The following is a 236302-nucleotide window of genomic DNA, read 5'->3' on the forward strand; positions in this document are numbered from 1 at the left end:
GGGTGTGTTCCAACTACAGAGGGATCACACTCCTCAGCCTCCCTGGAAAAGTCTATTCGGGGGTCCTGGAGAGGAGGGTCTGTCGGATAGTCGAGCCTCGGATTCAGAAGGAACAGTGTGGTTTTCGTCCTGGTCGTGGAACAGTGGACCAGCTCTACACCCTTAGCAGGGTCCTGGAGGGTGCATGGGAGTTTGCCCAACCAGTCTACATGTGTTTTGTGGACTTGGAAAAGGCATTCGACCGTGTCCCTCGGGGAATCCTGTAGGGGGTACTCCGAGATTATGGGGTACCGGACCCCCTGATAAGGGCTGTTCGGTCCCTGTACGATTGGTGCCAGAGCTTGGTCCGCATTGCCGGCAGTATGTCGAACCCGTTTCCAGTGAGAGTTGGACTCCGCCAGGGCTGCCCTTTGTCATCGATTCTGTTCTTAACTATTATGGACAGAATTTCTAGGCGCAGTCAGGGCATTGAGGGGGTCCAGTTTGGTGGACTCAGGATTGGGTCACTGCTTTTTGCAGATGATGTTGTCCTGTTTGCTTCATCAGGCCGTGATCTTCAGCTCTCTCTGGATCGGTTCGCAGCCGAGTGTGAAGCAGCTGGGATGGGAATCAGCACCTCCAAATCCGAGACCATGGTCCTCAGCCGGAAAAGGGTGGAGTGCCCTCTCAGGGTTGGTAGCAAGATCCTGCCCCAAGTGGAGGAGTTCAAGTATCTCGGGGTCTTGTTCACGAGTGAGGGAAGAATGGAGCGTGAGATTGACAGGCGGATCGGTGCGGCATCCGCAGTAATGCGGGCTCTGCATCGGTCTGTCGTGGTGAAAAAGGAGCTGAGCCGCAAGGCAAAGCTCTCAATTTACCAGTCGATCTATGTTCTTACCCTCACCTATGGTCATGAGCTATGGGTAGTGACCGAAAGAATGAGATCGTGAATACAAGCGGCTGAAATGAGTTTCCTCCGCAGGGTGTCTGGGCTCTCCCTTAAAGATAGGGTGAGAAGCTCAGTCATCCAGGAGGGGCTCAGAGTAGAGCCGCTGCTCCTCCGCATCGAGAGGAGTCAGATGAGGTGGCTCGGGCATCTGATCAGGATGCCTCCTGGACGCCTCCCTGGTGAGGTGTTCCGGGCAGGTCCAACCGGGAGGAGGCCCCGGGGAAGACCCAGGACACGCTGGAGGGACTATGTCTCCCGGCTGGCCTGGGAACGCCTCGGGATTCTCCCGGAAGAGCTAGAAGAAGTGTCCAGGGAGAGGGAAGTCTGGGCATCTCTGCTCAAGCTGCTGCCCCCGCGACCCGACCTCGGATAAGTGGAAGAGAATGGATGGATGGATGGATGGACTTTGTGAGGAATAAAAGTAATTTTTCCAACAATGTCCACAGACAGAGTATGTCACTTTTTATTGACTATATCACAATTCCAGTGGATTACAAGTTTACATACTGTACACTTTGTTAAGTGTGTCTTTAAACAGCGTGGAAAATTACAGAAAATGATGTCAAGCCTTTAGGCAATTAGACAATTAGCTTCCGATAGCCAATTAGCCCTGTGGATGTATGTTAAGGCCTGTAGCCTTCATACTACAGTATATTTTCTTGTACATCAGAAGAATGTTCCTCACTTTTGCATGTTTTATTGGAAGGATGAAGAGGCTTAGAAAAGGATGGGGAAGAAAATGGGGCAGAAGAAGGGAATGGCACTGACAAAAATACAGTTGCTTGATCGGTTTTCTTGAGTGTAATGAGTGAGACTTCATCAATATCTGCATCAGAGGGACCAAATTCCAAATTCACAGCAACACAATAGATAGATAGATAGATAGATAGATAGATAGATAGATAGATAGATAGATAGATAGATAGATAGATAGATAGATAGATAGATAGATAGATACATAGAGTCACATATGCGTGTTTATGAGACAACTAAAGGGCATGAATAGATGTAATTCCATGCCATGTCAGGGGGTGGCAAAGTGTACTAATTCTCTCTCTCAATCCCTTGCAGACCATTCTCGGGAAATCCCGTCTGTTTCTGGGGCAGCCAACAACGTCATTTCTGGTTCCGGACCTGATGACATCACAAGCTGCCATCTTCCATCCATTCATTTTCCAACCCGCTGAATCCAAACACAGGGTCACGGGGGTCTGCTGGAGCCAATCCCAGCCAACACAGGGCACAAGGCAGGAACCAATCCTGGGCAGGTTGCCAACCCACCGCAGGACACACACACACACTCACACACCAAGCACACACTAGGGCCAATTTAGAATCGCCAATCCACCTAACCTGCATGTCTTTGGACTGTGGGAGGAAACCAGAGCACCCTGAGGAAACCCATGCAGACACGGGGAGAACATGCAAACTCCACGCAGGAAGGACCTGGGAAGCGAACCTGGGTCCCCAGGTCTCCCAACTGCAAGGCAGCAGCGCTACCCACTGCACCACCGTGCCGCCCAGCTGCCATCTTGCTTCCAGTATATCAGTTCTGTTTTGGACTCAGTTGTGTGAACATGTCTGTTTGTGCTAATCATTTTTGTAGCCAGGAAATATTATACGGGTTGCTGCCCCAAACCTTCGCAATGTCTTTTTGTCTTGTGACAATAGATAGATAGATAGATAGATAGATAGATAGATAGATAGATAGATAGATAGATAGATAGATAGATAGATAGATAGATAGATAGATAGATAGATAGATTTTTTTATTTGTCCCCACGGGGAAATGTGGCAGTTTTACAGAAGATCTTTAAATAAATAAATAAATGCACCCACAAACAAACTTTGGTCTGAACACACTCCAGAATGACTATAAAGCAAGAAAATCATGTAGACATTGTTGGTATAAAGGAGCCCCAGTAATATTCCTTGACACAGAATGTTTCATTGTTTGAAAATACTCAGTGTTTGTGTGTCAGAGAGAGGATGTGCAGCATTGTACATAATGACACTCAGTTTTGTTTTAATTCTCACCTTCGCTACAACCTACAGGAGGTCAAGAGTGTGTCTTATAACATAATCTGACCTTTTAATTAGCCAGCCCAGCACACCGCAGCAAAAAATCACATTGGCCATCACAGAGTTAAAGAAGATGTGAAGGATGTCACTTCCTACATTAAAGGAACACAGTCTCCTAAGGAAGAAGAGCTTGCTCTACCCTTTCTTATATAGCTGCTCTGTGTTCCAAGACCGGTCCAGCTTGTCATTAATGTTGACCCCAAGTACTTGTAGGAGTGGACCACCTCTACATCCACTCCTTGAATAGTGATTGGATGTAGAGGCTCTTTGGGGCAGTGAAAATCTATAATCTGTTCCTTGCTTGTGCTGATGTTACAATGCAGACAATTCTCCACCTGACTCCTATACTCTGTCTCATCCCCTTTATCAATACACCCCATAAGTCAGAATCATCTGAGAATTTCTGCAGGTGACATGACCTGGAGTTGTATTTGTAGCTGGAGTTGTACAGAGTGAAGATAAAAGGAGACAGGACTTCTCCTTGTTGCACTCCAGTGTTGCTCATTCATGCCAGAAACACATTCCTTGAGTCTCACAAACTGAGGTCTGCTGGACAGATAGTCTATTATCCAGGATACCATAGGCTCATCCAGCTGACTATTTCTGAGTTTACCCCTTAACAGGGATGGTTGGATGGTATTGAAGGTGCTGACGAAATAAAAAAAACATAATCCTAACATTGCTGCCAGCTTTGTCCAGGTGAGAATAAGCCTTGTGGAACAGATAGATAATTGAACCCTCCACTCAAATCCAATGGTCAAACTTCAGTGAATCAAGGAGGTCTACCACAAGAGGACTCGTATAGTTCAGGACCAGTCTTTCAAAGGTCTTCAAGATGTGAAACATAAATGCCATTGGTCTGTAGTCATCAGGGCCTCATGTATAAACGGTGCGTATGCACAAAAATGTTGCGTACGCCTGTTTCCATGGTCAAATCACAATGTATAAAACCTAAACTTGGCGTAAAGCCACACACATTTTCACGCTAGCTCAAACCTTGGCGTACGTAAGTTCGCTTGGTTTTGCAAACTGGCGGCACCCAGCATCAAAGCAGTGCTTTTGTTCCAGTGTGGTTTCCCTTTCTTTTTTAGATCCACATCCCCGATGCAGCTTTATCATATACACTGAAATTAACCGCATGTTGTTTATTAGTTTAAGGCATCTGATTATAATTAACCGTAACAATATAATGGTCCACGGAATGGCCAAACTATTCCAAATACCATAGCTGCTTTAGCGTTGTTACTCTCACTGCACCTTCTTCTTCTTCTTCTTCTTCTTCTTCTTCTTCTTTCAGCTGCTCCCATTAGCGGATCATCTTTTTCCATATTACTCTCACTGCACCATTTGGAGTATTTATATCACTGTATCTGAGTGTGGAATCACAGCTCTACAGCAGCTGATTGGAAAGAGAATTATCGGTATATATAGCACACACTGCCTCAGCCATGCTACCTATTTGAACTGCTCCTATACGGCAAACACTTCAGAGCCTTTCCAGTACGGACCTCGCGGTTCAAAAACAGTTTCATCCCAAGAACTATAAATGCAATCAATCAGACCATCAAGTGCTCCTTGTAGAACTGTTTGTACTTATAAGTACAATTACCTCACTGTAAACTTGCGATACAGTTATAATATGGTACAACCTGAGCCACTTTAGCTCATATTTACATATGATGAAGATATCATTTTTAAGATGAAATGCAGCAAAATATGTTTATTACATTATACAGATAAAATGTTAATATCATTTAAATAATCTATATTGTTAATAATTAAACATGTGAGGACACGGTGTTGCAGCGTTAACGACGAGCTGGCGCCCCGTTCAGTGATTGTTCCTGCCTCGCGCTGTATTCTTGCTGGGGCTGGCGCGACACTGCAAGGATAGATGGATGGAATAATTAAACATGTACTACGAAGATATTTCAATGTTCCTTAAAAGTTTTGAAGAATCAGAGTTCTAAGCATACAGATGGCTTAACGTCTATTACTGAGCTGATTGTGTGGTGATTGAGTACTTGGAGAAAGAAAAGGAAGGACAGGAATTGGTTAGTACATTTGAAAGAGACAGTACTGCTGCAATAAATTATTTCATCGAAGGTCATGCATGGTGCAGCAAGCATCTCGCAGGAGGCAAGAAGAACAATCTCTGGATGGGGCACCAGCTCGTCACTATCACTGCGCCACCGTGTTCCCATGTTTAATACATGCTTTAATTCCAAGCATCATGAAAATGATATCAAGTATACATCTCAGTATTTAAATTATTCAGAGAGCTGTAACATCACGAATGTAATGGATTGTGTGTCCTGTCGGAGGAAGAGAAAACCCATTTAAGAAGCATGTAGTGATTCACACACATAGAGCACATAGAAGAACACATATAAAACAAAGCATTTAATATGCTACTTTAGTTACAATGGTATTTGGAGAAACTAGTAAATTAAACGATTTTAAGGTGAAGTATATTATGTTCTACTTAAATGACAAAATAAGCTATGTGATTAAAGTGGAAATTTCAAACTTAAAGTTGACATTTTGATCTTTTTCCTCACTGTGTCCCTATTTTTTTCTTTAATCTGTACCCCAATAAGCTTTCATATGACACTCAGATGGTGGGCTACAACTCGTCTGTTCACGGCGACTTTGATATCTGACAACTTCTTTTTTATTTCAGGCACTGTGCGACTTTGTGAACTTGAGTTTTTGAGTTTCTCCAACACTCTATGTCACTTGATCAACTTCCTTTTGTTGTTTATATCACTGTTTAAACCAATAAGTAGTTTGTTTTTCCTTGCCTCCACTTGGTATTCACTGAAATTCTTCTATTTTCCCCCGTACTTTTGTCATTTCCTTTTCACAGAAAACTGAGCTTAAGGGCTATTTATATTGATTTGCATATTCAAAGAGACATAATTCTGGGAGGAGTTGGGGAGTGGCGGCAGGTGCGTGCACGTGTGTTACTTTTCACGATGACCGGGATCTATGTAGCGGAAGAACGTGGAAGTTGGCGAACGCACAGATTTATGCATCTGGATTTTTTGTACATATGCAAATTTCTGCTTTTGTCCGTACGCCTTGTCATAGTGTGAATTCTACACACGGAGTTATGCATGAGGCCCCAGGTGAGTAAGAGCCTGCCTTCTTTGGAACAGGACCAACGCAGGGTGTTATCCATAGCAGTGACACTTTCTGAACCATTAGGGACAGACTGAACAGGTAACAGAGTACACCACAAAGTAGATCAGCACAGGCCTTAAGAACTGGAGGATTGATTCCATTTGGTCCCACAGCTTTTCCTGTGTGTAGCTTCTTCAGATGTTTCCTTACTTGGTCTTCAATTATGGACAGTCCACACTAATGGTCAAAGATGGACTTGTCACTGGCCATTCCAGTTGACATGGTAGGCATTGTTGATGTAGTAGGGATGGCGTGGGGAGACTGGTGTCACACACATGCACTTGGGAGACAGTTTATGGACTTGAATAATTGTATGTTCCCACCAGACCAGGGGTTGTCATTGTCCTCTAACTCTTTCTCCTTTTTCTCTGCAGACCAGCCGATGAACCCTCAGCCAAAAACCACTTCTGGTCCTCAGAAGATAGCCAACATCACTTCCTCTACTGGTTCTCAAGGTCCCACCTCCTTCTGGTGTTATTTCCAGTTCCCAGAACACAACTCTCCCATTACATCACTTCCTGTCTACCGAATATATATGGCAGCCATTTTGTTCTCTCTTCATTTCTGTTTTGCGTTCACGTCTGTAAAGACCAGCCTAACCAATCATTTTCAAGTATACGGGGTGGAACCCAAAACCTTTCACTTTGTCATGTGTGTTCTTTTTACATTGGTCGTTGAATAAAAGTGTCAGTGGGAGGAAAAAAAAAATCTATTAAAAAATTGGTTTAGGGTTTTGGCTTTGTCCATATCCCCTTTTAGCACCTGAGCCCTGGATTACTTGAGTCCAGTATTTATACCCAGTCCATTCCAGACATCCTTCATGGTATTCCGAGTGAATTTGTTTTCTATTTTAGCTTTGTAAGCTTAATTTCCTTAACTCAGCTTTTCTTTTAGCATCCTTCATAGCCTCTTTGTCACCAGATTTGTATGCTCTATTTTTCTCATCCAGGAGACCTTTTAACTCCTTAGTAATCAACTGCGTGTTGAAACGGCCGACCCCTTACCCAGACCGGTCACTACACTACCAAGACTTATCCTTGGATCACCTGAGGTTTCTTGCTCTAATAACAAGCCGTACTCCTTACAAGTTGTCTTACTTTTCCCGACACGATGAAATAACCATAAAACAGTAACAGATATGTAAATTCAAACATGGATATATTGTAAATTGAACAGAGAGACAAATATTCAATAATATATATATATTTGCATGCAAAACACCACTATCCCAAAATCACCAGTGACTAATTACTATATAAGAACACGAATATACAAATATATAAACAATAAACAAAAACACGTAACACAAGTACAAACACAGATTTTTTTTAAATGCAAAATTGTCCCAGATGTATCTGGTGAGTTAACAGGTGATTTCCGTCTCGGGGCTGTGGTCTCTCCCCATCATCCTTCCCCTCTGCACTTACGGGGACAACATTTACTGATAAATACATATACATATCACAGCATATACATATAACGGGCAGTAAACGGGACGATGAAACGAAACACACTCAGCACAAACATAGAACATACTATTATTATGTAGCCCCGCTCCTTAGTAATCCACGGCATTTTGTTTGGAAAACAACACACTGTATTTGTGGGTACCACTGTGTCGACACATAAATTTATATATTCTGTGATGCAGTGGCAGATTCCCTTGATACTGTCCCCATGTGACTTGCATGTCATTTCCAAGTCTGTCTTTTGGAAGCAGTCATTCAGAGCCATTTCATCCTCCAAGCTCCACTTCCTCATTATTCTGATGGTCATCTAGTAACAGGCTGGTAGCTGGGAATGAGATAAATCAGGTTGTTGTCAGATTTGCCTAAAGGCATCTTTAACATTTGAAAATAGCAGGTCCAGCTTATTAGTTCCTCAGGTGGAACTGGTCACAAACTGAGAGAAACTTGTCATCGTTCATTCCAAAGTTACATGGTTGAAGTCACCACATATTATAACTGCAGAGTCAGAGTGAGTCATCATTAAAGTGTTGGCAACAGAACGAATCATTTCCCTTTAATAGGTTCCCATTTGCAGAGGGAAGAATATAAACATAATAAGTATGATGCAAATTTTCTCCCTGGGTAAATAACATGGACAAATTGCAGCAGCCAGATTATCAATGTCTGATTTACAAACTGTAGTTTTAACTGGACTGGGTGTTAGACAGGGTCATGGGGTCCAGCAGTTGTGGGGCAACTGTTGGTGAAGAAAGATTCACTGATCTTGACTTTGTCAACAATGCTGTGATCTTCGCAGAGTCAATGGAGGCTCTGATCAGGGCTCTCGAGAGACTGAGTAAGGAGTCTGAGTGTCTGGGCTTGCAAGAGTCCTGGATAAAAACCAAGAACCAGGCCTTTAATGACTTCTTGGGCACAGCCATCAGCAGTGTGTCTGTCTGCAGAAAGAATGCCGACCTTGTTGAATTACCTCAGTAGCAACATTTATGTCTCTGGTGACACTTCCTATGAAGTCAGTTGACGGATTGGGAGAGCATCGTGAGGTTGCTAAAAAGGGGTGTTTGGCATTTCTGATATTTTTGCAAAAGGACAAAGGTACAAGTCTTTAGAGTCCTGGTGCTGCCTGTCTTACTATATGGTTGCAAGACATGAATGCTATCCAGTGACCTGAGATGAAGACTGGGGTCCTACTGTTTGAAGAATCCTTGGGTACCGCTGGTTTGACTTTGTGTCAAACAAGCGGTTGCTCAGGAAGTCCCAAATGAGGCACGCTACCTGCATTGTGAGGGAGCATCAATTACAGCACTACGGCTGTGCAGCTACGAGGACCCGAGTGGCTGGACCAAGTCAAGGAGACGCCCACGTAACACCTGGCTGCAGCAGATAGATGGTCATTTCCGGAGGGTGGGACTGGACCACGTGTCTTTCTTGGAGGTTGCCAACTGGGATCCCAAGCTGTTTCGTCATGAGGTGGGTGCAGCAACACACTGCACCAGTGCATGCTCCCAATCCGACCTGGCCTTACCTGATAATTCTATTTCTGCTGGCATAATGTTTAATCTTTGCCAAGAGTCTGTGTGATGTCTCACCAAGAATTTGTGTATATATGGCTGTCTCTGTAAGATTTTAATGTTGGATTATGCAGATAACAGTAGCGACAATCATTGAAAAAATTCTGGAGTCAGGTGGTCATGTGCCACGATTGGTGACATAATTTATGTCATGTGGACCCTAGGGCACACTCGTAGGTAGATATTGCTGCAGAACTGAGTAAAAAAGGGAATTATGGACTTGGTCATCTGTCAGTCATTTTTGACTGAAACAATACCCTACTCCACACTCACAGCGATATGGACGCGTTGAGCATTAACAGGTCTTTATTGTGGAGTGGATGGAGAAACTTTCGTAAACTACATGAAAACGTTAGTATGGACAGAGATCATTTTCATTTAAAAATATCATTTGTAGAAATGTGGTAGTGTGGATGTAGGCCTCACTTACACAAGTATGTGTGTTATTATTGTGATGTAGCTGTTTGAAAAAAAACTATTTTGGAAAAACATGGAAAAGAAAAATTAAAACTGAGATTTAGTAATTTGCTCCTGACCACAAAGGAAAAAAATCTACAAACTTTAAAAATGACCAGGTGTGTCAGAATCAAAACCAGAGAATTAAAGAACAGACTATGACTCACTTCTAATTAAGAAAATTAGTTAGAAACAAAAATCTTAAGCCTCTGTGGTCCTCCAGGACCAAACATGAGGAATGCTGCCTTACAGTCTCCAATTAATGCTACAAGTGCATGCTGGTGGCTGGAATGTATGCGGGAAACCAAAGTACCAAGAGAAAAAATTACTGGAAAAACGTTCACAGTGTGTGAAATAGTAAAAATTCGACATCAGTCTGCTGCCCTTGTGTCGTAGCCAATTTCGTTTCCAAGTTGTGACAAGACAGGTTACATTTGGGGATACCGATCTAACAATTCCTTTGCCACTTTAAAGCAAACCCCGCCCTTTTATTGTTTTGACCAATCGCCAATGTCATCGCGCCCGGGACAACACGAATGTCACCTAGAAGTAGCGCGCACTGTTTTTTTTTCTCCGCTGTTAAGTTCGGTCTGGCAGATGTTAGTGTGACGTGCCCCAGGATAAGAAACCAGTGCTGGATTCAGAATAAAACACCAACGCCGTTTTTTTCATTGTCAGTTCTAACTTAGAAACACCAGCTCGGGAGAATATAATCGATTTACTTTTTACCTGTTTGGAGTACTTCTAATATTTCTCTGTTTAGACGATAATAAGTGGTTTTCGTGGTAACAGCATTGGGGTACGAAGCCGCTTTAAGAAAGCAGGGACCGCCTCCGTTCGCGTATCGACCCCTCAGGATTCCGCAGAAACGGGAAGGGGAAGGAAAATAAAGCCTTTGGAATTTACAACAAGGATTGAGCAAAGTAGATTTGTGGTCAGAAAATCGGGGGTGTTATGAGGTTTATTTGCGCAGAGACACCTTCGATGTATCTACAGACTACCTGAACACGTTTTTTTTTCTGGTTTATATGTAATATGTGTGTTTTTAGGCAGTTTTGTTGGGCGATGTCTCTCTCGCTGACCCATTCTGGGATGAACGAAGAAGAAAAGTGCAGCAGGGGAGTCCAGCACTGCTCTTTGTCAGGAATTCCGTAAGTTTTTCCTTATGTTGGTTCTTGCTCAAGGTTCAGACAACACGGTACTTTTAGAGGTCGAGGACTCTGAATTCACTGTCGTAATCTTCTTTATTTATTTATCTGGTTTGTGCAACGCTATAAACTGTATACCCTGCCGTTCTTTCTTATATTCTGTAAGTGCCTTAAGCATGGGAAAGGCGCTATATAAATAAAATTTATTATTATTATTATTATCATCATACACACTAAAGTTACAACTCAAGTGGTACGAGATCTTACAATTATGCGTTGTCACTTAGGTGCGTAAATCCTGACATAAATTTAAGCATCCAGAATCCACGATCAACATCTTTAACGACCGTATATCTAGCATTATCAACCGTCAGTCATTCTATACAAAATGCGAAATCTAAAACAACTTCTTCAGGTTTTGCTTTTTAAAGAGGAAATATAACTTTACAATTTCAAAGTAGAGAAAAGCCAAGCAAAATGACACCTTTTATTAGCTAACTAAAAAGATTACAATATGCAAGCTTTCGAGGCAACTCAGGCCCCTTCTGACTCCATCTTGCCTGAAGAAGGGGCCTGAGTTGCCTCGAAAGCTTGCATATTGTAATCTTTTTAGTTAACCAATAAAAGGTGTCATTTTTGCTTGGCTTTTCTCTACATTCATAATGGCTAACACGGTACACCACCATAGTACTACAATTTCAAAGTATATACTCTAGATGGCACTCTATACCCACCAATTATGGATATTTATTCGCCTTCAATAGCTGAAGTTGTTGGGAGGGCAGAGTTCAGACACCAAAACACTATCCTATTTTTTATGGGTTAATTCTAATCTATTGCATACTGAATATTAGTTAACTCAATGATCACCTTAAAAACAAAATACCATGATCGACAGGATTCAAGCTTAGCCCTGAGGAGCCAAAGTAGCAGCAGATTTTTGTTCCAAACCAAGTTGCATAATTATAAACTCATTATTACTACAGAAACCGCAATAGCTCATGCTACATTTTTGCTTCATTTTTTGATTAACTCACTTTGTTAATATTCCCAACAGTTAATTTCTTCTTTTAGTCTTAACACAGCTTCATTCATTGTTTTAAGTAGCCACTTGTCCTGCTAGCTGCAAATTAACAACGAGATGCAAATGACCAAGGAACAGACTGTTTACCGTCTAACAGTTTCACCGGTGTATTGTCCTCATGAAATATCTGTTTTAGTGAAATGATTAGAGAGAAATGGAACAGAAAAATTTGAAGTGCAGAGAATCAGTAATCTGCTTTGGGCTACAAATCATTTGGATGGTATCATAAGAAAGGAAAAATCTACAATAATAATGAGCTGATATAATAGAAGAAGCCATACAATACACAATCCAGTACAATCTATTTTTGTATTGGCCAAAATCAGAACAAGGAGTGCAGCAATGGGCATTAACAGGTCCTGCCTTTTGACAGTCCCCCAGCCTTGACTCTCTAAGAAGACCAGGAAAAAAATCCTTGTAGAGAAAAAAAATGGAAGAAACCATCAAAGAGAGACCCCATACAAATAAAGAGGTTTTGTTATTGGTTAGGATTAGCTTTTAATTCAGTAACTGGTCTGGAAGAAAAAACTATAATCCGAGGGCCATAAAATTATTATGGATACTGTAAGTATGTATTTTGGCTATACACAAGTGAATTAAACTGTTGCAAAGAAGGAGCCAACCTGAAAGGAGATGCCAGTTAATTGCAGCTTTTACTAATTCCTTCCAACCAGGACAAATAAGAGTTGCCAATTCAACTGTCCTCCACATTTGTGGGAAACTGGAATATATGATGAGAGATTATGTGGAATGTCCAAACACACCAGTCAGACCAATGTTTATATCCCAAACCCTGGAGCTGCATTACAGTACACTCCCAACCCTCCTCACAGCAACAGTCCCCTGTGCCCAGTTTGTACTGTGCATCTTGTAATTTGGTTAGAAGTAAATTATAATCTCTTGTTGGTTATGATTGGCCAATTTCTGTTTGTTCCATACAACTATTAGCAAAAACATGAAAGAGAAATCTAAAGTGTAGCATTTTGGATTAGAACAAGTTGTAATGGATATCTGAAAATACATTAGTATTTTGATAAATTAGTATTTGTGAAATGTATTGTTGTTGAAGGCCATTGCGTAATAATAATTATTGATATCCTTATATGCTTGTCTTGATTTTTTTTTTAATTTATGTATTTGGGCTTCACCAAGTCAAATTCCATGTAATTGCATTATAGCAGTAAAGTGAAGTATACATAAAATCTGGAAGACATTAGGAAGAAAAATTGCTTTCCACAATGATCAGAGCTGTTTAAAACATATAATTCAATTTTAGTACCCTGAGAGTTCTTCTAACATTGATGTTTAAGCGATTTCTGTCCAGATTATTTACAAACAGTCCAGGGACAGGACTTTAAGCTGGTCACAGGCATTGATGTTAGTAGTTAAGGACAAATCAATGATCAATCTATAATTTTTGTTTTAAAGCAAATTGGATAGTATACTACATGGTTTTATTTAGGTGATTCTTCATCTGAAGAGGCTAGCAGAGAAAGTGTTTCCTTGTCTATTTTGCGAGGTGTACAAAGCTCACTAAAAACTAGGTTTTTATCTCAAGCCGAGTGCTAGCCCAAAAACTCCCACACAATCCTCAAAACAGGCAGCAAAGGACAAAACACATTAGAAAGAGCAGAGGCACTTAGCTTTTAATACTTATTTAACTGATTAAAAACAAATAGCTGTGAGGGCACCACATTCCTATCATCATGCAAGGGTCTCTGTCTCTACAGGAACATGGGCTAATTTCATGCCTGTCAAGCTTCTTGGCTGTTCTGCTGTTCCCAGGTGACGTCATACTTATTTTAGTGGTTAGGTCCAAAGACTGGATGGCTTGATAACTTCCAACAAGACAGCACTTAGATGTTAAAAGATGTAGACACAACAGATAGCAGCAACAGGATGTAGTAGCATTCCTCCTTGTACATTATCTCAGTTACTTATCTAATTCAAATATTGTTAACAGCATCTGCCAAATGATAAAATTCCATATATGCCTATTTTTCTCACTTAGATCAGAAATTGTGGGACTACATCTGTAATTATGTTTTTCTAATTTCTCTGTGATTGCTTACATGTCAAAAAGGCCTTGGTTTGCAGGTCATAAAGTTTCACAACTTAATATGTTTAAAATATGGAAAAAAACAATTAAATCGCAAAAGCCTACATAACAACTTAAAGCGTATATTGCAGTAATGTATCAGTTATTGATTATACTGTATTTGCTGCACACTGCAGTTTGTTTTTGCAAATCTTTTATTAAAGATTAAATGGCTTGCTTAGGGTCATTCAGCAAGGCGGTGATGTGAACTCAATCAACAACTTTTACATACTTTTCTAACCCCCGTTAATTATATTTTAATTTATTTCATAGTCCAGTTTTGAGAATGCATGAATTTCACCCTAGAGATCCCAATGAAGAATTGTCAATCCACTCAAGCTGTAAAGGTCACTCATCTCAAAGCCATGATTCAGACATTCAAAGAAGACGTTCAGCGAAGACTCTAAATGGATTTATGGAGGCAGCAATCATGAGGACTCCAGAACAGAAGCTAAATGAATGTGAACAGAGGGCAAAGGCATTTGCTAATCAGGGAAATGTAAGTATGGAGTCAATAGAATTATATAGTACACAAAAAAGTTTTTGAAAAGAGAAAAAGTTCTGTTATTTTTATATCTCTCTATTATATAAAAAAAATCTTGGGACGAGACATGATCTTTTGAAGAGAGTCAGAGAGACACTTTTGAAGAGAGATCTTTTGAAGAGAGACACTTTCACATCCTGCGAGACAGGCACGTCACGTTATACTTGCAACCTTCATAAGCAAGTCCCGTAATACACATGCAGAGCAGGTTAGAGATAATGGAAGTAGGAAAATTCGAAAGTCTCAAAAAAATGAGTGAAAAGATCACATTAGCATAAACAAATGAAAAAATATTACTCAGTGAAATAACGGAAAAGCGAAAAGAGATTGCGTAGTGTTTGAGGACAAAATGACAGGTACTGTACAGGCTTTTAAACGTTCGAAGCGCTGCCCGAAATGCTGATCATGCGGAATGAAAGCAGCAGCAAGCTAGCAACAATCAAGCAAAGAGGAGGTAAAAAAACAACTGTTGCTTGTTTTCCAATGTATCACCGTTTAAGAGGGGTTTCAGAGGAGCAACTGCGTCACCTTGGTGTGCATTCAGCCACACTCTTCACAATGGCGCGTCATGTGGGTTTGGGTGGTATGCAAATGAAGTTCAGATCACACAGCAAAACAGCAGCAGCAAACCAACAGCTGATTGAGCAAAGAGGAGTTAAAGAGAAAATGTATTTGTATCCCATTGTATCACCATTTAAGCATGGTTTCGGAGGAGCAGATGCGTCTCCTTCGGGTGTGTTCAGCCCCCCTCTTCACAATGGAGTGAAGCGCAGTCAGGAGGGGGGGAGGGGTTGGCGAGCGAAGCGAGCAGGGGGTGAAGCCCCCTAGTACTATATATAATAATATATATGGTGACTCGTGAGCCACTGTCTTGCACCCCAAAACACAAGGCTGAGTCTCAGTACTTTAGCAAAACCAGCTTTATTCAACTTGAAACAGGAACAGCAGGCTTATTTATTGCAGCAGGAGTTACCATTCTCCTATACACAGCAAACGGGTACAGTCATGGTCAGGTCAGGGGCCAAGTTCCCTGCATTTATAATTTCCCTTGCATCACCCATCGGCCACAGGAATATATAGTGCGATCTTGATCAGTTCGTAGTTGTTTCTGCAGCGCTCTACTTCTGCACTGCAAACCTGTGGTTGCCTCGGCAACAGAGAAGCAGTCCTCCACAAACATGACAGGTGTGCTTTGGTGTGTCATCCCTTTTTGGGGGGATGGGTTGTGGGGTCCTAAAACAGTTCAGAAACTTCACTATATATATATATAATATATATATTGTAATGACACAAAAAGATGAAAATAAAGATTTGGGGGATCCACCCGGTATATTGTCAGGATCTCTGCAAGAAAAGAGATTGCTTTGTTAGCAAGAGAATTGTCTCTAAGGACTGAGTCTATACGTGACTGTGGAACAAGAGGATTGCTGGGTTTATATATAGCCAACAAATCGCGGTGGGGTACTCCTTATTTTCACCGTGAATACAAGTAAGGCTACCTTTACTACGTGCTCCGGTGTATTCTTACTCACAGGTCGAAGGCTTGGGCCTGGGCCAGTCTCCCCGGGTCAAACTTCCATTCTCTACAGCACTGGCCTTGGCATGTAGGGGTTAATCCGTAGCGGGAAAGGATCTCCCTTTTTAAAGTGGGATAATCTGTGACTATTTCTTCTTCCAAATCATAATATGCACGTTGTGCCTCAACTGTGAGAAAAGGAGCTAATATGTGACTCCACTCCTGGCACGGCCAATGTTGTCTGCTAGCAGTGCGCTCCAATATGGTCAAATATGCCTCTATGTCTTCTCGAGGTCTCATAGGAACGAGTAGTTGAGCAGGACTTGGTCCTCAGGGGAGTTGTACACCATCTTGGTATGCATGGTGTCTGTATGTGTTCATGAATTCCACGTGGCGGGCTTGCAGCTGGGCGAGTTTATCAGCCAGTTGTACGACCTCTGCAAGGCCTATCAGCTCAGCCATCATAAAAATTTTTACCAGACACACTATCTTGCCGACTACACCACCTGTGGTCAGGCAGTGAAAGGACAGACTGGAAAGAGTTGAAATGTTGGGACACCAACTGGGTCGCCCCCTTTTAATTGTCACGAGACGAAGCAAGCAAAATAAAAAAATTAACGAAAAACAGCACCAATTTGCAAATCTGATCAGGGATTTCCTTCTAAAGGATTTTCAAGAGTCACGTGCTCCATCGCTCGGCTCATTTCAGTCTCCCGGCAAAAGTCGCCTTTTTCTTCATCGCCGCTTCTTTTATAGCGCAACTTCTGGAAGGGGCAGGGTTAAGTGCCATTACCGGGCAGCTTTTCAGAGCTGTGAGGGAAGAAGAACAACAGGACAAAGTCAGCGGTAGCCCCCTATCTCATCTCAGCAGGTTATTGCATACCTTTCCCCGGCCCTTAGAGGAGTCCTCTGACGCCCATGCATTACTATATATGTATGTACATTATATATACCTCTCAATTATAAAAAGAAATCCTGTCCTCTGTCCTGATAGTCTACGATACGTGATCCTCTCGGAAGATCATTTAAAGACCCGCGAGACGAAAGAGACCTGCCACGGTGCGTCTCACGGGAACATAGAACGAGAGTCTTGCAAGACACACCCTACTTACAAGCAATATCAAAAAGAAACAAATCAATAGTGTAAAGGCAGTCATGCAGCACATACAGCTCCAGGGCTCTCAGTGCATATAAAGTGTATAAAGTCAATACAGTAGAAATGAATAGGGTAGAAATGAAACGTCGACGATTAAATGAAGAAGAAAGAAAAGCGTGGAGAAAAGAGACCCAAAAGTGATGGAGAGGAAAAAATGGGTACAAAAAAAAGTAAAACGTCTTTAAAATGTTATAAAAAAATGGGCAAAAAACACACATCAGGTGAGAGATAATGAAAACAGTGGAATTCAAAGGACGCAAAAAAAACGGAGGTGCGAAACACATGCAGAGCAAGATACAGAATATGAAAACAGAAAAAAAATAAAGTGTAAAAACAAAGAAACTAAAGATCACATTAGCGCAAACGGCCAGAGTTATTTATTACAATGACGTGCAATCCACAATGGCCAGAAATCCGGAGATTCCTGAAAAAAATGCCACCAGCTACATCGGCACAAGATATTCCAACGTTCATAAGTAGATTGTTTTATCAGAAAGTATTAATTTTATTGAAAGAACTCGAAACGGTATTTGGGAAAATCCGAGCATACATTTACACGATCAAATTTCAAAAACGGGGTTTACCTCACATGCATTTATTGGTTGCTTTACAAAAAAAATTATTAACTGCTGATGATGTCGACCGTTTTGTCTGTGCTGAAATTCCAAACAGAGAAAGCTATCCTGAATTATGGTACAAAGTCATTAAACACGTCTCACAGACCTCATTTAAAAGATTCAGCATGTTGGGACTCAAAAGAAAAAAGTGTTTAAAAAAATTTCCAAAAGCTTTCGTTCAAACAACAGATATGACTATGGCTGGCTTTCCAGACTATCACCGAAGAGATAATCGTCACGAAAAACACACTTATCACGGAAAGAAAGATGAAAAAATCGTGATGATCGATAATTCAATGATTGTACCATATAACCCGTATTTACTAAAAAGATTCGACTGTCATATTAATGTTGAGTATTGTGCATCAGTGATGAGTATTAAGTACATCTACAAGTACATTCATAAAGGACATGATAGAGTACGCGTAACTTTATCGAAAGAACAAGCACAGGACAAAGTTCAAGCATATTTAGATACTCGATACGTTAGTGCAATGGAAAGCAGATGGCATTTAATGGAATTGCCAATGAACAGACAAAGTCATTCTGTCTACCCGCAAGACCAAAGACACACCCTACTTACAATCTATCAAATAGGTCAATAGGCAGCAAAATATTCAGTCTTGTGAAGGATTTGAGCACACACAGATCCAGGGCTCTCAGCGCATAGAAAGCGTATAAGGTACGTTATAAATTAAATGTCGACATCTAAGTGAAGAAGAAAGCAGCCCGGAAAAAAGAGACTCAAGTGCATTGGACAGAAAAAAGAGCAAAAAAGAATAATCGAGGTGCAAATTCAGAAAATGAGGAAAGTAATTAAACATAAAGTAATTAAACGCTAAACACATGCAGAGCAGGTTAGAGACTATGAAACCAGTGAAATTAGAAAGGCTCAAAAAAAAAAAAAAAAAAAAAACGTTGGCGATATACACATGTGGAGAAAGTTAAAGGATATGAAAGTAGGAAAATTAGAAAATATAAAAAAAGAAAGTAAAGATCGCAGTAGCGCAAACAAACAAACTGCCTCATTTAGCTATGCACCAGTCTAACTTTGGCTTTGCACAATAATTACTACACTATTGCACCTTAACACTTAATTCTACTTTATTCACATAATTGTACTCATTTATTATGTTCTACTATACTGTTATCTTTCTATCTATGACTTTTTGTTAATCTAACTGATATTCTTCTAACTTTGCACAGTTTTTGATAAGCGGGTCAGGATGCATTTCACTGCGTGTTGTCCTGTATAACTATGCATGTGACAAATAAAGAATGTTGAGAATTTTAAAAATGGAGTTTATCGCACATGCATTTATTGGTTACTTTGTTCATGTATATATATTTATCTATCTGCTTATTTAAAAAGCTACATTTACCCCAAGAGTCAAAAATGTTCTGTCTAGCCCTTGTACAAAAACCTAGACAAAAGCTGGGGTATCACCTTGGTAACCCCATGTACTTTTGGAACTGTGAGAGGAAAATAGCACAACTTTACAGACAGGAGTCCAATGCAGAACTCTACTTACTTTTTTACTTTGTAAAAAAAAATTAACTGCTGATGATGTAGATCGTTTTGTCTGTGCTGAAATACCAAACAGAGAAACCTATCCTGACCTCATTAAAAAGATTAAGCATATTGGGACTCGCAAGATTACAAATATTGTTTTTACAGAACTTCTGAAATAAAAGTGAAACTAATGAAATAGAAACAATTCAAAGAAACAAAAATCTTAAAAGTATGTATCCAGAAAACAAAACACAGGGGTTGGCGAGCAAAGCAAGCAGGGGGCGAAGCCCCCTTATATATATATATATATACTAGACAAAGAGCCCATTTCAACAACGTAAGATGAAACGGGCACAAGTTTGTGTCAGCAGTATATGAAGAACAAATGATAAGTAACGAAGAAGTTGTTTTGTAATGATTGTAGTCCGCTTTACTCATTACTGTACAGGCTTGTACTGTTAGTTGATGAATTTTCCAGGCCTATAGTATAATATTGAATGATGAATGTTCCAGTACAATATGGAATAGTAATAAGTATAAGCACCATAAACCTGATATAGGTGTATTGAATGAATGCGTAATTGAATCAGAATGCATAATTAGGCCTTGAGCTGCAGTCTAAATCTCCTTTCAGGCCTCTAGAGCTTTAATCGAAGTCGCCTTTCTCTTTGAATTTTTGCGTCCGCCTGCCGTGATGTTGGGGTTGGATGTCGGTCTTGTAAGGTTTTTCGGGCAGCTGCTCAGAAGGCGACTGCGTATTCAGCTTCGGACGGACATGAGTGAGTGAGTGAGGAGGCAGGCGAATTATGTATTAAGATATATATAATATTTATATATACACACACACATATGTGTGTGTGTGTGTATATATATATATATATATATATATATATATATATATATGCAGTATATACACACACACATATATATTATATATATATATATATATATATATATATACAGTATATATATGTATGTATGTATGTATGTATGTATGTATATACAGTATATATATGTATATGTATGTATGTATATACAGTATATGTATATATGTATGTATGTATGTATATACAGTATTTATATGTATGTATATATGTATGTATGTATGTATATACAGTATATATACACAGTGAATCCAGAAAGTATTCACAGCGCATCACTTTTTCCACATTTCGTTATGTTACAGCCTTATTCCAAAATGGATTAAATTCATTTTTTTCCTCAGAATTCTACACACAACACCCCATAATGACAATGTGAAAAAAGTTTACTTGAGGTTTTTGCAAATTTATTAAAAATAAAAAAACTGACAAATCCCATGTACATAAGTATTCACAGCCTTTGCTCAATACTTTGTCGATGCACCTTTGGCAGCAATTACAGCCTAAAGTCTTTTTGAATATGATGCCACAAGCTTGGCACACCTATCCTTGGCCCGTTTCGCCCATTCCTCTTTGCAGCACCTCTCAAGCTCCATCAGGTTGGATGGGAAGCGTCGGTGCACAGCCATTTTAAGATCTCTCCAGAGATGTTCAATTGGATTCAAGTCTGGGCTCTGGCTGGGCCACTCAAGGACATTCACAGTTGTCCTGAAGCCACTCCTTTGATATCTTGGCTGTGTGCTTAGGGTCGTTGTCCTGCTGAAAGATGAACCGTCTCCCCAGTATGAGGTCAAGAGTGCTCTGGAGCAGGTTTTCATCCAGGATGTCTCTGTACATTGCTGCAGTCATCTTTCCCTTTATCCTGACTAGTCTCCCAGTCCCTGCCGCTGGCTTCCGTCTGGCCACTCTACCATACAGGCCTGATTGGTGGATTGCTGCAGAGATGGTTGTCCTTCTGGAAGGTTCTCCTCTCTCCACAGAGGACCTCTGGAGCTCTGACAGCGTGACCATCGGGTTCTTGGTCACCTCCCTGACTAAGGCCCTTCTCCCCCAATCGCTCAGTTTAGATGGCCGGCCAGCTCTAGGAAGAGTCCTGGTGGTTTCGAACTTCTTCCACTTACGGATGATGGTGGCCACTGTGCTCATTGGGACCTTCAAAGCAGCAGAAATTTTTCTGTAATCTTCCCCAGATTTGTGCCTCGAGACAATCCTGTCTTGGAGGTCTACAGACAATTCCTTTGAGTTCATGCTTGGTTTGTGCTCTGACATGAACTGTCAACTGTGGGACCTTATATAGACAGGTGTGTGCCTTTCCAAATCATGTCCAACCAACTGAATTTACCACAGGTGGACTCCAATTAAGCTGCAGAAACATCTCAAGGATGATCAGGGGAAACAGGATGCACCTGAGCTCAATTTCGAGCTTCATGGCAAAGGCTGTGAATACTTATGTACATGTGCTTTCTCAATTTTTTTATTTTTAATAAATTTGGAAAAATCTCAAGTAAACTTTTTTCACATTGTCATTATGGGGTGTTGTGTGTAGAATTCTGAGGAAAAAAATGAATTTAATCCATTTTGGAATAAGGCTGTAACATAACAAAATGTGGAAAAAGTGATGCGCTGTGAATACTTTCTGGATGCACTGTATATATGTATATATATATATTCACGGCATTCGTAGTCTGAATCACAATCTAATTGTATGGGTGGTTACCTACCAGGTAACGCTTGTGGTTGGTCAGCAAGTCGGCTAACATCCACCACCCATACAATCAGATTGTGATTCAGACTACGAATGCCGTGAATGTAATTACCCCGATCTACATGCTGTCAAATAAACGAACCACATGCCGTGGCGCAACGTTAGGGGCTTCGCCTCTAGCGCTGACGTCCGAGGTTCGATTCCCGAGAGGGACTGCAGTAGAGTGTGTACGCCTGATGAGCCCAGAATTAGGGCGAAACACGTGTCACGTACTCTTTGCATTATTTGACAGTAAACTATTTCAACCATATACAGTGGTGTGAAAAACTATTTGCCCCCTTCCTGATTTCTTATTCTTTTGCATGCTTGTCACACAAAATGTTTCTGATCATCAAACACATTTAACCATTAGTCAAATATAACACAAGTAAACACAAAATGCAGTTTGTAAATGGTGGTTTTTATTATTTAGGGAGAAAAAAAAATCCAAACCTACATGGCCCTGTGTGAAAAAGTAATTGCCCCCTGAACCTAATAACTGGTTGGGCCACCCTTAGCAGCAATAACTGCAATCAAGCATTTGCGATAACTTGCAATGAGTCTTTTACAGTGCTCTGGAGGAATTTTGGCCCACTCATCTTTGCAAAATTGTTGTAATTCAGCTTTATTTGAGGGTTTTCTAGCATGAACCGCCTTTTTAAGGTCATGCCATAGCATCTCAATTGGATTCAGGTCAGGACTTTGACTAGGCCACTCCAAAGTCTTCATTTTGTTTTTCTTCAGCCATTCAGAGGTGGATTTGCTGGTGTGTTTTGGGTCATTGTCCTGTTGCAGCACCCAAGATCGCTTCAGCTTGAGTTGACGAACAGATGGCTGGACATTCTCCTTCAGGATTTTTTGGTAGACAGTAGAATTCATGGTTCCATCTATCACAGCAAGCCTTCCAGGTCCTGAAGCAGCAAAACAACCCCAGACCATCACACTACCACCACCATATTTTACTGTTGGTATGATGTTCTTTTTCTGAAATGCTGTGTTCCTTTTACGCCAGATGTAACGGGACATTTGCCTTCCAAAAAGTTCAACTTTTGTCTCATCAGTCCACAAGGTATTTTCCCAAAAGTCTTGGCAATCATTGAGATGTTTCTTAGAAAAATTGAGATAAGCCCTAATGTTCTTTTTGCTTAACAGTGGTTTGCATCTTGGAAATCTGCCATGCAGGCCGTTTTTGCCCAGTCTCTTTCTTATGGTGGAGTCGTGAACACTGACCTTAATTGAGGCAAGTGAGGCCTGCAGTTCTTTAGACGTTGTCCTGGGGTCTTTTGTGACCTCTAGGATGAGTCGTCTCTGCGCTCTTGGGGTAATTTTGGTCGGCCAGCCACTCCTGGGAAGGTTCACCACTGTTCCATGTTTTTGCCATTTGTGGATAATGGCTCTCACTGTGGTTCGCTGGAGTCCCAAAGCTTTAGAAATGGCTTTATAACCTTTACCAGACTGATAGATCTCAATTACTTCTGTTCTCATTTGTTCCTGAATTTCTTTGGATCTTGGCATGATGTCTAGCTTTTGAGGTGCTTTTGGTCTACTTCTCTGTGTCAGGCAGCTCCTATTTAAGTGATTTCTTGATTGAAACAGGTGTGGCAGTAATCAGGCCTGGGGGTGGCTATGGAAATTGAACTCAGGTGTGATACACCACAGTTAGGTTATTTTTTAACAAGGGGGCAATTACTTTTTCACACAGGGCCATGTAGGTTTGGATTTTTTTTCTCCCTAAATAATAAAAACCATCATTTAAAAACTGCATTTTGTGTTTACTTGTGTTATATTTGACTAATGGTTAAATGTGTTTGATGATCAGAAACATTTTGTGTGACAAACATGCAAAAGAATAAGAAATCAGGAAGGGGGCAAATAGTTTTTCACACCACTGTATATATTGATATACACCTCACATCTTATCTATGAACTTAAATAACTGTGTCATAGTCATAATTAGGCCTACACTATATTAAGACAACCAATCAAGAAGCTAAAAATCTAATGAAGATGTAAAAGAAATAAAAATGGAAAGATAATTGTTACATTGTAATTCTTACAATTTTGAGATAACTTTGAAATGTTTTCCAACTGATACCCAAAATTCCCAGAGCCAATTCAAACTAGTCGTCTTTTTCACTTGAAAATGAAAATCTTCTTTAGTCAATTAATTTTTAAAAATCATTTATTTTTCTTATCTTTCTTTACTCAGCTATTATAGTGTCATTAATAAAGGTATACTTTTTTTTTAATTCCTCTTTGGTGCATATTTCCCAACAGTCATCTGCTGCTATTCAAGAATTGGTTCGTTGTGTGGCTCTGGCAAGGATTACTTACGGTGATGAGCACTGGAAGCTGGCTCAGTCACATGCAAACTTGGCCCAAGGATACCTGCAATTCAAAGGTGAATCATGTTCAGAATCTTGTAGACCTATAATATTTGAGAAAATGAAACATTTGCATTTTAATGTCACTTTCTTAAAGTGCCTGCTTTCTGGAAATTGTAATGAAGAAAAATAATTTCCTAGTAAGTGGCTGTAGGTTTTATGTGACCAAATTGTCTTGTGTATCTGTTGTAGGACTTCCTCTGCAAGCAAAGCTGCATACAAAAAAAGCACATTCTGTACTTTTAAATTATTTAAAGCAAATAGGCCAACAAGAAGAATCAGAAGTGATGAAAAGTCTCATTTGTATATTCTTAACAGAGGCAGGAGCTTCCATACGTTTAATGGAATATCCTTTTTGATTTGTGCCAAATGCAGTAAAGGATCTGTCAGAGCAACACTGTTTTTATTTTATACACTTCTATAATTTTAGGCTATCTGCTATTGTTGTTGATATAAGTGTTAGTTTCTCTCAGTGCTGAAGCCCAAGCTATTGTTTTTGTCACCAGGAGTGAACCAGTTATTTTAATTAATACAGATAAATTAATTGAAATTATAAGCTCACAAGTTATATTGCTTTGGCTGGTCTATGTGCTTAAGTGGGCCAGCTGATTTCTTCAGGTTTCTGTTGTTCTAGGGTACATCAAAGTTGGTGTTCTAAGGGAGCCATTTACAGTCAACCAATCAGCTTTAAAGTTAAGTAACAGGCATTTATATGCAGTACAATGGAACAACAGTATTGTACCTCATTTGACAACCTGAAAAACTCTGATATTCTTAAAAATGTAAATAATGACAGATTGTTTTCCCCCTAGATTGTAATAATTTACTCACATTTTTGTGAATGTCAAGCAAGTTATTATTTTATTATTATTATTTTTTTTCATGGTTTTATGCACAACTTTTTAAGCAGCTCATGATTTATAATATCAGATACTAACTGAGTTGATTGGCCAAAAGTAAATTCATATTTAGGACTACTTTGATATTGTTTCAGGAAAAACAGAAGCTCAGCAGAATCAGTCACTGAAGTTATTGTGTGCTACTTATTATGCATACCTTTGTGAAGGTTGATTTATTTATTATTTTCAATTTCAATTTGTCACTGTCTCTTCATTACCTGTTTATTTAATTTACTTTAGTATAGTTCTTTACTTGTCTTGCATTTGTCTTGAGATGTTGCACCATGGTCCTGTGGACCACTGTATGCTGCAGTATGGTATGACGATAAAAAAAACAGCAACTCTACTCGCCTGAAACAGGCAACTTTTGAAAGTTAATAAGGTGTTCATATTATTTACCCCTGCTCATGATTATAGCTGTTTTATATAAAAAATGCATATCAGATCAAATTCCATGAGATATTTTCTTTAACGAGAACTACTTTGAAAGATGCTGAACTGTGTCTAGGAAAAGCAGAAAAACTGGTTGCTAAATTTCGAGATCTTGAAGTTTTCACCAAAGAAGAATTAACACATAAGGAAAAGGAACTTGTCATCAACTTTGCAAGGTAAGAATGTCTTGGTCAAGTAACATGCTGTGCTTTAAGACAATTTTACCCAAAGCAAAAACACAAAACTTTTTAATAGCTGATGCAATAACCTGTTTCTGAGAACTGTATTCAGATCCATTAAAATTTAAATGAGCTACTATTACTGTAACAGGTTTTTACCTCCTTTAGCAAGAAATTAATGTTTAGTCCTTGTTTAAAAGCTTTACTGGATTTAGAAATTTACTGAGTATAGGAAATCTCTCTGTCTGTTCTACTTGGAGGTTCCATCTAGGAGTAATTTTCTTTCTCCACTTTTACTTCCCTTCAGCTTGGATGACTTGCTTTATTTTGATCTAAAATGCAGAAACAGCAGATATCTTTAATATTCTAAAATTAACTACCTTGTTTAGCTTAAAGATTTGTCTTTAGAAGACCAGAAATAAGTTGATTCCTTTTTATTTGATTCATGGAAGATTTTTTTCTTTGGTTTTAGTTAGTCTTTTTGTCTTGACTACATTGTAAAGCAGTATTTTGTTGGTGAGCTGTGGAGAAGAAATCCTTTACTACTTACTCTCTGTATATTAAAATCTGTGAACCAGTTACAATTAAGTGTTGTCTGCAAAATAACAATCTGATGGTTCAGGAGTCAGCTAGAATATGCTACCAGCATAGAAGATGCTTATTGAACCCATGACAAGATAACAACATATTTCTGCCATTCCTAAAGGATATTGAATATTTGAATTATACTTTGTATTGTAACCTTCAGAGGCCTGACGGTGACAAAATATTTACATTCTTTGAATAGCAATCCCTTAATTACAACTTTCTTGAAAACACTGTTTATATTACATACAAATGTAGACATTTCACTTAAATAGATTTAGTCAACTATCCTAAGCTTCTCCTTTCCCTCTACTGCAGAGGATTTCTGTCTAGCTGCCATACAGACATAATAGGTATTTTGCACCCATACCAGTGGTTTTAAAGCAACATACCTTTAGATTACCTTGCCTTGTCTTGTGAACATGACAATTCTGAATAGATTTTCAATAATGAAAAGAAATTGACCCTTCACATAAAACTCTTTCCAATTGAAGAACAATGTCATATATTCTTACTCATTAAGTCTCACACATTTATCGTTACTCATACTGTGGGACATATCCTGGGCAAAATCCTACTTGGGGGAATCCGGGGCTATACGTTTTGGAGATATGTGAAGCTTATATGTCATTGGAATACATTTTTTGTAATGCTGTCCTACTGGAACATTCCTAGCAGTTGTTAACTTTTTGGATATTTCATTATGTTTTTAATGATTAATCGCATCTTCATTTACTTTCTTCGTTAGAATTGGAAGATTGATACAATAAATCTTTTAAAATATTTCAATTTTATTTGTTGAAATATATAATGTTTACTATAATAAAATATTGATATCAACAAAAGTAGGGTAAAAACATAATGTGCTTGGTTTCTGGTTTTATATTTGTGCTTTCCATTACAACATATCTGGTATGGCAAAACACTCCCGATATCGCTGAATATTTCTGTACCCTTACTCTTCACTTCTGAGTTTTCACTAAGAGTGCTGGTTAGTAATCTTTCCGTCAGAGCTTTGAAAAACAAGCTACTATTTGTCCATTGGCTCTTTTAAAATTTTGAAATTTGTCCAAGTGCATTTGGGCTCTTTGGCAGATGACCATTTGAATAAGACTGATGTTTTCAGGTGCATCATTTGGAGAGTGTAATTAATTACTAAGTGTATGCAACATTGATATACTGTACTGCATAAGCGGGCCTATGGTGGGAGACCTTCACATAACAACTCCCTCTACAGCTCATCAAAAAATCAGCCTGCTGGTTGGATGGTCTGGGGAAATAAGGTCAGTTTCTTTTCATTAGGACAGTAGATTGATAGGAAATACTAGTCTTTCACAATAAAGAAAAAAGGACATATCCCTGTTTATATTTGTAGCAGTAATACAAAGAAAAACAAAAAATGAAGCCCATCATTATCAGGCACTGCAAGACAGCAATAATAAGATGAAAAACCTTATTAATCGCCAGTCTTCATGATTATAAGAATTATAATTGAGACAAAAATAATTGAATAGTAGAAACTCTGCTGTTAAGTAAAACAAGAACTTTGTGTTAAAGTATTGGAAACTCAGCCTTGATTTATTTCTGGAGCCGATGATGCAGTCGTTAGCGCAGCAGGCAGATGATTGTAAAGCTTTGGGTGCCCCATAGCTAAAAGTTATGCTGTATCACTTATAGTAATTTAATTACTGGTCTATTTAGCAAAGGTGCAGACAACTTATTGTTTATTTATTTATTGTTGTTAATATTGGATGTCGGTGGGTAGTACTGTTGTCTCATGTACCTAGTGTCCTGGTTTTGATTACAACATCCAGTTGCTGTCTGTGTGGAGGCTGCACATTCTTTGTGCCTATTTGAGTTTCATTCCACCTCTTCAAAGACCTGCTAATTGGACCGATTAACAGTTCCAGATTGGCTCAGTATGGGCGTGTGCATGAGTGGGTACTGTCTCAGAAGTAACGTCACTGAACCCCTTTATAGTAGGGAAAGAAAATCATCAGTAGTTGAAATCATGAAGGAAGAAAGCTTTTGTTCAGGACCATATATCAGCCAAGGCATCTAAATTTGTTGTTCTGAGGCCTTGGTACGAGTTACTTAGCACAGGCTAATTTCAGAACTGAGTCTACATTTGTGGAATGTGGCCAATAACTGCACTCAAATTTGTCAAGTGCCATTTTGAATTTGGAAATAAAAGAACTTCTGATCCACTGTTGATAATCAGGTTTATAGAATATTAAAGATAAGGACAAATGTGATCCTTTAATGTCTGTATAGTTTTGTCAAAAAAAGTAAAAGAGTCTTTTCTAATTGTGTAGTGTGCAATTTGGCAAAGATCCAGGGATTGTTGTTTAAGGAAGAAATACATTTTTCTTTGAGTGCAAATAATTATTTTGGCTCAGCAGAATATTTTTGGAAAAATTACAGCTTTCCCTAAATGTTTTAGATGATTCAAGCCATTAAAGTTACAAGCTTTGTGAAGGTTTATTTCCATTAAATTCTGTCAGGTAGCCATATGACATTGGTTATAGTCTATGTAAAGGTTATGGAGTATTGTAAGCCATTTTGTGGTGTCTAGCTGTAATTGTAAAAAGAAAATGGTATTTACTGTATAAGGCAAATACAAAACAAACCTTAGTTCAGAATATGTATTGCATTCAGATAAATGTATAACTCTCAAAATGATGGGATTTAATAGCACCATAATGGCTATGTAGTTATACATTTTTTCTCTCTTCCAATCCTCTGCTACACATCACAATGTAAAAATTAATTTACTGTACCATTATAATAAAATACATTGGGCAACATTAAAAGAGACTGATGAAATATTGTTGGATTATTAAATATAGGTCTGTACCATTGGAGTAAGAGTTATTCTCAAAATATACTTTTTTTTTGGAAACAGCAGAGGGAGCTCTGTCACTACAGCTGCAGCAAATATTTCTGTATTTATTCTTTGACAGTTCAAATTAGTACTGGTATATAGCAGAAACCCTTGTTAGTTCACCCTATATTAATTTAAATAACTGTTATTTTTAAACCCTAGAAAGGCACTGTACATCATGAATTTGTGCAGTTTAGACATGAAGAGCAGCGTTAGTGACCTAAGCACTGGATTGTAAAGAGTGCTGGTTTAGTCCCAATGATTCATTCACTGACACTTAACCTGCTTGTGGAAACACTACTCTATATAAGTACTGTTGCCAGCAAAGAACCTTAGGATTGTTTTCGTTATTGAAAGGCAGCATATAAAGTATTTGTGTTCTTATTTATTTATATATAATTTATAAAGTTAAGTAAGCCCCAAATAATATGTGCAGTTCTGTTAGTAAATAACACAAGAAAAATCAAAAAATTGTATTCCTCTGTGTTGTGTTTAGCCAAGTTATATTAAATATGATAAACTGATATAAGAGGTGTGCCCTCTCAAGGCAAATCTCTGAAAAATGTACAGGATTTTTGTTCATTGAGAAGTAGAGGCCTGTCTTCAGGAAACAAGTCAGATGGACCAAATGGCTCCCTGCATTTTATCAGTTTTGCTGCATTCTCTAATTGGTCGTCACACTGAAATTCTTTTCCTCTCTCCACTCCCCATAGGTTCCTACGATATGAGGCAACCTCTTAAAATAGCTATAAATAATCTGACTTTTAGTTTCATGAAAAAGCATTATTTTAGATATAATTTGCAGAAGTAAGATGATAAGTATTTCAGTATCTACATGTGCTTCCTCATGACATGTATATTTTCTCAATATATTACAGCCATGGCAACTTATGATTGTCAGGGCTCCTCTTGTGCGTGTGAATGAAAATAATTAAGGATAAAAAAGAAACAAAGGCAGAAGTGCACTGCCTCATTTCAGATGTAATACCTTTTGCAATATTAAAGCATTGTATTTTTAACACAATAGCAACACTTCAGAAATAACTAATAAACAGTTAAAATAAAACTTTCTACAGCATGAAGAAAATGGAAATGGAGACTCTGTTTCACAGGATTTTTATCTTTTTGCATAAGATAATAATGCAGCATTTTTGAAAGGGAAAGAGCTCTTTAGTCTGACATATGAGCATTCTGGTTGCTACTTATTTATTATTAATAATAAGCAAGGAACTGGCTTCCTGACTAGAATAAAGTTAATGTGGGCTAAATTTATGAACAGTAAGATAATAGCATTTAGCACCGAGCAGTTTCAATATATAACTGCATAATTTGTTTCTGGCTGTCATACACATACGCAGTTATTTTTCAGTCTTAGAAGCTGGTAGCATGTTAACAGTTCAACTTTAGTACATTGTAAAAAGCCGCTTTCTTCTCTTTTCTAAGATTTACTCTAATAAGATCTTGGATTGTGATCTGAGTAAAAAAACATACTTTTGGACCAGTCAATATTTTATTAATGATTTTTTTTTATTAGAAATATCATACAAATTATATCCTTAAAGTGACATTGGGCATTGTTGTTGGAAGTTCTGAATCCTGGTAAATACAAAGCAGCATGAGCAGGAGTTGATAACCCAATGCATTGTTTATGTTTTACTTAAATTATTCTACCCAGACACAAGTTGGGATGGCAATTTACAGATAAAGGTCTATTGTACTCAAAATTAAATTTAACTATGCTGTGAAAGTGCTGTAGAACAAAGTGACCTTGCCCACTTTTTCCTTTAGCATGGTAAATGAGACTTCCAACTATATCTCACAGGAATGGGAGCAGAAATCTGGGACTACACAGTTAATGTAAACTTTCATCTCCACCCAATTAAATTTTAGCAAGCAAATAAAAATATACTGTTAGTCTGTGGGAACTGCTAGAGTTGTCTTCTTTTGTTATTCAAGGTGACCCCAACATCTGTCTCAAAATTTGTTGCAATCCAATGATGCCCGTGTTAGTGCATTCAATCTGATCTAGGCCTCGTTAGCAAGTACAAGTCGTCACTCACAATATTGTGCCTTTATATGCCTGGAAACTTGATTAGAAATGTCTCACCTTTGTTTTATAACTGACTCTCTGCATGTTCTTAAAGGCTAGGCTTAGCTTCCTCTGTAGCAGACTCCCTATCTCTATTTTCTAGGACATGGCCCTGCACAAAAGACTTGAGCACCACTTGTCATAAGGGAAGCGTCCATACCTTAACAGTGCAGAACAATGAGTTGGTGAAACACAGAGTCCAGCCCTGTTGAAGAAAATGAATGCAAGGGAGACTGTAGGCAAAAGCAACAGGCTGAATGGCCTGTTTTGTTCTAATGTCCATCCATCCATTTTCCAACCCGCTGAATCCGAACACAGGGTCACGGGGGTCTGCTGGAGCCAATCCCAGCCAACACAGGGCACAAGGCAGGAACCAATCCTGGGCAGGGTGCCAACCCACCGCAGGACACACACAAACACACCCACACACCAAGCACACACTAGGGCCAATTTAGAATCTCCAATCCACCTAACCTGCATGTCTTTGGACTGTGGGAGGAAACCGGAGCACCCGGAGGAAACCCACGCAGACACGGGGAGAACATGCAAACTCCACGCAGGGAGGACCCGGGAATCGAACCCAGGTCCCCAGGTGTCACAACTGCAAGGCAGCAGCGCTACCCACTGCGCCACCGTGCCGCCCGTTTTGTTCTAATGTTCTAATGTAAATTACAAGATGCAGTGAAAAGTAGACAACAAAAACACAAAGCATGTTCTCCTTGAAATTGTACTAGTGAATCTCTTAATGGTCTCTAGAGAACTCAGAATAAATCATCACCCTCAGTCCTTGATACAACAGAAACCAGAAAAAAGTTAAGTATTATTACCGCTCTATACCTGTGGGTCAGGGGCAATTATGGCTCTCAGCCTTATACTTTAAGTAAAGGTCAGTGACTATCATTTTTATTTCTGGCTATTTATGTGAATAAAGCTGAAAGTGGGAATGTATGAGTTTTGTGTAAATCTTAACATTTTTATAACTAGTAAGAATGAGTATAAGGGAATAACTAATACAGTCCTGCTTCATGTGTTTTGAATTAACTTATGCAAAGAATGTAACAAGGAAAGTAAATTGTGTGTGTTTTTTTTTGTTTTCTTTTTACTTAACTTGTATCTGACAGAATGAACATCAAATCCACCCCAGCACTATTACAAAAGTGTGCACATGACTGACTAGGCAAAGAACAAGAGGGCAAAATGGCAGTATAGACAGGAGGCCAGCTTAAGGCAATAAAAAAAAATAAAAATACAAAATGAATTGAAAGTAAGCAAAATAATTGCATAGTACATAGTTGGAATAATAACAGTATATACATACTCTGGGTGTAACACTGACCATCGAAGGAGAGAGGACAAGTTTTCTCCTTTTCTCTTTCAATTTTTGAAGTTAGTTTTGCCTTTTAACCAAGTTGATATTTGTACAGTAATGCTTATAGTTATCTAAATGTTTCATTGCAGTTCTTCATATATTTTTCAGATTACTCTTTCAAATGTGGTCATTTAATATTGCTCCTCTTTATTGTCAAATTGGATAAATAGATGTTTAAAGAAACATGCTTTGCCTTATGGAAGGGCTATTATTATTGTATTTAATGATCATTTGATAGTTGAGTTTTTTTCTCCCTTGATTATAATGATGTTGTAGTATTCTGGATTCATACCTTGTCAGTAGCTGTTTAATTTGTTAGTGCCAGGTTAACTGACTTTGGGGGCAAGCTTTGGCCAATTTCCAGAAAACTGGGATGAATGTATTTTGAAGAGATATATAATTCTTCATACAAAAATAGGCAAAATACACTTTATATGGCCAAGGTGGCACAGTGGCACAATAGAAGTGCTGCTGCCTCACAATCAGGAGATGGGGGTTTGCATCCCTGGTACTCCCTGTGTGGAGTTTGCATGTTCTCTCTGTGTCCACATGGGTTACCAGCGGGTGCGCTGGTTTCCTCCTACTATGCAGAAACATACAGGCTTAGTGAATTGCCTTTGCTAAATTAGCCCGCTTATGTGTCTATGTGTGTTCGCCCTGCTGTGGGCTGGTACACTGTCCAGGTGGTATTCCTCCTATTGCTCCTGATGAGTCAGCAGCTGCCCTGTGACCCTGCACTGGTAAACAGCTTAAGAAAATGGATTGATGAATGTATGCAGCCATTTTTGGTGTGTACTGTATAATTATATTTGGTATTTTTAATAGGGTATTGTATGGAATTTTCAGTGACCTTTTATGTCTGTACATTTAATATTCTTTACTTTTACTGCCAAAAATCATGGGAATGAAATCCTATGTCAGTTTGATTTTGTGGAAAATACTATAAATCAACAAGTCAAAATAATCTTTGTTGACCTCATTTATGTCACTCTATTTGGGTTTAGGGTGGAAGGGGGGGGGTTGACGGTGGGCGAGTGAAGCGAGCAGGGGGCAGAGCCCCCCTAGTTTTTTAAAAGAAAACTGAGTACTTAATGGTTTTAATCATGAAATAGGACTGGAGCAGCAAATCTCATCAACATTTGTTATTATTATCCATGAAATGCAAGCAGCTTGCATATTTGTATCAATAATTGCACGTTATTATTACTGCCCAATAAAAGATGAATTCTGTGTTTCTGTTTGTAGATTTCACAAGGCATTGTTCAAACATTGCTGATTAATAAAAGTAACTTTCAGTCTTACGACACCTGGCCTTTTTTTCCTCGTCATTTTGAATGCTGCACATCTTAACATAACAGTGCATTCTGACAGCTTAAAATAATCACCATAGGTAACCTCTCATCTTGAAAAGGCAGCATTCTTAAAGCTGGTGAGTTAGTTTTACTAGAAGCACTGTCTTTATTATTGGTGGTGCTTTTTATTTTTCCATGGAGACAGCCATGAGTGCTGCTTCCAGCTGGGTCAAGCTGTTATATGTCCTGAGGGGGAGGCAGAGGAAATGGGATGTCACAAGCCTCAGAATTATATATTTATTAACTTGCATATTTTTTATTATAATAATCCCTTGTGTATGCAACAGCCTTTTCATAAAGTGAGATAATAATGTTTTATGTTCAACGTACTGTGTTACAGCAATGAAAGTTTTATACAGGTTCAAAAACAGTATTTTTTATATTCTTTAACATATGCATTTATAGTTGTAAATTCTATATTTTATGCACAATTATGAGTACATTTTACCTTTTTCCTGCCATATATTCCAGTCTAAAGTATTGTGATTTTTGAGTCTTTAAATTAGGCAGAATCAATTTCGGTTATAATTTTATATCTTTATTACCATGTTGACTTTATTGTTGTTTGTTGGTGTTATTTTTGTGATTATGGTGACGTGTGGAATATCATTATCACAATGGCAAAGTAGATTCAGAAAGTATCCAGATCCCTTCACTTTCTGGATACTTTCATTGTGTTGACATTTTAATTTTAAATTGATAAATTTGCCATTTTTAGCCATCTGTCTACACACAACATTTTTACAAGAAAGTATTTATATGATTAAAAACCTTTGTTTACACCAATATCAGCCAAATACAACACAAAAACTATTAGGTACTTCAGGGATTTTTCTCCAAAAGGCTGGATTTTACTGTACAAAACCAAGACATTTCCTGATGCATAACCCTGGAATCAATTTTCTTTGGTGCCTCGATCTGTCAGCTGTCATTGTACCAACTATAGATGTCCTATCCCATAGCATTGCAAAGGTATACTGTTTGTCAGAAGGTTGTCCTTCTGTTTGCAAACATAGTGTCCCTTTTCAGAAACATTTATTCTCTTGCACCTAAGCAATGTCACAAAACAACTGTAATATTTATATTTTTTATTCTTTAGAAAAAATATACACATACAAACAAAACACTTTATATCATTCTGAAGCAACTTCTCACTGCTACTGTTGCTATCGAGAACAAAATTGATTTTGCCGTCGTGTTCGGGATTCCGCAATCAGCCTTGTCAACTGTATTAACCCAAAGAATGCAATGTGTTGTGATTCTATTATAGCAAAATTCCTGTTTATAACAATTTTTTTTATTCAGTCTTGAGCACTTTGTGACCTGTTTAATGTGTGAGAAGAAATAACTTTGACTTGAAAATGCCAAACATCTCCTTTAAACTCATTAAAATTCCTAAGTAATATTTGTTTCTAAGGAAAAAGACTTTTTAAATGTAAACTGTTATCAGAGAACAAAATATAAAGTTATATATGATCTCATCTCAAACTAAAAAATGTTTTTGAGCACATTACACCCATTCTAGCTTCTCTTCACTGGTTACCAGTACAAGCTGATTTTAAAGTTCTTCTTTTAACTGCACCTCCTTACTTAGCTGAGCTAATTACACTGTACACTCCTCTTTGCTCTCTTAATGCTGGTCTTTTGCTCATTCCCTCACTTATGAAAAAATCAATTGGTCAAAGAGCATTTGCCTATCATGCACCTTTCATTTTAATTGCAAGGGTTGTGCCCAAGTTTCGTACCGATGTTAAAAATCTTCTGCCGCCAGGTGGGACCTTTAGTTTGTTATGTGAGTTTTCCATTTCACAAAGTGCACACTCGCAGTCACACTCTTTGCATAAAATACTCCATCTCTGTTGCACCCAATTATTATTTTGTCTGGCTATGTTCTTTATTACTTCGGCCCAAGCATTATCAATTATTTTTTCTGTACTGCCATCAGGGACTGTTAGTTTAAAGCAAGAGTTCCCAAACTTTTTTCAGCCGCAGACCCCTTTACCAAAAACTTTTAAAACCGTCGACCCCCTAATTACATGCAATGGTTTTTCATATCCGCACTTGCTTTGATATGTTCGATAAGACAATGAACAGACATGTTTGTGCTACATGTATTTTCATGCATTCTTACGTGTGACTCTTTTAATGACACATTTTACCTTTTCGTTCTCATATTTGGTATGTAATGTGTTTTTTTTTTAAATGATTTTACTTCTTAATTAGGTACCTATTGGAATCATAGATATTTTGAAGTAACAAACAAATAGCAGTAGTAAGGGGGTCTATTTTTGCTGTCGTTGACCCCCAAATTTTTTCATTGAAACTATCGACCCCTAGAAAGTTCAAATCGACCCCAGGGGGTCAATATCGACCACTTTGGGAACTCTTGGTTTAAAGTATAACTTGATCTATACTAATGGAGTTAGACATTTTGTTCTGAAGTGTCCCTTCTACCAAAACATTTGTTATGTCTTTCCATAAGCTTACTATTATGTCCTATAATGTTGAAACCTAGAGTGTACTGTGTAATATTAAAAAAACAACCAATAATGCTTAAATTGGATTGACTCTGACTTGTAACATTGCCAATGTGGTGATAGTCACTAATATAGTACTAAAGGTAATAGTTGTCATATCTGATCAACTATAGGAGGTATGTTCTGGGCACAGTCCAGATTACAAACAGCCATTAATCCTTAAAGGTGCCATTGTCCTCTTCTCACATCAAGTGTCAGTGTGCCTATAGGATGAATTAATTCTAAAAATGTTTACCCCTACACAGTGTTTTTGCACCAGATGCTGACCACGTTTAGCTAATCACATTTTCTAAAGTATTTGCTATTGTATTATTTATTCCCTTTGGTGTACAAGTAAAATCCAATAACAAATTAATTTCAGAATAAGCTTGCACTAACTCAATTAATAAAAACAATAGTTATAAATATTCAATATGTAGTACTAGGGTGTTGTACCATGTTAGCCATTATGAATGTAGAGAAAGGCCAAGCAAAATGACACCTTTTATTGGCTAACTAAAAAGATTACAATATGCAAGCTTTCGAGGCAACTCAGGCCCCTTCTTCAGGCAAGATGTAATCATTGAAGAAGGGGCCTGACTTGCCTCGATAGTTTGCATATTGTAATCTTTTTAGTTAGCCAATAAAAGGTGTCATTTTGCTTGGTTTTTCTCAATATTCAATATGTAAATGTTTCTTGTGTAAAGAGTTTAATTGCCTTGTTGTACTTGCGGATAATTAACTTTTCTTCCTGTATCACACTTCACTCCATGGCTCCAATCCTCTTTGAAAGACTTTGCTATAGAATTTGCTAGTCAGGTCTTGGGTTCCAGTACTTCAAAGCAAACTATATTAATATCTAAAACTGTTGATCCAGTGTGGATCTTTTTGAATAACACATAATACCTTAAACTCTGAGATGGCTTATTTTCATTAGGGACCTGTGATCTCTTAACCTGAAACTCGAGTACATTGCTATAAATGATGGTTCACTTGTCAGTTGGTTAATGGCTTGATCCAGTTTCAATCACTTTTTTATTTTTTGAGGTTGAGGTTGGGAGCATGCACTGATGCAGCACATTGTTGCACTTACCACATGACGAGCCACCTCAGAATCCACAATCAGGACCCAAGCACAGCCGTGCAATGGGTGACACCTCAGCAGCACACTACTTTGAATCGAATAGAACAGTGTGAGGTTTTTTTTTTTTACAGTGGCTGGAGTGCCAATCCTGCCACCAACCCCAGAGTTTTCCCTACAAGTTGGAGGACCTGCCTGCAGGGCTGGATGCAGGTGCCAACAACAATAATAGATAAGAACATATCAATACACACTTGCATAACATAGAAGTACAAGTAATAGAAGAAGTAGATTCCTTATATAGAGATTCAATCTTTAGTCTCTAAAGAAAAGTCAGATGCTATGGTCAGGGATGACATAAAAAAATCCTCTAGAGGCCAGATGCTGAGGCAGAGTTGTTCACTTTCCATGGCCAGCTTCTGCAGCAATCTAGTGCACAGTATGCTTTTTATTTATTTGTTTTTTTCACTATAATATTATGTTGTGCTGTTAGCATTCTTTTTCAGTCTGGGAATGAACTTTATTGTTTTTTCCATGTAACATCATGCTCAACTGAATGTCCAGAATATTTAGAACCGTGCTGTTTAATTGTAAAGTAAATAGTTATTTCATTTGTAAGATTCTCCAGGTTATGAAAATAGATACCTTTTTTGTGTATAGCATTTCATAATAATCACTATTTTCACTTTAAGACAGGAAAAAATGCAAAAATGAAATTTTCCATTAATTCAGTCACAACTTGTTCAATTTCCAAAGCCACCTGGGCCTGCAGTACTGAACCTCTCTTCTAACTCTTAATGGAGGGATTTTCCCACACAGGAAAAAGCATGATGAGTCAGAATCCTAAATAATGAATGTGTGCTGTTCTTAGGATCTCTTTTTCTTTTTTACTGTTACAAATGTATTAATCTTCGCTGTACAGTTGTGTTTAATGGAGGCAGAGTTTAACCAAATATTCTGCATAAGAAGGGCACCAAAGTGTATGAAATCGCATACTTATGGGACACTCAAGCTGCAGGGACTTGGTGTTCTTGAATCAGTAGATCTTCTAGATAGAGAGTGGCAAAGAGCAACTTTAATGACTAAGTCACTGGATTACAAACCATATGTATTATAAAAAGAAATCCTGTCCCCTGTCCTGATAGTCTACGATATGTGATCTTTCTCGGAAGATAATTTAAAGACCCAAGAGACGAAAGAGACCTGCCACGGTGCGTCTCACGGGAACATAGAATGAGAGTCTTGCAAGACACACCCGACTTACAAGCAATATCAAAAAAAAACAAATCAGTAGTGTAAAGGCAGTCATGCAGTACACACAGCTCCAGGGCTCTCAGTGTATATAAAGTGTATAAGGTCAATACGGTAGAAATGAAATGAATAGGGTAGAAATGAAATGTCAACGATTAAACGAAGAAGAAAGAAAAGCATGGAGAAAAGAGACTCAAATGCGTTGGACAGAAAAAAGAGCAAAAAAGAATAATCGAGGTGCAAATTCAGAAAATAAGGAAAGTAATTATCAGCCCGGAACAAGTGGAATTGAAAAAAAAGCACGTCCAATCCGGCTCAGAATTAAAAGACAGTGAGTAAAAGACAAAGTAGAACTTCATAGAGATGTTTACAAACGTTGGCGCTAAACACATGCAGAGCAGGTTAGAGACTATGAAACCAGGGAAATTAGAAAGGCTCAAAAAAAAAAAAACGTTGGCGCTGTACACATGTGAAGAAAGTTATAGGATATGAAAGTAGGAAAATTAGAAAATATAAAAAAGTAAAGATCGCAGTAGCGCAAACAAACAAACTGCCTCATTTAACTATGCACGAGTCTAACTTTGGTTTTGCACAATAATTACTACACTATTGCACCTTAACACTTAATTCTACTTTATTCACATAATTTTACTTATTTATTATGTTCTACTATACTGTTATCTTTCGATCTATGACTTTTTATTAACATAACTGATATTCTTCTAACTTTGCACAGTTTTTGATAAGCGGGTCAGGATGTATTTCACTGCGTGTTGTCCTGTATAACTATGCATGTGACAAATAAAGAATCTTGAGAATTTCAAAAACGGAGTTTACCGCACATGCATTTATTGGTTACTTTGTTAGTGTATATATATTTATCTGTCTGCTTATTTAAAAACCTAAATTTATCCCAGGAGTCAAAAACGTTCTGTCTAGCCCGTGTACAAAAACCTAGACAAAAGCTGGGGTATCACCTTGGTAACCCCATGTACTTTTGGAACTGTGAGAGGAAAATAGCACGACTTTACAGACAGGAGTCCAATGCAGAGCTCTACTTACTTTGTTACTTGGTAAAAAAAAATGATTAACTGCTGATGATGTAAATTGTTTTGTCTGTGCTGAAATTCCAAACAGAGAAACCTATCCTGACGTCATTAAAAAGATTCAGCATATTGGGACTCGCAAGATTACAAATATTTTTTTTACAGAAGTTCTGAAATAAAAGTGAAACTAATGAAATAGCAACAATTAAAAGAAAAAGAAATCTTTAAAAGTGTGTATCCGGAAAACCAAACACGGGGGTTAGCGAGCAAAGTGAGCAGGGGGCGAAGCCCCCTAGTTTTTAAAAAATTTTTATTCAGTCTCCACCTTTGAGTAAGTGACCCTGAGTTAATTGTTTTACCTGAGTGTGCTCCAGGTTAATATATATAAACTATTCTATAGTATATTTCTGCATTTACAAGTATTTTAATATGTTTTCTGTGGTATTAAGGGTACTTTAAAATAGTAAAGTGTATTGGATTAGAATGTGAAATTTTAATGTATTTAATTTGTAGTGTGTTTTCAATTGAATTGCACCAAAGATCATATTTAAAAGTTCAGCTTCCTGTCTTGTCTCATTGCTTTCAACACTGAAGATCCACTGGTCACTGGCAGGAAACATGTGCAAGTTGAAATGCCACGAAGACTAAAGGATGTGCTAGAAAATGTTAGCCTTCTGTAATGTCGACAGATGCACGTCTCCTTACTTTAGAAGTACTTTGTTGCATCTTTAAGGAAGAAATCATTGCCCTGGTATAGTTTTGTTTTCATTCAGATCTTTGTTTGGAGAACATTAACTGACACTATGTTTTGGTCTGATATTGAGGTGCATAGCAGACCTGTGGTCCGTAGCATTGCTGTGACATTTGAAGGTTTCAGCCTTTTATTTTGCACACACACAGGTTGTGGAAATATGCAGATTTAGCCTGACATAAGTCGTCCTTTTATGTTTATTAATTATATGGTTCTCATTTGCACTTGGTGATGTGATGGAATGTTTTGCTCTTCCTCCACCCAGCATTGCATCTCAGTAGTTTTTCCACCACTTCTGGTCAAAGTTATTGAATGCAAAGAGTGCAGTGCTGTAAAGAAATGAAAACAAGAGGCACACATGTAGGCTGTCAAAACATGCCATTGTAGCCTGCAGTAAAGCATTGTATAAAGTAAACAGCACAAAACATAAAATTGTATTCCTTTCACTTTTATTCTGGAGAAAAAATGATGGTGGCTTCTTCTGGATCATTTCTTAATTTGTCCTGAAAAAGTGCCATCTTGCCTATAATTTGATTTTGCAGTTCATATGCTTCCAGATGCCCAGTCTTTCGTTTCAGATTCAGCCATGTCAGAAGTTTCTAATAACATCAACAAATCTGCAGTAGAGGGGATGGCTTCTTTTGAAGTTATCTTTTCTTATTTCACTATTGTCATTATTTAGTAAAGGAGTCTACAATTAGAGAGCTCTAGTGACTGTGATTTTTCATTCTGAGAAATTCTTGCTAGTCAGAGAGATCAGAGAAAGTTTTATTTAAATAGATCAGTTTGTCAGATTATAGACAGCTATAGAAACAGGTGTTGTTTAATTTTAGAGTCATTTCTCTTCTGTTGCCTCCTCTCTGCCCAGCTAACTGCCAGTTAATGATTAAGTAGTGTGGCAGATGGCCGGGGCCCTTAACCAGCTGGGACGCCCTGACAATGAAAGGACCGGAGGAGCGAGTTTTTTAAGACATTTTCTCCTTCGGACCAATAGAGAGCAGCCCCCTTGGCTTACAGTGGGGCCACGGGTTTGGAGCATGGAAGCTCAACCCTGCTGGGGCCTGTGGCCACCGCCTGGGGGCCCCTTCTATTGGTCCAGGGGAGAAAATGTCCTGAAAAAGCTCTCTCCGCTGGTCCTTCCATTGTGGCTTGGTGTAGGCCCTAGCCGTCCCCCACAGTGCAAATTGCAAATAAGCCACCAGCGCAGTTTTCGGACTTGATGTGTGCTCATTATAATGAAGCTGATTTAATAAAGTATTGAAAAACAAAAAAGGAGAGAAAATATGGTGGGTTAAAGGGTACCAATCCTCTCAGTTTACAAAACATTATGTACTTGTAAAATTAAATATAGACCATTAGGAATGTTTGTCACAATAAAATTAAAAGCAAGTATGAGACATCTACAATATGTATACAATGTGAACCAATAATTATGACAAGTGCTTTCTAAATAATTAATTAGTTCGAAGAAAAAAATGTAAACTACTGTAGCACAACAAGAAGTGAGTTAGAGACCAATGGTGTATGAAAAGAATTTCTTTAAGGAAAACTAGATGTGAATTTTTTTTTTCACTTTATTATTTTTTTTTCTGTTGATTTAATTTTAAAGTATGCAGTTGTAACTATTGTTAAAGATGTAAGTCATCATACATTAATTCAAAACTATTTTATTTTTAGAAAACAATCTTATTTATTGGTAAAATATTTAATTTGCTTAATGTCAGCCTTATTTTACACCCCCTTCAGATAAGCTGTTTGAAATTCTTACTGATGACTGAAGTTGTTGGTTTTCACTACTCATTATAATTCATAATCTGACCAAAAAATAAAAACCACCTACATCAGGAAAGACTATAACATAAATATGTATTTTCTCTTTGTTTTGACTGTCTTGCAAAGCATTCTGGTGGCCAAATCAGCTTGAAATATATTTTACCACTGATGTCTGAGCCATTTTAAGATTGTGACGGATGATGGAAGCTCAGACAGAAACAACGGGAGTCTGCAAGACTAAAACAAACAGTCATGTTCCCAGAAATATCTCTGACAGAGCAGAAGGGTGGGAGAGAGAGTCTAGCAAGTAGAACATGGAAAAAAAGCTGTCCACGCTCATCCCTGCATTTTTTCAAATGCTATCAATTTAATGAGGGTCATCATTTTTAGCATAGTGTGTGTGATTACTTGGATGAATATCCAATATAGGTATTTTACATATTAGGTTTATGAGGACAAGCACTGAGAAAGACAAATAGTACAAATCTTATAAAAGAAGCAACTGACAGTTATTTCAAAATTAATATTATTAAGTGACTGATATTTTTCTCTTAAAAATATAGCTGTTGGGCAGCAAGGTGGGGCAGTGGGTAGCGCTGCTGCCTCGCAGTTGGGAGACCTGGGGACCTGGGTTCGCTTCCCGGGTCCTCCCTGCGTGGAGTTTGCATGTTCTCCCCGTGTCTGCGTGGGTTTCCTCCGGGCGCTCCGGTTTCCTCCCACAGTCCAAAGACATGCAGGTTAGGTGGATTGGTGATTCTAAATTGGCCCTAGTGTGTGCTTGGTGTGTGGGTGTGTTTGTGTGTGTCCTGCGGTGGGTTGGCACCCTGCCCGGGATTGTTTCCTGTGTTGGCTGGGATTGGCTCCAGCAGACCCCCATGACCCTGTGTTCGGATTCAGCGGGTTGGATAATGAATGAATGAACATAGCTGTCAAAATTGACTGGTTCCTTTAGTTTAGTTTTCCCTTTGAAGAAAATCAGTGACCTTGCTTCACTAAACCTTATAGTTCCCAACAATAATCAAATAGAATACCACTAATTTTATCAGTCAGTCCATCGCCTGTTTTGTATTGTGTAGTGCTCCATTTATAAGCTACAGTATGGTATCCCATGACCCTGGATTCATGGAGGGTCGTTTTGTCATTTTAATTCTCACATTCCCATTGTAAAGTCTTTTATATTATGTTCAATATACAGTACATAACTGCGGCTAATGTGTGACGGCAGAATAATTAAGTCTGTAAAACAGGTACACTTTAAAAAGTGTCAAGTTCAGATTTTGGTATCAAATGAGCGTTTCTTTAACCTAGATTTAAATGTCCGAACTAAATGAACTATATTCTTGTTTACAATAATTTTTAAAATTATAATGAAATATGGCAGCACGGTGGCGCAGTGGGTAGTGCTGCTGCTTCGCAGTTAGGAGACCTGGGTTCGCTTCCCGGGTCCTCCCTGCGTGGAGTTTGCATGTTCTCCCCGTGTCTGCGTGGGTTTCCTCCGGGTGCTCCGGTTTCCTCCCACAGTCCGAAGACATGCAGGTTAGGTGGATTGGCAATCCTAAATTGTCCCTGGTGTGTGTGTGTGCCTTGTGGTGGGCTGGCGCCCTGCCCGGGGTTTGTTTCCTGCCTTGCACCCCGTGTTGGCTGGGATTGGCTTCAGCAGACCCTCGTGACCCTGTAGTTAGGATATAGCGGGATGGATAATGAAATATGTGAAACTGCTTTAAGACATCATTTAAATAAGTCAAAAATACAGTAAATAGACTGAAATGTTATTGTGGATAATCCTAGAACATACAGTATTTAATCTAAAACAAAAAATTATTCATTCAGTAGTTGCTATCAAAAAGACACTGATGTACTGGTCTTCTTAGAAAATGGTGGTTCAGCCAGAAAGTTTAGGCCTTCTTGATTATTTTCTAAAAGGCTTATTACCATTGTGGGAAACAGCCCGGACACAGACAGGCAGACACCGATGGTTCAAACCCAAACACACATTTATTCATATTCTTCTATTTACAAGTGTACCACGCACAACCCAGTGCCCCAGCACCAAGCACCCTCAGTCCAGGCCTCTTCCTATAATGCCTCTCTTTACCGCCTCCTCTCCTCTCCTCCAAGCTCTGTCCACTTCCACCCGACTCCAGCTGATGAATGGAAGGAAGCGGCCCCTTTTATGTTCACCCAGACGTGCTCCAGGTGCCTCCAGATGAGCTTCCTGTGGCACTTCCTGGTGTGGCAGAAGTGCCGCACGAGCACCCAGAAGCGCCCTGGGTTTCCCTGGTAATCCGTCCGCCAGCCCCTCCGGGTGTGGCAGAAGTGCTGACATCCAACGCTTTTCAGGCATCTGGGCACCCCCTGGCAGTGACCGCGGGCCCCTATAGGGTTGAGCTTCCATGCTCTGTTCCCATGGTCCCCATACCAACCAGGGCGGCTGCCCCCTCGTGGTCTGGAGGAGGCGTAATCTCTCTTCCGGTCCTTCCAGGCGTCCCAGTTGGGTACTGCCCCCAGCCGCTTTGCCACACCATAGAGTGGGAACTTGTGAAAGAAAACCTTTGAAACCTAGGTCTTTCCACTACTTTTCTTTCTTTCTTTCTTTCTTTCTTTCTTTCTTTCTTTCTTTCTTTCTTTCTTTCTTTCTTTCTTTCTTTCTTTCTTTCTTTCTTTCTTTCTTCAAAATATTTTACGCTTTATAATTTAAAACATTTTGTTGTTATACACACTTGCACTTCAGAACAGTTTTAAAAAGCATTCACACAAGAAATGCAGCAAATATATTGTTGTGTGTACACAGGCCATGAATGTTAGATACTGTAAGCAAGATGGCTGAATTTCCTTGGGAAAATGATGTACATTACTAATCATAGATGGTGCTCTGTTTTGTATATTTTCATAAGTTAAAAACAAATGTAAGTACCTTGTAGTAGCTTGTCTCAAGGAACATAGCAATGCACTAACTTGTGGATATAAGTATACAAAAATACATAAACATTGGCTTCTTCTAAGTTTTGATTTATATAGAACATACACAATGGTGATTTTTTTATTTTCAATCTTGATTTTTTTTAGATTTTGTACATTTATTAATAGATGTGCCTTTCAAAAGGTCATAGGGCACCTGAAAGCATCATTCTTTTAGAGAGAATTTTGACACCCATGTCCATTTCTCTTGAAAATTCTTTCTAACATATATAATTTACCAAACTACCTCTTGTTATACCAAAGCCTAAAATTTGTGTATGTTCCTGCAACTGGTTGATCTTCTCTACTGGGGTTATGATAACCCCTTCATCTTTTAACAACCTGCAATTAGGAATTTCAAAAATTGAGTACCATGTTCCCTGCTAAGCAAACAACAGTACAATAGATAAAAGAAGATATTTAGGGAATTAGACATGTATTGTAACATTCTCTCTAGCCGCTTTTTGTCCTTAGCAAAAATGCTACCATATCAAAACAGTGACGGTGAAGTTTTAAGCACTATAAATAACTTCTACCCATCTATTTTTGAAACCTCCTATTTGCATGGACACAGGAAGCTAGAGCCTGTCATCCCAGCAGTATCTGGCACATGGCAGGAATAAGCTCTCGACTGCAAATGATCTGAATTCTAGACACGCTTGCACATGCACACACATCCATTTGCATATAGTGGACCAATTTAGAATCACCAAACAACTTTTGGCATATGCAAATAAATGCAATAAAGAAGGCTTAATATTATTAGCCTTAATATTGAATTCTTCATTTTGAAAGATCATTATATTTAAGTTTTAATATATAAATGTGCCCTTGATACTGAATCTTAAAATATCTAAAAATGAAATTGAAATGATAATCCAATTATAACAGCCAAAAGAGCTGATTTTTTTTTAGAACTTTTACATTATTAATGTGTGCCTCATCAGTGTGGGGTAATGACTTATCTGTTATGAGATTTTTTCATTTAAGGATTCAGAAATTTCAAGTTAAGGTTGTTATACTCGCTAATTATGCCGCAAAAGAGTGACCATATGTTACATGTTGATTAGTACATGCAAATAAAAACTTCACACTTCCCCATCCTTGTGACATTAATGACTCTATAAACCTGTAAATTACTTGTTTTCTATGTCCCCTTCCTTTTCCTGTAAACCTTGGAGCATAGTTTCAATTTATTTTATTACAGACGTACCATGATTGCCATGTTTTAGAAAGATTTTCTAGGGCTGTGTACTTTATTTCTTCATTGAAGTTGTGTTTTGGTTAAATACTCCACATGTATTTTGTCTTCCTGGTTTTTTTTCTCTATATACCTGTTAGATGTGCTAGTCTTTTTCTCATATTTTGAAGAGGATTTACGTTACGCTAATATTTTTGTTAATCATTTTTCAACTTATCACTATATGTTCTGTGGCAAAACTATATGTGTAAGTGAATATATGGAAAAGTGAGTCATGTACACTATGGATCTACCTTGCAAGATAAATAGTGGAAGCAGTTATCTTGGCAGAATATTGTTTTAATATTTATTAAATATGACGTTTTCATTTGACTATGTGAGGAATTATAAAGGAAGAATTTCCTCAAGTGTCAAACCCATCAGTCTTGTTAAACTTTTTTTCAGTATTTTATGAACAAGCTTGAACCTGGGCAAAACAAAATCCGGTAGTGTGTAAGATCACAGTGAACAGAATGTTGAAATCCCCTCATAGGGCTTTCAAAGGAAAATTGTTCAGCAAGTGTAAACTCTTACAGTAGTATTTGGGTTAATACATCCATCCATCCATCCATTTTCCGACCCGCTGAATCCAAACACAGGGTCACAGGGGTCTGCTGGAGCCAATCTCAGCCAACACAGGGCACAAGGCAGGGAACCAATCCCGGGCAGGGTGCCAACCCACCGCAGGGGTTAATACATTAACTATAAACATACTAATCAATTTAGAAAATATTTTCAGTGTGTATGTATGTGTTATTGGTGATTCTAAATTGGCCCTAGTGTGTGCTTGGTGTGTGGGTGTGTTTGTGTGTGTCCTGCGGTGGGTTGGCACCCTGCCCGGGATTGGTTCCCTGCCTTGTGCCCTGTGTTGGCTGGGATTGGCTCCAGCAGACCCCCGTGACCCTGTCTTCGGATTCAGCGGGTTGGAAAATGGATGGATGGATGGATGTATGTGTTAGTGAATATTGTGTGTGTTTCTGTAAGAGTATACAGTTGTGCTTGAAAGTTTGTGAACCCTTTAGAATTTTCTATATTTCTGCATAAATATGACCTAAAACATCATCAGATTTTCACTCAAGTCCTAAAAGTAGATAAAGAGAAACCAGTTAAACAAATGAGACAAAAATATTATACTTGGTCATTTATTTATTAAGGAAAATGATCGAATATTACATATTTGTGAGTGGCAAAAGTATGTGAACCTTTGTTTCAGTATCTGGTGTGACCCCGCTTTGCAGAAATAACTGCAACTAAACGTTTCCGGTAACTGTTGATCAGTCCTGCACACCGGCTTGGAGGAATTTTGTCCCATTCCTCCGTACAGAACAGCTTCAACTCTGGGATGTTGCTGGGTTTCCTCACATTAACTGCTCGCTTCAGGTCCTTCCACAACATTTCAATTGGATTAAGGTCAGGACTTTGACTTGGCCATTCCAAAACATTAACTTTATTCTTCTTTAACCATTCTTTGGTAGAATGACTTGTATGCTTAGGGTCATTGTCTTGCTGCATGACCCACCTTCTCTTGAGATTCAGTTCATGGACAGATGTCCTGACATTTTCCTTTAGAATTCTCTGATATAATTCAGAATTCATTGTTCCATCAATGAAGGCAAGCTGTCCTGGACCAGACGCAGCAAAACAGGCCCAAACCATGATACTACCACCACCATGTTTTACAGATGGGATAAGGTTCTTATGCTGGAATGCAGTGTTTTCCTTTCTCCAAACATAATGCTTTTCATTTAAACCAAAAAGTTCTATTTTAGTCTCATTCGTCCACAAAACATTCTTCCAATAGCCTTCTGGTTTGTCCACGTGATCTTTAGCAAACTGCAGACGAGCAGCAATGTTTTTTTGGAGAGCAGTGGCTTTCTCCTTGCAACCCTGCCATGCACACCATTGTTGTTCAGTGTTCTCCTGTTGGTGGACTCATGAACATGAACATGAACATCAGCCAATGTGAGAGAGGCCTTCAGTTGCTTAGAAGTTACCCTGGGGTCTTTTGTGACCTCGCCGACTATTACACGCCTTGCTCTTGGAGTGATCTTTGTTGGTCAACCACTCCTGGGGAGGGTAACAATGGTCATGAATTTCCTCCATTTGTGCACAATCTGTCTGACTGTGGATTGGTGGAGTTCAAACTCTTTAGAGATGGTTTTGTAACCTTTTCCAGCCTGATGAGCATCAACAACTCTTTTTCTGAGGTCCTCAGAAATCTCCTTTGTTCGTGCCATGATACACTTCCACAAACGTGTTGTGAAGAGCAGACTTTGATAGATCCCTGTTCTTTAAATAACACAGGGTGCCCCCTCAAACCTGATTGTCATCCCATTGATTGAAAACACTGGACTTTAATTTCACCTTCAAACTAACTGCTAATCCTAGAGGTTCACATACTTTTGCCTCTCACAAATATGTAATATTCGATCATTTTCCTCAATAAATAAATGACCAAGTATAATATTTTTGTCTCATTTGTTTAACTGGTTTATCTGTATCTATTTTTAGGACTTGAGTGAAAATCTGATGTTGTTTTAGGTCATATTTATGCAGAAATATAGAAAATTCTAAAGGGTTCACAAACATTCAAGCACAACTGTATATCTAAAATGTTATTTGTTTTTGTCAGTGTGCAGTGCAACAGCTTCTCTTTACTGGTTAATGAGGTTTAGTTTGTTGTGGACATAATTTTTGTTATCAAACCAGACCAAGGATGGTGGCAGTTTTTGCAAGAGCAGTACACTCAGCAGTACACTTTTTCAAAGAAAGCAAATGATTTTAAAATATTGTATTTTGGATGAACTACAGGTGGATCTCGGGTATGGTATTTTCTTTTTTAATTCCCAAGTGCTGGGTATGCATCGTGAATAAAGTGACACCCTAACTACAGTATGTGACCACTATCCTATGACAATACTGTTTAATTTTCAGTTTTATATAGTGCTCTATATTGTCTTGATTTTCTTTGTTTTAAGTTTTATCTTTTATTCATTTCCCTTCTAATGTTATTGTTACTTTGAGAACTAAACGTGAAGTATAATTCCAGTGTAATGGTTACATAAGACTATAAAATGTGAAATATACAATTGTGTTTTACTTTCAGTTGAATTATCACCGCATTAGTGCCAGCAAAGCACACTGACAGCTTATTGTGAAAGATGAATTATAATATCTTAATTTATGAACACTAATATCATTAGCTACCTTCTAAACTCTACTGTTTTATTTTTTTTTTGCGATTTATGGGTGATGAGATAAGTAAAATCCTGAAAATATAAGTGGTTTAGGAGACATCCGGGTCGTGATCCTGAGGTAAAACCTTTTATCTAGATGTTGTTTGGGCTTCTAGGGCAGGAGTGAGAATGCCTCAACAATTTAGCAGTGGCCAAATCGAAATGGGAGTACTTTAGAGAGGCAAGGATACGTGGTGTTTTATGAGGGAAGGTACCAGATTTTAAATAGCCGTCTGTTTTCACTAGTACTCCATGAGGTTTTGTTTTACTTTATATTTCAAAAAATAAATAAAGAGCAGTAGATCATCTTGAGACTTTGTGAATGGGGTGATTGCAAGTAGATGGATAGTAGTAATAATAATAATAATAATCCATCCATCCATTATCCAACCCGTTGAATCCGAACACAGGGTCACGGGGGTCTGCTGGAGCCAATCCCAGCCAACACAGGGCACAAGGCAGGAACCAATCCCAGGCAGGGTGCCAACCCACTGCAGTAATAATAATAATAATATATTTTTTTTATATAGCACCTTTCCCATGCTCAAGTCTAGTCTAAGGACAAAAACATTTCAGAAGATTTCAGCCATAAAGTACTGACATTAATCAGCAGGGACATTTTATATTGCCAGACAGTCATGACAGAATGTTAGCAACAGCCAAAAAGTGCTTTGAGGAAACTACATCAAAATAAGTGTGACATGTTCCTTTGTATTTAGTCATCTATATATATAAAATCCCTATGTGCGTCCAGGTGTCCGTGTGTGGGTGTCTTCTGGCGAAGTGCACATGCGCGGGGCACGGTGCGATGCGCGATATTACTGTCAGAGAAAGTTAGAGGCATTTTACGGAAATACAAACCAGTATTACTGCGAGAGGAAATTAAAGGTACACAATACAGTGACGCATATTACAGCCACATACAAGCCAGTATTACTGTCAGAGGAGATTAAAGGCATATTACCGACGCGCACGCCTGCATTACCGCCAGAGAAAATTAAAGGTATATTATGGATGTACAAGCCAGCGAACGTACAAGACGGTATCCTTCAATAAGGGCGCTCACAAAAAGGCGAGCCTCAAAAGGGCGACCTCAGTTGGGCGCCGCGAATAAAGGCGCACGTAAATAAAGATTTGCACCGTTGTTGCTCTTCACATATTCCAGAGCCATTTGAACTAAATTATCTACGAACGCCTTTATTCGCCTCGCTCAATTGAGGTCGCCCTTTTGAAGCTCGCCTTTTTGTGCGCGCCCTTATTGAATAGAGCCGTACAAGACAGTATTACTGTCACAGAAAATTAAAGACACACAATACACGGCGGCAGCCCACGAAGAACGGTCAGCTCAGCAAGTAAACATCAACAAAAGAAAGGCTGAAAGAAAGAAAAATACAACCAACAAAAAGAATGAGGTCAAAGTCCCTTGCCATTTAATATAGACTGTTCCTACTAATGTTTATGTACTACTGTTCTAGTGCCCGTTATTGTAACGGGCTAAGTGACTAGTACTGTATAATTTTCAAAAATAAATGTATTTTTAATCATGATCATAGCCACTTAATAGTAATAGAGAAAACAGTTAAAGGCATCACAGTTTTCTGAGCTGCATATGGAAGAATTGTGTACTGTCATTGTGACACCATGGTTCACTTTTTGCTTATCTATGATGTTTTGTACATTCTCCCTGTATCCAAGTGGATTTTTGTCTTGGGTACTCTGGTAATCTCCCTTATCCCAAAACTGAGTGTTTGGATGATTGGCAATGCTAGATTAGCGGACTATTTTTAGGTGTGGATGTGCCCAGAAATGGACTGTAACCCCATCCGGGACTGGATTCTGCTTTGCCCTGAGTGCTGCAATAGACTCCATCTCCTCACATCCCTGAATTGGATTGAGCAGATTTAAAGATTAAGGGATGGAAGAGTTTTTCATTATGACAACATCTGTTGGACACATGTGAAGAATTGATAACTAGACGTTGTGATTGAATAAAAATGAACTGAACTATGGCATTGGTGATGTAGCAGTAGAATACTGGAAAATTAAAAAAAAATGTTATTTAATCCTCAGTACAGCATAATTGTTCATTATTTAAAAAATTGGATGTGATTGAATGTGTCCTGTATGGTATGGTGTGATCACTCAATTAATTAATGATCAGTCTTACCTTCTGCAATGCTGGGAATTAAAATAATCAACAAGACACCCCTCCCGGTGGAAACCAAGTTAAATGTAGGTTGAGTGAGGGATTCTGTACAATTTATGAACAACATTCATGAACTAGGTTCATAAATTCAGTGCACTTTCTTTTGTTTTCGGCGCTTGTCTCCTTCATCACCTTGATCACACCTTCTGGTTATTGGCAGTACTGCAGTTTCTCTGAATTTTTTACACACATAGTGTCCTCGGCCTCTAGCAAAATTATGCATTCTAGGTTGACTGATGATCAGTCCAAACCTGTCGATAGCAGGGTGAATGCGTGGCCTCTCATGTGCTGCCTTCCTCTGTTCGGGCTGTTGGACTAATGGCACCTCAGGTCCAACTCCTGTTAAAAACTGTATTCCAATTTTTCTGTAAAGCCCTTTTAGAGTAGAAGGATTGTTTTAAACTTTGTTGCAACAACACTCTCTGCTGTCTTCTATACAGCAGAAGTTAAGACTGGGTCGAGCATTGAGATGATAGTGGGAAGCAATGACTTATAGTCTTACAAGGTTTTTAATGAAAGGAATAGCGGTCTTACCACTCATGTCCTGGGTGCATGTACACTTTTAAAAATAAGGGTGCTTGAGCAGTTCTTGAGAGAGATGCTATAGGGAAATCATTTTAGGTTCCCAAAAGACCCATCCTCATGAAGGTTCTAGAACTTTAACAGGCTCCATACAGTGAATAACCAAGAATGGATGGTAACAGATTTGTGAAATACCAATGAGTCATAATTTGAAAAGGAGACACTCGCTGCATACATCCAGTTACACAGGATAAGTACAGGTTTTTTTAATCTGTTAGTGTCCTGCAGTCCCCCATACATTAAAGATTTTAGTTTTTTTCAATATAATGGGATGTTTTTCAAAGCACAAAGAACCATTTTCATATGCAAAGAAGTCATTCCAGAATGAAATGGTGATTGGTCAAGCAATGGAGTTGTAAGGAACCATGCAACATAGTAAAGAATCGTATAGTGCCATTAAAGAACCATTATTTTTAAGAGTGTAAGCCCATCCTCTTGATTGACCATTTGTGCAAAGTTCTGTCCATCAATGTTATTCATCTTTGATTTATGATCCTTTGTTCATAACCTGGGCATCCAGCTCGTGCCTTTGAGAGATGGCCCTGGATGTTACATGGTCTGGTATTGATCATCTTATCAGATAAGGTTCAAAGCTGCATTCCTATGAGCGGCCCCATCATGGGGACTGAGACTTTGTAGCTGGCAATAAGAGTGTCTGGCCCTGGGTTTTAAACCAGGACCTGTGTTCTAGCCATAACAAATGAATAGATAATGTCAGTCTGACCCACACTTTTTACTAGGTATCTTACATATTTTAAATGGGGTTGACCTTTGCTGAAGTGGACCCCATACCCCTATCATATTTGTAATTAAAACATTTCTTTGTGGCCACTGAAGCTAGGTGATTGACTGGTAATTCTACATTTTGTGCCATATGTATGAATTGTAGCAGTTATTCCAGCTCATTTTCAAGCTGACCATATACTGGCAATGTTACCAGGGCAAGTGGTTTCAAAATACTGGCAATGTTAACAAAAAGAGAAGTTTCAAAGAAAAAGCATTCATGGAGCTGTTTGCTGCATTTTCAGCTATGCAACTGAAAGTAACACATCTTTTTGTATTTCATTTTCATTGTAATTTCTGAATGATAGTAGTCTATTTTCCTTGAAATCTAAATATGAAAAGAATACCATCATTAATATTTAATATCTAAAATGACCATTCTCTTTATATTGTTCTGTCATGTAACTCTGGTGTTGTGTTGTTTGTGTAAGTGATTTTTAAAGGTGATTTTCTTGAAATTCATAGTTTAAAAATAAAGATTTCCATCTTTAAAAATATATGCAAAGCTCAAAACCTATAATTTACAAAATCCAAACTAAGGAAAGGAAACACCTAGAAAGCAAGGAATGTAAAAGCAAAAACACATGCACTATAAATGGTTGACATGCCAGCTAAAGAGCATTAATTACCAAAATGGCTGATTAAAGAAATTAAGAAAATATCAGACCTTCAGATTTGCTTTACAAGAAATTGAGGTTCTAAGGTTATACCAGAAAGTTAAGCAATAAATTGGAAAAATAAAATAATTGCAATATAAGTTGAGGAAATTGGCAGATAAAATAATTGAACGTCAATGAATGAGATATCCAAGTGAAAATCATTAAAATGTGCATAATAAAAGAAGAAACAAATACTATAAATGGCTTGTATAAATTGATTTTAAAATACATTTGTTTTAGGCCCCAGATACACTATAAAGAAACCAAATCAATTATTATTTTTAAACCTTTAGTGAATCTAAAGAAGCAAATGTGAGCACCTGGTCACTGGAACAAGCAGATGTTGCCCTCAAGAACAGACAGCCCCATTAATTACACTTTATAGACCAATGTGTTTTACTCCTATGTAGATTGTGGTCAAGAATTAGACTATTAGAGTGCCCAAAACAATATTTTGAATGATATCCCATCTAGGTTTATAGGTAGAAGACTGTGATTGTTTTAATGAGAATGTAGTTTAGTTTGCTTGGCTTTTCAGGAATCCATTGATAGGATTTCACACCAAAGAGTAATTATATGGCAAGAAACTGTTACAAAATTTGATTGCAAGCTGGCTAATGAGCAAGAAGCTAAGAATAAGATAAGAAAAGAATATTCCTCATAATGTTTGGTCTTCAGTTCAGCCTTTTATGAATTTGTGTTAATTATATTACTTTTTCAAATTTATATTCATCTGTATCAATTCAGAAGGATAACGAAAACTTGTGAAATCTGCAGATGGCACCAAAATTGACGAAATAGCAACAACTGAGGGATTAACAAAAACACTTCAGAAAAGTTAATACTTTCTGAAATTGGACATACAGTACATAAAATGTGATTTGGTATAAGTGCAAAGTGCTACATGCAGGAAGACGATAAATAATTATAAATCAAAATGTTTATTGTGACATGCAAAAAGTAAACCAGATTTGTGAGTTTATATTGCCATAACATTCTCATCCTTTGGATAATGTGTTAAGGCTAATGTTAGATTATATTATGGAAGTATTCCATATAAATCAATTGATGGTATTCTTAAACTAAGTAACTACTAGAAACACCTGAGGGCATTACTTACTGTACTGTAACAATTGTGCAACTGATCCTCCAAATATACTGTAGTTCCTCACTATGACTGGGGGTTGATATTGTAGGACCCCTTGAACCCTCAGCCAGAGGACATAAATATATTCTTTTCATAGTGTACTATGCTACTCGATATCCTGAAGTCATCCCTTTGCAAGTGGCTAATACTACATCTATCGCACTGGAACTTCTTTAAGGAAGTCCTAATGGACCAAGGGATGCCATTTATCTTGGATACATTCAGGGAGGTTGCCAAGTTACTCTGAACTAAGCATTTAAAAACCTCTGTATACCACCCTCAAGATTTAGAGGAGGAGTTTTACCAGACCCCCAAACAAATGCTACATAAGGTGGGGTCAGTAAGGATCAACAAAAATGGGATCTGTTAATCTCCCTCGTGTTGTGTACTTATTGGGATGTACTGCAAGCCTCTACTGGCTTCTCTACTATAACCGGTAAACCCCCGATTCTCTAAAGAATCGCAAATGCAAGAATGGCAATCACTTTCTATTCCCTCCGATCTTTGGAGGAATGAAAAATGATGGAGGGTGGGAGCGTCCTGGTACAGTGGACTCATTATAGAATGCGTTCTCAGCTAACTGGCGGAATTGTTCAGCGGCTGTCTGTCGTTCCCCTCTTTGGCTTTTTCTTTGTTGGAATACTGAACATCTTAAACCTTTTAAACAACTTTTGAGCCTTTCTGCAGTTTCCTCTGATATTCTTTGTGATGAACAATTGCGTAAGCCTTGTTAACGCTTCTGCCGTTGTTCTGTTGTCTTGTTTGCACGTCTATATGATACCTGAGCACTTTCTTTTTGGAGCCGTGCCTCTTTTGCATCTGGTGTTTCAGAATCGCGTTGTAGGCGCCTTCGTTCATTGTTTTTATCCATACAGGCTCGTTTTTGTATTTCTGTTAGTTGAGCTCTTTCTTTTTGGAGCCGTGACTTCTTTGCTTCTGGTGTTTCTGAAGCGCGTTGTAGGCGCCTTCGTTCATTGTTTTTATCCATACAGGCTCGTTTTTGTATTTCTGTTAGTTGAGCTCTTTCTTTTTGGAGCCGTGACTTCTTTGCTTCTGGTGTTTCTGAAGCGCGTTGTAGGCACCTTCGTTCATTGTTTTTATCCATACAGGCTCGTTTTTGTATTTCTGTTAGTTGAGCTCTTTCTTTTTGGAGCCGTGACTTCTTTGCTTCTGGTGTTTCTGAAGCGCGTTGTAGGAGCCTTCGTTTATTGTCTTTATCCATGCGGTCTCATTTTTGTTTTTCTGTGGCTGTGTCATTAGGTAGAAGTCGTTTACGGTTAGGAATCATAATTCAACTTACTTTTAATACTGAATTACCGTAAACATTACTAAAAGTGCATATATTATACAACTGTCGTGTTGTGTTGTTTGGGCGCCACTTACTGACTCTGGGAAGCCGCTGGGTTTGACTCTGCGGCGCTGAGGCACTGTGCGCATGCGCCTCAGTGCGTCCTGCATCCAGCATCCGTGCATATAATTATACAACTGTCATTTAGTAATATAGATATGGCTGACAAACCAGAGGACTATTGGACATCCTAAAAGAAGGTTGGGATGAAGAACCCCTTCCCCTAACATTCTCAAGTATATTGCTCAATTACACTATAGATTTACTAAAATTCAGCTAATCTTAAAAGAAAACATTGAATGTGCATCATTGAAGATTGAACATACATCACCACCAGCAGCCTGAACTGTTGATACAAGGCAGGATGGATCCATGCTTTCATGTTGTTGACATCAAATTCCGACCCTATCATCCAAAAGTCGCTGCAAAAATCAAGATTTATTAGTCCAGCCAATGTTTTCCCGGTGTTCTGTTGTGCAGTTTTGCTGAGCCAGTGTGAATGGTACCCTCAGTTGCCAGTTCTTAGCTGACAGGAGTGGCACCAGGTGTGATCTCCTGCTGCTGTAACCCATCAACTTCAAAGTGCAGTGTGTTGTGTGTTCAGAGATGGTCTTCTGCATACCTTGGTTGTAATGAGTGGTTATTTCAGCTACTGTTGCCTCGAACCAAACTGGCCATTCTCCTCTGACCTTTGGCATCAACAAGGTATTTTTGCCTTGAGAACTGACACTAACTGGATATTTTCCCTTTTTCAGACTATTCTCTGTAAACCCTAGAGGTAGTTGTGCGTGAAAATCTCAGTAAATCAGCAGTTTCTGAAATACTCTGTCCAGCCCATGTGGCACCAACAATCATGCCACATTCAAAGTTACTTAAATCACCTAACTTCCTGATTTTGATGCTTGGTTTGAACTCCAGCAGGTCATCTTGACAAGGTCTACCTGCCTAAATGCATTGAGTTGCTGCCTTGTGATTGGCTGATTGTTTTAACAAGCAGTTGAAGAGGTGTATCTAATAAGGTGGTCGGTGGTGTACAGTATACTCCTAAATGTAACAAAAACTATAATATATTAAACATATGTAGTAAATAATAACTTGACAGTTCACTGTTAACGGAAAAAATTGTAACAATTGAACAGTACTGAAAAATGAGCAAAACCAAGCAAGGAAAAGGAATATAAACATATGCCAGGGAGAAACCCTGGCTAAAACATAACACAAAGTCCTATGTCCTTTGCAGAATTTTTGGTTGGAGTGATTTTTGTTGATTCTTATTGAAGGAATATTAAGCTGGAATACAGTATAGCATTTTTGAAGTCACCATTACATCTAATTGTTCTCCATATGGCCTAGAGGGCTCTCCAGATCCCTTAGGATAACTTATATATTCCTCTGTAATATTATTATTGCTCTGCATATATATATTATAGGCGGCACGGTGGCGCAGTGGGTAGCGTTGCTGCCTCGCAGTTGGGAGATCTGGGGACCTGGGTTCGCTTCCCAGGTCCTCCCTGCGTGGAGTTTGCATGTTCTCCCCGTGTCTGCGTGGGCTTCCTCCGACGCTCCAGTTTCCTCCCACAGTCCAAAGCCATGCAGGTTAGGTGGATTGGCGATTCTAAATTGGCCCTAGTGTGTGCTTGGTGTGTGGTTGTGTTTGTGTGTGTCCTGCAGTGGGTTGGCACCCTGCCCGGGATTGGTTCCTGCCTTGTGCCCTGTGTTGGCTGGGATTGGCTCCAGCAGACCCCGTGACCCTGTGTTCGGATTCAGTGGGTTGGAAAATGGATGGATATATATATTATATTATATATATATAATATTATATATATAATGTTCACAAAATACACTGCAACTACAGAATATGCACCTTCCAAATACTGTATTTGGGGCTAGTTTGTGTATGTAAACAGTGGAAATCCTGCATACAATTGTACTCCCTGTATACTGTACAGCATGGTGTCGATAGATATTGTTAAAAGATGAGAAACTGGTGACTGTCCAGAGTACAAGAGTCAAGTTTTGCAAGCCTTGGATTTAAGCAAGTAAAACACAAGGCAGTGCTAACATACCATTTCTCTAGCTACTGCATGGATGTCATTTTTACCCCACTATAGTTTTTCAGGTTTTATGCTTAAAATAAAGCTAATCCTTGGTCTTAAGTTTTTGGAAGAGAACTGCATCTGCCACCAACAACTTGCATTTCTGCTACAGGACACATTATTAAATCTAAAATGTGATCTGAGCAGAGACCTGCTACCTACTCTAATTGTAGGTTTTTTGTTTTAGGGGGTTTACTTTTTCTGGGTCAAAGACTCTCAAGTCCCATGTGTCACATTAAAGCTTTCTGGCTAATGGCAAGATTCAGGTAGAACAGAAATGGAACAGGAATACAGATGTACACTATAAGAGAATTCATTCCTGAAGAGTTGAAAGATGCTACAGTACATCAGCAATAGCAGAGTCCTGAAGAAACAGTTGTGCACTTTCTATTTTTAAAACAATTCAAAATCAAAGACTCTGCCCTTCCACATATGGATGTCTCTGGGACTCTGACAGATAACAGACCCATTCGGCAGTTACTGCAACATTCATTTGAAAAGGCTCTTTTGATCTAAGTGGACTATTTTATGTTATTGGTTCAAGTCACATAATAGACAAGGTGTAATCACTGGCTAGGGAATTTTTCCATTTAACAAAAAACTAATGTTACAATCAAGTAAATTCTAGTCCTTGTTAAGAGCAGCATTCTAATGCTGTTTGTCAATCTTTATTATGACTTACTAAATAATTGTTTCCCGGTATGTGCAGAATCTTAGACAGACCTATTGGGTTGGACGTGTGTTTGTTTTTGTATTTTTTGAGCAAATTCTTGGCCTTGTAAGATCACACTACACGCTTCACAAATCATGCTAATAGCAGTTTGGAGAAATACTACTGTTCAGTCACATTCTCCATTCTAAAATTAATGGTCTTTTGTTGTTTCTCTGTTGTCATTATTTACTTGTATAGTTGTGCACGAGAGATAGAGATGGATATATCAATGGGTGTTGTGTACAAATGCAGACCCGATTTGTGGCATCAGAGATTTTTGTGAGTGCCGTGAGAGGTATGCTTTTATTATATGGTTGAGCATAAACCTTGTTCTGTCTTCACGTAATTTTGTAATTGTCATGAATCATGTTTTTTGAGAAAATGTAATTGTATTTTTTGAGCATGTACATGTTTATTTCTGCTTATTTGTTCATTTAGTTATTTTACTGGCAACACCATTTTGTATTCTGTGTTTGGACAATTGCAGTCTTTTTGTGGTGGGCTTTGCATGGCTGTGACCATGTTGTATGTGGTTATTATGCCTGTTGATGGTCATGGGATATGGAGGTCATGTGATGCATTGTCTCGTCAGGCTCTGCCTATTTAAGAAGTGGTGCACAGCAGCTTATTGTGTGAGTATTGGGTCTGTTCTTAATAAAATACGTTTGTGGTATTTGATAGTTAGAGATAGAGGAGTCAACCCAAGGTAGTGTTAGGCCTCACTTTATTTTTTTAACTTTAGTTCTGATTTTTATTAAAAAGTAAATCTTTTTAATGAGCATGACTCATTAGTCTGTATTCAGTCTTAGTGTCTGTCTCAATTCAGTTTTTTTTTCAATTGCCAGTTCATTTTATTTTTGTATAGCAATTTTCACTGAGTGCAGGTTCAGACTGCTGTACCAAGTCCACAGGTAAATGCAATTACAAACTTTACAAATTACCTATTACATAATGCTTACATAGTATGTAATGAATTTAAACATGATTAACATAAATTAAATCTAACAATAACTGTCCATTAATGTAACTGTTGAACTATGGGTGGTTGACAGTGAATGAGAGGAAAACAAAAACTCCAGTCAGTAGCATCTCTGGAGAAAATAAACCTTTTGAGGGTCCAGAGTCAGTTACATCAGAAAAACCCTGTCACAGCTGTCTGCCATCTAGTTGTCCCACCTCCAGATGTTCTATAGTAAAATCTGTGTTGGGCCATCTAATAAGGTGAAAGAATATTTTCATCTATTGATTGCAAGACTTCCAGTGTCTCCAATGACTTTCTATGGAAACAGCTTGGAAGTAGAGCAGTGGCACTAAGGGCCATAGAAGGCTGCTGAGAAGAGAGACAGAACAGAAGAGAGTCTGGAATGGTTCACAGTTATTGCATTTCTTGCATTTTTATATAATAACAGAGAGGTAATACACAGTTAATCAGCAGCTCTAGTCAGGATATACTATACTAAAGTAGTGAGCCTTCAGCCTGGAGTCTGCAGTGGCATCCCTTACATAAACAGCCAGATCATGCCACAGCATTAGGACCTTGTAAGTGAAAGCTCAACCTCCTACTGTTATTTTCTTAATCTTTGGAGTGTTTAGTTGGCTGGCATCTTCAGATCTTAATGTGTGCTCTTCTTTGTAAGGAATTATATTTTTAGGTCGGTAAGCATGGTCTTAGCCATTTAAGACTTTAAATATTGAGGGAAAAATTTTAAAATCAACCCTAAGCTTAACTAGAAACCAGTGTAAGGATTTAAGCACAGGAGTTTTGTGATCATACTTTGTATTTCTTATAAGGAATAATTTTTGGCAGCTCTGTATTGAACTAACTGCGAGCTGTATATAGAATGGTTTAAACAGCCTGAGAAAAACTCATGACAGTAGTCAATCATACTAGAAGTAAAGGCATTAATTCATTTCTCCATATTTAGAAAGTATCTTTATTTTCCAGTATTTTAAGCTGAGATAAAATTGGGTTTTACACAGTTTTTCTAATGTGTGTTTTAAAAGATACAGTGTTGTCAAATATAATGTGCTCTGTTCTTATCTTTTAGTAGAAAATTATTTTTGTTCTGTCAGTACAAAACTGAAGGCATTTCTGTGATAAAGAAACTGAAGACCTCTAAATAAGATGACTGTGATATTTGACTAAACAAAATAGGACTTTAGAATGTGCTGGGTCCCATTCCTCTATAGCATCCTTCACTGTACACTGCGTTGAATTGCCATCTTAGTTTTTTTTTCTTGCAGATATCCACATTTCTGCTCAGTTTTACTTTCTACCCTTTTAAGCTCTAAGTTTAATTGAGTTATTAAGGGAGAGGGCAGGATATCAGGATGTTGGTGCCCTGCTTTTCTGAAGGTAAGATTTAATTTAAAATCCATTTGGAGATATGAATCTCCGTCAGACTAGTGCAGGCTGCCTTTGTAATTGGAATTGATGAGATTTTTTTGCAGACTGCATTTAATGATTTTTTTTTCTCATTGTGTGTGGAGGATAAACATAATAATTGAGAGTCTCTTAATGGTGCACATTACTGGCCCAAGCTGGTCTTTCACTACTAAGGGTTAAAATCTTGTGGAAGTAAGCTGTGCCAGTTGCTGAAGGTATTCCTCAGTGTTCAGGAACCTCCAAGGCATTCTTTAAAAACAGTTGCTACCAAATAAAGCCTTGTCTTCTTGTATTTGTTCTGTTGTATAGCAAGCAAAGAATTTCTCTACCACATGCTACTCCCCTGCTTATGCAGATTAGCATCTTCTCAGTGAAGTGGATATTTAGTTACTAACGTTGAAGTGATGGAGTTCAATATGTTTTGTTTCTGAAAAACTAATTATGGTTAATAGTACCTGTTAGCAAATATTTACTGAAATACACAATCAAAACTCTGTACACAACTACAAAGCAAGGACTGTGTTTGCCATCCTCATTGTGAAGCAGACATGTAAAATGCACCATAAACTCAGCCGCATTATGTTAGATGAGACATAATTTGATAGGAGATACTACATACTGTTTAGAACAGAAATGTACATCCTGTGACATCCCAGAGACACATACTGGCAGACCTTCACGCATTCTTTCTTCAGTTAGGCCAGTCAACACATCTAAAAAAGGAAATGCACTCTAGCTCTGCTATAGGAGGAATTACGGGTCATTTATGCCTTGGCCTGACAAACAAGCTGTGCACCAGGACAATCCTGCATGTGCAGCTTGGTCAGAGTTGGAGGTTGAAGTGTAGCAGGCTGGGCTCATAATAATTAACTACAGTATGTCACCACTAAGGCTGACCCTCTGCTGTGTAAAGTGGGTTGAGAAAATGAAGGGCTACATATGTTTTAGTAAGTGTAATGCATGGCCAACATCAGTCTACCATTTAAAGGCACAAAGCTTTTAATGTTTTGTAAAGTTAATATTATAGACATTTTTGTTTCCTGTTAAAGGGTTAGTTACTTTGTAGCTTGGCTGGGCAGTAGTATTTAATATATAAGCACAGCTGATCATCTTTCTGAATTATATAATTCTTTTCTATTGTTACACATATGGCCCTGTGAGCTTATGTAGTGTAGACCATGCCAAAAAAAGCAATGATATTCCCTTTGTTAATTTTTAACAGTGTTTATTCCTAATATTTACATAATTATTCCTAACGAGTACACATCTGTAGCTTCAGCACTGCTGCCTTATTTTAAATGTCCATGAAAGATTTTGCATGTTTTCTGGGCAAAATCTACATGCAGGTACAGTGTGGAACAAGTCAAGTGAAGTCAAGTTGGGGAGCATGCCGCACCCACTACACGATGAAACAACTCTTGATCCCGGTTTGCAACCCCCCAGGCAGACACGCGGTCCAGTGCCAGCCTCCAGAAATGAACCCTCTATCTGCCTCAGCCAGGTCTTACGTGGGCGATCCCTTGGCCTGGTCCAGCCACTCAGGTCCCCAACAATGAGGATCTTACGAGCTGGATCACCTTTGGGGAAATGCACAACATGGCTGTAGTGCTGTAACTGATGGTCCCTCACAATGCAGGTAATGTGCCTCATTCGGGACTCCATGAGCAACCGCTCATTTGACACAAAGTCAAACCAACTGTACCCAAGGATTTTCCGGAGAGACACAGTACCAAAGGAGTCCAGGCTTCGTCTCAGGTCACTGGATAGCGTCCATGTCTCGCAACCAGCATCAGGACTCTAAAGACTTGGACCTTCGTCCTTTTACATCGATATCAGGAGCGCCACACACCCCTTTCTGGCGACCTCAAGACTCCCCATGCTCTCCCAATCCGTCTACTGACTTCATAGGAAGAGTCACCAGAGACATGAATGTCACTGCCAAGGTAAGTAAACCTCTCGACAAGGTCAACACTCTCTCCGCAAACAGACACACTGCTGATGGCTGTGCCCAAGAGGTCATTAAAGGCCTGGTTCTTGGTTTTTATCCAGGACACTCGCAAGCCCAGACACGCAGACTCCTCGCTCAGTCTCTCGAGGGCCCCGATCAGAGCCTCCATTGACTCCGCAAAGATCACAGCATCATCAGCAAAGTCCAGATCCATGAATCTTTCTTCACCAATAGATGCCCCACAGCCGCTGAACCCCACAACCTTGCCCAACACCCACTCCATACAAGCAATGAACAGAGTAGGAGCAAGAACACACCCCTGACGAACCCCAGAATCAACCTGGAAAAACGCAGAGGTTCTGCCTCCACTCTGCACAGCACTCACAGTGCCAGTGTACAGCCATGATATCCAGCAACTTCGAGGGGATCCTGCGAACCCTCAGGATGTCCCACAGGCAGCTCGATCAACTGAGTCAAATGATTTGTGAAAATCGACAAAGGCTGCAAAGAAACTCTGCCGATATTCGCATTTGCGCTCCATGAGAACCCTCAGTGCTAGGATGCGGTCAATGGTAGACTTCTTAGGCGTAAAACCAGACTGTTCTGGTCGCTGGTAAGTGACGACCCCAGCAAGGATCTTACCCGGCACCAAGAGCAGTGTTGTCCCCCTGTAGTTGCTGCAATCCAGGCGATCACCCTTCCCTTTCCAGATAGGGATGACAAGTCCCGTTTTCCAATCAGTTGGGATGATGCCTGTCTCCCAAATGGAAGCAAAGATTGCTTGCAATGCCAGGAGGACAGCCTTACCACAAGCCTGGAGAAGTTCAACCCGGATACCACAGATCCCTGCAGCCTTTCCCCCCATCAGCTGGTTCACCACCTGTGCAATCTCAGTGAGATTGGGTGGGTCACAGCTAATTGGAGGATCAGCCTCCAAGAACCGTGGACCCAGAGATATCCAATGTCCTAGCCAGAGGATCGGCTTTGAACAACTGCTCAAAGAAGTCTGTAAGGACCGTTCCATCAGATGCCCTGATTGAGACTCTCCGAGGAACAGATTCAGATGTGCGTAATACTTTGATTCCTCTGTAAGCAGGACATGGGTCACTAGACCACAGGTGGTGTGTCACTTGCTCACAGATTCCTCTAACAAAAGCCTTTTTATCTTCCTTCTCAGTTCCCGGTAAAGTTAAAGTAATTTGAAGACTAACCATTCCACAACTGTGATGTACTAATAGCAAACCTTACAACATTAGCATACATGAAGCTCCAACTACAGTAAACACACAGAAAAACTGGGCAGTTTCAGTTTGATTAACATGAACAAATAATGACAATCTAGCATTTATTATAAATGGGATTGACTAGATGATGATGGAGGAGAGGTAAACAGAAACCCCTGGAGAAAATAAGTTGTGATGACTTGTGCCAGCCATTCTAGATTATCAGAAGTACATGGCAGAGGGTATTAAATTAAGATTTAATCCTTTCTTTATTGATTCCTAGGCTCCTAGACCTCTGGAGTCCCATTCCATTAACATAGGAGAGGGTCAGTAACCGTTCAAATGACCAACAACTTGAGATGCAACATGAACAGCAAATCGGCGGCCCTGTTTAGGTTACTGTAGACTAAATTAGTAAGTGTTCATATCCAAAGGCAGGTGCTGTCAGTATCCTGGTACAGTGGAACTTCGGTTCATGACCATAAATCGTTCCAAAACTCTGGTCGTAAACCGATTTGGTCGTGAACCGAAGCAATTTCCCCCATAGGATTGTATGTAAATACAATTAATCCTTTCCAGACCATACGAACTGTATGTAAATATATATTTTTAAAGATTTTTAAACACAAATATAGTTAATCACACCATAGAAAGCACATCGTAATAGTTAGCTAAATGTAAAAACATTGAATAACACTGAGAAAACCTTGAACAACAGAGAAAACTAACATTGCAAGAGTTCGCGCTATAGCCTTATGACCCGATCGTTGTAAACACTTTTTTAAATGAGTTTTAAGCACAGGGGAAAAAAAAGGAACATTTGAACAAATCCGAACTTTATTTAAAAACCAACCACAAGCAACCAAGAAAGTAACATTGCAATAGTTTGCGCTATAGCCTTACAACCCGATCGCTGTAAACACTTTCTTAAATGAGTTTTAAGCACAGGGAAAAAAAGGAACATTTGAAAAATCTGTAATTTAATAAACCACCAAGAAAAGTAACATTGCAACAAATCACGCTACAAAGCACTCGCTGTAAACACTTTTTTTTAATGAGTTTTAAGCACAGGGAAAAAAATGAACATTTGAAAAAAGAGAAAAGTAACATTGCAACAATTCACGCTACAAACCGAAAAATGAACATTTGAAAAATCCGTAATACAAAAACTAACCATAAACCACCAAGAAAACTAACCTTGCATGAGTCGAGTTCTGGAAAAAAGTGAGGAGGAACTGGGTGGAGAACAATCCGGTCTCGTCGCAGTTGAAGACTTGTTGCGGGATGTAGCCTTCATCCTCCACTAATTTTGTGAAATTTTTCATGAATTCTTTCGCAGCTTCAGCGTCGCAACTAGCAGCCTCTCCATGCCTTACCACACTATGAATGCCACGTCTCTTGCGAAACTTTTCAAACCATCCTCTACTGGCTTTAAATTCCTCACTTTCGCCACTCGTAGAAGGATAGTTTTGCAGCAAATCGCCATGAATCTTCCTGGCTTTCTCAAGTAACATCGCCTCGCTTACGCTATCCCCTGCAAGTTGCTTCTCGTTCAGCCACACTTGCAACAGTTTTTCCACCTCTTCCAGAACTTGAGGTCTCTGCCTGGTTAACGCTGTAACTCCTTTTGCAACATCAGCTGCTTTAATAAATTCTTTCTGCTTTAGAATATTCGAAATCGTAGATTTTGACTTCTTGTACTCTGCGGCAAGATCAGTAACACGAATGCCATGCTCATACTTTTCAATAATTTCTTTCTTTACTTCGATTTCAATTTTCTGCAAAACTTTCTTCTCACCACTCTTCACTTGCTTAGAAGCCATGGTTAACTGCAAAAGCACACGAAATACTGTAGAGCACAAAGAGTTCACAGGTAAAGCACGCATGTCTGACTGAGAACAATGAACAGGGAGAGACTGAACACGTGCTTAAATACAGTAATCGGCGCGTACAAACCGGAAGGGAAATGAAATAGAGCACAAAGAGTTCACAGCGAAAGCACACACGCACGTCTGATCGAGAACAATGTAACACGTGCGGAAATCATCTGCACGCACAAACTGAAAGGGAAACTGGCTTGTTCGTATACCGAGTGTGTGGTCGTGAACCGAGGCAAAAGTTTGGCAAACGTTTTGGTCGTAAACAGATTTATACGTGTACCAATACGTTCGTGAACCAAGGTTCCACTGTACTTGGGTACTTCTAATTCCTCCCACATCCTGAAGAACTGCATGTTAGATTAATTGGCAGCTTTGAATTGGACCCTGGTGAATGAAGGTGGATGTGTGTACAAGTGTGCCTAATGCTACCTTGATAAACTACTGTACTGAAAAAGTAAAATGGTTTGGGGAAAAATGAAATAATAGCAAAGAAAATTACTATTATGGGGGATTTACAAATAAATTTAAGGTTTAACAAATCATATGTTTTCTCTAGTCTTGTCCATTTGAATAAAATTTGCTCTTTGCCAAGTGGGGATTCTGTCTGCAACACATGACTATACAGTATTTTGCAATGAATAATGGTACATATTTTTATAATGGAACTAAATTTAAAAGTCAGAACTAGGAGAAGTTTGTTTTAAAGTTGTAAATGTATGGAAATGTGTGTGGGTTAACAGGTATGGCTAGAACATGTACTTTTATTAAGTCAATAAACTAAATGGAAAATTAAAAAGAAGCAAATTTATTTCACCCACTTTGGTTTGTTCTTGTAGACAATAGTTTAAATTATGATTTGTTAAATTATCTATTTATCAATCAATCCTTATGTTTTCATTTTTGTAAATTGTACTAGATACTGAGTAAAATTAAAGTTTTTCCTGAACTGGCATCATTATCCTCATCATTATCATCTACCTTGCAGGCATCTCTGGATTTTAAGTAATTTAACAAGCTATAATCAGTGATATGCATTATGACCTACTGAGCCTATGCAAATATAACTTCCTCAATTGTAATCATCTTGTGCATTTGGTGCAGTTTAATACTATGACTCTTGTACTTTATTTATTCAAAAGTCTGAAAGATGTGTAAGTAAACTCATTGTACTGTGTCTCTCAAACTTCCAGTAGGTTCTGATCATACTTGTTAGTGTACAGTAATTCCTTTTATTTTTAAAGGCTGTACCAGAAACAGGGCAAGCAGAGTGAGTCTTTATCTTATTATGAGAAAGCTCTTGAGCTGACTGGGGACTGTGAGGTAGAATGTCACCAGCGCATTGCGTTGTATAAGGAGATGGCCGTTCTGGAGCAAGAAAATGGAAATCTCCACAGAGCAGTAGAGCACCTCCAGCAGGTATTGTGTATTTATGTGTGATTTTTTTAAGAGTTTCACTCTCTTGTCCTTAGTTTAATATTTATAATGTTATATTTTGTGGCTTATACTTTTTTCGGGAAGACAAGTTTGCCTAATGTTCCCTGTTGATTAAACTGCTTCTGTGAAAGAAAAATATGTTTGTATTGTTCTTAAGCTGAGCTGCATAGCTTATAAAGACAAATACTTTGAGTCCACTAACTCTTTTCCACATCCAAGACAATGGTGCAGTTAACAAAGCACTCATTCCGTTATAAATATGCAGCTGTGTAGCTCAACTTTTTCCACTGTTGCTTGCCTAGGCCTATGACATTGCATTGAGCCAGTCTGCCACTGGGACTGAAGCAGCCGATATTGCCCATTGTTTAGCAAAAGTCTGTTCAGCCTCTACAGAACCTGCTCACAAAGGTAATATTTTAAGGTACCTGTTTCATTGGGTTTTTTTTAGTTTATCAGCAGCATAATTAATGTTTGTGTTACTGGCAAATATTCTGTTTTTGTTTTTGAATCTCAATAAATACATTTTAAAAACAGTTTGCTTATTTCCTGGTCAGGTCATGCCTCACAGTTTTTTGAGGAAAGCCTAAAATCTTACAAATGCATCTTAGGGGCTGAAAATAGCAAGTATCTCGTGGTGCAGGATGACTTCTGTCACTTCCTTATATCCGCTGGAGAAGCAGAGGTAAGTCTAAACAAACTCTTAGCTGTTATGCAGCTGTGGAAGGCATTCATTCCTGTCTTGTTTCTCATTGTCAGTGAGTGAGCCAAAAAGTTGCAGAAGTGTATTTCTTATGTTGGTTATTTAACTGAATGCTTGCCCAAGTCGGGATTAAATTTTCATTCTGCTCAGCTTGTTGGATTTATAAAAATGCACCACCTCAAAATAGAAGTCCATCATTTCATTTTCAGAATTGTTCTTTCTCTAGGGTTGTAGACAGCCAGACCTTTTCTCGCTGTCATCTGGTATAAGGCAGGAACTGTCTCAGAGTCAGGACTTGGCAAGCTCTGCTAAAGTACAATGTGGTGGCACACTAATGTTTTTCCATGCTATCTGCTAGTACAAGAATCTCACTGATAATTGTGGCTCAAAAAACTGTATAAATCAGCTGTTTAAAGTGAGACTTAATGGCAGGCCAAATCAACATTAAGTGATACCTCAAAAACTGTTTCCAAGATGTCTTAAGTTCATTTGAGTTATCAGAAACAGAATCGGAAGAGATTCTAAAATTACATCATGGCCACTTTGTGATATCTGACATGAATTCTGAAATATCTTCAAATAACTCATCATGCCTTTTGAGATAATCCACATATATTTAGATTTTTCTTAAAATAACTAAAATTTATCCTACAAAATGTTCTATGCTTTCGGCTGGACCACTTGTCATTTTAAGCTGTCTATCTCGAAGTGCATTTGACACATCTAAAATTACAGAGATAGATAGATAGATAGATAGATAGATAGATAGATAGATAGATAGATAGATAGATAGATAGATAGATAGATAGATAGATAGATAGATAGATAGATAGATAGATAGTGTGATGGACGACCGGCTATGGACTCCGGGCGCCACCCCCAGGCCGCTAGGAGGAGCCCTCCGGACAGCAGGATGGTGCCCCGACTTCCAGCAGGGCCTCATGGACTCTGTAGTTTATACACACAGCCCTGCTGGATACCTTGGGGGCCACCGGGAGTCGCTGTAAGGGGGCTAGTGGGCTCTTGCGTGCCCTATAACCCGGGAGTGCGTCACAGTCACGTGACCGGAGGAAGCGACGTGCTCCCGGGATGAAGAAGAGGACTGTTTGCCCTGACCCGGAAGGAAAACGGACTTGTGGGTTTGGCCAGGAACCACTTCTGGGTCAGAGGCTATAAAAGGATTGTGGGAAGCCCAGAACACTGAGCTGAGCTGGGAGGTAGGGTGGCGAAGTGTCTGGGCGATGAGGATTGGTTTGTTTATAGAGAATTTATTGATTATATGAGTGTGGTGTGTGGAGTGCTTTGTGCACCGTGTAATAACAAAATAAATAGTTATTATACTTTCACCTGGTCATCAGAGTGGTACCTGAGGGTTCAAGAGGTGGACAAAAGCCTTAACTGCTACGATAGATAGATAGATAGATAGATAGATAGATAGATAGATAGATAGATAGATAGATAGATAGATAGATAGATAGATAGATAGATAGATAGATAGATAGATAGATAGATAGATAGATAGATAGATAGATAGATAGATAGATAGATAGATAGATAGATAGATAGATAGATAGATACTTTATTAATCCCAAGGGGAAATTCACATACTCCAGCAGCAGCATACAGAGGTTTTGTTTTTAAAGTTGTCTTGAAATGCATTTCAGATATCTCAAAATACACCTGAAATATGTCAAATTGGTGTTGATGTCATTTCAATATATCCAAAATATAATCTAGACCAGGGTCTCCAACCTTTTTTCCCCTGAGAGCTACTTTTACAAAATGAAAATGGCCGAGAGCTACTCATGTTTTCTAACATTTATTCTCATAGCTTATTTCAACCCAACCAAACTGAATAAGCTTGTTTTGCCTGAACATTTACAGTACAATATGTTGGTGTCCTCAACTCACATTTTGCATTAAAACATCGCAAAAAATATTTAGTTCATCTGCTAGTGCATTTTGTGTGTCTGTATGCATTTTCTAGTGTATCTCACGTTATTGAATTTAAACATGAATGCTGTCAAAACAAAACAATGCAATTCCAAATACACAGATATGACTTGTTCATTTGTCATTTTGTTACATGTCACTGTATTCACATGTCCAGTTGCATGTGTGATGTGTTTTTTAGTTAGTCAGATGACTGGCACTGCATGGAGTCAACAAGAGAGGTGTACAGTGGAGTGGAGCCACTTAGGTTCACTCTTATGGAGTCACTTAAATGTTTGTCTGTCAGTCTTGTTCTGAACTTTGATTTCATGACATTCATGTCAGTTAAGGCAGACACTCACAGAGATATGCAGACCCAAACAAAGCAGACATTTTCAGAGCTGCTTGGTGAAGATTCTTGTTGTTATCTGGCTCTACTAAGCTCCAGAAATGCTGAGAATGCTGTTGAGTCTTTAACTGCACATTATTTTGAAGGTTTACTAATATATAATATAGAAAATTCAATGTCTCTCTGTCTGTATGTCTTTCACGAGGGAACTACTTAACGGATTTAGATGACGTTTTTTTCTATAATTTGCTTGAACATTCTGGTAGATTTTGCGACTTCTCTCATTTCGCTTTGTATCATAGTTCGCTTGCGGTAATGATTTATTAGCGCGAATCTGAGAAACACGCAACAGGCTGAGGTTGGCCTTCCTCACTCACTCGCCAGCTTCAGGGCATGTTCCTTAACTCTGCTTAGCTAGTGAACGAGAGAACAACTGAATTCAACTTTGTTTGATATTTAAAATAAAGTGTTACTTAGGTCTTGATGAGTTTGAGTCCGGATATTCTCTTAAGTGTATGCCACATTGAAAAGATAGATTGCAATTCAGATTGTGGATCGTGATTTTGTGTTAAAAGGATCATGATATAAGTTTTTGGAAAGATCGCCCACCTCTAATGTGACTAATCAAGTTTTCAGATTTATGTAGGATTCATTAACCCTCTGGCGAGCTACTTGGAAAGGGGCGGTAAGCTACCGGTAGCTCGCAAGCGACGTGTTGGAGACCCCTGATCTAGACGTTTAACAATTCATTGTGAATATCCTCGTGTTAACTCACATTTGACATAATTAAAATACATTTTTAGATAGCTCAAATTCTTGATGTTGTAAATGGATTTTTCTTCCATTTGGCATAAAATGTACAAGATATCTAATTTTATTTCAGTATATTTGATATATTTTAAAAGACAGGAGATTATTTCATGGTATCCATCCCATCCATCCATTTTCCAACCCACTGAATCCGAACACAGGGTCACGGGGGTCTGCTGGACCCAATCCCAGCCAACACAGGGCACAAAGCAGGAACCAATCCCGGGCAGGGTGCCAACCCACCGCAGGACACACACACAAACACACCCACACACCAAGCACACACTAGGGCCAATGTAGAATCGCCAATCCACCTAACCTGCATGTCTTTAGACTGTGGGAGGAAACCGGAGCGCCCGGAGGAAACCCACGCAGACACGGGGAGAACATGCAAACTCACACAGGGAGGACCTGGGAAGCGAACCCAGGTCCCCAGGTCTCCCAACTGCAAGGCAGCAGCGCTACCCACTGCGCCACTGTGCCGCCCCCTCATGGTATCCAGATATCTAAAATATGATGTTTTTTCCTCTTGCATGCACCAAAAATCCTCAGGAGGTTGAATGCCTTACACAAGGACACACCATCAATTCCCCCTGCAGCCCGTGTCAAAGAGTACACACTGTGAACATCAGCCCTCCTTTCTTTCATAGGACTTGTCCATTCTGTCTTCCCAAGGCACTATCAGCTCTAATGTGACCACCTGCCTTGGTGTTTCCGACAGCGGGATGATGTCTTGCCCCAGTGTAATCTTGGCGACACATCCTGGAAATCCTAAGCTTCCAGCCATGTCAACTTCTTACTGTCAGTCTTATGCCCCTTGCAAGGAGCTGGCATTTGCCTTTGTGAGAATCTGAAGCTTCTCCTCTGCCCTGACGAAGCTATTGTAATGTTACAATGCCTGTTCTGGGAGTTGGTTGTTAAGCTGGCCTCAGCTGTTACCTTCAGCACCAGCTCATGACACCAGTGGTAGTGGCCTTACCATCCATGTGGTGGGTAACTGCTAAGGATCTGCTCCAGTGTTCCTCTAATGCTACAGAGGGGATATTCTGGAGTTTTGGCATTTTGCCACTAGAAGAGGTTGGATTGGACTGGCATCGTGGTCATCGTAGATGGATCTAATCAGGACCTTGATGTCACTGGGCTCAGGCAGCCATAGCTCGGTCTAATAAGAAATCCTGCTGAAAAAATAGGATGCCGTTTTTAGTTATGTTTAATATAATTGAAAAGCTACTTCACATTTCTCAATACATATTTTAGATAATTTAAAATGAGTTTCAGTTATCTGAAAAAAATGAAATGTTTTGGGATATATGAAATGAATTTTGAAATTCCTACAAGCGTTAATTTGGCTTGCCATAATACATAATGTTTATGCCTTTTACAGCCTGGGGCGGATAACCAACTGCCTAAATACACAAAATAATAAGGACATTCATATTTAACAAAAAAAGGGAAATTTATCAATTAGCAATTGTTAACACACATGCACCTTAGATGTCCCTGAGCAGGTGCCAGAGTCCCTTATTTAGTATATAAATGCAAACTGCCTCCATTTTCTTACCAGGGAGGTCCCTTGTATTCCTCTGTAAGTTCAGTGAGTAGGAGTTCACCAATGTATACCTCGTGCTGTAGTTTACCTCCAGTGCATCCCTGTAGTCACTGCTGTGAGGCATAGCAGCCCCTGCTCTTGAGAGGCCTAGTCATCTGTGAGTAAACCAAGACTCTAATTCTCCATCTTCTGGGCAGCTATTTCAAGAAATTGCTGGCTTTCTATTATCTCTTTGGGGTTTTCTCTGTTGTTTTGTCTAAAACAGAAAAAGACCACTGTTAGTAACAGTTCATTATTTTCTTTTTCACCACCACGCATGACCCATTTTCCCACCACACCACCCTCCCAACCGCCCCTTTCATTTTATGCTCCAAAGGTTTGTGATAATATACAAGATCAAAATGCTGTCACATAAGGCTGCCTAACGCTGTTCAGGTGCTCATTCTTTCTTTAAATGTATACCTATTACATACAGTATGTTTACAAGATGTAAATGTTTTTATAATTGATCCGAAACATGGCAGTGGTCATCCTCCCATTCCTAGGAAGATAAGCAAATGGGCATGCAGTACGTAGTCTTAGCTGACCAATACATAGCAGATGATGTCCAAGAGTTTGCTCCACCACACTGGAGTGACTTCATAAATCACCTCACAGTTATTCCGTCTCTTTTAATTTCAGAATGCTGCAAAAATTCTGAAAAGGTCTTTAGAAACAAAGAAAGCCACATTTGGTGAACTGAGTACTGAGGTGGCAGAAACATACCAGCTGCTTGGAGCAGTTGAGTGTTCACTTGGATTACAGAAGAAAGCTTATATCTCTCTTAACAAGGTTAGTAAAGTTTCAATGATATAAGCAAAAGAGAGTTTATGGTCGAAAAGAGTCCTGTGGTCCATGAGTACTCCTTATTACCAAAGAATTGTGTATTAAGACAATTGTCTTAATTGTTACTCCTTTATGTATTGTACATGTTTTCTAAAATCTGTATGTGAATGAATTGGCAGTATAATATTTCTCATGTTGTCAAGTTCTATGGTTCTGTTCACTGCGTCATCTTGAACCACTAATTTTTTGTTGGGATTTCTTTTTCTGGCTTCCAATCACTAAATCTTGACGTTTTTATGCTATTTCTGGGTGTATTTTTTAAATTCTGAACTTCTTGGGTATAGCTTTTTAGCACCAGATCTTTAATGTAAATATAGTTGGGCTGATTTAGGAATGAGAAGTTTGTTCTTCAGAAGACTGATTTTTATGTTATTATAAGCTCAGGGCCGCTGCTGGCCAAATGGGTGCCCTAAGCAGAAATTTACTTTTGTGCCCCCTCCCCCAAATATTACGGAAGTAAAAATAAAATAATAAAAAAAACACCTACTCTAAGGGCCAAAATAGAACTTTATTCAAATAAGGTGTGCTTAGCCTACTCAAAAATGCAATATATACGTTTATATTTTTGTTTATTTGTATATGTATCCATCCATCCATCCATCCATTTTCCAACCCGCTGAATCCGAACACAGGGTCACGGGGGTCTGCTGGAGCCAATCCCAGCCAACACAGGGCACAAGGCAGGAACCAATCCTGGGCAGGGTGCCAACCCACCGCAGGACACACACAAACACACCCACACACCAAGCACACACTAGGGCCAATTTAGAATCGCCAATTCACCTAACCAGCATGTCTTTGGACTGTGGGAGGAAACCGGAGCGCCCGGAGGAAACCCACGCAGACACGGGGAGAACATGCAAACTCCACGCAGGGAGGACCCGGGAATCAAACCCAGGTCCCCAGGTGTCCCAACTGCGAGGCAGCAGCGCTACCCACTGCGCCACCGTGCCGCCTGTATATGTATATTATTAATATTAATTTATTACTATAATATATAAAAATGATTTTTTTGAGCAGCTGGGATGGTGCCCCCCTGGGAGTTGGTGCCCTACGCAGATTGCGTACTCTGCATATAGGGAGCGGCGGTACTGTATAAGCTATATTTACAGGTGTCACAAACTCGAGACAGAGTCATATAAAGGTTTGGGGCAGCCACCCGTATTAATTTGGTTTCCTGGCTGCAAAGTTGCTTTCTTCAAAATATACAGCACTGACATGCATACAACTGAGTCTAAAACAAGACTGAGGGAAAAGGGAAAAGGTGCAGGCTTTTAAAAGGGAAGACAGGAAGTGAGATCATAAGGATCATGTTCTTCAGCCATTGGTTCGAGCCCGGACGTGACATCACAGGGGCCGGAGCCAGCAAGGCCTCCTTCCATTGGCTCGGTCCCGGAAGTGACGTCAAGAGAGCCAGGTGGAATCTCCCGTGAATGGTCTACAGGGAAGGGAGAAAAAGAGTCTGTGCACTCTGCCACCTCCCGGCATGCCTCAGGACTGCCTTCAGTCAAGCCCTTTAGCTGCCTCCCATGCACACGTGTGTGACACAGGACAAGCCCTTGACATCTGTGAATTACTTTTGGTGTAGTTTAAAGTTGATTGCAGATTATGTTAAATTAAGTTTTACTAAAGGTTTTATAGTTTAACACTGATATTTTATTACCTTTCTGTGGTTTTCATCTCAGTAGATACATTGCAGTCATGTACAGTCAAGTATATTTGATTTATTAATAGATTAACGCAATTCTAAGAAGCCACAAAGATTCTGTACAGTATATTGTATGTGGTTGTGAGCTTCCCGGTTTGCAGAAACTCTGGGATTGTGGCAGTTTACTAATCTAAAGCTTGTTGAATACTTTCAAAAAATGTGGAGAATTTGTAGAGGTTATAAATCTGTCCCTGTGTTACCGTTCATAATGATCTTTTGATGCATACCAGTCTTGTACCATCATCTAATCCGGGTGAGTGCTTGCTATTTTTTGTCAGGGCCTTAAAAACATTTCACCTATAATTATTATTAGTGTGTCGATGCGAACATGAGGCAGAGAGTGAGAAATAGCTGCAACATATATAGAATTTTTACAGCTGCTAACTATTTTAAATGCTAATTGGATGTCATTGGAATTCACAAATAAAATGTAAAAGGTTGCTAGAAAAAGTGTCTTATATTTATACAGCCTCTGTATACTGTACATGTCCTCAGTATTTTTTTTTTTTTCTTGAGCGTGATGTTTTATGTATGCATATGTTTATGACTTAGTGACAGGAGATTGGCAAGTAACAGAAAGAGGAGCCAGCGTCCCAAACTGAATGTGTTAGAGAAGCGGGGCACAACATTCTTGCTCTGTGGAAGTGCATTCTTGCTCATATCTGTGTGTCTTCCTCTATATTTCGCTGCCTTAAATGTATTTGTTTAGTGTATTTATATTCATATTGCTTAGTATGCCTAAGTTGTTTTTATGTAATCAGCATGGGTGTTTCTTCACATACTCTGCTTGACCTCCTTCATCCAAAAGATGTGGATGTTGGATTAATTGGTGACTTTACATTTGCCTCATAGGACATAAAGTGTATACTGTGATGGGCTTCCACCTCGTCCAAGTTTGGTTCCTACTTTGTACCCAGTCCTACTGGGACAGGCGGTAACCTGGAATTGGATAAAACAGGTTTGAAAATGGTTTTCACGAGTGAATCTTTTCTGCAGTTTGTGTTTGAGTGGTTAGAGCAGCGTTTCTCAACCTTTAAGTATTTGCGACCAGAGTTTTCATAACAGTTTTAATCGTGCCCCCCCCCCCAACATTTTTTTGAAAGGAGCCTACTAATACCAATTTGTTCTTTTTTAATTAATGATATATCATAGATGCATATTTTATTATACCTACTTAACTTTTATCGACATTTATCTAACTCTATATTTATTTTTCTAGTATCAGAATGTAGTTTAAGTTAATTTGTTTTGGTTTCAATAGATGTATTTTTCATATTTTTGATTCTTGTTTTCTTTTTTTCACATCTTCGCGCCCCCCTTTTTGTTACTTCGCGCCCCCCTAGGGGGGCCCGCCCCACAGATTGAGAACCACTGGGTTAGAGAGAGGTTAACATCTTTGAACTTACAGTTGAAATGTTTATTTTCACAAAAATGTGAATAGCGTTATATCTGCTGCAAAGTTTTGATGTATATTCCAACTGTTCATCCATTTCTCAATGCTGCTTAATCTATATGAGGGTTCAGAAAAATAATTTCATTTGTGTTAGAATTAAGAATAATGGAAGGTTGTGTGTTGTTCTGGGACATAAAATGTAGCTATAATTTTGAGAATGCTACCAGACAGGCAAAAGTGGAAGATTCTGACAAACTAGAAATGATGTTTAGGGTACGTCAGGGTGAATATAGAAAAGCCTGAAATCTATCAAGAACTTTAAAGAGAATTTCAGAGAATTGAACTCTACACTCAATTGGAGGCCCCTGAGCCATTAAGTGAAAGAAAATATATTGTGCTATGTTTAAGTAAATTTCTTTCTGTAGATTGTAAAATTCCAAAATAAGTGTTGTGTTTTTCATTTAGTAATTAAAGTGTGTTAATTTTGCCACTTCTTTGTAGTTAAGGTCTTATGACGTCACATGCTGTATTTCTTACTGTTGTAACAGTTTCTAGGTCATTTAATTGTCATACACATAAGGTTGCTAAAATGGTGTTCTGAAAAGCCAAGTTCTTTTTCAGAGATTGTCCAACTTTGTTAAATAGAAATAAAGGAAATTACTGTTTAAGGAGTTATTAAATGTTCTTGAGTCAGTCTTCCTTTAAAAAAATCAAGTCTTTGGCTAGGTATTGTAGTGAGCTTTTTATTCAGAAAAGCAAAGTTTTGTAATAGTACACAGCTCCATCAAATAAATAAGAATAATGAAAAAATCTAAATCAATACAAAAAAATAAGAAACAAAACCCCAGCCGAACAAAATGGGATAGCAACATGAGTCAAGAGCCCCATCTAACATGCTGTAGTTCTTTATACATGACAAAACAGTTAATAGCAAAAGAGAGTGAATTATGGGCCTGGCGTGATCATTTTAAAATAATTTTAATGAATTCCTGCCACATTTTGAAAAGATCCTCTTAAAGGAAACTTGGTGTTTTCTAGTTTAAGATAATATACTGTAGAACATCACTTTCCCATTAAGTTCTTAAAGGTGGATTGGGATTTTTTCCAGTTGAAGAAAATATGTCTGTGTGTTAGTATTGTGGTAAAAAGAATATTACAACTTTTAAGAAAGTTAAAACCTGCAAAGAATTTAAACAAAGCAGTGTTTCACTCGGCATAGGCACTGTACATGCAGATCAGCTAATCCTTGCATTCATAAACCATTTTAGTGTCTGACTTTCTCTACCACCACAGTGCTACTGCCTACGAAAGTTAAACTAAAAGATCTAAATGACAAATGCTTTTTGGTATTCTCAAGTGGGTATAAAGTGCTTGGAAAGGCTAGTAATACCTCACATTAAGGGATTCTGGGGTCTCCTGACCCACTCCAGTTTCCATATAAAATGAACTGGCCAGTAGATGATGCCATTCCTGCAACTGATCATGTTGCCCTTTAATACCCTGGCAGGTGAGACACCTGATATTTATTGGCTACAGCTGCTCTTTTGATAAACTGTTTAATCCGATCTTAAAGGCTGGAGCAGTGGGACTGTGTAACTCCACCTCATACTGGAAAGTAAATTTCCTTGTGTGCGGACAACATGCAAACATGGATGAAAACAAAAAAGCACTGTGAATTTCTTGAATCTCTGAGAGAGTTGCATTGTTGTCAAAGGAGCAATAATGTTATGCCCCTCAGATTCTTTAAGCTACAACTCTCTGTTAACTTGATTTACACCCGCAATGTTGAAAAGACGTCATAGTCCATCGCTTTTGAATACACTCGAAGAAATGTGGATAATCTTTTTATTGCTGCACCATACCTGGTTATAGTGACAGTGTAGTGTATGTAATGCAACATGGGTAAGTAAGCTTAAAGGATAAGTTTGGCACATTTCAAGTCAAAGTTATTTCTTCATATTCATGGTATACAGTATATTAGTTTGCCACATTAAATTGCACTTTAAAATGAAGCATATTTTGTAAATTTTTAAAAATTACTAGACTGCTATTGCACATTATAATTTAGGTGAAGGATGCTGGAGTCCCATTACGAATGAAAAGCCTTAGAAATTAACTGAATATGGTCATTTTTCAAGAAATGTTATGGAGTATGGTTCTTTATCTTGAGATTAAACACACATTGCAAGATAGCATATCCATGTTGTTTTAAGAAGGTAAAAAAGCAAAAAAAAAAAACAAAACAAAACAAATCATTGTTGCTAGATTCAGCCATTTTAAAAGGAGACCAGCTGTGCACATCAATTCACCAACTGCCTCTCTGATAAAATGTTGTAACAGTTGAGGCTGTTATCGACCTCTCGAACCCTCAGGTAGTACGCCAAACACCAGGTAAAAGTCCAAGACTTTTTATTTTTATGATAATAAAGTGCACTAAGCACCCTCCACTCCATACTACACATACAATAATCAATAATAAAGCACAATAAACACTCCTCCTCTCCCAGACACTTCGTCACCCTTCCTCCCAGCTCAGCTCAGTGTACTGGGCTTTCCCAGAGTCCTTTATACCCCCTGACCCGGAGGTGTTTCTGTTCCATTACCCACAAGTCCTTATTCCTTCTGGGTCAGGGTAAGCAGTCCTTATCTTCAACCCGGAAGCATGTTGTTTCTTCCTGTCATGGGATTATGACGCACTTCCGGGTTATAGGGCACATACGAGTCCATGAGTCTCCCTACAGCGACTTCCGGTGGTCCCCAAGGTATCTAGCAGGGCTGTGCATAAAAACTACAAAGTCCATGAGGCCCTGCTGGAATTCGGGACCCGTCCATGCTGTCGGGAGAGCTCCTCCTGGCGGCCTGGGGGTGAGGGCCGGATACTCTCGCCGGCCATCCATCACAATGTATAGCTCAATTCCAAGAAAGTTGGGACACTGTGTAAAATAAAAACTGAATACAATGATTTGCAAATTTCATAAGCCCATTTTTATTCACAATAGAACACAGAAAATATATCAAATTTTTAAGCTGAGAAAATGTACCATTTTAAGAAAAGAATAAGTTAATTTTGAATTTGACGGCAGCAATACGTCTCAGAAAAGTTGTGATTGGCCATGTTTACCACTGTGTAGCATCCCCTGTTTTTTGAACAACAGTCTGTAAGTGTTTGGGAACTGAGGAGACCAGCTGCTGGACTTCTGAGAGAGGTATGTTGTTCCATTCTTGTCTGATATAGAATTCTAGCTGCTCATTAGTTCTGGGTTGTCTTTGTCATATTTTTCATTTCATGTTTTCAATTGGTAAAAGGTGTGGACTGCAGCCAGGCCATTTCAGCACCACCCGGACTCTTGTGCTACAAAGCCATGCTGTTGTAACAGATGCAGTATTTAGCATTGTTTAGCATTGTCTTGCTGAAATATGCAAGACCTTCCCTGAAAAAGACGTTGTATGGATGGGAACATATGTTGCTCTAAAAACCTGTATATATGTTTCAGCATTGATGGTGCCTTTCCAGATGTGCAAGCTGCCCATTCCAAAGGCACTAATGCCCCCCCATACCATCAGAGATGCAGGCTTTTGAACTGAGCACTGATAGCAAGCCAGATAGTCGTCCTCCTTTTTTAGTCCTAAGGGCACAGTGTCCATGTTTTCCAAAAAGATTTTTAAATTTTGATTCATCTGAACCCAGAACAGTTTTCCACTTTGCCTCAGTCCATTTTACATGAGCTTTGGCCCAGAGAACGCTGTGGTGTTTCAGGATCATATTCACATATAGCTTCTTCTTTGCATGATAGAGCTTTAACCTGCATTTGTGGACTGCACAGCATATTGTTTTCACAGAAGATGTTTTGTGATGTTCCTGAGCCCATGCAGTGATTTTCATGACATGATCATGCCTGTTTTTAATGGAGTGCAGCCTGAGCACCTGAAGATCACAGGCATCCAATATTGATGTTCGGTCTTATCCTCTGCACACACAGATTTCTCAAGATTCTTGTATCTGTTGTTGATATTGCATACTGTAGATGATGAGATTTTCAAAGTCTTCTCAATTTTACATTGAGGAACATTATTCTGAAATTGTTTCACAATTTGTAGACACAGTTTTTTGCAGATTGGTGAACCTCTGCCTATCTTTAATTCTGAGAGACTCTAACTTTCTCAGATGCTCTTATTCTTCTTCTTTCGGCTACTCCCGTTAGGGGTTTCCACAGTGGATCATCTTCTTCCATATCTTTATGTCCACTGCATCTTGTTCTGTTACACTCATCACCTGCATGTCCTCTCTCACCACATCCATACACCTTCGCTTAGGTCTTCCTCTTTTCCTCTTCCCTGGCAGCTCTATCCTTAGCATTCTTCTCCCAGTATACCCAGCATCTCTTCTCTGCACATTTCCAAACCAACACAATCTCGCCTCTCTGACTTTGTCTCCCAACTTCAGCTGACCCTCTAATGTACTCATTTCTAATCCTGTCCATCCTCATCACACTCAATGCAAATCTTAGCATCTTTAACTCTGCTACCTCCAGCTCTGTCTCCTGGTTTCTGGTCAGTGCCACCGTCTCCAACCCATATAACATAGCTGGTCTCACTACCATCCTGTAGACCTTCCCTTTCACTCTTGCTGATACCAGTCTGTCACAAATTACTCCTGACACTCTTCTCCACCCATTCTACCCTGCCTGCACTCTCTTTTTCACCTCTCTTCCACAATCCCCATTACTCTGTACTGTTGATCCCAAGTATTTAAACTCCTCACCTTCGCCAACTCTACTCCCTACATCCTCACCATTCCACTGACCTCCCTCTCATTCACACACATGTATTCTGTCTTGATCCTACTGACCTTCATTCCTCTCCTCTCTAGAGCATATTTCCACCTCTCCAGGGTCTCCTCAACCTGCTCCCTACTATCGCTACATATCACAATGTCATCAGCAAACATCATAGTCCACGTGGACTCTTGTCTAATCTTGTCTGTCAGCCTGTCCATCACCATTGCAAATAAGAAAGGGCTCAGGGCCGATCCCTGATGTAATCCCACCTCCAACTTGAATGCATCCGTCTCTCCTACCGCAGACTTCACCACTGTCACACTTCCCTCGTACATATCAAATTTACATTTACATTTACATCATTTAGCAGGCGCTGTTATCCAGAGCGACTTACAACAGTGTTTGTTAGTTTTTCACATACCCCTTGGGGTCAGAGCGCAGGGTCAGCCATTGTACAGCACCCCTGGAGCAATTACAGGTTAAGGGCCTTGCTCAAGGGCCCAGCAGAGTAGGATCTCTTTTGGCAGTGACGGGGATTCGAACCGGCAACCTTCGGGAGACCAGCGCAGATCCTTAGCCTCAGAGCCACCAATCCTGTACAACTCTTACATACTTCTCTGCCACTCCCGACTTCACCCTGTCATATGCTTTCTCCAGGTCCACAAAGGCGCAATGCAACTCCTTCTGGCCTTCTCTAAACTCCATCAACATCCTCAGAGCAAACATTGCATCTCTGGTGCTCTTTCTTGGCATGAAACCATACTGCTGCTCACTAATCATCACCTCACTTCTTAACCTAGCTTCCACTACTCTTTCCCATAACTTCATGCTGTGTCTCATCAATTTTATTCTCCTGTAGTTACTGCAGTCCTGCACATCCCCCTTATTCTTAAATATCAGCACCAGTACACTACTTCTCCACTCCTCAGGCATCCTTTCACTTTCCAAGATTCCATTAAACAATCTGACTAAAACCTCCACTGCCATCTCTCCTTAACACCTCCATGCTTCCATAGGTATGTCATCTGGACCAACGGCCTATGCATTTTTCATCCTCTTCATAGCTGTCCTTACTCCCTCCTTGCTAATCCGTTGCACTTCCTGATTCAATATCTCCACATCATCCAACCTTTTCTCTCTCTCATTCTCTTCATTCATCAGCCTCTCAAAGTACTTTTTCCATCTGCTCAACACACTCTCCTCGCTTGTGAGTACGTTTCCATCTTTATCTTTTATCACCCTAACCTACTGCACATCTTTCCCAGCTCGGTCCCTCTGTCTAGTCAATCGGTAATGGGCCTTTTCTCCCCCCTTAGTGTCCAACCTCTCATACAACTCATCATATACCTTTTCTTTAGCCTTCACCATCTCTCTCTTCACTTTGCGCTTTATCTCCTTGTACTCTTGTCTACTTTCTGCATCTCTCTGACTATCCCACTTCTTCTTTGCAATCCTCTTCCTCTGTATACTCTCCTGTATTTCCTCATTCCACCACCAGGTTTCCTTTTCTTCCTTCCTCTTTCCAGATGTCATGCCAAGCACCGTTCTTGCTGTCATGTTTACTACATCTGCTGTAGTTTCCCAGCTGTCTGGTAACTCTTCACTGCCACCCTGTGCCCTCCTCCCTAAACTTAACCTTGCAGTCTTCCTTTTTCAACTTCCACCATTTGATCCTTGGCTTTGCCCTCACTCTCTTCCTCTTCTTGATCTCCAACGTCATCCTACAGACCACCATCCTATGCTGCTTAACTACACTTTCCCCTGCCACCACTTTGCAGTCTTCAATCTCCTTCAGATCAACTCTTCTGCATAGGATGTAATCTTCCTGTGTGCATCTTCCTCCACTCTTGTACGTCACCCTATGTTCCTCCCTCCTTAGAATACATATTCACCACAGCCATGTCCATCCTTTTGGCAAAATCCACTATCTTCTGACCTTCTTCATTCCTCTCCTTGACACCATACCTACCCATCACCTCCTTGTCTCCTCTGTTCCTTTCACCAACATGCCCATTGAAATCCACTCCAATCACAGCTTTCTGTCTCCTGGGTCTCTTGGTTCATCACTTCATCCAACTCACTCCAAAAATCTTCTTTCTCACCCATTGCACACCCAACAACATCACACCTCCAATTTCTAGCTTCATTACTCTGCCTGACACTCCTTTCATCTCCAAAACACTCTTGACATACTGTTCCTTCAGAATAACTTCTACCCCATTTCTCCTCCCAGCCACACCATGATAGAACAATTTGAAGCCACCTCCGATCAACCTGGCCTTACTCCCCTTCCATTTAGTCTCTTGCACGCACAATATATCAACCTTCCTTCTCTCCATCATATCTGCTAACTCTCTCCCCTTACCAGTCATACTGCCAACATTCAAAGTTCCTACCCTCAGTTCCACTCTCTTTACTTTCCTCCTCTCCTCCTGCTTCCGGACACGTCTCCCCCCTCTTCTTCTTCTTCTCCTTCTTCTTCTTTGGCCAACAGTAGCCCAATTTCCACCAGCACCCTGTTGGCTAACAGTACTGGTGGCGGTCGTTGTTAACCCGGGGCTCAACCAATCTGGTATGGAAATTTGTATTGTTGTCTGCATAATGATTTGGCAAAATTTTACGCTGGATGCCCTTCCTGACGTAACCCTCACCATTTATCCGGGCTTGGGACCGGCACAAAGAAACACATATTACTGACCTGTTACCAATTAGCCTAATTAGTTGGAAAATGGTCCTTTTTAGTACCAGATACTTTTAAAGCCTTTTGTTGCCCTTTCCCAACTTTTTTGAGACGTATTGCTCCCATGAAATTCAAAATGAGCTAATATTTTTCAGTTTAGAGTTTAGTTTTTTGCTACTTCAAAGCTGATGCATTTGGAACATCCATCCATCCATCCATTTTCCAACCCGCTGAATCCGAACACAGGGTCACGGGGGTCTGCTGGAGCCAATCCCAGCCAACACAGGGCACAAGGCAGGAAACAATCCTGGGCAGGGTGCCAACCCACCGCAGGACACACACAAACACACCCACACACCAAGCACACACTAGGGCCAATTTAGAATCGCCAATCCACCTAACCTGCATATCTTTGGAATATGGGAGGAAACCGGAGCGCCCGGAGGAAACCCACGCAGACACGGGGAGAACATGCAAACTCCACGCAGGGAGGACCCGGGAATCGAACCCAGGTCCCCAGATCTCCCAACTGCGAGGCAGCAGCGCTACCCACTGCGCCACCGTGCCGCCCATTTGGAACATTTTAAGTTTTTTTTATTTCTTTTTTTTTATAATTGTACTCTGGTACCTTTCACCTCCATTATAAAGTACAAAAGCGGCCTAGTTATTTTATAAAATTTGTGAAATATGTTTCACTTCAGAATGCAGTTTCATTTGACAAACTAGTGCATGGTATCATAATGAAGAAATAACATTGACTTGAAAAATACCAAACCTATCCTTTAACATACATCTTTGATAAATTAATGGATGCAATAATTAAGGAAACAGTTGAGTAGCACGTGTCTATAATAGGTAAATTACTGAACAGGCAGCAGGGTTTTAGATGGAGTAGATTGTGTTTCACTAATATGCTTGATATCTGTGAGGAAGCAGTAAAAACATATATGATCAGAAATGTATTTATTATTTATCCTGACTTTCAGAAAGCTTTTGATAAGGTCCCACATGAGAGGCTTGTGATCAAAATAAAAGAAGTAGGACTTCAAGGTGTAGTGTGTAGGTGGGTACAAAACTGGCTCAAATGGAGAAAGCAAACAGTTATGGTGAGAGGATGATTTTTTATATTATAAATGGCAAGTATCAGTACTGGGTCTATTGCTGGTTTTAAAGTATATAAATAATCATGATAAAAGTATAAATAACATGTTCTTTAAGTTTGGTGATGATACTAAACAAGGTGGCTCCTCTCTATGCAGTGCAGATCAGGTAGTGGCAGGGAGAGCCCTTGAGTATCTAACGCTGATCCCTTGCACCACAGGGTCTGTTTGCGTGTGTCAGTCAAAGTGATAGGAGCTCGGGAGGTGAAGAACTCAGAGTATTGTGGACTTTTAGTAAAATCATATCTCAGGGAGGCATGGGAGCACAGCGATGAGCACTACTGCTTTTCAGCTCATGTAACATTATTGGCCGCAATAATTGGTCCAGCATAGCTGGCAAATGCTTCTCTAGCCTTCAATGACACTTAGAAGACTATGACTATTGCACCATTACATTCCGCTTAAACTAGTTCATTTCCTTCTTCCCCATTGACTTAAATATATTTCTCCCAGTTCACAGAAATTCAAGAACATTTCTGCACTTTTGCCAAATGTGAGGCAAAGTGAATTAAGCAAGGTTTGCTCATCACTACTTACTCTTGAGGAACCTTAGGACCTGTGGATAAAAGTCTTCTCTCAGTCTAGCAGTGCAAGTGTTAGTGGTCCTGTAATATTTGTCAATGCTGAGGAGGAAGGAAAGCAATTGTACAAGAAGACTGAGATATTTAAAAATGCTATTTGGTTTACTGAGATGGACAGTAAAGTTGTGACAGTAATATTTTATGCCACCCATAACTCTTTATGGTTCTAAGCCAAGTAGACGCTGTCCTAAGACGTCATTCTTATGGACACCACTGTATACCTGAAGACATTGGTGAGCATAGATAAAGACTTTCATGCTTTTCTCAGACATCTTATATACAGTATGCTGTAACCACTTTAGTTTGTCAGTGATGGTGAATTCAATAAAGTTAAAGCTGCATACTCACTTCACAATGTCCCTGCTGAAGTAGGTGGCAGTGTGGTCTGAATTCTATGACCAACATTTTGGTCTATGGACTTTAATGGAGAGTTTCTTGACCTGGTACCTGGAACCAGAAGAGAGTTCTCTTTTTTGAAGGCCATCTTATAATTGCTGTGATCAGGTCCATGATGGTGGTGTTAGTGGCAAATTTAATGATAGAGTTGGATTTTGTACTTTGTATACTCCCTTATTTATTCCTCCTTGTGTATTTCAAAGTAAATAACATTGTTGACACTTTTTGCCTCCTTGACGTAATTCTGGGTGTGGAGTGATAAGTTATGATTACCTTCTGTTGCTATCCTTTAATTTTAAAACATCAAAGGAGCTAAAAAGGGAATAATGTCTACTTGACCTAAGTCATCTTATTTTATGCCAGTTTGTGCTTAGGAACTTTTGTCTTTTGTTCATTCTTCTAGAATAAGCAAGTTTCAGTTTTGAACTGATTGACACTGTTAGACTGAAAAATCTTTGTCAGACTGAGAATCAGAATCCACTTTATGGGCCAGATAATGTGTACTAGAAATTTGTCTTGATAGTATTGGTGCAACATGCAAAGACAGCACAGAATACAAAAGATAAATATAAGGTAAAATATAAAATGATAAAATATGATGCAGCATGCAAGGGCAATGCACAAAATAAAGAGATAGTAGAATAGTAGGATTAGACTCTCCAGGCAGTCTAGTGTACAGTGGAACCTCGGTTCACGACCATAATTCGTTCCAAAACTCTGGTCGTTAACCGATTTGGTCGTGAACCAAAGCAATTTCTCCCATAGGATTGTATGTAAATACAATTAATCCGTTTCAGACCATACGAACTGTATGTAAATATATTTGTTAAGTTTTTAAGCACAAATATAGTTAATTAAACCATAGAATGTACAGCGTAATAGTAAACTAAATTTAAAAACATTGAATAACACTGAGAAAACCTTGAACAACAGAGAAAACTAACATTGCAAGAGTTTGCGCTATACTGTAGCCTTATGACCCGATCACTGTAAACACTTTTTTTTTTTAATGAGTTTTAAGCACAGGGGGAAAAAAGTAACATTTGAAAAATCAGAAATTTAATAAACAACCAAGAAAAGTAACATTGCAACAATTTATGCTACGAACTGAAAAATGAACATTTGAAAAATCCGTAAATCAAAAACTAACCATAAACCACCAAGAAAACTCACCTTGCATGAGTCAAGTTCTGACATGAAGGAAGTGAGGAGGAACTGAGTGGAGAGTGAGTGGTTACAGTTTTGAGGGAGAGTCCGGCTCTGCGATGGAGGGATGTTCTCCTTCAGGTGTTTTCTCTGTGATTTCTTGGGTTTCTGGTGTTTTTAGCTGTTTAGCTGGTGGATCAGACTTCACGAAATAGCGGTCTAATGTGACTTGCCTTTTCCTACGCATTAAAATTTTTCGGAAATGTGAGACGACATTGTCGTTCATCATGTTTATCACGCTGTTCGTAACCGCTTTGTCAGGGTGGTTCTTTTCGAAAAAATCCTGCCACTCGTTCCATTTTTCCATGATGGCTTTTATCGCATCACTTTTTATAACCGCCCTTTCCTCTTCTTCCCCAGAGGACTGCTCCTCGGTGAGCAACCTGCTGGAGTTCAGTGAGTTCCTCCGTCATCAGCTCCTCCTTGAGATCCAGGACCAGCTCCTTGATGTCCTCATTGTCCACTTCAAGACCCATGCTCTTGCCCATGGACATAATCTAATCCACAACAGGAGGCTCAAAGCTTTCTAATACTTGTTCAGGAACGCATTCAGGCCAAAGTTTCTTCCAGGCCAAGATCAAGGTCCGGTGTGTGACGTCTTCCCAGGCTTTATCAATGAGGCCGATGCAATGAACGATATTAAAATGGTCCTTCCAGAACTCTTTCAGGGTCAAAGACGTCTCCTCTGTCACATTGAAACACCTGGCGAATAGTCCTTTGGTGTACAGCTTCTTAAAATTTGAAATAACCTGCTGGTCCATGGGCTGCAGAAGAGGAGTCGTGCTGGGGGGGAGGAACTTGACCTTAATAAAGTCATACGCCTTGAATATATCGTCAACCAAATTTGGAGGGTGTGCCGGTGCATTGTCCATCAGAAGAAGGCATTTTTTAGGCAGGTTATTCTCTTCGAGATATCGCTTCACGGCAGGAGCGAAAGCCTCGTGCAGCCATTCCAAAAACAAGGTCCTTGTGACCCACCCCTTCGTGTTCGCCCTCCACATCACAGGCAGTCTGGCTTTGTTTACATTGTGCTGCTTGAAAGCACGAGAGTTCTCAAATTGGTAAACAAGTAGCAGCTTGATTTTTACGTTGCCACTAGCGTTAGCACACAGCAAAACGGTTAACCTGTCCTTCATTGGTTTATGGCCAGGCGTAGCCTTCTCTTCCTGGGTAATGTAGGTCCTCTACGGCATCCTCTTCCAGAACAATCCGGTCTTTTCGCAGTTGAAGACTTGTTGCGGGATGTAGCCTATGTCCTCCACTAATTTTGTGAAATTTTTCACGAATTCTTTCGCAGCTTCAGCATCAGATCTAGCAGCCTCTCCATGCCTTACCACACTATGAATGCCACTTCTCTTGCAAAACTTTTCAAACCATCCTCTACTGGCTTTAAATTCGTCACTTTCGCCACTCGTAGAAGGATAGTTTTGCAGCAAATCGCCATGAATCTTCCTAGCTTTCTCGCATAACATCGCCTCACTTACGCTATCCCCTGCAAGTTGCTTCTCGTTCAACCACACTAGCAACAGTTTTTCCACCTCTTCCAGCACTTGAGGCCTCTGCCTGGTTAACGCTGTAACTCCTTTTGCAACATCAGCTGCTTTAATAGATTCTTTCTGCTTTAGAATAGTCGAAATCGTAGATTTTGACTTCTTGTACTCGACGGCAAGATCATTAACACGAATGCCACGCTCATACTTTTCAATAATTTCTTTCTTTACTTCGATTTCAATTTTCTGCAAAACTTTCTTCTCACCACTCTTCACTTGCTTAGAAGCCATGGTTAACTGCAAAAGCACACGAAATACTGTAGAGCACAAAGAGTTCACAGGTAAAGCATGCACGTCTGACTGAGAACAATGAACAGGGAGAGGCTGAACACGTGCTTAAATACAGTAATCGGTGCGTACAAACCGGAAGGGAAATGAAATAGAGCACAAAGAGTTCACAGCGAAAGCACGCATGCACATGCAAGCACGCACGTCTGACCGAGAACAATGCAACATGTGCGGAAATCATCTGCGCGCACAAACCGAAAGGGAAACTGGCTTGCTCGTATACCGAGTGTGTGGTCGTGAACCGAGGCAAAAGTTTGGCAAACTTTTTTGGTCATAAACTGATTTCTATGTGTACCGAGACGTTCGTTAACCGTGGTTCCACTGTACAGGTATACATTGAAACTGAGTGGAAGCTCAGACCTGATTAGTAAGAATAACTACACGTGGGGAAAAAATGTTTAGGTGATGTGTTTTTTAGCTTTTACTACTTGAAGACATTTGCCAGTGGGAAGTTTTTGGAATAGGTGATGCTCCGGACGAGTCAGAATAGCAATGATCTTTGTGTCCCATTTCCTTACCCTGGACTCATATTGGACATAAATGTGCAGTAAGTTACAGCCTATGATCCCTTCACAGGTTTTGATGATGCGTTACAGATTGGCCTTTAGCCTGAACAGAGGCAGCACCAAACCAGACAGTTGAAGATGAGGTCAGAATGGACTCCATGATGACTGTGTAGATTGGACCAATATTGCTTGAGGGAGGTTGAATTTCCTGAGCTGATGCAAAAAGAACATTGTTTGAAATAGATAGATAAATAGATACTTTATTAATCCCAAGGGGAAATTCATAGATAGATAGATAGATAAATAGATACTTTATTAATCCCAAGGGGAAATTCATAGATAGATAGATAGATAGATAGATAGATAGATAGATAGATAGATAGATAGATAGATAGATAGATAGATAGATAGATAGATAGATAGATAGATAGATAGATAGATAGATACTTTATTAATCCCAATGGGAAATTCACATTCTTTAGCAGCAGCATACTGATACAATAAATAATATTAAATTAAAGAATGATAATAATGCAGTTGAAAAACAGATAATAACTTTGTATAATGTTAAATGTTAACATTTACCCCCCCGGGTGGAATTAAAGAGTCGCATAGTTTGGGGGAGGAACGATCTCCTCAGTCTGTCAGTGGAGCAGGACAGTGACAGCAGTCTGTCACTGAAGCTGCTCTTCTGTCTGGAGATGATACTATTAAGTGGATGCAGTGGATTCTCCATAATTGATAGGAGCCTGCTGAGCGCCCTTCGCTCTGCCACAGATGTTAAACTGTCCAGCTCCATGCCAACAATAGAGCTTGCCTTCCTCACCAGTTTGTCCAGGCGTGAGGCGTCTTTCCTCTTAATGCTGCCTCCCCAGCACACCACTGCGTAGAAGAGGGCGCTCGCAACAACTGTTTGATAGAACATCTGCAGCATCTTATTGCAGATGTTGAAGGACGCCAGCCTTCTAAGGTAGTATAACTGGCTCTGTCCTTTCTTGCACAGCGCATCAGTATTGGCAGTCCAGTCTAATTTATCATCCAGCTGCACTCCCAGATATTTATAGGTCTGCACCATCTGCACACAGTCACCTTTTATGATCACTGGGTCTATGAGGGGTCTGGGCCTCCTAAAATCCACCACCAGCTCTTTGGTTTTGCTGGTGTACAGGTGTAGGTGGTTTGAGTCGCACCATTTAACAAAGTCATTGATTAGGTCCCTATACTCCTCCTCCTGCCCATTCCTGATGCAGCCCACGATAGCAGTGTCATCAGCGAACTTTTGCACGTGGCAGGACTCCGAGTTATATTGGAAGTCCGATGTATATAGGCTGAACAGGACCGGAGAAAGTACAGTCCCCTGTGGCACTCCTGTGTTGCTGACCACAATGTCAGACGTGCAGTTCCCAAGGCGCACATACTGAGGTCTGTCTTTAAGATAGTCCACGATCCATGCCACTAGGTATGAATCTAATCCCACCTCTGTCAGCTTGTCTCTAAGGAGCAGAGGTTAGATTGTGTTGAAGGCGCTAGAGAAGTCTAGAAACATAATTCTTACAGCACCACTGCCTCTGTCTAAGTGAGAGAGGGATCGGTGTAGCATATAGATGATGGCATCCTCCGCTCCCACCTTCTCCTGATATGCAAACTGCAGAGGGTCAAGGGCGTGTTGAACCTGTGGTCTAAGGTGGTGAAGCAGCAGCCTCTCCATGGTCTTCATCACATGTGATGTCAGAGCAACAGGCCGAAAGTCATTCAGCTCACTAGGACGTGATACCTTTGGGACTGGGGTGATACAAGATGTTTTCCAAAGCCTCGGGACTCTCCCCTGTTCCAGGCTCAGGTTGAAGATGCGCTGTAGAGGACCCCCCAGCTCTGATGCACAGACCTTCAGCAGTTGTGGCGATACTCCATCTGGACCCGCTGCTTTGCTGGCACGAAATCTCCTCAGCTCTCTGCTCACTTGCGCTGTTGTAATTATGGGTGGGGATGTCTTTCCTATGCTGGTATCAGCAGAAGGATGTGTGGAGGGTGCAATACTCCGAGGTGAGTGTGAGAGTGGGTTAGGGTGGTCAAACCTGTTAAAGAAGTTGTTCATTTGGTTTGCTCTCTTCACGTCTCTCTCGATGGTGGTACCCCGCTTCGAGCTGCAGCCAGTGATGATCTTCATCCCATCCCACACTTCCTTCATGCTGTTATTCTGCAACTTCTGCTCCAGCTTTCTCCTGTACTGCTCCTTCGCCGCCCTGAGCTGGACTCGGAGTTCCTTCTGCACGCGCTTGAGCTCATGCTGATCACCGTCTTTAAAAGCCCTTTTCTTCTGGTTCAAAAGGCCCTTGATGTCACTTGTAATCCATGGCTTGTTGTTAGCATAGCAGCGTACTGTTCTTACTGGAACTACAATGTCCATACAGAAGTTGATGTAGTCAGTAGTGCAGTCAACAACTTCCTCAATGTTCTCACTATGAGATCTCTGCAGGATATCCCAGTCTGTAGTTCCAAAACATTCTCTCAGAGCCTTCTCTGCCTCCGGGGTCCACTTCCTGAATGATCGTGTGGTTACAGGTAGGACTCTCACTTTTGGTTTATAGTGAGGCTGAAGCAGAACCAGGTTATGATCTGCTTTCCCAAGCGCAGGCAGCGGGGTGGCGCTGTATGCGTCTTTAACGTTTGCCTACAGTAAATCAATAGACTTATTTCCCCGGGTGTTACAGTCCACATACTGGGAGAATGCAGGTAATGTTTTGTCCAGCGTCACATGGTTAAAGTCTCCAGCGATTAGCACAAGCGCCTCAGGGTGCTGCGTTTGTAACTTAGCAACAGCAGAATGGATGATGTCACTCGCTGGCTCCTCGTCCGCCCGAGGAGGGATGTACACGATGACAACAATGACATGTCCAAACTCTCTGGGCAAGTAGTAGGGACGTAAACTTACGTCCAACACTTCGATATCCCTGCAGCAAGTGGAGACTTTGACGTTAACATGTCCAGAGTTACACCACCGTGTATTAACATAGAGAGCGAGTCCTCCTCCTTTGTGCTTCCCACAGGTACTTGCATCTCTGTCCGCTCTAACTGTGCTAAACCCAGGTAGCTCCACGTTGGCATCTGGGATGGTGTTATTTAGCCAGGTTTCGCAAAAACACAACAAACTGCATTCTCTGTAGGTCCTGACATTTTTCACCAGCGCAGCCAGTTCGTCGATCTTATTTGAGATTGAGTTTACATTCCCCAGAATCACAGAAGGCACCGAAGGCTTAAAACGCCACTTTCTCGCAAGCCGCTTCATTTTTAGCTTAGTGCCGGCTCTGCTGTCACGATACCGCCTTCTTCTTACCTCGTCGGGTAAATAGGGAACCACACCGGCACTGGCATTTGTTCTCAGTGCTCAAAGTTGAGTACTTGAATAGACGAGTCTCGGCGTGTAAAAATCCATGCCCACGTTGTAAAAGTAAGTGTGTCCAAGGAACAAATCCACATAAAATAAAGTGATAGGAGTGATCAATAAATAAAAATAGAAAAATAAAAGTAGAAAAGTACACATACACATACAGTCATACACGGAGCTGCTGAAAAGGCTGCCACTCTCAGCGGCGCCGGAACTAATGTTGTGCGATGGTTTGATGGACTTTCGTAGACCTTCTCACACCCTCAGCGTCCAGGTACCGGGTCGAGCAATTGTTTAAAAATCTTTTGCTATATCAAACAGGTGAAGTATGCCACACACCAACACAAACAATACCTTGTTTGCAAGTGATGGGTGTTGACTTTACACTCCTAGTAATCAAACTGTTACAATATTTACTGTTGACTTTTAATCTTGTATGAAATCATATGTGTGGTGTTATATAAATTGTCACAAAAAATATTGGAAAAATCATAGTAATTATTCTGTATAAGGAACCCAAGTGTTGTATATCAATCAATAAGTCCAAACCAATAAATTTTAACCAATGCAATGAACCCTCCCATTGACCGTGCAAATGTGAGCTATAGGCTGAAAACCACAAACAGCGCTACAGCGCTCTTCTGATTTTTTTCATTTGCTCTTGCATATTACTTCACAAAACAACAGCAACAGCAAATATCTATAACCGACACATCAGTACTTACAGTAGATTCTCCTTATCAAAACAAATCCAAACATATTATTGTACGATGCATCAATCATGAGAGATCCTGTATGATATAGCAAATAAGAGGAGTCACAAGGCAAACTTTGGCAAGTACCACTTCACATTTCCAGGTCATTAACTCTGACTTTTGTAAACAATGTGAAAATGCTACTGTAGTGTGGACAAATATCATTTTCATTTGAAAACGTCATTTTTAAATGAAAACATAGTGTGGATGTAGCCTTAGATTTTCACCATCAAAATGGTGTATTGTTGTGTACTTCTAAACAGCTCCATTAAAGAAACACCGACAAGCACAATGCATTTTCTGTGCCATGAATTGGCATTGTGCTTATATGTCACTACCAATGACAGGTTTTGATGTCTGTCACATGTTAAAAAGTTGTTGCAGTCTCAAGGATGCTAAGATTGACACAGTTCAAAGACAGTGATTTATTAATTTTACTATGGGGACCCCAGGGATACACACAACTTTGACCTGGCAGTCACACACAGAGAAGCTTATATGAATCAGGCAAATGATAAAGATATAATATGAATAATAAAGTTTATATTAAGGAAATAATAGAAAGATTTTAAAAAAGTATGCAAAAGTGCACCCTAGTTCCCCTGACAGCGATAATAATTTATGAACACTACAAAAAAAATCCTAACGAAACACTAAGCACTAAGCAATAGACAATCAACACATGACACAGTCCAGTGCAACACGTGCAGATGCCAAATGAACAGTTTCCTGAATCGTATGAAAGTTTTGTCCTACCATGTTCTGGGTGTTTTGTGAAGAATCATAGAAGTTGGAAGAGGTTTACCAACTCAGACGAGGTCACACAAACAAACAGGAGAAGCACACAAATCCAGAATGAAACTGTAATCCAAGGGTGATTGAGGTTGTAATGCATACACAGATGATCGTGATGTCCTCTTTGTCTTCTTGGCTTCCTTTTAAAGAGACTGCTTAATGATCCTTCTTCCCTGCAACCCCTGCACCCTCTGAATCTGCCCAATGGTGTAATACTGCTGGGGCTGCTGGGAGTTTTAGGCAATTTAAGTAACACTGCTACAAAGTGAGCCACATTAATGTCTCAAAACAGAGTTATAAGATTCTATCTCCTCTTCTTCTTTCGGCTGCTCCCGTTAGGGGTTGCCACAGCGGATCATCTTCTTCCATATCTTTCTGTCCTCTGTATCTTGCTCTGTTACACCCATCACCTGCATGTACTCTCTCACCACATCCATAAATCTTCGCTTAGGCCTTCCTCTTTTCCTCTTCCCTGGCAGCTCTATCCTTAGCATCCTTCTCCCAATATACTCAGCATCTCTCCTCTGCACATGTCCAAACCAACGCAACCTTGCCTTTGTCTCCCAACCGTCTAACTTGAGCTGACCCTCTAATGCAGTGGTCCCCAACCTTTTTGACAGCAAGGACCACTTTACTAGAAGCAAATTTTTCCATGGACCGGTTTCGGACTGGGGGGTTGAGGATTCGGGGTGGGTTCGTAGGCCAGTTTTATACACAATTTACATTACATTTCGATTATTATTAAGTTATTAAGCAGTTCGCATACATTTGCAACCCAAGATTTTTCTTCTTTTTTTGCATATAACAAAGACATATGCATTGCATTTGTCATTCCAACAGATTGCACGTCACAAACATTAACACTGTTATCGTTTTTCGTCTCTGCCCTTTCTATAGGAGGGTGACAATGAGTTAAATTCCAATGGATGTTTTTCAAATGTTGACAAGCAATAAGCAAAAGGTATCACTGAAAACCACAGAAAACAAAAACAGCAAAAAAAAAACAACAGTACGAGGAAAGTTTGAAGAAAGAATTTTTTTTACAATGTTTCTGTTTGGGGATCGTTGTGCAAATGTGCACAACTAGCTGCTACCACAGATCTAACTGCTCTGCGAATGATTCATTCAGGCATTTCAAGGTCACTTCGTTGTAATGAAAGTATCTGCTGAATGGACTTCTTAGTAACGAGATTTCTATAGACTCGTGTCATATGGGGAAACTGTCGGGACCATAAAAATACTTTGTTGTAATACTCTCTCATCTCGGTCTCTCTCCTCTCTCTGCGCCGCTGCAAAGCCCCACCCGCCAAGCGTTCTGAAAAGTCTGATTGAGTCTCCGTTGCTGGCAGTTCTCTCGCGGCCCGGCTGTGAGACGGCTGCGGCCCGGTAGTGGGCCGCGGACCGGGGGTTGGGGGCCCCTGCTCTAATGTACTCATTTCTAATCCTATCCATCCTCGTCACACCAATGCAAATCTTAGCATCTTTAACTCTGTCACCTCCAGCTCTGTCTCCTGCTTTCTGGTCAGTGCCACTGTCTCCAACCCATATAGCATAGCTGGTCTCACTACCGTCCTGTAGACCTTCCCTTTCACTCTTGCTGATACCCATCTGTCACAAATTACTCCTGACACTCTTCTCCGACCATTCCACCCTGCCTGCACTCTCTTTTTCACCTCTCTTCCACAATTCCCATTATTCTGTACTGCTGATCCCAAGTATTTAAACTCATCCACCTTTGCCAACTCTACTCCCTGCATCCTCACCATTCCACTGACCTCCCTCTCATTTACACACATGTATTCTGTCTTGTTCCTACTGACCTTCATTCCTCTCCTCTCTAGAGCATATCTCCACCTCTCCAGGGTCTCCTCAACCTGCTCCCTACTATCGCTACAGATCACAATGTCATCAGCAAACATCATAGTCCACGTGGACTCCTGTCTAATCTCGTCTGTCAACCTGTCCAACACCATTGCAAATAAGAAAGGGCTCAGAGCCGATCCCTGATGTAATCCCACCTCCAACTTGAATGCATCCGTCACTCCTACCGCAGACCTCACCACTGTCACACTTCTCTCGTACATATCCTGTACAACTCTTACATACTTCTCCACTACTCTAGACTTTCTCATACAATACCACAGCTCCTCTCGAAGCACCCTGTCATATGCTTTCTCCAGGTCCACAAAAATACAATGCAACTCCTTCTGGCCTTCTCTAAATTTCTCCATCAACATCCTCAGAGCAAGCATTGCATCTGTGGTGCTCTTTCTCGGCATGAAACCATACTGCTGCTCACTAATAATCACCTCACTTCTTAACCTAGCTTCCACTACTCTTTCCAATAACTTCATGCTGTGGCTCATCAATTTTATTCCCCTGTAGTTACTGCTGTCCTGCACATCCCCCTTATTCTTAAATATTGGCACCAGTACACGTCTTCTCCACTCCTCAGGCATCCTCTCACTTTCCAAGATTCCATTAAACAATCTAGTTAAAAACTCCACTGCCATCTCTCCTAAACACCTCCATGCTTCCATAGGTATGTCATCTGAACCAATGGCCTTTCCATTTTTCATCCTCTTCATAGCTATCCTTACTTCCTCCTTGCTAATCCGTTGCACTTCCTGATTCACTATCTCCACATCATCCAACCTCTTCTCTCTTTTGTTCTCTTCATTCATCAGCATCTCTAAGTACTCTTTCCATCTACTCAACACACTCTCCTCACTTGTGAGTAAGTTTCCATCTTTATCCTTTATCACCCTAACCTGCTGCACATCTTTCCCAGCTCGGTCCCTTTGTTTAGCCAATCGGTACAGGTCTTTCTCCCTCCTTAGTGTCCAACCTCTCATACAACTCATCATACGCCTTTTCTTTAGCCTTCACCACCTCTCTCTTCACCTTGCACCTTATCTCCTTGTACTCTTGTCTACTTTCTGCACCTGTCTGACTATCCCACTTCTTCTTTGCCATCCTCTTCCTCTGTATACTCTGCTGTATTTCCTCATTCCACCACCAGGTTTCCTTTTCCTCCTTCCTCTTTCCAGATGTCACGCCTAGCTCCCTTCTTGCTGTCACCCTTACTACATCTGCTGTAGTTTCCCAGCTGTCTCATAACTCTTCACTGCCACCCAGTGCCTGTCTCACCCCCTCCCTAAACTCAACCTTGCAGTCTTCCTTTTTCAATTTCCACCATTTAATCCTTGGCTCTGCCCTCACTCTCTTCTTCTTCTTCTTGGTCTCCAATGTCATCCTACAGACCACCATCCTATGCTGCTTAACTACACTTTCCCCTGCCACCACTTTGCAGTCTTCAATCTCCTTCAGATCAACTTTTGTACGTAATCCTATGTTCCTCCCTCTTCTTAAAATACGGATTCACCACAGCCATGTCCATCCTTTTGGAAAAATCCACTATCCTTAAACCTTCTTCATTCCTCTCCTTGACACCATACCTACCCATCACCTCCTCGTCTCCACTGTTCCTTTCACCAACATGCCCATTGAAATCTGCTCCAATCACCACTTTCTGTCCCTTGGGTACACTGTTCATCACTTCATCCAACTCACTCCAAAAATCTTCTTTCTCACCCATTGCACGCCCAACTTGCGGTGCATATGCACTAACAACATTCATCATCACACCTCCAATTTCCAGCTTCATAATCATTACTCTGCCTGACACTATTTTCACCTCCAAAACACTCTTGACATACTGTTCCTTCAGAATAACCCCTACTCCATTTCTCCTCCAATCCACACCATGATAGAATAATTTGAATCCACCTCCAATCCACCTGGCGTTACTAACCTTCCATTTAGTCTCTTGCACGCACAATATATCAACCTTCTTTCTCTCCATCATATCGGCTAACTCTCTCCTCTTACCAGTCATACTGCGAACATTCAAAGTTCCTACCCTCAGTTCCACTCTCTTTACTTTCCTCCTCTCCTCCTGCCTCCGGACACATCTCCCCCCCTCTTCTTCTTCTTCAGCCAACAGTAGCCCAGTTTCTGCCGGCACCCTGTTGGCTAACAGTGCTGGTGGCGGTCGTTGTTAACCCGGGGCTCGACCGATCCAGTATGGAAATTTGTATTGTTGTCCGCATATTGATTTGGCAAAATTTTACACCGAATGCCCTTCCTGACGTAACCCTTCCCATTTATCCGGGCTTGGGACCGGCACAAAGAAACACACTGGTTTGTGCATCCCCTGTGGTTATAAGATTCTGTCTCCAAATCTCTTTAATCCTGAGCCTACCCCTGCTTTTAAACCACACATAAATATAATATAAATGTGTATATACGATGACCATGCTGGTTGCTTTTAAGAAATAGAAAAAGACTGTGGGATTTCCCTTCCTACTACATATTAAGTGCAGAAGAGGGAAGAAAGTTGATAAGTAGCTCCCTTTGTTCATCTGTGATGAGATGAATATCTGTACTCTATCCAAGTTCAAATTTGGCTCAGGCCAAAACATTTTAAAGAATTCTGCCTCAGAATGAGAAGTATTTCCACTTATTGTCCTTCATCAAGTTTAAGGTACATGACGCATGAGTCACTTGTCTTGCACCTGAAAGGAAGCACTGAGTCCAAAGGCTTCAAGAAAGCCAACTTTATTCCAGTTAAAACAGGGGCAGTCAGGGTCTTTATTCAAATGGGAGCTACCACTTTAATACACCCAGACACAGCAAACAAGCAGTGATGGGGCCAAGTCAATGGCTGGGTTAGAAAGCATCAAACATAGGGCATCAGGCACGTTACACGGTGAGGCTGCGAACCTGCAGTTGCCTCAATGATGGAAAAGCAATCCCTGCCTGTGTTAACAGAGTTTCAGCACACATCACAGCTGAAGGGGTTGTTGGGGTGTCAAAAATGTCATAGCATTAAAATACATTTTTTATATCTTTTTTCCTGTCTTTCCACAAGTGTTGTTTGCCTGGTGATGACTCTTCCGGTTCACTTCTGGCTGTAATGAAATGGTCATATAAAAGGAAGTGTATGCAGAGGTTGTTACTTTGATTTCAGTTACTGTCTTGTAGCATTCCCACTAATGCCCTATGTGTACATTTACTCATTTTTTGTTTCAGAACATATTAAGGCAATTGATTTAGTCTTTATTCACTAACGTTTCTTTGATTTTTTTTTTTGTTCATCCAGTACTACTTATTGTCTCAATAGGTTAGCAGTAATCCTATATTGTATTATGTGGCGTTGCTTCAAATAGTACAATGATGTTGGTGAAAAGGTTCTCAAAACCCGCATTGCCATGAAGCTGATGGAAACTTTTTGCACAGTTAAACAATAAAACTGGGAAATTTGTTTACAATGGCTAGACAACAATGGTGCTTGAAACTTTCGAATATGTAAAAATCTGTATTTTTACTCTTTTCACAAAAACATCAGACCTTGACTTCCAGCATTTTAAAATGTCTCAGTGACCTAAGGGATTCGTTGTATATATCCATAAGCCTTTTTTTATATGCCTATGATGTTAAAATATAAAACAAAACTTTTATGTTCCCTGTTCTGAGCCATTTTCAGCATCATCAGTGGGGAATTTTGGGGAACTCCTGAGAAGTTACTTTTGGCATTACGTGTGATGTTTCTGTGTTGTATCCAGGCAGCAAAGATAAAAGCATCCTGACCTGAATGCCAATTCTCTCAGTTTGTAAGACTGTGGCCAGAAACTTTCTACAGGCCAGCGGCTATAAAGCCAAGTGCTGATATCATGTTCTCCAATGGTGAGCGGCAGCTGCTGCTTTAGAGAGCTTTCAGTTCAGAAATTGGGAAACCTGCCAGATTATTAAGACCCCGTAGTGCGATGAGAGAAGACAGGAAATGAGCACAAAGCTATTTTTGTCTTTAAACTTTGCGATAATGATTGAGTTGTAGAGATGAGTAGCCAAGCTGTGTCCTGGGACAATGAAACAGAGTTTTACTTTCAACAACTTGTTGACTGGTCGTATTTTCCACTGATTCTCTCTTTATTCAAGAAAGCGATTAATAACAAAGTAATTCCACACAGTTTCCATACCTGGCTAAGGTCCAGCAAGGTCTGATGCTACTAACGCTCTTGGGCAGTGTTTGCATTAATATGGGGCCTTCCAAGCGTCAAACCAATAAATAATTGTGTATATACTGTGGTGCCCGGCGGGCGTCCATGCCCGGCCGGGACGCCCAGGAGGAGTGGAGTAGGGCTTGTGCCTCCTCCAGGACACGAGGGGGCATCCTCCCTGGTTGTATTGGGGGCCACAGGTACAGAGCTTGGAAGCTCTACCCTGTAGGGGCCCGTGGCCACCGCCAGGGGGTGCCCTGATGCCTTGGGGACCCTGGACCCCAGCGCTTCCGCCACACCAGGAAGTGCTGGGGGGAAGAGAAGAGGGGACACCCGGAGTGCTTCTGGGTACACAGCCGACACTTCCGCCACACTGGGGAGTGTCTGTGGAAGATTGCCGGGGAGCACCTGGAGCACATCCGGGTGTGTATAAAAGGGGCCGCCTCCCTCCAGTCAAGGACAAGAGTCGGGAGGAAGTAGGATGACGTCAGGAGGAGGACAAGGAGGCAGCCTGAAGAAGGCATTGTGTTGTGGCCAGGACTTTGGGGTCTTTGGGGCTTGTGAGCACTGTATGGACAATGTATATACTGTAAATAAACGTGTGTTGGGTGACATGAACGTATCTGCCTGCCTGTGTCCGAGCCAGTCTCCACAATACATACGGAGGAACTGTGCTTTCATACTAGTGGTATAGAATGGAAAAGGCCTCTGAGACCTCGTCCAACGAGTGGTACCATTTAGGGATTGTGAAAGTTCTGCTACTTATGGTTTTGACTACATTTGGTGCTTTATAAGCTCTCAAAGTATCAAAGGGTACATACACTACCTGAAGTTTTCAGAGAATGCTTCTACACGCTTAACCTTAAAGAGTCTACTTCGGTGTGAAATGGCAGAGCACACATAATATGGATTATCTAGGGAAGTGCTTTTAAATAAAGACCCTAATAATCTGATACATGAAGCGTACTGAAAGAAGACAGGTGGCTCCAAACAGATGGGTATCAGCCAGCAAATATGTCGTCTTGATTTATTGAAGAACCAAAAAAAGAAGTGCTGCCAGCATAACACATTAAAGCTAGGCATTGGTTCTCTGGTCCAAGCTAGGTGGGTCAATGTAAGAAAAGATCCATGACTGTATTTTTTTTTATTTTATTTTAATTTTTAAGTAAGTGCATTTTTTTTGGCTGCTTACATTGTTGTAGTCCATCAGTTCACCAATGCGCTGAAGATTATTAAACCTGAATTTTACATCCTAACTAACAAGTAGAGGATGATGTTACAAAGTGCAGGGCTAATTAATTATCTTCTGCTATTCAAGGATCATCCACACCTCATAATTAAAAGCCACAGACTTTAAAAAGGGAGCTGACTAATCATTTGAAGTCTTAACAGTATGAGACAAAGTCTGTGCCAAGTTAACTGAATAGCCATCACCCGAAAAGTTAGGGTAGCACCTGCTTGGTAAAACGTCAGGGAAATCAGGACCTGCTTCTTTCCTCTGTGGACTGCTTCCCTTTAAAGCAGAGTACTTTGACCTTTACCGTGTTTTCGCCTTGTGTCCAACCTATGCAGCGAAGGCTGCTTAAAAGTATGTGGACACAACATTAACTGACCTAGCTTTAAACTGTCATTGTTTAAAGCCTACTGCCATCATCGGTCATCCCTAAAAAAGAAAGCAGATTGGATTGTATGAGACACCAATGAAGCCTTTTGCACAAATTCTCTGTTCTAAACACATTTACCAATGTGGACGGATCATCCTGTTTCATTCTACCCTTTAAAATTTTCCAGTTTTAAAACTGACAGCATGTTAAATGCTTCAGACTAGCTTCTCCTTTTCAGCAACAACAACATTTATTTCTATAGCACGTTTTCATGCAAATGATGTAGTGCTCCCAAAGTGCTTTACAAGATGAAGAAAAAAAAAAGAAAAAATATATAATTAACAAAGAATAGAGTAAGGCCCAATAGCTGGGAGGACAGAATAAACAAAAAAAAAACTCCAAGGGGCTGGAGAAAAATATATCTGCAGGGGTCCCAAGACCATGAGACCACCCAGCCCCCTCTAGGCCTTCTACCCAACATCAAAGATCGAAATCGGTCTTCATGGTTTTCTGGCTTCACGTGGAATTAGCCAATGAATTAGAGTTAGACGATGATGGACTGCACAGCACATTGATCAGGTGGTGGTGGCTCAGGTTGCCACCACAGAAAAGCGGAAAAAGAACAGCAGAGAAAGTAGGGGTTAGTGCGGATTTTGGAGCCATGGAATAAATGATAATTAGTGCATATACAGAATTTCAGGGTTACACTAAAATGAAGCTATGAGAAAGCTAATGTCATTATGTTACATCCTGACTTTTTCTTTGCAGAGCCAAAGGTATGTTCAGTTCAAATCAATTTATTTTTGCATAGTGCTCTTCACTGAGTGTATCCTCAGAGGGAAACATTATAAACAAGTAAGCCCGCAATTCGCTAGAGAATCGGAAATCCTAGAATGGCAATCAGTTTCTGTTCCGTCCGATATGTGGATGGATGACATATCATGGAGGGCGGGTGCGTCTGGGGAAATGTCATTTAATCCAATAAGCATATCTGTACTAAAGCGGTTTCGTTTTGTGGAGACGTGATTCTGTTGCCTTCGCTGACACCGACTGCTTGAACAGGTTGTGTTGTTTGGGGGCCACCTACTGACTCTGGGAAGCCGCTGCGTCTGACTGTGGGGTGAGCGCCACAGCGCAATATGCGCCTCGGTGGGAAGCCGCTGCGTGAAGACATATCATGGAGGGTATATGCGGTGGTGTGGGCGGTCACGTCCGGGCGGCTGTACAACCTGGCGTGCACGCTTTACCTCAGGTGTAGTTCACAGGTCGTAGTCTCGTTTCTGTGTTTTCTTTGGTTTGAGCCGTGACTCCTTTCACAAGCGCGTTGTAGGTGCGCGCGGCAGGCGTCACAGCATTTTGGGACGCCGCTGCGTTTGACTCTGGACTCTGGGGCGGGCGCCAAACTGAATGACCGTTATGTGATCTACATTACTGGCACAGTGGATTAGAGCAAGTGTAGTTTACAGGTGGCGGGCTCGTTACTGTGCGGCATCCGGTTTATAACCTTGTCGTTTCTGTGTTTTCTGTGCAGTGCAGCAGTGCGCGTGCGCCTCGATGTGCCCAGCGCCCTGCGTCCATATCTGGTTTACAACCTTTGGTTAGTAAGATGGATTACTAATTACATAACTAATTAAAAAGTCAAAAAGCATCCATAACACATTTATAAGAATGAATACATTAAAAGTACAAAGTTTATGTGAGCATCATTTATCAACATTGTCTTCAAGGTTCATCCAGTGGTCACACACCTGCTTCCAAGACCCCTGTCATGGCACCATTCAGTGTTGTCACCAGTAGTGGACGTGGACAGATGACCATTCTTGAACTTTTCAATCAATAAATAGATACTCTGCTGAAACAAAACTTTGTTTCTGTACTGTGCTAAAAGACCACAGTGGATCGGTACTCTTGAGGCACCGTCAGGCCACAAAAATGGGATAACAGCACTCTGTTGTTCTTTGCAGCATATGGTAGGGGAACAGCCATTATGCAGACAGTTCTGGACTGGAGTCACAGAAGCTTACACAAGCAAAGCTGGCACAGAGATGGGCATCTTCTGCTGCAGCCAACAGTATTAAAAAACAAAAAAAAAAAGGTTGAACATTATTTTGGATTCTTTTTGTCATCTTCTTGTTTTTGCTGTATACAGTAACCACTATTAGGTGTTCATGGGTATGCTGACCACCTTTTCTCTTAGAAGTGTACAGTATGGCCTCTGTCTTAATTCATTTAGTTCTAAAGTTAATGGAATTTATCTAGAACCACACATAACATTAACCTCTGTTTTGGAAACGCATACTGGCAATTTGATTGGATGACAAAAAGAGACATTCTGATTCTAATGCTACTGTACATTTATTCTTACTGTTCAGAGAAAGAAAAAAAAAGGTCAGAAAGTAAAAGAAATGCACATTGAAGCAGGTGAAGAAAGGCTATTTACTAACATAACTCGCTCCATTTCATGGTGCTGGCGGCAGAGCTCAGACATTTCACCTGTGAATTCTGGGCATTGTGCTGCAGGGAGGGCGCACTTCTCATTCCATTGACCTTGTAGCTTCTCCAGAGCCTTCTAAGCCATGATCTGATTGACTGACCTTTTGGCCGTATGCATCTGTCGTGTTTTGTGTGTCACTTGATACATCTATCTATCTGCCTTGGGCATAAGCTTGTTTGTGTCCATCATGGGAACAGAATCGGGAGGGTGGTTTGGAGATTGTTTAACTAGATGCTCTACTCCCAGTTGTGTAACCTGATACACTGTTACTCTATTTTCTGGTTTACTGCTGCAGAGGGGAGTCAGCGTGTAAGCGTGCAGATAGGTTTTATATTTAGATAGATTCCCCCTGCATTCATGGGGAATTTTTTTCTACCCACAAAAACATGTCAAGATCCCATTACTACCTCATGGTACCATTATTGTGACTTATTCTCATATGTACTACTAGCATATGGGATAAAGTTGTGTAGTAAATGTTTTGGCCGTTTTCTTAACCCAGTTTTCCGTTTCATTTCATGATTGCAGAGAGCTTAATGTGCATCATGAGGTGTGAGGGAGGGATAATTCACTCACTCACTCAGTCACTCTCACACACACACACACACTTAGTCGTAATGATAATCATGCTTGCTTTTTGAGAAGGAAATGGGAACACCTAGAAAAAAGAGAGAACATGTAAACTCCTGCCAGCCAGGCGACCAGGCTTAGCATCCAAATGCACATCCTTGGCGCTGTGAGGAACCTGTGCTACCCATTTAACAAATTCTAAAAATAAGTAAGGTGCATCACAAAGAACAAAACAGAAGATAGTGCTAATGCTGGTATGCGACTCTCCTGTCCATCTGCAGTTAACTCGTGAGAGGAGTTTAAGATACAATATATAACCACCTCAAGCTTAGTTTTGTCATTTCATATAAATACATTTCCAGATGTGCTTCAGATACTGCTTGTGTCAGATCACTAAGTTTTAACCTTTTAGTGTCTTGAGATGGCTGTTCTATAAAGGAGTACATATTTACCGATGTGTTAAGAAACCAATAGCAAGTTACGTCTGTTTGTTGTCACTGCCTGTTGGAAACCACAGAGAGACTGACCTTTAGTGTACTGGGGGGGAACAAGTGCAGTGTGCTTGCGACCTTCCATGTATGACACAGTAGTTTTATAGATTCATTTAAAAATTGTATTTGGTGCTGGCCTACAGCTGATAGCCATTCACTAGGCAGCAAAGGAAAAACGATCACAAGAACAGATACATCTTATTGTGTTACATTGTTTAGAAAACATTATATTTTATCCATAAGTTTCTGGTGTACAGTAATCCCTCGCTATATCACGCTTCAACTTTCACGGCTTCACTCTATCGCGGATTTTATATGTAAGCATATTTAAATATATATCGCGGATTTTTTGCTGGTTCGCGGATTTCTGCGGACAATGGGTCTTTTAATTTCTGGTACATGCTTCCTCAGCTGGTTTGCCCAGTTGATTTCATACAAGGGACGCTATTGGCAGATGGCTGAGAAACTACCCAACCAAAGCGCGTATTACGTATTAAATAAAACTCCTCAAATATATTGTGAGCACGGGGGCTGTTCGCACCCCTAGAGGATACGGCCACTCCTCAAAAAACGCCGAAAGATTACCTTCACATTGCTCTCTTCCTTGCTGGGCTTACATGTGGCTGTTTTGTCAAGCGATATGCTTCCCGCATGGTGCTTCGCATACTTATAAGATCAAACAGCATGTATTGATTTTTGATTGTTTGTTTTTCTCTCTCTCTCGCTCTGACATTCTCTGCTCCTGATGGAGGGGGTGTGAGCAGGGGGGCTGTTCGCACCCCTAGACGATAAGGACGCTCATCTAAAAATGCTGAAAGATTATCTTCACATTGCTCTCTTCCGTGCAGCTGGTTTGTCGAGCGACACGCTTCCCGCACAGTGCTTCGCATACTTAAAAGCTCAAACGGCACGTATTGATTTTTAATTGTTTGTTTTTCTCTGTCTCTCTCACTCTCTCTCTCTGACATTCTCTGCTCCTGACGGAGGGGGTGTGAGCAGAGGGGCTGTTCACACACTGGCCTAGAGGATACGGACGCTTCTCTAAAAAATGCTGAAAGGCTGCTTTGTGCTGCACGGTGCTTCGCATACTTAAAAGCCAAACAGCCCTATTGATTTGTTTGCTTTCCTCTCTCTTTCTGACAGTCTCTGCTCCTGACGCGCACTCCTTTGAAGAGGAAGATATGTTTGCATTCTTTTAATTGTGAGACAGAACTGTCATCTCTGTCTTGTCATGGAGCGCAGTTTAAACTTTTGAAAAAGAGACAAATGTTTGTTTGCAGTGTTTGAATAACGTTCCTGTCTCTCTACAACCTCCTGTGTTTCTGTGCAAATCTGTGACCCAAGCATGACAATATAAAAATAACCATTGTCACACATGTACGATTAGGAGGCAGTCAAAGAGCCTAAAGGTGAGTGAAACATTGCGAGATAAAGGGATATCACGTGGTACTTACCTGAACTCTTTTTTCCAACAGGACACAAGAAGAGAATTAATCCCGCAACTTCCGGGTTTTCAAAATGGCTGCGATGACGTCACTTCCGGTCAATATTGATGACATCACTTCCGGCACCCACAAACCACATCACTTCCGGTTCCTGTTGCCACATCACCGTTTTGCCAACCATTTCCTGTCACATGTTTTTCTGCTCTATAAAACCACCATTTTGTTTTCAATTGTTATTCATTGTACTTTCAAGACTTTGAATCGCTTCATTTTTTTTAATATTGTCTGTAAGACAATATACGGGGACGGTCCCCAAATCTTTATTTTGTATTTGTGGAAGTTGCGGGATTAATTCTCTTCTTGTGTCCTGTTGGAAAAAAGAGTTCAGGTAAGTACCACGTGATATCCCTTTATCTCGCGATGTTTCACTCACCTTTAGGCTCTTTGACTGCCTCCTAATCGTACATGTGTGACACCATATAAACATATGGTTTCTACTTCGCGGATTTTCGCCTTTCGCGGGGGGTTCTGGAACGCAACCCCCGCGATCAAGGAGGGATTACTGTACTGATTTATTTACTGTACATGTATTACAACCGCTCAAAATAATAATCAATTTATACACTAGAAGGCAGCAATACTGGCGCAGCCCCAATCAAACATACGTTGGCCATTTCATTTTTGTGGACTAATATCCTGTTTAGCAAGTAGAAGAACAAGGCATAAGGCCTGTGTATACACTAAAACAACACGAGGCTCAGCCTGTTTGGGGACAGAATGGGGTCCTTGCGTTGTAGGCTCTCAGGGACAGGGGTTTTCATTTGGCTTGGGTCAAAATGGGGGTGTTCTAACCTGATGTCTGGGCTAGCCTGTGGCTTAGGATTGTCTCTGTTGGGCCAGAGATGACCCTGTAAGTACATGTACCTCATCAGTTAGCTGTTAGGTAGGGCCATGGAGGCCAGCAGGTCTGTTGTTTTAACTCTTTATTTTGATACTTTGAGCTCTCCCGTCCCTTGTGTTATTCATCTTAACATAAACCGAGGTATGTTAGTAATTTGTTCTCAATAGTGTCTTCTCTGTGTTAAGGGCGGTATCAAGATCATTCTCTACTGATCAAATTATGTTAATCTGTAGCATACACTCACCGGCCACTTTATTAGGCACACCTGCTCAACTGCTTGTTAATTCAAATATCTAATCAGCCAATCGCATGGCAGCAACTCGATGCATTTAGGCATCATGAGCTCTGACATTGTCAAGATGACCAGCTGAAGTTCAAACCGAGCACCTGAATGGGGGAAAAAAGGTGACTGAAGTGACTTTTAACCATGGCATGGTTGTTGGTGCCAGATGGGCTGAGTGGACTGGGTATTTCAGAAACTGCTAGTCTGCTGGGATCTCTAGGGATTACAGAGAATGTCCAAAAAAAGACAAATATCCAGTGAGCGGCAGTTCTCTGGGTGAAAATGCCTTGTTGATGCCATGGGCCGGGCTATTCCCATAGATGTTGCTTATTGGTCAGAAGTGGCATTTGAAACATGGCTTGTAGTCACATTACATTTAAATTTACATTTATTTGTTTAGCAGACACTTTTGTCCAAAGTGATTTACACAAGATGTCAACATAATCAGTAAACATCAGCCTAATGAACTGTTTGGGAACAAGTGTTACAGGACAGGTGTGAAAATTTATCATCATAAGTGAAGAGCTCAAAACAAAAAAAACAAGCAAGTTACAATTCCTAGTTTACAAAATCTAATAGCTAATATTAAGCAGTTAGAAATTCACCAAACAAGAGAGTCTTCAAACACTTCTTAAACATATTGAGTGATTCAGCATTGCAGATGGAGTCGGGCAGCTCATTGCACCAGCTAGGAGCTCTATAGATAAAAAGAGACTGGACTGAGATATGATACCACACAGAGGTGGAATCATCAGATGCCATTCATTAGCAGACCTGAGTGGTGGAGAAGGAGCACAGGACCTCACAAGTGTCTCCATATATATATATATATATATATATGTTGATCCAATGAGTTCTCTCTGCAGGAAAACATAAAGGATTTGAACCTAATACATGCTGCTACAGGAAGCCAACGTAGTGATCTGAAAAGAGGAGTGATATATGACCGCCTTGGATGGTTTAACTCAGATTTGCCACAGCATTTTCAATCATTTCTAGCGGCTTGGTGACACATGCTAGTACTCCTGCCAGCAAAAGCCTGGACCAGGATTTGTACTGCATACTCTGTCAGATATGGTCTGATCTTACAGATATAGCAAAGAGTGGAACTGCAAGACAGAAAGACTCTAGCAACATGGTTCATGAAGAAGAGCTGGCCATCGATTACCACCCCATGGCCGTGCACCAGTGTGGTGGGTGTTAGTGGTAATGAACTGAGCTGAACAGAGATGGGGTGCTGAGTAGATGGACGAGCTGGGATAACAAGAAGGTCTGTCCATCATGACTACCATATTGAGCTGACATGGCTGTTTCATTGGAAACACCATCGAGATTAATGTGACGGACTGTTGGCCTGTAGGACTAGCTGTAGCGAACAAAGTATTGGAGACCTTTCATTAGCTTTTTCCATGTGTAAATATTCAGATAATTAGCTAAATAGCACTCTGACATGGCCAACAACTGAAAGCCCCCACAGCCACATGAAATGGCAAATAGATCAAGCTTTTGAAATAGATGGAAAACTACTGTCAAAAACAAATAGTAGTTTAAATTGTGTTACTTTTGTTGGCTTTGAAATGTTTTATTGTATAATTCCAAACATGTTTCACGTGAAGTTTGAAGACCATGAGGACTGATTTCCATCATTTATGTTAGGTAGAATCCCCAGTGGGGACTGGGTGGTCTCGTGGCCTTGGAACCCCTGCAGATTTTTTTTTTTTTTTTCTGTCCTCCCAGCCATCGGACCTTACTTTTATTCTTTGTTATTTAGTATTACCTAATCTTATTTTTGTTTTTTATAAACTTTTCTTTCTTCATCTTGTAAAGTTCTTTCAGCTACACCAATTGTTTGCACATGTGCTGTATAAATAAATGTTGCTGTTGTTGTGATCCATTGATATTTTGAAAGGAACATAGCAAACGTAGGGGGCAATGCCAGGCCCGCAAATGCGCATTCTTGGTTCTGGCCATGATGATATAGGAGTAAATAAAGAATATTATATCAATATTATAATGTACCAGTTCTTGTCTGTCCTTTTTTGCAGTGCTTGCAGATCCAGATGCTACACTTTGGCCCCAGCCACAAAAAGACAAAAGAGACACAGAAGACCATTGATTTTTTGTCCAAGTAAGTACAAGGCTTTCAATTCCAATTGCACTTCACAAGTAATTAGAAGTGACGTGGATACATTTAATTTATTTAGCTAATGCTTTTATCCAAACTGGGTGTCAAGTGCGTAGTACAATCATTTCCATATTAGAAGCGTCTGGGCTTTGGTCAGGGTCATGTTAAGTTAGTGATGGAGACGTAACACACACCCTGCATTACAGTCTTGTATCAGCGGACCACTACTTTAGGACTGGCAGCTTGTCTACGATGGAGATGACCAGCTCCGGCACTGAATGGATTTGGATAAAGTTTTTTCAGTTTTGTTCAGGTTTTCTATATTGTCTTCCTTAATTCAAATGACATCACTCAGTCCTTGCCTCCTCACAGCCATTTCAAAAAGTGAGAACACCCCATGAATTTTCTTTCTTTTTTAGCATAAGTGAACATATCAAGATTTGATTGTCATTTAAACAGTATCTACAAAAAAGGCGATATAACAGACATGTTTACTTACCTTGGCAGTGACATTCATGTCTCTGGTGACTCTTCCTATGAAGTCAGTAGACGGACTGTGAGAGCATGGCGGGTCATGAAGTCGCTGGAAAGGGGTGTGTGGCGCTCCTGATATCTATGCAAAAGGACAAAGGTCCAAGTCTGTAGAGTCCTGGTGCTTCCTGTCCTGCTATATGGTTGCGAGACATGGACGCTATCCAGTGACCTGAGGTGAAGACTGGACTCCTTTGGTACTGTGTCTCTCCGGAAAATCCTTGGGTACCGTTGGTTTGACTTTGTGTCGAATGAGTGGTTGCTCATGGAGTCCCAAATGATGCACATTACCTGCATTGTGAGGGAGTGTCAGTTATGTGGTGTGTTTCCCCGAGGGTGATCCAGCTCGTAAGATCCTCAGATAGTGGGTTCATTTCTGGAGGGTGGCACTGGACCGCGTGTCTGCCTGGGGGGTTGCAAACTGGGATCAAAAGTTGTTTCGTCGTGTAGTGGGTGCGGCAACGTGGTACCAGTGCATGCTCCCCAAATTGGTTTGACTTGACTTGGTGAGAAAACGTTCGGCTTCGCTGTGTTGTGAATTGCCTGAAACATTCATTAAATTATGGGGACACCTTGCCACAATTATCTCTGAAAAGGATGGATGTTTAATGATTACATTTATCAATCCAGGGATGCGTCCATTCCAGCAAGCATCAGGCATGAGATAGATACAATCCCTGGACGGGGCATCAGCTCATCACAAGGTGAATACAAGGACACACTAGCATCATTATAGCATCACTAGATCCCCATACCTTCCTGGCTTTGAAAGGAAACTGGAGCACACTGTGGAAACCCACCAGGGAAACATGCAAACTCCAGGCAGGGAACACCAGGGATGTGATTCCCTGCGAGGCAGCAGTGCTACTGCTCTGCCACCATGCCGCCACCCCCATGTGTAATTATTAACAGTAGTCATTATTTAAATGAATTAAATATACATACTTTAATGCATTTCATCATGAAAGTTACATCAAATATACATTTAAGGATTCTAAATGTGCAGAAAGCTGGAATAACATAAATTGAATGTGTTCTGCGTGGCAATTGCTGCTTGCCGCTACTGTCAGTTCAGAAGGAAGCCTCAGAAGCAGATAGCAATTAACACCTGGGTAGGTTTTAAGATGATGTTTACGATGTAGTTTATTTTATCATTAAAGTAAACCGAGATTAAAGTGGAAATTTTGAGACTAAAGCCAAAATTTCCACTTTAATCACAAAATAGACCTTTTCACTGTGTCCCTAATTTTTTCTCTGTGGCTCAAATACGCTGCCATACATTCTCATGCTGTCTGTTGTGTAGGTGCAAAAAAAAAAAAGCCGGCACAGAAGATGATATGTGAGACCTTTAAAATGTATCATGTTATTACATTGGGGAATATGTGGCACTTGAATATAAAAGCACCACAAATGCATTTGTATGTCAGCATTTTGCTTCACCACATCAAACCATTCATCAAACATTGAAGCACACACATCAATCCTATAAGATCTGCAAAGAAGCTTGCTGTCGCATGTTGATAGGAAACAGATGTCACATTCCAACTTGATCACACTGCGCCCCCTGATTTTTTGTTGGTACTGCAACTTGCGCAGGTGTCGCATTAATTTCTGAGGATGTGCTCAGAGGACGCATCAAATAAACTCTGGGAATACGTGGCAGCCGTGATGTCCGTGCGTACGCATTCTGAGCGTGAACTATAAACCGGCCCTTAGATAGGATCTTGTCAGATCCAGTCTTATTTAAAATCTGACAATTAGTTTGTTTTGCTTTTTGTTTTTGAAGTGTGTGTTATCACCATGCTTAGATCAAAGGAGCTCTTTGTAGCCTGAAAAAATAAAGTTGTAGATGCCTATGAGTGTGGAAGGAGATTTATAAAGATCTCCAAACAATTAGATATCAGGCATTCCACTGCCCAGAAGATAATGTACAAGTGCAGAAGATTTCAAATAACTGCAAACTTGTCCAGGCAAGGCCAACCAAGCAGGTCCGATCTGAGAGTATAACACAAGATACTGAAGTCTCGAAGAACCCCAGAATTTCATCATGGGACCTACAGGTAGCTCTTGCCACTGTTGATGTTAAAGTTTATTTGACTTTGCTATTAGAAAGAGGCTGCACAAATTTGATCAACATCTGAGGTACTAAAATAGTTGCTGTTCAGAAAGTGCATAGGGATAAAAATAAAGTTTGCTAAAGAACACCTAGGCAAAGACCAGGACTTCTGGATCGATGTGTTCTGGACAGATCAAGAGTTGTTTGGCCACAGTAGCAGCAGACCTGTTTGGTGAAAGCCAAAGATAGCATTTGACCAGAAGAACCTGATACTGCTGGAGAATGTGAATTTCCCATTGGGATTAATAAAGTATCTATCTATCTATCTATCTATCTATCTATCTATCTATCTATCTATCTATCTATCTATCTATCTATCTATCTATCTATCTATCTATCTATCTATCTATCTATCTATCTATCTATCTATCTATCTATCGGCTGCTTTGCAGCATCCACCATGAAGTCATTATTGTACCAGAGAGTGCTGGAGGATAACGTGAAACCATCCGTCAGAAGACTGAAGCTCAACTGAAAGTGGGCCTTGCAACATGAAGATGACTGTAAACATACCTGCCAATCAATCCACCAAGGAATGACTGAAAAGAATGAAAGGGAGGGTTTCTGGAATGGCCAACTCAAAGCCCATATCTGAATCCCCCTGAAATGCTGTGGGGGCTTTGAAATGAGTTGTGCAGTCACACCCTTCAGACACCTCACAGATGAAGGAATTCTGCATGGATGAGTGGGACAGAGACTGCTAGACAGTTGTAGGAAATGCCTGCTTGAGGGGGCGATACAAGCTGTTAGTGCCAAAGGTGGGCTTAGGTTTTCCTCAGGCAGCAATGCAAGTTTGTTTATTTGTTTTTGAATTAAATTATTGCAAATTAATAATTTTCTTTTTTTTTTCCAAGTATCACTTTTATCTAAATGTACTGTTTTATATGAAGATCAAATCATGATATGTCCAGATATGTTAAAAAAGAAAAAACATTTCATAGGGGGGGAGGACTTTTTCAACTGACTGTAAATTTCAAATTAATTGTACTGTATATTTATTTTCATAAATTCCCAGTTCCTGAAATTTAGGTAATTGCTAATCAAGTTTTCTTGAATGAAGCTATTGACATCTCTAGTCATGTAGATGAATGAAATCTGAAATGCCACCCACCAATATGAGGTGCTATGGGGAACTTGAATGGATAACCCATAATTAACGTGTATTAACTACTTCTGATGATCAAAGATACTGCTGTCTGTTTCTTTTTCTTTGCTTTTTGTTAATCTATGGCCTTTTATTGATTTCTGGGGTGATGTACAGGTGTCCAGAGGTTGGCATTGGACAACAGCGATCAGAAAACTCAAGAACCAGACCCCAATTCAGCGCTGTGTTTCCGTCTTGTACTGTACGAGGAGTTAGCAGCAGCATCTCCAACTGAAATGTGAAAGAAAACAGAAAGCAAATTTACAGTCATCCAACGGACAAGAATAACTAAATGGAGGGCCTCTTGTTTTGGGCTTTTGACGTAATATACAATAATCACAGTGAGGGAAAGTGAATGAGTCAGAATCTCTCTGGTTTTTGGTCGCAGGGGGGTACTCTTGTGGCAGAGATCCCAGCAAGCAGTCGGATCAATTGCATTGCATAGAACTTTACGAAGAAAACTTTCACGAGAAAAATTAGAACAACTTTGATGAGAACAGACCATTCAGGCCCAACAAGCTTGCCAGTCGTGTTCACCTAATTTTCCAAAATAACATCGACTCAAGATTTGAAGGACCGCTCTGACCTTTTGACAACTTATTCCATGTGTCGTCTTTTTGTGTGAAGAAACAAATTCAGATGTCGCACGGACTTTGCCCTTAACAGGTTTCCATCTGCGTCTTTGTTTTCTTTCTAAAGAACTCATTGTAGAGTAATGGCTGGGATCCACTGTACTAAATTAAAAAATTTCAATCATGTCACCCCTTAAAGGACACATTTGGTATTTTTCAATCGTGGTATATATTAATCGTGTTGTAAAGTGAAATGTTTTTTATAAATTTTGAGAATACTTTTTCCGTTCTTACAGTTCACAGTGGGGCTTAAAGTAATCCAGGTCTAAAAATGAAAAAAAAAATCTTAAGACGTCCACTTTGAAGCAGCGAAGGTTTTGATTTACAGTAGACAAATGTGCTTTCTGCGTTTATGAGGCGTCCTTGTGATAACGAAAGGAAGCTAGAAATAATTATTTTATCGCAGATTCTTGGAAGTATTTTCTTTGAGGTAAGAATCCATGTCCTGTTCGCTCATCTGCTCATAGCCTCCATCATGAATGAAGACGTTGATCAGCAAGAAAGCAACACGTGTCTGAAGCTGTTCAGAGCAATTTTGTCAAAATGCTCATATCCAGTAAGTGAACACACTGTACATTTTAGAAGACCAACTACTGTTTTCATTGACTTCCTTATGGTAACCACAATGCCTTAAAGTTATGGCTTGTAGCGCTGAGGTTGGATGTGAACACTCGAATGGAAGACCAACTGAAATTGGATCTGCGAGTCTGTGGCACTCATTTTTCCAGGGATGACTACTTGCAGCTAAAAAACTGAGATAAAAGTGTTCGTGATCGGCCATTATTGAAGCCAACTGTAGTTTCTTCTAAATTTATTGCAGCTGAAGCCGACTGAAATGTGGAGCTTTGGAGGTCGGAGTGCAGGGTCGGCCATTGTTCAGGTTAAGGGTCCAACAGAGTAGGATCCCCTCTGGCAGTAATGGGATTTGAAACCTGGCAACCTTCTAGATACCAGCGCAGACTGTTAGCCTCAGAGCTCCGCGGGTTTAAATCGTGTGCCTGTAAATAATAATAGCAATCTCCATCCTGTCACTCGGATCTATCACACATTAACACTGAGTAGGCATTTAACACTAAATTAAATAATAAGACCAATAAACAAACATACTCTAATGAAAGCTGCCCATGTGCTTCTTCAGGTTTTGATGGTTTGTTTCAGTTTAACTTTGGAAAGTGGAAAAATGTCTGCAGAACTCCTTGGTTGATGATAGCTGAACATTTGACTTTATGTGTTGCACATACTGCAGCCTTGCGTAACAAAACAGGCTCATCTCCCGACATGTCGTAAGCAGCACGTCCCACTCGCCTGCCCCAGAGGCCCTCTTCCTGAGTGGCCATAACTTCACATTTTCCACATGTGCACCACCATGTGGCCCTCGCCCACTGTATCGCCATACCTTTCCTGCTTTTGTCTCTTCAGTTCTGCTCTCCTCTCAGTCTGTTGGATCTCTTCAGCAGTGTAATCTGACTCGTACAAATACAGTTCAGCGATAAAGCTAAATGTATCCTCCTCTTCATAGACATTTTGCCAGTCTAAAACGACGCTTTATTTGTTTTAATCCTGAAAGAAAATGTCCCTGTAAGGAGCTGATTCTCAAAATGAAAACAAGCTAAAAGAAACAACGCCTAGGGGGTCAAAGGCCTCTGCAGAGGGAAACGCAGTCAACAAGATGAGGTGCACAGACAGATATTTTTGAAATGGCCGAATCCCACAAATAGCTTTACAATATTTCTGTAATCGCAAGGTGAGAATTAATATAAAGTAACAGTCTAGCCTTAAAAAATGAATGTATTTGATAAGTTTAAGCCTTTTTTTTCATGCTTGGACGTGGTTTACTTTATGGAGCAGAGAAGCTATTTTTAAACTTTATTAAACAGTTTTTGTGGCAAATTAAAATATACCATGATTGTGAAGAAATAACGTAGGTTTGAAAAATGCCAAACGTATCCTTTAATCTCTGTTAGCTTAAATTAAAAAGCTTTGTCTCCTCCAGTTTTCCATTAGAGCTGACATTGCCCTCTACCCGGAATCGGCCCAGTCGCTCCCCCTCTGGAGTTTCTGTAGCCCTTGTTGTGTCTTATTTGTAGACTGGAGACCAAAATGGTGCACAGTAGGCCGGGTGGGGGGCTCACTAGCGTGCTAAGCACACTGTCATGTATGCTCAAAACTCCTTTGTGTTTTTATCACTTTATCTTATTGTGAGAGAAATTGGGAGCTGCACCTCTAAAGCGATTCTGCAGCTTAGAGAGGACGTCCTCAGAAGCTGATTTAACTTGCAAATGTAAAACTGAGCAGAGAGTGATGGTAGTTGGAGGAGAAGCAGAGTTCACTGACACACGTCGGTAAAACGAAATAGAAACTTCCTACTAGGAGTTTGCTGGACTGATGAGAGAAATTTGTCTCCAAAGATGGAATTGTTTTATACTGGGGTGGAGCTCCCAGCCGGTCTGTGGTACAACAGAGCAGCTTTCTTATATTGGCATGACAAAGTGATGGCTGGTGAGGCTTGTGAGGCATGGACTCCGTCAGAGTCAGAGTCACAAATATATGAACCAAAACTACTAGCTTATTTAGTATTCAATAGGCAGCATGCACATTGACTACTAGTTATGTTTCATATCTACACACAGATGGGTAAGGTACATATTGGCTAAGAAGGAACGTTATGTTTCTAGCGGCGAGAGGGAGCGGAGAGAGTGCATTTGCTCCTCACCCTCCATGTGTTCTAAATTTGTTGTTGCAATTTCACAATTCAAACTCATTCAATATAAGTGAAAGTACAGAATGGTGTACAAAAAAAAATGGATTTCAATTTTGACCTTAATTGAAATATTTAGTTGTTTTTAAAAGCTTTTAATTCTGATGCTTAAATCAATTTTAATACAGACTGTTCAATAAAAGGATACCACGAAAGAATATTTTATTTAAGGTCAAAATTTCGTTTTTAAATGTTGGATTTTTTTTCCTAGTCTGATCCCATTTTTTATAAAATTGAAAACCGTTTATGGTCTTATCTTTATTTTTAAATGCGCCTATCCTTCTCCACGAACATCTGTCACTCAGTCCTCCTTATTTTCATTTAAGTCTTAATCTTCCATTTTGTCAGTCAGTCGGAACACAAATTAAAATAAACAGACCATTACAGTGCACTTGACTTTCTGATATCACTGACTTATTGGCACCGAGAGCCTCTGCGTAGAAGAACAGCAGCAACAAGCACCTGTTGGGCTCACATCCACCCCCTTCAGTGTACCACGGTATTGTCTGCCTCACCTGGTGCCTTTTCACTGCAGTTTTATGTCCGATCAGCAAGACTAAATATGTCACACACATTCAATAAAGATATTAGCCTTTCTGTGGAAAGTCAGGGCGTATAATAAACATGTGTGCAAACATTATATTGGCGACATACAGAGAGACAGCAACAGGCACGCGACTATTGCGTGTATCAACACAGTGTGTGAGGGAGATCGCAGTCTGAAGTGCAGCTCGGCTCGTCTCATCTCGTCACTGCCGCACCCCGTGTTTCTCCCCTGTATTTGATCAGTAAATGCGCAAATTCAGCGATTTTGACCATAAAAATTATCAAAATTATTAGAATCATACAGAAAACAAATTTATAGCACAGACCAGTGGACACATTTATTTTATATTATTATTATTAGTTTTTTTACTTTTCATAATGACTCTCACCTGCCTCCCCTGACTGCACGTCCCTGGTGTGACATCTTCCTCAGTCTCACAGTTCTGAGTGTGAATTGGGTGAACGTTATGTTCCATCTCTTTTATGTTCAATCTGGGTACAGTTTTGACTATTTGGGATGCTATAATTGGACATCCACAGGCTGCATTTTTAACATTATTTTCTGGTGTTGTAAGATTTCTGTTTGTTCAGCCAATAACGTTAATAATATACTCGTTTTTATATTACCAGTCACAGAATGTTGCTTTCACGCTATTACTGCTTGGGTCAGTAAGGATGAGTGTTGATCACAGTTCATTTTTTCTGTGGCGCTGGGGTGGTGGTTGGTTGTGACTGTGCTGTTGCTCGAGCGTATTGCCAATTCCTCGTGGAGCAGCATAAGCACAGCCGTCCTCGACTTGTACTCTACACGCCATGCTTTATCCTTAAGCATCCAACTTAATCACTTCTGTAAGCTGTCTAGATATAGATAGTGCCAAGTCCACCATGACTCCTAGCTCCTTATCATTAGATGTATTTTTCCAGTTTCCCGCTGTGATTTCAAATCTAACATTTTTATTTCCTCCTTTTAATACTTGAACTTTGACATACTTAAATGTAATCTGTGCAGTCCCTCTGTTGTGATTCAATTGTTTCTACATTGTTTGCCCTTCCAACTAATCTGGAATCTTCTGCAAACTTAACCAATGTATTATTTATATTCTTATGTAGTTTGCCTATATAAAATATTAACAACAGTAGCGGCGCCAGCAGTAATCCTTGAAGGACAGAACGTTTATCCTCCTCTCACCACATCACTTTGTTCCTGGTGTTTACACTAATTTTACACCTACTTACTGTGGAAGAATAATTTATGGTAACATAGCATTCATCTTAAACAAATAGCACAAAGGGTTAATAAATGTCAGAAACCTGTTCAGGCACACCAGGAAACCAGATAAAGGTCAAGTGAACAACAAAATGTACACTGAAATATAAGAATTGGTTTAGGAAAAATACTGAGATGGTCAAGTAAATAATGGACCAGAAGAAAGATTGATGTAATATACAAAATGTATTGAAGGATGACTAAGAAATCAGCAGATGTTCTGTAAACGAGAATGGACAGTTATGTGCACAGAAATTTCAAGGGTGGTGGCTCATCTCAAAAGGTATAAGAAGAACCAGAATCGTATATATAAACGTCTACATGTGGAAGTGTGTGTGTCTGTCTGGCCTGGAAGTGAGAGGCGGAGTCGGGGTAAAGGCTCCGCCTTCGAGGAAACAGAAAACTCGCTTAGCCATTAATAACACAAGCAGGGCGAGCATGTCAGCAAAACAAAACCTCCGAAGAAAGACAAAGTCGCTTAGCTGCTAACATCTGCAAAACGGTATCCCTTTTACTTTCCCTCCCACTACTAACACACAAGCAAGGGGAGCACGTCGGCAAAATGAATCCTCCTAGGAGAGAGATGCCCAGAGTTGTTCGTTTCAATTACCTGACATCTTTACATTTCAGTTTTGTTTTTTCTGACAGTTTCAATAGCTTTAAGGACCCGGGCATTTTTACAGCACAGACTTGCACAGCTAGTATAATATAACAGACGCTTATTTTGTATAAATCATTTGGGTGTAAAGCAATGAACCAACCAGAGGAAATGTTTGTATTAATTGACACTGTATGTAAATTCAACAGTTTATAAAATGAAACTCTATTCTTCGTTTCTCTGATCATTCTGACGATGCTATAACAGACTGCTTTTGAAGAATGCTCCCTCCAAGGCATTTTGCTGAGGAGTAATTAAAAGTTACAAATTGAGCAGCTTTTCTCCTGCCTGATGGCTGATTTGTCCTGTTAGAGGATGTTTCTTTCTTTAATAAGATGTTACATTTCTACCACACTACACACCACACCCTGAACTCTGATCAACAGCTACTCTTAGGAAGGCCTTACAAAAAGCATTCTGGAAATCCACACAAATAATATCACGTGCCCTCTCTGATTGTACGCTGTTGTTGCTTCCTCTTACAATTCCAGCATATTAGTGAAGAGTGAGCTGTCCTGCGGACTGTCCGCTGATGCACCGGTTCTTGGCATGTGATGCCCAATCTTTTCCTTAACTTAATAATTGCTCCCAGTAACTGATCTGTGATGCATGTTAAGCTTAGAGGCCTACACTCACTGGGGTCTTTCTTTTTATATAATGGGATAAAATTAGCTAACTTCCGATCCTTAAGAATTTTCCCAAGTATGTAGTGATTTTTTTCAAAAACGTACCTGTCAAGTATTTCTATATGTATTCACTTACCTCCTCAAACTCGCTGGGATATCTGTTTCCAGTGATTTACCTTCTGCCTGGTTAATCTAGGCACAGCTTTCCTCCGTACAATTGTATAAATCCGCGAGTACCTCCTTGGTAGTCCCCATTCCTGCTGGGAAGTAAACTTCACAAAAACGAAAGAGCATTCACTGCTTCACTGTCTGTGTATTTTAGCTCTTCCTTAACATTTCTCCCGGATTGTTCTTTTAACTGCTGAAATGCTGAAAGAGTGTGCTGTTAGAAGCAGTGCCACACTGCTGCGTTTTTCTCCTCTACAGACAGCGTTCATATCATTTGTGGTGTGGTGCAGATTTAGGGATGAATGGCTCTGCAGGCTCCAGAGTGATGTGTTTTCTGTCTTTCCTGTTGCAGCAATTGTATGGAAGGATCTTTCAATCAAAGCCATGCTCAGCTTTTACTCTGTAAGACTGCACTTGTACTTCTCCAGTGGAGAGACCCCATTTACACTCAGGAATTGGAACCAGTCCCTTGTAACGCGTGTAAAGTGCTTGTGTCTGGTATTTTACTCAAGGTTTTTGATTAAAAAAGAAAAGCTTTCAAAGTCTAGATAGTCGAGTCCAGGGATTCCCAACATCTTTGGAAGGAGGCCCTGAAGACAGTGCTAACGCAGTTGGTGACTCCCAGCTCGCAGTTCGTCAGGTTGTGCTGATAAAGCAGAGCGCTGGCACATTCTGTCTGAAGACCTGGTCTTCTGGGAACCTCCACAGAGGTTTGTGATCATTTTGGTCCAACGGGGTGATTCAGATTCCCATATGGGATTTGCATGACAGTTCAAAACATGATGTTGACATTTGCTTCTTTGTAAAAATTGCCAAAAAGACACCATTGTTTGTATCATTTTGGTGAGCTTTATTTAGTTTGCTACAATACTGATTGGTGTCAGAAACCTTACATAGCCATGTAAAACTACAAAGCCGACAAAAAGGTACACAGTTACACACAAGTTTAAGTTATAAATAAAGAAAGCCAACTAAGAAATGTTTTCTAACATTCCCAGTTCCCTTGTGGCAGGCTAACTAACCTGTGGAGGAGAAGACTGAGAGACCACTGCATGGCAAAGTGCTGGACAGGACCCGGCAGACCCCCTCTCTGCATCTTTGAATGTTTTATTATGGAGAGAACATTTCAAAAAAAGAATTCTCTCACTGCATATCTGCTGTCCTTTTTATACAAATTCATCCATCCATTTTCCAACCCGCTGAATCCGAACACAGGGTCACGGGGGTCTGCTGGAACCAATCCCAGCCGTACAAATTAATACTGCAAATAATAATTAAGTGGTTTTTCTTCACGGTTTATTTTAAACTATTATTTGGTAGAAAGAACTGGCAGAATTCCTTTCTGTTAATTCAGATTTTTTTTAACGTCTCTGTAGAGAGGTTACCACTTAATGATATTCTTTATGTGAACTGGGAACATTTTTCTAGTAGCGATTGTTGAGAAATGTTTCTTGACTGGATCATAACCTGCTTTGAAAAAAGATTAACCAGGCTGCAGGCTTCACGGGGGTTTGTGGTGAAAGAACTGGAAATTTATAAAACTCAGTGAGTTAGTGATTAGATCACGGCAGCTAATAATGTATCCTAAAGATATCGAAATGATAAAGTGACTAATGTGACGAGGCACAATTCAGTAAACTCCTTGAATTTGGACTCCGTTTGTCCTAAATATCAGATTGAAATTTGTTTGCCATTATCAGAATGACTTGAATAAAGTGGTCGACACGTTCATCCCAGACAACTTATAAGGTAAGGAAGCGAGAGGTAACCTGCCAGAGGTGGAAAATGAATCGGTGGCCTTATCATTTTAATGTCACACTGCCTGCAGTCGGAATGGGCATCCTATAAACAATGGCTAGAATGCCAACTATGTTTAAAATCTTACGTTTTTTTTTTATGTTAACTGAATTAAGGCATTGCCAGCTGAGTAGATCTTTCAATGTTAAATGTTTTAAGTCCATTTGACTAAATCAGAATATTGATTTTTCCTTAATGTGACACAGAATTGATGTCCCAGTACGTCACATTTCAGTTCAAGTTCTGAAGAGACTTTTTTGCCTCCGTTTTTGAATAGCCCGCTATTAACATCCACGCGCTACTGGAGCCGTGCAGCAGCCAAACCATTCAAAAGGGGTCCAAAACAATCGGCTAGGGTCTGCAGTATTTGTGCTCAAGATATGTAGCAAGCACTCTTATGTTTGTTTGTGTGTGTTTAATTTCAAACAACTCAAAAACAATTTGTTGTCTCCATAAAGTATACAGCTTTCTGATCAGTGCTTTTATTTGTTAAGTGGGCACCACACAAAGTACACGTGTTAGACGGTGTGTATTTTCTTTATAGCTGGAATGAAATAATGTGAATTACTGTCTTCTGGCATCTGGGTGGACAGTTTTGATGGAGGTAGCAGTCGCAAACTGAGGGCACTCTGGTGGAGGGACGGTGGGCTGAACTAACCTGCTTCAGTTTCCAGCATATTAGGCTGCCTGACAATGTTTTGATTAGGGATGCACCGATACCGAAATGGGTATCTGGTATCGGCCTCGATACCACATTTTCTAAAGTACTCGTACTCGTTAAAAGTCCCCCAATACCGGGGACCGATACCACGGTCTGAGAAATGTCTATGTTTGAGCGGCGAGTAAGGGGTTAATCACAGACGCCGAGTGCCCGCCCCCAGGCCCCGGCTGCAGCTCAGAGCGGGGAGAAGGCAAGGTGAGGCGAGACATGTCAGCCGTGTGGAACTATTTCAAAGTGAATGAAGACGACAAAACAAAGGCGGACTGCAAATTGTGCTCAGCGAAATTGTCCAGAGGAGGCTCAAAAGGTAGCGCATTTAACACAAGTAATTTAATCAAGCACCTAAAATCCCAACACGACAACGAGTACAAAGAGTTTACCCACGCTTCTAAACCAACACAACCCACGCTGCAGCAAACTCTTGCAAGACGAGAGAAAATGTCCAGAGACAATCCACGTGCTGTGAAAATAACACAGGCAATTATCGAGTACATTGCATTGAGTGACCAGCCACTCTCGGAGGTAGAAAATGTGGGATTCCTGCGTCTCCTCCATGTTCTGGAGCCCAGATATGATGTCCCAAGCCGCCGCTACATGACTGACACGGAGCTGCCTAAACTACACGACTCCGTGGAAAAAACATATCCACAGCCTACTGCAAGCCTCCTCTGCGTTTAGTTTCACCACGGATATTTGGACAAGCAGTGTTAGACCCGTGTCGCTAATTAGCCTAACCTCCCAGTGGATAGACGAGAGTTTCTTGTTTTTTTTGTTAAATTATATGACTAAAGCTGTTACCTGTAAATTTAAATCATGTTTTTATTAAGTACTCGGTATCGGCGAGTACTGAAATGCAAGTACTCGTACTCGTTTTCCAAAAAAGTGGTATCGGTGCATCCCTAGTTTTGATCATTCCAGGAATTTCTGAAATGTAAAACCTGAGCCTGTGTAGTCGTACGGTGTAGATACTGTGTGCCATATTAATATCAATACAAGATAAAATCAAAAACGTCCCTGTGCTCAAAGGAAGGCAGCCCCATTATGTTTTGTGATACGTTTAGCCCGTGTCCTGGCAAGCTGAGACCCTTGTACACTCTGACAGGTGACACTGAAGTGTTAAAGTGCTGTGCTAACTGGTTCAGGTCCACTCAGAAGATGGCAAGCACAACATACACCTCTTCCAGTTTCTGTGATTGGCCATCTCCAGCCAACATGGTACATAAAGTAGCAGAAATAATAATAATAATAATAATACAGTTTTCAATATTTGAACCTTTTTTATGGTATATTGACAGTCCCGCTGCTGCTAAGGGCTCTGGGTGACTGGCCTACAGAAGATCAGCTTTAGCTCAGGTGACCACAGCACAAAGAGAAATATTATAATGGATCACTCCAGATTCTGCAGGTAAGGCTGGTGCAACTGCTGTAATAATAACTCTTTACATTTACACTGTATATAGCGCTTTTCTCACTACTCAAAGCGCTCTCCACACAGGGAAGACCCGGGAAGCGAACCCACAATCTCCTTACTGCAAAGCAGCAGCACTACCACAGCACCACCTGTGAGGTGAATGCTGGCAGAGAGCAGGGGTCTCCCACTCCGGTCCTGGACCGCCACTGCGGATGCAGGTTTTCAATCAAAGTCTTTTCTTCATTAGCGACCAGTATTCTCTGCTAATGAACTATTTAGGACTCAAGCAATAATTAATTACATATAAAACAAGCCAACAACGCCTGACCAGCTAGCCAGTGTCCATCATGCAATATCTCCAAATAAAGAAAGGTGAACATCTCAGTAACGTTGCTCTGCACAGGTCCACCAAATATTCTCACGTTGTTCTTGGAAAAAAGAAAATCCACACTTTTGGAAATGTCTGCTGTTTCAGAATGAGAGCCCCAACAAGGCATGGGATTAAATAACGGGTTTAATTAACAACCCAAATCAACGTCTACTTAAGAATCTGGCAGTCTGAGGCGCCGACTTCGCTGGTCACTTCACATCTCATTTCTGTTTAGGTGCCATTCGAGGGAAAAAGCAGCAAGTCAGAGGACTGATTATTTAAAAAACACAATTAAAATGAAGGGGAAAGAAATGAATCAGCTCAGAGAAGGGTTACAATGAGAACCTACAGCCACAGTTGGAGACCCCTGCATTAAAACTATGCCTTGGGGTGAGAGTTGCACCAGTCCAGCACAGTAAAGCAGGGCTCACATGGGCCAAATGTTCTGCTGTGGAAACGTCAAACCATGTGAGTCCAGTCAAAAGGATAAGCGCTTAAAAACTACATTTTAGGAGACCACACTGGCTGCGTCCTGCTGTTGTGGACATTTGCACTTTTTAAGTGTTTGTGTAAATAATTACTGCGGTGGGTTGGCGCCCTGCCCAGAATTGATTCCTGCCTTGTGCCCTGTGTTGGCTGGGATTGGCTCCAGCAGACCCCCATGACCCTGTGTTCGGATTCAGCGGGTTGGAAAATGGATGGATGGATGGATGTAAATAATTAGTGTGCAGCTACTGTGGAGAAAACAGAAACTGCCGCTTTAAGGGCAAGAAAGAAGTGTATTCGGTTTATGAAGTATGATTTGATATTTAATTAATGAAGTCCCAAAATGAGTGGCATTTGGACATTTAGGTAAAACTATTCCGTTTCTTAAGGTAACATCAGTAAACAAGTGGACAGATTATTGCTCTTACATTAGTGAATTGTGGTATGTTAGGTTCACCTTTCATGTTAATCTTGCCTGAGGTTTGTTGAAGAGTCTCCACTTTAAATTACACCTGCATAACGTTTTAGATTTTCTTCTCATTTATAGCTACTTATTTGGATAAAAAATATTTTTTCCCTTGTTTAGTAAATTACTTCCTTAGAGATGCTGATGGTAAGGATGACTTCAACTTGAGCACAAATTAATTATACGTAAATAAATACTTTAAAAGGCCACTTAGAATGTCGCTTGTGCTGCACTGCTCTTCCTGGCCTAGAGATGTTCAAACAGCCTGTGAAATGCCCCTAAAATTGGGCACCTGCACCCTTCCTACAGCTGTGCCATGCTGTCTCCACTAAGACCAGTAGGGGACCTGGCAGAGCCCCAAACTTCTGACACAGCTGGACTAAAGACAGTCCTTATTTATTTTTAACAAAATATTTTACTTCCAGGTCTGAAGTGCTCACAGTGACAAGCTCTCTTCTTGCTTCTTTCTTTCAAACCACCACTCCTTCTCCTCTCCCTATCCTGCCCGAGTGATGCAGAGTAGCTGGTTTTAATCTGGACCAGCGAGTATTTCCAGTGCCTGAGCATTGCATTTAAGAAGCACTTCAGGGTCAAACAGGACAGTGACACAACACTGGGGTCCTCTCCTGGCAGCAACCCCTAAAGAACACAACATGGCAGCCCTCATGGGTATCTTAAGCAGAGCCACACCATAGGCACAACACCACCTATCATTTGGGAGGAGCATTTATTCTTGGAAGGCCATCTCCTTTTGTCCATCCAGCATTCCTGCAAGCCAAGGCAGAGAACAGCACCCATTCTTGACGGCAAGGGGGCATCATGCAATCTGGACGGGATGCCTGTCCATCCATTATTTTATACAAGCCTCCTGGCTGTAAGGAAGAGCACTGAACCCCTGTCTTGGGACATACTTCAATCCCTTAAAATCTTTGTGGGCTCCCAGTTGAGTAAGGACCCACCTTCCCTTCCAGCCGTGATGCCACCCATTCCATGACAACACTACTAAACTGGAGTCGACTGTACCTATGAACGTTGCTTTGAAGGCAGGTGTCACAGTGATTACTGAGGCTGCCTCCCAACTCCAGAGTCCTGGCTTCAGATTCTATTCCAGGCTCTGCCAATGCGTACTCTTGAGGATTTTCTTGTCCTGTTCCAAAGACAGATAAGTTAACTGGTGACCTTCAGTGAGGGAGTGCATTGCGATGGGCTGGCACCCTGTCCTGGGTTTGTCCCTGCCTTGCACCCGACTCTGCTGAGAAAGGCTCTGGCTCTTATTATTCAAACTAGATGGGCGAGTTAGAAAATGGAAAGACTGTTTATGAAGCCAACTCAAACGTCTGATTGAAGTTGTGTTTGATTTGTTTCCTTGTGTCTCCTCACCACACAGAGGATATTAGGTTGAGAAAGCTGAGTAAAGTTGTGCTGCCACCGTGAGCGTGATAAGCCAGAACAGAAAATGGAATGATCAGTGTAGCAGTGTCCTTGCTTTTAGGCCACAGCACTGGCTTCATTTTTATTGTATTCACTTTCTTTATTTTAAGAATGTTCTTTGATTGCATGTAAGTAGATCCCTTTAATAATGACAAGCAATAGCATGCCCAAGTGTACGCTACTTCCACCCATCTATCTCGTGAACCTGTGTAACACACCTTTAGGTTATGTCCTAAGTAAAAGCTGTTTATTCACTTAAACTCCCACCTCATATTTAATAACTGACCATCTGTTGATCTTCTGACCTCTCCCCCCATCACACCAGCCAACAGAATGGCAGTCTGTCACAGGGCACACTAATGCAGGGCCCATTTAGTGCTGCCATCCCACCTAAACCTACAGGTAGAACTTGAACGCTGTCCTCGGACTGTGATTACGCCAGGAATCAAACCCAGGGGCCCGAATTCTTGAAGTATAAATTCTAACAAGCACATTGGTGTGCCACCTCTATCAAAGAGACTGAAGGGAACGATTACTTAAAGTGACCTCAGGAAGACTAATGTATTCCTCTTAAGAAAACCCAAATATCTTTGTTCAGTTTGTAGTAAAAACTAAGCAGCCGCTAAAAAATAAATTTACATTGCTAGATTTGTACATTAAAAGTAAAAATAACAAAGTAGAAGTTCAGATACAGGAACAAGTTGGCACCTGGTCAATAAACAGTGAGTCACAGAGGTTGACCCACACTCAGCATGGAAACGTTCAACACCCAAACACTCCTGCTGGATGCGATGGTTCTAAAGGGCATTGTGGCCACCAACCTACAGTTGGCTTCATGAGGGTCTCTTAACTCATTATTGTGCTCGTTCATCGAGTGCTTTCAGTAAGTTCTTAAATTTATATGATGGCTGAAGTGACTGTCATTCCTAGTCGTCAAGGAGTGCTCTCCAATATGCAACATTAAAAAAATGAATAATTTATCTCTTTAGATTGAAATAACAACTTTGGCTGGTTCTATCAATGTTGGTTTGGTGAAGCTCATACAACGCACACACGGTACATACCCACAGTGGTTACTGTCACTCATTTCAGAACCTCTGTAAACTTGTGAGCTTGCTGTGAAATGTCCCTCTCCCTTCCAAGAGATATTTGGTTGAGTCATTTGGCCCGTGCAGGCGTGCACCTCCCTCTGTCCTGTAAACAACAAGTACTATGTGGGACATCGGGGGAGCCTTGGAAGTGCATAGTGAAACCAATGAATGAATCAATATGGCGGGGAGTACAGATAAAATAACTTGCTTGGGCTGACTAAATTCCATTGACCAACCCCACAGTGACATGAGCTCCCCGGTCTGTGGCCAAGGGTTATACTGTAAGAAATGACAGAGCGCAATGACAAGTGTCCAGTCATAAAATCGAGGCTGGCAATTCAAAACGGTTGCAGGATGACAATGAATGCTTTGAAAATGGTTGAGTACTGGCCATGCCCAGAATGCCTTAATGTCTTTATCATAAGTGTTTTGGGGGACTTTTACACATAATTAAATCATTTACGGTCCTCTAGGAATGAAGGAGTAATGTTGTGCAGTGTCGACTTAAGAGAGTACATGTCATCGTGTGGATAGAAACTACATTTGGTTGGATGTTTGCCTAAAGCATTCTGGTTTTAAGAAAATATTTGGTAAACCTATAACCAAAAAGATACTCCGGTTGGAATAAAAGTTCACAATGCACTGCAAGCTCATTTAGTTTGGCATTTTGCAACCCATGATCTTCAGAGAAAAACAAAATCAACAGCAGTTACCTACGTAATTAAAAAATGTCCTTCATCTTCAAAACTAAATCCGCTTCTGAAAGTCCAGTTTGACTTCCTACCTTCGGCTTTGTGAATCTTTGGTAATCCTAAACAAAGGTGCAAATTTCAGCCCACAGCTTATGGCTGCTGAGCTTCTTTTTCCTTTTGCCTCTAGTCATCGCTTTCATCCAAGTACAATGCAGCAATTCTGTGCTCCTTACTGATCAATGACCGTGGATCCACAAATCTTTGCTGCTGTACCACATTGGAAAACGCATCCTGTTCGCCCGTCTCTTCATTGTCATCATCCCATGTCTCCTCTTCCTCACCTTGGTGGCCCTGACTCTCACTTCCTCTGTCGCTTTGCACATACTGATATACATCTTCTCTAACGGCTCTTCCATTGGCTCCATCGCTGAATTCTCTTTGTGTAAAGAAGGCAGCTTCCTTCTTGTTCCCCTCACTGCTAACCATCGAAGTGACTTGAGAGACATCCATTTGAAACGTAAATGATTTTTCAGAGGGACCCAGTTTAATAAGTCGTACAGATTTGTTAATGTCTGTTGTTGGCTGCTCTACACTGGTACTTCCTGGAGCCTGTAAACTCCTTGCCCAAGTGGCTTCATGCATTCTTGGTTCATCTTCTTCTTCTTCATGGGAGAAAGCTTCACCTACCCTGGTGTGTAATTCTTTCTCATATTCCAAGTCTGAATCTGCTTGTTTTTCATCATTGGCTAGGCCAGAGTCATCAAGACTTTGAGAGACATTGATTTCAGCAACAATAGTCACTACACCGCTGTCAGAAGACTGCTGGACTTTCCTCACATCAACCTCTAACTGATCTGAGCTCTCTCTGACATCCGATAAAAATGAAAGCTCTTCTCTTAGATTCTCTGGCACGGATTCTTTCAACTGTTCTAAAGTACTAGTTATCTGTTGCCGGGGATCCTGACCTCCTTCTCTAAGCAGCTCCAAGACTGACCTCTGAACATTATGAGGGACATGAATCTCCTCCTCAATGACATACTCTGTAGAGCATTCTTCGGGATAGCTTTGTTCCCCCCATGATGTTCTGAATTCTGCACTGTCTGCTGTAATATTTGATTCTGTGTTAAAGCTTATTGCACCTGAATCTGTGAAGCTGGGTTGCTCTACGGGTTCAGGCTCTTCCTGCCAGTAATGACCCTCTTCAGACCATTCACGTCCTGGTAGATATTCCTTGTATACTGGTATGTCTTCTCCCTCATGCTCAGAAGTGGCATCATCTGGTGTTGACACAAAATACTCTGTTTCCTGGACTTGAGTGTGGTCTGTAGCACCCACCTGAAACTGGATTGTGTTTCTAAATTCGCCAGCAGGTGTGGACGAGCTGCTTAGAGTTTCTGCACTAACTACTACATTTTCAGTGGCCAAAGGAGCGTTATCTAGTTCTTCAATATGGAAAAACATTGAAGACTGACTTTCTTCATTTTCTTCGCCACTCGGTGCCTCCAGTGGCTCCTCGATGATCTCGATGTTTACACTTGCGTTTTCCCTTCCCTTTAATCCAAGGCCCAGTATGTTTTCAATCATGCTTTCAGCCGGGGTTCCCTTAATATCCTGCAAACCTGCTCTTTTCACATCTTTTCTCAGAAGCTCTTCCAGAACAGAATCGTCAGAAACATCAAGCTCTTCTTGAACAGTAGACTGCAGAATGATTTCAGTCTTAGTGCTTCCATCCTCCTCCTTTGTTTTCTCTAAATGGTATGTGATCTTTGAGTCTGGTGAAGAGTTTAAGGTTGTCTCCAGACCAGCAGGTCTCACAACCTTCTCCAGAATGTCTTCAACATTGATTGAATTCAGAATTTTCTTGTCAATTGGTGACCTATTCAACTCTTCTTCATCTACTTTTAGACGTGGCTCATCAATCACTTTATTTCCTATCTGCGTGTCTGGGAAAGACCGAGAAACAGATGAAGCTGTGGAATGGCTTGATGTGAAATGCTCCTTCTCAGCACTAATGGAATTCTGGCTTTGGGGTGCCTGCAGGGTTATCGTCACCTCTCTACTGTCTGGGGATTGTTCAAGGTTAATATGATACCCTCTAGGCTCCACGCTCTCCTCTTGTGTTTCAGTTTTAATGATAATCACCTCCTTAACCTTTCCATTGGTTTTCTTGGCCTGTTTATCATTGGCTTTTTCAGGTAGTTTCAAGTCAGGATCTACCTTGATTGAAGATTTTATTTCCTCTTTTTGAATGTTGATTTTTTGTACAGTAGGCTTTTGGTCTACAGGTGCTGAAGGAGAAACTCTGCTTTCATTGACTGAATTCTGAATGGTAATAGCTGGACCTCTGCTTGTCACTTTCTGCTGGACTTCCGTGTACTTGCGTTCAGCTGGACGTGGAATTAGCTTTGCTGAAGATGAAGAGACCTGTGTGGTCCAACCTAATGTGGACACTGCTCCCCGATGAGTTACTCCAGCAGGAAGGATTGTGCTTACCCTGTAAGCTGCAGCCTGGCTTGGTTTTGAAGTAACTTTCATGCTTGATGTGTGTGCCGCATACCTCCCATTTGGGTACAGGCTCACAGGCAAACTTTTAGCCCCATCTTCCTTTCTAAGGGGTGTTCGTTTTGCTGTAAAGGTTTGGACTGATATTCCCTTTCCTATTAAAAAAAAGAAGAAAAAACAGTGTCAGAAACTCTAAAGTAAAGGAATACTAATGCAAAGTCAGGTACAAGTAGCCGAGCAGCACTATCAAAATCCGTCACACTCAAAGCCACATCATGTTTGAATGCTCTGAGCCGTACAAAACCACTGTGTGTCTCTCTTGGACCCTTCTGTTAGGATAAACAGGCTTCAGAGAAATATGAGTATATGTCATTGTGTGGATAGAAACTACATTTGGTTGGATGTTTGCCTAAAGCATTCTGGTTTTAAGAAAATATCTGGTAAACATATAACCAAACAGATACTCCTGTTGGAATAAAAGTTCACAATGCACTGCAAGCTCATTTAGTTTGGCATTTTGCAACCCATGATCTTCACAGCAGTTACCAACGTAACTGTACTAACCCCTACTCTCTCTTCTGTTTCCTTTTCCGGTGTACTTTTGGTGGTGTCTTGTGCCACCACCATCTACTCAAAGCACCATGATGTTCCAACAATGATGGATGGATTAAAAGCCAGAAGTCTGTGTGACCATCAGCATCAAGTGACTCCGTGAGATCCCTAACTACAAAGAGGACTATTTCATTTATGTTAGGTAGAATGCCCAGAGGGGACTGGGCGGTCTCGTGGCCTGGAACCCCTACAGATTTTATTTTTTTCTCCAGGCGGACCTTACTCCTTTTCTATGTTGAGTAATGTTGTCTTATTTTAATTTGTTATTTTGTCTTTTATTTTTCTTTTCTTCATTATGTAAAGCACTTTGTGCTGTATAAATAAATGTTGTTGTTGTTGTTGTTGTAATTAAAAAATGTCCTTCATCTTCAAAGCTAAATCCGCTTCTGAAAGTCCAGTTTGACTTCCTACCTTCGGCTTTGTGAATCTTTGGTAACCCTATAAATACTAAATATTTAAGTATAAATACTGGTGTGACTCAGACCAATGAGGAGAAACGCAGGTGAGAATCTGCAGGGAAGGTAGAGCATTGTGTGCTTGAGTGGCATAAAAGAAGCTGTGCAGAACATCCCAGTAGGCTGAACTAGAAAGGAATGAGAAGGTGGGAGAGCACAATGAGGGGTGCACACAAGATAGCAATTGCTCTGCTGAATTTAAGTACTTCTTCAAGCATCTCCCAAGGCCAACAGTGGTAATAAATCCTGGTCTCTATCAGAAAAGAAGTAATAAACAGTCTGCCCAAACGTTATTAACCCCTGTTTCTGCCTGCGTCTGTCCTATTTCCAACACACTTTGGGTTTTTCTAAGACAATGAAGTCAAAAATCGATCATATTAACATTTTGTTTCAACAGAGGTTATTAATAGTATAATGAAATATCCAATTAAATAATTAAATGAAAATTTTGATTTTTTATAATACCAAATTTTAGAATTGAGTATTTGTTGTTAATGCAAAGTTTATTGGGACTAAAATTGAAAGTAAAGTTTCATTTTAACCACTTTCATTTCAGAGTCAGCACCTTACAATTCATACCGAGATAATTAATCGCACCACATTTACTTTTTAGTAGTTGGAGTGCAAAGGTTTCCCCTTCAAAAGCGTGGGGCTCAGGCGTGTCTGCGTTGTCTGTCGATTCACCAATGACTAAGGAAATATGAGCAGCTAGACTGACACCATCTTTTACCCGACTTTGGATATGCTCTGCCAAAAATGATGTTCACCACTTGTAGTTGACTGAGAAACTCGCATCAAATCTCCAATAAATGTATCCATTGATGCATCTGTTACTCCTAACAAGCTCTGATAAAATGCCTATCACAAACTCTTTTAATACAGGCAGTCCCTGGGTTACGTACGAGATAAGGGACTGTAGGTTTGTACTTAAGTTGAATCTGTATGTAAGTCGGAACAGGTACATTACTTTAATAAATGTTATTGTTGACCGACTGTAACCAAGTGCTCTGCCAATGAATGATGGAGTTTCACCTCTTTCTGACCTTTTTATTATTTCTACTTTATTTTCAATGGTGATGGTTTTTCTCTTCTTTACTGTATCACCAGCACTTGCATCAGATTTGTGTTTCAGAGACATTCCTGAAGGGTGAAGACAAAAGGTTAAGATGTGCTCTTCTGCACAGCACTGTACAGCTATCACAGCAGATTAGGCACCAGTCGTCAACATGTCTGATGTATAAGGGTGGTCCAGATCTAATTATGCAATTTTCATTACGTTATAACTTATTCAGTTTATTACATAGAAAATCACCTGAAAAATCCCAGACCATCGAGAAGTGTGCGAACTGACGACATGAAGAATCGTCTTCGCGCCGAACTGGAATCGTCTCTGCATAAATCAAAGTCATCCAGACGATCTGAATCTGCATAATTAGATCTGGACCACCCTGTACTGACAAGAGACAACTTCCTGCTATGTGCGTAACAGTATAAGCAGGCTTGCTACTGAGAATGAATGGGGGCAGCGAGGGGCGGTTCATCACCAGCCCACATCACAGTCACCTCCACTACAGTATGCTGCCTGCAGTGTCCCGCCGCACCACCGCCCCCATTCTCCCGGCAGAAGATGACGGAGCGGCAGTTACTGAGGCACATGCATCGCAGCTGCGGCCCCGTTTGTATGTTGTAGGTCGGGTGTCTGTAACCTGGGGACTACCTGTACCTCTGTATCAGTGAAAGCTTTATCATTCTTAGCTAAGATCCATGTGGATTGCACATGTAGGGAGTACCTGTTGGTCATTCCTGTTTGAGTATTTAATTGATAATTTTCTTTCTGCCGTAATCATATAACATAGTATATGCATAAGATTCATTGAAACTGAATAAGGGCGCCTCACATTGGCCTCTTTTATGATAGCTGCTGTTTCACTGCAGATCAGACAGGTCAGCGAGCATTTCGGAATGATGGCGTTATAAAGACAGACTTTTTGGTCAATTCCTCATTAAAATGACTATTGGCAGTATAAGTTTTCCTTCTAAGACATTTTGACAGAGACATTTTTGCAAGATAACTTGCAAGATAACAAAGTGAATTTTGAATGCTACTTGATGGCTAATCAGTACAAGTTGCATAAATGAGTACAACCACTGTGGATTTTTGTGAGAAAAGGCAATCAAGTGTGGTCATTTGGAATATAATACCATAATGAATTCAGCGTAAAATATGTGTGATGATTCCTTATTAGCACAGATACTGTATACATTTGACAGTTTGGCTTAATGTGTTTGTGATGTGAATAAGGAGGTGATTGGATGGGAATGTCAAAGAGCAATGAGGCAGTGTGTCCGTTAAAGTGTTTGCGGTGTTTGTATGGGGGGAGAGGAGCTTAGAGTGTGTGTACTATTGAATGACCCTGCACGCGGCCGATTCTCTTCATGTATGTTACAGGCTGGTTTGATTAAACTGAAAACACTCTATGTTTCAGGAAACGTACAGTCCAAGATTTCACAGCTGTAATTTGGAAAGCTGCTGGCCTTTTATGTGAAGCACAGCATTCAGGCCTACAGGCCTGGATTAATGTGGGACAAGTCTGCACTTCACGATGTGTGAAATAGAGACGGGCAGCGGTGACATTATAGGCAAGTCATGGCCAAAACAAACCCCTCCTCAGACATAAAACAACATAAGGTCTCTAAAAATGCAAAGGTGCCTCTTTAGGTTTGTTTAGTCTGGCCTGCAGTTATGGAAGCTCTGCCTTCATATATATACATACTAGAAAAATACCCGCGCTTCGCAGCGGAGAAGTAGTGTGTTAAAGAGGTTATGTAAACATATATATACATTAACATATATACATATATATACATATCTACATATACACATATCTACATATACATATATATATATATACATATATATATACATATACACATCCACATATATATACATATATATATATATATATATATATATATATATATATATATATATATATATATATATATATATATATATATATATACACAAAGCAACATATATATACACATACATATACACACATACATACACACACACAAACATATATATATATACACACATACATACATACATATACACATATATATATATATATATATATATATATATATATATATATATATATATATATATATATATATATATATATATATATACGAGGGTTGTCTGGGTTTCGGCTGAGTGTCAGCCTGTCGAAATCTGTTCTGCTGTGTAGTGGGATTATTCAAGTGGTTGCATGTTTTTGTTCAGATGTTTTGCTCCCTCTCTTCCTTCAGAATGAACACGAGAAGCAAACGAACTGAGAGTGCGCAGCCGGCGCTAGCGGCGAAGCTCCCAACTCCATGCGTGCGTGACTTTCAAGTGATGATTTTTTATGACTTTTCTGATGGTTTAATCTGCTCGATAGAACGCACCATGTTTGCCATCTTTTTCAACATCGATGGCATTGTCGCATCAATTCCGCTGATGGAGGGGACAACTGTCACCTCTGAGTGGTACACCACTCAGTGCCTGCCTGACGTTTTTTCTGCGATGGCTAGAGGCTGGTCCAAGAACTTGCGAAGGCACTTTTTGCATCATGACAATGTGCCAGCCCACATGGCTAATGCGACGAAGCATTTCATTGAAGACAGTGGTGTCAACGTTTTGAACCCGCCACCCTACTCGCCTGATCTTGCACCATGTGACTTTTGGCTCTTCCCGAAGGTGAAAGAACCCCTGCGAGGCCACAACTTCGAAACTCGAGAGGAACTGATTGCAGCTGTCAAAGAACAGCAGGACAACCTCCCAAAGACAGCCTTTCGCGAGTGTTTTGCGGCGTGGGTCAGAAGAGCCCAAAAGTGCATTGATGTTGGGCGGAGAATACTTGGAAAAAGTTTAAAAAGGATCGAAGTACATAAGAAAAATAGAAAAAAAAATCCTTGGCTACTTATTTCGAGTGATTCCGCGCGGAACCCAGACAACCCTCGTACACATACAGACACATATATATACATATACATATTTTCATATCTACATATATATATATATACATATCTACATATATATATAGACATACATATATACATACATACACATACATATACAGTATATATATATATATATATATATATATATATATATATATATATATTTATATCTATATCTAAATCCCCGCAAAGTACTGCTTTTAAATTTTTATTAAGAAGAAAAGAAAACCTTTTTAAATTGAGGGAAAATATACCAATAACAATTTGTTAAGGATCTGTTTTTTTGTGAAGCTGCCTTCACATAGCCTCTCCGCTGTTTTATAAACGAACGCCATATAAGGTCTTCCTTTTTCGTTACTTCGCCAACGGAAGCAGCCTTTTTATTTAATCCACGGGTTGTCCGCTGTTTTTTTGTTCGTTTATTACGATTGTTATAGTTCTGTTTGTATGCCACGTTGTCAGTTCAGCACTCCGGTTGTAATATGACCAAGCTATGCAAGCACACTCTTGAGAATGCAACGTATAGTTGTACAGGAGAAAAGCAATGTTGCCTCAAATCAATGGCAACCTTTTGTAGGTCTATGAACTTAATTTAAACTTTAGGTTTACACGGTGCTTTGTTTCCGATGTGCTGCGTTCAGTCAGTTCTCGTGAGCCGCTGTCTTGTGTGATGTTGCGATGTCCACGGCTTTATTTAATGTTAGCTAAGACCCGGCACTTAAAAGTTTCTCGCTACAGCAATTTTTAATCCGTTACAAAGTCATCCAAAGTCTCGTTTATACCTTGTGTCTTCTCATTAAACTTGTATCTCGCAAATATGGTATTGCAAACGGCAGCGGGAGCGTTTCTCATTAAACTTGTATCTCGCGAATATGGTATTGCAAACGGCAGCGGTAGCGTTTCTATAAACTTAATTTAAACTTACGTTTTACACCGTGCTTTGTTTCCGCAGTATCGAAGTGATCACTCGTGCTGCATTCAGTCAGTTCACGTGAGCCGCTCTCTGGTGCCTTCTCAATTGTGTAATGAATGTTTTCTTCAGCGCTCTTTGGGGCTCTTCCTTGTTTTCAGTTCACGTGATTACATAGGAGGCGTGATGATGCGATACGTGACTCCGCCTCCTCCATTACAGTATATGGACAAAAAAGAGGTTCCAGTTATGACCATTACGCGTAGAATTTCGAAATGAAACCTGCCTAACTTTTGTAAGTAAGCTGTAAGGAATGAGCCTGCCAAATTTCAGCCTTCCACCTACACGGGAAGTTGGAGAATTAGTGATGAGTGAGTCAGTCAGTGAGGGCTTTGCCTTTTATTAGTATAGATATATCTCTATATATAATCTTCATTTGGATCTTGATCTTTGTTTGTCCGCGAATGAATTAGAAGAAGAAGCACTAGATGGCAGTAGACAGACAGCTAAAACATAGGCATTGCATTAAGAATCTCCTCCAGGCTTATACTACTGAAGACTGTAGTACTCCAGTCACACCTCAAAACATAGACATTCAAACTAAACAAATTGTTGTGCTTTAAATTAACTAATCTTTATATATAATCTTCATTTGGATCTTGATCTTTGTTTGTCCGCGAATTCCACGCATGCGTAGACCACCTTCCAGTTTAGTACGTTATTGTTACTCACGGATGTCAACAATGTGCCGGAATAACGAAAGGGGTGGTGGACAGTGTTACACTGGTTAGCTCCTGAGGCCTGGTTAGAGAATGAGATTGCCGAAGATAAAAGGTACGTGCCTACGTAACATGAATGAAAGAAAGACAGTGGGTAAAATGAATGACAACGTAACAGCACGTTCCAGAAATTATTATTGTTACGTTGTAGCCGGCGAGTGCTGCGCGTCTCACAGTTGTACCGTGGCTTGCTCACATGTCAGTGAAGTAATCCCTATTTATGCTTTAAAGAGCCTCGATACCTATGTGTCCCCCTTTTATAACCATTGCTCCGTGTATATTGCCTTACTCTTTGGATTGCCACAAAGCAACCTGCGAGATTGGAGAAAGGTTGAGAAGAGATCGTGAGAGGAAACGACAGCATTGTGAAAACGAGATGGACTATGAATGGAGAGAAGCAGAAATGCTCCTACACCACCACATAATTACTATTCGGACAGTGATTCCGAGTAGGCCGTTCCTATCGAATCAATGTCCAAGGGTTTTCTTTTATAATTTTGTTTCCCTTATAAAAAATCATAATGCTGTGCGACGAAGGGCCAGTTCACGACTGGCAGCCGCGTTTAAACAGGGAGCCCTTCACAGACAACTTTAACACGCGCAACGTAGTTGGGCGCACATGGCTAGTATATATATATATATATATATATGTTGCATAGTTTACTGTCAAATAAATCCAAGACGAAGCCCCTTAACGCTGCGCCACAGCATGTGGTTCATTTATTTGACAGCCTGTAGGTCCGGAGTAATTACATTCATTGCATTCGCAGTCTGAGTCTCGACGACCTGAATCGTGTGGGTGGTTACCTACCAGGTAACGCTTGTGGTTGGTCTGCCGTTCAGCAAACATCCGCCACGGTGCCCTCTTTCAGTTGCGAGAAGCAGATCATGGAATGTTGCATAGTTTACTGTCAAATAATGCAAAGAGTACGCAACACGTGTTTCGCTCTCGTTTGAGCTAATCAGGCGTACACACTCTACTGCTCCCCTCTCGGGGAATCGAATCTCAGACATCAGTGTCAGAATCGAAGCCCCTTTACACTGCGCCACGGTGTGCGGTTCATTTATTTGACAGCCTGTAGGTCCGGAGTAATTACATATTGGTTCTGATCAATTAAAACAAAATTCCTTTTGATTGATATAGCACGTGTATAGCATGTGTATAGGTGGATGGAAATTGTTTATTTACTTGGCTATCATTGTGTGAATATGGTATGGATCTGTTAGGTTTGGAAGTTTGGTATCAAACTGCCCAGTCTGTACTGAGACAGATGTGATAGAAAGTTTTCTCACATAACACAAATAGTAACAAATACGATGATTGTGTAATGCGTATAAAAGATGTATGAAATCCCTTATCCTGTGCTGCCACTTACAAACTGTTAGTTACATCAGAAAGTTTTACAAGCGTATTTGAAGTTTACAGAAATGGTGTGTCATCTGCTAAATTTGGGGAAAACAGTCGACCAGTTAAAAGCTTCCACTTTACAGGAGCTTTATGCGGAGCTCACTTTGATGACTGCAGACCTGTTACTACCATTTTGATTTTGCTCAAAGTCAACATTGGTTACACCAAAAGTAATCAAGCAAATTCTCTTACTTATCTGATGTGACCGCATTATCGCAAAAAAAATACTAATAAAACAGGAAAACTTCCTAAATATACAAACAATATCAGACAAAATCCATCCATCCATCCAGTATCCAACCCGCTATATCTTAACTGCAGGGTCACGGGGGTCTGCTGGAGCCAATCCCAGCCAACATAGGGCACAAGGCAGGAAACAAACCCCGGGCAGGGCGCCAGCCCACCACAGGACACACACATACACACATACACACACCATGCACACACTTGGGACAATTCAGAATTGCCAATGTACCTAACCTGTATGTCTTTGGACTGTAGGAGAAACCCACACAGACATGGGGAGAACATGCAAACTCCACGCAGGGAGGACCCGGGCAGCGAACCCGGGTCTCCTAACTACGAGGCAGCAGCGCTATCAGACAAAATAAATTTTAAAAATCTGCAGCTATTGTAAATAAGCACCAAAAAATCCAGAGAGCAAATGTGTTGTGGTTGCTGCATATCCACTAACAAACCCAGAAGTGAACAGATTTGCAGTGAGTAAATACGCAGAATAAACCCTAAAGTAAACAGACTTGCGGTTGTTAAATACACACATAAACATCCAGGAAATCACAGGGCTGCTGTTACAAAATATTCCTCAAAACACATTGATATTATGAGAGAAACTTCTGTTTGGTGTGCAAATTAAAAAAGATATTTGTCTTGGCTCAACAACTTCAAAGATGGGCTTCATTATAATTCATACGTTGATTATGAATCTACTAAAGAACGTGTTTTTAGGGCCCATGGATGTTCATATTGCTGTGCATTGAAATGAACTGATGTACCACCTGGATTATGTTGCAAAAGTGGAAAAATCAAATTTTAATCTTTTGAAGACTTTGCAGGGCCTATTAACAGTTTAATATTTGGTTTACACCCAGGTCAGAGCATTTTCTCAGTGCCATGAAAAAATATAATAGTGTACTTCAAATAACATTATTGTTTGCAAAAACAATCACAGGCATTTTCATGCCAGACTGTAAAGTACAAGGACAGGTGTCTCACCATTGTCTTAGGAACTCTTCCCAGCAAAGCCGAGTAACACAGCGAGTTGATTTCTAAGATATGCACGACAAAGCTCCTGCGACTGACTCCTTTGACTTGTTCTGCAGATGCCATAGCAGAAATGCTTCTTTCCTTGGCTAAATTCTGAAGGGTAATGGCCGGACCTCTGCTTGTCACTTCCATTGTATTTCAATATTCTTGCTTTCAGTTGACCGAGGATTTGGACTTCATCAAAAGGGCAAAGAATGTCAGCTATGCTCTTTTACAGTAAAGACAGGAGAACACAAAAATACAAAGCTGCACAGGCTCGGTCCGATCCATGGTGCTTTCCAAGTGAGGGGCCTCTCAATCCAGCCATGGGTGGCACCTGCTCACAGAGCCGGATTAAGCCGATCCTATGACATCCGTATGCCCTCACCCATGTGGTAAGGTAAGACAAATGTGGAGGGAAAGTAAAACATAATGGGATGCAAAAAATCTAGTGAATCACAGCTGTATCACAAATGAAAGCAAAACAGGCCACACTTAAGCAAACCAGAATTCATTTCACTTTCACGCTACAGTACATACAAGCACACGATTTCTCAAAACTCAATGGAGAAAGACCATGACACCTTCCTGTAGAGGACTCATTTTAACAACTCATCTCAAGTTGACCAGTTAGAACATCCATTCTCAAACTTTTTTCCTCCTGTGTGTCCCTTGCAACATGAAGGTCACAACTGACAAGCACCCTGCCCGTGAATTTATCAGAGCACAGCTACAAGCAGCTGAGCACATCCACTCCTTCCCAATTCATCTACAACTCTTGGTGCAGATGTTTCACTCTGCAAGACTCTTTCGGTCAACTGACCTTTCAGGCTGGCAGGCAAACTGATCACCATGAACGACTGTCTTACTGCAACAGCAGCTGGATGAGCGAGGCTCTCACCAATGGAATGAGGAAAGTTTTTACACTTGGATATTAAGTACGCCATTTGTTCTTTATCAGAAATTTTCCTTTGTTTAATTCTGATTTTCCACTCACCATGCAACTCGCTGTCCTAATGACAAGAGAATTCCATTTTTTTTTATCCTGTGCGGAATGCCTTGTTTCTAAAAAATCTCTGAGGATGAACAGGTTTTAAGCTGCCATGGGCGAGGAACTCTGAGCATGAAACACAGTAGACAGGGTCCTCCTTCAGTAAGCAAACATGTAAATAAATACACACTGCGGAAAATCAGCTTGACGCTTTCTCACTTTCTTTTCCGGTAAGGCCTCTCTTTACCTTACATGTATTACCATCTTCTTGAGCAAACTATTCCAAACAATCTATCAGATTTGCCAGTCAAAGATGGCATGTGTTTGATTTTAATGTAAGACACTCTCATACAGTATACTGTATAATGAGACTATTGTGAGAATGAGTAAAGGTGTGAATTTGAAGAAAGAAATGTCTATAATGGACATGATGATGCAATGCTAGTAGAATAAAACTGTCAAAGAGAGAAGGTACCAATGCAGCCGCTGCTACATATGATTTTCCAGAGAGTTGTGCCACTTCAGGCATCCTCCACTATGAGATCCATGAGACTGCACGTTCCAGACATTTTTATTGTTCCTTTTAAATGAAAGTGCTACGAGCTGCATGTTATTTTAAGTACACAGAAATACATTACAAAAGTAAAAAGACACAATGAACTTATTTCTTATAGTCAACTGCTCCCCCTTGCTGTCCTATGCCTCAGGCTGAAGCCCATCTGTGCATTAATCTGTCCTGCCTGCTCACCCTATATGCTGTGTGCTCATATTAAATCTGACACCCACTGATTCATACAAACAAATCTCTGACAGAGTTAGCAGAACACTCTGTCCTTGTGCCTTTGGAAGACTAAAAAAATGTAAGAAAAAATGTCAGAATTCTGACAAACCTGGAAGTATAAAACTTTAACTGTTGAGCTTTCAATGGATCATGCCAGCCAGATAAAGAGGTGAGCTTGGGGTGAGGAAATGACGGAAAGCTCAAGAAGATAAGGGTACAAAGTCAAGCGTGGGTATGAAAAGTGGCCTTCGAGAAAACTGTCAGATTAAACATTTGGAGGCCGATCAGTACTGGGGAGACATGAGGACCAAACTTAAGAATGTCTGCAGTCTTGCTTTTAGACCATTAGAACAATGTACAGTAGACGAGAACAGGTCATTCAGTCCAACAAAGACTGGAAGTCCCATACACTTAATTCTTCTAAAACAACATCAAGTCAAGTTTCAGATGTCCCTAAAGTCTTACTGTCTGCCACACTACTTGGCAGCTTACTGCCATTTATGGTCCTCTGCGTAAAGAAAACCTTCCTAATGTTTGTGTGAAATTTACCCTTAACAAGTTTCCAATTGTGTTCTTGATGAACTCATTTTATAATAACAGTCTCGATCCACTGGACTAATTCCCTTCATAATTTTAAACACTTCTATCATGTCACCTCTTAACCTCCTTTTGCTTAAACTGTAAAGGCTCAGCTCTTTTAATCTTTCCTCATAATTCATCCCCTGTAACCCTGGACTCAGCCTAGCCGTTCTTCTCTGGACATTTTCTAGTGCTGCTATGTCCTTTTTGTAGCCTGGAGACCAAAACTGCACCCAGTACTCCAGATGAGGCCTCATCAGGGTGTTATTTTGTTCTCTTTTAGCGTGATGAACAGAAGTCAGCCCCGAGACTTGTTCAGTGACCCAGTGGTTGTCACTTACAATGCCTGAGCTCCATTTGTGTAAAAAAAAAAATATATATATATATACTGTATGTGTATACTGTATATATTTATATATGTATACACACATATATAACATATATATATATATATCTATTATAAAAAGAAATCCTGTCCCCTGTCCTGATAGTCTACGATACGTGATCTTTCTCAGAAGATAATTTAAAGACCCACGAGACGAAAGAGACCTGCCACGGTGCGTCTCACGGGAACATAGAACAAGAGTCTTGCAAGACACATCCGACTTACAAGCAATATCAAAAAAAACAAATCAGTATTGTAAAGGCAGTCATGCAGTACACACAGCTCCAGGGCTCTCAGTGCATATAAAGTGTATAAGGTCAATACAGTAGAAATGAAATGAATAGGGTAGAAATGAAACATCGACAATTAAACAAAGAAGAAAGAAAAGCGCGGAGAAAAGAGACTCAAATGCGTTGGACAGAACAAAGAGCAAAAAAGAATAATCGAGGTGCAAATTCAGAAAATAAGGAAAGTAATTATCAGCTCGGAACAAGCTGAATTGAAAAAAAAGCACGTCCAATCCGGCTCAGAATTAAATGACAGTAAGTAAAAGACAAAGTAGAACTTCATAAAGACGTTTACAAACGTTGACGCTAAACACATGCAGAGCAGGTTAGAGACTATGAAACCAGTGAAATTAGAAAGGCTCAAAAAAAAAAAAAAAAAAATTGGCGCTATACACATGTGGAGAAAATTAAAGGATATGAAAGTAAGAAAATTAGAAAATATAAAAAAAGAAAGTAAAGATCGCAGTAGCACAAACAAACAAACTGCCTCATTTAACTATGCACCAGTCTAACTTTGGTTTTGCACAATAATTACTACACTGTTGCACCTTAACACTTAATTCTACATTATTCACATAATTTTACTTATTTATTTTGTTCTACTATACTGTTATCTTTCGATCTATGACTTTTTGTTAATCTAACTGATATTCTTCTAACTTTGCACAGTTTTTGATAAGTGGATCAGGATGCATTTCACTGCTTGTTGTCCTGTATAACTATGCATATGACAAATAAAGAATCTTGAGAATTTTAAAAACGGGAGTTTACCGCACATGCATTTATTGGTTACTTTGTTCGTGTATATATATTTATCTGTCTGTTTATTTAAAAAGCTAAATTTACCCCAGGAGTCATAAACATTCTGTCTAGCCCGTGTACAAAAACCTAGACAAAGGCTGGGGTATCACCTTGGTAACCCCATGTACTTTTAGAACTGTGAGAGGAAAATAGCACGACTTTACAGACAGGAGTCCAATGCAGAACTCTACTTACTTTGTTACTTGGTAAAAAAAAATTATTAAATGCTGATGATGTAGATTGTTTTGTCTGTGCTGAAATTCCAAACAGAGAAACCTATCCTGACCTCATTAAAACAATTCAGCATATTGGGACTCGCAAGATTACAAATATTGTTTTTACAGAAGTTCTGAAATAAAAGTGAAACTAATGAAATAGCAACAATTCAAAGAAAAAAAAATCTTAAAAATGTGTATCCGGAAAACCAAACACGGGGGTTGGCAAGTGAAGCGAGCAGGGGGCGAAACCCCCTAGTATATATATACTGTATATATATATATATATATATATATATATATATATATATATACAGGTGATGGTCATAAAATTAGAATATCATGACAAATTTGATTTATTTCAGTAATTCCATTCAAAAAGTGAAACTTGTATATTAGATTCATTCATTACACACAGACTGATGTATTTCAAATGTTTATTTCTTTTAATATTGATGATTATAACTGACAACTAATGAAAGTCCCAAATTCAGTATCTTGGAAAATTAGAATATCAATTAAGACCAATGCAAAAAAAAGGATTTTTAGAAATGTTGGCCAACTGAAAGGTATGAACATGATAAGTATGAGCATGTACAGCACTCAATATTTAGTTGGGGCTCATTTGGACTGGATTACTGCAGCAATGCGGCGTGGCATGGAGTCGATCAGTCTGTGGCACTGCTCAGGTGTTATGAGAGCCCATGTTGCTCTGATAGTGGCCTTCAGCTCTTCTGAATTGTTGGGTCTGGCGTATTGCATCTTCCTCTTCACAATAAGAGGTCAGGCAAGTTTGCTGGCCAATCAAGAACAGGGATACCATGGTCCTTAAACCAGGCACTGGTAGCTTTGGCACTGTGTGCAGGTGCCAGGTCCTGTTGGAAAATGAAATCTACATCTCCATAAAGTTTGTCAGCAGCAGGAAGCATGAAGTGCTCTAAAACTTCCTGGTAGATGGCTGTGTTAACCTTGGACCTCAGAAAACACAATGGACCAACACCAGCAGATGACATGGCACCCCAAACCATCACTGACTGTGGAAACTTTATACTGGACCTCAAGCAACGTGGATTCTGTGCCTCTCCTCTCTTCCTCCAGACTCTGGGACCTTGATTTCCAAAGGAAATGCAAAACTTACTTTCATCAGAGAACATAACTTTGGACCACTCAGCAGCAGTCCAAAGGCGAGACGCATCTGACGCTGTCTTTTGTTCAAGAGTGGCTTGACACAAGGAATGTGACAGCTGAAACCCATGTCTTGCATACATCTGTGCGTGGTGGTTCTTGAAGCACTGACTCCAGCTGCAGTCCACTCTTTGTGAATCTCCCCCACATTTTTGAATGGGTTTTGTTTCACAATCCTCTCCAGGGTGCGGTTATCCCTATTGCTTGTACACTTTTTTCTACCACATCTTGTCCTTCCCTTCACCTCTCTATTAATGTGCTTGGACACAGAGCTCTGTGAACAGCCAGCCTCTTTAGCAATGACCTTTTGTGTCTTGCTCTCCTTGTGCAAGGTGTCAATGGTCGTCTTTTGGACAACTGTCAAGTCAGCAGTCTTCCCCATGATTGTGTAGCCTACAGAACTAGACTGAGAGACCATTTAAAGGCTTTTGCAGGTGTTTTGAGTTAATTAGCTGATTAGAGTGTGGCACCAGGTGTCTTCAATATTGAACCTTTTCACAATATTCTAATTTTCCGAGATACTGAATTTGGGACTTTCATTAGTTGTCAGTTATAATCATCAACATTAAAAGAAATAAACATTTGAAATACATCAGTCTGTGTGTAATGAATGAATCTAATATACAAGTTTCACTTTTTGACTGGAATTACTGAAATAAATCAACTTTTTCATGATATTCTAATTTTATGACCAGCACCTGTATATATACAGTATATATATGTTGTACATGGCTGGGGGTCAGACCCGGCCGGGACGCCTGGAGGGACCGAGAGGTGGCATATTTGTCCTCCGGGCCACGAGGGGGCAACCGCCCTGGAGCAGAAGAGAGCCACGGAAGGGGTGCAGGGAGGCTCAAATCCGTGGAGGCCCGTATCCACCGCCAGGGGGCACCCCTAGCCTCATGGAGCCCGGGACTTATTTACTTCCGCCACACCCATGGAGGACGAGCCTTCCAGGGTCACCTGGAGTGCTTCCGGGTGCTCTCCTGATGCTTCTGCCACACCAGGACGTGACGTAAGCTAGAGCACCTGGAGCTCATCCGGGTGAGGATAAATGGGGCCGCCTCCCTCCTATCAGTGAGCTGGAGTCGGGTGCAGGAGCAGGATGAAGCTCCTGGAGAGAGGGGACAGGTGGCCCAGGAATGAGGAGAGAGAAGGCCCAGGAGAAGGGTGACTGGGGCTGGAGGCACAGTGTGTTGTGCGGGACTGTGTTGTGTTAACTGGAAGTTAAATAAAGAAGCATATTTTGTATAAAGATGTGGTCTTCGACTAGTGGTGTCTGGGCAAATATCACAATGTATATATATATATATATATACATACACACATAAGTCTGTAATTCTACTAAAATTGCTTCTTTATACAATTTCTTGACAGGATTTCCAAAGCACATATAAAAGGAATTGTGTCTACTTGATCCAGATAACTCTGACAAGTTCCCTGAAATTTAAAGCCCCAGAAAATAAAGCTGCATACCTCTTATCCTCCCATGAAATTTCTGTTGGTTTTTAAAGAAGATGAACCCAGATGTCATATTATAGTAGTAAATAAGTCTTTGTGCTTTTGTGAACATTTATTAACTTAACTGAAACTGAAAAACAGAATCGCTAAACTTGATTTGCACTTGGCATAAAACAGCTGGCCAATCATTTAATCTTCCTCCTCTCAGATGGCCGGCCTCCTTTCTCACCCACTCTGGTCGCGCACCCTTTTTCAAGTCTGGCACTTTGGCTCCTTCACCTTCTCCGGCCTTCTTTTACCAGTCCACCATCTCACTTTCATTTTATGAACTTCTCAAGCAGTACTCTTATTTCAGGGAGTGAGTTAACGCTTTGGGGGCTTCATTCTAATCATTCCCTAAACTATTCTTTGGACTACTTGCAGCTTCGTCAGATCATATGCTCTTATTGTTTAGACAAAGGTGCATGAGGAAAGGACAGATGTAGAAATGTCATTTGGGCACCAAACCTACAGCAATACGGGTGACCTGGGCCTTCATATAATATGGAGAGAGGCTTGTTCACTTAACTGGGGTCAATTATATACCTGCTTTTCTGGGTATTTCCCTCTCATATTGGTCAATCCAATAATGTGCTTCTTGCTTCTCTCCTTCCAGTAATGCCCTGTGAAGAAAAGAAAATGACAATAAGTTTTTGTTCCTGTGTAAAAGTTCCAACTTTGTGGACCCCAGTGAACAGACTGCAATGGTCGGGTTGAGAGGTTATAGCCTCCAGCTGAGGTCCCTCATGTTGCTGACTGAAAGCCATCAAACTAAAAAGGACATTGTGGTGAGGAGTCTTGAGATTTTAGTCAAGTTGCTCTCTCTTGTATGTTCTCATTTGCTGCATTATGAATTAATCAGATGCTCTCAACCTTTCCTTCCTTCAACTCCATTCTAGCACGTACAGCACAAATTCAGCCATACTGGCCACAACTCTGAGGTAAGAACCAATCAAATGAAGACAACAGCAAATTGGAAGAATTTTTAAAACTGTGACCACCTATTTTCAAAGTGATTTCCTGTATTCTTATAAATACTTCATAATCTACAAATGGAGAACCACTCAATTAAACCCCATGCCCAACACATAATGTACTACTTAATAATATATGCGTGAGGATCACTTTTCCTAAAGAATGACCCTGAGATGGGGACCATTATAACAGTATCTACAGTATGTGTTTGCAGATAATTCAGGCATCACAGACCCCTTAATTAATCAAATGGTAGCAAAGGGGAAACTCACAACACTAATATTGTGCTTGGGATCTTGAAGCCCCCGCATCCATTTTAGGTAAAAGCCACTCAGTCGGCCATTTAAAGCTGTAATTTATAATAAGAAATCGAGTGTGTTCCAGTTTAGGTGCCACATATGAGGTGCTGAAGGTCTTTTCGGGGACTGCGTGTCACCCTGTGACTGGGGGTGTTTACGGTCAGCACCCTGGCCACAGGTTTGCACTCTCCGTCTGCTCATCAAGGTGGCACTCTGGCCTCGCCTCAATGCTTTCATTTAACCAACACGATCTTAAAAGACAGGTGGGGTTGATTCCTGCCAGTCCCGTCATGAAGAATTCAGTGCCACAGTTTCAGGAACAAAACCATCCCAGAAGTGGCAAGCACAGCATTGTCTGCCAGGCATCTGAACCTGCAGCTTGCCAGAGTTTCAATGCTGGAGGGATTTTCATGGGTTAACACCGAAAAATAAAATGCATCAGCTCTGCTACATGACGTCCACATTTCCATTCTTGTTTCAAATGCCAAATGCCCAATTAGGAGGCCCTGTCCACTGTCTGTGCCTGAAACACACAAAGGATACCATTATACACTTTGGAAAGCCACACCACTAATTCCAGTAACTGAAGACTTTTGAGACTCCCCCACCCCAAGTATTGCAGATGATTTAACTCTGTGTAGAAGGGGTCCTCTTGAAATAGTGAAAGAAGCAGAAATGTGCAACATTCCTAGTCACGGCCTGCAAAGGCTTTGCTCTGAAGTGCACGTTTCCCGAGTGGCCGCTGTCACCGTAAGCGTGACTGAGACAAGGAGATTCTCGGCCACAGACACTCTGGCCAGTAAACAGTTAACCTCAGCACTGGTCTGCTAAACATTTCCAGCTCTTGATCACTTTTTCCTGCACAAACAGTTAACAGCGCAGTGACAGAGCCCTGAGGAATGCTTCATGGCCCACCCCCCCCAACACAACAGTTGCTCTGTTGCTACAGCAATCTATGAAATCACTACAAATACGATCCAAGAAACACATAACATTTGAGCTGGCGCCTCACGACGCTCTTCAGAGGCACAGCCCTGTAAGGTTAGATGACATGATAGTCCACTGCAGAACCAGGACAGTGGCTGTGCTCAGAGATGAGGGTTCTCACTGCTTTCGTTTTACGTTCTTATCAGTTTCGCACAGGATGGATACATGTTGCCACTGGACAGAAAAAGGCTAAGGTGCCAGTGTACCTCGGCATGCTCCCTCCGCTCTCACACTCATGGCCATTTCCCACGTGGTTTATAGTTTTAAAGCCTGGGCATTTAACCTATAGATAGAACAGCACGTCTATAGCGATTCACAGCAACCCACTGCTCACATGCTCTCCCCAAGGCTCACTTGTATTAGCGGTCAGCCAAACAGTGCAAGTGAGATAGGAGTGCATAGGTCTGGCCAATATTAAGCCACCTGACGTGTCAGGGCATCCCGGGGCGAGCCTGTTTTCTGCCACACAGTCACAGTGGTCTCCAATATGGACCCTTGTAGTCTGTCATTAAACCTTCTGTAGCAAGCAAATCCATGGAAAGCAAAGACAGGTCAGGTCAGGTTAGGTTAGGTTGGGGAGCATGCACTGGCTCAGGGTCTCCAAAAATCATACACAAGTAAAATCAAGAAAAACCTTCCTTTTACACTTGATACATTTGGTGATTTTTGGAATCTGTATAATATTAGCCAATTTCCATCTGGCAGCTAACTTGGTTGGGTTTCATTCATTTCAACGTTTGTGACGCCCCATCCATTGTGTTGTGTTTTGTAAAACATGCAGTAGTAAAATGCATTGCATTTTTCATTTCAACAGATGGCGCACTGCAAACATTAGCACTGCTCTTGAGAATTCTGTACCAAATATGTAACAGTAAAGCAACATGCAAACTGACAGTATGACTTAATCAAGGGAAATTAAAATAGAAAAATACAAGAAATAAAATAGAACGACAGAAGGAGTTTTAATCCCATTTGAATTCATTGAACGTTCTGGTGATCTGCCTTCATTAATGTAGAAAAATGAATAAATCATGTAAATACATAACAGATCCCATTAACAGCTATCCAATGGGCACGCTGGCCTCCAGGACCCAAGTTTGAGCCCCCTGTGGCCATGCCAACAGCTGTTGCCCTCTGTGCGACAGTCAATGGGCTTCAGTGGGACTAGTAGATCCTTAATCATTTTTTTTTTAATTTAAACCATTTTACTTTTTCAAACTAAACTTTTTTTGGATTATATTGTTGCATGTATACATCATCTGTTGGAATGTAAAATACAAGGCATTTCATTGGTCGATGTGACAAACGTTAGGGAATGGGAGTATTGAGTGGCAGTCCGCAGTTAGGCTCTGTCACTCCATTTCAGCTCACTGACACTTCTGCATTTCCATTTAAGCGCTAGACGATCTGTCATGGAGTGGGCCAGCTAGTGACACCATAAAAGCGTACACATTAAAATAACATCAAGTTACTGTATATTCGATTACGGAGAGAATTAAAAGCAGAGACTAACTTAAATGAAAACTTGCAGCCACTGCAGCCCTCTGGGCCTCTGATCAAGGACCTCTCATTCTGATCCTCAAGAGCTGCAGCACCAGCACATTTGAGAAACGTATCACGACTGAGCCTCTGAACTCCCACTATCATTTACCTGACGGGGTTTAAGTCATTTTTGACTGTTATTAATGACCATTTTACTGGTGACCTCATTTACCTGCGCCATTTTATGTTTCATTTCACATCACACTGTGTGTGTCAAAGATGCTCATGTATATGGGTTTTGTGCATGTGTGTGCATGGTTAACCTCCTTAGCGTTATATTTACCCTGAAGAAAAAATATTACTATGTGTAATAGAATCATGTAAATACCAAAATGTCAACAGAAGTTCTGCAGAACAGGCATGTGTAGTGAGCAGCGGCGCTGATCCAGCTTTCGTACACGTCCTTCATGTGATATGTTTTGAAACTGTCACTAACAAACAGAACAATGTCATATTCGGGACAGTAGAAACATGTTTCATTGCACACTTTTCTTTTTTTTTGTGTTGCTTGAGCACGAGACGGTTGAATGATTGTGCCTGACCCACATTAATGACGTGCCCGTTGTGTTATTATAGTCCAGCACAGTGCAAGACTTGTGTCTTGTGTCTTCCACATTTCCCTTGACACAAACATTGACAGTTGCTGCAGTGTGAAAAGTGATTAGGGGACTACCGTCTTTTTAGTCCTTGCAGTTAATCACAATCATTTTGCCGTTTTTATAATGGAGCAACTTCTGATGAAGCTTCATCAGACCAAATTCATTGAGCATATCATGGCGGCATCAGTTTCACTGTGTATGTCGGTATCTGATGACCAGTTCACATTGTCATCACTATCACTCGATTCAAGCAACGGTTAACTTTCAGTTTGTGGTAAAAGTGCCTTTATGGCTTTTCATTTGCTGCTGTGTTTATTGTTGGAGGCTCCGCCCCTCTCATAAATATTGATGAGGTACCTTACAGCAGTGGTTCCCAACCTGGGGTGCAAGATGGCTTTTTAGAGGGAGCAACAAAGAGGAAGACTGCATCACAATTCGCCACAGTTGAGTGAGGTGCGTTGTCTGACTTTATCGTTGTCCAATCAGTGTCTTTCTGTGTGCTGTCATTTGTAGGTCACTTTTAGTTAGTGCTTCTGTTATATTATATGAATACAATCAAACATTACACACTCAATTGACACCTATGAGTGAGCCGCACCAATGCTCTATCTCATGTGTTTCTTGCTGCAGGCAAAGCGCTCATAAAGGCGAATATTTTTTTTAAGAAAATGGAATTTGAACCATGCAATAATCCACAGAGAAGAGTGAGGTCTAGTACTGATTTCTGCAAGTCCTGATTGTGAAATGTCAATGATTTTGAGGTTTGATTGATGATCTTGCCAGGTATGGATAAAGGGAACTGAACACCTGCTGCTTACACTCAGCTCTTCATTCCTGCTGGTGGTCCTGGCAGTAGCACAGCAATCTTAACAGTGTGACATATCTGTTTTTGAACTGCAGTGTAGGTGTTATTGGGAGACAAATCTCATCGACTGTGTTTCATTGCTAAGTAGAATGACAGCACCAGGTATCTTCACAGGGTCTCCAATCCCAGAAAAAGTTTAATTGTTGATCCTAAATCATTTCCTTGCAGCACCAACCTGATCGTTAATGGAGTGTCTAAGCTTCACGGGGGGCACATCGCTCTATTATAAAAGAAAATCCTGAGACAAGACTTTTTTCAAAGAGATGTTTTCAAGTCACACCCTCCTTTCAACCATATTCACCCACGCACACGGGCCTCTCGCCTCTTATTCGTGTGAATGCTTTTGACAGACACAGTTCCTGCTCTCTTAGCTCTTATAAATTTTTATATTTTCCTCACTTTAAGATCCCAATAAAAGAAGACTTATTATGTCCAACTTTTACTGAAGAATTTCATCCTGAAGGGTTATCAACGGAAAAAATGAGTACACAGGCAATCCTAGCACTGAGAAACGATGAAGTCAAACGAATTAATGCGAAAATTGTTGATCAGTTACACAGCAAACTGGTTAAATGCGTATCAATAGACTCTGCTGAAACGGTGGTGATGGTGTGGAAGATGAAAACATCAACTTACAATATCCAGTAGAATATCTAAAACTGTTAACACTGTACGGTCTTCCACCGCCCGATTTACTGTTGAAAGAAGGATGTATCCAAGAAAGGTAATGTACTACAAATCTCAGGGGATAACATTAGACAACAAAGGAGGTCTTGATATGCCATTCGTATTAAAACGTTTACAGTTGCCCGTTAGAATAGCTTTTGCAAAGACAATTAACAAATCACAGGGACAAACAGTCGAAAAAGTCGATTTATTTGAGAGAAAGAAACCAAATTCACTCACGGGCAGTTATACATTGCGTTGTCACGATGCAAGTCCAAATACAGAATAAAAATTCAATGCGATATTGATGAAAATTGAATTCAAAAAATTGTTTTTACTGAAATTTTACAGTAAAAGTGTAAGTTTAAAAAGTATCTCTGTGTTAATTTCAAATCCAAATGAACGAAATCTTATAACGCAACAAATAACTCTAATGCAACATGAAACATAATTTTTCTTTCAAATTATTATGTTTTACTATTTTTTAATATGGTTAATTACTGGCTGCAATGTAAAATAGTTCTATTATGCATATGTAACAATTCCCATGAAAATAAAAATCTGTTTAAATTGTATATCCGCGTCCCCATATGCGAGCGGCTGAACCACAAAGTGGAAAGCGCAGGCCTGGGGATTGGCGAGCGAAACGAGCAGAGGGCAAAGCCTCCTAGTTTACAAGATTATTCAGATTTATAAAGGTAAACTGCTCAATTTATATTTTTATTTTATGCACCAAGTTAAAAATTTGTTTTCTTGAGTTTAATTTGTTCACCTGCCATACTGTATGTGGTTCAAAAACTAGAAATGTGACTTCTTCATCCTCAAATACGATATGACTTTGCAAAACAAACATTTTCTAGGGGTGTAGGGCACAGAAAAGGTTGGAAACAACTATCATGGAGTCACCATAACCTCTCCCACTAGACATGAACAATTCTGTAGTCATGATGGTGGAATCCTTTAAATTTCTTGGCACAACTATCACAGACACTCTCAGCTGGGACTGACACCCACTTCTATCACTTAAAGGGCTCAGCAGTGGTTGTACCTTTTATGCCAACTAAAGAAATTAAATATTTCCCAGCCTATTTTACAAAGCCATAATTGAAAGTGTGACCACATTCTCCATTGTTGTCTGGTGTGGTTCAGCAGTGGCACACTCCAAATCTAAATTACAGCGTGTTGTGAGGTCTGCTGAGAAAATAAGTGACTGTGCTCTTCCATCTGTGGCAGACTGGTATACATCTGGTGTCACTAACCATGTCAAAAGGATCAGCAGGGACTCGTCTCACCAAGCTCATCACTTGCTCCAAAAACTCCCCTCTGGTAAAAGCTTCAAGTCACTTAATAATACAACAAACAGACACCTCCTTTCTTTCCCAGAGCCATAGCCCTCTCAGATTTAGCCTTTCTTCTTTGCATATTCATGTGTTCTGTCATATTCTGTATGAAGGTGTGGATATGGACAGTACATGTATGTGCATGTGTGTGTGTGTGTGCATGTGCATACACACTCACACTTTCACTTGCACATCAACATTTGCACATCTCCTTTATAATTGTACTATTCTGCCACTTTGTATAAAGTTTTTTATTCTTTTTTAAATGAACTGGTTATTTCTGTTATTTCTAAGTGATGATGCTACGTTATAAGCAGCTCCAAATCTACCAAGTCAAGTTTCTATACATTAAGTACTGTTGAATAAAAGTAATTCTGATTCAGATAAAGGGGCAGAAAGCATAGACATACTGTACTCAAATTTTTTTGAAGCATGTTATTTCTTCCACTAGATGGCAGCAGAATATCATCCCGAGAGTTATTTGGGCTTAACGCTATAAAGCGGATTGTTACATGGCACCTTAAATTTGACTCGGGTTATCCGTAATTTCTCAAATTCCAAGCCCGAGCCATGCTTAGAGGAGGTTAAGCAGGTTCAAAAAAAGACAAGGACACGTTCACCTGACATTTGCACTTTGTTTCCTAGAATTAAAGACGCATTAACACAAAGCTCAGTTTCTTTTTTTTTGTTTTTGTTTTTGGGTTTCGAATTTTACCTGTTAAGACTTCACAGATCTTGCCCATGCCCTTTGATTCTATTAGCTATGTTGTTGCTTTTGACCTCACGCCTCTTTAATTTCTCACCACTCACAAATCATTAAACTAATCTATTGTTTACAAATTTTTCACGGGTGATCACACAACTTTATTCTGTATGCCAGTCATCTGATGCCAAAAGCAGACCAGTCCAAATCACAGTAAACTGCTACTGAATAAGCACAAGAGTCAAAATACAAGCTAAGGCCATGGTGATAAAGCTGGGATTTTATTGTCTGTTTTACTCTACCGTCTCACCTTCTATGAATGGATGCATCACCTTGTGGCTGTAAAGGAACAGCAGCCCAACGTTCAACCAACCCATGTCTTAGCAGAGCAGCTTAGCTACACTGAAAAGAGGATTTCAGGCTACCGGGACAATTAGGTGAGCATTTTACTTCAAAATCCTCACACCTTTTAATCCTTTCTTGTATGAATAATGGCGTTCCAGTTTTTTATTTTAGGTTGTACCGCTCCCCAGCATTCTGACAGTAACGGCACGATCAGATACTGGTCTCTCTCGCTCGCAGCAATGTTTAATGTAAATTGGGCTCACTCAACAAAAATCCCAGACCAGCACTCAGTGATCTGTAGTGTGTAAAAAATGTATTAACCATGTCATAAACAAAAAAACACAATTACTTTACAACACAACAAAATAAAGCTCAAAACTAACAAATCAGGATGTGTGATGAACATACAACCATCAACCCGCTTCAGCAGGTGAAAACAAAAGTCCAGGAAGAGGTTAATGATGGCAGGAGAACTCACCAGCAAGCCGCCACAAATATGCAGCAAGATAAATGTTTGGTCCTAGTAAGGAAATGGTTGGGTACTCCAGAGAAAAATACAAATGAAAAGACCCTTCTTGTGAGACACGTCTCTCTTGTAAACCTGGGCTAAATTCTAATGCCTGGCAGGTGGCTTCTATTTCATGTTTTCTGCACTTATGAGCTGGTGCTCCCTGATTTTCTTTTGATGTTTTTGAGTGTTAAATCGCCTTTTGGCAAACTGTCCCGTCTCATCCTTGAGGGTGCAGGTTCCCTTTTTTCCAATGTGAGGCAAACGCACACCAACCCAGGTATTCATTTAAGGAATAAACAAACTAACACAATGCCGAGAGTGCATATGGCGTTCACTGCAAGGTGAGTGCCTACGGTGTTTGGACAGAGAAACATTTCACGTGTTCAGGGTCAGCCATAAGACTGGGCTTACTTTATACAGGTCTAGATTTTTCCCCCCACCCAATCCAAGTCTGTTTCAAGGCCACACTCACTAATGCCCCAAGAGTCCTAACTGAGTCAAGCAGGTTTGATATTGCATGGACTTTTTTTTTAAACATTTATTCAATTTTTGAAGTTCAATAAAGTCTAGACTAAAAATCAAATCAATAGAAGAAACTGAGCCCCAGTTCTGTCTGTTACATGCTCGGTTGAGCCACCCATGACAACTCCCAAGAGCCTCCTGGGCCCATTTTAATCTCACTTCAATGAATGTCAGGTCACAGCCTGGTAAAGACGACATATGGATGTGTGTCCTAAGCTTTAACTTCTGAACAAACTGATGAATATTTTGTCAGAAGTAAAAACACACTAAAATGGAAAGTTGGAACAAATAAATGCTTCTGAAACCTGACATTGAGCTTCTGAAAGGGAAAATGGAAAGTCTGACAAGTGGTGAAGCATTTATGGGTGTTACACGTACTGGAGGATTCTAGCAGCTATTCTTTCATTTTAGTGCTATTTGCAAAACAGTAAATTAAAAAAAACTGCAGGTTGGTGTTTTAGTGCTGTGTGTAGACAAATTCAATATTATTTCACTTAACCTCTCGAAACAGAACAACTCATTTCTAAATCAAGACACCATTACTATGAACACGGAGAGAAAGCTAATAAGATTTTAGCTCAACAAATCAACAAGTAGGAAGTTCGCAATGCAATCCTAGCAATTGCCAACACAGACAGAGGCAACATCATTGACCATAAAAACATAATGCACACATTTAGAGACTACTACAAGTCCTTACAGTATATTCTACTCAGTTTAAAGAAGATAAGACACAATCTAATGAGCTTTTGGATGCATTACAGATACCACAACTAGATACTCTCAGTGCAGAGAAATTGGATAAATCGCTGGCACTATCATAATTACTAGATGCTATAAACTCACTTCAGAGTGGGAAAGCAGCAGGCCCTGAATGCTACCCTTCCAAATTTTATAAAAAAAATTCAATTAAGTTACTTCCCTTTTTATTAGCAACATTTACAGAAGCTAGAGACAATAAAATTCTACCTCAAACTTTTCACCGAGCATTAATTACCATCTTCCCGAAGCAAAATAATGATGTATTACAATGTGCATCATACAGACCAATCTCACTTCTGAATAATGATGTTAAGATATTATCCAAAGTTCTAGCTAGAATGATTGGGAAAGTGCTTCCTTCAGTTATATCACAAGACCAAACTGGATTTATTAAAGGCAAACACTTAGCTTACAATCTTTGACGCCTGTTTAATGTAATAAATTCACCCACAAAGTCTAACACCCCGGAGATATTATTATCATTGGATGCAGAAAAAGCATATGATATGGTTGAACTGAACTACCTTTTCACTACACTTGAGAAATTTGGGTTTGACCCGAACATTTGTGTATAGACCAAACTACTGCATACCAGTCCAGAAGCTTCAGTTTGTATTAACAACATCAATTCAGACTACTTAAAACTACAGTGTGGTACTAGACAAGGATATCCTTTGTCACCACTGTTTTTGCAATCACCATTGAGGTACTGGCAGTTCACTGTCAAAATGTTTATAAGATAAATGGGATTATCAGAGAAGAAAAATTATCTATATGCAGATGATATGGTACTCTATATTTCAGATCCACAAAATACTGTGCCTGCAGTCCTAACACCACTAACAGAATTTCAAAAGATTTCTGGTCTCAGAATTAATTTGAATAAAAGTGTGCTCTTTCCAGTGAATTCTCAAGCATACAATATTAGATTGGACACCTTCCCTTTTATCACAGATCAGTTCAAATATCTAGGGGTAAACATCACAAGTAAACATAAAGCTCTTTATCAACAACATTTTGCTGTCTGTATGGAGAAAAATAAGCAAGACTTACATAGATGGTTTACCCTCCATCTCACTTTAGCTGGAAGAATTAACATTGTTAAGATGAATATCCTTCCTAAACTTCTTTTCCTATTTCAAAACATTCCAATATAAATCATTTGTTAAGAAGTCAGATTCAATCATATGCTCATTAAATTTGGAATTCAACACATCCACGTATCCAAAGGGCGACCCTACAAAGGCCAAAGGCAGAAGGTGGCATGGCTCTACCTAACTTTCAATTTTATTACTGGGCAGCAAGTATAACAGCTATAAAACCTGGACATTGACGTAAATAAATGAACAGACACTAGTTTGGTCCGCAATGGAAATAAAATCCTGCAATACTTCTTTATATTTCTTGCTTTGTACCCCAATAAGTGCAAGTTATTGCCAATATACTAACAACCCAATAGTGCTTCATTCACTCAGAATATGGAACCAATGTAGGAAGTACTTCAAGGTAGAGAAGTTTCTTCTATCTGTGGCACCTTTTTCCACCCACACAAATGTAAGCAGTGTTTAACATTCGGGATTAATTCACTTAGAGATCTGTACATAGACAACATCTTCGCATCCTACGAACAATTACATTCCAAATTTAACTTTCCAGCAACACATTTCTTTCACTACCTTCAAATTAGAAACTTTGTTAAACAAAACCTGCCCAGTTTTCCTCACCTCCCACCAAACTCTATTCCAGAAAAAATATTGATCAGTCTTGAGCATTTCTGCAATATATAAAAACGTTTTAAATTTCCTCCCTTTCAAAGATCCCAGTGGGGAGTACAGTGGGAAAAGGATTTCTTACTCAACATTTCAGAAAAGGAGTGGAAGGTAGTCATGCACAGAATTCACTCGAGCTCCAAATGCATAAAGCATTCACTTATTCAACTTAAAATTATCTATCGAGCGCATCTGTCTCATTTAAAATTATCCAAAATGTTTCCAGGGCAAGTGATGCTTGAGGTGTGGGATGAAATATCACATATGTATCCACAGAGACAGGGCTCAGGGCCAGGACTTGAACCCAAAACTCTGCGTAAAACAAACAGAGCCAGCTGGAGTTCAGTATGACACCCAGCATCCAATCTTTTGGTTTAGCAAGTGCCTCCTCTTGGTCACTATAGAGATAGTTTTATTTGATTTCAGTAAGAAAAAGCAACAATCACACAAAAGGCACCAATGATCCCACCACTCCCACCCTCCCAAATCCACCTTGTAAAAGGGGGTCCTGTAAGGACTGAAGGTTATTGATGCCTATGCAGACTGTTGAGAGAGACCAAGAGATACAGCAAGACTAAAAGCAAGACTTATTCTCACAGGTGGCGCAGTAGTACTGCTGCTGCTTTGCAGTAAGGAGACTGTGGAAGATTGTGGGTTCGCTTCCTGGTTCCTCCCTGTGTGGATAGCGCTTTGAGTACTGAGAAAAGCGCTATATAAATGTAATGAATTATTATTAATGAATGAATTATTAAAAGCTGAAAGAAGAATTAGAAAAGGTGAGAATTGGGGATTATGATTAGTAGCAAGGTATGGACCACCAGCCAACCAGCTCCCCACCAAATGCACAGATGCTTGCCATTTCACTATACCGGAGCCAAATGATCTGACTAAATTATAGACACAGTTTAACAGAGAGAGTCAGGAGGTTTCCAGCGAGAAGCTGAGATCAGTTCTACAGTGATGGTACCCAGAAAAATAACCTCTGCTGGATAAACCTCAAGAGAAGAGCAGAAAAGAACAGGAGGAGAAATAAATGAGGCAAAAGAGAACATTAACAGGCAGTTAGAGACATCATTCCAGAAAGCAGAAACTGGAGGACAATCTCAAAACATTTGAAGAAACATGCAGGGACATTAGATACAGTATATCATTTTGAAAAATACAAATGAAAATAAACACATTTCCATACCTTTTCTTTCTGTAACAAGGCTGTTCTTTTGAGACTTTCATATTAACCGGTTATGTCTGCAGGGCACTTATGGTTACAGGAATACTCCACCCAAAGCTATATTTTTTTTGTAACTGTCACTAGCCCCATGTGGTCTTTAGTGCTGGCCAAGAACATCTTTTAACCTCAAGGTTTTCATGGAGAACGGAAATAACAAACTTACTGATAGAAAAAGGCATCAATGAACAGCAATGCTGGACCACAGCAAACAACCTCAAAAACGCAGACGAAATGCATTCACACAAGATTAAATTTTGGAATTGAAGACAAACCTCTACTCTCCTCTCATTGGTCAAGAGTTCTGCCTTCAGTTCAAAAGCTTGTTCCCATGTGAACACGCTTCCTCCTCTGTATGCACTGCTCGGATTTTCTGGAAGTATTTATTTAACAATATTTAAAGAAAAAAAAAATGCATGCATTTTGCCTGTTGTGAGCATACAACTAGATGACCTGACATGTGGATAATGCAACACGAGTTGCGGGAGGTGTTGTACACAAGTCTTTATATTGTTTGCTGTGGTCTCTGGAGAAGCCCAGAAAGTTTATAATTTCCATTCTCCATGAAAACATAAAGAGTATTTTTTTCTTGATCATCATTATAAACTACTGGGGTAACTAACAGATAATAAAATATCATTTTTGGTGGAGTATTCTGGTAAGCTAGAGTAACATTCAGTAATTAATATTACATCCAAATTTACATCTAAACAGATGTATTGTAGTTATAATGCCTACCTGTAGGCGGCCACCTCCATGCTTAGACCCATTTTGACTTGCATGAGTTCTTGATGGTCCTTCAGTTTCTCAGCGATCCCCAAAGCCAGTGCTCTGCGCTCCTCCTCCAGCTGTCCAATAAGCTCCTGTGAACACAGAGGATGTGTGACTCCATTTGTGCTCATCTAATTAATCACCAGAGACAGAACATGCATGATAGACACACGGCAGAAGCTCTTACACTGCTGCTTTAGGCAGCTTCTCTCCATCCCTGATACTGTAGAATCTGGACACACTTTCAGACCACACAGGGTTGTAGGTTCCCTGGGTTAACTCTGCACTTGTCTGATGTGAGCGGCAGGGGTCCTGACATGTCAACCAAAAATACTGCAGGCTAACAAGTGTGTGACAAAAGGCTACAAGGCCAGAGACTGTGAGATGACAGAATTATCAAGGCATCTAATCAAAATAACATACGAACAAGCCAAAAAAGAGAAGGAGTCCACCAACAGAAAAGGAACTTTACCTCAAAACAAGAAAGAGCAAGCAAAGAAACCCTAACCCTGGAGAACAATGGAAGTGTCCACCCATGTAAACTCTAAACAACAGTTTTTTCACGCTGGCACCAGTTAAACTACAAAACATAAAGAAAAAGCAGAGGGAGGAAAGGCAAATATCACTTTGCTGCCACCTTCAGTGAACTCGGGTACTTAAATTCTGCACCATTGTGCCATCATATGAAGAGGGTTCAACAAAAAAAAGGGTCCTGTAATAGGAGAAACTGGGCCAGAAAGACATTCCAGGAAATGGAGCGTCTGCACCACTCGAGGCCGGTGTTGGAGGTAATGCATTAAAAGTAACGTAATTTACGTAATCATGGCGACAGCAGGTGATGAAGGGGTTAAGCACATGCGTAGCGTGCAATCAAGTGAAATGAGTAAAAGTTATTAATATGCATTGAATTCTGCATTAAATCTGCCAGTTTAGGGTCCTGTGGAGTCTGTGATTATCACAGCAGCACTAGGTGTGAAGAAAAAAAAACAACCGTGGTGGACGGTACTCCGGTCCCTTGAAGGGTTCAATTGCATATCCAAGCAGAAAAGAGTTTGCTACGGGCAGTCCAGTGACAAAAAACAGTTAACAAAGTGTCAGTTTCGTTTTCATCCAGTTCTTCGCTACAGATATGATGAAGCAGTGTGACTGGATGGCACAGCAGGCAGTGTTCATACCACAAATTTTCAGGGGATCATGCTGGGGATTGGTAAAGGGGATAGATGTTACTTACGTACTTCACAGCACATGAAGGACTGAATGTATTTAGAACATTATATACATTAGAACATTATCAAATTTGGCTGTGTGTCTAGTCAGTTTCATGAAGGTTCTTATAAGGGCTTAGAATTAATAAAACAAATGCCGGCCAGTGAAATGTGCAGTTTTTCAGACAAAAGAAGATAAAGTCTGCATTTCAGGGTGTTCATAAGAAATGTAATGATTTATTTCATGAGGTATTTGAATTATTAAAATGTGTGCTTCAGTTGAAATGTGTAACCTCCTTAGCATAAAATCTGCACGACTCAGGCTCAGAATTCTGTGTTAGTACGGTTAAGTCCGAGTCAGACTTGAAGTAACATGTAATGATCCGTTTTACAGTGTTAAGTCCAAGTAACGCTTGGGACAGTGTTCTGCTGCCGTCTAGTGTAAAACACGTGAATATTTCTATGCTTCCTGCCATTTTAAAACCTTCACATCCCAACCCACCGCTGTTACCTCTGGTGTGCCCCAGGGCTCTGTCCTGGGGCCTCTTCTTTTTATTATTTACCTTCTTCCCCTTGGCAATATTTTTCGCAAATATAACATTAATTTTCACTGTTATGCTGATGACACCCAGCTCTACCTTGCTGGTAATCCCACCTCCTCTTTTCCACAACCCTCGCTTATTGACTGCATTGCTGAAATTAAATCCTGGTTTTCTTCGAATTTTCTTAAATTAAACAGTGACAAAACTGAGGTTCTCCTCATTGGTTCAAAATCTTCATTATCCAAAACCAATAATCTTTCTCTTATTATTGATGACTTTGTTGTTTCCCCATCATCTCAGGTCAAGAGTCTGGGTGTCATCCTCGACAGTACTCTATCCTTCCAATCTCACATTAATAACATCATCCGGTCTGCTTACTTCCACCTACGTAATATTAATCGTATTCGCCCCTCCCTCACTCCTCACACCACTGCCATTTTTGTTCATAGTCTTGTCACTTCTCGGCTGGACTACTGCAATTCACTCCTCTTTGGTCTCCCGAATAAATCTCTTCATAAGCTTCAGTTAGTCCAGAATTCTGCAGCACGTATCATCACTCAAACCCCATCTATTCACCATATTACTCCGGTCTTGCAGCAGCTTCATTGGCTCCCGATTAAGTTTCGTATTGATTTTAAGATTCTACTATTAACATTTAAGGCCATCCATAACCTCGCCCCTCCATATCTGTCTGACCTTCTTCATGTTGCCATTCCATCCCGTAACCTTAGATCCTCTTCCTCCACCCATCTAACTGTCCCTCCCGCCCGTCTAACCACCATGGGGAGCAGAGCTTTCAGCCGTTCTGCTCCCAAGCTCTGGAATTCATTGCCTGCGGATCTCCGAAATATCAAATCATATTCATCCTTCAAATGTAAACTTAAAACGCATCTGTTTAAAATGGCTTTTTCTTTTTCCTCCTGATTATAATGGTTTTGTTTGGTTTTAATTTCTAGATTTTCTGATGTTTTAAGTTTTTTATAATTGTGTCTTTTATTTAATTATTTATCTATTTATTTATTTATTGTTGTTCGGTGTCCTTGAGTTCCCTGAAAGGCGCCTTGTATAAATAAAATGTATTATTATTTATTATTATTATTTTATGGTAAGTCCAAGGTAACTCATCAATATTCATAAGTGGGAGTGGCTTTTCCAATAAAAAACATAAAGGCAAACATAAAAGCAGTTTTAGAACGAACTGAAAGTAAACCTACAGTGATGACGATGTGACCTGGTCATCAGACGCTGACACAGATAATGAAACTGACACGTGATACGGCACAAAATTCTGTGATATGTGGAAATAGCTACATGATAAAAAGGCAAAATCACTGCAATCAAGTGCAAGGACAAGGAGGATGTTAGCCCCCTAAGCACTGTCCACAATGTGGCAACTGCCCATATTTGTGTCAGGGAAATGTGGAAGTCACTAAACCATGCGCTGTGGTAGCCAACATTCTACCCTCTCATGTGCAAGCAGCGGAAAAAATTTAAGCAAAGTGTGCAAAGAAACACGCGTTATTGTCCTGATTATGACACCGGGCTGTGTGTTGGTGACCGTCTCAAAGTGTGTCACATGACAGACGTGTACTAAATCGGCATCAGTACACCAGTGGCCAGTCAACATGCCTTTCCTACTTTATTTATGCTGCCATTTTGGCATTGACATGTTTCATATTACATGTAATAACATTTTTCCTTGTTGAAAAATGGCAGCATTCTTGCCTCGTATTTCTTGGGGTAAAAACCCTAAGGATGCAAGAGTCTAAATATTCTCAATTATGCTAGAAAAAAAAGAAACTTAACATCATATTTATAATCACTGACCCTGAAATAGTCTAAAACAGTCGTTCCCAAACTCGGTCCTGAGGACCCACTGTGGCTGCAGGTTTTAATGCCAGCCAAATTCACAATTAGTGATAATAATTGATCTCATTTATTTAGATGGTCTTTTTTCCCTTCTCTTATTCTGCCTATAGAAGAGCACAGCAGTACGATTTTTACATTTATAAGACATTTAGAAATATTTCCACTTTTGGTTTAAACGCTTACCTCTCTTTTGTTGTTGTCCTATTTTTTTTTTATTCTGTTGTGCAGTTTGCACCCTTCATTTTATCCTAATAATGATAATTAAAACAAACAGAACTGACAGCCTGGTAAACAACACTGAATGATGAAAGGCTGTAATAACTTTAGCATCAGACCCACTGATTAGTAGATAATACATAAAACAATCAGAACACCTGGAAAAACAGAATGAAAATTAGGCTGAAAATTGTTAAAAAGTTAAAAAAAACAAAACAAAACTATCCCATTGTAAGTGCTTAGTACATTTTAATAAAAAATTACCAAACTTAGTTTTGTTTTTCTCCATTGACTCCAAAACACAGAAACTGAGAAATAACAGCTCACGTAATTGGGGTAGGAGTCCAGTTAAAAACAGACGTTGGTTGGAACAAAAACCTGCAGCCACATTGGGTCCCAGGACTGCGTTGGAAAGCACTGACCTACAATGATACCCCACAGGCTTATGGTTGCAATTTGTCATGGCCCAATGGTAAAGAATCAAATATCAAAAGTTTTATCGTAATTATGATCAGCAACGTTGAATAAGCATAAAAGACACTCCACTTTAGAACATTAGAACACTCTAGACGAGAACAGGCCATTCAGCCCACAAAGCTCGCCAGTCCTATCCACTTATTTCTTCCAAAGAAAACATCAAGTCGAGTTTTGAAAGACCCTAACGTCTTACTGTCTACCACACTACTTGGTATTTTATTCCAAGTGTCTATCATTCTTTGTGTAAAGAAAAACTTCCTAATGTTTGTGTGAAATTTACCCTTAACAAGTTACCAACTGTCCCCCCGTGTTCTTGATGAACTCATTTTATAATAACAGTCTTGATCCACTGTGCTAATTCCCTTCATAATTTTAAACACTTAATCATGTCACCTCTTAATCTTCTTTTGCTTAAACTGTAAAGGCTCAGCTCTTTAAATCTTTCCTCATAATTCATCCCCTGTAGCCCTGGACTCCGCCTAGTCGCTCTTCTCTGGACCTTTTCTAGTGCTGCTATGTCCTTTTTGTAGCCTGGAGACCAAAACTGCACACAGTTCTCCAGATGAGGCCTCACCAGTGTGTTATAAAGGTTGAGTTGAACCTCCTGTGACTTGTACTCCACACATCATGCTATATAACCTAACATTCTGTTTGCCTTCTTAATGGCTTCTGAACACTGTCGGGAAGTCGATAGCTTAGAGTCCACTATGACTCCTAAATCCTTCTCATAGGGTGTACTCTCGATTTTCCAACAGCCCAATGTATTCAAACCTAACATTTTTACTTACTTACACATGCCTATGTTATGGTGGCTCTGAGCCTAGCAATCTGCCAGTTTGAATTCTGTAAATGCCAGAACTGACTGTACTCTTCAGCAAGGCCCTTAACCTGCACTTGCTCCATCCTGGCTATGACTTTAACCTGCATCCAGTCCTACAAGAAGGTCCTTCAACTTGTGTGGAAGAATAATTTTAGGGTAACCTAGCATTCATCTTAAAGAATTAGCATAAAGGGTTAATAAATGTCAGAAACCTGTTCAGGCACACCAGGAAACTAGATAAAGGTCAAGTGAACAACAAAATGTACACTGAAATATAAGAATTGGTTTAGGAAAAATACTTAGATGGTCAAATAAAGAATGAACCAGAAGAAAGGTTGCAGTAATATACAAAACGAGCCGAAGCCCGCCGTACCAGACAAGTACATGTAAGAATAGGAACGGAAAACGGTGAGAAAGGAATTCAGAAATCAAGAAGAAGTGAATACTTCTTGAAAGACGTAGTTGTGCATAGGTGTTTTGGTGGAGAAGACAGATAATGAGTCAAAAGATCTAACCGTAGAAAAAGCCACGTACAACTGACCTTGGCTGAAGACTGGTATCAGGTCTGTGCTCTGGTCTTTGGGTATCTGACAGTGCATGTAGAATTTCCGGCCAAGCAGGATTACATGTGAAAGTGATAAATAAATCAGGCTTTCTGAATTTACGTACTATGGCCATGGAATCCTGATAGTTTTGTTGCATGTATCTTGGACTTCCTGGAAATGTGGACGGTAATATGATCATTTTGCCTACACGTACGTTGTTATTTTCAGCGTTTGCTTGCAGTGCGTCTGACAGTCCTTTGTATTGTTCCATGCGCAGATCTTGTTGATGTAATCTGAGACAGTTGAGACGTGCGCCCTCTGTTTTAACATATGCATCTATGACGTACTGTTGGAATAGTTTGCCGCTGGAGTGCAAAGTACTAAACGTATTCCTCATTGTTAATCTGTACATGTAAATTTGGCATTGAGTAAGCCTTATTCGCTTGGCGGTTCTTTTATCGGGAACATGTTGGAAGAGGACGTTTAGGAATCGAGAAATGCCGTGTCGGCTGCGTGTGGGTGGGACCGGTTTTGAAGTGGAAGCAGGACAAACCAGAAGAGAAATATATATAAGAGATGTACTGAAGGATGACTAAGAATAATCAGCAGATGTCCTATAAACCAGAATGGACAGTTGTTATGTGCACAGAAATTTCAATGGTGGTGGCGCAACTCAAAGGTATAAGAAGAACCAGAATATAATACAATAGACTTTTATTTTAAATAAATCCTTTGGGTGTCTGCGCTGGGCTGGCACCCTGCCCGGGGTTTGTTTCCTGCCTTGCGCCCTGTGTTGGCTGGGATTGGCTCCAGCAGACCCCTGTGACCCTGAAGTTAGGATGTAGTGGGTTGGATACTGGATGGATGGACGGATGTAAACCAGTGAATGAACCAGAGTAAATATATGCATTGATTGACACTGTATGTAAATTAACAGTTTATAAAATGAAACTCCGTTTTTTGTTTCTCTGACCATTCTGACGATGCTGTAACGGACTGCTATTGAAGAATGCTCCCTGCAAGGCATTTTGCTGAGGAGAAGTTAAAAGTTACAATGAACAGCTTTTCTCCAGCCTAATTACTGAATTGTCCTGTTAGAGGACGTTTCTTTCTTTAATAAGATGTTAAATTTCGACCTCACTTGCAAGGGAAAACTTGTTAGTGGCGGGATTGGCACTCCAGCCACTGTAAAAAAAAAAAACCTCACGCTGTTCCATTCCATTCAGAGTAGCGTGGTGCTGAGGTGTCAGTCCTAATTTGGGATCCTGAGGTGGTTCACAGTGTGGTGGGTGCAGCAATGCGCTTTATCAGTGCATGTTTCCAACCTCTCCCTCCCTTTACGAAAAGGAGAAACTTTGACCGCTCATATCCAATTAGAGGTTGAATTCCTGGGGTCTTTTGATGTGTCAAGCACAACTCATAAGCCCTTCTGATTATTTTTGCTGAAGACGTCGACTGGTTTACTCTTTTTATCATAAGTATGTTATTTTCTGCACAACATCTGGTTTAAAAATGGCCTAACAATTAGGAGTTTCTTTGGGTCTAGAGGGCCAAAAATAGCAAGGAACCCTAAAAATCTTGTTGTCTTATATAACTAGACATTGAGACGAGTCAAACAGCATATCGAGCTGGCAGGCAGTGTAAAGACCTGAGGTGGTGGGTTTAAATCCTGCTACTGACACTGTGTGACCGTGAGAAGTCACTTCACCTGCCTGTGCTCCATCCAATTGGAAGAAACACAAAAGAAATGCAACCAGTTCTTTCATGAATGGTATAACTCACCTTGGGTTTTCTTTAACTGGTGAGTCAGGAGGCTCGGGCCAAACCAAACTGAAGTGATTTCAAAGCACTCATCAGTAATTCTTAGGAGCACAACTTCCTTAGAAGGCTGGCGTCCTTCAACATCTGCAATAAGATGCTGCAGATGTTCTATCAGACAGCTGTGGCGAGCACCCTCTTCTACGCGGTGGTGTGCTGGGGAGGCAGCATAAAGAAGAGGGACGCTCTACGCCTGGACAAACTGGTGAGGAAGGCAGGCTCTATTGTAGGCATGGAGCTGGACAGTTTGACATCTGTGGCAGAGCGACGGGCGCTGAGCAGGCTCCTGTCAATCATGGAGAATCCACTGCATCCACTAAATAGTATCATCTCCAGACAGAAGAGCAGCTTCAGCGACAGACTGAGGAGATCGTTCCTCCACCAAACTATGCGACTCTACCCGGGGGGGTAAACGTTAACATTATACAAAGTTATTGTCTGTCTGTATACCTGCATTTTTATTACTCTTTAATTTAATATTGTCTTTATCAGTATGCTGCTGCTGGAGTATGTGAATTTCCCCTTGGGATTAATAAAGTATCTATCTATCTATCTGTCTATCATATAGTGCCTTTCATCTATCTATCTATCTATCTATCTATCTATCTATCTATCTATCTATCTATCTATCTATCTATCTATCTATCTATTATATATTATATAGTGCCTTTCACCTATCTATCATATAGTGCCTTTCATCTATCTATCTATCTATCTATCTATCTATCTATCTATCTATCTATCTATCTATCTATCTATCTATCTATCTATCATATAGTGCCTTTCATCTACCTATTTATCTATATATCTGTCTATCATATAGTGCCTTTCATCTATCTATCTATCTATTATATAGTGCCTTTCATCTATCTATCATATAGTACCTTTCATCTATCTATCTATCTATCTATCTATCTATCTATCTATCTATCTATCTATCTATCTATCTATCTATCTATCTATCTATCTATCTATCTATCTATCTATCTATCTAAGTAAAGCAAATTAAATTGTATAAGCAGTAACTAGTATGACATGTGCAGTTACTGTAAATAACAAGTTAGGAGGCTAAGCTACTTTTAAAAGTCACGTTCCTCCACACTGCTCAGGACCTGCATGCATCATGACTGCCACGCATTCCCAGTGTTCTTTTGATGCATCGTCTGAGCACATTGTCATGAAATTAACGCAACGCATGTGCGAGCTGCACTACCAGCTAAATATGGGTGGCGCGTGTGTTCAAGTTGTGGTACGTGACATCAGCATCGTTGTTTACTATCAACATGTGACGACAGACTAGCAGCTCCAACAGGATCAATCAGTGTGCTTCGATGTCTGATGAATGGTTCGATGCGGTGAAGCAAATCATCAAACTTAAATGTTGACATGCGAATGTCTTCATGGTGCTTTTCTTCATCCATTTCTTGCACAGGCAATACAAGCGTCACAAATTCCCCACTGTTATGACGTGATACATTTAAAGGTCTCATATACCATCTTCTGTGTCACTGCTTTGTTTTTTTTGCACCTTTGCGACACCATCAGAATCCATCCATCCATCCACCAACCCGCTGAATCCGAACACAGGGTCACGGGGGTCTGCTGGAGCCAATCCCAGCCAACACAGGGCACAAGGCAGGAACCAATCCTGGGCAGGGTGCCAACCCACCGCAGACCATCAGAATGCAAAGTATTTTTATCTTTTAACATTTTTCTTCCCTTAACTTAAAGCACAGTGGAATCTGACGTTGTTTTCTCACCGTGATGATTTCTCACACTGTCACCTGGTGGAATCCTCTAGATTTACTTAAAGTACGCACGCAAGTATAGTAGCAGCAGCGTCCTCAAGCTCACGTGCCATGTAGTGTTAAGGACATCCCGGCCTTATTGAAAATGTGAACTGAACACCTTTAGACAGCGGTCAGCGTGCTGCTCCATCGTGAAAGATGGCAGTAAGGAAGTGGGGGGCTCATCAAGGACAAGAGTGCAAAGGCTGAAGCCTCCATAAAACATTCAAAGGGGTTATGAGCATCGGTGCCATCGTGTAAATGGGACCCTCTGATTCAGGGGACACTTTAACGTGGTGGTACTGTGCCAGCCCAGCTGGACTCTGCACTCCTACATTTTCTAGGATTTCTTTCTGCCTGGGCAGGGAAAGCTAAACTTGGGGTCAATGTCTCAGTCTGGCCGGTCTCCAATGTGTGGGCCATTTACAGAGAGAGCACAAGGATGAGGTCAAGTCCAGCGGAGTGGGCACAAGGCCATATTTACATTGACAGCAGGGTGGAAAGCAGGGCACACTTCTGTACACAGATGAGTCTGTGGAGGAGCGGCGGCACATCGTAGGCCATCGTCTGTACAGAAAGAACAAAGTGACTGAAGACAGCGGACTGAGTGGCCTACACCGCCATGCTTGTGTTACCCCAGGAGAAAGAATGGGGCGCTGCAGCACAAAGTACAGTATGTCTAGGAAACTGTTCAGGATGGTGGTCTAGTTGTGCAGTGCTCGCTGTCTGCCTGGGGTGTGCACAGTTTTAGGGTGCCTGTTGACTTGAACCTGGCCCACTGCGATAGACTGGCATCTCATCTCAAGTTGTTTCCTGTCCAGGAGTACCGAGAGAGGCTGTGGCAGCTCATAAATGCATGAGTGGTTTCAGTACTCTGGGGAACGTGAACAGCACAGAGCAGATCAGAAGATGGATGTCTCCAATGCAGCATTCAAAGTGCGGTTATAAAAAGCTTGGATTACGCATCATATCTTGAATTCCCAGTGTGCTGCCAGGAAGCCTGCGTGATGAGACTGGAGGCCCTTACAGGCCTCACTGACTCCTACGAGGTGTGTGGCAGGAATGGTGGTCATAATGACTGCAGGTGAGCACCCAGCCCTTTGGGGGGGGGGGGTGGCAGATGAGTACAAAGAAGAAGGTGAGCCATGTAAACGTGCTGTCCAGGCGCAGACACAGAGACTGCATGGTGTCAGGCAGAGGGCTCCTCGGAGGTCCAGGCTCCCTTTTGAATTTCTCTTGCCTGAGCAGCAGGGTGACTCAGCTTCAGGACACCGGGTGTCTCTCCATATCTTTGGATTATTCAGGCCCTCCGCTACTTCTCAGACTGATTACAACAACAATCCTCCTTCTTCACATGAGGCCACATTACAAAAGCTGCTGATAGCCCCCTGGCATGGACTAAAAGCCATCAATGTCCCCCGACACAGTGGCTCGGTTGCACTGCCCCCCTCAGACGTCTGTACTGTTCACTGTCACCCCTCAAGTTACCAGCTGTCACTCCTTATGGAATAACAAATCCTGCAAGCCCCGAGATCTTCTCATGTCATGTGTTACGCAGTTCTTAATGACCCTCATTTTGCTTTACAGCTCCAGTTGTCACTGCTGGTCAGTCCATGAGGCTCAGCCAACATTCACTGTCACAATGAGTCTGAAAGCCCATCTTTTATGGCCATGTTCTGCCCCCTTGTTGTTTGTACATGTATCTGCTATACATTCTGCCACCCCCAGAGTCAGCTTTAGCTTCAATATCATATGGCGCCTTAGGTGATGGTCATGTTCACCGGGCTGATCTTGAGGGTCCAGTTAAGCTAAAAGACTAACATAACATAAAATTTAAAACCTGCATAATCTAATTTGGGGGCACAAGAGGTTGGCACCAATTTCATCATCACCAGGCACAAGACAAGAACTAACCCTGGATGGGGCAGCAGTCCCACACAGAGACCACCTGGAATTGCCAGTTATGCTAACCTGCACATCTTTGGGGATGAGAGTGCAAACCCAGATGGACAATACAGGCAGACACAGGGAGAACATACAAGCTCTGGTGCAGACACTGGACCAGTGAGGTGACAATGCCAACCACTGCAGAACTTGTGAGATGCCCACTGACGAAGGGGCAAACCCACATGGACATGGGGAGAAGAGTCCACACAGTCAGTGGCTGTGCCTAGCAGGAGGATCAGAGCAGATGTTGGCTTTCACCTTTGTAACCAACAGAGCCTTACAAACTGAGGAGTCCTCTTTTTAACACTTGTGAAGCCCCTCCAGCTATGCTTATGCAGGAAAATCTGCCGCACTCACAAATAAACACTGACATTGTTGTTGTGAGTGGTCCCACATCAGTACTTGGCCCCCAGCATCATTTTGTGTGCAGTTTGCATGTTCTCCTGATGTTTTGAGCCACAATCCAGACATACGCTTTCATCACCTCCACAGCCCCTCAACTTGTGATTTCCAGGCCTCCCACCCAGGGTGTGCCCTGTAAGGTAATGGAGGATTATGGAAGCAGACATTCAAGTGAATGAGTGCAGAATAAGCCTTGCATTACATTCCTGACCGAGCGTTTTACTTAGGACTGAAGTACATAAGAAATCTGACAGACCAGACCAGACCATTCAGCCCATCAAGCTAAGATGTCCCCCATAATGTTAACTCAGCACTATGAAGCCAAGGTCCCCACAAACCGAGCACTGGGCGCCCATTTTTCATGAGGACTGCTTACATCTCATGACACCTCAATGAGTCTTCCATCAGCAAAATCGGCCTTTCAGCACCTGAGGCTCCAATACGTTCATTTTTTTTAAAAAGTTGCACACATTTGTGGTGTGGGGGTGCTGAAGGTCGGCAAGGCAGTCAGACGTTGGGGTGGAGGGATAGCAACGCTGAAGGGCCCAAAGGAACCCGATGAACGAACTCTGCGAACAAAGACAGCTGAGCTCACGGACACCATTGCTGAAACTGGACCACTTTTCTAAGTACGTTGTGTAAATAATGCATACTTGATCATGTCGGTGTGTGTTCAAATACAGAATGAATCTGTCAAAAGGTAGAAATTATTACGTGGAAAACAGTCCTCCACATGAGTGCACCGTTAATAAAAGTGCGCAGGCACATTCCTATCATGACAGTGTTACTCTGTCCATCACTTTATCTCTCGTTCACGGGGGCTGACGGTCATTCCAACAGCATCTGTTGAAAGTCAGGAGCCAAACCTGAATGGGACGCCGCTCTGTCGCACCAGCATCACCATTCCGCCAGTTTCGAGCTGTTAGTCAACATAAAAGTCTGAAGCCATGCAGACATGGAGAGGCGGTTCAAACTCCATACCGGTGACATCTGGGCTGGGAACTGAACAGCAGCAGCCTGCCACCACCATGTTCCATTACTAAACTGTAACAATGACAACAGCTAGAATACAAGTAAGGAGGCACAAACAGTACAAACGCTCTGCTCCAGTCTTAGCCGATGATACGGATTATGCGTTTAGCACTCGGCCTCACATGCTTCTGAGTTGAAATCCCAGCTCAGTCACTATCAGGGTGGCTCACTGTGTTCTCCCTGTGTCTGTGTGTCACTATTGTATAAAAAATGATATAATGGCTAGTCGAGCCCCTTGTGCAGGAGTGTGCTCTGCACTGACCTGGTAACGCTTTAATGGGTCGCCCCTGTCTTGCACCTGACGCTGTCGTGTGGCCTCCAGCCAGACCATCGACCCCGAGGAGGAGTACCCAGGCTCAGGTGCCTGTCGCTTTTATTTATGTCAGCGTTACCCCTAATTACAGGTCCTACAAATAAAACAGTGAGAGCACATTCCAGCAGGCCATTTCTCCATACGAGTCTATTAATCAGAATGGCGCTGCCGTTGTCGTCTCTCCTGCTAATGACACTCCATTGAAGTCGTAATGCAAAACCAAAAGTTCAGGCTGTGTGATTTGGTTCATTGGCATTAATTTATGTATTCAACTCCCTGGACTCCTAATCTGCTTTGCCCAACTCATTGTGCCTGTAAAGACACTGAATTCCTCATATTCTTGTATTTATTAGCCTGAGCAGCATGGTGACCAAGGTCCAGGACCCTATGGATCATCCATGTCCTCCAGCGTTAGGTCAACTGCAGACAGCCTTGTGTGAGTGACGGTGCAATGGACTGGCGTCCCACCCAGGGCTGCAACAGTGCTCCTAAAATAGCTTTCTGATTCCCAGTGACCCTGAACTGGATTGAGTGGGTTGGATTGTGGATGGATGCATCTGAGGATGGATTAGCCTGGCAGAGAATTTTCTCAGCAATATCATTACAGAAAACGTACCCCCGAATCAAGACAGAAGGTACCCTTTTGGACTACCAATCCCCACGCCCGGGCCGATGGTCTAACCTGGTACTGGAGCAGCTCCTCTTCACACTGATCCTGCATGCCATCCAGTTGATCGTGCAGCCTGAGCTGTAGGCGCCTTTGCTCGTCCATGTCTCGGCTCAACAGCTCCAGCTCCTTGCCGTACTTTTCCTTCTCCTGCCGGAGCGTCTCCTGCCTCTGCTGGTCCAGCTTGATGGAGGATTCGAGCTCCTCGATCCGCTGCCTGTACACCTCGAAGTTCTCCATGCAGCACTGGGATAGGCTGTGCGCGTACTCCTCCACGTCCTCCATTGTCAGGCTCGGGGCTCCCACAGAACCCTGAGGGGCAATGGGCAGCAACTGGCAGTGGACCTCCTCGCGGAGCTGCTGCACTTCGCGTCGGCCGGACTCCTCCAGACTCTGGCGCTCGGCTTCCAGGCGGAGGAGCTGTTCCTCCAGAGCGACGTTCTTCTGATGGGCTTGTTGCATGAGCTTCTCGCACCCCCTCAGTTCCCAGTCGATGTCTCGGCAGTGCCCCGACTCCTGGCTGAGAAGCTCCTGCAGCAGGCGCAGCTCCCGCTGCATCCCGTCTCGCTCCAACTGGGCTCGGGACCGGTCGAATGCCAGGCAGTTGATGGTTTCACGCAGCTCCCTCAGCTCGGCCAGGTACTGGCGCTCCCAGGGGGTCATCTGCTCGCTCCTGAGGGCGCTGATCTGCGTTACCAGCTGCGCATTTTCTCGCTCTAGCTGTTTGACTCGAGACAGGTACTGGGCGAGACGCTGATTGAGCTCCTGAAGTTGGACTTTCTCGTCCTGGAAAGTTCTCCTGAACTGCAGCATGGCTTCAAACGGGTGCACGGTGAGCGACAAAGCGAAGTTGTTTGGGAGTGAGACCACCCGCCAGCAGCGTCCGAGATGCTGAAGACGCAAAACCCTCAGCTCTGAGAGGAGAACGAAATCAGCCGCTACATAAGAAAGGAGGCGGAGGTCTGAACACGCGACCACCTCGGCGGCAACTTTGTAAGGGAACGATGCTCCCTGGTGGACTAAACGAGGTATTGCAGGCTAATGCTGCTCTTTCTACACTCATCAGACACAAACTTCAAAATACTTACTCGTCGAGATATTGAGAAGAAAGCGTCCTGGAATGGAAAGAAGTTCAAACATGAAAGAATGGATGTGGTGGCATAGATGGGATCCCTTACTGCCTCTGGGGATGCGCGGAAGTCAGTTTATGAAAACTAACCTCTTGCGTTAAATAGTCGCTACAACATGGGCTTCAAGCGAAGTGGACAGGACAAAGTTATAATATGAGAAATACGAGGTGTTAACAACATCGCGATTCTTAGCTGAACACAACCCGCTTGTGTCTAAAGACGCGACTCGGGACCCCCGCCGCCGCCAGTCCCTGAAAGCGCCCCGGGCCGCCACGCGATTGTGTCGTGAAGCCAGCCGAATTTTGATGTAAAAATGGAGAATGCGTGCCAAAGTCGTGGTACGCCGCTCTCTGTTAGCGCACTGCTTGTTGACTTAGCCAATGGACAACGTCGTCGGCGCATCGCTTTCACTTCTATGGTATGAAAATAAAGTAAATATACCCCACGACACCAGCGCCCCCTCACAATCCCTGGGACAGTGGAGGTGAGAATCGGAATGGCGGAGAGAGGACGGAATAACACACGGACGGGCTTGTGAGGTGAAGACACTGTATATAGCGCCATGGCGAACGTGATGATCAGAGCCAGACAATCCATTAGGCGACATAGGTGGCAGCTTAGGGCTCTGGAATCCTCCTTGCGTCCTGCTATTGACACCAAGGGGCATCGATTTTGGTAACTGAAGGGGAGCGTGATCCAGACACCGCCTAGGGCTCCGTATGGTTTTCGACCGGCACTAGTTATGTTGACTTTAATCCTAACCGCGACACATGCCGACATTTCGGGGTTCAGCGCAATGGCAATTTAAAGAGTCCCGAGCCTTGTTGTTTAACTTGACTTGTTTCGGTTTTAATAAAAATGTACCGTTGTTTTCGCCCGGGATCGAACCGGGGACCTTTCGCGTGTGAGGCGAACGTGATAACCGCTACACTACGAAAACTTCACCCTGTAAACAGCAACCTTATTACAACTCCTGTGACTTTCGCAGCTCGAGCTTGTTACATGTATGCAAACAATAAAGTCATATTTTCCAGGTAGTGCCTATACAGTATATCTTGCTCAATTTCTAGTGTATGTGTATTTAAGCTTGCAAAAGAAATGCATTTCGCCCATACCATTCAGCTGGCAATTCAAAAGGATTGGGTACTAAACACCACCAGTTCGGCTTTGCCTCCAAGTTCTGTGAGGAAGTCAAAGACGAGCATCGTAATGAAGGTACGAGCAGGGAAAAGAAAAGAATGGTTTGCGCGTGAAATCGAGTTTTTCCTTTTTTGGTAAATTAATTTCCATAACCACGCCTTTGTTTCGCCTATCGTCGGTCGCCAGGCAGCAGAGACACGGGACTCCGCCCTAGCACGACCCGGAACGCCCATCTATGTTTTTGAGGAGGCGGTGGATTCGAAAACCACACAGATGATGATGATGATGCTGTTTGTCCTGGCAGAATATTGTCGCGCAGCGATGCCCTTTACGAATTGAAAATTCGGACGTTGCTGCTGTGAGCATCCCGGACAAGCCAGAAACAAGACTGGAAATCCCGGAGGTATTCGTGTTTCGCCTTTGCTGTTTACAAACATTTACGTATAAATTACAGTATACCTTAAAATACGCAATGTATATGAAGGCTGAGGTGGAAGATGGGCTGATGGGTACAGAGCAGAGGCGTGACCACGGAGCGGGGGGCACTGCCCCCCCACCTGCGAAATGCTCTGTCTGTCCAATGAAAACTCTGGAGAATAATAACATTTGATTTTCAAAACTGAGTTGCTTTCCAATCGGCCCGTTTGAATTTGGGGCGTATCTGTCAGCGTCTCCGCCACTAGATAGGCACCGTGCTGCTCACACTTCACTTCGCAGCACGTTTTGAACCTGTTGACCGCACTCTTTAATTAAAACAGCGTATACGTTCCATTCTTCTTTTATTTTCTGGTTGGTAACACCAAAGGCTATGCATAGGTGGCTTATTAAAAAGCAGACATCTTCTAGGGTTGCCACCCGTCCTTTAAAATACGGAATCGTCCCGTATTTGAGAATGAAATTGCGCGTCCCGTTTTGAATCAATACGTATGCGTCCCTTATTTTTTTGTATTAAAAGTGGTAACCCTATCTTCAACCTCTGTCCTTCCGCAAGCTGCTGGCTCCACGGTTGAGCCCAGCACCGCTGCTACCAACACAGAGCACAGCGCACCCACATCGGGAACTGAAACTCCAAAAGATGTAGATAAGCCTACAAAATCCACCAGCTCTGCGCCCGTGTCGGGTACTCCAAACCTCCGCCTTCAACAAAATATACAGTCCGGTCTGCCTGACTTAAATATGGATAGCCCATCCCAGCCCGTTTTAATTAATTATCCCAAGTGCGCATGCGGAAAGACACTCCGATGTTTTAGTGCAAGCTGGTATCAGTCTCGACCATGGCTTGAATATTCTGTTGTCCGTGATGGCAGCTTTTGCTTTGCCTGCCGCAAATTTAGTGTTTCCTATTCAGACCGCGAGGACATATTCACCAAACACGGCTACACTAATTGGAAAAAAGCTCTAGAAAAAGACGGTGGTGGCTTCCACAAACACGCATGTAGTATCCCGCACGTCAGAGCCATGTCTGCGTCACAGCACTCATCACTGGCGTGTCTTCAGCTGCATGCGAAAGCTCTTTCTCTACTTTGAACCGCATTCTCAACTCCACTCCGCCGAACAATGCTGCATTCAAGGAGGAGAAATGTAGTCATTCTGGCACATGAGAAAAACATCACAGAAAATCTAGACATGAATGAATTTATTTCAGAATTTGCCAAGAGTAACCGCAGACTGGTCCTGTAGATAATATCCAGGTTAAACACTGGAACTGATGTCCTAGAGCCTCCCATGACTACAATAAGCCACGTTTCTGTTCTTGCTCACATATGTTGTATACATTTGACTTTATTGATATTTACCTTGTAGATGTAGTTCTATATTTGTTCACAAAAAATCATAATACAAGTTCCATTGCCTCTGTTAATTTTATTGAACAATAGGTTACAATTTTTGCTTTTATATGTTATATAAAACTATGTTGTTATTATTATTTGACCCCCCTACAAAAATGGGGATGGATGGAAATTTTTTGCCCCCCTATACAAGCCAAATGCCCACCCACCAATGATGTTGTGATCACACCTCTGGCACAGAGCTAAAATAAGGCGAAATAAATCGAGAGAAAATGGCACGTTTGCCTTCAACAGTTTCAAACCGGCGAACTGATCGGAGTCATCTGACGTGCAGACGGTCGTGGGGGCCATTAGGTGAGCGCAGCAGTCCGTTCATCTGAAAGTACGGAGAGCCGGTTGTATGAGGCAGACTGGGACACACATCATTCCAAAATCTACACCGAAACTGACACGGAGTCAACTTAGGAACGTGGGGGTCCCTGAGCTTGAACCCCGCATGTTTTCGTAATGTTTAGGAGTCGCCTAACGTTTAATATGCACTATAGATGGCCAACAAAGGGTGCGAGAGTATGTCGTAGGTGCACGGAAACGCTGCTAAAAAATAAAACAAAAAAACAGCATCAGAGATCATGAGAAATGGAAAGAGCATGCAGTGCCAGAACTGAGAATTGTACGTGATAGCCATCAGAGAACATCAACAACAACAACATTTATTTATATAGCACATTTTCATAAAAAAAGTACCTCAAAGTGCTTTACATAATGAAGAAAAGAAAAATAAAAGATAAAATAAGAAATTAAAATAAGGCAACATTACTTAACATAGAAAAGGAGTAAGGTCCGATGGCCAGGGTGGACAGAAAAAACAAAAAAAAACCTCCAGAAAGCTGGAGAAAAAAATAAAATCTGTAGGGGTTCCAGGCCACGAGACCACCCAGTCCCCTCTGGGCATTCTACCTAACATAAATGAAATAGTCCTCTTTGTAGTTCGGGTTCTCACGGAGTCACTTGATGCTGATGGTCATTCAGACTTCTGGCTTTTAATCCATCCATCAATGTTGGAACATCACGGTGCTTTGGGTAGATGGTGGTGGCGCACGCCACCACCAACAGGACACCGGAAAAGGAAACAGAAGAGAGAGTAGGGGTTAGTACAGATTTTAGAGCCACCATGAATAGTTATTATAATGAATTGGATATACAGAGTATCAGGATTTAAATTACAGTGAAGTTATGAGAAGGCCATGTTAAAGTAATGTGTTTCCAGCAGTTTTTTAAAGTGCTCCACTGTATTAGCCTGGCGAATTCCTACTGGCAGGCTATTCCAGATTTTAGGTGCATAACAGCAGAAGGCCGCCTCACCACTTCTTTTAAGTTTTGCTCTTGGAATTCTAAGCAGACACTCAGTTGAGGATCTGAGGTTACGATTTGGAATATAAGGTGTCAGACATTCTGATATATAAGATGGGGCGAGATTATTTAAGGATTTATAAACCATAAGCAGAATTTTAAAATCAATCCTGAATGACACAGGTAACCAGTGTAGTGACATCAAAACTGGAGAGATGTGCTCGGATTTTCTTTTCCTGGTTAGGATTCTAGCAGCTGCATTCTGCACTCGTTGCAAATGATTTATGTCTTTTTTGGGTAGTCCTGAGAGGAGTGCGTTACAGTAATCTAGTCGACTGAAAACAAACACGTGAACTAATTTCTCAGCATCTTTCAATGATATAAGAGGTCTAACTTTTGCTATGTTCCTTAGGTGAAAAAATCGAGCCGTGTGATGTCAAAAACAAAGTCTGATCATTCAGGTATTGTAAAAGAGGGAGAGAGCAGTAGGAAAAGATTATTCTGGCACCTATTTATTTTCACAATATCATAGGTATTTTAAGCTGTTAAGGCAAAACTAAGAAAGAAATGAAGTTAGAAAATAAACTTCCAAAATAAAATAAGTATAGAATGTTTTAAGTGTAAGCTCTGGGCCCTTTTGTCAAACTGCCAATAAAGTGTAGGGTTTGTGTTGCTTTATCAGACAAGCTTTATAAACCATGTGATTTGTTAACTACAACATTTTGCATTTTACATTTGGTAAACAATTTTATTTTTAAAAGCATTTCATATTGTGTGAAATAACGTGGAAGTTATTGTCAATGAAAGACCTGGCAAGTGTGTTGAAACGTTTGTTCCATAAAGCATTTTTGATAATGTTTTTTGTTGTTAAATACATTTCAAAGTCAGCCTTTTAAATTATTATATACAAGACGTGCAGAAAAAGCCAGCAGCTTGTCATAACTGGCATCAGACCTGATGAGCTCCCAGTAATTTGGTTTCTGGATGCCTCATTAGCTCAGTCCCAACTGAAATTCAATAAGGGATCACCAGTACCTGACAGATCTCTCTTATACCCTGGACATCAGTGAATGGCAGCTTTGACGGTTGCCCAGCACTCTTTACTACACCACACACACTTAGAAGGGGTGGCAGAGTTTACTGGTAATGCAAAATCGGTATCTTCGCTTGCTTCATTATGACTAAAACCAGATTCTTTATTTCTGGAAATCTGATAAATTAGCTTTTTTTTTTTCAGCCTGTATGCCGCAGATGTGGTCTGACCACTGCCCTCCGGCATAACCTTCAGTCCACTGGAGATGCGTAAACCTGGGGGTGATGGTGTGTTTGGGTGATTAGCAGTGGGTGGTTATCTAATAGTAAAGGGCTGAAACATGACTGGATTGGCCAGTGTACTGGCAGAAATATTCCTTTAAACAGCAAAGAACAAATATATTCTTATACATCTTGAGTAACTTCAGGGCACAAGGGGGCAGCCTGTGCTGAAGTCTGGGTGGACTTTGTAAAATGATGTACTCTCACTTGCCCTGCATTTAGAGAATGCCAAATGTCAGAACACTCTTTATTTCAGATGTGCTTTTGTTGTACAAAACATGAAATGTAAAAATGATATGACAAATGGCCCATTTAAATGGCAAATGCCTTACTTAAAAAACAAACAAGTAAGCCCACGCGAATCGGAAATCCGGTCACGTCCGGGCGGCTGTACAACCTGGCGTGCGCGCTTTACCTCAGGTTTAGTTCACAGGTCGTAGGCATGGTAAAGTTTCCATTTAATTCAATAACCCTATTTGAACTAAAGCGGTTTCTTTGTGTGGGCGCCTTCGTTCATTAAGTCTAGTTTACAGGTGGTGTTGTGTCTCGTCTTTGTTGTTCTGTGGCTGTGTCGTTAGGTAGAAGTCGTTTACTGTTAGGAAGCATACTCCAACTTATACACACTGAGTGGTGGCACAGTGGATTATTCATGTTGGATCTGTGCCTCTCTTGCATGTAGTATTTCAGAAACGCGTTGTAGGCGCCTTTGAGCTCTGTGTTGTTGGAGCCGTGACTCCTTTGCGTCCGCTGTTTCAGAGGCGCGTTGTAGGCGCCTTCGTTCATTTTGTTTATCCATATGGGCTCGTTTTTGTATTTCCGTTACTTGAGGTGTTTCGTTTTGGAGCCGTGACTTCTTCGCTTGTGGTGTTTGTGAAGCGCGTGGTAGGTGCCTCCATTTATTGTTTGTATCCCAAACATGCCACACAGACTGCTGGCACATACATACTACTGACTCTGGGAGTGCCGCTGCATTTGACTGTGGGTTGTGGTGTTTGGGCGCCACCTACTGACTAGTGATGGGTCGTTCTTGAACGATTTGTTCATTTTGAACGAATCTTTAATGTGATTCGGGAAGAACGAGTCGTCTCGTTGGAGTGATTCGTTCAGTCATGCATGCGCATTTGCGCAACTTTCTATAGTTTTTTCGAGTCTTCGGGTTTTTCGAGTCGTTCGTTCATCACGTGACAGTCCCATAAGCTTAACCAACTCAGTCTGAGCCGGAAAGAGAATTGATTAGTTCATTCCTCGAGTCTTTCGAGTCGTTAGTTCTTTTGTCACGTGATCACTTACCGGCTCAGTAGTAGCGAATCATAGACTAAAGACCCAGGTAAACAATGAATTAATATTTTCTATTTCTTATAGCATTATAGTTTTGTCTTGTTTGTAGTGTGATCAACATTTGTGTAAGCAGTAGATGTGTTAGGGAGGTAACAGGTAACATTTTAATTATATTTTGCTAAAATGAACGAAATGACTCGAAAAAAGATTCGTTCATTTTGCTGAACGAGACTCAAAGGTCCGAGTCGGTAAAATGATCCGAACTTCCCATCACTACTACTGACTTCTGGGAAGCCGCTGCGTTTGACTCTGGGGCGCCGTGGCGCACTGCGCATGCGTGTCGGTGCCTCCGTGCATAAATTAAAACTGTGGTTTAGTAATGTAGATTAGTCAACGTATACTGCAGAAATCTTACTTAAATGGAAACATAAGGTGCATTGTGTGTGTCTCCTATATAAATGGCAATCAGCAGGTTAACATTTTAAATGTGGTGTCTAAAAATGTGCAGTTACAGCTGGTTGAATATTTTTAGTCAGTTCCATTAATGTTATGATTGACTTCCTACGTATGTATTGTCACAGGAGGCTGGGGGACAGACCCAGCTGGGATGCCTGGAAGGACCTGGAGGTGGCTTATATGTCCCCCAGGCCACGAGGGGGCAACCGCCTTAGATCTTGAGGAGACCACGGGAAAGGAGTCCATTGGGGCCTGTGGCCACCACCAGGGGGCGCCCCGAGCCTCATGGAGCCCGGGAAACAGGCACTTCCGCCACACCTGGGAAGGTGGAGAAAGATCCTTCCAGGGACGTCTGGAGTGCTTCTGGGTGCAAGGGCAGCACTTCCACCACACCAGGAAGTGCTGCCAGAAGAGTGTCATCAGGCACCTGGAGCACATCCGGGTGGGAATAAAAGGGGCCGCCTCCCTACAATCAGGGAGCTGGAGTCAGGAGTGGGAGCAGCACAAAGCTCCCGTGGAGAGAGGATATGCGGCCCGTGTGTAGGGTGATTAGTGCTGGGAGCACCGTGTGCTGTGCGGGACTGCGTTTGATGAATAAAACGTGTGCTTTTTATAAAGAAGTGGTGTTTGTCTGCTGGTGTTAAGACCCGGGTCTCACAGTATATATCAGGGGGGAGCAAAATCGGTCCTGGAGGGCTAAAATGGCTGCAGGTTTTTGTTTCAGTCCAGTTGGTTAATTAGAAATCTTAACTTGATTGTACGGCTTGTCTGTCTGCATTGTTAGTTTCTTTATATTGTGGATTTTTTTCCTTTCCAAGGATATCACCCAAATGATTTGAAGTCTAAAATGGATTTTCAGTCTGTCAGATTTCTTCTCTTAAGTGTTTTATTAAAAGAGATGCATGATGAATCCACACAGGTGTTGATGGAAACAAGTTAGATGGAAAACTGCCGGCTCCTTTGTCATTTGCATCTTATTGCTAATAAGGAGCCATTAAAAACAGTGACTGCAGCTGTTTAAGACTGAAATAAGCGAGACCGCTAAAATGAAGCAGACAAATGTCACATGAGGAATAAGTGCTGCATCAGCAATACTTGACTTCTCATTAAGAAACTGGGTTGAAACAAAAACCTGCAGCCCCCCAGGACCAATGCTGTCCACCTCTGGTATATATAGAAAGTAAAGCAGAGTTGCATTATGTAACACAAACCCAAAAGCAAGTTCACTTCTGAATGGTCACATTTTAGTTTTGGGCTGGCCAAGTCAAAGTCCACACTTAACCGCAATGGAGCTTCTGTAGCCAGACCTGAAATGAGCACCTCATGCCTGAACACCTACCGGTGCATCTGAATTACAGCAGTGCATTAAGGAATGATTGGACGAAATGACCTCCACAGTGATTTGGAAGAGATTGGGGTTTGGCATCACTGCAAATTAAGATGGAGCAAACAGTTACTAAGTGTAAGGGGGCAATTACTATTTCATTAGCTGTTGGATTATTTTGTTCATTTGATAAAAGATACAATTAAATATAATTTTGGTTGAACACTGGAAAACGTTCAGTGTGAAAACCTTGGAATAATAGGAAATTAGTAAGCGGTAAATCCTTTCTCATGGTGCTATACAGTGCATCCGGAAAGTATTCACAGCACATCACTTTTTCCACATTTTGTTATGTTACAGTCTTATTCCAAAATGGATTAAATTCATTTTTTTCCTCAGAATTCTGCACACAACACCCCATAATGACAACGTGAAAAAAGTTTACTTGAGGTTTTTGCAAATTTATTAAAAATAAAAAAACTGAGAAATCACATGTACATAAGTATTCACAGCCTTTGCTCAATACTTTGTCGATGAACCTTTGGCAGCAATTACAACCTCAAGTCTTGTTGAATATGATGCCACAAGCTTGGCACACCTGTCCTTGGCCAGTTTCGCCCATTCCTCTTTGCAGCACCTCTCAAGCTCCAGCAGGTTGGATGGGAAGCGTCGGTGCACAGCCATTTTAAGATCTCTCCAGAGATGTTCAATCAGATTCAAGTCTGGGCTCTGGCTGGGCCACTCAAGGACATTCACAGAGTTGTCCTGAAGCCACTCCTTCGATATCTTGGCTGTGTGCTTAGGGTCGTTGTCCTGCTGAAAGATGAACCGTTGCTCCAGTCTGAGGTCAAGAGCGCTCTGGAGCAGGTTTTCATCCAGGATGTCTCTGTACATTGCTGCAGTCATCTTTCCCTTTATCCTGACTAGTCTCCCAGTTTCTGCCGCTGAAAAACATCCCCACAGCATGATGCTGCCACCACCATGCTTCACTGTAGGGATGGTGCCAGGTTTTCCCCAAATGTGACGCCTGCCATTCACACCAAAGAGTTCAATCTTTGTCTCATCAGACCAGAGAATTTTCTTTCTCATGGTCTGAGAGTCCTTCAGGTGCCTTTTGACAAACTCCAGGCGGGCTGCCATGTGCCTTTTACTAAGGAGTGGCTTCCGTCTGGCCACTCTACCATACAGGCCTGATTGGTGGATTGCTGCAGAGATGGTTGTCTTTCTGGAAGGTTCTCCTCTCTCCACAGAGGACCTCTGGAGCTCTGACAGAGTGACCATCGAGTTCTTGGTCACCTCCCTGACTAAGGCCCTTCTCCCCCGATCGCTCAGTTTAGATGGCCGGCCAGCTCTAGGAAGAGTCCTGGTGGTTTCAAACTTCTTCCACTTACGGGTGATGGAGGCCACTGTGCTCATTGGGACCTTCAAAGCAGCAGAAATTTTTCTGTAACCTTCCCCAGATTTGTGCCTCGAGACAATCCTGTCTCGGAGGTCTACAGACAATTCCTTTGACTTCATGCTTGGTTTGTGCTCTGACATGAACTGTCAACTGTGGGACCTTATATAGACAGGTGTGTGCCTTTCCAAATCATGTCCAGTCAACTGAATTTACCACAGGTGGACTCCAATGAAGCTGCAGAAACATCTCAAGGATGATCAGGGGAAACAGGATGCACCTGAGCTCAATTTTGAGCTTCATGGCAAAGGCTGTGAATACTTATGTATAGGGTGTCCCACTCGGGAGTACAACTTTAAAAATGCGAATTACTCTGCAACGCGTGAATGTATCATCATGCAACAAGGTTCAAAATATTCCTTATTTAATGAAGAATTGATTCTGTGTCATAAAGAGGCGGGCACTATAGCGGGCGCCGCTACGGGGCAACGTGCCATACCTGTCATGCCAGTATGGAAGAGATCCGATCGTTTTTTGGAGACAGGGTGATCTCGAAAGGTTTGTGGCCACCTCGATTGCCCGATTTAACTCCCCCAGATTTTTTTCTATGGGGATATTTAAAGGGCAAGGTTTATGCAAGCAGACCCAGGACCATCGAACAACTGAAAGCAAACATCGCGCGTGAAATTGTTTCCATCGACAGTGACATGTAGCAGAGGACAATCTCAAATATGGAGCGTCGCGTTGGGGGAGGACATTTTCAGCACCTTTTGTAATGTGGACTTGTTTTCCACTAAATACAGGTATGTTCAGTTCTTACAGCTCGTCTTTACGTTCACGCGTTCGCGAGTAATTCGCATTTTTAAAGTTGTACTCCCGAGTGGGACACCCTGTACATGTGCTTTCTCAATTTTTTTTATTTTTAATAAATTTGCAAAAACCTCAAGTAAACCTTTTTTCACGTTGTCATTATGTGGTGTTGTGTGTAGAATTCTGAGGAAAAAAATGAATTTAATCCATTTTGGAATAAGGCTGTAACATAACAAAATGTGGAAAAAGTGATGCGCTGTGAATACTGTCCGGACGCACTGTATGTCCAGCATGATGTGTCTGTTTATTCCCATTTTGTGTTTTGCGCTTCATTTTTCACTTTCTGTTTCCCCGCCTGTAATGTATGACGTCACTCCCATTCATTTTCACATTTTGTTCACACACATGGCCCCCTGCACCACTCGTGTCCGTGTGACTGAACCTTCGCTAACCCAGGGTTGGCTCTCCAGCTGAATAAACGGCTTCAGACTGCTATAGACGAAGGTGACCTCTAGTGGCTATTCCGCCGGCTGACATTGACAGAACTTGCAGCTGTTTTTTTTCTAGCGCTTGTTGATCCGCTCCGTAATTTGCACTTTGGACCTTTTCGGAGTGTTGGTGATCGGAGAAGATATCTGCTACTTGACCTCACCCCAGGTCACTTCTTCGAAATGCAGCCGACGAGCAAGCCCTGTGTACTCCTGACAGGTGCGGAACCCCGCGTCATGTGTGGTCGCCGCTACTCCGCGATTGGCCGCTGTTTGCGTCTCGGTACGCAGGGCTGCCCGCTCCAACTGTTTTCCACAATTAGAAACTACAAATAAGCCAACGGGACACTGACAGGACCTGCAGGTCGTACAAATGTAAGTTTAAAATGCCGCCTATACGGCCAACGTGGAACCACAACTGGCGACGTCCTTCTGTTCCGCTTTGGCGTTTTTAGCCCCCGCGTTTTCGTATCTGGCTGATCTCGCGTGCTTAGAGCGATGAGCGCGGCGCACACCCGGGTTCGGAGTGCGCGTGCGCGTCTCCTGTGTGTGGCAGATATTGAATCATTTATTAACGTGAACATTCAAATCAATTTCATAACGGCAATTTAAAATGTGATGTGCACATGCATGATAAACAATCGGAACTATATGGTGTGAGCGCTGCGGGTTGACGAGTAGGGGGTCACCGAGGGGCTCTCCTCAGGCACAAGTCAGCCATGGCTGTTATAACTCAAAGAGCACCCGAATTAGGCAGAGCAGATTCAAAAGCATAATAGTTCAGATGCTAATGGTTACTTTAATTACTGCTTTGATTTTAACCATTAAATGTTTCTGAATTATGTGAATTGCCATTACAGTATTTTAAAAATAATTGTAATTGAGATCATTGGCTTAAGGCTTCATGTATTTAGATAACTGATGGAAAAATCAGCAGCATTTCCTTCGAGTTAAATCAATATAATAATATCATAGCAGTCACCTGAGAGTGCGTTTGACAATTAAAGCTTGGGCAGCTCGGTCATATAGGGGGTGATGTGCTGCCTCGCTGCCCTGTGGCTGCGGGTGCAGTGCCCAGCCCAGCCTCTCTGGGTGTAGTCCTGTGGGTGTCCCTGTCACTTAACTGTTGTGCCCGCTCTAATGACAGGCTGGTGTCCCCTTTAGGGTCTGAGTTGTCAGGCTGGCAGTGGTGAAGTCGGCTGTTTTTGTTGACAGTCATGGAGGATGGCACTTGACCCTGACGTGGTCATATCAGCCCCAAGCAGTGTCTTATATGGCTCACCCTCATGGGCAGGGTTTGGGGGCAGAGTCTCAGGCTGCTTTAAACTGGCTTAAAAGTGGGCACAGTGTCGGGATCAGTTTGAAAGGGCGGTAGGTTTTAATCATCAGCCTCATTTTGGGGGCCACTGTTGCCCATTACATTTAGGCAGCAACTGCTGCCATGCTAGTTGAAGGCTGATCTTGACTAGTTGGGTTCCATAATGGTCTGATTTACTTGCTAAACCGACAGATGATGGTGTTGTGCAGATTTCATCAGTTTCATCTGCTGTCGCTCCAAAGGGATTCATATTTTTGTTTTCATGGAAGAGACAGGGAGGTCCGCATTTCAATTTTTTTTCTAAATATGCACACATGTTGAAAAGTGTCGTGAAGTGCACACTGACCAGTGGAGAGCATGCACATGGACTGATGAAACTTGATCATCACAAGCTGATGTGTGCAGGCCTCACTTCCAATAATCGCGTCTGCTTTGTGGGATCGGAATGAAGTATGTTCAGACAGAAGTCATGGACAGCTGACAAAAGATTTCGGCAAATCCGATCGGAAATCTTAACGGCTAAAACCTTCCAACAGTGCGCAGGTACGAGCTCATCAGGGCAGATGGAAAATGGCGGCTGGCCGCTTACCGGGGGCTAACTTCTCACGGCAGTGGTGACGCCCGACAAGCTGGCGGCCTACAGCTCCTTCTGTTCTCAGTCAGGTCCTCTGCCGGCAGCACTTCTGGCTTCATACTGTTATGTTCCTCTTACATTTAAATGCTCTTTTTATGTCCTTTTCATTCATTCTTGGTCCTTTGGTTATTATCATGTATGTGAAGTGTTGTTATTTATGTTTATATAATCAGTTCTGCTTGCTCAGCTTCTGGGTGTGGATGCTTGGTGTGCTCTGTACCCTGTGCTTTGTGAGTGGATCCTCCAGAGGCAGAGCCACCTCTCAGTCTACTCTGAGGGACCGCCCCCAGCCCCGTAAAGGCTCATGGGAATTGCAGTCCCTTTGTGGTGTTTTGTTTGCACTCTGGTTTATGATGTAGCTATGCTACCCGTCTAAGGTGGGATGAGTAATCAGCGTAGACTTCATTTACCAGATGCAGTGCACCATGCAATGTATATGTCTCTGTTCTATGTGTCCATGTTTGTGATGCGCCATCCGTTGGAATGACAGAGACATAGCAATCAGACAGACACATCATTTTATTAAGGTGGAACTGGCCTCACCTCTTGGATTATGACTTAAGAGATATGGATTGGACTCGTTCGCTGTGGATTGCCTTTTAGCAGAGTGGTGGCTCTGAGGCGTAGGATCTGCGCTGGTATCCCGAAGGTTGCCGGTTCGAATCGCTGTCACTGCCAAAAGAGAACCTACTCTGCTGGGCCCTTAACCTTCAATTGCTCCAGGGGCGCTGTACAATGGCTGACCCTGCGCTCTGACCCCAAGGGGTATGCGAAAACTAACAAATTCCTAATACAAGAAATTGAATAAGGTGAAATAAAGAACAAAAAAAAAAATCCTTTTTACTCCTTTTTAATATTTTTAGGAATATTTTGCTTTTCTTGTCAATAAATTGGGCGGCACGGTGGCGCAGTGGGTAGCGCTGCTGCCTCGCAGTTAGGAGACCCAGGTTCGCTTCCCGGGTCCTCCCTGCGTGGAGTTTGCATGTTCTCCCCGGCGCTCCGGTTTCCTCCCACAGTCCAAAGACATGCAGGTTAGGTGGACTGGCGATTCTAAATTGGCCCGAGTGTGTGCTTGGTGTGTTTGTGTGAGTCCTGCGGTGGGTTGGCACCCTGCCTTGTGCCCTGTGTTGGCTCCAGCAGACCCCTGTGACCCTGTGTTCGGATTCAGCGGGTTGGAAAATGGATGGATGTCAATAAATTCTTTTTTTTATAAGATTTTTTGCTGTACTAGCCAGGGGTTGACAATGATCCATTCCTTAGGTGGGCATTTGGAATGTATTTTGGGACATTTTATAGTCCATTTTTGAACTTTGAGAGTTGAGCACATTTAAGTCCGGTGTAGGCCACAGTGGAGGCTGAGCTGGCTGTTGTTGAAGGCCTTATCCCACTTTGGTTAGTTCAAGGAGTAAGAGGCCATAATGATTAAGAGACGGCTTGATTCGCGTCAGTTTGTGAAAGTCCAACAATCATTGGGTGCTTTCACTCATGTGCTTCAGGGTGGAGGCCATTCTTGTAACATTTGAACAGTTCAGTGCACACATTAAAGCATTTCTTAGCTAATGAGGGCTGATTCTGGTTTGACTTGTCACATACTACTCCAGGTTAGCAGTTTCTACTTTGATTAAATTCTTCAGAGCTGCAGGAGCTCAGATAAGGAGTCACATATTGAGTGATGGCGCCAGTGCTGTTAGAAGTCAGAAGCCTGCTTGCTCCCCATAGCAGATGGTAGCTCAACTGGGTAAACTGTTATAGAGGAATATTTTGGGCAAAATGAAATAAATGTATTATGAAATCTGACAATATATCAGTTAGAACAGAGTGATATGTGGGCATAAACAATTCCAGATTTTTCCATCTCTCTGTTCAGTCGAGTACGACTCTTGAGTGGCCACTCCATGGATCAGCGCTCTCCAGTCCTCTGTGTTCAGTCCAGTATCTTTCTTGATGGTAATCGAGTCAGCAAGCCCTTGGGCGTCCTCTTCGTCTTTTGCCACTGACCATTCCAAGCATGACGTCCTTCTCAAGCCACCTTCTCTGTATGATGGTGACCAAAGTAGGAGAGCTTTTGCTTTGTTATCTTGGCCTCCAGTATGAATTTCAGTTTGATGCGTTCCAGAACTGCTTGGTTTGTTATTCTGGTTGTCCACGGATTGCGTAGCAGATGTCTCCAGCACCACAGCTCCAAAGCACCAGTCCTACACCTGCCTGCCTTTCTCAGTGTGCAGGTTTTGCAGCCTTATGTTGTTACTGGGAAAATGATCACACTGACCAGTCTGCACTGAGTTGCTTCCATATGTTGTTCTTACTGACCATCGTATTTCTTCCAAGTGTCTCTTGATGTCATCGCGATCAGTCAAAAAGGGGTCACCAAATAGTCAGTTTCAGCCGTCAAAGCTAAGTGCTGCGTTTTGATTGGTGAACTGCGGCCAGCACATCGAGGGTCACTTTTACACTGCAGATGCAGACGCCGGCCCGCTGATGAATTCAGGGCTTCTTGAGTTAAAGTATCCACGTGGCGCAGTAATTCAGAGCAGCTGGTACTTGCACTCGTGCCCACCTCAGACGTCACAACCTTGAGCACGCGCTCCATTGACGATTCACCAATCAAAAAACAGGAGCCACCAGTGCCCGCCCCCTTAGCTTTGTTTGACGGGTAAAAGTGACAGTTTTCATGTCCCCTTATTTCATGTTGTGTGAGGTGTCACCGAAATAAATGCAGAGAAAATGAAATACATAATCAGTGAATATGACCCATTGAATTATTTATGCTCACATATCATTTAGTTTTTATCTATTGTCACATTTCACAATGCATCTTTTTTATTTGTCTATTTATTTATTTAGTTTTGCTGCTCCATTAGATAAAGATTTTGACCCAGAGAAGCCATGCAAAGTCTACTTAGTATGCAGTTGGCTTCTGATCTGCGCCTGGTCTTGTGCAGCACGAATGCCTGTGCCACCCTGCCACCCCCTTGTGAATGTCTCGTGTCACTCAGTGTAGAGGTCTGCCCCGGGTCTCATGTGTCCTTGTGCTGACCGACGCCCTTTGTGTTTTTTGATATCCTGCAGGTTTTGGGCCTTTCCGTCAGCACCTGGTAAACCCCAGCTGGGAGGCCGTCAAGGTAGGATTGTCTTATTTCATTGTGTTCTCTGCCCCAGTTTTACATAAAGGGACTCGCCGGCTTTGTCTCCTATAACCTGCCTTTCTGTTTTCCAAAGCCTCTCCTGGCAGCAATAAGTAAAAAAATAAAAACAGGATCCAACCTTGGGCGGGATGCCAGTTCAAGAATGTGGCACACTCATACCTCCACCCCTGCTGGCAGCATAAACACATTAAGACATGTAAATGGCACACTAGCTGTTCCAGCAGGAGGTCTGGGTGCAAATCTGATGATTATCTGCAGCCTGGCACCCACGTCCTCGCCTAAAATGGCACTCCCAGCAGTCACGTCAGTGGCACTGCTCGCCTCTTCCGGCCTACGGGATGAGGCATTGGCCATTCACCCAAGATTAGGTGCTCAGCCCTCACTCTGATTCACTCAACATGCCTGTAGTCCAGTTGGCAAAGGTGTCCATGGCGGTGGAGAGAGTCAGATTTTACCTCTGCACTTGTAAAATGGCCACCCATGTGAGAATACTCCCATAGACAAGGACACTCTTCACCATTTCACAGCCCATGAGTCTCCTCTGGATCTCCACAACTGGACCGTAAAGAGGCTGAGCAGACCTCTGCCATGATGCCATTGTGCCTGTCTGCCGCCATCGATTGGTATGCAGATGATGATGATAACCTTTCCTGTTTCTTTTTGCCAGGAGGATGGAGTTGCTTCAGGATGATCTGCAATTCCCCCCTTTGCACTGCTTGTCACTTGCTGTTGCTGGATGTCCTTGTTAGCTGGCCCTTCATCCAGGGGTTTGGAGTGAATGTTGTTCATTTACGTCTGGCTTCTTTATTCAGACTGGACTGGAAGGGCACAACAGAATCTCATCATGGAAGTGCCAGCTTTGCAAGGGGGGCATCGTGTCGAACCGCATTTTGCATGGAACATGGAACTCATGCTGTACATTCTCATTGTCGCTTTACACGCCATGCCTTAAAAATGATCTCAGAAACAAAAAAAGTCTGCACCCAGACCCCTGACAAGAGGGAGCAGCAGAAAGTGTTTGGCAATGGGCACCGTCTCTTTGATTTGGACCTGAGGGGCACATAGTGTGTCAATACCTGCATGGCAATCTCGGGCCAGACTTGCCACTCAGGTTTTGATGCTGTCATGTGGGGTCATTTTGAGTTTTTGTTTTCTTTTTTTACTCCCACCTCGAGTAAAGTGATGCCCCCTATGACCATGAACTGGGTTAAGCAGGTTTGGCAATGGTTGACGTGTTCTTATCTTTTTTGCCTGCAGGGAGTTAAAGCCTCAGGCCTGCTAGCTGACGTGCAGATCCACATCATGGAGGTGCCTGTGAGCTACCGCAAAGCACGAGAGGTCATCCTTGGCATGTGGAGATCTTTGAAACCCAAGGTGAGGTCACACTGATGTCCACCAAGTTTCAAATGGCAGGCATCACCCACCATGTGCAGTAGATTTTTGCCGTACTACGGTGACAACTCCGTGCACTCTCTGGTGTTGGGGGCTGCAGGGTGGAACGTCCAAATTTTGCAGGGCTTGTTTACACCATTTTTAAAAATTTTTTCTATTTGAAGCTGGCTGTTCATTTCGGAGTTGCCCCAAGATCTGACATCATCATTCTGGAACAAACAGGAAAGAACACAAAGTACACCGACAGAGACATTGAGGGGCTGTGCCCCAGTAAAGGGTGCTGTGTTGAAGGGGGGCCGCAGCAGATCGACTCCATCATTGACATGAAAGCAGCGAGGAGACTCCTAAAACTCTTGGGCCTGGATGTCCTTTACTCGAGGGATGCTGGGAGGTCAGTGATGGAGTGAAGGGGTTGGGGTGATGCTGGAGGAGAGCAGCTCACTCTCTAGACCCCAATCAGTTGGTTCTTTTAATGTCCTTCAGTATTTGCTTCATGTCAGATCCGCAGATTAGTGTCAACTCTTCTGGAGCGTTTCTCTAGCTTTTAACCACAATGGAGCCTAGCAGGTGAGCTGACTTGTGCTTTCTAGCGAAGTTCGAAGCGTTAGAGAGTGTTGACATGTTGCACGATGGTCAGACATAAAGAGATCCTTGGTGCTGAGCAGAGTCAATTTGTTTCTACTTCAGGGGTCGCCAGTTCCATCAGTCACAGAGAAGCCCGTGAAGAGCTTTGGAAATTGTGGCCTTAAAGACAGTGGCGGTCCAGGCACCTGACCAAACCCTCGAATCTTGGTTGGCAGTGGTGGGTAAACCAGGTCTGCTGGACAAGGTTAAAGCAAAGTATGAAAGCAAAGTATGGTGCATCCTCTGGCCTCTGTTGATATACAAGGTCCCACTGTGGAGGGCTTCGAGTGCGGGGTAAGCCCGTATTTTGCAGGTGGCTGGCTCTTCCCATAACCCTTAGCATCATCACCTTGTACAGTCACACAACTAAGCATTGGCTCCCCTTCAATAGCATACAGAAGGAGATAATGGTGATGTGTGCAGAACAGGGACTCCAGTGACCCCAAAGTTTCATACGGTGGCATTGAGGTTAGGACGAGGAGGAAGTGGAGATAGCAGAAAGCTGTGGAGGTGGCTGCATCCTGCCAGTGGCATAGGGTGCTAGTAGGAGTTGTTACCATTGGGACAGCTGGCCTTGGCAGTGGCATGGTGGCACGACATGGATGGGCCCAGGGCAAGGATTAGTGCAGGCAGGGCAGTCAACCTGAGATAGCAAAGAGCATGGATAAGATGGAAGGAAGAACAGGGGCATAAGGTCACATGGTATGAACTCTGGAAAACAGCACCCCAACACACCACTTTCCCGATATCTGAGCTGTCTTTGATGTTCTGCTCAGTCCATCCAACTTTTACAGGATGAGCAGGGTGAAGACACCAGCATGCCCGTGTTGTCATAGAAGAGGGGCATCAAAACGAATCATCAGCAGTTGCTCCAGGGTACTGGGAACAGGGCGCTAGTGGTGGCATCACAGTCTGATTTTGTCTGAAGTCGTAGGGTTGTAGCTAAACTCGCCATACTGGGAGAACATTCGTACCTGGTGCTGTCAAAGTGCAGTAAGCAGGAGATATTTCAGGAGTTAGAAACTGTGCTGACAAGACGTCATGGAGTCACAGAGAATCTTTAGTTGTGTCACTAGACATCTTCAAACATTTGTCGTTAAGCTGCTCTCCTCACCTCCTCCCTGCTAGAACTAAAATACCAAAAGATTTTCTTTGGGCCGTCTTTTGCCTTTTCTGCAATGTTCCTCTCTAAATGCCTTTTAGTTTTCCTGATGTCCTTTTCACTGTTGCTCTCCTGTGTTCTGTGGTTAAGCGATAAAGTTACTCGTCATCCACTACTGTATGAGCCTTATACACTTTCTTGTGCCTTTATGTATTCCTTCATTTATCTACTCCTGAGTTCTTTTTAATTTACTTCTAGCCTCTAAAATTTTGAGATAAACTTGTCCGCCATTACACGTAAAGCACTTTTAAATCCGCCCTGCATCTCCTCTGCTGTCTCAGTACCTAAAAGTCTCCCAATTTATGTAAAGTGGGCTTTTCAGCATCTGCTCAAAAGATGCCCTGACTTAAAATGAGAGGGAACAATTTTAGTTTTTGAATATCCAGCGTGACGTGTGGCTCTACAACGCACTCCTTTAGGAGGCTCTGACCACAGACGTCCTCACTAAGTTGTGGCTCACTAGCTGCCAGAAATGGACTTGCATTCAAATTCCGCTTTGTATAAATGGCTGCTCCCCAACTATTTTTGTTGTAATTCCTAAGTGATGTGTACCCACCCAGGTGTTACTTACTCATCTCCATCTCTTTTATTTAGCCCACTCTCTCCTGGTTTATCGTAGGTATGTGTAGCGACATACAAGTCCAGCTCATTAACAAGCAGTTTTTACTGGGGAATCCATTCCCGGGGATGACACAGTGCACGGGCATCTCACATGTGAACGGTTTTAGAACGACTGACACTTATTTTTAATAAAACTACTGCAATATGTTGACACCAATAAAAGACTAACCTTAACTACAAGCAGTTCATGCTGTCATATAAGTTCATGTATCTAGTTAGTTGCGGTAATAAGAGCATAGAAAGCAAAACGAGTCGAGCGTGCGGTCATCCAGGCAAGAGCGCACCTTCGTGCAGAGTACGCCAGCCGCTGAGAAAGCACGCTCTGCCTCCACTGAAGTAGGTGGCACAGTCATCAGATACTGATACTCTTGTTCTAAACAACGCCCACGCTTGCCGTTGTTCTGAAACACCGCCATTTCAGCTTTTACTGATGCATCCAGTTTCTTATCATTCTGTGATGGCAAGACTGACTGACGCATTGCAATTTCAAGTTGCTGTTCAAAGCTGTCAACAGCACAGACGTCAATGAACTCTGCCCCGTCCCGGCATTCGTGCGCTGCAGAGTGCAGACTCCTCCCAGTCCACTGTGCTCAGTCGGCCCTGAGACTGACTGCTGCTGGTCTGTTGTTGACTGAATTAAACGGCAACTCACTACAACATGGGCCAAAAAACCGTGCCACTTAATTATTTTCAGCTATAACTGTTATTTCTTGATCGATTTTTACACTTTTACACGTAAATATTTCTATATTTAAAATATAAATATATATATTTTATATGCGAGCTTGGCCGTTCCCGTTTTCCCGGGAATTACAGCAGTTTCATTCCTGGGAATGACAAATGTCCAGGGATCTTAGTTGGATTCCCTAGTTTTTACTGCATTACTTACTGTACTGTGCTTTTTAAACAGAGCGCTCAACCTTCCAAGTCCTCTTGCCCATTTGTATTTATCTAAACCTGGCTTGTCCTGGCCCCCCATTCCCCAGTTTAAACAGTCCGGTCAGACCTTGTCCAGATCAGCCCAGAGCCGAGGACTCCATCCTGATGAGTGCTGGGGTCTACACTGGAATCCCCTGCACAGTATTTGTCCTTGGCAAGAAAGACCCGATGGAACAATAAAAGGATTTAAATAAAGCTTGAGGTCGGACCCTACGTATCCTCCAGCTGGTGGTCCAAGACTGACTGTGACTTCCTATTGCAGTCTTAATTATTGAGACCAGGAGAGGTGAGCTTGGCGTGGGGTGGAAATGACATCACTGGCATCTTTCTGGGCTCTTCGCCTCCACTGTAGTGACGGAAATGGAAAATACATTGAAGACCACAGCACAGTCCTCGTCGTCACCCCTGTAGTACCCCAGATCACTCCCCGTTAGACACGTGCTTGACGCTGGCTACGGCTTTTTATTTTTTACTCCCACTAACTTCTTTGTTTCCCTTTCTTTGCAGATTCTTGTGTGACTTCCTGTATTATTCCTCCCTGTACTACGGCAGTCAGAGAGCCGTCTTCATTCACGTTCCTGGCTCTGGCAGCCTGTCCAAGATGGAGACGCTTGTGCCAGCCCTGACACTGATCATTGAGACTCTGATCGACCTGCTGGATGAGACTGTGCCTCGCAGTGCTGATCCTCAGTAGACAGCCATGTCCATCCCAACTAAAGCAGTACACAGCGTTGTCGCCACCGCACAGGCCGTGCTGGAAACAAAGAACATTGTGCAGGTGCATTGACGTTTGTTTCCAAGTTTTGTTCCATGTCCTCTAATGTGGCATTGCAGGAGTTGACACAGAAATCAAAAGAGTGAGACGACGGCCTCTTGAATTTCCCTCAGTGGTTCACACAGCAGCCATGGCTCCAGATACAAGGCACGACACAGAAATGCTACAGCAAGCCATGTGTGTGACTGGGCGAGTGTCTGTCGTTGTGAGGGTCTCGCTAGCGCTTTTCAAGGTGTTCTGTGTTTTACTGAATTTGCGCCACAATCCCGTGATCTTGTGCTTATTAGCGCTGCGATGTCACATTTGTGTTCTGACTAACGGTTTCAGCCGTGCTACGTTCCTGTTTGCGACTTGGTGCTTTCCTTTCCTCCATCATATTTATCTTCTCATCCATTCTACTTGTTGCCTCCATATTTGCCATTACGTTCTTGGTAGGCAGAACCCAAATTAGCTCTACTTGGGATGAGCGCCATAATGGTGACTTGAGACACGCAGGATCTTGGCAACGGCAGTTGCATCTTAATGAGCGCATCACATGATAGGGGTCTCCATAATCAAAGCAATTTCACAAAATAGAATTTCAGATTATCAGAATGCGCATTAAACAAAATGAAAACTAAAATCATCATGATCAAAATTCCATTAAAAAACTACAAGAACCTTAAGAAAAAATGAATGATGGTGTTGACCGTCAGAACAATTTGGATTTGTAAAGTGAAAGTGGGCCTCCCAAGTGGGTGAAGAGCCTCTCTGAGGTGGATCAGGCCTAGTCGAGGACAAGTGCACCGGACTGGATCTGGAGACTAGAAGAGCAAGAGCGGCACATGAAGGTGGCCTGTTCCCATGTGCTCTGTAATGTATGGCGCCCAAGACGAAGCCCTAAAAAGTACAGCGAAAAAGAAGAAGAGAGTGGCGTGAAGGTCGAAAATGGCAGGATTAGATAGATAGATAGATAGATAGATAGATAGATAGATAGATAGATAGATATTTTATTAATCCCAAAGGGATATTAAATTAAAGAGTAATAACAATGCAGGTATACAGACAGACAACAACTTTGTATGATGTTAACATTTACACACACACCCCCCCACCCCGGTGGAAGAGTTGCATAGTTTGGGGGAGGAACGATCTTCTCAGTCTCTCAGTGGAGCTGCTCCTCTGTCTGGAGATGACACTGTTTAGTGGATTCTCCATAATTGACAGGAGTCTGCTGAGCGCCCGTCGCTCTGCCACGGATGTCAAACTGTCCAGCTCCATGCCTACAATACAGCCTGCCTTCCTCACCAGTTTGTCCAGGCGTGAGGCGTCCTTCTTAATGCTGCCTCCCCAGCACACCACCGCGTAGAAGAGGGCGCTCGCCACAACCATCTGATAGAACATCTGCAGCATCTTATTGCAGATGTTGAAGGACGCCAGCCTTCTAAGGAAGTATAACCAGCTCTGTCCTTTCTTACACAGAGAATCAGTATTGGCAGTCCAGCCTAATTTATCATCCATTTATAGGTCTGCACCCTCTCACCTCTGATGATCACGGGGTCCATGAGGGATTAACGCATTACCGTGCACAAGGAGCTTTAACTAATCACTTGTAAAGAACCCGACACTGCGAACGGCTCGCTGCCATCTTTTATAATAGTGGCTCCATGTGACGGGCTTCAAATGCTAACAAAATGACATCGCTGGAAGTAATAATCCAATAAAACTAATAATCGGAGAACAAATGCAAAAACACGATGGTGAATCACGAAAGTTAAGTATGCAAGGATGTCATCAAAGAGAAGAAAACAAGTACATAAAACTCATCAGGTTATAAATTTTATATTAAAGACTTGCTATTTCTTATTTTGCGTTTTACACTTACTGGAAGTGGTGTAGCCTTTCCCAGCAGACACTACGCCCGTTAATCGAGGTACTTGATGACACAATCGCTTTGAAAGTCTCGCTTGCCGTGACCCTCCGTAGAACTGCCACAGTCATACGGTCATTAGTGGTGTGCGCTCTTGAATATTCGTTTCAGGGCCAGTGTGGTAGCCCCCTGAGGTTTAACCGTCGCCGTCTTGGCTGTTGTTCTGATTATTTCTTGTTTTTGATTTGTTAGGTCATGTTAGAATTTAGTTTTATTTTTTTTAATACTGCATTATTATAATTGTGGTATGTTTATTTGTTCTTTAAATGATGTTCCATGTGTGCTTCATTTAGAGCCTGGGGGGTCGGGGCCACCAATTCCAGTGCTGACTGACTCGCCATTGCTTTTATCCCCTGCTCTTTGGCCTTCAGTTTTGCACTTCTTGTTGGACTCCTTGCCTTATCGACTTGCGGTTTTTATTTAAAGGTACAGTTTTTAGACTTCTGAATTGGATTTGTTCACTTTCAGGTTTTTCTTTTACTTTGAATTCTCAATAAACCTTAAAATATCAAAGGAGCGTTGTTTTGTGTTTGTGGTTATTCCTGTCTTCCATTGTGGATATTTTTGACCTTAAAGCCTTTGCTCCCCTCCTGATCATAAGCCTGCAGCTGGAGTTAAGAGTCCAGGCTGCTTTGGAGTGCTGAGGCCTACACTTCTGGATCAGACCTCTGATCTCTGGGAGTGGGAGTCTGACTTGTGTTTTTGATATTTGTGAGTGGCCAGAAGCACAGCAGCTGGATCTGTGTTGTAGGAGAAAGAAACGAGCCGTGTTGGAGTGGAGGGCACTTACCCAGCTGAAGCAGGCCCACCGCGGCCCAGAACTGCCTAACTCCAAACACAGGCGGGTGTCCCGTTGCGACTGTCTCAGCTCAACTATGGCAGTCCCACAGATACCAAGAAGCATATAAAAGCCGGCCTCCGTCCTCTTCAACTGAGTAATGCCATTGCCATTATTTACTTGCAGATGAAGCAAGCCGGAGTGAATGAGGAGGAGTAGGTAATGTGGAGGGGCGCACAGCGCAGTACGCATCGTGTCACCGTTGTCACTCGTTTGCTGCTCAGTAAGTCATGTCATAGATAGGCAGTTAGATGATCAGCTGGCCCCGCTAGTAACTCCCAGAATCCTCAACACATTTTAGGGCATGCAGCTGTTGGGTGGAGGAGAGACACTCAGAGTGGTCTCTCAGCAGTGACGCCACGCGTCCCACAATCCTCAGTCAGATAGATTTTGTGCCATCATTACACTTTTCCATGGGGCTCAATATCATCATGAAAAACTGAACAAAGCGTAAGCATAAGGTCAGCGTAATCGGCAGACCTCTGGTCCAGTCAGTTGAATCGATTAGAGTTTTGTGATTTTTACACTAATTTCATTGAATTAATTTTGCTTCATTGATGTTTTAGTAGGGGCGGCACGGTGGCGCAGTGGGTAGCGCTGCTGCCTCGCAGTTGGGAGATCTGGGGACCTGGGTTCGATTCCTGGGTCCCCCCTGCGTGGAGTTTGCATGTTCTCCCTGTGTCTGCATGGGTTTCCTCCGGGCGCTCCGGTTTCCTCCCACAGTCCAAAGACATGCAGGTTGGCGATTCTACATTGGCCGTAGTGTGTGCTTGGTGTGTGGGTGTGTTTGTGTGTGTCCTGCGGTGGGTTGGCACCCTGCCCAGGATTGGTTCCTGCCTTGTGCCCTGTGTTGGCTGGGATTGGCTCCAGCAGACCCCCGTGACCCTGTGTTTGGATTCAGCGGGTTGGAAAATGGATGGATGTTTTAGTAATAAGCTTGAAGCAGATTCTTGGAAAATAAATAATAAAACATTGGACAATCAGCGACCGTTTTTCAGTGCAACTTTTGACTTGCATCCAAAATTGGGTTGTGAACGTCTGCAGGAGTGCAAAACAAGGGCCACCTGCATTGTCCTCTTTCAGATGTCATCTCTAAGAACGGCTCTTCTTGGAGAATAATTACATCAAACATGACGTGCATCTTCAACCTGCTGCTGGAGGACATATTTGATATTGTACATTGCTTTAGAGCGATGGATTAATCACACGCCCGCTCTTATCAGCCAGTAATGGGGCTTAATAACATCGTATCGGTAGGAGGGACACCAATCACAGTGCACACACCAACAATGTGACCCCCAACGTGGTGGGAAGTGCAGATGAGAAAGCCCCTGACTTCATACTTGTGGTGGGTCTGATTTGTTCTTCAAGAGTAATACTTTGATACATCAAGTACGTATTCCAGCAATGCCAGAGTCCAAAGATTGTTTTGTAAGCTTCAGTGTAGCCATCAAACGTTCGGCACTCCGTCCTTTACGTCCACAACAGTAAATCCACTCTTCCATTTCAAAAGACTTAAGAAGCATCGGTGCTCAGACTACACACGACTTTACCCTTACGGGAAAGAGATCTGAACCTAGTTCAGTGGCGGCAGTCTGTGGTGGTCTTCTCAAAGAACTGCATGGGCTGAATGAATGTGCGTGTCTGCCCTCATTGTCGTTTTTATCCAAACTAAATGAACGGTATGAGTACACAAGCTCCAGTATGCTGTGGTGGATGTTAGAGATTGTTAAAAACGTCTGACTGGCAGTACAGTAGTTCAGTTCTAAACTCCTCCAGGGCTGCTCTTTTGAACAATTGGGGGGTTGGAGATGTTGAACTCTAATCAGTAGACAGCTAAACACAGAGCCCTGCAGGACATGGAGGTGGGGGCTGGTGGTGGACAACGGCATCTGATGACAACCTGATTAACCCGCTTCCTTCTGTGCGGGGTCACAGGCTAACACCATTCTTAGCTGATTCTTCTCAGTTCTTGGTCTTTTTCAAATTGTTTGACAGATCAAACCTGGCACTTGTGCCTCTTATGACCGCCTCCCTCGTACAAACATCAGTACACGTGTGTATATTCACCACTTGAAGCCACCCTACTGATAGGGCGCAGCGTCTCCTCCAATCTCTCAGGAAGATGAGAACTTCTTTGTAGTCTGAAGTTCTGCAGTTCACAACTTGGCAGGGTGATGGTGTGGAAGAACACAGTGACACTTTGGGTGTGACCTCTTGGAGGTTTCTGCTCTGTCCCCACAATTGTCATCTGGGACCTTGTCAGAAGTTATACTTGGTCTCATTTTGGGAAATTTCCAAGCTGACGTTCCTGAATATGTCGACTGGGCTCAGCTTTACTGTGTAGGATACCTCGCGAGTGTGAAACGGGCTCTTTGAGTCTTTCACGCTTCTTGTTTATTCCTCTGCTTGTTCACCATGTGCTCTTGGGATTTTGCATTTCATGTTCTCATTTCATGTTGCTCCTTGAGCTCTTTTGTGCCCAATCGATCGACATGGTTCCGGTGCATTCACTCTTTCCCTGCCAAGACAACCTCATGTTGATGAATCCATCTGCAACGATGACCATCTGTCATACGCACACACTTTTGGTTGGTTTACGGTTTTTATGTGTTGCAGACACAACTGCTTTGGTAGTTTAAAAGCTGGTATTTTATTTACATGGCGCCATTTGGAGCTCAATCACATGATCACACTCATTGTGCTGCTGACTGAGAAGGACAACAGGATTGTTATGAGAATGCGATGCCAGTCAGCAAAAAGAGAAAAGAGCTAAACACCGTGCTGAAACACCACCCAACTGCCTGAATTCCAGCCGCCTCCACCGCTAACTAATTCACAAAAGCGCCTTAGCGCTTGTCTACCGCTGGATATTGACCGTTGGCAACATGGCCATATTTAACCTGGAGGTAACTGGCTTGACCCGCGATCACGAGAGTCTTAATCATTTGGGACATTTGGTGCCCTGAAGTGTCACTGAAATGAAAAGATAACGAATAGATCACATGACAACCTGACTGTGGTCATGTGACACATTAGCACAAACCAAAAAAAAATAACCAAGAAATACAACTACTGACATCACAGGACGCTATATAAATGGTGGTGGCTGTGCTGAACACTCCGCCCTCGTGATCTTTAGCCGTAGTTGTTATTGGCATTATTTGAGGAAGCGATTAGTGCTGGGATCGATTATTTGGATTTGCTTTTGTTGTTGCTCACTCTTTGTTTTGACCCTTTTGTTATTACGCCTTAACACGTCTTTTGGCTTCACCTCCTGGGGTCAGAATTATAAAACTTGTGTGCGCGCAAAGAGAAGCCCGAAATGTGTGCACGCGACTCTCCATGCAAAGGTTGGAGTTCATAAAAGAAAACTCAGTGGGGTACGCGGAGCCACACGAAAGTGCGAAGTGACGACGCCCTCCGTCAAGTTGAGAAACGCAGGCAAGCCAGCTAAAATGACGACCCTCACTGTAATAATTCTTATCGACGTGCCGTTGTTATAATGTGCATCTGATGTGACAAACATAATAAACCTCAAAAGTGATGAATATGACGTATGCTCTCATATTGTGTTTAGCTTTTTTAATGCTGCGCATTTGCAATGAAGAACTTACTTGGGCTTTCCTCAGTTCATCCCAGCTTCATGCCGTCACTTCTCAGGATTCGAAACCAACACATCCCTCGTCGCACTTTACAGGTCAATTCTGTTCATTGCATACGGAACGAGGTGAATTAGCAGGGTCCACATCGGGTTCTTTCAGGGTAGCGTTTGTATACGCACATTTACAAGATGATCGTGACTTTCAAAGGGTAAGTTGTGCACAACGTTTCCATATTTTCAGGCTCAAATCCAAGCAGAGTTGAATAAATGCCCACCTTGGCCACAGTGCGCCTCCTTAACATCTGCCAGCTTGCTCACACTCAAACCCACTGGGCTTCCAACACAACGTTAATTTAAACATTTTGGTTAAAATATGCAAATCAATGGAGCGGACCCCATTTGAACCCTGTAAGGGCAAGCGATCTGTGATTTGATCTTCAGCCACCGTGCAGTCCGCTCCCCTCGCCTCCCAGAACTTGCACCTGTTAATACTCCAGGGTGTACATCGCAATCTCAAGATAATAAAAGCAGTGGTGAAGTACAGGACCCCCCAAGTAGGACATCAGCCCCTCGACTGCTCATTTTTGCCTCTTTTCTGGTGGGCTGCAGTGTTCCTTGGGGTCTGTGTGAGACTTTCAGGGTCTTCTTTTGTCGCCAGTGCCTTGCGTCCTCACCGCTGCGTCTGGCAGCACAAGTGACGATGTCTTTTTATTAGTGTGACCAAAGTCCTTTGAAACTCTAGTTAAGGGTCTTCGGCGATATTATATTATTTTGGTGTCTTTTGGAGAAGTAGGAATATTCAACTTAATGTTTGATTTATTTTCATTTGTCCAATTTTTATGTGGGCATTGCACAGTGCTGGTGGTCTCCTGTGAGGAGATCTCTCCATGGGACACTGACAGTACAGCAGCCCTGATCTTGATTAAGCAGGTTTGTGCTTTACTTTCCTTAATAAGCCCCAATCATTCATGTGCTCCTACTACGTTGTACAGTAAATTTTTGTTCAGGTTCTTACTAAAGCTGATTACGCCACTTGTAGTCAAAGGGGATGTCAAAGTTGACGACTGGTGTAGCCGATCTCGGCGTCCTGAGGATATCAGATTACACAACTTGCAAATGCAGGGTATGTCAAATTACACAATGACTTTCCAGCACAGTTTTATATTTCTAAATAATGATGTCCCCCCCGTCGACAATGAACAACATGCGGCCTGACAGAGCCAGGCCCCACGTGAAGGCTTTACAGGTCTAGCAGGTTCGGTCGCAATCTTGGCCCTTTGGTTCAAGTCACAGGTGTGGGACGCGACTGCCTCCAACTCGCGAAGATTATGTGAACGAAGTCAAAAACTGAAAAGCCACGTGATGTTTCACGGCCTTCAGCGACAGACGCAATCACTTTCAGCTTTAACCGAACACCAGATACAGCATTTGTGGGCTAACAACGGACTAAACACTGTCAGCTAGCACTGAAGGACTGGGCCTGTTTCACTGCCATAGTGGCCTGGAAGAAGACCAAATGTTGGGACTTCATCCTCATCCCCTGCTTATTCACCCCTTCTTTTCCCAATGGCATTGTGGGTGCAGTTCACCCTTGTGCGGGTACTGAACTGAATGACGGGTCTGTCACAGGACTCACTTTCTCAGTGGAAGGATAGCCATGTTATTGGACTCTGGTGGGAAGGCAGACAAGAAAACTCGATCCAGGATGGACGGGTTATTTGAATAAATCTGCACATGGCAACAGCTCAAAGAACACCACTCAACTCTACCAGAACAGCCACACAAACAACTGGTGGCTATTAGGACTGGTATTTCTTATTCATGAACCGAGTCTGCCGATCTTTATATGCAATTATAGTTTTGGTTTTGGTTTGCAGATTTCCTTTCTAACACCACTGTTATTCTAAGCTGTGGTTTCCAGACTATTGCATTTTTGGCTTTTCCTTTGGATACCACCTTGACTTTCATGCATGTTGCTATTTAGTAGTCCCGTTGTTAGAACACACTCCTGTGTCCCCTGAAGTCTTTGACGTGATGGGTTAGAAGGTTGCCTGTGACATTTCCTCATCCAAGTTTGTGGAGAGTTCAAAGGAAATCTCTGTGTGGTTGTTGTTTTGCTCTTTATTAGTATTTATGGACCCCTTTTTAACTTTGACCTTAATATACAAACTAGGCTTTGACGACAGATTCTCGGTTACAGTCTTTGCTTGTATTTATTGACGTTTCTTCCGTTGGTCAAATCCATTTCTCAAAGTTGTAACTGGAGTTAAACTCGAGTCAGACTCGATTAATTAAGACTAATTAAGCCTGAATAACTCCAGGGGCAGTGATCTGCTGCCATCTACTGGATGAAATAACATCACACTGCAAAAAATACGAACATAGCTATGCTTTCTTCGGCGTTATGTTAGCTAATTAATATTCACAATGGCAGTCACTTCTTGAATCGAGCAGCAGTGATGACGATGTGAACTGATCATCGGGCATTGACGGTAAGTGAAGCTAATACAGCACTGCACGACTGAACCGCTGGGATAAGCTCGGTGAATTGGGTCGTGTGAAGCGTCGCTGTAGTGCAACAGTAGCTACGTGACAAAAAAGCAAAAATGATTGCGATCAAGTGGAAGGACAAAAGGCAATGACAAAAGCATGGGGGGGAAAATAGAAGAATTTCAGCGAGGCAGTTTGAGGCAAAGAAAAACATACTTACTTATTAGTTTACACAGTGATATAAACAACAAAAGTGACATAGTGTTTGAGAACCTCGAAAGTTCAAGTTCACAAAGTCGCCCAGTGCCTGAAATAAAAAAAGAAGTTGTCAGATGTCAAAGTCGCTGTGAAAAAGTGAGTCGTAGCCCACTGTCTGAGTGTCATATGAAAGCTTATTAGGGTACTGAGAAAAAATAAATAAATAGGGACACAGTGGGGGGAAAAAGCTCGAAATGTCAACTTTAATCTCGAACTTTCCACTTTAATCACAGTTTATTTTGTCATTAGAGTAGAACGTCATAAACTTCATCTTTAAATCATTTAATTTCAAATCCCATCGTAACTAAAGTAGCACGTTAAATGCTTGGTTTTGTATGTGTTCTTCTATGTGCTCAATGTGTGTGAATCACTACGTGCTTCTTAAACGGGCTTTCTCTTCCTCCGACAGGAAATAGAATCCATTACATTCGTGATATTACAGCTCTCTGAATAATTAAAATACTGAGATGTATACTTGATATTTTCATGATGATAGGAATAAAGCATGTTATTAAACATGGGAACACGGTGGCGCAGTGATTGTTCCTGCCTCACGCAAGATGCTTTTTGCGCTGTACACAACCTTTGATGAAATTATTTATTGCAGCAGTACTGTCTCTTTCAAACGTACTAACCCCCAATTCCTGTCCTTACTTTTCTTTCTCCAAATACACAATCGCCACACAATCAGCTCAGTAATAGATGTTAAGCCATCTGTAAGCTTAGAACGCCTCTTCTTCCAAAACTTTTAAGGAACATTGAAATATCTTTGTAGTTCATGTTTAATTATTCTATCCATCTATCCTTCCAGTGTCGCGCCAGCACCAGAAAGAATACAGTGCGAGGCAGGAACAGTCCGTGAACGGGGCACCAACTCCTTGCTAGCGCTGCAACACCGTATCCTCACATGTTTATTAACAATATAGATTATTTAAATGAAGTTAAGTTTTATCTGTATAATAAACATATTTTGCTGCTTTTCATCTTAAAAATGATATTGTCTTCATATGTAAATATGTGCTTTATAAAGTGGCTCAGGTTGTGCAATATTATCACTATCGCAAGTTTACAGTGAGGTAATTGTACTAATAAGTACAAACAGTTCTACAAGGAGCACTTGATGGACTGATTGAGTGCGTTTATAGTTCTTGGGATGAAACTGTTTCTGAACCGCGAGGTCCATACAGGAAAGGCTCTGAAGCGTTTGTCAGATGAGAGAAGTTCAAGAGACAGCATGGCTGAGGCAGCGGTGTGCTTGTTGCACAATACCGATAATGCTATTTCCAATCAGCTACTGTAGATTTGTGATTCCCCACTCAGATACAGTGATATAAATACTCCGAGTGGTGCAGTGATATGGAATATGGAAAAAGACGATCTGCTGTGGCAACCCCTAATGGGAGTAGCTGAAAGAAGAAGGTGGTGCAGTGAGAGTAACAACGCTAAAGCAGCTATGGTATTTGGAATAGTTTGGCCATTCCGTGGACCATTATATTGTTACAGGTTAATTACAGTCAGATGCCTTAAACTAATGAATAATATGCAGTTAATTTCAGTATATTTGATAAAGCCGTGTCAGGGATGTGGAGCTAAAAAGAAAGGGAAACCACACTGGAGCAAAAGCACTGCTTTGACGCTGGGTGCTGCCAGTTTGCAAAACCGAGCGGAGAACTTGCGTACACCAGGGTTTTAGCTAGCATGAAAATGTGCGTGGCTTTACGCCAAGTTTAGGTTTTATACATCGCGATTTGAGCATGGAAATGGGAGTACGCAAAATTTTTGTGCATACGCACCATTTATACATGAGGCCCCTGGTATGTAGGTGTCCATCTCAGTTGAGGGGCAGTGGAATGGCTATTCGTAGTCAAACCTTGTTCCAAACCCTATTGTATGTACCAGTCAAATTAAATAAATGTAACCATGCGGCTCTAGCAGATTCAACTGAATGCTGAAGGTTTTATCAACTCAGCTTTAGTACAAACATTACAGCTTCCTTTTACTTCATTAAGGTTTTAGCCAAAGGTGCTCTCCATCGACGGTATGCCCATCAGAGTCCATCACTTTGAGCAATGGAGATGACCTGGAGAAGAAACGTCAATAAATACAAACACGATCGCAACCGAGAATCCGTCCTATCTGTCGACAAAACCTAACTGCAAACCAAAACTCCAAGTCGACGCCAGAAAAGAGGTCTATCAATAAGAGTAAAACAACGATCAGAGAGATTTCTTTTGAATAATCCGCACACCTGAATAAGGAAAGGTCATGTCAACAACTCTAACTCATCACGTTGCTAAAATGGTGATGTGCATGAAAATCAAAATGCCACAGAAAGATGATACTCTGAAAACATTTTACAATGTAAATGGGATCAGCTATGAATTATGTGACCCAAAAAACCTAAGATCAGCAAAATTGGTTCAAAGAAAAAATGAATTCATAAAAAAGAATACCAATTGTAACTGTGGAGTACACAACTCTTACAGAGCATCTATGGATTGTTGTGCACATGCAGACTCCACAGAGACATCCCATGGACCACTGCACATGGGGGACATGCACATTGTAGAAGGATGAACATAGGGGAGCATGCAGAAGCTGCACATCATGTCTACAGATTACAAGCGGAAAACCACATAGAAATGGGAAGGAGAAGAAAACAGCAAAGGTCTACAGACCGTGGGAAGAAATGTGAGGAACTTTTAACTGCACACAGAGGGCGACATGCAACTCTAAACTGCTGGGCTGCCTGCTATGACAGCAGCAAGGAAGAGATGATTTCTGCGGCGTTTTAAAGACGGCAGTGTGCAACGAGTGGCTTGAACACCCAACTGAGCCTCTTCACGGCGCACAGGAGCCCCACAGCCCACCACAATTACTCAGACAACACAGACGAAGCAGCATGAGCAAACAGGAAGATAAAATGACAAGATAGATCCATCTAAATAAAGGGTTTCTTTATTGAGAGAAAACCAGGACACCTTAGATACAGAACTGTAATGAAACTTTAAATCGTAGCCTTTTTAATTTAATATAGAAACTGTAGTGACACATTTCTCAGGACTTTTCAAAAAAATAAAAAATAAAAACACACAAAGAAAAACAAAGGAAAGGTGAGAAAAATGCTAGCTTTAACATCTCAAGGCATCTTTCAGCATGTAGGAATGCCAATTTAATAACAAAAGAAAACCCATCAGCGGCTTTGAACCTAAGCTCTAACTGTTACTTTAAGCCCGTTATTGCAATGTGGTTTTTGGAAGTCAAAAAAAAAAAATAAAATAAACAACAATCTAAATAAACTTCATTCTTTTCTTGCACTGAGATTATCAGAAAATGTCTTAACATATGGGTGGAGAAATAAGAAAAGCAAACTGTTTCTCAGGTCCCTAAAACGCACAACAGAGAGATTTTTTTCTGTATTGATATCACAACAGCTGCTTTGTAAACCTTGGACTTGTTTCTGTCATCTGACTACCCGTAATCTACTGGACACAGATGTCCGGTGTGTATATGTGTGTGTTAAAACTGGAACCTACCACTTAGAAGGCGCCTGGAGCCTTGACGCAAGAAGCTAAGAACCACTTGCGCACTGTCGGTGTATTCATGAGGACGGTCTTTAATATCTGCACCTGTGATTGCCACACGTGGCAGGCAGTTTGTAACTTTGTTCCATTCATAACCAGCCTCTCCTCTTACCTAAAACATTCTGCATGAAAGTCATTCCTGTGAACAAGTGTGGCGCCACCATTCTAGCCATGTCTGCATTTCCAGTTTCAGTTCTCATCCCTTGGACCCATACTTGCTTAAAACTTTTTAAGTGCCTTTATTCAGGACTGCTGGATTAGCCTAGCTAAGCGACTCCCATCTCCCATCATTTTACAGTATAACAAAAAGTTGAAAATTACCCCAAAGACTGACCAGCTACTTAACACAAACAAGACATTTTCAGGCTCCCTTCAGACCACCATCTGCACTTCCAACAAAACATGCAAATTCTCTGCCAAGAAACTACAAGACAAGCACCACAGCAGAAGCATGTGAAACTTCACCAGCAAGTAGGTAGAGAAATCAAAGTCTGGCGCTGTCAGATTGTGGAGACGACCCTCTACCAGCTGAGTAGCCAAATGCACACCAACAGTGGCGTAAAGCAGGCTTAATGCTGAAAAGGTTAAGGAAAATATGGGGCATTTGTTGGTGGTGATGACCTTCATATAAGGTGCCCCTCTTGGTTAATACCAAACAAGGACCTCATTCTTCGACTGCATTACTCCTTCAACCAAAAGGTGTACTTTCTAAAAATGACTCATCAATGCCACAGATACCAGCACCTCCAGCAAAATTTCACTAGGACACAGCAATGGGAGGATCAACCATAATATAATGACCCTCAGTATGAACTCAAGACAGTAACAAAGAACACCGACAAATTCCTCATCACGGAAATGCATGGAAAAAATATGAATGGCTCATAAGTAAGAAGCCATTGACTGTTTCCAGTGGAAATTACTCCAGTGGAGCAGAACAAATGGTTAATGGGGAGACACCAGCTGTCCATTCAAGCGGTTACATCTCTCAGATCCAAACTGCATAAACACAAAGTACTTGAGAACCTGGATATGCATGGTCATCTAAAGATGGTCACGGACAAATTAATGAAGTGAATGCAATATGTAAGATATTGATGCATTTTAAAACACAGCCAAATAAATGAACACAACAAGACTGCACTAGTGAAACTCTGAAGAGACTGAATGAAGTGAATGAAGGGGACATCTCCTAGTGGACAGCAAACTGGATTACACTGAAAAAAAAAAAAACGGTCACAACTTCTCCAAGAGAAAATCCCAGCAGATGGATGCCCCTGCTCATGATCCTGTGCAAAACAAGCAGCACAGCGACAAAAGGCACCATCATCTTGTTCCTTTGCCTGTCAGGGTGGCAATTGGTTGAGGAGTGTAAGAAAGTGAACAAAAGGCAGTTTGTAAATAGGTCCATCAGAGCGCACGTGAAGGTCCAGTCGAGCCCTCGGCCGGCAGGTTATGTCAATGAGATTGTTACTCAGATACAGTCAACTGGAGTACTGTTATTTCAGGCGGCAAAAAAGCGAGATGTATTGTCTTTTTATATACATAATATTAATTAAACAAAGAAAGCGTGAGGTAGATAAATGTTTTAGAAAAAGTACAAACAAAAAAAAATGACAAAAAGAACTGTCCCCTAATTATCTCAACCTAAGAAATGCCAAAAACAATAAAACACTACTGTAATAACAAGAATTCATCATGGGGCTTTATACAGTGATTTAAACTGATATCACAAAAAAAAATAAAATAAATACAAATCCTAAACAGAAAACCTCTGTAAGAAAATAAACACTAAAAAAAAGCAAAATGAATCTCCAGTCAAGACTATTCAATCAGTATATTGAAATGTATCCAGAAAAAGAAAAACAAAAAACAAACCCCTTCCCCTTACCTGCTGATAAATAACCAAACCAAAATATGTGCAGCAGATTACTGTCTCTTTGTTTTTTTTAATCTTTGTGTCAAGAGGTCCATTTTATCGATTTTGTGTTGAATGTCTAATGAAATTGTGACGCATGAATTTTGGGCGCAGCCATAGTGATAAGAAACCAAACTGTGAACGCAGCCAAGAAGTGTGCTGTGTTTTGCAAGATGGATGACTTCACTAGTCAAAAAATAAAACAAAACAATGGAACTTCAAAATAAAACCCACACAACAGTCCAAATTTGCCAGTTGTGGCTGTATCATTATCATATCCAATACAAATAATAATATTAGTTAAAAAAATAAAATCTTTTGGAAAGGGGCCCAAGGTGTGTATACACACACGGACGCACAGACACACGCTCTCACACACACACACACACACACACACACACAATACATAGCAAATAGGAGAGGAGAAGGGCAAGGGGTAGGGAATAATGGCATTAATACAGGACAATAATGCAAAATTAAGAAAATAGTAAAAACCATTGTTTTGACCTGAGTTTGAATCGCGCCTCTGGAAGGTTAACTGGGATAGCAGGGACCCCAGAACTCAAGCAGAGTTTAAACCAGTACAGCAGCAGCGATAACGGGCGCCCACTCATGGAGCTAAGGTGTCAATAAGAAAACAACAATAATAATAATCATAATCATCATAATAATAATAACTATAATAACAAAGAATAAAATAATCATTAAAAACAGGAAAAGCATCAGATTAAAAAATTTGAAGGCAATGGACAGTTTGTGGCAAAAACAGAAAACCTTTATCAGGACAAAGAGGGAAAAAACAACTAATGCAATAATAGATAAAAACTAAACTTTTTTTTTTTTTTTTTTTTTTTGCTACAGTACAAAGCATAAGAAATGGATTCTAGTGGAAACCAGGAGAAAAGATTTAAACCTGAACGTTTTCATAGATTACATCCACAAAGGAGAAAGAATGAAATAGCAGCTTCTCTCTGTACAGACATATAGATGAAGTTCTGAACCATAAAAAAGTTATAAAAGTGACACAAAAAATGATGTGTATGCAAATGATCCACGGTCTAACATACAACTGAAAGACCTTTTAAGTTATAAATGTTCAAAATTTTTTATCAACCAGGAGACTCTATTGACAAGTCATTAGAACACGGTGGACTTGACTGCCAGGCTCGCTTTGCTGCAAACTGCACATGTGCGGTGTTCTCACTTCCTTGCTGTTCCATACTAGGTACTTGTGTTTGCTTAGTTTCTCAAGCTCTTCTGCTCTGTCATTTCTTTTTGGTGCCAAGTCCTTTATTTTGTTTCCATGTAGCAGAAGTCCTCCGATAAAACTGCTGTCCTGTCCCATTTGTCTCACAGCAGGAAAAAAAAAATATGAAAAAAAAAAATCAAACTGAAACTGTGCAGTAGAACCGTACAAGTCAACACTCAGACAGAGGAGGAGGAGAAGGAGGAGGGCGGCAGAGGTAGGGGAGCGAGGAATTGGCAAAATCCTTTATGGTGAGCGCTGAAATGCAAACAGAATTTATACAAAAAAAAAAAAAAAAAAAGGTTTTGCCAGTGTAAGTTCATGGAGTGTTTTAGCGATTTGTTTTGTGTTTCTTCTAAACCAAGTACAAAAGAAAAAGGAGTGGAATTGCAGAGAGCAAGAAAGGGGAGGTAAAAAAGCCAAATTTGGCAAATGTGATAATATTAAAACGTATGACATAACCTCAGACCACTGCCTATTCAAAACCCACAACTGATATGGAAAGACTGTTGTTTTTTTTAGTTAGTTTTTGAGGGAAAGACAGATATACAAAATCTTTTTACTACCCTTACCCCCATTAATAAATGAAGCCATTCTGAGCAGGAGCCAAAAAGTACGAGAGAGAGAGACCGAAAGCACAGATGAGAAGCAGCAGACAGAAAAAACTGGGTAGGGAGGGTCAAGTCCTGTAAGCAGCAGGTACAAAAATCAAAGCATTGCATTTCTCTCGCTCTCACATTCGACCCATTAAAATAACACAAAACAAAAAAGAAGAAGTGCCTTCTGTTGGATTTGCTGGCAGATATGTTTTATATGTGTATATAAACATATACACACGTACAGAATTTTTTTTCTCTGTACAAGTTTTTGCAAAAAACAAAAAAAAAGTCGCTGGGCTTTAGGAAACATTGCTTGGGCTCTTTAAGAGTCTCCGACAGTTGTTTCATTTCCCATTTATTATTCAAAAAGGATGAACCAAATGTGGGGGGAAACACAAAACAAACAAAAAACCCACAAGAACAATTTTCGCATGTATAAAGAAATGTTCAGTCATGTGTGATGCCTTCCTTTCTCTTCATCTGTGCAGCAATGGCAGGTTTTTATCCAATAATTTTAATAGTAATAACAATAATAACAACAACAATAATTATAATAAAAAATGAAAAAAAAAATCCACTGAGGTACAGTAGGCTCTTAACTGTTTCTGATTGGTTTTGTATAACAGCTTTTCTCTAACTTTCAGAGAAAAATGCTGGAGTTGTCCAAGGAAATGGTTGGTAGTTGGGGTGTTGGTTCATAAAGAATCAGCAGGCAGATGACTGGGGCAGAGGTGAGCTGCGCTCATTCTTGCGCCCCCCATTCATATGCGCATACCGCTGTGTCTCATCGAAATTGGCCCGCAGTAACACCACTGGCCCATTGGCAGCTTTGTGTCCCGAGTGCTTGTCAAGTGTAACGCCAGAGGAGCAGGAAGGGGAGGTGGAGGGGGCAGTGGCTCCCGAGGCTGAAGGGGGCTGTGGTGGTGGTGAAGGCTGTATAACAGGCTGCAGACTGGATGAAGGGTCCAATGGCATACTCTCCATGTTCTCTGCTTCTAGGTCAAGCTCCTCAGTGTCTGGAGGTTTATTCTCATCACTGTAGAAAAAGGAAACCTCCCGGAACTGTGGCTCCAGCTCGTCTTTGATACTATTGATTATCTCCAGAAAAGAGGGTCTCATCTTGGGGTTGTAAAGCCAGCACATGCGCATAAGCTCAAACCTACAGAGTCAAAAACAAAAGAAATATGTTAAGCACCACCCACTCTTGGAAACTGAATGTGTTCTATTATGGCTACTGCTCCACACTCCTTGATGGTGGGTCCTATATAAAGATGTCCCATAGACATAGCTATACAGACTGATAATTGGGGGCACCTGAGTGACCAAGAAGTTTATGCATACCACATAACCTGAATGAAGACAGGAAGAATGTTTATGAAGAATACATGGTAAGGGTTTGCCAGTTGTCAAGGCTTCCCCAGAATATGAATGCAGTCAAGTCTAGGGGGAACGATTTAATGCTGCAATGTTTAATTGATGAGTCAAGAGGAATATTTGGCCTATCTGAACACTCAGAGTGAAAAGGATATCATGGTGATGGTCCTTTATGCAGGAAGACCTTAGTGAGGGAAAATGATTATGATATTAATTAGGCCTCCCTTAATCCTGGCCACTTAACCAAATTAGTTCACTTGTCTAACAAAGGAGAATACTGATAGACAATGTCACTTCAGATAAAAATATAAAACTTCTTAGTGAGGCTTACCAAAAGCAAACAAACAAACAAACAATATAAATATAGCCCAAGATATAAATAGTCAATATGCTGCCACCCCATGCTCTCAGCTGACTGCCCATTCCAGTTATAGATAGAGCAGCTGAAGTGGCCTGGCCTAAGCTGCCTGCTCATGCTCTGACAAGACAAGACATTCCGCAAGACCATGTGAGATAAGTGTCAATCAGCAGCCGCCAAGCGAGTATGTCATCACAAGAGCTGCATCTCCCTAAAAGGTAGCAGACCACCCATTAGATTTATTCTCAAGCTGTTTAATCAGTCATTGAGCCTATTATTCCAAAATACAGATGTACTTTTGTATTTATTTCTGTGTAATAATCATCAGGTCAGACACTTTGATCTTAAATTGTTTCATTTGTATTTATTCTTTTTGCATATAAATGTTCTCATTGGGAAATCAACAAGACATTTTGCTCTTGTCCATTAAAGTGAGATGTACAAACATGGATTAAAATGTAAAAAGTCACAATTGGGAAGATAAGTTACATAGCCCAAGATCATTGGGCTTCACAGAGAAGACTCCTAACCCCCCCCCCCCCCCCCCCCAACCCCCCAACCCCCAATTAGTCAATTTAAGAACTGATGCATTCCAGGCTGTTCTCTTTGTTTCGGGAATTAAACTCTTGAACTTCATTTTCTCATTTAGTTCAAATGTGGCTTCTTCTTAATTTCCTTTTATAACCTTGTCCACAGACACACGGCAAAACAAATAAGCAAGCAATTTGCAGTGAATGCTCTTCTAGTCTCTTTGTGTGTTAGAATATCTTGCAGTGCAGGTAATTGTCTAACTGTCTTGGCGCTGAAAGGAGCGGCAGAGGCTTTTGCTCTGTTTCCTTGTATTAAGGCACAACAGTTGATTTGAGCAATTTTTATACTATAACCAAGGACCGTACAGAGAAGAGAACTCTCTGAAAACTTGCTCTTGTTTCATGTCAACTGGAAAAGACTTTTCTTCTTAATTTGATTCTGGTAAAAACAATCGTTGAGCGACAAAGGTATGCTTCTTTTTCTCTTGTAGAAAGGAATGTGTGTCTGTAGTATTTTTTTGAAGGATAGTACAAGATTCTCCACAACCAATGATAAAGCTAGTCTGTATTATAGGCTATTTTATAACATGACAAAATCAAAATTACCTTAAAACAGAAACATTTTTTTTTTATTTTTTTTTTTTAAATCAGATGTATCCTCAGACTGTCCCTTAGCAATATTGTACTAGTGTGCTTCCTTTTACGTCCTCAGTGCGGGCCCAGGATTTAATTTCTGACCACTTAACTCTGCTGCTTCTGGAAATTCTCAACAAGCTTAATAAAGCTGAAGTAATGAGAGGTAGTGGTGTTCATCATATGATCTGTTGCAGTGTTTATTAACAGCCCGCTTCCCAATCTAACTATGTGCTCACAGATCGAAAGCCTGCCACTGAGGCATGAGGTCTGCGTATCTAAACACCACTATCTTCTTTCTCACAGTTACAGGGTGAGGATCTCCCCACATTTGAGATGGTGCAGCCATATCTGTTTTGAGGTGTTATGTGTGCTTTTTCATAGGCTACAGAATTGATAAACTTCATTCTTGGTGACTGGAAGTTGCTTACAATATGTTTTCTTTAGTTCAAGCAATTTGCACAGCACAAAAGAGACATGTGGGCTTTCCTGGATTTCCAAATGTTCATTTTGGAAGTACTGACATTATATGCATCACATATCAACACACATTTATATAAAATCTCTTCAGCTTCCTAAATTACTGGGGTATAAATATAAATCTCATGTCTCCAATGTCAAACAGTTTTCTATGTCACCCTCTACATATTAAGAAGCTTGAACGTAGTGTTTAATGAACATGAACAAAACTGCAAATGTTCCAGCTAATATCTTTTGGGCAAAAGTATCCAGCAAGACAGGAATTCAGATTGGTTTAGTCCAAACGTCTTATCAAACTCCTCAATTCTGCATGTGTGTGTACATATATATCTATCCACCTATATCCATATACACGCAGATACAGCATATTTATTGTGTGTGTGTGTGTGTACTGTATATATATACACACACACATACATATAAAAATATATACATATATATATATATATATATATATATGCACACACACACACACGCATATTATATAATATATATATATATATATATATATATATATATATATACACACACACAAACACATATACAGTGCATCCGGAAAGTATTCACAGTGCATCACTTTTTCCACATTTTGTTATGTTACAGCCTTATTCCAAAATGGATTAAATTCATGTTTTTCCTCAGAATTCTGCACACAACACCCCATAATGACAATGTGAAAAAAGTTTACTTGAGATTTTTGCAAATTTATTAAAAATAAAAAAACTGAGAAATCACATGTACACAAGTATTCACAGCCTTTGCTCAATACTTTGTCGATGCACCTTTGGCAGCAATTACAGCCTCAAGTCTTTTTGAATATGATGCCACAAGCTTGGCACACCTATCCTTGGCCAGTTTCACCCATTACTCTTTGCAGCACCTCTCAAGCTCCATCAGGTTGGATGGGAAGCGTCGGTGCACAGCCATTTTAAGATCTCTACAGAGATGTTCAATCGGATTCAAGTCTGGGCTCTGGCTGGGCCACTCAAAGACATTCACAGAGTTGTCCTGAAGCCACTCCTTTGATATCTTGGCTGTGTGTTTAGGGTCATTGTCCTGCTGAAAGATGAACCATCACCCCAGTCTGAGGTCAAGAGCGCTCTGGAGCAGGTTTTCATCCAGGATGTCTCTGTACATTGCTGCAGTCATCTTTCCCTTTATCCTGACTAGTCTCCCAGTTCCGTATTGCATGATGGATAAATATCTGCCTGTATTTCTCAGCATTGAGAACACCATTAATCCTGACCAAATCTCCAACTCCATTTGCAGAAATGCAGCCCTAAACGTTCAAGGAACCTCCACCATGCTTTCACTGTTGCCTGCAGACACTCATTATTGTACCGCTCTCCAGCCCTTCGACAAACAAACTGCCTTCTGCTACAGCCAAATATTTAAAATTTTGACTCATCAGTCCAGAGCACCTGCTGCCATTTTTCTGCACCCCAGTTCCTATGTTTTCGTGCATACTTGTCTCTTGGCCTTGTTTCCACGTTGAAGGTATGGCTTTTTGGCTGCAACTCTTCCATGAAGATCACTTCTGGCCAGACTTCTCCGGACAGTAGATGGGTGTACCTGGGTCCCACTGGTTTCTGCCAGTTCTGAGCTAATGGCAATGCTGGACATCTTCCGATTTCGAAGGGTAATAAGCTTGATGTGTCTTTCATCTGCTGCACTAAATTTCCTTGGCTGACCACTGCATCTACGATCCTCAACGTTGCCCGTTTTTGTGCTTCTTCAAAAGAGCCTGAACAGCACATCTTGAAATGCCAGTCTGCTTTGAAATCTTTGTCTGGGAGAGACCTTGCTGATGCAGTAGAACTACCTTGTGTGTTGTTGCTGTGTTCAATCTTGCCATGACATGAAACTGTCTTCCACAACTTCACCTTGGTAGCAGTGTTTCGCTGTTCCTCACCCAGTTTTAAGCCTCCTACACAGCTGTTTCTGTTTCATTTAATGACTGTGTTTCAACCTACGTGTGACATTGATGATCATTAGCACCTGTTTGGTATAACTGGTTGATCATACATCTGACTAGAATCCTACAAAATCCCTGACTTTGTGCAAGTGTACCTATAAGAATTGATGCTGGTTTGAAGGCAAAAGGTAGTAACACCAAATATTGATTTGATTTAAATTTTTCTTTTGTTCGCTCACTTTGCATTTTGTAAATTGATAACAATAATCATTATTTATATTTCTGAAAGCATTCTTTGTTTACAGCATTTTTTCACACCTGCCTAAAACTTTTGCACAGTACTGTATATACACACACACACACATATTTTACATATATATATATATATATATATATATATATATATATATATCGCTTAGAATTAAGGCCAAAAAGTTCTATCTTGGTCTCATCAGACCAGAGAATCTTAGTTCTCACCATCTCAGAGTCCTTCAGGTGTCTTTTAGCAAACTCCATGCGGGCTGTCATGTGCACTGAGGTATGTGTGGAGACAACCAGGCACTGCCCATCACTTGTCCAATACAGTCCCCACAGTGAAGCATGGCGGTAGCAGCATCATGCTGTGGGGGTGTTTTTCAGCTGCAGGGACAGGATGACTGGTTGCAATCGAGGGAAAGATGAATCTGGCCAAGTACACGGATATCCTGGACAAAAACCTTCTCCAGAGTGCTAAGGGCCTCAGACTGGGCCGAAGATTTACCTTCCAACAAGACAATGACCCTAAGCACACAGCTAAAATAACAAAGGAGTGGCTTCACAACAACTCTGTGACTGTTCTTGAATGGCCCAGCCAGAGCCCTGACTTAAACCCAACTGAGCATCTCTGGAGAGACCTAAAAATGGCTGTCCACCAACGTTTACCATCCAACCTGACAGAAATGGAGAGGATCTGCAAGGAGGAATGGCAGAGGATCCCCAAATCCAGGTGTGAAAAACTTGTTGCATCTTTCCCAAGAAGACTCATGGCTGTATTAGCTCAAAAGGGTGCTTCTACTAAATACTGAGCAAAGGGTCTGAATACTTAGGACCGTGTGATATTTCAGTTTTTCTTTTTTAATAAATCTGCAACAATTTCAAAAATTCTTTTTTTTGTCTGTCAGTATGGGGTGCTGTGTGTACATTAATGAGGGAAAAATTTAATTTAAATGATTTTAGCAAATGGCTGCAATATGACAAAGAGTGAAAAATTGAAGGGGGTCTGAATACTTTCCGTACCCACTGTATATATATATATAAATATACACACACATATATACAAGAACGAGAACTGAAATTAAGGCAAACAGAGAAACTAAAACTAAATAAAAATAAAAATTAGTGATATGTGAATGAACTAAAATGAGAACGAAAACTGAGTAAAACGAAAAAAATAGCAATAGCATTTTTGTTCAGTCCGGTTCAGTCGTGCAGAGAGGTTGTTTGTAGGTCTCACTGAGCGTTCAGTTACGTTGCGTTATTCACTATGCGGTGATCTTGTACTGGCTTACTAGAAGCATGTGGTGCAACTTCCATTAAAGACTGTTGTTTGTTTGTTGCGCACATTTGGTTCGTCGACTTGAAGCAGTAAGCACGTGAGGGTGACGATGGGTTGAACATCTCCAATAATGTGAATTTTTACATTTTTTATTTGGTGATTCTAATTTGGACCAGTTTGAGAAAGTGGGCTCTGAGATAGACTGGCACTCACTTGTTGCCCAATCCTGTTCGGATAGATTCCAAATACATACAATTAGCTTGACTATTTTTGAAATGGTCTACCATTCAAACATTTGAAAACTTAGAAAAAATAGAAAGTAGCTTACAGCATGTCTGGACAATTTTCAGGTTTGTCCAGCAACCCTCCATCCATTACAAAGCGTAGCACTTGTTCATTGGACATCCCTTGGTAAGGCTGTTCTGCTAAAGTAGCAATCTCCCATAACACCACTCCAAAAGACCTTTAAGAGAAAAGAAAGGAAGTCACAACTCACCATACTATTCTGCGTTACATTATTTTACCATTTAATTTCCCATGCAACATTTTGCTACCAATGACATAAGAAACAAGTAGTTTAGCTTTTATTGGTTGGCATTACAAAAGGTTTAGAAAACGTGTGAATTTTAAATGTCTATACTAGTACCTGTAAAGTGGACTGATCAAAGGTAAATCAACAGGACTGATGTTCAATTTGTAACAATAATTGTTTTGGTGGAAGAGTGTGGTAGATGCAACTGACACCCAATGACTAATATTTTTGGGAACTGTCAGTTTTTTATATATATACACACACACACACACACACACACACACACACACACACACACACAGACAGACAGACAGACAGACAGACAGACAGACAGATAGATAGATACTTTATTAATCCCAATGGGAAATTCACATTCTCCAGCAGCAGCATACTGATACAATAAATAATATTAAATTAAAGATTGATAATAATGCAGGTGAAAAACAGACAATAACTTTCCATAATGTTAAATGTTAACGTTTACCCCCCGGGTGGAATTGAAGAGTCGCATAGTTTGGGGGAGGAACGATCTCCTCAATCTGTCAGTGGAGCAGGACAGTGACAGCAGTCTGTTGCTGAAGCTGCTCTTCTGTCTGGAGATGATACTATTTAGTGGATGCAGTGGATTCTCCATAATTGATAGGAGCCTGCTGAGCGCCCTTCGCTCTGCCACAGATGTTAAACTGTCCAGCTCCATGCCAACAATAGAGCCTGCCTTCCTCACCAGTTTGTCCAGACGTTAGGCGTCTTTCTTCTTAATACTGCCTCCCCAACACACCACCGCGTGGAAGAGGGCGCTCGCCACAACTGTCTGATAGAACATCTGCAGCATCTTATTGCAGATGTTGAAGGACGCCAGCCTTCTAAGGAAGTATAGTCGGCTCTGTCCTTTCTTGCACAGCGCATCAGTATTGGCAGTCCAGTCTAATTTATCATCCAGCTGCACTCCCAGATATTTATAGGTCTGCACCATCTGCACATAGTCACCTTTGATGATCACGGGGTCCATGAGGGGTCTGGGCCTCCTAAAATCCACCACCAGCTCCTTGGTTTTGCTGGTGTTCAGTTGTAGGTGGTTTGAGTCGCACCATTTAACAAAGTCATTGATTAGGTCCCTATACTCCTCCTCCAGCCCATTCCTGATGCAGCCCACGATAGCAGTGTCATCAGCGAACTTTTGCACATGGCAGGACTCCGAGTTGTATTGGAAGTCCGATGTATATAGGCTGAACAGGACCGGAGAAAGTACAGTCCCTTGTGGCGCTCCTGTGTGGCTGACCACAATGTCAGACGTGCAATTATATTTTATATATATATATATATATATACATATATACACACACACACACACACATATATACATATATATACACACACACACACACATATATTACATTATATATATATATATACACACAAACACACATACACATACATACATATATACACATACATAGTTATAATATTGCACATCCTGCGCCACTTTATAAAGCGCGTATTTACATATGATGACGATATCATTTTTTAAGATGAAATGCAGCAAAATATGTTGATTATACAGATAAAACTTTAACTTCACTTAAATAATCTGTATTGTTAATAATTAAACATGTGAGGACACGGTGCTGCAGCGCTAGCTAGTTCATGGATTGTTCCTGCATTGCTTTGTATGCTTGCTCGTGCTGACGCAACACTGGAAGGATAGACGGAAAGAATAATTAAACATGTACTACGAAGAAATTTCAATGTTCCTTAAAAGTTTTGAAGAATTGGCGTTCTAAGCTTACAGATGGCTTCACGTCTATTACATAGCTGATTGTGTGGTGATTGGGTTTTTGGAGAAAGAAAAGTAAGGACAGGAATTGGAGGTTAGTACGTTTGAAAGAGACAGTACTGCTGCGATAAATTATTTCATCGAAGGTCGCGCATGGCGCAGCAAGCCTCTTGCGTGAGACATGAACAAGCACTGCGCCACCGTGTTCCCATGTTTAATAACATGCTTTAACTCCTATCATCATGAAAAAGATATCACGTATACATCTCAGTATTTTAATTATTCAGAGAGCTGTAATATCACGAATGTAATGGATTCTGTGTCCTGTTGGAGAAAAAGAAAGCCCGTTTAAGAAGCAGGTAGTGATTCACACACAGAGCACATAGAAGATCAAATACAGAACAAAGCATTTAATGTGCTACTTTGGTTACAATGGGATTTGAGAAACTAGTAAATTGAACAATTATAAGATGAAGTTTATGATGTTCTACTTTAATGGCAAAATAAACTACATGATTAAAGTGGAAATTTCGAGATTAAAGTTGACATTTCGTGCTTTTTTCCCCACTGTGTGCCTATTTTTTTTGTCTGTACCCTAATAAGCTGTCATATGACACTCAGATGGTGGGCTACGACTTGCCTTTTCACGGCAACTTTGATATGTGATTTCTTTTTTATTTTGGGCACTGTGCGACTTTGTGAACTTGAGCTTTCGAGTTTCTCTGACACACTGTCACTTGGTCAACTTCATTTTGTTGATTATACCACTGTTTAAACCAACAAATAGTACGTTTTTCCTTTGCCTCCATTTGGTATTCGCTGAAATTCTTATATTTCCCCCCGTGCTTTTCCCATTGTCTTTTCACAGAAGGCTGAGCTTAAGGGCTATTTATATTGATTTGCATATTCAAAGAGGCGAAATTCTGGCAGGAGTTGGGGTGGGACAGAAGGCGTGTGCACGTGCGTTACTTTTCACGCTGATCGGAATTTATGTAGCGGAAGAACGTGGAAGTTTGCGTACGTACAGATTCCTGCATCTGGATTTTTCTGTGCGTACGCACATTCCTGCTTTTGTGCTTACGCCATGTTATAGTGTGAGTTCTACGCACAGCGTTATGCATGATGTCTTTTCACTTGCCGAAATTCTCAGATGATGCTGCACTTATGGGGTGTACTGATAAGGGAGATGAGACAGAGTATAGGAGCCAGGTGGAGAACTTTGTTTCTCGGTGCAGAAAGAATTGTCTGCAACATATCAGCAGCAAAACCAAAGAATTGGCTATTGACTTTTGTTGGTACCAAGCAGCCTCTATATCTGGTCACTATTCAAGGACTGGATCTGGATGTGTATGTGGTGCATTGCTACAAACACTTGGGGGTCTAAATCAATGACAGGCTGATGTAGTAATGCAGAGGAACTATAGAACTCTGTGATGGCCACTGCTATTTTCTATGCTGTGGTGTTCTCAGCTGGTAACATCACTTCAAGAGAGGTTCAGTGAATCATTAAGCTAATTAAAAGGGCAGGCAGAGTTATGGGACACACTTTGGATCCCCTGGAGGTAGTAGCGAAGGAAAGAATTAAAACAAAACTGAGTGCCATTATGAACAATGCTGCACATCCTCTTTCTGACACAGAGCACTTTCTTCCAAAGAATTGTTCAACTGAAGTGTGTCAAGAAACACTACTGTGGCTCCTTCATATCAATGGTAATACACCTGTATTGCCTCACTGTGACTGTCAATTCAGAAGTCTTTTTAGTCATTCTGGTGTGTGTTTAAACCACAGTGTGTATATATATTTATCTATGCATTTATTTAAACAGCTTCTATAATAAGCCAAATTCAATCCCCACCCAGACCAATAAAGTTTGTTCTACCCATCTCTCTCTAGGTTTTAGTCAAAGCTATTTTGCACCCTAATTAAAATGCAAATCTTTTTAGCAATATGTCAGTAAAGTATCAATTAAAAATAAACTTACACCAACAAATGAAGTTTTTACATTTTCTCCCTTGAGTCATTATTTCTGAATGAACTTAAGTTTAAAGTAACATTGTAAGAATGTGATAAAGAATGTACAAACCACTGTGCTCCGAGATGAGCTTCAGTTATTCAGTTCAATTCAAGTGACTCAATCTTTCTCATTTCTTAAAAAAATTGAAGATATGCCCAACACTGAGTCTTGGCTTCCTTACCAGACATCTGAGTTGGTTGTAAAAACTCCATCTTTGAGTGACTCTGGGGACATCCATCGTACTGGCAACAAGCCCTTTCCTCCTTTGCGGTAGTAATCCGTTTCATAGATATCCCTTGTCATGCCAAAATCTTGTTAAGATGTAAAATATAAAAATACACATTTTTAGGGAAGATTACACAAATACAAATCAAAAATCATACTATTGCAAATGGTTGTCCACATTTTACTTCAAGCACCTCATCATCTTCTGAGACTTAAAAGCAGCGCTCTGAGCCAGTTTACTGAGAAGTGTAACCATACTGTATAAAATGAATTTAATTACCTCCAATTTTCACAGTAAAATCTTCTGCTACCATGCAGTTCCTAGCCGCAAGATCTCTGTGTACAAATTTATTGGCATTGAGGTAGGCCATGCCATCTGCAATCTCCCCTGCCATTTGAATCATTTTCTTTAATGAAGGCAGGGACAAGCCAGTGCTGTCCTGTAGGGAAACAAAATGGAAACAAAGGGTTATCAGATCTCTCTGGAGAGATTAACTTGGTTTGCTTGTGGTGCTTGGCAGGCAGCATTTGAAAATTGTGTTTCACCTTTGTATCAGAACGAAGTGATCTCAAGTGGCTTTTGAGGTCTCCACGAGTCATAAGCTCCATAATCACCAGTGTTGGCTGGCCCTGGGACACCACGCCAAGTAAGCGCACCTGCACGGATACAAATGCAAACCTGTGAAACATACTGACTTACTTATTAATTTGTAATTAAAGTCAGCTGTTTGGTTACGTAAATGCACATCTTAGCAGAATCTGATATTCTTTTTTTCATTTTATATCATAACTGTAAATTAGTGTAGTTATTACTACTTACAACATGATGGCAGTTAAACTCCTTCATGACAGAGGCTTCATTGAGGAACTCAATTCGTTCTCTCATGCTGGCGGTCTCATTGACAGTCTTAATGGCCACTCGGGTTTCTGGCTCATCCCTTACCACACCCTTAGCTATGCCCTCATACACCATTCCAAAAGATCCTTGTCCAAGCTCTCGACACATGGTGATCTTTTCTCTTGGAACCTCCCATTCATCAGGTACATACACTGAAACAGGAAAAAAATAGTAGAGGCATTCAACACTAGCATTATGGTATGCATAACTTAAAGTAGGCATAGTATACACATGGCCATAGAGGGTGGTGTAGGAGGTGGGCATGGTGAGGATACTCATTGTTTACATTGATGATTATTCTGCTCTGAGTAACCAATGAACTGTGGCTTACAATGTCTCATACTTATTTTTACTTTTCTTAATAATAAAAAATCAAAGCAACAGCTTATAAATCATTAAGAAATGCAAACCTTTAACTGGGAAAAGCTCTGGATTTCAATCTTACGGTGTATTTAGCTTTACTTGTTAGTATTAGTGCATCATATTCCTAATCAGTTCTTTATTCTTCCCTTTCTAAACTACACACTGTACACATCTGCACTATGTAATGGGGAATGATATGGAATCAATAATTACTTTGGGTTGATTGGCCTTGCTTAACAAGGAAAAATACCCTGTGGGGGTACTTTTTACAAATTACCTCCTTGCGAGGCATTTATCAGGTAAAGGTTCTGTGCTACTGTCTTAAATGTTTGAACAATTTTGTCTTGTTATCCTAGTATGAACCCATAATGTCCATGCAAGCTACAACATTGCCCACATGTGGTCAATATCTTCTGCCCTGAAGCCCAAATACTGCCAGTTTTTCAGAATCACCTTTTCCTTCCATCAGATATCTGAATTTAATGAATAGCATGCTTTGATTTCACCATCAGAGTTTGCTCTTCTCAACAAAGGTCTCTAAAAATGAATCATACTTTTGATCAAGAAAGATTTGAGTCAGTCAGAATGGATCATAAAAGCTATTGACACTTAAAAAGGTTTGAAAAGTCATTGACCACTAAAGACGTGCCAAAGGAAGGAGATTCAATATCACTACCCCAATTCTCGGGAAAGATTATGCAATAAAATTACTCTAAGAACAAGGTGAACAATACATTGTACATCATTAAAAAGATGTACAATGCTAAAGATCTGCAAACCTCTTAGCAATAGCTAATATAAGTGTTAATCATAAATAAGTCACCAAGCAAAAGTGGTGTTCATGGGAAGATACCAAGGAACAATGGACTGCTCTGTAAAATGACAATGAATGTCAATTTCAACTCTGGTACAGACCACATGAATGCTAAGGAAAGGCTACATAAAACAAACTCGCATCAGCTGTGGCATGTAGTTGTAGGAATTCAATGGGCTGGTGTTGCCTTTGTGGGTAGCCTAAGCACCAGAAGATCATCCAAATAATACATTACGTTTTGTGAGTAATTTCTGCAGGAGAATGTCAGGACATTCAATAATAATAATTAAAATCCAATAGAAAAAAGTCTTCATTAAATAATAGGTTAAAACAATGCTGAAAGCAGTCTCTTTAAAAACAAGCCCAGTGCATACTTTAACTGCCTTCTCGGCCTTATGCTGCCAGCTGTCTCTCTCTCTCGCTGCACAGGGAGAGACTGAACACGTACAGAAATCATCGGTGCGTACAAAGCGGAAGGGAAACTGGCTTGTTCGTCACCAGAGTGTGTGGTCGTAAACAGATGCAAAAGTTTGGCAAACTTTTTGATCGTAACCCGATTTGTATGTGGTCCGAGACGTTCGTGACCCGAGGTTCACAATCACCAGATGTTTCACAAAGTAAAGGAGAGTGCCACCTAGAGTAACAACAAAACAGTATGTGATAATCCACTGATAATATGTTTTCACAGGAAAAAAATAAGAACAGCTATTTGAAACTGGATGTGGACTGATAGTATATGTTCACAATGTAATACAACTAGCATCTGTACAGAAGAGTTGATTAGATAATAAAGGATAGCTTATTGAAATGCAAAAGAGAAAAATGGTGTTTCAATGGAACTCTTGGAATGTGCTAACTGATGAAGCCTAATGGTTAGAATCTTTATGAATCAAATTTTTGCAACACTCAGTCTGCAGAATATCTGTTCATAAAGATTTTTTTGTGTATATGGCAGTCATACAAAATATTCACTCTCCTTTGACTTTTCCAGATTGTATTTGTTTATTTTGTTATTCTGTTTTGTTGAAATAGATTTTTCTTCAATTCACATTAAAAACTTTTATAATGTCATGTGGAATTTCTGTTGATTCTTTTAAATTAATAATACATTAAAACTGACAAAAAATGTATTCACCTTCCCAAATCAAAGTTTAAGTATCTTTCAAGGCTGAGTTTACAGCCTTGAATCACTTAAAGTTCTAGGTATTTGTACACATTTGAAAATTAAATTTTTTTGTCAGTTCTTATTTACAGAACTGTCCAAGCTCCCTCATGTGCACTGTAAATAAAAAGCAGTATGCAGCCCCTGCTTCATATTCTCAGTTGGATAAAGTCCAGAATGTTACCAGGCCAGTCCTGATTTTTTAATGTGTTTGTTTTCAAGCTGGTCCATCATGGCTGTGGTTGTTTGTTTTGGTTCACAATCCTACTAGAAATGATTTTGCTCCAAATTCCCAGGGACCTCATTGACAAAACTTGTGTACGCACAAAAGGTGGTGTGAAATGTGCTTATGTAACTTCCCATGCAAATGTCTGGATTTCTAAAAGAAAATGTGAGAGGGGAGCATGCGTATATTTATGGCAACTCTGACCCATGTGCACGCATCAGTTTGGAAAAACTGGGTAAAGATGACAACCTTGATCAAATGATGAAGTACAGCCAAACCTGCTAAATGATGACTGACATGCAGAATAATTCATATCGTTGAGCCATTACTATAATGTGCATTGAAGTTGTAACGATTACCCTAGGCTCAAAGAGGGCAATGCTACATTAACAATAAATTTGTCGAACTCTTATTAACACATTGGATCTGGCTGTTCTGCCATTTCTTCCTTCAAAGCTTACTATTAAGCAAAGACAAAAACAAAAGGAAACATTGGTGGAACAAAATAACAGAAAATTTTACAAACATAGATATATTTATAACTAAACAATTACACAATTTTACTCACTACAACAGCAAAAACAAAATAAAGTCCCCTTTAACTGTCTCTCAAGCAAATGCCCATCCCATAACTTAGACACTCCCTTAAACACACCAAATTCCCCCTTTTCGTTAGAAAGGATGACCAGTCCCAACAAACCCCACATATATATACATAGATACACACAAAACTCTCAATATGACTTGTAGACTCCTGTTCAGGAGAAGCATATATTTTTATATATAATATAATTTTTTGTTTTTTTATAACACTAATTCAGTCCAAAGGGTTATTGTCCATGAAGGAACTGTACGACGAAGGCAATCAGATTGGGAAGGATTGAGGAAAGATGGATGACAGCACTATCCCAAAAGTTTAAAAAAAAAAAAAAAAAAAAAAAAAAGGTCACATCTCACCCTCTGAAATCAGCAATCTAAACCTTAGGGACAGTCCAGAGAAAGAAAGAAAAAAAGTCGTGCAGGTGGCCACTGTACTAACTTTATCCTAGCATTTTCAAATGTTCATTTTTCGGTTCGTAGCATGCATTGTTGCAATCAATGTTACTTTTCTTGGTTGTTTATTAAATTACGGATTTTTCAAATGTTCATTTTTTCCCTGTGCTTAAAACTCATTAAAAGAAAGTGTTTACAGCGAGCAGTTTGTAAGGCTATAGCGTGAATTCTTGCAATGTTACTTTTCTCTGTTCAAGGTTTTCTCAGTGTTATTCAATGTTTTTACATTTAGTTTATTATTACGCTGTGCATTCTATGGTGTAATTAACTTTTTGTGCTTAAAAATCTTTAAAAAAAATATATTTACATACAGTTCGTATGATCTGGAACGGATTAATTGTATTTACATACAATCCTATGGGGGAAATTACTTCGGGTCACGGCCAAAGTTTTGGAACGAATTACGGTCGTGACCCGAGGTTCCACTGTAGTATATAAGACGACTGATTGGTTTTCCATTGTAAAACTAACACTATAGTATTTTTCCATTTCAATACTGCATCCAGTAAAAAAACAAATTATTTGCAACTTTATGCAAATTCAATGCTTAGAAAACACAAAACATGTATAAACCCTTGATAAATCAAACCATAAAAGAGCAAAGCTGTCGACATTAGTACCTCCACTGTGATATTGTATAGAAAGCTCATACTCACTTTCAGTTGCACTGAAGTACTCTGGATTGACTGAGGCATATAATACTCCATTACCAAGTCTGTCACTGTTTCTGAAGAAACAAAAAACAATATGAAATTGTAAACTAGGAATCATATTATATACCATTGTCTTTCAGTAAACACGTCATGTAAAATAAGGTGCCAAGATGGATGCAACCCCAGAACTCTAAAGAGGTACTTGTATAGACGTTGAAAGTTTTAAGACTAAATTGTGTTTTTGTCTTTCATTGTAAAAATTGTGAAAGAGCACATAAATTCCATAGGCCACCTGAGTGCATACTTCAGAACGGGAAAGTGATATGGTAATGCATTTCTTTCACATAGTGAACCATAGATACATGGGAGTGTGTTACCAAAAAGGGTGCTAGACAGTAATATCATGGGGATCTTCAAAATTCAACTTAATATTTTAGAGAAACTAAGGAAATATAATGGATTTTAATGGGTGCAATGTTTTGTTTCACCAAAATTATTATGTTTACATTCTGCTCTGTTCCTTTTACATAAAACAGGTGAACAGAATAATGCATGTACTGGAAATGGACTTAATTCTCTCACAGCATCCTAAAATAAATATGTACATAAATTAATGACACACATACATATATATAATATATATAATACATATATATATATATCTATAATAATAAAAGGCAAAGCCCTCACTGACTGACTGACTGACTCACTGACTCACTCATCACTAATTCTCCAACTTCCCGTGTAGGTGGAAGGCTGAAATTTGGCAGGCTCATTCCTTACAGCTTACTTACAAAAGTTAGGCAGGTTTCATTTCGAAATTCAAAGCGTAATGGTCATAACTGGAACATATTTTTTGTCCATACACTGTAATGGAGGAGGCGGAGTCACGTATCGCGTCATCACGCCTCCTACGTAATCACGTGAACTAAAAACAAGGAAGACATTTACAGCACGAGTCACACGCGGGAACGAAGGTAAATGACGTTAATTTTTGACTGTCTTTTAATACTGTGTAAGCATACATATTAACACATGTGCAATTAAATGTGTGCATTTACGGGGTGATTTCTCAGGCTTAAAAGCTCACCTTTTATCAAACGCGGGAAGAAAGGTAACTGACGTTGTTCACTGTCTTTTAATACTGTGTAACCATACATATTAACACATGTCCAATTAAACGTGTGCATTTACGGGGTGATTTCTCAGGCTTAAAAGCTCGCCTTTTACTAAAAAGGTAAATGCAAAACTATTTTCAATCAGTTTATTGAAACGCTCCCGTTAAGGATTGCAATAACATATTCGCGAGATAAAACAAGGAAGTAGGGGGAAATGGAGGAACAGCCGCAAACAGCGAAGAGCAAAAAATTAATTAAACAATTGAGAACGGAGCGAGTTAGGCATACAAGCATGTTCAAAAGGGAAACAAAGCACGGTGTAAAACGTAAGTTTCAATTAAGTTTATAGAAACGCTCCCGCTGCGGATTGCAATAACATATTCGCGAGATAAAACTTTAATGAGAAGACACGAGGTATAAATGAACCACACGCCGTGGCGCAACGTTAGGGGCAACAGTTTCAACCATTCTATGATCTGCTTCTCGCAACTGAAAGATGGCACATGGCGGATGTTAGCCGACTTGCTGACCGCAACGTTAGGGGCTTCAACTATGGCGCTGACGCCACATCTCAGTGCCAACATTTTGCAGACTGTACTTAAAAGACACGCCCTCCTCACTGGACAGTTAAAAACACCAATCAAACTAACGATGACATCAAGTATTACCCAATCCAAAGTAGGAAAGGAGGCATCTTCATAAAATGCGTGTGGGATAATTTGCATGAGACGCTGCTTTAAAAAAAAAATATAAAAAAAATACGGGATAAATCCCGTCCAGTATTGATTCAAAACGGGACGCGCAATTTCATTCTCAAACGCGGCACGATTCCGTATTTTAAAGGACGGGTGGCAACCCTACAGTGCCAGGTAACCACCCATACAATCAGATTGTGATTCAGACTAGGAATGCAATGAATGTAATTACCCCGATCTACATACAAGGCGAAAGTCTTGCAACATTCAAAGATGATGGTTTGGGATAAGTACACCATACAACATAAAAGAGCTTATGAAGCCTTGAACCGAAAAAAGCAAGATCTCAGAGATCGTAAAAAAAAAAATAGGAGGTAATGTCGTTTTACTCGCTGTAGATTTTAGTCAAACATTACCAGTTATTCCACGAGGGAGACCAGCAGATGAACTCAACGCGTGTTTAAAATCCATGCTTCTCCCACGCTCGGTTATATGTCGCGTGTTCTCGGGTAGGTGCACCAAAAAATTTATACATTTAAGCATGTAATGGGCAAACAAAAAATGAGGTATACCCGAAGGCACTGCAGTAGTACTTCATGTAACTTTACTTCTTAAATGTTAATGTTTTACTGTTTAATAATTTATACACTTCTTATATGTTGTTCAAATTCTTTTATCAAAATACCACTGACAGCGCAATGCACGATAACATGGAGTGAATACACCATACGCATCCGCCCACGGCTGCCCTGCTGTGCGCAGATAGGAGTTCATTCTACAATAAAATAAAATAAAGATTAAAACAGTAAAACAATCATCACCCATAAAGCGTGTGTGTGTGTGTATATGTGTATATATATATGTTGATATGTGGATGTGTATATATATATATATATATATATATATATATATATATATATATATATATGTAGATATGTATATATATATGTGTATATGTATATATATGTTTATATGTGTGTGTGTGTATTTTATATATATAAAACACAGCAACACTCATAACAATGACAACACAATTACATTGACAATCATGTTACGTTGTTTTTAAAATGTTTCCTTTTTTTTTCATAACCTCTTTAACACACTACTTCTCCGCTGCGAAGCGCGGGTATTTTGCTAGTATATAATATATATAATACATATATATATATATATACACATATATATATATATATATATAATACATATATATATATATAATACATATATATATATAATACATATATATATATATAATACATACATACATATATATATACATAATACATACATACATATATATAATACATAATACATACATATATATATATATATATATATAATACATATATATATATAATACATATATATAATACATATATATATATATATAATACATATATATAATACATAAATATATATATATAATACATATATATATAATACATATATATATATATACATATATAATACATATATATATATATAATACATATATATATATATATAATACATACATATATACTA

The 236302-nt window shown here is 40.9% G+C and overlaps 4 protein-coding genes, 1 long non-coding RNA gene and 1 other non-coding gene across 7 annotated transcripts in view; 2 read left to right on the forward strand and 4 right to left on the reverse strand.

The window, feature by feature from the left end:
- Positions 1-10294: 10294 nt before the first annotated feature.
- LOC114667491 (tetratricopeptide repeat protein 23-like) lies at positions 10295-116352 on the forward strand. The gene is made up of 11 exons (XM_051920282.1): positions 10295-10840; positions 14293-14518; positions 24268-24391; positions 24567-24715; positions 25718-25881; positions 68227-68401; positions 68722-68827; positions 68974-69101; positions 74441-74590; positions 111721-111803; positions 115709-116352. Exons 1-11 carry the CDS (start codon positions 10725-10727, stop codon positions 115824-115826), a joined length of 1539 nt encoding a protein of 512 aa, XP_051776242.1. The 5' UTR covers positions 10295-10724; the 3' UTR covers positions 115827-116352.
- Positions 116353-123072: 6720 nt separating this feature from the next.
- On the reverse strand, positions 123073-125177 carry LOC127526175 (uncharacterized). The gene is made up of 2 exons (XR_007933803.1): positions 123484-125177; positions 123073-123403 (listed from the first exon to the last, which is right to left on the reverse strand). It is a non-coding gene; the product is annotated as an uncharacterized LOC127526175 (long non-coding RNA).
- A 2398-nt stretch (positions 125178-127575) lies between these two features.
- Positions 127576-177899, reverse strand: synm (synemin, intermediate filament protein). The gene is made up of 4 exons (XM_028822643.2): positions 176909-177899; positions 163221-163345; positions 149919-149995; positions 127576-133368 (listed from the first exon to the last, which is right to left on the reverse strand). Exons 1-4 carry the CDS (start codon positions 177704-177706, stop codon positions 130895-130897), a joined length of 3474 nt encoding a protein of 1157 aa, XP_028678476.1. The 5' UTR covers positions 177707-177899; the 3' UTR covers positions 127576-130894.
- Positions 177900-178890: 991 nt separating this feature from the next.
- trnav-cac (transfer RNA valine (anticodon CAC)) lies at positions 178891-178963 on the reverse strand. The gene has a single exon. It is a non-coding gene; the product is annotated as a tRNA-Val (tRNA).
- Positions 178964-189428: 10465 nt separating this feature from the next.
- LOC114667975 (pyroglutamyl-peptidase 1-like) lies at positions 189429-208148 on the forward strand. 2 transcript variants are annotated; one of them, XM_051920765.1, is made up of 6 exons: positions 189429-189589; positions 194391-194443; positions 195725-195841; positions 196024-196254; positions 207208-207261; positions 207339-208148. In XM_051920765.1, exons 1-6 carry the CDS (start codon positions 189553-189555, stop codon positions 207390-207392), a joined length of 546 nt encoding a protein of 181 aa, XP_051776725.1. In that variant the 5' UTR covers positions 189429-189552; the 3' UTR covers positions 207393-208148. The 2 variants fall into 2 exon arrangements, with proteins under 2 accessions (XP_051776725.1, XP_028679369.1); XM_028823536.2 differs by lacking the exons at positions 207208-207261; positions 207339-208148 and adding an exon at positions 199713-200315 and having other exon boundaries at positions 189431-189589; positions 196024-196250.
- A 3873-nt stretch (positions 208149-212021) lies between these two features.
- Positions 212022-236302, reverse strand: part of igf1ra (insulin-like growth factor 1a receptor) — a 443425-nt gene continuing 419144 nt past the window's right edge. Inside the window, exons 15-21 of the mRNA XM_028822633.2 lie at positions 232969-233039; positions 228617-228846; positions 228343-228453; positions 228077-228236; positions 227753-227882; positions 223579-223713; positions 212022-217585 (exon numbers count right to left, since the gene is read on the reverse strand). Coding sequence (XP_028678466.1) covers positions 217132-217585; positions 223579-223713; positions 227753-227882; positions 228077-228236; positions 228343-228453; positions 228617-228846; positions 232969-233039 — 1291 coding nt within the window. The 3' untranslated portion in view covers positions 212022-217131. The remainder of the gene's footprint in view (positions 217586-223578; positions 223714-227752; positions 227883-228076; positions 228237-228342; positions 228454-228616; positions 228847-232968; positions 233040-236302) is intronic.

The sequence above is a fragment of the Erpetoichthys calabaricus genome, chromosome 17 (assembly GCF_900747795.2).
Source record: "Erpetoichthys calabaricus chromosome 17, fErpCal1.3, whole genome shotgun sequence".
NCBI lineage: Eukaryota > Metazoa > Chordata > Cladistia > Polypteriformes > Polypteridae > Erpetoichthys > Erpetoichthys calabaricus.

Bases quoted from the DNA above. Each gene is read 5' to 3' on its own strand.
- LOC114667491 (XM_051920282.1), top strand. From the start codon at position 10,725: ATGTGTGTTTTTAGGCAGTTTTGTTGGGCGATGTCTCTCTCGCTGACC. The intron at 24,392-24,566 runs GTGAATCATGTT...TATCTGTTGTAG, and splicing joins AGGATACCTGCAATTCAAAG to GACTTCCTCTGCAAGCAAAG. The intron at 24,716-25,717 runs ATGGAATATCCT...AATGCATATCAG, and splicing joins CAGGAGCTTCCATACGTTTA to ATCAAATTCCATGAGATATT.
- synm (XM_028822643.2), bottom strand. From the start codon at position 177,706: ATGCTGCAGTTCAGGAGAACTTTCCAGGACGAGAAAGTCCAACTTCAG. The intron at 163,346-176,908 runs GTTAGACCATCG...CTGTGTTCACAG, and splicing joins AGGAGCTGCTCCAGTACCAG to GAGCTTATTGGACAGCTGGA. The intron at 149,996-163,220 runs GTAGGCATTATA...TTTTCTTCACAG, and splicing joins ATGGAGGTGGCCGCCTACAG to GGCATTACTGGAAGGAGAGA.
- LOC114667975 (XM_028823536.2), top strand. From the start codon at position 189,553: ATGCAGCCGACGAGCAAGCCCTGTGTACTCCTGACAG. The intron at 195,842-196,023 runs GTGAGGTCACAC...TTCTATTTGAAG, and splicing joins GGAGATCTTTGAAACCCAAG to CTGGCTGTTCATTTCGGAGT. The intron at 196,251-199,712 runs GTCAGTGATGGA...CTTTCTTTGCAG, and splicing joins TACTCGAGGGATGCTGGGAG to ATTCTTGTGTGACTTCCTGT.